This window comes from Pelodiscus sinensis, chromosome 1, assembly GCF_052426305.1.
Source record: "Pelodiscus sinensis isolate ZL-2025 chromosome 1, ASM5242630v1, whole genome shotgun sequence".
NCBI lineage: Eukaryota > Metazoa > Chordata > Testudines > Trionychidae > Pelodiscus > Pelodiscus sinensis.
Window position 1 is genome coordinate 192,243,586 of NC_143052.1, and position 288,358 is coordinate 192,531,943.

The following is a 288,358-nucleotide window of genomic DNA, read 5'->3' on the forward strand; positions in this document are numbered from 1 at the left end:
AAAAAAGCAGAGAAAGGTTCACAGATTTCCTCAATCTCCTGTGAGCAATGCATCAGCTTGGTGCCACAAGCAGTTGGCATTTTTGGGAGAATGCCATCACTTTTCTCTCCTCCTGATCAAGAAGGAGCCAAGCTCAAGGAATCTGGCAGAGTGAAGCCCAGTGAGTATGCAGGATTATATTTTGAATATTTACACCATCTGCAAGGGGAACATGTCTTTTGGCAACTGATGTGACCTGATTTTATTTTGGAAGATTTTTGTTTCAAATTCACCCTGTGTTAGTGTGAAAAGAGAGTATAAAATATACAAAGGCTCATTGAAAGTTTAAGTTTTGTTTCTTTCTCTCCATTTAAAAGTTTCCACAATTTAAGCCCGGTTATAAGAGAGAGTTTTAGCACTACATGAATTGAGAAAGGAATGTTCAGCACTCTCTCAAAAAGGAATGAGTGTCCTTTTGTCTGCATGCAGAGTATACAAAGGATTTAAGGTCTGAGGCTAAGATGATGTGGAAGATCCAAACTGGAATATGCCTGACACAGAAAAGGAATTTACAGGTTGCTGAGGAAGCTCGCCTAAGTTGGTAATTGGAACCAGATGTGCTGTGGGCAGAAATGGTATTTAGGAATCATCCACCGAATGTATTGGCCATTCACTCCTTACTTTCTGGCCACACTCTTTACACCAGTATCAGATGAGAGAGAGAGAAAGATGTCACTATCTCTAGAGTTAAATGATCTTCCTACAGCCAGTTCAACTGGCTTTACAAGCGAGAATCCCCTGTCCTGTACACCCCAGGATCTTATTTTTAATTGCTCAATGGTGCAACCTCGATTGGCCACAGGTTCTAACATGTGTGAGAGACTCCATCTTCATCCAAGCAACCTCTGCAAGGATCAGAATGGAGGCATTTGACCAGCAGCTCCTGTTGCAGAGGAAAGCAGAAAAGAGACATATTCTAGAGCTCTGTGGGTAGCATTGTGTTCACACCTTAACCCCTTCCACATGATTTCTTTAAATACAGGTTTCTGTTTTATTTGGCATTCTAAAATGCTTAATTAAAAGATGGTTCAATAATAAACATGCCTTTTTTAGTGAAGTGTGCACAGTGTAATATTAGACATTCGTAGAAATGAGTTTCCACATAAAAGCAAACTAGTATTCTTATATTCAAAACATAGGTGTGCCTGACTTCTAAAGTAATGACTAACCTTTTCCAGTAGCATAGTTTTTCTAACATTTTAGTTGGTTTTTATTTTCTTAAGAACTATAGGTTATGAGTGGATATTTTCCAGGTTACTACTATTATGACTGATAACACGGTTGTTTTCAATCTGAGTAATGCTTCAAGTCTTAAATGTAATCCTACATTTACAGACTATTGCCAAGATACCAGAACATGGAGGTCTGGCAGCTACGTTCTTGTGGCCTGCAAGGGTGAACAAAGTGAGAAATGGCTGTACAAAATATTTACAATATAATATGAAATCATACTCATTCTAACTAAATGGTGGTGATGAAAAGCAAAGAAGGGAACATCCTTTTAAGTCTTAATTGTATGTATTCTTCACAATAAGCATTGCCTGCTGTACAGAGCCATTCATAAATGACAAGACAAGGTCCTCGGTATTAAAAACATAGTCATTATATATAAGATGAGGATCTGGGCTTCCCATTATACAGTATGGAAATACTCTGAATATAGAATACAAGGAAAACATTCTGCCCAGTGTAAACACCAAAGATGGATTGTAACGAGAAACTGAGAAGCTATCATTCGCTCAGTTTTAAAGTGAGGAATAATGGAAGTTCTTCATTCTTCATTTTATTTACTAATAATGATACAGTATGTGTTAATAGCAAGAGTGTATGACAGTTCAACAAACTCTAGTATAATAGTAAGACGTGGGCTGGAATTTGTTATACGATGCTGAAAAGGAATTTCTGGATCACAGTCTTCCCCCAGCTCTAGACCTCATTTTCATGGTTGGCCACAAAGCCATCAAAAATATTGGCACAGTTGGCAATCTCTGCTCAAGAGAAGTTCAGGGCAGGAACAGCAGGGGTACTGTAGAGCAGAATTCAGGTGTACTAACAGAACTGTATGGATTTGTCCTTCATTTACATGACTTAAAATTCACAAATCAAAATAATATTTGAAAAGGAAATGTTTACAAATATTTAAACCATTTTGGAAGAAGGTCTAATAGGCATCTTGGTCACTAGAAATGCAAATACAGACCACAGTGTAAATCTGAATTGCCATGCTAGGCCAAGCTTATTTTATTACATACATTCTGCATTCTAAGTACTAATAAGTTCATAATGTAAACATTAAGCATACAGAGTTAAAATTCAAGGCCACAATATTTTTGATTGTCCCTTTTTTGTGTCTTTGGTTGGCCGAGATCAACTCGTAGTGTATAAATGCATAAGTTATATAATTATTATATAAAAAGGAAAAATAACATTGACTTGTATACTTCATTCTGACAAACGCACAGCGTTCGCGACTCAAAAAAGAAAAACTGGCGCCTGCCTAACAAAAATACTTATATGATATCTGATTTTGGCAGTCGGGGTTGTCTCTTACTTTAAACCAGAAGAAAACAAACTCCCTTAATAATGATGAGGTCCTAAAAGTTACTTTTAAATATTAGACAATTCCAGTTTTACCTTTTTTAAAGAGATGTATATTCTGATTTCTGAATTCTACTGCTTTTCCCTTTCTCCACTTAAAAACAATCAAAGCTAGTCCTTCTATAATACTGGGAATGGTATAATACTGATCAAAATATTTCTCAAGTCCAAACAAGTAATTTTTTATAGTCCCAACACTACCAAATTTTCAGTCTCTTCGGTATCTCCTCTTAAAGAAGTTTCTTTTCTCTCATTCTCATCTTTGCCCTCCTCTTCCTCCTTTCTACTTCCTGTATCAGATGTACGCCCTTGATCTACAATCATACTCTTGCCCTTCAGCACATTCTCAATTCCAATGTTTGGCTCAGAGTTCCTATAACACTGTCAAGGAATCTTAAAGCTTGGGTTATCTTCACAGTTTGAAATAGCTGATACCTTTCCAATGAATGGAATGCATTCTGAGTTTAACCAAAACCAATGCTGTTATATTCCAAATCAGCTTCCACACTCAATCAGTCTTTCTTGATATGTTTCCATTTTTTTAAATATAGGTGGAGGGGTTGCTTTGGTTGTTTTGTTGGTTTTTTGTTGGTTTTCATGAATTCGTATACTGTATGTTAGGTCACTATAGAATTATCCTTATATTGCTGTAGTATAGTCCCAGTTTGCATTAGCAAGATATCAAATTTTACACAGAAGCTTATCATCTTTTTAAGACCACTTTCTTTTGTAGGTTGTCCTTTTCATTTCATGCTTTACCTACAACAGTTTTTTTGTTGTTTGGTCCACAGATCCGATGCCCATATACATTACATTTTAGCATCTTTATACTTCTTGAATACTTTCCCTACGACAAGAAGTCTTTTTTTGACATTTTTTCCTCAGTCAAACTTTTTCATGTCTCCTTAGGCATTTTTAATTCATGTTTCCCAAAGTAGTTCATCATAATTAATTGGGTATTGTATTCCATGGTGAAGCGTCTCTTATTTGTTTCCTTCTTAGTAGTAGGTGCCAAGGTGAGAAGGCATATGGGTGGCTGGAAGCCTAGTATTAGGGTAGATACCTCCAGTTGGTGAATTCCAGTATGTAGTAGGAGCAGCAAAAAAGCTGGAGGAGGTTACAGGTAAAGCAGGAGGATGGGCAGCTACAAAGTTCATCTTCTGAGGGTGTGCATGGTAGGGGCTCATGTAGGGTAGGTCTGTTGGATATTTATACATGGAAGACTCTGGAGGATGAGGCTGAAGGGCCTGAGCAATTCCATGGAAGTCAAATTTGTAGGCATAACGCTTACCATGGACTTTAGTCATAATATTTTTGTCATAGTAGTAACGGAGTGCACGACTGAGTTTGTCATAGTTCATGTTGGGTTTGCTTTTCCTTTCTCCCCAGCGCCGGGCTACTTCATCAGGGTCAGTCATCTTGAACTCGCCATTGGTGCCCTCCCAGGTGATGCAATTAGAATTGGAGCTATCAGACAGGAGCTCCAGCAAAAACTGCCACAGTTGTATCTGTCCACTCCCTACGGGCGGGGGAAAAAAAAGAGTTAAGAACCAGTGACTAATAACATCAACACTTCCTGACTTTCACATATGAAATCCAAGTGCATTTTCACTGCAGACCCTAATTAGGAAATGTTGCAACCTCTGCTCCTTTCTTTCAATCTAACTACTGTCTCTATCAAAAAAAGATCTGCGTATCAGAGGTTATAATTTAAAGTATTGTTTTCTGTATTTTGACAGGCACAATGCCATTATGTGCATATTTAATAATTACCTCATGTCATTTACTTGGAAAACTGATAGTGAAATAATACAACATAGATATAGCAAAACTAATCTCTAAAGTTCAGGTCAAACAGCTTTAACTTGCTTTCGTGTTCCCACAATAATATTTTGCAACTAAATTTTCTCCACCATGGAATAAACCTATGCAAAATGGAGAAGTTTAGAGAAAGCTAGATCTTCCATGCCATTTCAACCATTTCCAATATTTAGGGAAATGTAGAACAAAAACTCATTGGATTGCTCTTATAGTGCATCTGATTGCATTGCACAGCATTTGAGAAAACAATGAAAAGATCTTTAAACTGAGTTCTTGTAAATGTTCTCTGTCAAACAGGAATGAAAACAATGGGAAAAGTTATGATTCCAAACACTTTTATTCCTCCCTTCTCTGGAAATTCAATCTGAGAAAGAAAGAATTTGTGCTGTTGACAACTTTGCAATATGGCTTTACACAACAACATCATAAAAATACAATATGAACATTTTAAATGGCTGACAATATATTAGATGGGTCCTGCCACTGAGATTCATGTAAAAAAAGTAGTATTTTATGACAAGGCAGAGCTGATACTCCATAACAGTTGCCAAGCTCTGTATATCGCAGTTGCAATGTCAGCAGAATTTGCCAAACAGATTTTCTGTGCTAACTTCTAAGTACAGTATATCTCTGTCAAAAAATAAGTTTTTTTTAAAGTGGATATGTGAGTCTAATAAATTACCATTTCTTTAGAAAGTTTATAAGAGCAGACTATCATATTAACCTAAAGTCACATCTGAAGTACATTAACAATTTATGCTTCAGAGCAACTAAAACTTTTATTCCTTTAAACGATATGTATGCAAACTGTTCTTAATGAATTTCTTCTGTTCCATTAACATGATTAAACAAACAAACAAACAAACAAAAGAATCCCTGGTATGAGCAAAGCATGCACTTTTAATACATGAAATATAACCAGACGATTAGTATTTGAAAATCAATAAACAGTCAAGGACTGGACAAAACACAAATTTCTGAATTAACAATCCAGCATATGTTTCAATATAAACACTTGCCTTCCAAATGTAATATATAGTCATATGAAAATAAATGGTTCTTGTCAATTTCCTTTTAATGAGAGTAATTCCACCATTTCATATATACACAGAACTTGTTAAAGTGCAGAAATAATAGTTTATAGAAATTCCATACTTGTGTCTCTCCCTAAATGTTAACATGTATCTCTATCCAGGGCATATCATATTAGCTCTTTTCACAGTGCCATAGGCACAAGGCTAGCAAAAAGCCAGTTGATACCATGTGTACAATGCTGGGATTTGCAAAAGAGTTAATGAAGCTGCATGCCCAACTTCCAATGAATTTAATGGGATTTGGACACCTAATTCCTTTAGTTCTCTTGGAATCCAACAATCTTTATCTTAAAAATACTTTATTTAATGTAACTATAACTTTATTTAATGTAACTATATCATAAAGCTAATACAAGGGAAAAAGACAATTTAGTGTTGAAACACTCCTAACTTAAACAGGTCATGACAATATCAGACAAAGAGCCATCATGATTCATTCAGTCATTGTTGCAGAAAGAAATATGACTAAGAATAGGAAAAGGGGGCAGAGAAAAAGAGCATTCTACCCATTGACCGCTATCGAAGGGGTAACAGTACTTGGTATATGCATTGTCAGTCTATTGGACCAAATTCTGATCTCAGATATATTGTTATAAAACGAGACTCACTATAATGGAGTCAGACTAACAATTAAATTAGTCTGGTCCACAGAATAGTATAGCAAGAAGATCCCTTACCTTCTTCTCTCTCTCCCCCACCTTTAATACTATAGGTCATAGTTCAGATTGTGTTCAATAAGATATTCTGACATGGAATCTGTATTTAGACAAAATCTTCTGATTTTCTTGAAACTATAGCCTGCCTTTTTCAAGTGGGAGAAAGGCTTTGAAACTTCTCATCCACTTGTATCTTTCCTATGGGGATTCTGCTTTCCCATTTGCTCCTATTTATTTCTTGTCAATTAATAAAGTTATTTGTTTAAAGTCTTCTGACTTTGTCTAGTCTATTACATGGCGTCATTTCTGAAAATAAATAAAATCTCTGTCAAAAACAGATGCTCACTTTAGTGATTTCACTAGTGACTCAGTGATATGAACCACTCAAACCCAATATTTTCATAGCTGGAGGATATCCTGGGTCTAATCCTTAGGATCATAAACTGGATGTCAGGTTTCATGAGCCAAGGCTCTGGCTCCATGTCTAGTCTGGAATACATGAATGAAATGAACTTGCACTATTTAATATTTTCAATAGCATTTTTAATGAAGTATATTTGTATTAATGAAAACCATAGTTTGACTATATGGACAGGACTTAGGTCACTGGAGAAATCTGCCACATTACACACTGGCCACCTAGTCACTATTCTCTCTTCCTTTCTGATCTAATAATGGAACTAATCTTGCTTGACTTGTTCCCTTTGGATGAAATTCAGCCTTGTGCAAAGGGCCACTGCAAGTCCAAAGCACTGTTTAAATCCCACCTGAAAGACCTCAAGATAAGGTTAAAGTACTCTCTATGCCTTGTATTGATCCTCTTTGAAATCAGTGAGACAAATCATATGATTACCCATCATGCAATCCACTAGGCGCCATCTGTGTCCATTGATTAATTCCTATTGATTTCAGTGGGAGCTGGGAATGCTCACTACTTTGCTAAACCTTGCCTTCACTCTCTAATAAGTGACAGATATAAATTTGAAAAGTGACAGATATAAATTTGAAATTTGAAGAAAAATCATCCCTTGGGCAGCAAAACTCCTTCTCACCTGGATTTGCAAGACGGCTGCTGGTAGGTCCAAGAATCTGATAGGGATCTACACAAATATGGACAAATGAAACACATTAAACTGTTGTAGTTACCAAACATCATTTTTGAAATTCAGGTGTTATTACAACAGAGGCAAGTAACCATACTTCAGAGACTTGTTAATGACTTGCAATATTTTGATGACTTGTAAACAAATTTCATGTGACCACAGGAAATTTGGCCACTCCCTTGATAAGTGGACACCTGGCTAACTAAAATCAGGCTGGACCACAGACTTTGCCGGACCAGAGTGCCAGATTAGAGAGGCTCAATATGCACTGACTCAGAATTTCTGATGTACTTTCTCATTCAAGGGACAATCTAAAATAATACTATGGACAGCCATAAAAACCCTTCCATCTTTCACAATTACTTGAACATATTCTGATAAAATGAATACACTCTCCTGGTGACTACCCAACAGAATGGAAATGCTTTCAGCTTTCAGCGCTCTATATCAGGAGTCCAGGATTTCAAACGCCAATAGAACTGTGTGAGGAATTCTAGTTTTAGCTATCTTTCTCCTATATACTGAAATGTTCACTTCTGTACATTTTTCTGAGATTAGAACTCCAACTAGCCATTATGAATAGAATTCATTGAAATCCTTGGATTCCACATTTTTGTACTGAACCTGGTTTGCTTAATAGCTCAATAAGCCCTTACAGGGCACACAACCCTGGTAAGAATTACTAAAAGCAAGTCAGGATGAGCTGAGACAGCCTATTAGCAACTTGGAGCTCTAGCACATCCAACTTCCCAGCAAATCGATCATTTATATTTTGGAATGTTTGATTTGTAGATCATGGGAGTTTCAGTGTTAATTACTTGTACACGCAAACACGAACACACAATTCAGCCATCATGCAGGATGTGATAGTGAGACCAGCCACTATGCAGGGTCTCTGCTAATTGTTTGAGTCTCCTCTTACAGTTGGCTATTTGGTGGCAGACTACGGCATATTTCAGATCATATTTAATATACTCCACTTAACCCATATCTAACTTAAATAAAGTTACACACACCTAACTGAGGTCGCTGGTCTTCTGTTTTGGGCACTGTTGAGGATGATGGTTGGGTAGCTGAAAATAGAAAAAGTGATATATTTATCTATTTTTTAGTTTGAAAATTAGTCACCAAAGCAATCTTACATTGGGGTGGGATTAAATCATCACTGGCATAAGTAAACAACTTACTGGACTTCAGCAGCTCAGCACTTTTAAGTCTTGGCTTGACAAAGTCCTGTCTGGGATGATTTTGTTGGGGTTGGTCCTGCTTTGGGCAGGGAGCTGGACTCGATGACCTCCCAAGGTTTCTGCCAACCTTAGGATTCTATGATTCTATGATTCATTGGCCATGTCAACAACAAAATTTGCCCTGATATGTTTAACTGAGCTGACCCGCTCAGGCTCAAAAAGAGCAGGTTTGGACTATACTGGAAAGCACAGTTGTTACTGATAATTACAAATTGCATAACATTCACACATATTTTGGACTTGTCTTTTAAGACAGCATCAACTGTGAGGAATTCTAAAGCAGAGTGTCTTCAGTTTAAGGCAAATTCTGTCACTATCATGCCTTGCCCAGCACTCCATATCTGTTGGCTCCTGTCAGAGGCACTGATACACAGCAAAAAAAGAAACTATGAATTTCTCCTAAATAACATATGTGCAAAGCAAGGCTGTGCCCACCAGTGTTGGCAACCTCTGCAGACCAGCACCTGTCCCCAGCAGAGTGGGGAGCAAGGGGGCTGCAGGGGAAGAAGCTGTCGGGGGAGGAGATTGCCAGCTCACCCAAATTGGATGCCATTTCCTGAAATGGCATCTAATTCGTCTGGATCAGGAGAATTGCCAATTGGCAACCTGGAGCAGTGCAGGGTGAGGCTCACCTGGACCTCAGGATCGCAGGGGGAGGTGCAGGCAGCACTGGGAGGCATGAATGTGGGCTGGAGGACACAGAAGGAGCAGAGGGAGGCCATGCTGCCAGCCAGAGAGAAGTGACACTTTGAAGGGGAAACCGTTGCCTCTCTCCAGCTACCAGCTGGGTAGCTGACCCCTGCTCCTCCTGAGTTCTCTGGTCCACCCTCATGCCACTCGCTGACTCCTGGGGAGCACGGGCTGGGCACAGAGCCCACATGGAGGATCCTGGGGTAGCTAGGGACCACCAGAGCTGGCACTGCCCATAGTTGCTTAGCACCTCATCCCTGGCATACACAGCTTTACTAGTGCTCTGTGCTGCTGTGTATGCTGTGTATGCCTAAGGACGGCCACTAATTTTTTGAAGTGAGCGTATGCTGTATAACTTGCCCAGAAGGGGTTCTACTCTTCCTTATATGTGACTAATCCATGCAGGGGAGAGGAAACTCTATGAGTTCTAATGATCTAGAGACAGCAGTTCCTTTGAATTCTTCCACTGGTGTGTGTGTTTGTGTGTGTTTGTGTGTGTGTGTGGGAGAGAGGGTGGGGGGGCAGGCAGGTTCCCACCCCTAGTAGAAAAAGCTAGTAGTTTAACCCCTTTTTCCTTGTGGATCTCATATCATCCACTGGTGAAAGGGGCTTGCACTGTGTTCAACTACAGGCTGGAATGGGGAGAATCCAGAAGAGCTCAGCCATGGTCTGCTCCCTAAAAAATTTTGATGCTAGAATCCCATATAATTTTCATGAAGGAGCTTTGCTGAAGTGGGAAGGAAAGAGGACCACACTAGAGGCAGCCCTCCCCATTTCTTGGGCATAAACTCTTCTCTGCATGCAATCATAGAAGAGAAAATGGGACCCAAGTCCTTAAAAAATGAACTTCAGAAGGAATCACTTTTAAAACATTTCAACAACTCAGAATAAATCTATTTTTCTGCAGTGCCTATAGTGTTTATAGTCTATATCTCTATTTGATGTATTGATAGAAGTAAGAGTTGTACATTGACCCAAATTCTTACTCTTTTTCATGAGCGAACAATGTCAAAAATAATCCTACTGCTTCCACATTTGAATGCCTAAGTTTAAAACACCCCAAAATGACCAGGTCTTTGGTACCCAAATACCAGCTCCAGATACCCAAAATAATATATTGAATACCCACATGCAAAATTATGAGCTATAACATAGGTGCTAGTTTGAATTCCTTTTCCAGAGGAGATACACCTGACATGAATTGGGTGGCATGCTAGAAAATAAGCAGGTGCTTTACCTTTTGATTGAGGAGCAGGGTGACTATGACTTGTCCAAGCTGACCTTCTGGCTTGCTCGTATGATAAATCTGTAGAGAAAAATCAATTGTCTCAAGTACGTATGGCATAAAGGGTGACAGGTTCTTAATGGCTAAATCATTGGACATGGGAAGGTTACTGACATAAGAAGGATCTCCATTGCTAAGCCCGTCTTAACCATCTCTCACCCTGAGAGCAGCACCACAGCCTAATGACCTGCTTCTTTCTTTGCTCCCCTGCAGTCTACTCAATACACCACTGCAGAAAAATCTTGGCCCTCTGCCACTGCTGTAGCCACGTCTCTTCTCTGGCTTCATGTCTCCTTCCACTTCACATTCAAACTTATGCCCTCACCTACAAAGGTCTCTGCTCTTCCCTTTAGCGCCCTCCTCTCGCACACTTACACTGGGAAAGTGACTGAGTGGGAACGCTGACAGTAGCTCACTCTAGCGTCTAGCTGACTGGAGTGGGTTCAAGGTTCCATGGAGGTTGGAGGCAGGAAGTAAGTGTTAGTTGCTTGGGTGAGAACTTCCATCCCTGAGCCTCAGATGAAAGTCTCTTCTGCCGATCATTTTTGTAACAAAATGAACTTTGGTCTTTTTTACTGCCTTGTTAGTCTGCTGTTGTCATTTCTCGAGATGAATCCAGGCTCTGTGGCTGCTGTGTGTAATTTAGAAGGACTAAGAGCTGAATATCCAATGGCAATATTAGTGGGAACAGTATTGCATTGTTTTTTGTTATGACAAGGTGTCGTGCTATAAGGTGGGTGCATAACTGTCTGGATAACCATTCTCAGAGAGTTATTATTAACAGTTCACAGTCATGCTGGAAGGGCATAACAAGTGGAGTTCCGCAAGGGTCTGTTTTGGGACCAGTTCTGTGCAATATCTTCATCATAGATGATGGCATAGAGAGTACGATTATTAAGTTTGCTGATGATACCAAGCTGGCAGGGGTTGCAATTGCTTTGTAGAATAGGGTCATAATTCAAAATGATCTGGACAAACTAGAGAAATGGTCTGAGGTAAATAGGATGAAGTTTAATAAGGACAAATGCAAAGTACTACACTTAGGAAGGAACAATCAGTTTCACACATACAGAATGGGAAGTGACTGTCTAGGAAGGAGTACGGCAGAAATGGATCTATGGGTCATAGTGGAACACAAGCTAAATATGAGTCAACAGTGTGAGGCTGTTGCAAAAAAAGCAAACATGATTCCGGGGTCCATTAACAGGAATGTTGTGAGCAAGACACCAGGAGTCATTTTTCCGCTATACTCTGCACTGAGTAGGCCTCAATTGGAGTATTATATCCAGTTCTGGGCACCACATTGCAAGAAAGATGAGGAGAAATTGGAGAAGGTCCAGAAAAGAGCAACAAAAATGATTAAAGGTCTAGAAAACATGAGCTATGAGGGAAGACTGAAAGAACTGGGCTTGTTTAGTTTAGAAAAGAGAAGTCTGGGGGGAGGCATGATAACAATTTTCAAGAATCTAAAAGGGTATATTTACATTACCATCCTAGTTTGCACTAGGGTGGTTAATGTAGTCATACGGAGTTGCAAATGAAGCCCGGGATTTGAATTTCCCGGGCTTCATTTGCATGATCCCGCCGGCGCCATTTTTAAATGCCGGCTAGTTCGGACTGCGTGCCACGCGGCTACACGCGGCACGAACTAGCTAGTTCGGATTAGGCTTCCTAATCCGAACTAGCTGTACGCCTCGTGGAACGTGGAACGAGGTGTACAGCTAGTTCAGATTAGGAAGCCTAGTCCGAACTAGCTAGTTCGTGCCGCGTGTAGCCGCGCGGCACGCAGTCCGAACTAGCCAGCATTTAAAAATGGTGCCGGTGGGATCATGCAAATGAAGCCCGGGAAATTCAAATCCCGGGCTTCGATTGCAACTCCGTATGACTACATTAACCACCCTAGTGTAAATTAGGGTGGCTAGTGTAGACATACCCAAAGAGTGTTACAAGGAGAAGGAAGAAAAATTTTTCTCCTTGGCCTCTAATGATAGGACAAGTAGTAATGGGCTTCAATTGAAGCAAGGGAAGTTTAGGTTAGACATTAGGAAAAACTTCCTGTCAGGGTGATTAAACACGGGAATAAATTGCCTAGGGAGGTTGTGGAATCTCCATCACTGGAGATATTTCAGAGCAGGTTGGATAGACATCTATCAGGGATGATCTAGATGGTGCTTGGTCCTGCCATGAGGGCAGGGGACCGGACTTGTGATCTCTCGAGGTTCCTTCCAGTTCGAGTGTTCTATGATTCTCTGATGTTCCACTACGTAACTACCAAGACTTCTGATAAACTTCATTTATTTAATGCTATATCATTTTTAAATAAAGAAATTGATTATTCTTATTATTCAAAGAGAATTTGGAAGCATTTGTTTTGTACCTGAAGCAGTGACTAATTCAGATATCCTGTGAATTCAATAGGGCTGTGGTAAATATACTGTACCTCTGCTATACCTGCATCTCTGCCCTGTCTCCTAGTTTTGTGTGTCCTTTGCTCTGTTAACTGTGCTGCCTTCATTTGCCTTTTGTTCCCACACCTATGGCTCCTTTTTTTATTCTTATGCTTGGCATGGACCTTTCTCCTCATTTGTACCTATTAATCTCACTCTCCTTTTCCAGAATAATTTACAAAACTCATCCCTTTTTGGATCACAGTGAGCTGCTGGCTTATACGTGAGCATTCCCCCCTGTCATTCTGATAAAAAACAACTTCAAATGTAAAAACATGGGAATGGCCATACTGGAACAGACCAAAGGTCCATTTAGCCCAGAGGAAATGAACAGAACAGGTAATTTTCCAGTTGTTCATTCCCAGTTTCTGGCAAACAGAGGCTAAGGACACCATCCCTGTCTATCCTAGCTAATAGCCTTTGATGGACCTATCCTCCATAAATTTATCTAGTTCTTTTTTTAACCCCGTTATAGTCTTGGTCTTCACAACATCTTCTGGCAAAAAGGCCTACAGGTTCCCTGTGTGTTGTGTGAATAAATAGTTCCTTTTATTTGTTTTAAACCTGCTGCCCATCAATTTCATTTGGTGACCTCTAGTTTTTGTGTTATGAGAAGTAAATAGCGCTTTCTTTAGACCAGTCATAATTGTATAGATCTAAGCCACATTCCGCCTTAGTCATCTCTTTTCCAAGCTGCAAAGTTTCAGTCTTATTAATCTCTTCTCATACAGAAGTTGTTCCATGCCCCTAATCATTTTATTGTCCTTTTCTGAACCTTTTCCAATTCCAATATATCTTTTTTTTTGACGTGGGGTGACCACATCTTCAGACAGTGTTCAAGAGGTGGGAGTACCAAGGATTTTATAGAGATAATACAATATTTTCTGTCCTGTCATTTCTTTCTTTCTTATTGATTCTCAACATATTGTTCATTTTTTGACTGACACTGCACATTGAGTGGATGTTTTTAGGGAACTATCCACAATGACTTGAATATCTCTCTCTTGAGTAGTAACAATTGATTTAGACCCCATCATTTTATATGTACAGTTGGGATCATGTTTTCTAATGTGCATTACTTTGCATTTATCAACATTAAATTTCATCTGCCGTTTTGTTGTCGAGTCACCCAATTTTGAGAAATTATAGTTTTGAGTTTTGTAGCTCTTTGCAGTCCGCCTTGGACTTAATTATGTTGGGTAGTTTTTGCACATTTTGCAACCTCACTGTTTATCCTTTTTCCCCCTTTTATGAGTATGTTGAATAGGACTGGTCCCAGAATAGACTCCTGGGAGACACCACTAGTTACCTCTTTCCATTCTGAAAAATGACTATTCGTGCCTACTTTTCTTTCCTATCTTTTAACCAGTTACTAATCCAAGAGGCTCTTCCCATTTATCCCATAGCAGGTTACTTTGCTTAAGAGCCTTTGGTGAGGGGCCTTGTCAGAAGCTTTCTGGAAATCTATGTATGCTATATCCTGGTGCCAAATCAGTGCTGTATTAAGGTAGGCATATAGCTTCCTTTTAATGGATGGTAGAGCCTTAATAGTGTCTTACCTTTCTTTTAGAAAGGTTGTTTCACCATCTTTAAACAATAAGTGAGGGTAGGGAGTCATGAACCAGTTCAGGAGGTAGTCTGAGTGTCGCTTTTGTATATCTGCCTATTTTCAGATAATACTGGAGAAAGAATGGAATGGAAACAAAGTGTAATGTGTAATTCACAACTAAATTGCCTTTAATTTATTTAGTCTGTTTGGCTTCAGTGTATAACTGGCACTGCCATCACTGTGGTCTGATGGAATCTTACACTCTCAAAACTTTGATTTTGCTGAGATGCACACTTTTTGTTCTGTATTACATTTTAAGTAACCATTCCTTTTAATCCCTGACTTTTCTAATTTTCTACCACATTTTTCTCTCATGGAAACACGGTGAATTGGAGAAAATAGTGCGAACTGTGTAGGTATTTACATCACTGCATACAGTACGGCATATAGCATATGTGAGTAACTGTATACAATACTATTATAATTATTTGTTACAGTATGGTCGCACCCAGAAGCCCCAATCAAGCTGGGATCCAGTTATGCTCAGTGCTGTTAATGTTAAAGCACATAGTTAGAGACAGTCTTCTCCCTGGAGAACTTAGCATCCAAAAGGAAAATGAAGACATACAAAGGGTCAAATTGAGTGCTATGTCCAACTTCTATTGCAAACATGGCAGAAAGGGAGATGGGCTGTCAAGGAGCTGATCCTGATTTTCTGCCCAGCTCTGGATGCAGATTAGAACAGCTTGATGGAGTCTAGAACAGACTGTGGATGGCTCTAAATAAGTGCGAGGTGGATATGGTCCACAATGGATCATAAGCCAACTGGGGCCTGTCAGAGTGCAATCTATTTCATTCACTCCCCTTTGCAAGCTGCTTCTCGCCCTATGGTACCTCTTTCCTTCACCTCCAGGCCTTGTGCACCATGAACATAGTGGGAGGTGAACAAATTGGCTGTGCTGAACCCGCTGAGAACCCTTCCTTGGTGGTGGTTTTCCCAGCTAGGGGTTTGTGACCTGGGTGTGCAACACCTTGAGCAGAACTAAGAATCTAGCCCAAAGGGTGGGAGAGCAAAGGGGGAAAAGAGTGATGTCAAGGACACATGTTGGTGGTTCCCATTTTTCCTACCCCCTACCCACAAAGAAGGATTGGGAAAAGCAACAAAAATGTGATACTAATGGGATTTGTACCTGTCACTGGGCTGTTTGCATTCCACCCTCCTACTCCCCCATCCCCACTCTTTGCTTGCTTCTGGGGGGTGGTGTTTGCGGGGCCTCAGATTGTAAATTCTTGTGAATTTGTATATTAAGGGTAGTTACATGCAACTTGTGCATATGCAGCCCAGTGCTAGTAACAGTTTCAATTTTAAAATACCACATACCTGAAATTCATTAAGTATAAATTTAGTACTGTGAGAAAACCCTTGAGTCAAGAGGCAAACACATCCTTGTACAGTTGTGTGACTACGCCCTCTTTAAAAGGAAAGAAGCAATTCTCAGCCCTGCTTGAAATAGCATCAACTGGAAGACTTCATTCTTAGTTCAGGATCTAGGAATTTATCTGGACAATGATTTATATTTTGTTAAACATATTGCTATCATAGATAAGCAGGTCTGTTTTTACTCATGATGAGAAATTGGTACAATATGTCCTTATCTAGACCAGATCTTGTAACTCATTTTCATTTGATCAGACAGTTAGATAATCCCCTATTAGTTTTTCCTGAGCTACTAGAGTATATCACATTTAACGTGCAAAAGATTCTTTTTATTTTCAGGATTGCTGAAGAAATATGACTTTGGCATTCATATTGTTTCAGAAGCTCATTCACTTCCTAGTCTCCATTATAGACATTTAATAATGGTAGCTGCTTAATTTTGATTCACTATCTGGAATTGTATCCCAATGTTTAGCAGATTCACTCTCTGGAATTTCTCTTTGGCATCAACCTTGCCTCTTTTTCCTTTTATTTGTAGTCAGTGACTGCCCCAAAGACAATCATATCTACTCCTGTTGTTAGCAAAAGGGATTTAGTTATGGAATAGTGCCTCAGTAAAAGTTAGGCTGTGTGCATTCTAGTTGAGATTTGGACCTTGTCTGAAAAAGAGAGTTATCAAAAATGTTCTGCTGAAACCATTTTTTCAGCCGAAAATGCAATTTCTGAAATATCAAATTTTTCTGTTGGAAATTTCTTTTTTACTTATTTGTTTTCTGTGGGAAAATCACAATTAAATCTTGCATTTCAGGTCAGCTGGACTCAAACTGAAATATTTTGGTTGGTTGAACTGACCCAACACATTTCATTTTGAATCAGCTCAACATAGTGGTGGCTTCTCCCTTTGGTGTTGCATGGTGCTGCATAGCCTCGCGAGAGCTGGCAATCTCTCTTCTGGGCTAGGCTCCCTTGCTAGACCACATCTCCCATGGAGCAATATGGCTTCCCTCTTCTGACCAACCTTTGCGCTGAATCGTGGGGATGCATATAAATTGCATACTGTAGAACTCTCACACCTGTGTTGTTTTAGGGATCATATTAATGTTTTTGATCATGTTTTAAATATACTATTATCAAAATTGTTGATTCGTGGAATAAACAACAAATAATTAACAAAATATAGATAGAAAGGAAACATATATAAGAAGTTATTTTCATTTTAGGTAAGGAAATTATATTTGATTTTTCTACATTTAGAAAAGACATCAATGAACCATCCAGAGGCATTTGCACTAAGGAGAGGTACATAGAATTGCCATGCTGGCAAAACCCTGTGTTCCATCTAGTCTGCTATCCTATTTCCAACTACTCAGAAGAAGATTGAAGACATCACACAGTAGACAGATGTGAGCTAATCTTCCTCCCAAGATAGTCTTCTTCTACCCATATTAATTAAAGATTTGGTGAGAACTCTGAAGCATCAGGTCTTCTTCAGATACATTTTTATCTTGGTTATTACTACTCTAACTGAATGTTCCTGTTATCCATATAAATGTCCTATCTCTTTTTTGAATCTCAGTAATCTCTGTGTTTCAACAACAGCCTATGGCAATGATGTCCACAGTCTAATTATGTGTTGTCGCAAAAAGTTATTTCTTTTTATCAGTTTTGAATTTGCTTCCTCTCAATTTCATTGAATGTCCTCTCAGTCTTGTATCAAGATGCACAGAAAGTAGATGCTCCCATCTTTCCAAAACCACTCATTATTTTGTAAGAATTTTATCATGTACCTCTTATTGACACCTCCTATCAAAAGTAAAAAATCCCTGACTCACCAATTGCTCACCATAGCAGAGTTTTCCCAAGGCTTTAACCATTCTCATCACTTGTCTCTCTGTCCTCTAATTCAGCAAATATAACTCTGCAGATGGGGTGACCAGTACTGAACACAACATTCCAAATGAGGCTACGCTGTTGATTTATATAGTGGATGGCACAATAATTTTTCCCGTATCATTCTTCAGCCTGTTCCTTATGCAGCTTAACAGTTTGTTAGTATTTTGACAGCAGCTGTACACAGAACAGAGGTCTCCATTGAACAGCCGATAGTGATGCCCAGGTCCTTTTTCCTGAATTAATGAGTTCAATTTAGGTACAGGAATACCGGTACTTCAAATTTTCCTTCCAATGGGCATTGCATTGCATTGATCAGCCTTCATTTTCACCAGCAATTGTATTGCCCATAGCTTGGTTAATTCCAACTGAAGTTCCTCACAGTTCTCTTTGGATTTAACTGATCTAAGTACATGTGTGCCATTTGCAATTTTGCTTCCTCACTTTTGTCACAGATTTTGTCACTGTCCTTTTCCAGATCATTAAATATCAGTCATCCTAACTGGACTTTTGAACACCTATTATTAGTCTCTTCCCATGATGAAAGCTGATCATGTGTTCCTATTTTTAGTATTCTGTCTTAGGCAGTTTTTGATCCAGGATAATATTTTGCCATTCATCTCACTGCAGCTCAGTTTCTTTAGTAACTTTTTTGAGGGGCTTTGTGAAAGGATTTTAAAAGACTAAATAATGTCAACTGGTTCTTCTTTAACTAATACTTTATTGTAATATTTAAGGAAATCTAATAGAACAGTGAGGCATGATTTTCCTGGCAGAAACGCTGTAGGCTATACCTTATTATATTATGGACTTCTAAAGTTTTTTATTATTCAATTTTAATTATCATTTCAACCAGTTCAAGATTTAGCAGTGATTAATTACCTGAGTTATTAGCTAGGATCATTTAAAAATATGAATACGCCATTTGCTAAACTGCAATCCTCTGGCATACTAGCTGTTTCAATCAGAGACTGTGTATCTTTACTAGCAGCTCAGTCACTTCAATTTTAAGTCCCTTCAGTGCTCCTGGATATATACACCACCTGGACCTAGTGACTTGTTGCTTTTTAACCACTTTCTTCTGTTGCCTCAATACTTCTTCTTTATTATTAGCAAAGCAGAGATCCAAACTAGGTATCTTCCCAACATCCTCAGAGGTGAAGAATAATGCCAAGTAACGCTATAGCTTCTCAGCAATGTTCTTTTCTTCCTTCATTGTTCTCTTTACCCCAGTGATCCAGCAGATCCACATATTCTGTTATAGACTTCTGATTTCTGATATGAAGACTCTCTTGCTGTTCATTTTTATGCTTTTCTGTTGCTGTATTAAGTTACTTTGTTTAAAAAATAAACAAGAAGCAAAAAATAATAATGCAAATATCACTCTCTTATATAGCACTTAGACCAACAGATCTCAAGACTCTTTACAAAGGAGGTCAGTATCTTATCCTCATTTTACAGATGGGAAAACCAAAGCACCATGAGGTGAAGTGACTTGCTAAAATCATTCTGCAAGCCAGTGGAAAGTGCTGGGAATAGAACCTTTGCTTCCAGGGTCCCAGCATTCTACTCTAGCCACTAGCCACATTTCCTCAAAAACAGAAGCTTCTGAAAAATGGACTCTTTAAGCTGCTCTTCCCTTCCACCTCATCCCATGCAGTAGAGATGGATGTTACTAAGCATGTTTATACTGTATTATTTTAGATAGAGACACCTGAAGTAGAAAGAGAGGGGACAGTGAGCAAAATCACATAACAAAAATCATCATTCATACCTGGCCTGGTTGTAATTCTTTGTGTCGCTTCTGGATAAACTGAAGTGTTTGGGAAAATAAAAGCTGCACCTCCTGCAGTAAAAAGTGGAGAAAAAACTCATAAGAACTGCTTTTCTCACAGTTAGTTCTACCACTGGTAACTATATCTCAGCCTGTGATAATGTATTAGAATGAAGCATTTGAATACATTTTTTGTCACTCAGGAGTGAGGTTTAAAGGCCTGATTCTAGTTTCTTTTACATCAGTGTAAATTCATTCAAATTACTAGAGACATCCCACCATTAACCAAGGTAAGTAAGAAGAGAATTTAAGTCCATACTTTTTACAATTTAGAAAATCAGGCCCAAAATGTCAGCATGTTTCATATATGTTGTGAAATTCAATTTATTTTGCCTAATCTTTGTTTAGTGTGTACATCACCCTAACCTATGAATATTTTCAGCAGACAATCTAGGACCTGATTCAAAGCCATGGCAGTCAGTAGAAGTCTTTTCATTTACTTCCACAGACTTTGGATCTGGCTCCCAGAGAATCAATTCTTGCTGTACATTGTAAAAATAACCCATCTGATGCAGAAAACAATGTCTGATTATTTCAGGAATTTAAATAGCTCTAACCATGTTAATAGATTTATAGTTATCCTGGTTGGAAATCTGAAAGGGGATTATGTGCCCTACTGCTATTGACTTTTAAAAGAAGTTGAACACCAATCCCCTTAACCTCCTCTGAAGTTCCCAAGACAGATTTTTATACAAACAGAACCAAACCAAGCAAATATTTTTTCTTACACACTGTAGGATATTGCTGACATAAATGCCATCCATATAGCTGCAATGTATCAATAATCCCAGTGAAGTAAATGCAGGTTAATTTTTTGGGAGGTAGATACATTAAAACATCTCAACATCATTACAATTACATAAAAAGGTAACAGGGACTCACTGAGAAACTATTGAGTAACTGTGCAGGGAATTTCATTGCTAAATTAGGATTGTGATTGTGAGAGATGGAAAAGACCCTCAAGTCCATCTACTTTTAAAATGGAATTTAAGGACTGTTCTAAAGTCCATGGGAGCAAAAGAAGAGGCTTCCACTGACTTGAATAGACTGGTTCAATCTTAGCAGCCCTAGATATAGGATATACTGGATATCAAACATTTGAGTTTAGCAAAAGCATGTGATCTTTGAGTAATTATGCTGTAATTTTTCAGGGAAACAGTGCTAATTATTACAGCAAAAGAGAAAATGTGTAGAGTATTTCACATTATTTTTTATATTAGCTTTTCCATTTCTTAAATAGTTGTTATTTCTGGTCACTGTAGGTAACTAATACCCTCAGGCATGATAACGTGATATTTAAAACTTTTTTATTTAATAAAATATATAGCATTTTATGTCACCCTCTGTTACAAAACTGTGAGAACAAAACTTCCACTGAAGTTTTCCATAAATATTTGGAGTGAAAACTTGTAATATCACAGAATTTTGTGGAAGAAATCAATTTCTATGGAGTGTTTTATATTTATCTCCAATTTGTCCAGGGTGGCTCATGGAATGGTGAGCAGTAATAACTATTTTTAAAAAATCTCAAATTCAGACCAAACTTTTCTGAAACTTGGGGAGAAGATCCATTTTGTAGACAATGTATGTCATGGAAGGGTATGTGCGTATCTATGAAACACTGCACAGAGAGAAGAATCAAAACTTAGTTGGACTTCAGCACAGAACAGTCCATAAAATATATTCTCTCCCACCATCCTCATACACACTTTAAAAAGGCCCAAGTATAGTAGTAGTAGGGGATAATGGACTAGCATGGTAAAAAGGGATTTTTTGCCTTAAAGAAATTCCATACATCTTTTACATTCTGTAAGGTTATAAATTTAGCAGGTTTAATTTTATTGCTGGTACAGTCTAAATTGAAAAAAAAAAACCTCTGGAAATACTCCATCAGGAAAATAGTCAGTACTGTCTTTTATAATTGGGGAAAAGTAAAATCCCTGTTTATCCAGTTTTTTGTGTGTGATAAAATAGTATTTAAATATGTGATACAGTATACTGCATGGGTCCATGTTGCAGTATACTCAATGGGAGAAATTAACCAGACTTTGGCACCAAAGCTGCAAACTGATCTGTACAGGTGGATTTCTGAGCCAGTCCAGTGCTCCATTAACATGTGTGAGGCTCCATGCAGGCAAAAGGATCCACCTGTGTGGCTTTGATAAGATTAGATCAGAATCTTAGAGATTAAGTGTAGTTTGTTGCATGTGGATGGAACCTTGCACCTGCACAGGAATAAGAGTTTGCACACAGGGATCCAATTGCAAAATCTGGTACCAAACGATCTCACTTCTGTTCAGTGTGCACATGGAAAACTCATGTCACTGCTAAGCCTTACACAAATATCAGGGGAGAATACACCATCTCCCTGCTGATTTACCATTTCCATTTTTTAGCATGCAACTCAAACAGGAATCCTGTGCTTTTAAAAGATGACCTATAGGAATGGGAGCGATGCCAGCATTACCTGTGTTTCTAGCATGCATTAACCGTGGAGAGTTTTGTAAGGCCTTATCAACATCATCTGAAGTCAAATGTGGAAGAGGAGCTACAAAACAAAACAAAAAGCAACACCAAAATGAAAAAAAAATGAGAATTATCTTCTAAAAACATTTTCCCCCGATAGGATTGTTTTAAAGCAAGTCAAGTAACAATCAGTTTAGTTCTGCTGTTTGTGGGGGAGGTGTGTATGTTAAAGTTTAAACTAGGATATTCATTGAAATAATATCATTAATACATAATATTTCAGTCTGAGTGTATGTGTGTGTGTGTGTGTGTATAGAAAAGACTGCACCACACTGGTGTTGCAAATTTGGTTTTTTTAAAACCACATTTGATCATTTTAATGTCTTAAATTATACAAATTATGTGAGGACTACATCCTTCAAATCATTAATTCACTATTCCCTTCTTCCCCCTTTAGAAAGTTAGCCATCAGCCACAAATCCTTTGGTTTGAGATTTAGAAGATTCTTTTCTCTTCTGCATGAATGTACATAACTCCTATTAATTCCAGTGAGAGCTACATGCACATATGCAGAGTAGAACAGATCATATATATTCAAAGAATCATGCCTGGAATTTTCTTTATAAATCAATGTTTTTACTTTCATTTAGGGTTCTCATAGCTAAAATGGAAAGAAGAATATGTGACCAGAAAAAACATCATCACAACAAGTCCCTTTAATTTTCTTCCTACAGTATTATGGATGAATGAACTGGGTTTCAAATTAATTTTTTGCCCATTAGGAGATATTCCTAAAATAATTTCTTAAAGTAGTCACAATAAACCTGATCTAAACCCACTGTAGTCAATGGGAGTCTTTCTATCAACATGAATAAGCTTTGGATAGGCTCTAATAATATTCTTGGAAGCTGTAACATTCGAAGTTGGGAGATTTGAAATCCCAAAATGAAAAGACACTACAACTGGAAATGCTGTTGACAGATTTATTCTAACCATCATAACGAAGGAAAATAGTCTTACTCTCTCTGAGGTAGTGTAGGTGTGAGAGGAGGATATCTGCATTATAGCTTGGGGTGAGCCTCTGGAAGTCATCTTTGGTCATTTTACATAGTTCTTTCCCATCAATATTCTGGAACAACAAGATGTCAACATCTGGAAGACCATATTCCTTCACGGCCCATTCCAACCACTGACGTACATGGTCGGTGCTCCATAATGTAGGATCTGAATGGTTTCACAAAGCATAAAATTAGCCATTTTTAATACTGGAACTAGTACTAAATTATCAAAGTAAATTATTGTCACACTGGATGATGTTAATCCAAGATACAGTAACTTAAGTGTAGTTATACAAAAATGAATTTGTCCCATTTTAGGGGAGAAGACAACCTGAGAAAAAATTGCTGTACAAATTATGGAGGTGAGCTAGGACTTCTGGTTATTACTTTAACATATTCGTTTCACTGTTAATTTATCCTCCCACAGATTTCATCCCCAGCTATTATGTCTCATCATTATTTTACACTACTGTTCACACAGGAGTATGAAGCCCTGGCCATGTGCAGAATCCTACTGGGTGGAGGTGTTTGCATTCACAGCACTTGCTGCAGGACAGAAGCCAGTCATGGATCATTTTCAAAGTTTTCTGGTGAAATTCATACTCTTTATGTAGGCAAAATGCTCAGTGAAGTAAAGAGCATTTGGAAAGACTGAGTATGGACTTCAGTAAGGCCTGAGTGGGGCCTGTTATTTAGTAAATTAGCATAAATTCAGTTAGCAGTCTTCATTTTCTCTCTCTCTATATATAAAAAATTTTTCCTGTGGGATGACAGAGTGACATCAGCACATCACTCTGCATCCCACAGCCCCTCCTCAGCTATCTGGCATCCTACTCCCCTCCCTGGTGCTCTGGGGGTTGGTGCGGGAGCTGCACCGACTGCTTGGTGCTCGCAGGAGTGGGGGGATGGGAGCCACGCAGCTCCCTCCCTGCCCGATGTTCCAGGAGGGGGCCAGAACTGCACAGCTTCCTCCCTCCCTGATGCTGGGGGGGCAGAGTAGTGTGGCCCACTCCCTCCTCCCTCCCTAGTGCTTGGGAATCAAGTGTCCCATGGACTTCTCCTTCCCCAGTGCTCTGGGGGTAGAGGTATGAAGCTGCGCAGCCTTCCCCTTCCTGTTTCCCCCATACTTGGAGGGGGGGGGGTGAGAGACCCGCAGCCTCCCCCCTCCCCAGTGCTCTGGGGAAGCAGGAAGGGAGTTGGCAAACATAGCGAGCGGGGGCACAGCCCCCTAGTCTAATCTTAAAAATACAAAGTGAAGAGGAGAAGAAAACATGCATTCACTGGTTGCTTAATTCTTACTTGAATGATCTAGAGCACTGAACTCTTTGCCAAAATGTCTCAATTTTCAGCATTTATAAGCTATGGTGACAGGCAGGATAAGAGCACTCCTGAACTCATCAGATTTTTGCATGGCAAAGTTCTGAGTAATGTCTTCCCAAATATTTTCATTGCGTTGAGACTGTATTTGAATGTACCCATTGCCAGCGGTGAAGCACAGTGATTGTTCCCTAAGCTTTGTTTGAAAAAAAAAGCCAACTTTGGTCAACAATGGAAGAAACAAAGCTTAATGCTCTTGCTATCATGTCAGCTGAACAGGATTTACTCTGAGGATTCAAAACTGAATTTGTATCACGTAAAGATTGCAAGATGCCTGTTTAAACACACAGCATTTCACATTTGACTCTTAAAGTTTTATATTTTTATGTTTACCCAGGCAGTATGTGACCTGTTCATTATTTTCAATTTTCCTTTCATGCGTAGTTAGTAATATTTATGTCTTGTTGATCGCTCACACTTTTGTTTTCATTAATACAAGATGCACGAAAAGGGGACTTCCAAAAAGCATTAGCTCTGAACTTTCAATCTCATTAATCTGTGTCTGTCCTAGAATGTTGTGATGTACTGTTGTATGCTGCTAAACAGATCCTGCCCTGCTCTAGTTTGTATTAATTAGATCAGATGCTGACAAAAATTGCTACAGGGAAAAATGAACTGGTCCAGAACTTTGCCCATTCCTATCCCCACTTTTTTTTTTTAAAGAGTTGAGCAAAATTTGTGAACAAACATTTTTTTTCCTAAAACTGCATATCCATGTTGAACAAAACATTTTTCAATTTGTGTTGAACTCAACAAATCATTTCAGCTAGAAAAAAATACTCAACAAATAAAATTAGAAAAGTTAATATATTGAAATACTTTGATTTTTTGATTCGAGAAACTTTTCATTTTGAATATGTCTTCAATCAGAGCTAAATAATTCTAAAAAGTATAAAATATCAAGATTGGAAACAAGACCCGCTGCTGTAGGATGAACAAAATATTTAGCATGAACCAGAATTAAATTTTTTAATTTTTTGGAGTTCCCTAAAATTTTCTATAACTTTTGATTTGAGTTGACACGAAACTATTTTTCCTCAAATAATTCAGTTCATCCATGGAAATCAGTTATTCACACAGTTCTAATCCCTAACTCTACTATCACCTTTTCCTCTGATTTCCCTCTTTCCACTCCCATCCCACAGAGTCATAGGATCTGAACCCTTGACCTCTCTCCTCATTATTTATTTGTATAATAATAGTGCCTATAGGCTTCAACCAATTTCAGGCCCCATCAAGCCATGCACTCTATGCAAAAACAGTAAGAGACAGCTCCTGCTTTGAAGAGCTTATATTTTAAACAGACAAAAGATCATAGAAGATAAAACATCATTCTCAAAGATCAGGAACTGAAAAGAAAAAGATTATGTGACTTGGCCAAGGTCATACAGGGATCCCATGACAGAGCTGGAAATTGAACTTTGCGCTTCAGTTTGTTTGTGTAACGCGTGCCTCGATCACAAAAACACCCTTCCTCCCTTTATCAGTTTTAACCTATTCAGCTTTCCAAAGCCATTCAGAAAGGTCTATGATGCTCATCAAAATTTTTCAGACTATTTGAAGCTGCTCACTTCAACACCCACACATCCTGGGCTTCTCACTTAGTTTGTTACATTCATTTTAACCCTTTGAGGGTCTGAGCCCTTAGCTCTCTGGATCTTTTGAGCACACCAGAGACAGAATTACCAGATTAGTGGGAAGTATGAGGCAGGCCCCAGCCTAGAGGAGGGGTGGGCAATAATTTTCACAGGGGGGACACTTAATGAATTTTGGTATGTGGTCATAGGCCAGCTCCACCCCCAGAAGGGACGTGACCTGGAGCAGAAGGGGCGGGGCTGGAGACTAGCCTCCATCCAGAGTTGCTTGGTGGCAGAAGGTTTTGAATTAATAACACAGCAGGTGGTTCGCAGCTCCTGGCCTTGTTGCTATTGCATTGCCTGGCAGCTGCCAAGAGTTACTGTGGCTATTTAAAGGGCTCACGGCTCTGCCCCCTGCTTGAATAGTATTACAGCCGGCAGCCATGAGCCATTTAAATAGGATCTTGCTGCCTATGCCATCACCAGAAAATCTGGCGGCACGGGCAGCAGAATATAAATAGAAAGCAGCTAGATGCAGTCTGCAGGACAGATCAAAGTGTTAGGTGGGACAGATCCGGCCCCCAGGCCACATCTTGCCCGGCATGGATAGTAGTCTGAGGGACCTGGATGATCTTCATAGACGGGGGTCTGATGGAGGAAAGGATGTGTGGTGTGGGGAACTAGAAATAAAGTTCATTATCAGAGGATCTGTGTTTGCCCAGTCCTCAGAGGGACAACACAAGCAGTTCATCAGTTAAATTCAGTTTAAATTGAAGTGAACAGCCAAATACTTGCAGATTCACCAACCATTTCTTATTCTTAGTGATGAATCTGATATGAGTTCTGAACTCTGTCATTAGCTTCACTGCAAGTTAAAAATCCCATGTTCTGATTTCTCTAAGGCGCTTTGCCACATCATCGTTTACACTGCACTTTTGGAAGAGAAGTGAATGTCTGACAGATGAGCCTCACCCCCAAGAATTTTTGTATAGTTTATAAAATAACTGATTGTAACTATGATCATCTTAATCCCTAACTCACGGTTAGAGTCTTCTCAAAACATACCTGAAGGGAAATGCTAAAAGGAAAGACCTCTTTATCACTTTTACAAGCCCATGGGAATTAAAAGGTCAGGAAAATCAGGAGCTATCATTGAAAGGAGTGTTCATTTCGCAAAGTTACATATGAAAGCTATCATGTTCAGTGCTGCCTGTTTCCAATTTTGCAAAAGGGTTTTATCACTAAATGAATCTCTTTGCTGCAGTTCAGAAAAAACATATTGTGCAATGTGTGTGTGTGTGTGTGTGTATGTATGTATGTTGCTTGACAAATAACTGATGTAATTACAGCTTGCAAAATTAGCCACAGTTAGTGCTCTTGCAGTCTTAGCAACTGAATAACTGTAAAAACATTATGCAATGTAGTATCAGCAGGAATATTTCATACAAGGTGATTTATGCAGATCAAGAACTAATAGCAAATTATACTTTTCTACCTACATCATGTAGATGTCCTGTGCATATATTTATATTGTAACATGATTGTTGTTTTGAGTTTGGGTGTATGCATGCTGATCGTTTTGCAATTTGAAGCTTATTCCCGTCACCTGAGGTATGCAAAGAAGACAGATCTTGAAATAGTGAATGCCTTATTGTATAATTACCTTCTGAATTCCATAATAAAGGTTGCTATCAGCCTTGCCATTGTCTTACAGGGAGTTGTCAGATTGTTTATTAAAATGTATTACACTGCTCAAACACAGAGAAATGATTTAAACAATAGGCTTATCCTGCATTGCTTATTCCACAACTGGGCCAATTTTCATTATGCTTAGGCCCAGACTATATCTGTCACTTGATGGGGTGAAATTGTGCAAGGAACATTTCCTCCTCTCGTGTGTTCTTCACAAAAGCCAGTGGCAGTTGTAGCCTCTATAGCTGAGGGGAGAGCGAAGGGCTAGGGAAAGCCAGGGAGGAGACATCTGAAACCTCCGTAATGTGAGCAGCATAGGCTGATGAGGTGGCTTTATTTTTCTATTTCTCAATTCATTCTTCATAACAATTCTGGGAGTTCATATTCTTTTTTCCTAATCTTTCTTATCAAACTGTCTTTGACATGCGACATAGCTAACTTAATTTAAAAACAGGTAATCTTTTGATCTGATTAGATTAACAGATTTCCTAGTAATATCAGTTACAGATTTTGCTACTTTAAAAGGGGAGAGAAGTTGCTTTTAAAGTTTCTAACCTGCTGGAACAATCACTCTTCGTTCATTGGTTGTCATGTTCGGTGGTACAACATGTTTCTCTTCCATATAGTTTCCATAGTTCATGCCGACATTATCTGAGCCACTGACCAGCTTCCCTCCTTTAGCCACGCTGCAGTCATCAGGGGAATTTCTAGAAAAACAATCAGAATTTGCCTACATTATTATACCAACGTCACTAATCTTTTCATTAGTATTCAAATTGTATATGAGACAGGGAGACTCTACTTTAAGGGCTGACCAGTCATCTGGGAAACTTGGCAGCTAGTGCAAAAAGTCTCTGCTTCTGGTCCCTTAACTGATTTTGTTCTGAAAATATGATGGATTTAAATGGAAATACACCAGTTTACACCCGCTAAGGATCTGGCCCTATATTTGTGAAAATACAATAAATTAATTACTGGCCAGAGTAAGAGGAAGGGCTAGAGGATTTAGACTTGATTGTCACAGATAGCGACCCTGCTTCTGACTCTCTAAATAAGGGATATGAGAAACATGGCAAAGCACACAGAAACATCTGAAGCCAAAGTTGCTACTTAGCATTGGAGAACTTTCTAACTCCATTGCTGCCATTGTTTTACTAGGTACGTGCTCAGTTCCATTAGATGCATATCATGTAGTGCAGTGCAGACACTTCTAAGTATGCCCATATAAAAGAGGCTTTTGCCAAAGCCATGATTCAAAATACCACATGCATGACTGGGAAAGACTTTCAGCTCCCGCCTAACACAGACTCCATGGTACTGTAGCTAAGCACTGGACATCTGCAGAGGATCTGCAACCAGACACCTTTTTACTCTTGGCTTTGCTTTCTGAATAGAGCCTTTAGAGTTTAATGTTCCATAGGGGGTTCCCTAATGGCCTTTTAATGGCATCACAATTTTCTTCCTGCCAGACACAGGCATATTTGACCCTTAATTTAATGTCTTCAATGTGTTTCATCATATAGACAAATACTGCTTCAAAAAATCAAAAGAAAGAACACAACCACAGGATAATATCTTCAAATGTGAAGAGGTTGTTTTTTAAAAAATTATACAGTACTAATATCGTAATCATTCATTTAATTCTGCTGTTGCAATAATGCAGCTGTACTGTGGATATGCGTAATAGGCAGCAGGTCACATTGATGAAAGAGGCAGCCTGTCTACACTCTTAAAAGATTTTCTTTTTCTGGACATTGTAACACCATAAATTGCAGTTGTACCTAAATCGTGGCTCCTCCCAAACCCTATCAGTTTTACACACCACAGAATCTGCAGTGTCTTCCATGTATTAAATCATGAAGGTCTATTTCAAGGCAGGGAAAAGTGGCCCTGTGATGTGGTCCAGGTGTTTTAGCATAGTCCCTTTAATCTGCCCAAGAACACTGTGTGACCTGCCCAATTCAGATTATTTATACTCCTGGTAAGGCAATGCATGTAGGTGTCAACGCAGATGGCCACATGTGACCAGATTATGCATGCTTTCACACTTATACTTGCACTTGGATGGGGACAAAAGGGGGGAAATGACCCAAACATTGGCCCAGAATCCATACAAGAGGAAGAGGTAGAAGGGATAGCTCCTTAGAGTGTACATCTATCTTGTCAGCTAAGGGTTCATTTTAAAAATTCTGATATTTCTGCTGTTCAAATATCAATTAATAGCTAATAAAAGTGCAGCTATGACCCCCCCAAATTCAGCAAATTACTTAAGTGCATGCCTAACTTTTAGTGCAGGGGTTCTCAAACTGTGGGTCATGACCCCTCAGTGGTCACAAGGGTGATTATATTGAGATCAGGCGCTGTCAGTTCTGTGGGGCTGAGAGCCCAGAGCCCCCATCTCATTTTTAATGTAGAAGTGGGGTCACACTCAGAGGTTTGCTATGTGAAAGGGGTCACTAGTACAAAAAGTTTGAGAACTGCTGCACTTGTAAGGAGTCCCATTGAAGGCAATGTTAGGCATTTGCTTAAATTTCTTGCTCAAATGGGGCCAATATCACCAAATTGTTTCAGAGTGTGCATGTCTATATATATCAGATGTCAACTCCACATCCTGGCCTCAGGTTGGATGATGGTGGATTTTATCTCCACCCACATTGAGATACAATATTCAGGTATTTTTTAGAGTGAATTTTTCCCCAGTGCATGCCTCTAAATATAAACTGAATTAACTACTACAGCCTGTTAAACCTTATTTCTACCACACAGAAGCAAATAGACCAAAAAATTTCCATATTTACATATTGTGAGTAAGTTCCTGAGAAAATCTCTTTGTGGCTGAAATATTTGGGGTTTTCTGTTTACCTTTAACAAAGGAAGATGTCACCTGTGTATGAATGAAGTTGCATACTTAACTCCTTTTATAGTTAGAGACACAAGCCAAATTCTGCCTTCAGTCATATTGGTACAAATCTATTGAAGCCAATGGCATTAAATGGATGTTAGTGAGGGCAGCTTGGCCTGTTCATTGATTTTTTTGTATGTTGAGATTATTTTAAATAGTTTTGTGAAACAGACTACTAGCCACATCCTATGGTCTAATTTACAAAGTTACTTAATTTTCTTTTTCTATAAAAAGAACTTGGAATGAAAGGGATTTAAATGGATTGATGTAAGTACAAAATATATCAGGTTTAGCCTGCGCCATATCCACTGGCAGTCATGCATTAAAAACTATTGTAAACGCTAAACAACAAATTATGTGAAAGATCCAGTAGTAGGAAAAAGCTTTTGGCAGACTGACAGGACTGCTAAGGTTGTTCTCTGATCTGATTATAAACAGCAGGGGGAGAAAAATGATCACAACTTAAGTTAGCATATTTCATTAAAATCCAGATGGTCAAGAGTTTGGTGCCTTTCTCTTTAGGATAAATGACGAAGCCCTCATTCAGAAAAGCATTTAAGCCCATGCTTAACTTTCAGCAAGTGCCAACGTCCTTAAAGTTAAGTGTATGCATAACTGCTTTCTTAAAGTGGGACTAATTCAGCAAATGTAAGTGACTTTCATAATATGAAGAGTAAAACTGAAAACATAAGCAGCCACCAGAAAAAGATATTTTTAGTATACAAAACAACAAGAAAGGGATTGTCTTTAAAAGGTTTTTTAGGACATTTTGTGAGTCTGCTTTATTTCTGAATCATCAGGGGACTGAGGGCAGTAAAAAAGTTGACTTCGGAAAGTTGTGCCCAAGTACAAAGGGTGCAGCTTTGCAGTGATTCATTCTGAACTGCAAGCTTGACCTGAAACCCGAGATGTTTTTCTTCACAGCTGCATGTTATTTTTACCCTTAGTAAATATACTTTGTTACACCTGGAATTTACAAAAGCCTTAAACAAGCTACAATACTTACTAACCAAGACCAATTTAGCAGCACTCTTACTGTTTTCTCAGATACTGAACCAATTCAATTCTAAGTGCTGCTAAACATTTGTTGAGCAAAATATTTCTCCATCAGCTTTTGGAACCAGGAATCGTCCCTTTATTTGGGAAGAAATTATTTGAAAATGATTTGATTAGAGACCATTCCTGCTCTCATTGAAGCCATTCATAGATTCTGATGGGAGCAGAACTAAGTTAATAAATAAATATATGAAATACAATTTTATAGTTTAGTATTGAGGGAAATATTTACTGTGACATAAAATACCTACATTGTGTGCAAATGCAAGAGATGACAAATGAAAGATAATGTACATCATTTTGATTATAAATCTATCTCTTTTTGTAACATTCTTATCTTTCATTTCCCAGAGAGAAACAATAAAACCAACTGTGTTATTGAAATACCTATCTAGTGTTTCATTTAGTGAATTTAACAACAGCTTAGGTTATTCTTTCCCACAGCTATTTGCATGGGAAGGGGGTCTCATGAGAGTAGAACTCCTAGAATCTCCTTGCAGAGATTCCCCTGAAAACATCCTATGGTTCTGGGAATCAGCATGAGTTTCTCTCCCCTGCTTGCTATGGTTCCATCCCAATATTTACAGATTCCCAGGCTGCATTACGCACTCTCTCCTCCTACCTCACTTGTTCCCCTCCAAAACCAGGCCCACCCATTTCTTGCTGCTGGCTCACACCATCCACACTCCCTCTTTATGCACCTCAGAGGCTTCTATAGGCCTTCTTTTCCACAGAAGGCAGGGGCCCACCATGCAAAGAAGCATCCCTCAGAAAGGCAGAGCCAATAAACATTAATTATATTTGATCAAAATTATAATATCTGGAGATCAAACTAATTTTGTTGCAAGCTATCTTTATTCCTCTCTCTCTGCACAAACTTTTCCAGCAAAAACATTTTCTTTGAAAAATGGCCTTTTTATCACTGTTGACTTTTTTGGCTCTTTTCAAAATTTTCACTACATTTTTAATCAATATTTTCCATTGCAACAGTTACATAAACTATACAGCCAGCTATGTGCCTAAATCACAAACACATGCATCACTGTGGAAACAGTCCACGTCAGCTGTGAATTTCTTAGCAGATGAATATATGAAAAAGACTACTGGGCACCAACACTGGTTGGGACACAAGGAGCAATTAGGGAACCAAAGCCATTCCCAAACTGCCAAAAACTTGCACAAAGGGTGGAGAAACAGCTAGAAACTTTACAGATCCTAGAGGCTTTGTTGACAAGAACTGATATTCCTTTGCATGTGAACTGAGCCTTTAATCATGATACCAGAAGATCAATCTAGTTGACAGAGTTCAGAGATGCTTTCTATGTTCTTCCCCATATCAGGCATAACTGAAGTTATAGCTAATTGGTGTTATACGTGCGCAAGTAGGCAGATAATGTTGTTCTCATTCAATTCTTACTCAAGCACATTCCCATTGACATTTTCAGGGTATGTAGTTGCAATTGGCCCATTGAGAGACCATGTCCCTGTTTTTGCATAGCCTCTTTCTTACAAAAGCATCACAACAGTCTTTACACACGATTACAATATAACACAGACATGAAAACACCAAAACCTGAATGTAGGTTATAATATTTCCTATTAGCCATGCTGTACTGATCCTGTTTCCATTCAGATTGATGAGGCTTAAGCCATTGAATGTAATGTGAAAAGGTTTGTGCCTTGTATAAAAAATACTTACAAATATTTTTTTCCTCCATACCTTGCTAAACTATTTCTCAAGATGTATCCTTCATGGTAGATTCATATACCCAAGGAAAAGAATATCATAAGAAAACTCATCTGTTTTACCATTAGCTTAATATTATTTCTCTAAGGATGTATCTAGGCTGCACTGTTATTTCGAGATAACTACCATTATTTCAAAATAACAATTTGAGCATCTACACAGCCATTCCATTATTCCAAACTAATTTCAAAATAACAGACAGGTTATTTCAAAATCTGTAAACCTCATTCTATGAGGAATAATGCCTATTTCAAAATAGCCCCTCACCATGGCCATTCTAAGTTATTCCTCCCCAGTGCTTCCTGAGGCTCTAAATCAAAATAGCCCCAGACACATGTACATTAGGGAAGCCTGCCTCGGACTAATTTTGAGGCTTCCCTGCAGTGTAGATGCTCTACTTCGGAATAAAGTATTTCAGAATAACTATTGTGGAATAGCTTGTTTAGAAATAAGCGTGCAGTGTAGACATACCCTAAGACAACAACTTAAGATTGTCTGTGCATGCTCTATGGGCAATTCCTTTTGGAGGTGAACATTTCAGACAACTGTGCTTGTTTTTTGCTAACCAGGATAAGCCTTCTCATTTTTGAAGGGTATCTCAAATGAGACCATGGAACCCATGATGTTGTTACAACTGTGTCTTGAATCAAAACCTTCTGTTATTTCAGATAGCAAAAGGATAAAGAAAACCCAATACACCAACACATATAACCTCACTGGTATTCTGCAGGCAAAACAAAAGATGCTCATTTACCAGGACATATATATAGCAGCCATACATTTTCAATCAAACAATAGCTTTTTGCTAATTGAAACAATCCCCCCTTCCCCACCCCTGCTTTTTTCTGGCTATCTCAAAATCCACAGATGCTTCGAGCCCTAAGGCCATCACAGCAAATTAAGGCAGTCAGCATCTAGCTCACTAGAGGCCAGGCAAGCTATAAATATTACCAGGCCAGCCCTGCTCTTTGTGTTCACAGTGCAGGGAAACAGCTGGTTTAAGTTTGACTGCACGTTGTCATTTCTCCATTAGTGCAAACACTTCAATATTTCTTATGTGTGAGGTTGGAGTGAAGAAAGGGAAAGGAGAGGGGGGCACTAACAGCCAAAGCTAAGAAATGATGTTCTGTATATACATAATTTACAATTAGATTACTGCCAGGGAGAAGTCTGATACAGAGTTAGGCAAGCCAAAGCCACAAATAACTTCCCAGTTGGCCTATACCTTTCAGGACCTATTTTCTCTTGTTTTTCTTTTATTATTTTTATAGAAACTCTATTATAATGGTAATGGATTACATTTCTCAAATTGTATTTCATTTCAAGAGCGTACAAGCCTGTTGTGTTTGTGGTTTCATAAAATACCAGTGTGTTGGAAGTCGGGGCCCTTCCCAAACCACATATGCCTTCTTTTATAGGCAGGAATCATACAGAAAGTTAGCAAAGTACAGAATGCCATGCATACACAGAAATGACATTTTGTATAAAAACCAGAATCCACAGTGTGTGGTGATTTTAGTGATTACCATGTTTGTGCTGTGAAATTGATGTTCACAAACATATTACGTTAAGAAAGATTAACCCATTTTTTAAATTAATAATCTTAAATTGTAAATTGATTTAACTTCAAAAGTTATGGGCTTAATACAGAAATTGGTTTTATGGCTCATTACAACAATGTGTAATACTACCTTAACACTACCTTAATACACTATACTATCTATCACCCATCGTAGACGATAAGTCCTTTCTGCATACCCCAAATTACCCCACACATTTCAAGTGAATGCCTCCTGCATGCATTCCTCCTTCTACTTAACAATCTTGATCAACTTGTATTTAGCTCAGTAACTCTACTTTCCTTCTCCTCACCTGTAGAAGAGCTTTATGTACCTTGAAAGCTCGTAACTCCCATCTACAGAAATTTGTCCAATAAAAGTTACTACCTCACCTACTCTGTTTGTCTCACACCTTGGGACCAACATGGCTATAACAGCACTGCAAACATAACATTCTTTCTTTTGCCTTTAATGTGCATATTAGTTCTTAGTTATAATCTTAGAATTAATATAGTTCTTATTAAACACAGCAAATACTATTGATATGTTACAGACTAAACTGTAAGGCTATGTCAAAAAATCCTCAAAAAATGAGGTTTACAGGATCTGTCTAAAAAGAGTTTATTGTCGTCAGATCTGCGTCTAGACTGCCACTTTTTGTTAACAAAACTCCATGTAGAAAAAAAGTGGCGGCCATGTTTATGCTAATGAAGCACAGGATATTTAAATCCTGGCTTCATTAGCAATTTCGATGTGCTTCATTTGCATCCCTTTGTCAACAGTGGGATGCAGTCTAGACACACACTAAATGTTCAACAATGCACTGTACTGGTATGAGCCAGCAGAATTTTACACACTTCAATTTCCTACAGTTCCCTATCGGCAAAACGTCCCCTGTGCTGAGGGTTACTACAAGGCCTACACATCACTTAAGATTTCAAAATAGGGCGTAGTGAGATTTAAATGCTGCATAGGCCTTGTGTTGCACCTCTGCCTAAGGTTCATATCACCTCATAGGAATGACGATGAAGGGTTTTGCAGAATTTCACTTCAAAATTTAAGAAGATTAAGATTAAAATCATATATCTAAACAAAATCTCTGTCTAAATTTTCAAAAGTGAAAAACACAGTCATATTTAGCTACTTTTCTACATTTTTATGATTTCAGTCACAGTTTTCATTCTGAGACACATTTGTTTCAGTTTAAAGTAAACCAGCCTATTTAATTGGAGAATCAAGTGATTTCTTCAGTGTTAGCACCTGCCAGACAAGAACCACATCAACCCTGCTAAGATGACAATGTGGTGAGATAATTAGCTTCTGAGTTACATCAACCAGACAAAACCACACCAAAAACCCTACTCTAAATATGAGCTGGATAGACCATTTTTCCCTCCCTCATTGACAGTAGTGTTTGTGCCAAAAACACAGCCAAATCAAAAACAATGTTAAACTGGGGCTTTTCAGAGCAATTAACTTCTTCATCAAACAGACAAACATAAAGCTCAGTGAGCAGAAGACACGAAAGTTTCAGTTTTCTCTGTCTGGCCCACAGCCATGGACACTAACTACTCAGTCAGTAGGAATAAAGGTAACTGTCTGAGTAGGGATATCCAAGACCAAATTCCTTTCCCAGGATTACAGCTGCTTTATGGAGTCTACTCAAATAAATAATATTAGATAAGTCATCCCATTAGATAATTCTCAGTTTTGTTGTGAAATGAAATAGGAGCTGATCTGCCTGTTGAAGTCTGTGGAAAAATTGCCATTGATTTCAGTGGGCTTTGGATAGGGTTCATAGTTTAGTCTGAGCCAAAGTTTTAACCAGAATACTAATGCTGAGTGCCAGCGATAAACTACCAAATGATGGAAAGGATGGCGTCAAACACCAGCTGAGTGACTGTATTTCAGTTATGGGAAAAAACATACCACTGAAAAATGAACAGTATTAAAATTATTTCTGCCAGGTGGATTTTTTGTGTTAATTTTCAGATGGATAAAAGGATCTAAATTTTATCCCAATTATTCTCTTTCTGTCCTTTTTGTATGTAAAGTATCAATCAAATAGCTATTATTTAGAAGATCTTAACACAAGGATGATAAGAATGTGAGACAAAATACTGGGGACTCTTGATTCAGAGAAGTCTTCCATTGTACACTATATATTCAGACTTGCCTAGGTCTTTAGGCAAGTATATTTATGTAAAGATTCCCAAATGAGCCAACCAAAAAGAAGCATGGCATTTTCAGCTTCAAGAGTTTTTTTAAGCAACTCTAGAGCACAATTGGTGAAATCTAAAAAACAGTACCTCGCAAATGATATAAAGCTTAATGACAAATAATTATTTTTGACATTTATTTAAAGCAACTAAATCAGCAAAGTTAACTCTGGAAAACTTCCATTGTAATTTCACTATAGCTAATATTCATAATGTATTTTATGATATTGTTACATTTCTACTGGGTGGAATTCATCCCAGCTCTAAGAAGACCCTATATGCAACCTAGGCCCCATTTCAAAATGGCTATTTTATCAGGTGATTTAAATCCCATATGTACAACTATTAAGTGGCCACTGGAAAAAAATGGGATTTAAGTGGCAAAAAGACCATGTATACAGAGCCATCAACCTGTGTAGTCATTTGAATCACAGTAAATTTCATCCTGTATATGTAATGTGGCCTGCATACATTAGTTTTTATGGAAATCTGCATATGTAATGTTATTATGCATAATTACAATAGATAATAACTAATAAATAATAATTAACACTATAACAAATGTGATCTCCTGATTTATCCAGTGGCACTCTATTAAAATACTAAATCATTTGTAATAGATGATGTGAATAAAATGCTATTTCACAGTACTGTTATTCTGGAAAATTCAGGGAAAAGGATTGACTGTATAATGGCATCACAGGTACTATTTTATTGGTATCACTGCAAGAAATGTAGTGGCTGTATTGACATAATAGACTCAAAGGAACTCTGAATTTGATACAGTTTATTATTATATAAACTGTAGGTGCAGCAATATTAATGTAAATGACAGCTTTAATTCCAAATTTCCTTTCTTAACTCAGCCTTTAAGGCTACATTTTTCTAGTACATTTTTTCTTCTTGTGTCCTGGGATTTAGTCTTACAAATACCTTTATTGTGAAAGGGAACTGCATATCTATTTCCATGTGCAACATACTGACAATAGCTCCTTAATGTTACTCTAATGTAGTTTCTTTGGAATTTAACAATAATAGTTTTGAAAGCCAGAAGTTTTCAATATACAGTAATCCACAAGTGCTCTTATAACAGAGCATTTTGTATTGAGGTTTAATGCAGTGTAAGTACTATAAAGTCACTGAACCATTATCAGGGAAAGAGGAAGTAAAGTGGAATATATTTATTTTTAGAGAGTGTCTGTACACTCTTAAATTTTAGATCCTCAACCAAACTACAGATTATATGGTCAGGAAGCAGTATAATGCCATAAGAAGGAACTTTTCAATGACTGCCCTGCAATATACAGAAAAATATGCAACTAATCACACTGCTAGAGCTCCACTGTAGCATCTTGCACTCTTGCATGTTCCACCTCTCGGCTACGTCTAGACTGACATGATTTTCTGCAAATGCTATTAACAGAAAAGTTTTTCCGTTAAAAGCATTTGCGGAAAAGAGTGTCTAGATCAGCACAGACGCTTTTGTGCAAAAGCACTTTTTGCGGAAAAGCGTCCGTGCCAATCTAGACGCAGTTTTGCACAAGAAAGCCCCGATCGCCATTTTTGCGATTGGGGCTTTTTTGCGCAAAACAATACCGCGTTGTCTACACTGGCCGTCTTGCGCAAAAGCATTTGCACAAGAGGGCTTTTGCCCGAATTGGAGCAGCATAGTATTTCCGCAAGAACACTGACAATCTTACATGAGATCATCAGTGTTCTTGCGGAAACTCAAGCGGCCACTGTAGACAGCTGGCAACTTTTTCCGCAAAAGCAGCAGCGGAAAAATTTGCCAGTCTAGACGCAGCCCTCATGTTATACATTTAGGGTGCATCTACACAGCAGGGCTTATCTTGAAATAAGCTATGCAAATTGAGCTATGTCAATCGTGTAGCTTATTTCAAAATTAGGAACATTTACACAGCACTTATTTGGAAATAGAGCACTCTTCCTCTGACTTCCCTTACTCCTTGTACAATGAGGGTTTCAGTAGTCGGAGTAAGAAGTCCTCCTGCTTGATGGTATTTCAACATTATTTTGAAATAACTGCCTGCTGTGTAGATGCGGACTAAGTTATTTCAAAATAATGTTACTATGGAGATGTACCCTTAGGGTATGTCTACACTACCCCCCTAGTTCGAACTAGGGGGGTAATGTAGTCATTCGGAGTTGCAAATGAAGCCTGGGATTTGAATTTCCCGGGCTTCATTTGCATGATGCCGGCTGGCGCCATTTTTAAATGCCGGCTAGTTCGGACCCCGGGCCGCGCGGCTACACGTGGCACAGACTAGCTTGTTCAGATTAGGCTTCCTATTCCATGTTCCATGAGGCGTACAGCTAGTTCGGAATAGGAAGCCTAATCCAAACTAGCTAGTCCGTGCCGCGTGTAGCCGCACGGCACGGGGTCCGAACTAGCCGGTATTTAAAAATGGCGCCGGCCGGCATCATGCAAATGAAGCCCAGGAAATTCAAATCCCGGGCTTCATTTGCAACTCCGAATGACTACATTACCCCCCTAGTTCGAACTAGGGGGGTAGTGTAGACATACCCTCAGAGATATAATAATCAGAGGATATTCTGAAGATCCTAGAGGAACCATTAAGAAACATAATTTATAAATAAATAAGCACTGCATTGTATATATATACTGCATATATATACTGCAGCCCATTTACACTGAGTGAAGAAGAGGCCTCAAAGTGGGTGTAACTGTAACGAAAGTGGTGTAAAAAACTTTAGTGTAAATGAAAAACAGGAGCATACATGCCATCTACTATGTGCATTTTGTTTTTGAATGTATTTGGATTACTTTTAAGAACTGGATAATTAAAATAAGGAAACTTAATCTCTGGGGTGCAAATCAATGCAGAGAGAAAAGAGATCTGTAAAAGATTAAGTCCTGGTCTACATTACAGATTTATGTCAATATAACTACATTGCTCAGTGGTATGGCATATCCACACCTGTGAGTGAAATGTTTGCTACTGACAGCAAGGCTTCTCCAGTGACATAACTACCACCTCTCGAGTAGGTAGGGTCTTTGCTAAGCACAGCTACTCTCATGAAGTGCTGTAAGTGCAGACAAGCCCTTACGGCATGAAAAGGTGTATTAGGTTGTAAAGCAGATTTCCAGTCAGTATAGTGCAGCTCAGTTTCAGGCAGTACTACTACTTAACTAAACATGAGTCAAATTACAGATGGGCTGTTAGGAAAGCTGTGGAACACTGGGCCCAAACGTATGGATCAGTAGCAAGTAGCAGGGGCCCAGGTACACATGAGTATGTAGCACATAATTTCCACATTTGCTAGAGACCACAAACATATACTCACCACACATGGCCACTGTATTCCTTTCAAGCTGCTGTAACCTGCCTATCTTTCTAGGGCAGGGGTGGGCAAATATCAGCCCATGGGCTAAATCTGGTCTGCCAGGCTACCGCTGTATTTACCTGCGCCTCCGCAGGTACAGGCAATTGCAGGTCCTGCTAGCTGTGGATTGCCGTGCCCAGCCAATGGGAGCTGTGGGAAATGGTGTCCCAGCTCCCATTGGCTGGAAACAGTGATCTGCGGCCAACAGGTGCTGCGATCACTGGTACCCGCGGAGGCGCAAGTAAATATAGTGGCTGCAGCCTGTCAGAGGCTAACCTTGGCAAATCACCATTGTTTTATTGCTCGCCCCGAAATTCTGCATTCATGACCAGGCGCCTACCTCAGTGAGACAGGCATTCTTTTGTGATGTAATGACTGTTGGCAGTCCTCAGGCTTTATCAGGTTTGCCACATTGGATCAGGATTCGATGGTGTGAGCTGCTTTAGAAATGCATAACAAAAACATGCAACTGCTCTTACAATGTAAGTAAAGGGGACCTAGTTTTCAGAAGTGCTGTTTTCTACCTTATCTTTTAAAGACTCCCTTTTGCAGTTATGCAGTGATGTGACAAAGCATGTAGCTGGTTTTCTCTTGCACTTGGCCTTGTTGGAGTCTAACTGTTATAACTTTTGGGGACATTTACTCCATGGCATGGAACCAAAGGAAACATGTGTCCCTTTTGAAAATTCTGATTTTTCCTATAATAAGAAATTCTAAATACAGTGGAGCCTCATATTACAACTTAGCTTGAGCTGCATTTTTCAGTCATTTTAAAAAACTGCTTCAAATTCAAGGTTTTTAAAAACCTATAATGTAGTAGAGTATAAAAATACCCTATTATAGTATATTCATTACTGCAGAAGAGTTAAGTACAGATCTGTTTTTGCATGTATGTGTTAGGCACAATAAAATAATAGCTTTCCCTATAAAAAGTTTGTAATGTTAATTACCTTAGTACATTTATAAAGAAGTGTGTTAAGTACACAGCTGCATATACATAAATCATGGTGTTCTTGTGTTAATCTATTTTTTCAACAAATCCTCTTAGCTCAGAAATTGTAGAGAACAGGTAGTTAACAGATGGCTCCCAAGTCAAATCTGAATAGCCAGATGCTTTTGCACGGATCCTGAAATTTTCTTATTTACTTAATATTATCATTTTTGTTCTTATTATATGACTGTTTACTCTGGAGTCTGGACCTTGACTATATCTTGACCAAGAAATTTGGACTTGGACAAAAATATTTGACAACTCCCCCTGTGAAGATTTATAAATTCTCCTGGCTGTCTGCAGTAAGTGCATTACCATTCGTCAGTTCTGTTTTGCTCTGTTAATGTGGTGTGTTGATGAGTACAAAGTTAATAAGGTCAACCTTACTTCAAACACAGAGTCTCCACTTATTATTTTACATTCAGTGTATTAACAGTTTTGTTCCTTCTACTTAAGGAACCAGAATTGGCTGTGGTAGCCATTTTAGAAGATCAGCGTTTTTTGTCACATGTTTTTTTTAAACTGTAAGAGTGACTTGCATTATCCTCTAAGACAATATGACCTGAATAAAGTTCTGTGTGCCAGGTCACAATGGTAATCACTTGGTATCGTCCATTGTTTTATTAGGTGATTCTGTCAAGATAAAAAATACTGGGGTTCAAACTTTGCTCGCTCTGCAGTTAGTTTGCACCACACTGCCAGAACACATCAGCTCTGTGAGCATTACTCTAATGTAGGGTGGTCCTCCAGCAGTGCAGAGCTCAAATAATGGTTCATAACACCACTTCCTCAGCCTGTGGCCAGCAAAGGGGGTGGGATGGGGAAAATGTGAGCGGTTAGAAGCTCTGGTGACTCCTGGGTGGCATAATACCCCCTCTTGTGGCAATTGATAACCAGAATGATTTCAAGCAGCTGGATGATCAGTCTAAATTACACCATAGGAACAGCTCAGTTCACATCTGGTTCAGTATCACAGTGTGGAAAGATGGCTGTAAGCCACATTTGGCACCCCTTTCTGAACCACATGTGCATATTTTCATTGTACCCAGGGATTTGTCCTCATACATTTAAACAGAATCTATATTATTTATTATTATTAATAATGATGTCTCCAAGCTATAATAGTCAAACTCATTTGGATTTTGAGCATCCCAAAATCTGTGGGAATTTTAATGTGGAATTTTGATTTGTGCCATCATAGAAATGGGACCAACTACAAAATTCAGATGGACTCACATTATCCAGATTCCTTCTAAATGTATATTTGAAGCTAAGATTTTCCATCCCTAGTTATTAACAATATCACAAATAACTACAACACATCTAAATAATCAGTAATGCTATTTGTTTACTCTTGAATATTTCACTGAGCTGAGCCAGATATAACCACCAATTCTTACACAGAATCTACTAACATGAAGAATGGGGAGTATTTAAATGTAATATTTGGGGGAGGGAAACATTGCTTTTTTAATTGATAAAAACATTTACATTCTTATCTATAAATAAACCTTTTCAATACATAAAACTAGAAATCTGTCTTTGACTGATCTTACAAGATTACATAACTTATATATAACCACTGTATAACTTATATGTCAGTGAACTGTTATTTCTGTGTCACAATTTTTTGAGAATTTGGTGGAAATTCAAATTTGATCTCAGCAGAATTTTCTCTCCAGTTTTGAAAATATATTGTATTACTTTGTCAATGTGAGACACAATTTACTGTACAGAATTACTCTCTGAGAATCCAGAACTGCTGGACTGCTTTATCATACCTATGGTACTGATGTTTTGCAGTGTAGCAAATATAAACAGATCCACAACATGCGTGTCCTTTTGGTGGGGCGGAGTTCCATGTAGATGTTTTGTTTTTCATGTTACATTTTGGTTTTTGTTTTGAATGATTTGAGTCTAGGAGACCAGATTAATGTGTCAATAAATGCAGGCTCTTTTTTACAAGGTAATGGGAATTTGTACCCGCTATTTATACACAGCTAGCAATCATGCATAAAAATGGAAACTATTGCTAGAGTGAGGCACTTTAAACATGAGACCTCAGGTCACTCCTGTGAAGTTTTATGAAAATGGGAATAAAGATCCACAGCTCACTCTGTTTGTCATTATAAGGGCTTGCTTCTTACATTATCCTATTACTGTACATTACATTTTTGACAGAGGGAGCAGCTGAAACACCTAGCTATGAGTTATTACCATTTTCTCATCAAAAAGATCAGGTCAAGATCACAAAACCAAGAAAACTCTTCCAGGTCCCTTTTTGGCCCAATGCAATCTTTTAAAAATAACACTAAGGGCATGTCTACACTAGCACTATGTTCAAAATAATGAGGCAAGCGTCTGCACTATCAACCCTGTTATTTCAAAATAATGGGCTTGTTATTTCAAAGTAATAACTCCTGTTTGTGAAGAGGAATACGTTTATTTTGAAACAGTTATTTTGGGAGTTACTATTTCAAAATAATTTATTTTGAAATAACCTGGTAGTGTAGACATAGCCAAAGACGTCTTTAGCTTATCTGATTAAAATAGGATACTACGTGTAGTAATTTTAGCGCAAAAATATACTGAATAAATCATTTATCAATACAACTGGACATAATTACTGGAAATAATTAACCTTTTTTCAAATGTGGCTGCTAAAATAGTCTTTCAAAGTCCAATCAGCTAATCGTAGCCTTTAATTGAACTACAGTGGCTTTAATTGGATGAGGATAACAACAGGTGGCTTTTGGGTGAGACACGTACTCCTTTTTTAAAATTCACAAACTTTTTGCACAGAAGTGGCTTTGTAAATGAAATCCTTTCTCCCAAAATCCCCTGATGAAAAATTATGTGAAACACCCAGGCAAAACACTGTTCAGTTTAGTGAAGCTCTATTTATCAGACTGTAAAAGTTCTTGAAGGTGTATTCTCCCACTAAATCTGCGTTAGTTTCTAAAAAACAATTAGAAAATATATTGTATCAGATAGGTTTGCTACATCTGCTATCCCAACCCTATGAATAAAACCCAAGTCTGAATAAACAACAGCAAAAACTACACAAGCCTCAAATTGCTGTGATGTCTTTTACCCTAAAACCTATTTTGACATGGACTGATATTCCCACAGTATATTGGTAAGCACAGGAACCCAGGTACTACAGCGGTAAGGACCATACAGGTTCCTTTCTTTGATAGAAACAGATAGCGGTAAAGCATTATTACTAGTCATTTTAAACTCTGGCCTCGTTACCTTGACCCATTAATCTGATTTGGGTTACATTCCATCTTGATGGTGACTCTGGCTGGTGGTTGTGATAACCAGTCTTGCTGGGGGACACGTGGACTCATCTTTGATGTCTGTCCATATTCACTGGAAGAGGAGGCCGTCATTTCTGTCTTTGCAAGGTGTGGGGTTCCGTAGGCACACTCAAACAAGGACTGGTCTTCGCTGACTACTGATAATGCTTCCTGAAAAGCAAAGAGGAGAAATCCACATAAGACTCTGAGAAAAATCATATAGATAGTATAAAATCCCTTACGGCAGGCTTATTAGAATTAATCTGTGTTACAGTAGCACCTGTAGGCCAAGGCCCTATTGTGCTTAGCACTATACAAGCCTATTACAAGACTGTGCCTGCCCAGAGAACTTACCTGTTAGATGTTTCCTATCAGGCACTAAAATGCACTCTGTCCCAGCTTTATTAACAGTTCAGAAAAAATGACCAAAAGCTAAGGACTAGAACACTGCAGGAATAACAGTGACCTTTCACTTCTAAGGCTTGAATGTAGAGGCCAAATTCTCAGCTGGTGTAAGCTGACATACCCTACATTAACTTCAGCAATTTTACACTAAATTATGACCTGGTCCTTGCAACTTCCTCTCTAGAATCCAAGTGTCTTCATATCCTGCAATTCTCAAATACACTGAATGGACTGGATGGCTTAGAGCAATCTTTTTGATTCTGGGGACCAGTAAACCCATTCACAAGCTTTTGGAGGACCGGGAACATTTATTTGCATATTTGCATATTCATTAAGCAAATGATGAATATGCAAATAAATCGTGTCACTGGCCCTACCTGTTCAGTGGGTTGTTCTGCCCTCCATCCTGGCCCCAATCCCGGCCACTTTATTGGATGGCGCCGGCACCGGCTCCCCTGGCTGCGTCCAGCGCCGGGCATTCTGCGTCGGTGTGCACAGTGCCCGGCCTTCTCCCTGGGTCCAAGCACCCGCTAGATCTAGCTCCACCACCCAGGAGCATGCCCAGCAGAGACGCTGCAGTGGCGGGCTCTCTCCCAAGAGGGCCATGCTTCCACTCTCAGCAGTGCAGAGTGCTGCTACCATGTCACACAAATTAATAGGATTGTGCACGATAATTTTTCTAAGGACCGGTACTGGGCCGCGGACCACACTTTGGGAGACGCTGGCTTAGGGGATGTGCACTAGAATACCAAGCCTTTATCTGTCCAATAGATCATTAAACCACCTCTGCATTTTCCCAGAGTAAATGATCGCAAGTCATTACTACCTGCGCTGTTTGGAGGTCTTTCTGAAATGAGTAAACCATCTCTACTGAGTTGCTATAATGAATTTTTGACACCAGAAAAGCTATCACCACAACTGGCAACTTTTTTGTAGAATGGAGTGGCCAAAGATTGGAGACGCTTGGAGAACATACTACATTTTTGCCCTCAAGGTGCTTTCCAGGTCAGGATTCAGGCATTCTCATAGGATGAATGTGGTAGGGTTGCATGCTCTGCCACTGTTTATGCTTTTCAGTGGAGATTTAGACAAGTTCAGTCTCCTGGGTTGTTTAACTAGCATCTTTAACCAACACTGAATTAACTGCACCTTTCACACATTTATTTTATTAAAAAAAAAGACATAAATAAAGACATTGGAGAAAAGAACAATGAGTACCATGCATTAACAACCCTTGCAAGATGAATACAGTTTGGTGCTGACATCTCGGGAGTTTCTTTTCCTTCCTATGTACAGAATTAGGGCCAATTTTGTTCCTAGATAACACAATGATGGGGAGAAGAGATATATCTGGCTCCCACCTCTCTTTCAGGGATCTTGCTCTTCCTATGAGCAGAAACAAAATGCATGCCAGCCTACCACTAATTTCTGGCTGCAGAATAGGTTCTAACCAGCTGGTGGGTTGGACACCACCACCCTTGAACCACAAACCATACCCCCTAATGGATGTGGCACGTTGACCAGCCCATTTGCCATTTCTCTCGGAACACTTCCTCAAACACTGTGTATAGATCCTTCTTTTCTGTATGTGTGGAAAGTCTCTTCCCACACTGTGGTGAAAGCATGGTTATTGCATCTTTATGGCCTGCAACATTCTGGGTGGAAGAGTTCAAAAGATTTGCCATTTTGATGGAAGCTGCAGTTCTAGTTAGTTGGAGACTGAACCCAAGAATGAAGCAGTGCTGAATGTAGTTTAGAAGCAAAGATTCTCTCTCTGACTGTGCCATTGCAGCTAATTCTGTTACTTTATTTCTTCTTGTCGGTATTATGAGCCAATTAACGTCACTGGAGCTCAGTTAGAAGCCAGAATTAGCAGCCACGATTTTGGGGGATATAACACCAACCTTGTGTACCAGTGTAGCCCAGGGCAGGTTTGAACCTTTAGTGTCAAATTCTGCTCTGGCTGATACAGAACAGAAGAGTACAGATACTGCCAAGTGGGCCCTTTGCCGCAGGGACCAACAATGGGCTAGGCCAGGATTCCAGGGAGATATCTAAGGTATCAAATGAAGGTGATTGCTTGGCTGACCCTTTGGACATTGTGCAACACACAACCCCAGCTGACAGCTGCACATGAACTACCCAGCTGGCAGGGACTAGATACACTGGCCAGCTGGGTGAGCTAGATGTGCTAGCCATGTTTGAGAGGAGGTGCTAAACCACAGACCACGCCCCCTTGAGGACACTATTAGCCCACCCTCTCTCTAACTGCTAAAATGACGACACACACTTAATGATGGGCCTGTCAGCAGAAGAGAATGAAATAAAAAATGGGAGAGATGACAGAGCTAAGTACCAAGGAGTATATTAGATACTTTATAGAGCAGTGGTTCCCAAACTTTTCAGCATCATGCCCCCCTTTTTGATTTTGGGAAAAAAGCTCACGCCCCCTTCCCCCCGCCCCCAGCAAAACTTGTTGAGCAAAAAAAAAAAAAAAAAGGAACTGAGTGGGGCAGCAAAATTTGATGGGGGGCTGGGTTGCCTCGTGCGCCCCCTGGAATTTCTTCACACTCCCTTGGGGGGCACTCCCCCCAGTTTTGGAACCCATGTTATAGAGTGTTATTACCATTATTTACATTGCAGTAGCCCATAAAAGTCACCACCAGGACCTGACTGTTATCTGACCCATTCCATAGTTACCACCCTAGTTCTCCCCAGCTTCCCACTCCCACAGCCAAATTTCCCACCCCACCGTAAACTGCTCACAGCTCAGAATTCCTGACATCAGCAGGGTCCTGGTGAGGCGTGAAGATGCCACACTAGATGATACTGGGAGGGGAAGGCGAGCTGCTGAGGTAATTTGTCCCTTATGTCCTGGCTCCCCAGATAGCATGCCCCAGTGCTGCAAGGAACTGCTGATCTTTCCATCTAGGAAGATATGGCTGCCTTCTTAAATAGCCATTTCTGCCCAGAAAATCTGTTGAGGGCTACAGCCTACATACTGTTCCTGGAGTGTGGATTACCTGCTGGGGCCTTCTGCCTTCAAAGCCTAACTCCACAGAGGCTGAGCCAGAGAGAGGGCTGGGGGGAAAGGGTCATGTTGTCCCTTAATGATGCTGATGATGCTGAATAAGTTACCAAATTAGCTAGGGATCCTTAATTCCAATTTTTTTATTTTCACATAACAAGCTTTAATGTAATAAAGTTACTTGGTGTGGGAGGATGGAGGGAGGGCAGGAGGAGAGATTTTGTTTTACAAAGTTCTGAGTGATTTTCCATGAAAATATATATACATACACCCCCATCTATGTACCCACAGCACAGAATGGACTGACATCTAGTGTCTGAAACTATTTTCTACCTGCTCCTTTCTCCTCTTCTCCGCTAAGGAGTAAGCCTAGGCACTAAATCAGAATAACACATTATGTAATGTTAACTTTGGCTATCCTGATTACCCTAAATATATATAAGCAAGTATGAATTGTACAAGAGAAAGCAGAAGCAAAATTGCAGATATGGCAAGCTACACTGTTGTTATATATCACTATATTCAAAAGTAGCATAAAAATGCCACTCGTTGATTTTATTTAATCTTCCACCCACAATTGAATCAAAAACATGATTTATTCGGCCTTAAAATAAAACCTGGCTCTCAAATAAATTAAGACAATTTTTGATTAACAATAAAAAACAAACTGAAATTTTAAAAGATGAGATTTACTAAATGGGTGTAGACTGGGATAAATAAGTTCGATGTAATGTCATCTTCTGAGACTGGCTGCTGGAGTACCTGATGTGGGTGTAGCATCAGAGTGAGCTCTCTATTACAACTATTCCATGTACTAGTTCCCTTGATATTTTCCTACTGAGCCCTGGAAAATGAAAAGAATGAGAAGAATGTAGGGACACTGGGTGAACAACATGTCCTAAAATAGACTCTCCTTACTTCCTCCATGACTAATCATCCTTCTCCAGCACGTCAGTGGGCCCCAATTTCAGATGAGGGGAATAGATTTCACCTTTGGAAACAGGCAATATGCTTAACTGCCATTCCACAGCTCCTCCTGTCTGTCAGGATTCAGGCAGTCATACTTTCTGCCATCTACTTCTTTTCAAACTACAGTGGCTGCAGTTGAAATGTCATGATGTGTCAACTGCTTCCACGCAATTATATCTGAGACTACCACAGCTTTTCCTTGTACTTTCAGTAGAAGATACCTGTGATACATATGTGGGCACTGTGTGGTGAGAATTGGCAAATACTGACTTTTTCATAGTTTTTGTTGTAAGCTTAAACTCTATGGTGGTTTGAGCAATGAATGGCCAAAGGCATTTCAACATTTAGGCCAATTCCCAGACACTGCAAAGACAGAGTAATATCTAACAATTTAAGGATGGATCATAGTAATAACAGAGATAGCCTCATATTAAAGACCAAAATTTGTACCATAGGAATATACAAAAATTATATATATGGAAACTGTAATCAAGAGACAATATGGTACTTGTCTCTTGATTACATACAATAATCTGATTCAATAAGCAATATGGAATATAACAATAGACAGTAAATATCTTTCAGCTCCTCCTCCTCCACTTCTGTCCATATTCTCTATCCTTGATTTTTCCCTATTAACTAAGACAGTGTAATCCAGAGTTTTCATGTTTTTCTGCCTCTTTAACAAGGTCTATACAGGTACGTCTACACAGCAGTGTTATTTCGGAATAACTGATGTTATTCCAAAATAACATAGTCCCGCATCTACACTACAAGCAGTTATTTCAACATAATGTCAAAATAATGTCAAGCTGGAGGACTTCTTACTCCAACTCCTGTAACCCTCATTGTACTAGGGGTAAGGGAAGTCAAAAGACGAGTGCTCTTCCTCACACTTCCTGCTGTGGAGACTGCGCCAAAAGCTGAAATAAGCTATTTTGACTTAAGCGACGCAATTGATGTAGCTGAAGTTGCGTAACTTATTTTGGCTTTGGCCCTGCTGTGTAGACTAGTCATTGAAAACATTATTTACTAATTTTGTTATCAATTGTCAAAGAAGGTATTATCAACTCTAAATAGTAATGAATAAAAAAAATGACTTTGATATTCCATATTTGGTAGACTCTGCAAGAAGGCTAGAAAAAAGGAATATTCTAACTGCACTTTCTAAAATTTAACGTATTCAATGTAGCATAGTTATGCCATTATTTCTAAATACAAATGTAAAGGTAAAAAAATTAAAAGCTTAAGTTTAAAAAATTATTAAAAAATAATGTGAAAATAACTCACTGCAGACAAGATTGTACATCTTTGCTTATATTAGTGAGCATTTACTCCCAGAAGTAGATAAGTAGGTTAGCTGTAAGTGTTCACCTAAGTGAATAACAGTTTCATGATCTAGCCTTATATATATTACTACTGAAAGGGCAGGACTAAACAGCTGGGCTAAAGCCAAAATAAGCTACGCAACTTCAGCTACATCAATTGCATAGCTTATTTTGGCTTTTGGCACTGTCTCCACAGCAGGGAGTCTGAGGAAAAGCACTCTTCCTCTGACTTCCCTAACTCCTTGTACAATGAGGGTTACAGGAGTCGGAGTAAGAAGTCTTCCAGCCTGACATTATTTCAACATTATATTGAAATAACTGCTTGTAGAGTAGACGCGGACTATGTTATTTTGGCATAATGTTAGTAATTCCGAAATAACACTGCTGTGTAGACATGCCCTAACTGAACAATAAAATGTCATCATGCATATGAATGTCAGTTATATTTCTATTATATGTCTTGGAGAGGTAGCCATGTTAGTCTGTAACTTTAAAAATGAGTTATCCCGTGGCACTTTAGATACTAAAATACTACAGGCAGTCCCTGTGTTACATGGATCCGACTTACATCGGATCCCTACTTACAAACGGGGTGAGGCAACCCCGCACTAGCTGCTTCCCCCCAGCAGATCAGGGAGACGCAAAACTAGTGCCCCTCCCCCCCAGCAGACCAGGGAGACGTGGAGCGGCTTTTCTCAGCAGACACCTCAGCTTGAGAATAAAGGACTGAGGGAAGTGAGGTGAGGGAGAATAAAACTGAGCTCTGGAGAAATGTTTGGCTAGAGTTTCCCCTACAATATGTACCAGTTCCGACTTACATACAAATTCAACTTAAGAACAAATCTACAGTCCCTATCTTGTACGTAACCCGGGGACTGCCTGTATCATGAGCTTGTATAGTATCATGAGCTTTCTGATGATTTGATCTTTAGTGCAGAAAAAAAGAGGGTCCCTCAGAATAATGAGAGGGAGAAAAAAAGATGGGTAATTTCATCTCTCTCTGCCTTCTTATTCTGAGGGTCCCCCTTTTTTTCTCCACTCAAGATCATCTAATTTGAATAAGTGAGCCGCAGAACTACTTGTTATTTCTATTATATGTTTTCATTACTCATTTTCATGATAATTTTTTCTCAAATAAATCAGTGATAAAATACATATTCATATATTTATTAAACAGACCCATTAATTCACTTCCTTTAAACTTGCCAAGTTTTATACCCTTATGGGAACAGATACAGTCACAGATTGATCATCTTCCTGGATTTCATGACACCTCAGAAGTTAAAGCTTTCAGTTCCAGTAACAAGTGATTACAAGTAGTTACATGACATAGCATGAAGAGACACACTACCATGGCAGACAGGAAAGATTATTCACATATGTGCATGAAATATAACGCTTTGATAAATTATGAAAAATAAAATTCATATTAGACAAATATTGTCTGTTTTGAACATACATTTCCAGGACAGTATCACCAGCGCAAAAGAAAGTAGATTTTTTTAGAGAGAGATTTTTGACTCCTTCTACTCCACAATACTTTATTTCTTGCTTCTCCCTAGGATTTTATATTCTAGAGATAAAAGTACTATCTTTTTGTATTTGTATTTGGGTTCAGTTTATATTTTGCTGGTAAGTGAAAAAGATAGAATAATAGACTGACACATAACTAGAACAATAAATACAATAAATCCTTAAAACAGGCATAAAACGAGGACAAAGGTGTCTGTTTAATTAAATGTATGATTATTTGCCATGAAATGAAGAAATACAGGAAACATGATGGAGGTACTCTTCATTATGAAGGATATATACAAACTGAGGAATTCCTTCTTTTAATCCATCCTCATCAATTGAGGACAAAGGGAAAATTGTTTTAAAATCCAGTAACATTTAAAATCAACTGAAGAATATATTTAGGCAGTGTAATCTACTAATGCAAGAGATTATTGAAAAATATAGTGAGCAGGGTGTTGGATGAGTTTGGATAATGTTACGGAATTATGGTATTATCTTTATATCAGGTACAGAACATAATCCTCTTTGTCTGACACTCATTTATGCAGTCTCCTCCCATCCCATCATATAGTAGACTGTTCAACATTCCAGTAACATACTAAGGGCCCAGTCCAATCCCTATTGAAGTCAGCAGTAGTTTTTCCATTCACTTTGATAGGAATTGGACCAAACACTAAGAAAAGAAATTCTTAATAGTTGGTTCACTCTTTCCTCCCATTCTTTCAAAATATGGCCATGATTTGTACACTGTTTATTACAGTCAGAACAGTTATCAGTCCTGGGGGAAGTCTGCAGTTGTTGCATTTAGAGCCATAGTAAAATTGCAGAATTCCCCCGGGACCAGATATCCTAGATTTTTTTTTTGGCTCCATTATCTACCTGAAATCTATAAGGAGATAACTTCTCATTCTCCTTATGCCTGAGGTGAAACATGCTAAATCTTTTGAACTTTTTCTTGCAACACAGACCTCCAGTGTGTACACACACACATACATGCACTCACAAATAAATAAATAAATAATGTTGCCTTTCCCTGTACTTTTTCTGTAACCTGGTTATAATTTCATAAGCTATCTCAGCAAAATATACGTGACGTGCGAAGTGCAACATTTTTTAGCCCCTTAAATAGAAGACGTATCATCACTATGAGTGCCTTTCCTCCGCATCTTACTTGAATCCATAATATTGCTTATTTATCTGGATATTCCAAGATGCATAATTTGTATTTCCCAGTATTGGAAGTCATGTTCTAGATACAGCCCATTTCCCTTGCTTATATAAATGCTAGAGTTGATTAAAAAAATTGGATTTCTGTTTTGCAAGACATTCTAACATAAAAAAATGTTTTTATTCTGAATTTGAACAAATAGTTGCATGGTTAAAATGTTTTATAAAATGGAAATTCTGAAAAAGCAACTGAAAAATCTAAATTTTTCATTCTAATAATGTCAAAATGTTTTATTTTGACAACGTCAAAGTATGTAAAATTAATATTTGAATATAATGTAAATTAGATATATTAAAATAAATAACATGTCATCTATCAAAACTACACATTTCGTCACTATCAAAGTGAAAAAGTTGAATTGGTTTGATATGATTTTCTTATTGAAAATGTCATCATTGACATAATCCTGAAAATCTTTTCAATTTTGACAAAACTTTCTGATGGAAAACTGTTCTGTCAAAATTTTCTGACCGGCTTTGCTAAATACTTCCTGTTATTCCATTCTTCACTGTACTGCTCTTCCTGATTATATTTTACAACATCTGAAGATTTGGACAAATGGTTCTGTAGCTCAATTTCTCAAGTACTAGTGAATATACTAAGTAGACTTTGTACCTGCACTTCACCTTATGAAACCCCATGTTTGTGTCTTCTATCCATTCCCCCATTCAACTGTCTATTTAGTAGAATTTATAGATGGCTTAGGTATAATGATGATAAACTATGTATATGAGTTCAAAAACATACAGATGCATGTGAAAAGTTATCATTGGGGCTACGACTACACTATGAGTTTTCTGGGCAAAAATATGCTAATGAGTGACTCATTTGCATGAGTCGTGATCTCATTCGCATATTTTCTGTGGATCTGTTTTTGCGCTAGGGGTTTTTGCGCAAAAACAAGCAGTGTGGATGTTTCCTTTTTGCGCAAAAACCTCTTTTTCTATAAGATCAGGATACCTCCTTTTTTGGGGCATAAGGATCTTGCAGAAAAAGGGGGTTTTGCACAAAAAGGAAACAGCCACACTGATTGTTTTTGTGCTAAAAACCCCTAAAAACAGATCAGCAAAAAATATGCAAATGAGATCATGACTCATGCAAATGAGTCCCTCATTAGCATATTTTTGGCCAGAAAACTCGTAGTGTAGTCGTAGCCTGGGTGTATGTGAAGAGTCAGTTCTGCTTCTAAATCTTTCCAAAAGAAGTTTCATGTTCAAGAGCCAGATAGCAATAAGAGATTTCTATCCAGTGACCCTCTATTTTCCCCAGGCTTAGCTGGCACTTGACAGTGAAAATGAAAACGTTTTCAAATGTTGAGGCAGATGCTCACCTCCTGTGAACTGATCATAAAAATGACCCAAATAAATATCAGCCCATGCTAGGATAGGAGCATACAATAAGACTAATATAACCATTTTAAGTGATTTTTAGCAAAGCTTTCAGAAATTCATTGCTCCAGCTTTATTGTGGTCTTTTACATACATTCTTCTTCTAAACGTTATTTCCATATCTTTAGGAAGCTGCTCTCTAGGTAGAAAAGCTTTATCTCCAGACAGGCTAAAGAATGTCTTTTCTACCTTGAAACAGATACGGGACAGTGGCCAAACTGACAATGAGAGCTCACAGAGCACTGGGTGATCTTTCAGGACGACAACTCCTAACTACTCAGGTTCAAAACATGCAACAGAAGGCTGGAAATAGAGCTCTGTATTGGATTATATACTGCTGTCCCATTACCTGCAATACCCATGCCCACTCACTACCACATTGTTTCTTGCACTTTTATCCTGCCAATACCTGCAAAAATAAAAAATTCTGAAAATCCCTCAAGGGAGACATATTTCCCTTATGCTGCTTTAAAACAACACAAAACCAAAAATAGTTATATTACCTCTAAATAGATAAAATAAATATTGCTTACACCACATAAAATACTTTATCTCCTGTCATGATATACATCAATTCTCTTTTCAACCCTCACTTACATTTATATATTAAATTCTTTATTTAAACAATTACATTTTTTAAATTCTATTTATGAGAAACTGAGGCAAGATTTAGTGTTTTCCTGCAAATTCCTAGAGTCTGCTTTTTGTCTGCACAATCCTACCCACAATGGAGTACATTTTACCTGCTCTCTCTACTATTTGAGCAGGTCTTATGGGACCCATGGGATCCCAGTGCCACTGCAGGATTCTATGACTCCTGAGGTTAAGCTGAAGGAGTTTCACCCAAATGTACAGCCTAATTTATAGCCAAATCTTTGAGCCTTGAATTCATTGCATCAGGCAATAGTAAGTGAAATGAAAGCGAAAGCTTGCTACAGCTTTTTGGGCCATATCATTCTTACAACTTTATTCTGACTATTCTCAAAAGAAGCATCATCAACAGATAGTGTCCTAAGCAATTAAGACAAGTGGGTACTTGGGACTCATTTGGCAGATCCCTCTAGCCAAAGACGCCAAGGAGAAGACTGCATTCTCCACCCCAGAGGGCCTGTTTCAATATACGGTCCTCCTGTTTGGCCTCCATGGGGCCCCAGCAAAGTTTCAGCACTTCATGGATAAGGTGCTGTGACCCCATGTTAAGTACGTGGCCACCTACCTCGATGACATAATCATCCATACCCTAGACTGGGAGACCCATCTCGAGAGGGTAGAGGCAGTTCTGGACACTTTTAGGTGAGCTGGCCTTACTGCGAACCTGGCCAAATGCACTGTGGGTTCACTGAAGCCAAGTACCTCGGGTACGTGGTGGGAAAAGAACTGGTGAAGCCACAATTAAACAAACTAGAGATAGTCCCGCCCCAAGCACAAGAAGCAAGTTTGAGAATTCTAGGGGTTGTGGGGTAGTACCAATGTTTCATCGCTCACTTTGCCACATGAGCCAAGCCCCCTAACAGACTTGGTAAAAGCTTGGCACTCCGACATAGTTAAATGGTCTAATGCATTGGAAAGGGTGTTCATGGACCTACGGACTGCCCTCTGCAGCAACCCTGTACTAATAACCCCAGATTTTACTCAGGAGTTCATCCTGCAAACTGACGCAACCAAGGTGGGGCTCGGGGCAGTCCTGTCCCAAATGGCAGGGGAAGAGGAACACCTTGTGTTATAGCTTAGCAGGAAGCTGCTTCCAAGGGAGCAGAAATATGCTGTGGTCAAGAGGGAGTGCCTGGCCATTATATGGGCTATGGAGGCACTGAGATACTACCCGCTTGGGTACCAATTTTTGTTCTGGTGATGGATCACGCCCCACTCCAATGGATGCAGCAGAACAGAGAAAAAAACAGCCGGGGAGCCAAATGCTTAATATGCCTCTAACCTTTCTAGTCCCAGGTACAACATATGGCATGCTTGTCACCCATGCACTACCTGACATCCCAAGTTGCCCAACCCCCTCGTGTTGAGTGGGCGAGAGGGGGAGGGCAGAATGTGTGGCAGACCAAAGGCAGTAGGCTGCAGGAGTTTAGTGGAGAGTAGGTATACTAGCAGTTGGGTGAGTGGGATCCTGCTCCCTGAATAGGCTGCCAGAGACTGCTGCTTATCAGTTAAGGCAAGTGGGCATCTGGGACTCATTAAGAGCCAACCTGCAGCAGCCCACTAATGGGACACCTGCTGCCAGTTAGGGTCTGCTGGTCCACTATAAAAGGCTTCTCCTCAAGTAAGGCAGGGAGAAGGAGAAGAGAAATGGACGGAGAGGAGGAAGTGCAGAGTGAAGACAAACTGCAGATTTCAAGCAGGACAGATTTTCTCCTAGGTGCCAGGGAGAAGGTACCGGGGAAGCGGTTGGGGAAATGTCCTAGGGAGTAGCTGCTACTCTATGGGGATAAGGGCAAAAGCCCCACTAGGGGAAACTACCTAGGGCCCCGGGCCGGAACTTGGCGTAAGTGGCAGGACCAGGTTCCCCACAACGTGGTGGGCTGCCACCAGAGAAAGAGGAATTTTTGGACCATGGAAGGGGTTTTTCTCTTCAAACTAGTGACTGGCCCATGATGAAAATGGCTCATTAAGTGGGGAACCCTCATCTCTGAGAGAAGCAAGAGGCAGTGGGAGGGTCACCGTGAGCATCTGAGACATACCAAAAATCCTCCAGGAATCACAGGACCCAAGGGTATGACTGGAGCTCCGCCACTATATATGGATATGTCTACACTACCCTCCTAGTTCGAACTAGGAGGGTAATGTAGACATACCGCACTTGCAAATGAAGCCCGGGATTTGAATTTCCCGGGCTTCATTTGCATAAGCAGGGAGCCGCCATTTTTAAAACCCCGCTGGTTCGAACCCCGTACAACGCGGCTACACGGGGCTCGAACTAGGTAGTTCGAACTAGGATTCCTATTCCGAACTACCGGTACACCTCGTGGAACCTAGTTCGAACTACCTAGTTCGAGCCCCGTGTAGCCGCGCTGCACGGGGTTCGAACCAGCGGAGTTTTAAAAATGGCGGCTCCCCGCTTATGCAAATGAAGCCCGGGAAATTCAAATCCCAGGCTTCATTTGCAAGTGCGGTATGCCTACATTACCCTCCTAGATCGAACTAGGTGGGTAGTGTAGACATACCCTATGATAGTCTATGAGGAATATGCTGGTAAATTTACAATTCAAAATGCAGCCACCTGCTCCAGGAGTTGCAACACACATCTGGAATATGTTTTACTGATACCTCGCTGAGACTTGATTCATTAGATCAGACTAAAATCCACAAATTATATTCACGAGAGTTTAGGAACAACAAAAAGACTAGGCAAGTACAAGAGATGTTGTCCTCATCTCCATTCATGAGAATCTTATTGCCAGTTCAGTTAATATCCTCCAACAATCTAAAAAGGTCACTTGAGAAGTCAGAGGTAAACCAAGTAAAGGCCTGGTCCTGCCACTTATCTGGTATCTTCACCTCTTGCTGGGAAAAATCAGATATTTTGAAAACAAGGGAGAGATACTGCTACAGTCCTACCTGTAAATAATAATAAATAATAATAATAACATCCTAAATCAAAACAAGTTTATGAAATGTAAGCCCATTTATCTAAGGGTATGTCTACACATCAAAGTTATTTCAAAATAACAGCTGTTATTTTAAAATAACTTTCCCAGCATCTACACAAGCCAACCGTTATTTTGAAATTAAATCAAAATAGTAGAGGGCTTATTTCAAAATTGGTAAACCTCATTCCATGAGGAATAACGCCAATTTTGAAATTGCTATTTTGAAATAAGTGCTGTGTAGACACTTATTTCAAAATAGCAGGCCTCCAGCCCTTCCCAGGGTGCCCTGGTGGCCACTCTGGCCTCAGCCAAGAACACTTCTCTCCCTCCTCTCTCCCAGGAGCCCTAAAAGGGGTAGTCTCTGGCCACAGTGCCTGTGCCAGCTCCAAGCCTGTCAGCCCAGGGCCAACAGTATCTGCCCCTCACCCAGTGGCCCCAAAACAGGAGCCAGCAAGCCAGCGGCAGCCAACCCTCCACCGCTCTCCAGGACCAGTCTGCCAGCTCCCAGGAGCCTGCCAGGGCCCGGAGAAGGCGGGCACCTTCCTGGTCCAGGGTAGAGATCATGGACCTTATTCAGGTTTGGGGGGATGCCCCCAATGTCCATGATCTCCGCACTAGATGGGGGAACACGGCTGTTTATGGCGGGATAGCTGCCAGCCTGGCCACCAAAGGCCACATGAAAACCCAGAAGCAGGTTCATATGAAAATTAAGTTGGTCCGGCAAGACCCCCAACTGTGAGCTTCTCCTCCCCCTTCTTCCCTTTGCTTCCCCCTTCCAGCTCTCTCCTCCCAGGTTTCCCCCTCCACTCTCCCACCCTTTCTCCTGCCTCCTTTCCCCAGTCTCACCAGAGTTCCATCCCCCCCCCCCCCAGTTTTGTTAAATAAAGAGAGTTTGTGTTCATGAAAATAGGTGTATTTTATTTTACATCAGGAAAGGTGGTTATGGAGGGGTAAGTGGAAGGACGTGAGGGAGGAATGAGGTACAAGCCCCTAGTGGGGCAGACCAGGGAGGCTCTTAGTGCTCCTCAGGGTGGAAGCTCTCCCGCAGGGTCCTGGATACTGACTGCCCGCCCGGTGGAGCTTCCAAATGGCAGCCTGCAGAAAGTGCAGCCAGGCTTGCAGCAACGTGTCCACGAGAAGCACCAGAGTGCCCAGCAGCAGCTCTGGCTCCATGTTGCAGAGTGCTGTGGTGTCCCGAGTGAGGGCAACCAGAGCATGCAGAGACAAAATGCTTTGCTGTTCCTCATCGAGGTAGGCAAGCAAGCAGGGAAACCTGAGAACTGGCTGTCCAGAGGGATTCCCTTTAAGCACAGACCTCAGATAGTCTCAGGCAGCAGCCACACAAAGTAACTCCTGACCTGATGCCCTGCCGGACCTTGTTCCAGCCAGCCTTAAATGTGATTCAGTGTCCACTCAGTGTGGACACGCAATTTTGAAATAGCTAAATGCTATTTCAAAATGCATTTTGTGTGTAGAGGTGTTATTTCAAAATATCTTATTTCAAAATAACTATTTCAAAATTAGATATTTTGAAATAACGCTGTAGTGTAGACTTACCCTTAGTGAAAAAATCCACATGTGGATGAGGTCTGATCCTTCAGCTCTTATTATTCAAGTAATTCTCTTTACTTTAGTGGAAATAAGTATGTGGATAAGGCCTGAAAGACTTAACCTAGAGGGTTTTATATTTAGTATTTTATTGAAAATACTGTTTTTCTAATCACTAGAAATGCACAAAATTTAAGTGTAAATTATTATAGAATGTCATGGCATAGAATATCATTTCCAGAACATCAGCAAGTCTTATATTTGCCAAAGATACTGCTACACATACTTCTGTCTTAATGATTTCTCTGTGAGATGATATTTATCGCATCAGGCATTAATCCACAGATCTCAACGTTCTTTACAATGGAAGACAAATATAATTTATATCCAGTTTACAGATGGGGAAACTAAGGTATAGTGACTTGACCAAGAATCTGGGACTGGATGGTAGGTCTTTCTGACTCCTAGTCCATCACCCTTTATAGGGCCAATTCTGCCTCCAGTGCACAGAGACAAAAATATAACATCCAAGAAGTCTGCAGACAAATAATTTCTATAGATCAGAAGGTCTACATGATTAGTTGACTTAAAGACCTCCCATTTCACAATACAGTGTTTTATAAACCACCTTAGAATAATTTTAAGTAACATACACATTTTTTAAAACTAAGGTCCCAAACAACCTAAAGAGATGCTAAGGGGAACAGAAAAACTAATGTCATGTGCCTCATACAACATAGGCATTGCCTCAAACACATTGTACAGCTTTCTTATGTTCTCATATAGAAGGGGTGGGCAATCATTTTTAAAAGGGGATCACTTCAGAAATTTCTGAAGTGGCCTCAGGCCACCCTAGGAGGAGCGGGGCCTCAGGCTGAAGGGGGTGGGCCAGGAGACTTCTTGTGCTCCCCCCCCCTCTCTGATTGGCCCGGGGTGGGAGAGCATAAGAAGTCTTCCTCCTCCCTCCCCAGACAGAAATGCCAGCTGTTTTAAAACATCTGGCGGTTCCCTCTAGGTACCTAGCAGGAGAAGACCTCCTGCACTCTCCCTGCCCCCAAGTCAATCAGGGCCTGGAGGAAGAGAGCATGCAAAGGGTATGTCTAGACTACAGAGTTTTGTCGACAAAGCTTCTGTCGACAAAGAGCGTCTAGACTACATCCAGGTCTGTCGACAAAGCAAGCCACTTTGTCGACATAACAGTGTGGACACAAAGGACAGTGTAGATGCAATAATGCCTTCTATCGACAGAACTTTGTCGACAAAAGGTGTTATTCCTCGTAGAATGAGGTTTACATACGTCGACAAAACTGCTGAGTTTTGTTGACGTTATGTCGACATAACTCAAAGGCAGTGTGGACGCAGGTATAGTTTTGTCGACAAAAGTCCACTTTTGTCAACAAAACCCTGTAGTCTAGACACACCCAAAGTCTCCTTGCCCCTGCAAGAGCATGCGGCAGCTAGAGAGACATGCCAGCTGTTTTAAAACAGATGGTGTGTCTCTCTAGCCCAGGGGTGAGCCAAGGGCACTCTGCAGGCCAGATCCAGCCTGCCATGCTGGTGGATCCAATCTGTGACCATCCTGCCACTTCCCCATCCCCATGCTAATCAGAGTCTGGGGGTGGAGGAGCACACAGCGGATAGACAGACACACAGTTGGTGTGTCTCTCTGTCTGCTGCATGCCCCTAGCAGAGCGGGGATTGGAAGCGCGAGACTTGGCATACTCCCGCCCCCAGGCTCTGATTGGCTTGGGACAGGAAGTACGCAAAGCTCCCCACTCACCCTGGCAAAGGCATGTGGCAGCTAGAGATAATTGTCTGCTGTTTTAAAATAGCTGGTATGTCTCTGTAGCTACTGTGTGCTCTTGCGGGCCGGATCCGGCCCGCGCAAGACCCTTTGTTCACCCTTGTATTATAAGATCAGAGATCAGGTTTGTTCAACCACAAAAATTAAAACCCAGTCCTGCAATTGGCTTGATATGGGTGGATACTTATGCACCTATAGAGACCAACTGCACTCTTAGCATGATTTCAACAGTGTACCCAAGGAAACAGGATTCTACTCACACAGAGCAAGTGGCAGAATTAGGGCACATTATGTTTCTAGCAGGGAGCTGACCTCAAAATTCACAAGATAGTGACAAAGAATCTGGGAAATAGGCAGCTCATGATAAAACAAGACATTCTTGCAACTGTGTGCAAGTGGGTCTAGTGCCTTTTTACACACAAACAGCAAAGTCCATTGGCCAGTCTTTAGTGGATGAGAAAGCTCTAACCTTCATGTATGAATTGGCCACTTTGCTATTCAAGCAAGTGGCACTCTGTGGCTTGTGATTGGCCCAAGGTGTATGGGCAAAAGTGTATGGCCTTGTGCACTGATGTCAATAAGCACAAACATGTTTCCTGTACAAAAGCAAATTGCTGAATACTGAGCTATTTTGGCCAAATATCAATGACATGACAATGACTAAGTATTCAGATATTGCACGCCTACCTAAATCTAATATATAAAGGAGAATGTTTGTATATTTGTGCTCTAGTAACTTGGGCACTATAAGCCCTACCACAACCAAATGTTGCATGGAATAACCTTTTCTCCAGGAGAAGGTTTTAAGGTACTTTTGAACCTGATCGGGCACAATCTCAACCTGTAAAAATAAAAAATAACCCACCGCGCTGTGCTGCAGGGGCAGCCCCGCCCACCCTAGGTCACATGCCCGCCGCCTGAGGCCCCAAAGTGCCATCCAGGACTCGCCCCACCCCCACACGCACAATGGCTCGGGAATCCGCTCTGCCCCCTGCGGCTACGGTTACCAGGTAGTCTAAAAAAACCCAAAAAATGGCCACACTTGATGGTGGGGGGGGGGAGAACCAGCCGGGAGGGGAGCAGGGCTGGCCAGGAGGATGCGGGGGGCCCGGGAAGCAGGGCTGGTCAGGGGTGGGGGGGGCAGCAGGGCTGGCCGGGGGAGATTGGGAGAAGGAGAACCGGCCAGCAGGAAGCAGGGCTGGTGGGGGCGGGGTGGGAAGGGGAAGCGAATCGGCTGGCAGGGAGCGGGACTGAGCAATACTGGGTAACTCCAGCTACTTATATGATATTTCAGGAATAAGAATTCAAAAGTAGAGAGTACACCAAAGAAATAAGGGACAGATTTCATCTTATTTCCCTGGATTATGATAATTAAAAAACTACTAAACAGAAACATTAAACATAAAGACCTCAGGTCCGAGACAGAAAAATTAGAGTGAGCTTTTCAAAGGCAAAATGAGAAGCAGTTGTGAGACTCCTATAACTTCCAATGCAAATCAGGCACCTAACAAGTTTCTGTGCCTTTGAAAATCTTTTCCTTAAGGAACAGACAGGCTAAAATCAATGTAGTTAGACTGGTGCAAATATGGAGTAACACAACGATCAGTCAGCCCAGAACATTTATCCCTAAACAATTAGGTCCAGACAAACTCTAGTGCCAAAAAGTACAACTGTATTCTTCAGTACTTTCATTGTATATGTAACATTAAAGAATATCTAGCTTTGAACATTTATTTCAGTACTTCCATGTTGTAAAGCACTGTAATGTTCATGTTGGGCTATTTCTTTTAAGTAATCTAAATGGACTCGTATTCCATTTCATTCTGATATTACTTTCAGCTATGAAAACCATCAAACTATTTTACCCTTCAGATTTGTTGATAAATTTTGGGATTCAAAAAAGACTAAAGAACTGAGAGTACTTGGATGAAAAACTTCTTTTAATCTGCAGGACCGGTGCCAGCACACTGACTCCTGTACTCTTCTAGGGTTGGACCTTATCAATCTGAAAGAGTAGCCAGCCTTCTCTTTGTTAGGAAGCATAAACATCTGTTTTTATCCCAGTCTTTCTTCAAGCAAAGATTCGTTTGACAAAATGGGTGGTAGGTTTGTAAAGTGGATCACAGCCCAAAAGGAAATGAGCTGAGGCTGCACGCCACACTTGCTAAGAACTTTCCTTGCTATTAGATCAAAATGATATTGTGAAATTTAGTCTCATGGCCAAAATAGCTGCACCACCCTATTCACAGACATTATTCTAGCCTTGCAGTCATATTCCTTTTGTGAGTCTATTCTGTATCGTCAGAACAATGCGTAGCCTCAGCTATCTAAACACCATTTATTGAAGAGTTGTTGTATTTTATCAAAAATCATCTCAATATGGAATCACAGTTTGTGTTTGAATGAAGTTCAAATCCTTGTACTTTTCGTTTTGCAATTTACCCAAGAAATCCCAAAACAAGATCCCAAAGAAGCTGATTAAGCGAGGAAGGGATCCAGAGACATGCTCAAAGTTATATAAGACTGCAAAAATTAATAACTCTTCTTCTTACCACTTAACTATAACCCAAGACCACTTATTATATTCACAATGGGTATGATCCACAAAGGGACTTTGGGCCTTCGTTGGTGCCTAACTTGTAGGAACAACACTGTGATCCACACAGCCTGAGATAGGTGTGTAGGGTCCCTGTACAGTGAATGGAGAAAGGTAGATGCCTTAGACCATGATTTGCAAAAGGCATCATGCTAGGTGGGGAGCTATCTAAGCTATCCAATGGTAGATGTGGATAAGAGGGGTATGAACTAAACCCTGCCCCTCTCTTAGAGATAGGCCTCTTAGTCTGGGCTTCTGAGAGGTGCCTACCTGTGTTTAGTGATCTACAAATGGAAACCAAATATGGGAAGTCAGGCAGCTTTTAGATTTTGTAGGAATGGGTTATATGCCTGCCTCATTCCACACAAAATGGTCAGAGGAGAGCAGGTGGTGGTGCCACCTTGTAACTTTTAGCCCAATAACTAGTTAAATATTTATTCAAAGTGAAACAGTTATTAGGCCAGAGAAAGAGAAAATGACTCTGTAGTCCAGTAGTCAGGGCACGCATCTGTGAGATGGGAGACCTGTGGGCCACTTCAACAGGAGAGGTGGAGAGAGCCCTACAACAGGCCAGCTCATAGCTCAGGGAGTAATGTGGGCACCTCCCTGTGGGGTCAGATATTTAATTTGACTTGATCTGGTAGGGGCCACTGAGCATGCCTACAGGGTGGGGGACCCTTAGGCGGCTGTCTATTTTCCCCAGTTCATGACCATTCTGGGACTTAGGTATGAGATAAGTGTCTGGACACCTAGAGAGCAAGAGAGCTGTGTGCTTGTCCAGGGACAGAAACACAGATGCCAAGGGACTTTTACCTTGCAATGTTAGGTGCCAGATGAATTTAGGCACCTAGAGGGTTGGTGAGATTTTTGATTTTTGTGGATTACAGTGGAGCTACAACTGGGACATAAGTACCATCCTAGACCAGCAATGTGGGAATCACACACAACCCCTGCAATGGGAGGTTTAGAAACAGCCCTGAAGCATTATTTAAATTAAAACCAGAACAGATTTTTAAAGTGTGCCCACTGTATAGGTGCAGTATCACTTTCTGTCCTGATAGTGTTTATGGTGTTTAACCTAGCATGCCTTCCTTCTATAGTTTGTAATCAATATCTTAATTTGTACTTAAGTACATATTAATTTGCCTTTTGGTCTGACCAAATTAATATCAAGTTCAATGCCACAACACTAAGGCCTGATTCAGCCAAGAACACAGTTAAGTCCCTATGGGACTTCAGCACATGCATCAAGTTAAGCAAATGCTTAAGAGTAGGGATAGATTTGTGTTTCTGTTTAACTTTAAGCTGTGCTTTGTTGAATCATGGATGCAGTTCAGTACATTTTTTTTTCCAATGTAGCCAGAGTACTATCCCAGGGCTATGTAAAGAATACAACTATGTCAGATCACATACAAACAAGGAGTTCTGGGGCACCTTAAAGAACAGATTTATTTGGGCATAAGCTTTTGTGGGTCAAAACCATTTTGTTAGTTACATAGATTGTGTCTGACAAAGTGGCTTTCACCCACAAAAGCTTGTGCCCAAATAAATCTGTTAAGTCTTTAAGGTGCCACAGGACTCTTTGTTGTTTTTACAGTTAGGCTACGTCTAGACTGGCCACAAATTCCGGAAAAGGGATGCAAATCAGGTAAGTCAGCATAGGGAAATCCGCGGGAGATTTAAATATCCCCCACGGTTTTAAATAAACATGTCCGCCGCTTTTTTTCCGGCTTGGGGAAAAGCCGGAAAAAAAGCATCTAGACTGGCGCGATCCTCCGGAATAAAGCCCTTTTCCGGAGGATCTCTTATTCCTACTTTCAAGTACTTTCAAGTAGGAATAAGAGATCCTCTGGAAAAGGGTTTAATCCGGAGGATCGCGCCAGTCTAGATGCTTTTTTTCCGGCTTTTCCCCAAGCCGGAAAAAAAGCGGTGGACATGTTTATTTAAATCCGCGGGGGATATTTAAATCCCCCGCGGATTTCCCTATGCTGACTTACCTGATTTGCATCCCTTTTCCAGAATTTGTGGCCAGTCTAGACGTAGCCTCACAGAATAATAGGGCTACCCCTCTGAGTGAGGTCACATATTACATACATGACTAATTGAAGAGATATGACTTGTAATATATTGCGGCATAAATGTGAAAGAAAGAAAATATATCGGTAGATAATCACTGCATCAAAAATGGATATGAATAAACCTTTGCAAGCTATGCATATTTATATCCATAGCAGATTTAGATAAGCATAGGTTTATTGAGCTTCTGATGCATGATATAGTCAGTTCAATTAGAACAACTGTCAACAAATCTGCTTCAGAATGTATTACCATTGCAACATCACTCACTTCTGTAGTTAACATAAAGGACCAGGTACTGCTTTAGACTGACATCAGTGATAGTTCAGTTGTGGATACATAGCCCAGAGTATTTAGATATTTATATTAGAGTACGAAACACTAACGGTGCTTCCCCCCGCTATAATTCAGAGCACAATAGAAATACAAGAAATGTAGTAAAACTAGGAGACTAATAATCATTTGCATGTGCAATGAAGCAGTATTCATGCAAAACTTAAAATACTTCCAAAGAAAAAACTCTGATTTGTTTCTTCCACTTGTTTTTATAAATGCCACAGAAAGTGTACTTATTGTATTCTATACATTAAAACATACATCTGGGAGGAATGCAATCAGTTGCTCTTTTATTGTTTCCCCAAACAAACCCATTTCCTACAAGCTGCTCCCATATCTTTTGTGCCATGTCCAACTTCCCAGAAAAACAGCAGGAAAACAAAGTGTGAACTCAAAACAACTCATTTCCACAGAACAATGCACTATACCGAGAAAAGAGGGAGAAAATAAAACCAAAACAAAGCAAAACAAAACAAAAAAACCTTGCTGTTTGGGTACTGCCAAGGACTTGAAGAAAAAAGGAAGGAGGAACTTTAAAATCACACAGAGGAAGAGTTGTGCAAGTGCAAATATGCAGTAAGCACATTGCCAACAATTTCAAAGGATTTTAGGTTTCAAAAACATCCAAAAGTTTAACTGACACCTTGGGTTTTAAGGTTCCAGGAACACCTAAATATGTCCAAAAACCAGAAACAATTGTTCCATTTTATACAATATACAAGTCATGATTTCAGTTGCTTCAGTAATGAGTGTGAAAGTTAATAATATATAAGTTACTGCAAAAGATACTCATCATTCTATAAGAAGAATAATGCAGAAAATATACTTGATTTAATTTATTTCTTGAATGAACTGTGTCATCATTGAAGTTGATGATACTCATTTACATTAGGAAAACCCCAGCATAGCTCCTACAGGTATTCTGCACATAGCACATGGATATACGTGAAATAAAAGCCAGTGACAAATGTCAGTGTTGTTTCTAACTCCTGTTTCCATATCTGGGTTGTCAAGGACATAAAAACAGAAAATAAGGAACAGAACTAAGGGACAAAGTATTTTAGGTGCCCTACCCAAAACAGTGTTGCAAGTCAGAAGACACCGTTTTTAGAACTCGGCAACTAGAGTCAGTGCTAGGCATAAGCAGACTAAGCAATTGCTTAGGGTCTCAAGCATCCAAGGGTGTCCCTTTTCTTGCTTTTTAGTATGTGTTGACGGACAAAACTACACAAAAGTATTCCTGCTTAGGAACACCAATGGGCTAGCACTGCCTTTGTTGGCAACTATAATACAATTTCTCCATTAATTAATTTTTACACTCTGAGAAATGACTTGAAATTGAGCACATTCTATTTTTTCAGCTAAAAATCCCACAGGAATATAGCATTAAATAAACCTCTAGGACAACCCAGTTCCTTTTTCTTTGCCCCTTTCTCCTTTGTGGAGTCCAGCCAGGGACCTAGACACACACAGCCCCTCCCCTTAAGAGCCCAGCTGCAGCCCTCCCTCAGCCAATACACCTGCACCCTTTTCCCCTCTTGAGCCCAGCCATGGATTCCCCCTAGCACAGATGGCTGCATTCCTTCCCCTCCCAGGGCCCACCCACAGCTCCCCCCCAACCCAGACACCTCCCCCTACCCTCTTCTGGGCAGTTGTCAGGAACTCTTTAGGTCCTTCCACTGTCTTCTATGAGCAAGCTGCACTCTGCTGGTCCATTGGCCCCTAGTGGCAGCCTGCAACACTACAGCCCATTTATGTGGAGGGAACGGAAATCCGGCACGCACAATGTTAATATCTGCAAAATCCTGCATTCTGCAGCGGCACAGAACTTCCCTCGGAGTAAAGACAGAGGCAATCAGATCTAATATTTCAATTAGAAAACTGATCACATGAATCATTTTGCATCCACACATAGAAAACTGCACTACTGACCAGGTACACTATAGACTTGTCACGTGCCTCTGAAGCAACAGGAAAGGTCACTACTGAAGGCAAGATGATAAACTTGGAGAGCAACTTGGTTTTCACTGGAATAAAGAATTTTCCCTAGTTACATGGTGCTGTGGTTCTTGCCTACTTACAAACATTTTGGCATTTGTGCTTTCCCTAACAAACTATTTTGCACATTTCATGTACCAAATACAAGGACAAAACTTAGATACACAAATACATACAGGCTGTGTCTAGACTGGCAAGTTTTTTCACAAAAGCAGCTGCTATTGCAGAAAAACTTGCTAGCTGTCTACACTGGCCGCTTGAATTTCCACAAGAACACTGACTTCCTACTGTCTGAAATCAGTGCTTCTTGCGGAAATACTATGCTGCTCCCGTTCAGGCAAAAGTCCCTTTTGTGCAAAGCTTTTGCACAAAAGGGCCAGTGTAGACAGCTCAGATTTGTTTTGTGCAAAAAAGCCCCGATTGTGAAAATGGCGATTGGGGCTTTTTTGCGTAAAAGCGCGTCTAGATTGGCATGGATGCTTTTCCGCAAAAAGTGCTTTTGTGGAAAAGCATCCGGGCCCATCTAGATGCTCTTTTCCGCAAATGCTTTTAACGGAAAACTTTTCCGTTAAAAGCATTTGCGGAAAATCATGCCAGTCTAGACATAGCCATACTGTAAAATTAATTATTTGAAAATCAATTCCTTATTTATGTGTTTGGAGTCTAGAGTTCAGGGTTTTGCATTTTGCCTGCTACAATTCAAGGCATCACCAACACCAAATGCACCAATTAGGTGTTAGTGACATCTAGTCCTCTGCTCTACTAGAAAACAAAACCTGTATATAGATAAACCTATTTTGATTTATAAGTTGAAAAATCTAGCTGCCTCTATTGCATCACTCAGACTATTAAATAAAATACAAAATGTTCCATGTTGCTGCCTAAATTAACTGCCATTCTCTGAATTAATCTGTAAACAAAAATATACAAAGGCTATCAGACAATTAATAAGTAGCAGGTTAATGAATTAAAATATTGAAAGATGTTTGGGGGTATTTGAGCTACTTTTCTTTTGGTGTTTCCATTGCTTGGTGTGTGTGTGTGTGCACTCTGTATCTATCTTAGCAAACAAGCTGCTCTAAAAAAAATATGTCATCTAGATCCTTACAATAGATCTAGGGTAAAGATAAGTAAATAATGTTAGTGTGTGTGTGTGTGTGTGTGTGTGTGTGTGTGTGTGTGTGTGTGTGTGTGTGTGTGTGTGTGTGTGTGTGTGTGTGTGTGTTGGAAATGGTGGAGAATGGCTAGTGATTGTATTAGATCGATATAATCCTGCAGAGGCAGATGTTAAGCTCAGAGAAGTTAAAGGAAGATGGAGATTACAGAGTCAGAGAACAGCTAAGGGAAGAAGTGAATTAGAGAGACTGTGAGTAATCTGGATGAGACAGGAGGCAGAAGTGGTGAAGTTAAGTCCTAGAACAGATCAGAGTGACCTGAGGACGGTCCAGAGGAAGTCTAGAAGAATAAAAAACCCCAACAGCAAACAGGATATTAGATCTTGAGAGTGAAGAAAGGAGATCAGAGAGAGTCAAGGTGACTTCTAAGCGGATTTTAGTTCATTGGAAATATCCAGAGCAAGCCAGGGAGAGGAAAAGGAAGTTACATGAGAGTCAATTGGTTAGTATTGCAAAAACTCAGCATGCAACAGAAAGCTTGTAAACCATAGCCGCCTTCTTCTGCTGCTCCCTAAAGTTTCTTGGTGAGGTATGTAAGTTCACAGGCTTCTGCATTAAAGTTCCCTTGGGCGCCAAAAAATAATGGAACTGGTATTTGTAGTGGTGTTTAATAATAGACTAAAATAGGCTTGATATGGCTTTAATTTCCTTACTGCAGCATTAGAGATGATAACACATGAGAAAAATACAAGCGGCTCACTGTTCCCAGTCAGTTGGGAACTGTGGGAATCAGGGTACAATCCAAGCAGATTGGAAAAGACCTTTGCACCATTATGGAGAGAGGATTAATGGGAACTGAAAAATTAAATATCAGTGACTTGAATATACTTTTATACATGGTATGACACTTAAAAAGGTATTTAACAATTACAAACACATATTCAAAAAGAAAGGATCTTTACCTGCCCAATCTCCTGCATACTTGCCAACTCTGCAGTTTCAGAATGTATAGCCAGAATGTATAGTATTGTCTCTCCTTCAATCCTAATCAAAATCAGGCCACTTATTAAGGTGCCTAAGTATGCTTTAAAAACCTATCTTCAAGCTCCCGTTTTTGAAAATATTGGCCAATGTTATTAAATACATCCTAGTAACCATGAATGCTCAGGCAAACAACTCCAATGCTGCAGTTACATAAGAACTTAAGAACATAAGAATGGCCACAGTGGGTCACACCAAAGGTCCATCTAGTTCAGTATTCTGTCTGCTGACAGTGGCCAATGCCAGATGCCCCAGAGGGAATGAACAGAACAGGGAATCTTCAAGTTATCCCTCTCCTGTCACTCATTCCTGGCCTCTGTCAGAGGCTAGGAACCCCATTCCTACCCATTCTGGCTCATAGCCATTAATGGACCCAACCTCGATGAATTTATCTAGTTCTTTCTTGAACCCTGTTAAACTCCTGGTCTTCAAAATCTCCTCTAGCAAGGAGTTCCACAGATTGACCATGCACTATGTGAAGAAAAATTTCCTTTTCTTTGTTTTAAATCTGCTACCTATTAATTTCATTTGGTGACCCCTAGTTTTTATGTTATGGGAACAAGTAAATCACTTTTCCTTATTCACTTTTTCCACACCGGTCATGATTTTAAAAACCTCTATCATATCCTCCCTTAGTCTCTTCTTTCCTAAACTGAAATCTCCCAGTCTTTTTAATCTCTCCTCATGAGACCCGTTCCAAACCCCTAATCATTTTTGTTGCCCTTCTCTGAACCTTTTCAAATGCTAATATATCTCTTTTGAGATGAGGTGATCACATCTGTACTCAGTTTTCAAGATGTGGGCATACCATGATTTTATGTAGAGGCAATAAGATATTCTCTGTCTTGTTCTCCATCCCTTTTTTAATGATTCCTAACATTCTGCTTGCTATTTTGACTGCTGCAGCACATTGAGCGGATGTTTTCAGAGAGCTCTCTCTTGAGTAGTTGTGGATATATTAGTTACCATCATATTGTATGTATAGTTGGGATTATTTTTCCAAAGTGCACTACTTTATATTTATCAATATTAAATTTCATTTGCCATTTGGTTCCCCAGTCACTGAGGATATGTCTACACTACAGCAATAATTCGAACTAGCTTAATTCGAATTAGTTAATTCGAAATAAGCTAATTCGAATTAGTGCATCTAGACCTACAAACTAATTCTAATTAGCGTTTTGCTAATTCGAACTAGCATGTCCACATTGAGTGGACCCCGAACCAAAGTTAAGGTTGGCCAGAACCAGTGCTGGCAGGGCATCAGGTTAGGACTTAGAGCGTGGAGCTGCTGCCTCAGGCTAGCTGAGGGCTGCGCTTAAAGGAACCTGATCACCATCTCAGACAGACAGTTCTCACAAGTTAGCTTGCTTGTCTAACTCGAAGAGGGACAGCAAAGCAGTCCTGTCTTGGAGTGCCCTGAGTGCCCGCACTCAGCACATCACAGCACTCGGCCATCAGCCCGGCTGCACTTCCCGCAGGCTGCCATCCGAGGAGGGTCAATCGGGGGGCTGTCAGGATACAGGAGGCCCTGCAGAAGAGCTTCCACCCCTAGGAGCCCGCAGAGCTACCCCAGCCCTCCCCATCGGGGCTCATGCCCCATTCCTCCCTCACCTCCTTCCACTTACCCCTCCCTAGCCCCCATTCCTGATGTAAAAAATAAAGGACACATATGTTCAAAAATAGAAACTCTCTTTATTTAACAAAACTGGGAGGGGGGGAATTAACTTCTGGGGAGACCGGGAAAAGGAGGTTGGAGAGGGGAAGAGAGAGGGTGGTAGACGGGAGAGGGAAACCTGGGAAGAGGGAGCTGGAAGGGGGAAGCCAGGGGAAGAAGGAGGAGAGGAAGTATAAAACTATGGTACGCCATATCTTCAGTACTGTGTACAGATCTGGTCTCCTCACCTCAAAAAAGATATTTTGGCCTTGGAAAGGGTTCAGAAAAGGGCAACTAAAATGATTAAGGGTTTGGAACAGGTCCCATATGAAGAGAGGCTAAAGAGACTGGGACTTTTCAGTTTAGAAAAGAGGAGACTGAGGGGGGATATAATAGAGGTATCTATAATCATGAGTGGTGTGGAGAGGGTGAATAAAGAAAAGTTCCTCATTAGTTCCCATAAAGAAGGACTAGAGGACACCAAATGAAATTAATGGGCAGCAGGTTCAAAACTAATACGCAAAAGTTCTTCTTCACACAGCACATAGTCAACCTGTGGAACTCCTTGCCACAGGAGGCTGTGAAGGGTAGAACTATAACAGAGTTTAAAGAGAAGTTAGATAAATTCATGGAGGTTGGGTCCATGGAGTGCTATTAGCCATGGGGTAGGAATGGTGTCCCTGGCCTCTGTTTGTGGAAGGCTGGAGATGGATGGCACGAGACAAATCGCTTGGTCATTGTCTTCGGTCCATCCCCTCTGGGGTACATGGTGTTGGCTGCTGTCGGCAGACAGGCTACTGGACTAGATGGGCCTTTGGTCTGACCCAGTATGGCCATTCTTATGTACTTATGTTCTAAGCTCAGGGTCGGGGGTCTCACTGGACCAACTTGATTTTCATGCAAACCTGCTCCTGGGTTCGCACGTGGCCTTTGGTGGCCAGGCTGGCAGCTATCCTGCTTTAAACGGCTGCTTTCCTGTGGCTAGTGCGGAGATTGTGGACGTTGGAGGCCTCCCCCCAAACCTCGATGAGGTCCACGATCTCCACACTAGACCAGGCGGATGCTCGCCTCTTGTGGCCCCGGGCAGACTCCTGGGAGCCGCCAGCCTGGTCCTGGGAAGAGGCGGAGGGCTGGGTGGCAGCGGGTGGCTGGCTCATGCTGTGCCAGGTGCAGGGTCTGCTGGCTGGGTGCTGGCAGGCTTGCAACTAGCACAAGCACTGTAGCCAGACTGTGCCCGTTTAGGGGCTCAGGGGCCGGGAGGGGGGCAGAAGAGTTTCCCTGGTTTGGCCCAGTGTGGCCACAAGGGCAACCTGGGAAGGGCTAGCCTCCAACTAGTTCGAATTAAGTGGCTACACAGCCCTTAATTTGAACTACTTAATTTGAACTAGGTGTTAGTCCTCGTAGAATGAGGTTTACCTAGTTCGAATTAAGCGCTCTGCTAGTTCGATTTAATTTCGAACTAGCGGTTTGTAGGTGTAGCCCCTATGAAAGTTAATTCGAACTAACGGCTGTTAGTTCAAATTAACTTTGTAGTGTATTCATACCCTTAGTTTGGTGAGATCTTTTTGAAGCTCTTCACAGTCTGCTTTGGTCTTAACTCTCTTTAGCAATTTAGTTTCATCTGCAGATTTTGCCATCTCACTGTTTACCCCTTTCTCTAGATCATTTATAAATAGATTGAATGACACCTAGTCAACCACACAGGATCACCTCTCCAGCCCTTTTTAAATATTGGTGTTACATTAGCTATCTTCCAGTCATTAGGTACAGAAGCTGATTTAAAGGATAGGTTAAATACCACAGTTAATAGTTCCGCAATTTCACATCTGAGTTCTTTCAGAACTCTTTGGTGAATGCCTTCTGGTCCCGGTGACTTGTTCCTGTTAAGTTTATCAATTTGTTCCAAAACCTCCTCTAACAACACCTCAATCTGGGACAATTGGTCCCAGCACAGACCCTTGGGGGACACCATTAGTTACCTCTCTCCATTGTGCAAACTTATTATTTATTCCTATCCTTTGTTTCCTGCCTTTTAACTAGTTATCAGTCCATGAGAGGATCTTCTCTCTTACCCCATGACAACTTACTTCACTAAAGAGCCTTTGGTGAGGGATCTTGTCAAAGGCTTTCTGGAAATCTAAGTACACTATATCTACGGGATCCCCCATTTCCACATGTTTGTTGACCCCCTCAAGAAATCTAGTAGATTAGTAAGGCACGATTTCCCTTTACAGAAACCATGATGACTTTTCCCCAATAAATTATGTTCATCTATGTGTTTGACTATTTTATTCTTTACTATAGTTTCAACCAATTTGCCCGGTACAGATGTTAGACTTACCGGTCAGTAATTGACAGGATCACCTCTCCAGTCCTTTTAAAATGTTGGCATCAAATTAGCTATCTTCCAGTCATTAGGTACAGACGCTGATTTAAAGGATAGGTTATAAACCACGGTTAATAGTTTTGCAATTTCACATCTGAGTTCTTTCAGAACTCTTTGGTGAATGCCTTCTGGTCCCGGTGACTTGTTACTGTTATGTTTATCAATTTGTTCCAAAACCTCCTCTGATGACACCTCAATCTGGGACAATTCCTCAGATTTTTTACCTAAAAATAATGGCTCAGGTTTGGGAGTCTCCCTAACATCCTCAGCTGTGAAGACTGAAGCAAAGAATTCATTTAGTTTCTCCACAATGACTTTATCATATTTGAGTGTTCCTTTGGCATCTTGATCATCCAGAGGCTCCACTGGATGTTTAGCAGACTTCCTGCTTCTGATGTACTTACAAATATTTTATTATTACTATTTCTATTGCTATTAGACATGGGGAGATTTATCAGTCACTTTTTCTTACCTTAAAAGAACCTGAGATGGCCACAACTTGTAAAATGTGGATCTGGATTTAAGCTTCTACATAGTTCACCTCCGGCCCATCTTTAATATCAGCTTTGGAGTTATAAAAATAAATTCATGGAAGTTTAGAGATTCTAAATTAAGGATAAATTTCTGAATGCAAAAAACAAATTTTTTGAAATTCTGGAAATACAGTGTTAAGATTCCACAAATAAACTTAACTTCATATGTGTACCAAAAACACCTAGTCAACCACACTTTGCACCCTTTTATCAATTTCTGTATGAGCTATGCTCCCACTTTTATAGCCCCTATATTACCTAATCATTGCAGCTGGCTAAAACCAACCATCAAACCTTCTTTGGATGTAAAATGGCTTTTCAGTCCCTTATTTCCACTCCAGTTGGAAGACACTATTTTCATATTTTCATGAAATCATGTCTTACTAATCTATTAGAGTTCTTGAAGGGGATAACAGACATACGGACAAGGGGGAACCAGTAGATATAATATACTTAGATTTTCAGAAAGCCTTTGACAAAGTCCCTCACCAAAGGCTCTTGTGTAAATTACATTGTCATGGGACAAGAGGGAAGGTCCTTTCATGGACTGAGAACTGGTTAAAAGACAGGAAATAAAGGGTAGGAATGAATGGTAAATTTTCAGAATGGAGAGGGGTAACTAGTGGTGTCCCCCAAGGGTCAGTCCTAGGACCAATCCTAATCAACTTATTCATAAATGATGTAGAGAAACGGGCAAGCAGTGAAGTAGTAAAGTTTGTGGATGATACTAAATTGTTCAAGATAGTCAAGACAGAAGCAGACTGTGAAGAACTTCAAAAAGATCTCACAAAACTAAGTGACTGGGCAATAAAATGGCAAATGAAGTTTAATGTAGATAAAGTAATGCATGTTGGAAAAAATAACCCCAACTATCCATACAGTGTGATGGGGGCTAATTTGGCTATGACAAATCAGGAAAGAGATCTTGGAGTTATCGTGGATAATTCTCTGGAAACGTCCACACAGTGTGCTGCAGCGGTCAAAAAGGCAAATAGAATGTTAGGAATTATTAAGAAAAGGATAGAAAATAAGTCACAGAATATCTTACTGCCCCTGTATAAAACTATGGTACTCCCACATCTTGAGTACTGTGTACAGATGTGGTCTCCTCACCTCAAAAATGATATTTTGGCCTTGGAAAGGGTTGAGAAAAGGGCACTTGGTGCTGGCCACTGTCGGCAGACAGGCTACTGGGCTAGATAGACCTTTGGTCTGGCCCAGTACAGCCATTCTTATGTTCTTTTATCTTGCCATGTACATACGATCTGCAACCACCTGTACTAGCTAACATTCTACTACTTTTTTCATACACATTATAGACACTATTGTATTTAAAAATGTATAAGAAGAGTTTTATTATTCAATGTTCAATAAACATATTTAGAGATCAAAATATCTTGTTTAAATTCCATAGGTTTTAATACAGCAAATCGTGTAAATAAGTGCTTAACTTTAGGTATCAAAAGGACTACTAACATGCTTTAAATTACGCATGTGCTTAAGTGTTCAGCTGGATCACAACTATAATGCTCATACATTCTCAAGTTTCCCTCATTAGACCTTCCTCAGAGCTCTTTTTAGAGTGACCCAGCACACTATTAGCCTGAGTCAAAGCCTTTTGTACTCAATGGAAAGACTCAACACCTTAAATGGACAGGGATTTTGCTGATCAGAAGCCAGGACAGGAAGCTCTGAGGAAAACATAAGAACTGCCCAGTTTGTTGGTTTGAATATTTGTTTTTTGTTTTGGAATTTACTGACTGCAGAGCTTCAAGGAAAAAACTTGGTAACTAGAGACTTTGCCAAGTTGTGTTATTTTGGTTATATCAGAACTCCTGAAATAAACCCAAACTCCAGAGAGTTCTGTGTTTAGATTTGTTCCTGCTGTGAGCAAATTCACTCTGTCTAGCTGCTTAAATCTTGTTGGGTTTCTCACACCTACAATTCTGTTTAAAATTGAGATGTTGTTACTTGTCCATGCCCACATTATGGGTCTGATTCTCTTCTCACACCCTTTTACACCACAGTAGCCCCTTTTACTTTAGTGAATTTAATTCTAATTTACACCAGCAGGATAAAGCAGAAAATCTGATTCAGTGAGTTTAGTTGGCAGAGTCAGAAATAGATTCCCAGAATTTCTGACTTTGAGTTACTCTCACCACCACACATATTGCCTCTTACTTAAACAAATATTGATTGAACCACTGAAGCTTCTCATTTTTTTTCTTAAAGAGAAGGGTCTGATTAAGCTCATTTTGAAGTAATTTTCATGGCGCACAGTAGCACAACACAGACAATATACATTTCAGAAATATCAAAATGTTTATTTGAAATGTCAACAAAAAGATACAGTTTGGAAACTTGAAAAAATCCTATATTGAGGAAAGGGCTGACATGCAAACGGGGCATTTAGATGAATCAGCTTTGCATTTGTGTTCATTAAGAACATCAGTTCAAATACTCCTGATTGTTTCAATTGTTTATGAATCTCGACCTTCGTAACAGCACTAAAATGTGCTGTCTCCTAAAGATGTTCCCTGCCGATATGACACACACTTTGTATTGTTTTGCTGCACACAAGCATTAATATCCCAGAGGTAATCCACCCTTCTTTTAACGGCTGATGACAGGTCCAATGGCTGAGCAAAAATCAGTTGAAGGAAAAGGAAGTCTTGTCGGAAATGAGATTAATCTTGTAACGAGTGTTCAGCCCTGATAACCCATCTGTGCAGAGAACTGCTTTAACTGGAGAGCAATTAACCTTCACCTGACAAGCTCTGTCCAACCGTTATAAACAGCATTAAAAGCACATGATCTTTCTTTCTTTCTTTCTTTCTTTCTTTCTTTCTTTCTTTCTTTCTTTCTTTCTTTCTTTCTTTCTTTCAAATAATCAGATTTTCATTCAATGAAAACTGTATGTGCAACAATTCATTGATGCCAAATCTCAGAAAAAATTATGAAATGGCAGTGAGCTTATGGATACTCTATAAACTGTATCTCTGAATTTTGCCTTAAGTGGCTGATCCAGTTAGAAACTAAATCATTCTGATGATTTCCCATAGCTTGTGTATCAAGGGAATATCCTACATAAATTACTAGCAACGTTTGTGTATGTCAAAGATTAACAACAACAACAATCTTTGCAAGTTGACAAGAGTTAGCTCAGTTTCTTATGTTAAATATCTGTTAGTTTAACATTTCTGGTAAAACGGACTGTGTTATTGTAACTTCTTTGTGCTGCTCGAGGCCCACATTTAGGAACAACTATAGTTTTCTGCCCTATAGACTGGCGGAGCATAGGCACACTCCAGGGGTTAGTAGGTTGGAGGTTAGTGTAACTGTGAAGACTGCTCAGTACATGGCTGTCGTCTTCTGCCAGATAATGCCAACAGACTGACTGGCGCACAGGTTATGTTTGAAAGCTCTAAGAGATGGAATTAAAATGCCATGGCTTTTAAAAACGTAACGTCAGTTTAAATAACTATCCTGAAAATGATATCCATCCTCATGGCAGCAGTTTAGGGGGAACAGAACTTGGGTGAATTTTACAAAGACAGGACTGCAATATATATGATATAGAGCAAGCTCAATGGCACAGCAGTGCTCAATCTTGTGGACAAAGGCTAAAATACTGATCTCAGTTATACTGGCAGTCAACTGGAATGATTCTTTGGAAACCAAGGAGCTGCTGGCTGAACAATCTGATGATCATCAGAGTGTGTTCCAAAGACCGGGAGCAGGTTCTAAACCTCAAGCCCTTGAATCACTGTCATTAAATCCTTGGCCTGTTGAAATCTGTGGCCAAATTCCCAATGACTTTAGTGTGTCTGGGATAGCTATTCAAATATCTGAAATTACCCTTGCCATTTGAGTTTTCATGACTTTGTCTCTTTCCTTTGGTTCATGTTTCTCTTTTCCATACCTAAAGTCCAGCCTTGCATAAAATTTCCATTTCTGTTAGTTCAACAGAATATACCTTTTATTGTATGTTACAAGTGCCATCCATGAGTCAGTAACATATCTGGAACATGCCCTAACCTACCTATTGGATATGCCTATGTTAGCTCTGCTTAGAGGTGTTAACTGGATTGCAGAAGCACATAAACAGGTAAGGTAGGAATTATCCCTTCCAAGTCTCCTCAGTCCCTCATTCAGTCTACCTAGCCTGCCACCAACCTATCTATCTCCATACAGAGATCCCCTGCTCTACACAGGACATTCCATGTGGTTGCTCCCCTTCACATTTCTGCACTGGCACAGAAGAGCCTTTGGTTAATACAGAACCATGAGAACAGATGTTTATGTCAGAAATGAGTACATAGAATCATGGACATCAAAAAAGGAAAAGTCTTCTAGTCCATCTTGTTTCTAATGAAAGATTGTTCCTTATAGTTTACAGAACCTTTCATAGCTTTGTCCCTATGTTTTTAAAGGTTCAAGATCTCTAACCTATAAATTTCTGAAACAGAACGAAACCCAATCTTGGTATTACTACTGTCACAGCACACAGGGGATTTCATAACTCAAAGAATCCCCAAATACTTTAGAAATATGGCATAACACACAGGGCCACCAATGTAAAAATGTGTAGCTGACTGCAGTAATGGCCGATCCTTGGTCTTTAGGTATGCCAATGTGGTGCACAGTGATTTAAGTTGGAAACGGTGATAGTGAGAGGATTCCCATTATATTGAACACTTGGTTGTTAGTTCCTTTTATGAATTAGATATTAGTAGATAGGAAGTTCCTATTGAAAGCATTTCCTGTATTGGTACTCCCTGATTTGGCGAGTTATCAGGGTAGGAAATTAACACAGGAAGTATCTGTCTACAGACCTTTTATCATCAAGGTAATTGCTGTGGCAGCATTTTAATGTTTATCAAGGTAATAAACATACAGTCTAAAAAAAGATGCTTTTCAGTTCTAAAGAACAAGGCTTTAAAAATCTTATGTGATATCACTGTATTTAATCATAAACTTCAAAATAGCACTTAAACGCCATCATCTGTTTCCTCTCACCAAAACTGCAAATGGTGATTAAAGTGAGAAATGTCTCTTTTCTCGTGGAAGTGTGGTTTCTAGTGGGAATGCATTAATCATTAGGGAAGAAGTCTGGAGTCAGGACTCTTGGGTTCTCTTCACAGCTCTGGACTGACTTTCTTATTCTCTCTCTGGTGGCTGTAAAGTCCTTTATGGCCACATTTTCAGGAGCTACATACTCTGATACCATTTTAAATAACCATCCTCCTTCCTTGGAATTTTTACACACACCAAATACTTGTAATTTGTTATCATATCTCTTTTAATGAAGCTATGTACATTTTGCTCTTAATAAACCAGGTTTTTAGATGACGGCAGAGTTCCATCAAATTGGCAGAGTTCCATCAAAACCAATGGAGCTACACTAATTTACACCGGACGAGGGTCACCCTTCCCATCAACGGAGTTATTCCCTGAATGAACTTGACCCATTATTCCACTGCTTTTTCTCCAGCTACTGATTTTCAAAATCTGTTTAAACCAGTTGAACTTATCTGGCACAATGCATTCTTTCCCCACTGCTTAGTGCCCAGAGTTCTTGTAATCTTTAGATGTTTTAATGATGTTGTTTTTATATTAATATCTGTTCCAGTATTTTATTAGTGGGAGAAGCAAGACTCGTAGGCTGATTATTTCCAGAATACAGTCTCTTTCATCTCTAGGTCACTAGTTCAAACTAAGCATAGGGGAGCAGATTGAAAATCATTCCCAATATCTAGATCATGATTTTAGTTCCTAATGGGGTTAGTATCCACATAATAAACACTATCAGCACTGTTCCCAAGGGCGCCATGTATGCTGGGGGAACAGAGAACCTGGAAAGCAGCATGAGGAGTCTGCCTCTTCAGACTGTCCCCTACTATGGATGTCCAAGACAAATCTATCAAACATCCCACAGCCCTTGTTTCTCCACACACGCTGATGGGTTTTACGATGGGACTGTACGACACCCTTAATTACTAAAAATAAATTGGGGGTGAGACATTTCTCTTGTCTGAAAATAGCTTAGTCACAATGCTGTAAACTAGATCCCGACCCCAGACACATCCCACACTTATAGGGTACGTCTACACTACAACGTTAATTCGAACTAACTTAGTTCGAATTAGTTAATTCGAACTAAGCTAATTCGAACTAACAGATCCAGACTAAAAAACTAGTTCGAATTAGCGTTTTGCTAATTCGAACTAGCATGTTCACATTAAGTGGACCCTGAACTGGGCTTAAGGATGGCCGGAAGCAGTGCCAGCAGGGCATCGGAGGACTTAGAGCGTGGAGATGCTGTCTCAGGCTAGCCGAGGGCTGTGCTTAAAGGGTCCCGACCCCCACCCCGGACAGACAGTTCTCAGGGGTGCCCCGCTTGCAAAGCAGTCCTGGCTTGGATTGCCCGGACTTCCCACACTGGGCACATCACAGCACTCGGCCATCAGCCCGGCTGCACTTGCCGCAGGCTGCCATCTGGGGAGAGGGGGCAATTGGGGGGCTGCAGGAGAGCTTCCACCCCCAGAAGCCCGCAGAGCCATCCCAGTCCTCCCCATCAGGGGCTCGTGCCCCATTCCTCCCTCACCTCCTTCCACTTACCCTTCCCTAGCCCCTCTTCTTGATGTACAAAATAAAGAAAATGTGTTTTCCAAAATGGAATCTGTCTTTATTGAACAAAACTGGGGGAGACTGGGAAAAGGAGGTGGGAGAGGGGAAGAAAGAGGCTGGGAGAGGGGAGGGCAACTAAAATGATCAGGGGTTGGGAACAGGTCCCATATGAAGAGAGGCTAAAGAGACTGGGACTTTTCAGCTTAGAAAAGAGGAGACGGAGGGGGGACAGGATAGAGGTCTCTAAAAGCAGGAGTTGGGTGAAGAGGGTGCATACAGAAAAGTTCTTCATTAGTTCCCATAAAGAAGGACTAGAGGACACCAAAGGAAAGGAATGGGTAGCAGGCTTCAAACTAGTAACAGAAAGTTGTTCTTCACAAAGCAAAGAGTCAACCTGTGGAACTCCTTGCTGCAGGAGGCTGTGAAGGCTAGAACTAGAACAGAGTTTAAAGGGAAGTGAGATCAAGTCATGGAGGCTGGGTCCATGGAGTGCTATTAGCCAGGGGGTAGGAGTGGTGTCCCTGCCCAAGGTTTGTGGAAGGCTGGAGAGGGATGGCACGAGACAAATGACTTGGTCACTGTCTTCGGTCCATCCCCTCCAGGGTTCCTAGGGTTGGCCGCTGTCGGCAGACAGGCTACTGGGCTAGATGGACCTTTGGTCTGACCCAGCACGGCCATTGTAAGCTCAGGGCTCAGGGTCGGGGGTCTCACTGGACCCCCTTGATTCTCTTGCACACCTGCTCCTGGGTGGCCAGGCTGGCAGCTCTCCTGCCCTAGACGGCCACTTTCCTGTGCCTAGTGCGGAGATCGTGGACGAGGTCCACGATGTCTGCACTAGCCCAGGCGGGTGCCCGCCTCTTGCGGTCCCGGGCAAGCTCCCGGGAGCCGCCAGCCTGGTCCCAGGAAGAGGGGGAGGGCTGGGGGGCATCGGGTGGGTGGCTCGATCCATGCCAGGTGCAGGGTCTGCTGGCTGGGTGCTGGCAGGCTTGCACCTGGCACGGGCACCGTAGCCAGCCCGTTCCCCTTTAAGGGGTCCGGGGCCGGGAGGGGGGCAGAAGAGTTCCCCTGGTGTTGGCCAGAGTGGCCACCAGGGAAAGCTGGGGAGGGCTAGCCTCCCACTAGTTCGAATTAAGGGGCTACACAGCCCTTAATTCGAACTAGCTAGTTTGAACTAGGCTTAATCCTCGTAAAATGAGGTTTTCCTAGTTTGAACTAAGCGCTCCGCTAGTTCGAATTAAATTCGAACTAGCGGAGCGCTAGTGTAGCGCCTAGGAAAGTTAGTTCGAACTAACGTCTGTTAGTTCGAAATAACTTTGTAGTGTAGACATACCCATATGTACATGTAAGCTCTTTGCGGCGGTGTGTGCCCACTTCTGAATTGTGTACGATAATGGACTGATTTAGAGATCAACAGATAATTCAGAAATAAATAACAATAGTAAGATAAGCAGCGTATATGTCAATCTGTTCAGTCCATTAACACACTCATTTTCATTATTGATAGAACAACTGCAGGCACGACTTCCCCCATTCTATTACTGTCCTAAAAGGAAGCAACATTTTAATTAGCTGATTATAGGGTCTGATCCAAAGCCTATTGTAGTCAATGGAAAAATCCCCACTCCTTTCAACAGGCTCCAGAGGAGACCCAGTATGCCCCACTATTTAATTTTACCTAGCTAAAAATGATACTATAAGTGACATAAACCAGATCTTTCCTTTCCTATCCATTTAACTGATTTTCTAAAGAATTCTTTTGTGTTGCTTTAGAAAGCTAAATGGTGTGGAGTAACCATTTTTAAATGAATGCATGATGTATTCTTATGAGACTGAGAATTGCCATTCTCAAAAAAATAAACATTTTTGTTTTGCCTTAACATTTTTAAACATGTCTCTGCATTTTCCAGCAACAGCATCCCTTTGTGTTCAGAATATTTAATTCTACTGACATTGCGGCTTCAAAAGCCTGATGAAGTCTCATGGAACTTTTTCAAAACCACACTGTTTAGAGATAACTTAGCTTCTGTTAAAACTGAACCAAACAAAAAATCCACTAAGTATTTTTCATCTCTTCTTCTTTCCTTGTAGAGTCATTTATACGGGAACTGAATCTTTGGATCAAAATCAGGCTTGGTATAGGCAGGCATATGTCAAGTATAGTTTCAACAGACTGAATTTGGTCTATTTTTTTGTTTATGATATTTAATCTGTTTCTACTTGTCTTATGACTTAATTGATGTTATAACTTTAGGTTTATGGCACTATAATTGTTGGTTCTGGAAATAATAATGGCCTGATTCCGCAGTCCTCATTTGAGCAAAATTCCAATTTAAACCAGTGAGAGTTTTGTTTTAATTACCGAGTGCAGGATCAGTCCAAAAAGCTTTAAGGCCCTGATTCAGGAAAGCATTTAGCTATGTGCTAAACTTTATGCAGATGAGTAGTCCAGTGGAAGTCAATGGGGCCAGTCACTTACTCAAGTGATTTGCTGGATTGAGGCCAAATGGGGATCAAGAAACAAGGACAGATGAATTTTTAATATTTTGCTTTCATGCAACTAACAGAAATATACAACAATGTACAAATTATGGCTGCTGTAATCACACCCATTTTTATGCAGAATCTTTCTCAAAGATTTCTACAAGATGTTAGCAGCATTTAAAACTACCTTCAGTTTTGCTTGGTTTCAAAAATATTTGAATAAGTATTTTGCCTTTCAAAGAGCGGGAGAAGGGTAGCAGTGATATATAAAGTAGATTACAGCCTAAGACTATGATCTTTGATGAAAGGTTCTTGTATTGAATAACATTGATTAATCAGTACACCAATGGTCCATGAAGACCTATAGAATTTGTAACACCAGCTATAGAAAACTCAAGCATTCCAAATTCCTTAATCATATATGTAGATTATCTCACAAACCATAGTTTACAAGTTAACCACACAAAGGAAATTAGTTATAAAAAGGAGACTTTCTATATATTTAGAGGAAATAAGGTTTAGAGAATTGTCTACATGTTTAATTGATGGTCCATTATAAAATGTAGATTATTAACTGCTCAATAGCTTTTTTCTTATTAAAATTAACTGTAATTGCACTGGCAGGCAAAGAAAACAAAATAACAGGGCTGCTGTAGAATGTGGAAGTAAAATTCCAGGTGAAAATAGGCATTTTTGCATTTTACATTCCTTCCATCACTTCAAGGTGTTAGAAAAAAAGTTCAAGATTAAGCATATTTAGATCATTATTTTAATGTAATTCTGAAAAGAAAAATAGATGCTTTTGGATTTTTTTAAGTTGATGAGAAGGCTATAATTAATGGTACTGTATTTATTTTCTGTACATAGTGTTCTGCATCCACTGCAGATACCTTCAGGTTGCAATTTGCACTAAAAGAAAACACTGCTTACTAGTACTTGATAACCCTGTTGTCAGGAGGCCTTCTTTGCCTGAAGGAGCATTTTATCCTTCAGATACCAAAAAAGATATAGCCTTTTACATGAATAATGTGAACATCTACAGCTAGATGGATAACATGAATAAATAAATTATAAATATAATCCTTCATGCTTTAGGGTTTAAATTAACTACTAAATTATGGGGTCTAGGAAGAAACTTCCTCTGAAGGCAGACTATTCTATACTTTGCCATTATTGGGTTTCCCACACTTTACTCGAAAACAGCTGATATTGACCAGTGTTTGGAGACACAAAACTGGACTCTATGGACCACTGGTTTGATACAGTATGGTTATGCCTAAAGTATAAATGTCACTAGGATAATTTATTCAAAAGTGCGGGGGAAAGGTTATGCAGCTTCATCGAACACTAGAAGAAGCCATTCATGAAAGATGCCTACCTACCATTGCTCAAGCCTTGCTAGCGAAAAGCTTATGACTCTACTGAGCTTTGCCAGTTAGTTTGACCGCTCATCTCAAGATGTTCTGGTTCCCATATTATGGAGGAAGAGTTATTATGATCTAGCAGAAAGTTAGAATTCATGAGTACAGACATTTATTAGTTATTTACTGGAGATACAACGTTCATCACATAGCCCCTGATCTTGAAAACACTCACATGGATAGTTACGTTTAAATATACCAGTAAGTACCAATAAAGTAGATTGGACTACTCCTGTACATACAGTTATGTGTGTTAAATGATTGCAGGATTGGGACCTTAGGCATTTTAAAGAACGGTGAAAGTCCATCTCTCTCTGTGTGTATAAATCTATAACAATTTCTATTCAATTATAAATGAAAACAAATATTCCCTGAAAAATTCTCACCTTTGATTAATGTGCAAGGTTCCCACAGAAATTACTAAAAGCCACGTGCAAAGATCCAATTTGGACTATTTAGAAGGCTTTCAATCTTTGGCTCAGATCCTTCACTGTGTTAATCAATGTAGCCCAGTACACTGATTTATACCACATGTGGAGCTGGTTTGTTATTTTGAAATGGCAAAAAAATGAAAAACTATACAGTTGCTTTTTACATGTTAAGCCTATAGAAAGAATTATTTATTTCTGCTCACTCCCTTTGTCAAATACTTACTCCATTTGCTCTATCTAGAACAAGAGTTGAACCTCTTGGGACCACAAAATGATCTTCATGTTAAATATGCTTCCTTAGTTTAGAGTCTAAAACTTTTATAATTTTCCCTAGTTAATTTACATTGTACATGTCATGGCCATGGCATCAAAACCAAGGCCTTTCCAGCGGACTGAGGCCAAAATCCTACAGATCTTAATCAGGCAAAATTCCACTGTAGGAATTTGCCCCAAAAGAGGTGACAAAATCACTTAGGCAAAATCTAATTATTTAACGTTGGAGACCTTTGCTATCTCTACTGAAGCTTGAATTTAAGGAACTGCCATGTAAAATTCAGCTAGTTGTTCATATCACAGTGCTGGAAGGGAGTAGTATAATAAAAATACAATATTGTTATAATAGTTATTAACCTTGCTGTAGCTATAAATAAACTAAATAACCCAAAAAACCAAAACCCAATAACCCTTATACTGCACGCAGGCATATTATGCCTTACATTTTTAAGCAGAATTTCTCACTCACATCAGGGAGACTGTTGTGCTTATAAATGTCAAATCACCACTACTAAATTAATACACAGCACTCTGTCTTAGCAGCAAACACACTGACTTTATGAACCTCAAAATTTTCATATAGAGTCTGATCCTGTAAAGTGCTGAATGCCTCCTGCCAGGTGCTGAGTGCCTGTAAACTGCCATTGTAATCAACAGGAGCCCAGCTGTTGAAGAGGTTACTCAGCATATGACATATGTTGGCCCACCATGCAAAGTAAATTCAGATTTGGTACTCTGTAGGTAGGCTCTTGAAAACATCCCTGATAACAAATGATAAAAACGAACTGGTTTATAAATATATACATACGTATACATACACACAATTCAAATTCAATTCAGATTTTTAACAAAAAGAGAATAAAACACCTAACGAATTCAAACAACAAAGCAAAAATTATTCAGGAATCAAACTTCATCTTCAATTAGTTAGTGGCCTAGCACTGCAGCTGTTCTATATCATTTACTATACATGCATCATAATTGGAAAAGTATAACAGTTCATAATACCTCAAAATGATTAAATATCTCGATCCTGTATCTGAAAAACCTCCAAAACTGTCACAGAGTCCTTATTGTATGTGTAGTTTTGCACTGGTTTCATTATCGCCAGGCATTCAGCTACAGTTAGCTTTCTTCTGCAATTAATCATAGCTATTGCTATATCTGTAACTGCTATCTATTGCAACATAATACAGCAAGAAATAGATCAATTTATTCAGCTATCTGAGCAAAGAAACCTGCAAAACTCAACAAAGCAATCTTTTAAACAGCTGATAAAATAAAGCTTACTCATAAAAGTTAGTTATGAACCAATGAGAGATTTTTATTGTCCAAAAAATAAAGACAAAAAGACACACCAAGAAGAATGCCACCACCATTGAAACAACATTTAAGAAAAATCCCGAATATCGGCATAGAGTTTCCACAAAAACAAATCTGTAACATCTGCATGACAAAAAAAACAAAAGCTGATGTCTCTTCATTTCCATTTTGCAAATGTTCGTGTCCCTGTCAATTCGGGAAGCATTTAAAAGTATCCAAAGGTTTAGCATTCTGAGGAACTCTTTTTTCTTTCTTTCAGTGAACAACCTATCCCCATGGCAATCCAAATACCCATCCAAGTTGTCAGAAATGATACCTAACAAGAAAATTTGAAGCTCTCATAAAAGAGCTTTGCATATGCAATCCACAGCACTGAACAGTGATTTTAAAAAACCCAATTTTTTTCTGAGTTTGAAGTTTTTAAGCCTTGCGGATGGTTGGAGTAGGAAAAAGGAAATTTACTAGGCAGTACAAAGGAAATCTTGTTGTCCTCTATTGTGGCAGTGGGGGTGTTGCCCAAGTCTAACTTATCTGTGTTGATAAAGGAAACCAAAGAATATATTATTGCAAAAAGATCCAATAAAAATGTACCCCTTCCTTACCTTAATAGTGCTTGCCATAATAGGATTAAGATTATTGATCGCTAATAATTGTTAATAATAATTATTGCTTCGCTCTGACCAGAAAGAAGTTTTGATGAGGTTGTTTAGAGCGGATGAGATTGTGCTAACTCTGGGAAATGAAGTCAGCCAATGGCAGGAAGAGGTTTCTATTGGTCCTGGCTACTGCAGCTCGAAGAAACAGGATATTTGGGAGCGAAGAGATAAGAGGTCCTAAAAACAATGTTGTTTTTCTTGATGATATGCGGCTACCAGATTTTTTTAACAAAAAAAAAAAAAAAAAAAAAAAAAAGGCCAATTGCCTATGACAGCTTAGGCAGGTGTGATCTGATGTGCAGTAAGTGTGACATGCCACTCTGAAGCAGGATGCAGATGTCAGAAGAAATGGGCCAAATTTGTCAGGGTTTCAGATAGGCTATCCCCTGGGGATTTACCAATTCAGGGTGAAAGTCAGACTCGGTGTAATCGGGTGCAACTCCACTGACATCAGGGAAGTTGAATCTATTTACATCATGTCTGAATATGTGCCTTGATCTCATGCCTAGCAACCTGAGGTACTGATAATTTATATTTTGTCTGGTCTACTGTGGTGAGGTTTTTTTTAGCTCCAAAGCAAATGAATGGGAGCCTATAATTTATTCCCTCCTCTGAACTGAGTGTGTGCATGATGCGGCTTTGTTATTAATTATAATTATTTTTATTACCATAGTGGTTAGGAATCCTTCGCATAGCCCAGAACCCCTTTGTGCTAGGTGCTGTACAAACACCTAGCAAAAGACAATCTCTGTCTCCAAAGGGTAGCTCATGAGTGCTGAACTGCTGGCAATATTATTTATTTTGTTATGAGTTGGGGGACGATGGAAAGGTTACACACTGTAGATTAAGTTAAGAAGCATGTACACAAACACTCACTGTTCCCAGCTCTTGTGTTTTTATTGTCTCACAATAGTTGATGTTTTTGTTAAAGCCCCACCTTGTGGAGGCAGGAGATGATGTGCAATTTGCAACTTTCATAAAACAACTCTCTTCCTTTCTTTCCCCCTCAAAATAATCCCAACAAAAATAAGCTTGCAGCCTTCAATGGTTTAGGAAACAAGCCTTAAAACTCCTAAAGGTTCAAAAAGAAAAATAATAAGCACCCAACTTTGATTATTTTTAAACTCAGGGGGTTTTAAGCCAATCTCATGGTGTTTGGGAGTCCTAACTCATGTTTTCTTGAATGCTTGCAATGACAATACTGAACTATGGGCATTTTTTGAAAGTAAAAGTGGAAATTGTTTCAGGGACTATCATTCTGTCAGTTTCCTCTCTGTTAATGACATGGTGGGGGGAGTGTAACTAGAAAACAGATTTTCCCTTTCACTTAACAGAAGATATGTTTGGCCCCAATACTGTGGGCATTATAGCAAAGGCATGGAAGCAGCAAAACTTTTGTGCAAGGAGGAATTGGATTCTCAGAGATAAGGTGGGAGTTTTTACCAGCTACATTCTATGGGACACAACTCTGTAGGCTTGACTGCATTTGTTACGGGAGCAGGCTGGTGGCTGTGTGACCTCACTAATCCACAGTCATTACCCACTTGTGGAAAGTGAGCAAAGAGGCCATGGGAGCCACTGCAGCCTCACAACCACTCTTTAAGCAGAAGACAGGATTCCTCCTCCCTACATACCTAACACCTCTCCACTGGAGAACCCGGTTACCAGGGCTGAGTGGTGCTGGGAGCAGGATTTAGTCCATAAGGCATATTTTAAAGGACTGCATAGATTTCCCAAATGGCCATTTTAAGTTTGAAACAAAAACTTTATGAAACAAGATATAAGGATGTTAGCGAAGAGTAGCCCCAGTCTTGCAATAGGTAATTGCATGGCCCCATGGGTCCCAGGGTCCCATGACATAAGAGGAACTGTACGTGGTCTTTTTTGCCACCTGAACACACAGTGCCTCACATAATGGGGCACAGAGCTGTTTTGGGGGGCTTTATTTGCAAGCAAAATTAAACATAAATAATAATAATAAAGTGTTTGCAGGAAAATAAGTTGGAGGCCTCTTAGTGGGTTCACACTTAAAAACCAAACTAGCTTGAGTCCTGCAAATCCGCGGCTGTCCACTTTATAGACGTGGGTATCTGCATCTGTAAATATGGATGTGATACGGCTGTGGATGCAGATGCAAATTTTTTATCTAGACCCCTGCAAATCTGTGGCTATAACTGCATCTGCAGATATCCACGGCTCATTTTTGAGGATATGGATGTGGCTGCGGATATAAATTGTGTATCCATGCAGGATTCTAGAAATAGCCAGTGCCTGCAAGCTCATCCTCCCTCACTGCCCCTCTACTCTATTATTTCTGAAGCAAAGGGAAAGCAAAGCTCCATTGTGCAATGGATAACATTTGTGTAGTACTCCCCCTTTTGTAATTAGTGTAAATTTTTCACAACACAGCACTTGGGAAGTAAAAAAAAATAGGGCACAATTCATGGTTCAGGATTTGTTCCAGGTCACACTGTGGGAAGATGGTATGTGTTCTGGTGAGTAGGAAGGAGTGTTTACAGGGTGGCCTTGTACCCTAACTAATCCCTGGCTCCCTGAAAAGCCTCAAGGCTGCCCTAACAAGGCTTAGAGGTTGACCAAACCTTCATTACCCTTCCTCCCTGATTTGGGCTTTGCACCAGCACAGGGACAAATTCTGCCCATAGATTTAGTTATGATTCTGTGTTTCACTCTAGGGGATTCATACCGAGCCCCATATTCCTTCCAGCATTTCCTACCTGCCTTTGATTATTCATTCACAGACTTCTCCTCTGCTAGACACTATGTTTTGCTTTAAAGAAAGCTACAAAAGAGCTCCTATTGTAGAAAGGTGAAGCCAACAAACAGGTAAATGGGACAAAGAATGAGGGGATGATTTAATGTTAGTACAGCATACCTACTCACAACTTTGGAATAGTTCAGCGTTAGCATTGCAATAAGATAATTTACTGTCTGCCTATGGTAATGTATATATAGTCCAATTGGAATTTATGGTATTTTTTTACAATTGGTATCAATTAAATTTCATTATTGTGCCAGTGCAAAGTCAGTAAATAGTGGTTACTTTCTCATTTGAAGTATGAACAGTAAGAAAAGAAAGCAGTTTACAGTAACTGTACTTCAGGGAGATGTTGGTTTCCTCCCTTTTCATCTCCAAACAATGAGCAAGACAGTCAAAAGATTAGACCTTTTTGTTGAAATTTTCAAAGCATTGTACAATGTTTATGCTGGGTGACTTCCACTCCATAACTTAAGTTTATATTTGTGCTCAAAATTATTATGCAGTTTGAAATATCAATTCCAGTTCACCAACATGCAAAAAGACTCCAGAAGTTCCTACACACCCATTTAAAAGCATGCATCAGTTATAATCCCTCTCCAGCCTACATTCACCAAACCTCCTGGTGACTTCAGTTGATGTCAGTGGACAACAGATAAGATCTTACCAAGTTCTACTATTATGTAACATTTCTTATAGAATCCATAGGATGTTAAATATTTTGCAGATTTAAACCTTCATAAATGAATTTCCAAGTTCATTAAGCACAGGCAGTACCTGAGCCTATGCATAGTCCTTGACATCATTAGTGCTCCTCAGGGGCACAGGGATTTGCTTACATGGATTTGATTGCAGGGTTGGGCATTGGTATTGTACAAATGGGAAAACACTGGCCCAACAAATCACAGCCATTACAAAAGAAAAACAATACAAATATTTTTTATTATTTTGTTTTTTCCTGAAATTGTTAAGATCAAATAGATAGAAAATAATTTGTTACATTACTTATTATTTTCAAGAATGGTTCAAAGATATTTTAAACGGCTACTTTTGTCAATAAATAAGATAAAAACACAAGAAAGTGCTAGACAGGAAAGACTGCTAGGACCAGCAAACAATCCCCATTATAACTTCGTATTTCTCTCTTAAGCTTATCTCCCTGTCTTGCCTTGGTGTTTTTCTGTTCAAGTTTTCATTCACTTTCAAAACTCCATCTATAAACCCCAGTGCAGAAAAGCACAAGTTTAACTTTAAGCCCGTGCTTAAGTCCCTTGACTTTCAATGCAGAGCCGCTGACAGGTGGGGCAAAGGGGGTAGCTGCCCCAGGACCTAACCATTTAAAAGGGCTTGGAGCTCCTACCTGCCACTAACTCAGCAGCAGCAGCCTCCAAGACCTTGGCCCTTTAAATTGCCCCCAGAGCTCCCAGCAGCTCACGCCCTGTGGCCCTGGTAGTATTGATGAGCTGGCTGGGGGAGGCTAGCCCCTACCCGGACCCTTCTGCCCAAGGCCCAGCCCCTTCTGGGGGGCTGGAGCCAACTCTCCCTGGAGCCCAGTAAAGTCTCTCATGAGCCCTGACTCAACGGATATGCTAAAAATTAAGGACGTACACAAGTGCTTTCCTGAATAGTGATAGACACGAGCATTTACATAGATTTTCAGCTGAGTCAGGATCTTAGCGAATGAGCAGTGCTGCTATCTTTTCTAAACTTAATCTTCTTGTTTATTAAGGGGACTCAGAAATCTGACTTGCAAAGACCTGACCTTGCAAGTTACTCCAGGCCTTGCAAGTTACTCCAGTTGGGTTTTACACAGGCTAGGGTTGCCACGTGTCCGGTTTTGTACCGGACAGTCCAGTATTTGAGCTTTGTGTTCAGGAAACAAACTGAGAAAATATAAACGAGAAAATACAAATGTCCAGTATTTTCTAAATAAGATGTAATGTAGATTGTGATGTAATGTCAAGTGTGTTCGGTATTTTTGTTAAAACCATCTGGCAACCCTAACACAGACCCAGAGATTTGATGATGCAAAGTTACTTGGAAGTCTGAGATTTAAAAAGGGAAACAAAATTTCCCAAAGAGAAAAATGTTTAATATTCTACATGTCCCATAACATGGACTGCATATATTTTTAAAAACACATCTAGGCAGCTGAATTAAGTGTACTGTTAAAACATTCCGAAGCTGACTGATTTTCATGCTATAGCTAGGATTTTTTTAGATTCTGTATTCTATAAATCATGAATATGAGAATGTTAGAATGTGGGAAATATATATTTTAACATGAAATGACACGTTTTAAGTAGATCCGCAATTTGTCTTGTTAAAGTTACTGTCACAACATTTAACATTTAACCAGTGTCTACGCAGCACTCTAAACTTGAAATAAGATACACAATTTGCGCAAATTGCATAGCTTATTTCAAGTATATTTTGTAATAGGCTATTTTGAAATATGGCGTTGTCTATGCAGCACCAAATTTTGAAATAATGTGCTATTTCGAACCATCCCTTAACCCTCGTGCAACGAGATTTACAGGGATAACGAAATAGTGTGTCCGTTATTTTGAAAAATATTTTGAAATAACCAGTGTGTTTCTAAGACACGGAGTAGCTATTTCGGGATACTTTGGTATCCCAAAATATCTCCACTGTGTAGACATACCCTTATAGACTATCTTGTTTCAGATCCTGCTAGGCCTGGCAGTGGCCCAGTGTTTTATGAAAGGTATTAGACTATAAATTCATGCAATTCCCTATTTCTTAACTATATGGATGAAGTGCTGCATACAGTTTTGAAGCGGAATTATACTATTTAGGGCCTGATATCAAGCTTTTAACACAGGCAAAATTTCTACTGAATTCCTATGTGTTTTGCCTATGCAAATAATACAGATCAGCTTCTTGAAAATTAGTACTAGATCTAGTTGGAAAAACTTCTGTGAAACTGTTTTCCATTACAAAATGCAATTATATTGAAATAGAAATGCTCATGAAATCACATCAATAGCACCATATTTTTATGAAGAAAAAAAGGAGGGAAGGAAATTCTATCAATGTCAAAACAGGAAGTTTTGACATTTTCAGAATGAAATTTTTCAAAAACAAGGAAACAAAAAACAATTTTTGCATAGATATTTTAAAAAAATATGAACTATGTATAAAAATCACACTTGAGATGATATATTTTGATTATTAATATTTAATTGATCCAACATTGATTGTTTTTAGAAATTTCTTTCATGAAAAAATTTGAAATGTTGGTTTTCATTCCAAATCATAACTAAAACAAAATTTTGAAATCTCAAAATTCTCCACAAAATGGAATTCCCATACTTGACTCAGTTCTAATTATTATCTGTTTTTAAAATAACAGGCATCTGCCCTGTAAATTATGCTTATCTAAGAATTTAGTCAGACAGCAGAGACATATTTCATCATAAAAATATAGACAGAGTCTATGTAATGATTCTGTAGTCTCGTGTATCAAAGGATTAGAATTTGCACAAGGTGATATATGATTTCCATGAATGCTGACTGGTGTCTGGTGGGGTTTAAGTGCTCACAAATCTCCGTACTAGAAACATATATCAGCACTCAGTTAAGAATCCTCTATCAGCTAATTTGAGAATTTCTTTATATATGCAAATCAATCTTGATATGGATAGTTTTGAAACATCAACAGTAGCAAAATCTTTTCTACCATCTATTGCACATGGGCATGATGCTAAGTAATTTATTGTTACCTTAAATTTTGGTTTAAATTCGTAATTAAATGAAAGGACATTCTGAATGAAGTTCAATTTCATCCAAAATTTAATTTTTGTAAAAACAAACTTTTATAAAATATAAGGCTAACAAAAATGATTCTACAATTTTAAAAAAATTAAATAGTTGTTTTAAATAATATAATAATTCCTGTGCACTATTTGAAATGAAGCCTATCACAAAGGGCCTGAAATGATACCACTTAAGTTAACAAGAATTTTTTCACTGACTTCAGTTGGCACTGGATAAGGATCCAAGAAATTAAGGCCCCAGTCATGCAGTTGGCTGAAGGCTGATTAATTATGCCTCGACAGAGCTTAGCATGATCATATAGAACGTATGAAAACAGGGGATGGGGAGTAGGGGCCTATATAAGAAAAGACTCAGAATATTGGGGTCTCTCCAATAAAATCAGGACATCTGGTCACTCTAGCAGAGCCTTGGAAATTTCAGTGAAGCTCTGTAAAGGCAAAAGAGTTCCTGCACTTGCTGTCAACTGTCTCGAAGTTAAATTCTATAACTCTATAGGTAAAAGTTACTTATCTCATCAGAGTTCATTGTCCAAACAGTCAGAAATACTAAAAGTAAAAAAAGTGAATAGCAGCAGGCAAAATCACATTCTTAAAATTCTTTCCTTTTCAATACTCTAAGGCATTGTTAGTATCATAAGTAAATTAATTTATTTGCTTGCAGCATATGTTTTCTGAAGTGGGCAGTATGCCTTTAAATATAAATATTTTCCAGTAATGCTCTCGCTAAACACTTATGAATGACTTGGCTCAGTCCAAAAAGAGGAATAATTCTACTTGTGAAGACTGCAATCTCTTGGAATATATCAAGCAAAATTATCTGGATGCAAAAAAGCATTCTTCCCACCAAAAATAACAGTTATCACGTGTAATAAATATATCTGAAGTAATACCAGACAGCATACAGAATAACTAGAAAAAATAAAAACAGTTTTTATTGTATTATTTTTAGATGTAGATTTTAATAAAAGGAAGGGGTGTTTTGGGGTTTTTTTTCTGATCCAATGAACAACACATCTGGTCATTCCATCATAGCTTCCTGCAGTAGTGCCACTTACTTAAATATTTTTTAGAGTTGTTATTTAAAGAAGCACAATATTCTGTTTAAATGTAGCATTGAGCTTTTTGTACAGTTTGGTCAAGCTAGCCCAATAGGGTGTGTGGGGGAAAACTGTATTCTGATCAAGTTTTCAAGAAACTCTCCACTTGGACTTCTTCTCTTTAACTCATTGTTTTCCTTGGATTCAGAAAAAAACAACAACAGTAAATCTGTGGACAGGAGATGAAATACATCCCCTCATACAAATAAAGCTCACACAAATGGTATATCTACACTGCAGAATATTTCTGGAAAAAACGCCATTTTTCTGGAAAAACTACACTTACGTTCACACTGCAATTGTGTTCTTTCGACAGAAAGTTGAAAGAACGCAGGGCTTTTTCCGACAGCAGTAAACCTCTTTCTATGAGGAAGAAGCCTTTTTCCGAAATAACTCTTTTAGAAAAAGGCATGTGTGGCTGGAGAAGAGGGGTTTTTTTCAAAAGAAGAGGCCTCCAGGAAAAAAGCACAGGTACCCTAGTGGCCACTCTGTCCATACTAATCACAACTTAAATGCGAGATAGCATCCACTCAATGTGGATGGTATCTTTCAAAAAAGCAGATTGCTTTTTCGATTAGTTTTTGCTGTGTAGATGCTCTCTTCCAAAAGAAGTCTGCAGTCTGGACATAGCCTGAGTGGGGGGTGCATGGGAAAATAATCCACCTTCCCAAACCAGGGCCAGAATTGTAAGGCTTCCATGCTTGCTTCTTCAATCTGGAGTTCAAAATGGAAATTGTCTCTCCATTACCCTGCTCATGTGTTTCCAGCTGCTGGATCCATGCAACTTCAGATACAATGTAGCTCTATGTCTACATTTTCCATAAAAACTTTCAATTTCTAATATACTGCGTCATCAGTGCGGGGGGGGGGGAGGGAGACTCATCAGTTTCTTTTTGACATTGTCTCCACAAATACAGAGATTTTTGTTTATAATACCAAATGACAGCCTTATTAAAAAGGAACATGCAGTACAGTATTGGGACGGCATTCAATCCAGGCACAATGTAGTCCATACTACTTGTTTGTGTCAATTAGATTACTCTGAGCTGAATGTGAGCTGGATGTGAGTTCTGGTTTGTATTTTTCTTTCTTATACTAATTGTCACTAGATGGTGCTCAGTGCCTCTCTAAAAGAAATGCTTTGGTTTGTTTCAGGCTACTTGCATTGTTTGCCACACAATTATAGGAAGTCTATCTAACATCAGTGATTGCACACAAAAATTGTTTTACTAGACGCACATTTCTTCTCATCATAGAATCATTTTCGAGCTTCTTGATTTTGCCTTCAATGCTAGTTACAACTTTCAGCTTTTCTGTCCTTACCCACTGTCATGCTCCCCTAAGTCCAGCTTGCTCAGTTGACTGCTTCACATCCTTCTCCTATGTTCGTCCATGTGCCTTTTTTCCTGCTAACCGCGTACAAGAAAATGCCATCCTCACCTTACCTGCCATACCTCTGCCCTCTCCTCCTTTGGATCCTTTCTTAAAATCCACTCTTTCAAGGAGACTTCTCAGTTATAGTTTCATACACAATTATATCTCCCTATCTCAAAGTAGTCTGGTGAGATTTACATAGTTAAATGCTTTTAGATCCTTGGTTGAAAGACAAATTAGAAGTGAAAGCAATTAGAATTATGTTAGATGTGAACTTTACACTGTTATGTGTAACAATCTTACCATAGATTTAAAAAAAACAAATTTTGTGCAAGAATTTAAAAATAAAAGAGAGTCAAAGGTAATGATTTGTGTCACTGTTTTCACAATTTTAAAAAAATAATTAGTTTGATTTTTTTTTCAATTCAAATATATACCCCACACAGTTTGAACATTTTAATATTCAGAACTGCCCTTGAAGCCTTTTCATCCTAGATAATAAGCCATTTCACACAGATAATATGCTGGGCATATTGGATTTCGATACCATATTAGTGAAGCTGTTTCAAGATTTTCATCAAGAATGGAACCCATTAAACTGTCTCACGTATTACTCTGGCTTTTATGGCACACTTCGTAGACTCTTTTTTTTCCTCCCCAATCAGGAAATCCCTAGAAAATGCTTTCAACTGTTTTAAATGACCTTTCACCTCTGGGCTTTTTCCTAATCTGTAAATTTGAATATGAGGTATGGCTATACTTTTTTTAGTAGCTAGCTCAGTTCCTTCAAGGATCAGACATGCATCTAAAATTGTGACTGTGTACATATTGTGCTTCTTTGTTAGTGACTGTGAACAAGAAACAGATGTGAAATATCTGTTTGGAACCTAATGACCCACAGAGACTGGGGCTAATCCAAATCATTCTTAATAACTCAAAACTGCCACCCTTTGACCACCTAGACACACACACACACTCACTCTCTCTCTCTCAAGGGCATTTACATCCATTGCTATTAACTTTGTACCCAAAGCTGGTCAGATTTAAACCAAAAGTGGGTGGATTATTCAGGGGGATGAAAACAATATTCCAACCTCTGATGAGTCTTTCAATTCACACAACTGTCTTCAAAGAGAAAAGCTTTTGAGTGGTAAGAAAGAGACACAGAAATAACAGAAGCCATAGGTACATGTAAACAATGTTGGCATGATTTTATGTCGTGTTATGTCATGTGACTATATCATATGCTAAGAAAAAATGTGTGTACTCTTTCCTCACAAAATACATCTGTGGTAGCCTTCAGTGGCTGTGTATGGGACTTACAGCTAAAAAAAAGGTGATGGGATGATGATACATTTACTCAACTCCCTTAAAAGTGCACGTTTTTCTGGTCAAAATCATAATGTACAAATTTTAGCTCCATGGGGAACCATTCACGTCCCTGTATTTCCAAACACTAAACACATGTCGCATACGGTAAAAGTAGAACCTCTTCACATATCTCATAACCGCAAAATGAGTGCATTCCAATTAGGAACATATTTACTTACTATCTAAACTACACTGATACAATTAACTGGATTTTTTTTAAACATGGAAACAGGAAGGCAGGATAGCCTTTGCACAATTTTACTATGGTAATGTGATAAAAAAAAAGTAAATTGAAACTCTGCATCCAGCCAATAAATGTGACAGTAGCTTAATTCTTCTAGGAAAGATGCCTCAGGCCAGATTTGTGTGGCCCACAAACAAAAAGATTCACAATTTCCTAAAATTCTCTAATACTGTTTCTCTGCTACTGTTGCCTAGCATATTGTGCTGTCCCTTCCATTGGGAGAGATTCAAAGCCCCCGTCCCACCATGTCACTTATGATCGACTAATCAATACTAATGATTGGCATCTCAAATTTTGAACATTAAGTATTGAACTAAACTATAACTATTCATGATTCATGAGCTATTCATACAGCATTGCAAAATACATTGGTTGAGTCACACACAAAAAGTTTGTGGAATTTGCAATTTGCTTATGGATACTTTAGGAGCAGGAATAAGTTATATGCTTCAAATTATTCACTAAGCTCTTTGGAAATGAAAGCACTGACTCCATTCTAAATAAACTCCCATATGTTGGAGCTTTATAATATATGTGTATGCGGGGGGGAGGGGGAGGAAGGCTGACAGCTTCCGTGGGCTCAGCCCTCAGAGCTGTCCCAGCTTCCTCAGGCCTCTTGGCTGCCCAGAGCACACTGTGCAAACTCCTGCAGCCATTTAAAGGGCTCTCAGCTCTCTCTCACCAATGCACCTTGGGGCCAGGTGAGAAGTGCCTCTCCATAGTTGCTGCAGCTGCAGTGCTCACCATGTGCAATGTTAATCATATGAATACAGCTTTGCATATTAATGAGGACTCAGTTGTTTAAAACAAGTTAGTGCCACATTTTCACCCAAACCGCATCTGATCCTCCATTCATGCAACTGCAATTTGGAGGAACAAATCATTGAAGACAATGGGTTTGCCCTCTCAACATAGGTTATCTAAGTCCTTTTTTTTCTTTTTTGCTTTATTTTGTTTTGTTGTTGTTATTGTTGTTTTTAGATTTCCAAGTGGTCAAAGCTAGTGCAAAGCTGGTAGCAAGCTTCTGAAAATCTGGACTTTCCTGGTGATTTGGAAAGCAGTGATATATTTTCCCAAAGTTAAAAAGAGAAAGACAACACAGAGGAGAAACTTTAATACAGTCTCCATATCATCTTTTTAAAAAATGGAATCAGGGTAGAAAAAGTTAATGTTTTGAAATTTGCTATACATTTCTCCACAATTAAGGCATAAAGTATTTGTATGTGACGTTACTGACCAGGTTTGCTGAAAAGCACACGAGCCCCCCTTCCAGTCCAGGCTTGTGTATATTTGGTAGTGATGCCTTTCTAACCTTAGCTGAGTTACTAGCAATAATCTCAGTACGTTACAAGATAATGACACAGAATATTCATCTTTGTCTTAGTACGGTAAAACTCCAATAGTCCGGCACCCAATGCACCGGCACTCCTGATGGTCCAGCACTATCAGGAACCCGGAAGTGCTGGGGCAGCCGGACAATTGGAGCTGCTCTGCGTCCGACTTTCCCAACTCAGCCGCTGCTGAAATTGACCAGAAGCTGAATCGCAGAATCCGGGGGCAGAGCAGCTAGGGTGCTGCCAGGTTGGTCCCGTAGCGCCGCCCCTCGGGGCTGCGGGACCAACCCGGCAGCACCCCAGCTGCTCTTGGGGACACCTGGGACAGCAGCGGCTGGATCGGAGACGCCTGGGGCAGAGCAGATGGGGTGCTGCCGGGTTGGTCCCACAGTGCCGAGGAGCGGAGCTACGAGACCAACGTGGCAGCACCCCAGCTGCTCTGCCCTGGGCTTCCTGGAATCAGCTGCTGGTCAGTTTCAGCAGCGGCTGAATAGGGGCGCCTAGGGCAGAGCAGCTGGGGTGCTGCCGGGTTGGTCCCGCAGTGCCAAGGAGCGGCGCTACGGGACCAACCCGGCAGCACCCCAGATACTCTCTCCCAGGCATCCCCAAGAGCATCTGAGGTGCTGCCGGGTTGGTCTCGCAGCGCGAGAGCGGCGCTACCGGACCAACCCAACAGCACCCCAGCTGCTCTGCCCCAGGCGTCCCCGATTCAGCTGCTGCTGAAACTGACCAGCAGCGGCTGAATCGGGGACGCCTGGGGCAGAGCCAGACTATCGGAAGGGGGGGGCTATGAGGGGGTCTGATGTGGCATCCCCCCACCTCACCCCAGACCCCTCATAGCCCCTCCTTCTGATAGTCCAGCATATTTGATAATCCAGCACCCCCTGGATCCTAAAGGTGCCGAATTATCGGAAGTTTACTGTAGTCACTGGAAATGTATTATGTCTTCATCCATAATATTCATCCCGCCAATTTCAAATGCTTGCTGCTTCAAAGAATTTAAATATCCCCCACGGGATTTGCATTTTCATGGCTGCCGCTTTTTTCCGGCTTGTAGATAAGCCGGAGAAAAGCGCGAGTCTGGACGCGATCCTCCAGAAAATAAGCTCTTTTCCGGAGGATCTCTTATTCCTACTTTCAAGCATCCAGACTGGCGCTTTTCTCTGGCTTATCCTGGAATGAGGAGTAACGGTAGTTCGAACTAGGAAGCCTAGTTCGAACTACCTAGTTCATGCCGCGTGTAGTCGCGCAGCACGGGGTTCGAACGAGCGGGGATTTAAAAATGGCGGCGCCCCGCTTATGCAAATGAAGCCCGGGAAATTCAAATCCCGGGCTTCATTTGCAATTGCGGTATGCCTACATTACCCCACTAGTTCGAACTAGCAGGGTAGTGTAGACATACCCAGAGAGATAGATAAATAGATAGATAGATAGATAGATAGAATTTAGCATCATGAACTTTTGTGGGCAAAATCCACTTCCTAAAGCCCCATAAACAACCAGTGGGGCTCGTGGATGATTGAGATGCTAACAGAGCAATCAAAGATGATAAAGTAATTGCAGCGAAACTATTTGCTTCAGTCTTCACGGCTGAGGATGTTGTGGAGATGCCAAACCTGAGCTATTATTTTTAGGTGACAAATCTGAGGAATTGTCCCAGATTGAGGTGTCATTAGAGGAAGTTTTGGAACAAATTGATAAACTTAACAGTAACAAGTCACCGGGACCAGATGGCATTCACCCAAGAGTTCTGAAAGAACTCAAATGTGAAATTGCGAAACTATTAACTGGTTTGAAATCTATCCTTTAAATCTGCTTCCGTACCTAATGACTGGAAGATAGCTAATTTGATGCCAATATTTAAAAAGAGCTCTAAAGGTGATTCTGGCAATTATAGACGGGTGAGTTTAACAGCAATACTGGGCAAATTAGTTGAAACTATAGTAAAGAATGAAATTGTCAAACACATAGATGAACATAATTTGTTGGGGGAAAGTTAACATGGTTTCTGTAAAGGGAAGTCATGCCTTACTAATCTCCTAGAGTTCTTTGAGGGAGTCATCAAACAATATCCAGTGGATATAGTATACTTCGATTTCCAGAAAGCCTTTGACAAGGTCCCTCACCAAAGGCTCTTAAGTAAAGTAAGTTGTCATGGGGTAAGAAGAAAGGTCCTCTCATGGATTGATAACTGGTTAAAAGGCAGGAAACAAAGGGTAGTGATAAATGATAAACTTTTCATAATGGAGAGAGGTAACTAGAGGTGTCCCCTAAGGGTCCGTACTGGGACCAATCCTATTCAATCTATTTATAGATGATCTGGAGAAAGGGGTAAACAGTGAGGTGGGAACATTTTCAGATGATACTAAACTCCTCAAGAGAGTCAAAACCAAAGTAGACTGTTAAGAGCTTTAAAAAGATCTCATAAAACAAAGTGATTGGGCAACAAAATGGCAAATTAAATTCAATGTTGGTAAATGTAAAGTAATGCACAGTGGAAAGAATAATCCTAACTGTAAATACAATATGATGGGGACTAATTTAGCTACAACTAAGAGAGAGATCTTGGAGTCATTGTGGATAGTTCTCTGAAAACATCCACTTAAAGTGCAGTGGCAGTCAAAAAAGCAAACAGAATGTTAGTAATCATTAAAAAGGGATAGAGAATAAGCAGAAAATAACTTATTGCTTCTATATAAAAACATTGTATACCCACATCTTGGATAGTGGTCCCTCATCTGAAAAAAGATATATTGGTCTTGGAAAAGGTTCAGAGAAGGGCAACAAAAATGACTAGGGTTTGGAACGGGTACCATATGAAGAGAGATTAAAAAGACGTGGACTTCTCATCTTAGAAAAGAGGAGATTAAGGTGGTCTATAAAATCATGACTGATGTGGAAAAAGTGAATAAGGAAAAGTTATTTACTTGTTCCCATAACATAAGAACTAGGGATCACCAAATGAAATTAATAGGTAGCAGGTTTAAAACAAACAAATGAAAGTTTTTCTTCACATAGCACACAGTCACCCTGTGGAACTCCTTCTCAGAGAATGTGGTGAAGGCTAGGACTTTAACAGGGTTCAAAAAAGAGTTAGATAAGTTAATGGAGGTTAGGTCCATTAATGGCTATTAGCCAGGATGGGCAGGAATGGGGTCCCTAGCCTCTGTTTGTCTGGATAACAGGAGAGGAATCACATGATGATTACCTGTTGTGTTCATTCCCCCTGGGGCATCTGGTATTGGCCACTGTCGGAAGACAGGATACTAGGCTGGATGGATTTTTGGTCTGACTTTGTGTGGCTGTTCTTATGTTATGTTCTCAGATGAGCAGAGTGAAGAGATAAGGTCTTTTTTGCCCTTTTCTCATCATACTGCTCATCTGAGGATGATGAAAGCTCATGATACCATATCCGTCTTTTACACATGCTGACCTGAAAGACCAATTATCTACATATATTCAGTATTCAAATAACATAAGTAATGTTCAAAAGCTTCAGAGGGGTAGCCGAGTTGGTCTGTAATCGGAAAAACTTAAAAAACAACAATTAGTCTAGTAGCACCTTAAAGACTAACAAAACATGTAGGTGGTAGCATGAGCTTTTGTGGGCACAACCGACTTCTTCAGCGGATTGTGCCCACAAAAGCTCATGATAAGTAATGTAACAACTGTAGGCAGCTAGGCAATGTCATGTCCCATAAGGGTACATAGTAATGGTTTGTCATTATTCTGTCTGTCCTTTGGATCTTCTAAAATTAAGATCAAAATCAGTGAGTCATTAAGAAGACAGCCTTCTGATTCAATATGCTAATATTCGAGCCCAGTGCTTTCTACATGGGCAAATCTATGGGCACAATCTTGCAAATTCTTTGCACATAGCCTGTCTACATAAGACCTTAGTTAGGTTGCATTCAGGAGCAGAGGCTTTTTTGTGAAAAGAATTTGCATGATCAAGCTGCATCTCTGTATAGGTTTTATTTTTGCAGCATTATCCCTTGTTCCCATAGCTTTCACCCTAACACAGCCAAAATGTGAGATGCAATGAGTAACAGAAGTCAAGGCACAACAGAGTTATTCTGGACGGGAAGTTTAAGTGTTGCAATGGTCCTTCCTTGAAATTTTCTGTATCCTCAGCTCCATCATCATCCTTTCTTTCTGAGATGAATAATTTTGCACACTAGAAGTGGAACATAAGGAAATTTAGGACTGAAATGAATGACATCTCTTGGAAAATATTTGAGTGGTATGTATACTTCCTTCCCTGTGTCCTTTCTATTGGTTTGTTACACTCACTAGGAACATTCTCCTGCTCCCATTCAAGTCAATAGCAAAACTCTTATTGATGCCAATGGAGTTAGATCAGACCCTTTTTTGTTCCTTGTTTCAAATCAGGCCCTGATTCAGGAAAATGCCACTGTTTAGGAAGGGCACTACGGCACATGCTTAAGTGCTTTTCTGGATCAAGGCCTTAGATTATAAACTCTTGCAAGGACCATATTGTCCTATAGCAGTACAGTGCATAGCACAATGGGGTGAAATTGTTTCTGGGGGCCTTTGGGTGTTATTGCAATATAAACAATAATAATAATAATAATAACAACAACAAAAATAATTGTATTTCTCTAGAAAGTACAGTTGCTCAAGTTTCATTCAAGTCAACCATTTGCAAATCACAGCTGTTTTTCTATCAATATCAAAAGCATAATCCATGCTAGGCAGTGCAGTTTGCCAATTCTTCCCAGCACAAAAGAATTTGGAATGTAGTATTTCACTTAGAACCACAGTGTCAAAAATCTTGCTAAATGGTTCTAATCAACTGCCAAGAAGTGAGGCTTTCCAGCTTGAACTATCAGAAAAATAAATAAAACGAGTAAAGTATATATGCAGTAGTATCTTTTAATCTGAAAACATCTGGGTACATTAGAAATAATTAGCAGGCCTATGAAAAAATCTAAAATAAAACTCCACTCCACTTAGCTCTCATTAATTAGAGATGCAAGTACTAAAGCATGACAGGCAGCTATCTTGTTTTGGGCAGCAATCTTGGTTAACTAGTCAAAACTAGTCAGTACGCGGATAGAAAATCTCCAAAGAAAATCTAGAATGCATCAGTAAAAACATTCAGTATGTGGCACAAATCCTTATGAATTAGATATACAATAGAACATTACAGTTACGAATGCCAGAGTTACAAACTGATCAGTCAATGACACATCTCATTTGGAATCGAATATATACAATCAGGCAGCAGCAGGAACCAAAGCAACGACAACAACAAACATATACAGTACAGTACCATGTTACATATAAAAATAAAGGGAAAGCCATATTCTTCTTCTGCATAGTAAGGTTTCAAAGCTGTATTAAGTCAATGTTTAGTTGTAAACTTTGAAAGAATAACCATAATGTTTTATTCAGAGTTACAAACCATCTCCATTCCTGAGGTGTCTGTAACACTGAGATTCTGCTGTGCTTGTTTGAGTTTATATGGTGCTAGCGAGCAGAGGTTTGCTGAAGTAGCTATCTTTCAAAAGTGATCAGCTTGGGTTATTCTTTGCTGCCTATGTAAATGTCTCTTTTGTTTCAACAACCTTCTCAGAGGTTTCAGTTTTCATCTGCCAACTTTCACATTCTGGAAAATGAACAAGCTTCTAAAGAAACATCTAATCTGTGTTCATGATTTTTCGTACAGCATTAGAAAATGAATAACTCCCGTGTTTCTAAGCTAAAAACTGCTGGAATGATACACTTGAGCATAGGCAGAAGCAGATCAAGGAGACTAAATTTAAGGAAAAGTGGTGGTTAGTTTATAAACTTGAGTAGTGCGCTTTCAGCAGACTAACATCTCTGAACAGAGACTCCAGAGGACAAACTATATCATATATGCAAAAGACAAGACAATTTCCAAGACAATGCATTCTGGCCCTGTTTCAGGAAAGCATTGTTATTTAGGAAATAAATGTGTTTAAATTAGGGATGTAATAGTCGATTAACCAATTAACTGATAAGCAAAAGTTTAGAGGTTAATGCTATAGACTACACACATTTCCCCCAACTCCGGTAATAATTTTTTTTAGCAGACTGGCCAGCAACATGGTTCAGTCCTGGCTTGCGCCAGGTCTGGGACCTAATCCCACTGCAGCTCTGCATTTAAAGTGTATTAGGAGCCAGGTGGGCAGGCAGCCCAGCTCAGTTCCAGCTCGTGCCAGGTCTGGGAGCTCAGACCCCAGCTCTGGACAGGGGCTGCTGCAGTGCAGGGAGGCAGGCAGCCAGTCCATGAGGGGAGCTGGTTTTTAAACTGGCTCCCCTCGTGGACCCGCTCCCACCTACCACCCTGCGCTGCTGCCTCTGGTAGAGAGGCAGCAGTGTGGGGTGGCAAGGGAGTCCCCAGGAGTGGGGCTGGAGCACACTGGCAGCCGTCCCCGTCCCTGGGGACCATAGAAGAGTCGACTAATCAATAAGAATTCATGAGGTTAATCAACTATTCAGTTAGCCAATATTTAACATCCCTAGCTTAAATTTAATCACATGTTTAAGTCTCACTGAGGCTTAAAATTAAGCATGTGCTTAAACTATTTTCTGAACTCAGGCTTCAGAAACTACAAATGAAAGCTGGGAAGTAAACTGACAATGATACTTAGAAACAAGTGAAAAAATTCAAATTAGGATAAATGGAGGACGATAAATGATATAAGGAGAGTTCCTAGAAAATCCTTTGAAAAGCCTTTATTGCAGGAAGAGGAAGTAGAAATGGAAGAAGTCCCTGACAAAAACCTGGGAGAATGACATTAGAGGGAAAAACTTAAAAAATAAAAACTGGTCTGGTAGCACTTTATAGACTAACAAAACATGTAGATGGTATCATGAGCTTTGATTTGGTCTCCTAGAGAAGAGCATAAACGAATTAAAAGGAAGAAACAGAGAGCAACAAAGCAGGACAGAATTACATAGTGCTGCCCCAAAATGATTCTCAGGAGAAATTAGTACAAACTCTAAGAATCTGCTTTATTTAATGTTGTGAAGTGAGCTGGCAAAAATCCTGGTAAGTCACTTAAAGTGGCGAAGAACCATTATGTAGGGAAAGGTGCATTCAAGTTTGGGGGCCATATCCCAAGATGCACTGGAGGATATGCAGTGTCCAGCAATTCCACTCAACTCAGTGGGCATTGCAATTCTTCAGCATCTCTCAGGATCCGTCTCACTAAGAGTTACAAGTGTATGCCTCAATAAACCAAACCAAAAAAGTGTTGCAGTTTCATAAAAGCAAGGCAATCCTTATAAACAAGAACATTTTGTTGGAAAATACCCAGATCCAACACAAACTTGGACATCCTCCAACAATGCTTAGAACAGTGAACCAGTCATTTGAAGGCACATAACACAGAGAAAAAACAACTCTGACATGTCCAATCTTTAACATAGCCAGTGACCAATGGTGCAAATTTTACTAGCCTGGATGCCAATGAATTGTTATAAGAAGAAATTTAGAAATCGGGCTCATGCAAAAACGTTGTGTGGGTACAAATCAATCTTTTGATCTATAACATCTTGAATAAATATGGTTTCCTTTAATAAAATGGCTTTATAGTTGCTGGTGCTACTGGAAGGATGAATATCTAGTTAAAGACTAATACTACCTCTTTAAAAAACTACTGAGTACTGAAGATATCAAAGGGAATGTATCCAATCCAACAGTTTCCTGTTCATCACTGGCAGCCATGTGTGAGTACTGATGATAGAAATGGGCCAGAGGAATATAATTCAGCTCTGGATTCAGATTTTTAATTTCATAAAGTGTATTATATTTAGAATTGGGAAGGGACTGGTTTTGCCCATGATCCAGATAAGAGCTGGCCACGATTCTGTACTCAACCCCACTCCCTACAAATTTCAGTTGTGTCTGAAGGATTCAGGGTTTTAGTGCATGCCCATCTCTCTCACAGATGTGAAAGGAAATGTTTCACCAAACACAAATACAACCACAAGAAGAAACATAAACCAAAAATACTGCGTAAAACAGTCTTAGATTTATTAACAATGGTTGGAGAATGGGTGAGGGATGCTATTTAGAGTGCCCAACCCTAGACAACTTGCTTTTGCCTGGCAATAACCAGCTTAATTTTCAGAGAATGATTGCATAATATTTTCACAGAAGACCTTCCATGGGATAGAGTCTAGTACTCTGTGTCTCTATAGTGCCTACCACAATATAAACTTATTCTTGGTTGGCCACTAGGTATCACTTTAATAAACACGATGATGATTATTACTAATAAGTTCATGCCATTGTAGTGGGTTCTCCATTAGTGGGTTTCATTTTCTTTATGCCTGAAAGGAGATGCTATAAGATTCAGCTCAAACTTCTGACATGGGTTAAACACTAAAAAATCATTATAGTGTTCTTGTGATTTGCTTGGGACTGAGAAGACTTTAATTCAGTTTCAATGCAACACAGTTCAACATGTACTCCAACAGATGTGTTTGAGTATTTACATATTTACATCAAAACCATACTGAGAAAAGTAAGTGGTGATGTGGATATTATACATTTAGATTGAATTTTAATAATAGTCTCCTTTCTAAAATTAGTTCTGGAGCCTTGATAAGAACATAAAATCAGATCATTGCCCCCTTGATCAGCTGAGTCACGTTCCATCAGCAGCACAAAGCAGCCTAAAAGCTGTTGTAAAGGGGTAACTGAGGATTCCCTTTGATGTAACCTTCAGGTAGTGTAGAACCAGCATGTGTCGGTCTGCAACAAGCTCAGTGGTTTTTATGGGATCACTGCAGCTGCTGCAAGTTATAGAATTCCATAGGCCAGGGTAGGCAATAAAATAGTGGTGTTTTGCCAGGGTTAGCCCCTGGCAGGTGGCCGCCATCGAATTTACCTGCGCCTCCACAGGCATGGGTGATCGCAGCACCTGTTGCTGTGGATCACCATTCCTGGCCAATGGGAGCTGTGGGAAGTGGCGTGGACCAGCCCGTGCTGAGAGGAGCTGAGCATCTTGATTCTCACTAACATGGAGATGTGTTGAGGGTGCTCAGCATAGTGAGAATTCTGGAGCTTATCATGTCCCTGAGCTATGCTGCCATGGGATGACACAGTTGTGCAAAGAGATACGGAGCCATTGATAGAAAACTGACATGGGTGTTAGGGATGTAAGTGAGTAGTCAACTGACCGATAAGCCTAGGCTTATCGATTAATCTAGTCAACTACTCACATTTCTCCCCCTTGCTACCTCTGTATCAGCAAGGTGGGGGAAGTAGGAGCTGGTGCTGGGGGAGCCATCTTAAAAGCTGGTTCCTCCCAACACCGGCTCCGTGATGCTACCTGCTCTCTGTCCCCATGCTGCGGCCTCTAGCAGAGGCCACAGTGCCGGCGGGGAGAAGGGGGGTCAGGGAAGGCTGCCATAAAGCAGCCCCTGTTTGTGGCAGCCCGGGCTGGCCGCAGACAGAGATTGCTCCAGCAGCAGCCCCTATCTGCGGGTGGTCCCAGTGAACAGGGGCTACTGCCGGAGTAGCCTCTGTCCTCAGCCAGCCTGGGCCACTGCAGACAAAGGCTGATTCACAGCAGCCTCCCCAGCTCCCTCCCACCCCCTCACCTCCAGCAGCCTCTGCCCACGGTGTGTTTAGACCCCCCCCCCACAGACAGGGGCTGCTGCCACCCTGCACTGCTGCCTCTGTATCAGAGGCAGCAACATGGGGTGGCAGGAAGCAGGTCTTCACAGGGAGCTGGTTTTTAAACTGACTCCTCTCACAGACTGGCTCCCACCTGGCACCCTGTGCTGCTGGCCCCACCCCCGGGGACTACAAAATAGCTCACTAACCACTAAGAATTCATGGGGTTAGTAGACTATTCTGTTACTCAATAGCTAACATCCCTAATGGGTGTTAAGCAACAACAAAAAAAAAGAGACTGTGTTCTCTTTGCTTACACATATGGAAGAGAATGTCCCAGATTTGTCAACTGAAAAAGGGTAACTGCTTGAGGGCAAAAAAGCATTTTTGAGTGGCTAAAACTATGACAGGAATTGACACAATACAGGGCAATTTTTTAAAAAGTGCTCAATATCCACCACTAGAACCAGATTTTAAATTATCTCAGCCTGCATTTCGGCACCTAAATCTAGTGTCCAGATGTTTGAGCATTCCGGATGTTAAAATATGTTTATTTTTGTAAACGCGTATCCACTGAAATTTTCAGCAGTTACAAGTTTACATGCAGGGGGGCAGGCAGGAGCCAGTGCTCAAAGGGACCCAGCTTTTAAGCTGGCTCCCCACAAGCACTGGCTCCCATCTCCCCTACCTCCTCCATGCTGCTGCCTCGGATACAGCTTCCCGCGTGTATTGGCTCCCTCATCCCCCTCCTCCAACACTGCTGCCTCTGCAAGAAGCAGCGGGAGGGGGGGACAGGTGGTTCGGCAGGGGCTGGCACAAGTAGGCTGACTTGAAAGCTGGCTCCCCACATGTACCAGCTCCCGCCTCCTCTCCCCTGCTGCCTCTGATACAGAGGCGGCGGGCACGAGGATGCATGTAACCATGCAGGTTACCAATGAGCCCAGGCTTATCAGTTAACAGTGTACATAAGTACACATTGACTTTGTTCTGTTTTGTTTTGTTAAGCTATGGGAACTTCTGGATGATGAGCTCTTTGGAAACCAAAAAAGCTATATAAAATAATACTGATCTGTGTTAAAGGCATTTCATTAAGCAAAAGGTGTATTCTTGAGTGGGCTCTTGTCAGTTTTTTTTATTTATTTTAAAGTGCTGCTGTATAGACAGTTTATCTTAGGATGCTTCTTGGAGAAAACAGACAGTTAGATTTTCAATATTTTACCAGGAGATACACCGTTTAAAAATGTATCCCTTTGTATTACAATCTCCTTTTAGGTTAAATCCTTAAAAGAGGTCACCAGAATGATCAAAGGTACTTTTTTGTAGGACTCCCAAATGTACATACCATCAAAATCTGGTGCACAGAAATAATTTGAATCTTCTAAAAAAGGTTTTGAAGATGTTTGCCAGTAAAACATTGTGCCTCACAGCTATAATATCAGAAAAAAGCCATTCAAGTTAAATTAATATATTTGGCCAGACAGCTATATTAAAATTCTTGTTTTTTCTGCAGTAATGGTAACCTGTGGCATGACTAGCCCTCTTCAAAAATCTGTATCGTTATTGCCTTTCTCTTGCCTAGGGTGCATCATATGGTTTTGATTTAAATGAACTGCATTGGGCTACCTCATTAAAACAAACACTTATGCAAAACAAAAGGCTGTGTATCATGCTACAGTGTGTGTAAGCCAGCTTTGGAGACTGCAGTGTTTCAAAGTGTGTTTCAAAAGGTGAACATCCATCCACCTGGCTCCACTTGTACATAATATTTGTGGTGATGTCAGAAATATTCAGAGGTTCCTTAGAGCCTACAGCATGGACTAGTGTTCAAAGTAATACCAATCACAAATGAGCAAGAATGCTAGTTGAGGGGAGCAGGAAAGTGATAGGACCGAACATTTCTCTCACCCACACATGCATACCCACATCCTTTGTAACAGGCTGCCTTGTTTCTGAATCTCCAAGACAATTCAAGTATCTTATATCTGCACTGCTGGACAGCTCCACTTTTTCTCCATTTAACATAACACAAGGAAACCCCTTCCCCACACATATTGTAGGAGGTCACCATGCATCCCTACTCCTCCAAACTGAACGCTTTTGGAGTAGTTCCCGCTGCACTCTCATCCCAAACAGCACTGTTGTCTGCATGCATGTATAGAGCAGTGGTTTTCAAATTACAGGTCATGACCCAGTACTGGGCTATGGAATGTCAGGCACTGTGTCTCCCCTGCAGGGTGATCAGGTGACCAGTGGGGGTGCTAAGGCAGGTACGTGCCTGTCCTGGCACTGCAGACTGTGCCGCACCCCGGAAGCGTCTGACAACAGGTCCAGTTCCTAGTGAGAAGAGAAGAGCACACAGGGCTCTATGCAGTAGCTGCACACTCTCATTGGCTGGAAACCTGATGCTGGTTACTTCTGGGGTGCAGTATGGTCGATGGTGCCAGGTGAGGCAGGAAACCTGCCTTAGCATACGTGCTGCACTGCTGCCTGGGAGCTGCTCAAGGTAAGCCCTGCCTGCCCCAGCCCTATCACCCCCAAACATGGAACCCCTATTATGCCCCAACGCTCTCATCCTCAGCCCCATCCTGTAGCCCACACTCTAGTCAACTTATGTTGGCTTGTGGGCATTAATTTTCTTCAACTGGATCATGAGAAAAAAAAGTTTGAAAACCACTGCCATATAGGCCCTCTTTTTTATAAACACTGCCCATACAGCAGGTTAAAAACACTGCCCACAGAGCCCATGAAAGTTCTGCTCCACGTGAATTGTAATCAATGCAATGGTGTAGTAAATGAAGCATATATTAAGAGCTGTAATTTTTTACTTAGAGATGGTTTAGGATAGCTCTCCCTATAGAGTGTGAGATGAGGCAATACAACATTTTAAAGGCTGTTTACAATGCAGTGTCTACAGCTATGCCAACACTGGCTTTGACTCTATCAGATCTCATAAGTCAAGCAGGGTGTGGCTTGGTAAATGCTTTACTGGGAATTTTAAAATGAATACACAGAATCTATATGAGATTCACACTTTTTAATTTGAGTCAATTTGAACCAATGTGCCACCAAGGTATTAAAATAAATTTTGCGGACTAAGATCCTGAAAGATGCTTGTGGGATTTGGATGCCCGGACTCCATGAAATGTTAATGTGAACTGGGCATCCTAATCTCTTTGGGCCAGAATAAGATGCCTTTATATTTATTGTTATTTGTCTTGGGATAGCATCGAGAAGCCCTACCGAGAGGCCACTGTGGCAGGCACAAAGCAAAAAGATAGCCCCCTACCTCAAAGAGCTCTGATTAATACCTTGTAAGTACAGACTGTTGATATGTGTTATTTTTCTGTGTGTACATTTTTGTGGCTTGTTTATAAACTGTAGTGCTAAAGATTGATATTTTTCATCCAAAAGCTCCATGTTATTTAGAAGGCAAATTACATCATTGCTACTATGGGCTTAAGTGTTTACATCAGCTGGATTCTGGAAGGTCATCAAGATGTAATAGAATCTCAGTGGTTATCACAGTTGTTTAATGTGTTCCTGATGTTAATGCAATTTCATCATGTGTCAAAATACTTGGATTTACACAGGCATTGATACAAATATTTGCATATTTTAAAGAATGCTAATTGTGTATTTCTAGCACATAGATTTTTTGATCACTTTGAAATGAATTTCACAACTGCAAGCAAATTAAGGAGGTTCTACTGGACACAACTCAGTAGGGACTTTTGTCAGTTCCTTCAAAATATACTGCTGTTACAAACACCAATGGTAAATCCCCTTGGGGCATGCAGGTATCCTCCAGACATCAGCTTGCCTAGATTAGTATTTTTCAACATGGGTATTGTGACCCCTCAGGAGGTCATGGGACAGATTTAGGAGGATTGCAAGAACAGGGCTAGCATTAGGGGGTGGAAAGCAGAGCAATTGCTGAGGGCCTCACACCATAGGGGGCCCCAGGAAGCTAAATTAGATGCAAGAGGTGCTCATGCTTGAGCCCCAGACAATGGGGCTCAGGCTTCAGAGCCCTGAAAGGGGTACAATGATCTGAAAAGGCTGAGAACCACTGGCTTAATTCACTTACAAGTTGGGGATGCAAAAAAGGAGTGTTTAACAGTATGTCTTCCCACTCTCACAGATGTCCTCGTTCTTGGAACTTCTGTCCCACGTTTAATTCAGAAAAATGACAGGAAATTGATCAATGCTACAGTTGTTTCTGGATGAAGTGGTTTATAGAATTTCGATCACCTCTTCAAGAAACCAAAACAATACATTGAGATTATGGGGACCAGTTATATAGCTTGAATGCGGAACTGTAAATTATTATAATGAATATCTTATGAGCAATCCATAGACATAAATTAGCTCACACAAAAATTTGAACAATTTCTGAGAGCAAGCAAATACATGGAAAATTTCTGCATGTTTGTGGACAATTCACAAACAGGGAAAAAGAATACATTTACTGATTAAACTGTTTATCAAGAGTGTTTGCCCAGAAGCTGACCTAAGACCTCTCACGCCTGTTTTGCTTGTTATCATCCTCTGGTTTAGTCATGTCTTAATTTTAATTTAACAATCCTTAATAAGGCAGATTTTCATGAGCATGCTTAGTCTCTCTATTCAAATTCAGCAATTTGAATGCACCAAAAACAAACTATATTTTTAAAACAAGTAAACATTTTTAATGATATGCTTTGTTAAAACAAAATGAAAGGAATGTAAGTAATGAAATTCACTATCTATAAAACTATGATCATTTAGAGTGAAATCCTGGCTCCAATGAAACCACTAGCAAAAATCTATTGACTTCAATGGGTCCAGGATTTCATCCTAGCTATTCAGACAGATGTGCTAGTCCTTAACTAATAAAGAAAAGTTTTCAATTTTTCAGAAGTGCCTAAAAGAGTTAGGACCGCAAGCCCCTGGTATTTGACTCCCTTTGGGAGTACTGAAAATCCCACTCTTCAAGACTAATTTAGGCTCCTAATCCTAACATTGGCGCTTAAATACAGGTGGCCTGGCTTGATTTTCAAAGAATACCCAAATATTCCAGTGAAGTCAGTAGGTGTTTTGAAAATCAAAATACTTGTATTTAGGGGTTTACATATGAATGAGGAGCCAAATGTATCCATAACATTTTGGCCATAAACTACAGTACATTGTGGGAAGAGAAAAATGCCTTATCTTTTACCACAGAAAATGAGCACAGTCCTCTCTTTTCTCTTTCTCAGTTAACACAAGCAAAAACTAATGTAAAGCCTTGATCCTCCAATTAGATTCTCACAGGCTCAGGGATACAGCTCAATCTTTAGAGCTCAGTGCTGCAAAAGGCTGGTTTTGTTGTTGAGGACCATTCCATCCTTAGGTGCTTTGAAGATGACTGCTTTACTCAATGGCTTTGTCTACACTAAAACTTTAAACTGAAAGCATAGCTGTGGCACAAGTGCTGGAAAAGAGTCACCTGGGAAGTGGCTGCTGCCTGGCTCAGGTACTCTACAGCACTGTAAATTGCTGTGCTCAGGGGGCGGGGGGATTCTGGTTTTATTTTTGTTTTTTCCACCTCTTAGCCAGAAAGTGACTCATCTGTAAAGTGCCAGTAAATGCCAGCGAAGACTTAGCAATGTTTTGGTTCTAACCAGCTGGGCCTAACAACAAGACCTTCAAGGCAGGGGTTCCCAAACTTTTTGACATGGAGACCAGTAAATCCATTCATGAACTTTTGGAGGACCGGTAACATTCATTTGCATATTTGCATATTCATTAATAAAATGATGAATATTCAAATACATTGTTTCTGGTCCTCCCAAAGCCCCCAGTGCCAGCTTTAGCAAAGCTTTTGATATGGTCACCCACAATATTCTTGCCAGCAAGTTAAGGAATATGGATTGGATAAATGGGCTGTAAGACAGACAGAAAGCTGGTTAGACCAGGGTTTCCCAAATTTTTTACTTTAGTTGGAACCCTTTTTTTACAGTACTGTTTTTTGCAGCCCAAAAATATAAACACATAAAAAACAAACTGAGAAAATTCCAGACATATAACATGTCTGGTATTTTCTCATTAGGTAAGTTGTATTATTACTAGATGTATAAGTTTGTAGTTTCGGACTGCCTGGCTGGTAAATGTGCTCAGGCTGCATGAGTGTGTCTACCTGCCAGCCAGTTCGCAACTACTCGAGGAAGTGTAAGGGGGCGGGGGGCACAATAGAATCCCCGGGCCGGACTCACTCGTGCTTTGCGGGGGAGGGGGGAGAGGGGACAGCGCCCCGAGATCCGCATATGGCCATGTCAGTCCTGCTCCCCGCTGGCCGATTCGCTCCCCCCGCTGCGCCTCCGGCCAGCCCCACTTCCCCTGCCGGACAGCCAGTTCTCTCCCACGTCTCCTCCCAATCTCCCTTGGCCAGCCCCGCTGCCCACGTCCAGCCCTGCTTCCGGCAGCTGCTTCTCCTCCCCCCCGCATCTTCCCCGGCCAGCTCCCTACCCCTGACCTCGCGCCCCACGGCAGCCCTGCTTCCACCAGCCCCCCAATCTCTCCCGGACAGTCCCGATGCCCCAGGCAAGCCCTGCTTCCAGCAGCCGCTTCTCCTCTACTCCTCCTCCCAATCTCCCCCGGCCAGCCCCCTGCTCAGCTCTGCTTTCGCCGGCTGCCCCTTCCCCAATCTCCCTGGCCCGCCCCGATTCCCCCATCCAGTGCTGCTTCTGATGGCCAGCTCTCCCCTCCTCCTCCTTCGCCCCCCGACATCTCCCCCGACCTCCCCTAGCTACGCATCTGCTGGGAGCTGGAAGATCCAGCTACAGACTCCGCCCAGGCCAGCCAAAGGCTTGGGGGACCCGGCGGCACACAGGCACTCCGGGAGCCTGGAACACCCTGGCAACCACACTGAGGCCCGGTACTTTTTTCCTGCAGCCCGGTACCGGGCCGCGGCCCATAGTTTGGGAAACGCTGCCTTCAAGGTATTCTACCCACTCTTCTCTTGGAATGCTAAGCGCTTAAAGGCACAGACATTCCAATAGCACATTGGTTGCTTCTGCTAGATGCTTGGTGCCAGGAACTCCCATAGCAATCAGTGACCATGGAGGACATGCAACAATGTATAGGAATGCTCTGCGCTTTGCAGGATTGATCTCTTAATTACTTGGACCTTAATCCTGCAATGTACTCCATGCTACATACATACCAAGCCCCACTGAAGTCAGTGGGGCTCTGTGTAAGCATAGAGCTTTGTTTGTGCTGAGCCCATTGCAAGATCAGGGTCTTAGGCCTTGTCTATACTTCCATGTTTTGTTGACAAAACTAATGTTGACGCCCAAAATTCGTCAAAATAAAAATTGCCAGAGGATGTTCACACTTGCTCCCTCTGACAACTGATCATGTCCACACTGGGGGCACCATCATTGAAAGTATGAGCCAGGCATTGTGGATATGTATCCCACAGTGCAGTATTGTGGGGAGGCGGAGGGTGGAAGATTTTTGTAGCCAAAAGGACCAACAAACAGCATTTACATTGCCTGACTTTTAGTGATATGACTGTGTCACAAAACAGAATTCTACAGGAATTCTGTGGTTTTTGCAGGAAGTCCCCACCATTCTGGGGGCATTGTAGTCCTGGTGGAGCTTCCTCATCTCCATTCGGCATGAGGAAAAACTGTAGAGAACAGCTGAACAGAAACTGGTAGGACACGAAGTAGCCTAAGACAGGACTCTGGAATGGTGGACATTCCAGTCAGGTAAAAGAAAGTTCCATTTGTAGAAAGTTCTTTGACTTTTTCTGCCCTGTGCTAATTGTCTGTTTGCACCAATCCTTCTTTCCGGGTCCTCTTTCTAGTTAGCCAATTTCTTCTAAAGTCAATCCACTAACAAACAAACAAACAAATGCAACTAAACGTGATGCTTGCCACCATCACAATGTTTACTCTGCTTATATGTTCTACCTCTTACCTCCCGTCCTCCCCATGATTGTCTTATCTACTAAGACAACACTTTCTATATTGTTTCCTTGAATTCCCCTATTCATCTCTTGTCTTTTGCTTGTAAGCTCTTTGGGGGGCATTTGCTCTGTATTTGTACAGCGCCTAACACAAAGGGGTTCTGGCCTATATCAAGGACTCCTAGCTGCTACAGTACAAATACTAAATTATAAAAGTGTGTATATTATACAACACTAACCACAGATCTTAAAAGTACATATATATAAAATAATCCTAGGGTCAATAGCTTCTAAAATTCATCATCTATTACCTTCTTTAAATACCAAGCTAATCAGTCCCCACATTTCTAGAAATATTTTTTTAACTGTTGTTTTGTTGGTAAATGTAACTATATAGGAATATGAGTTCCACCTTTAAAAACTTCCATGCTGATACAACCTAAAACAAATGAAACCAACAGAATACTTCAAAACTCAATCTTTGGTCACCACCTGAAGATGAAGATGTTTATTGTTGGCCTCTTGTATGAAACTGACATGTAATTACTGACTCTTGTCACTCTGCAGTTTCTACACATACTAAACAGAGAGTTTTCTGTGTTCATTTCAGTTAAATATTTCAAAAAATAATCCTATGAGAACTTTGCTTGTGGACAGAGTTCTCTATAGCAGCCTGAGGGAACATCTACATAGCAGTGCTATTGAAGAATAACTGACGTTATTCTGAAATAACATAGTCCATGTCTACACAGCAAGCCATTATTTTGACATAATGTCAAAATAATGGCAAGGTGGAGGACTTCTTACTTCAACTCGTGTAACCCTCATTGTATGAGGAGTAAAGGAAGTCAGAGGACGAGTGCTTTTTCTTGGACTTCCTGCTGTGCAGACAGCGCCAAAAGCTGAAATAAGCTATTTCGACTTAAGCTATGCAATTGACACAGCTCAAGTTGCATAGCTTATTTCGGCTTTAACACTGCTGTGTAGACATGCTCTGGGAGTGTAATGGCTTTACTCCTACATGTGTGACACAGATCTTTATCATGAATGTTCAAGTAGATTTTTTTTCTTTCTTGCAAGCTATTTTCCTGTCATAAATGAAATAATGATCTTAAGTTCTACCACATGCAGAGTGAGATAGATAAGGGAAAGTCTGTCCCCAGCCAAGCAAGTCACACTTTTGGCTCTAAAACAATTTTCTTCTGTGATGCCAAAAACCCAAATGCAAACAGTCTTACTGCTATAGCCAGGAATTCCAACACTGAATTCTTATTAAAATAAAGTCATTCTAGCTCACTCAAAACACACACACACACAGAGTGTAGATTGTAAAGCTTACACTAACTTAACTGTAAAGCATGAAATACTGAGCATACATACTGTATGTATATGAGTGAGAAGAAGAACAAAGATTCATTCATCAAGATCACAAGCAATATACAACAAAGTTTCTGAAACCATGAATTTACTCTCCAATTTTGGAGGAGGGAGAGGGGAAATCTTAAATACACCCGTCCTATTCTACACAACGTCACTCATTTTGATGTGCAGATCCTCACTGTTTAAGTATCTCTCAATAAAAGCCTTTAAAAGAAGACAACCAGATCCAGTGGAAAGTTCCTGGATTATAGGAACCCAGGGGTTCACATATTAAAAAGAGTTCCTTGAGGTAGCATATATTTACTAGATCATACCAATTCACATACTTTTTTACAATAAAACATTCTTTGCTAAAAGGGAATTATTGATTCATTTCCTCAGAAAACAAATTTCCTTATCACAGATCACAAACTCTGCAATATCTATGCAGATGAGACCAAAACTTTAAGTCCTTATTCAGGCAAATCTCCCATTTATTCAACGGGAGTTTTGATGAAGTGAGAAATGAATTAGACCTACAGGTTGAACCTCCAGTAGGACCATGGATGTTCCAAGACCAGAGAGTCCTGGTGGAAGGCTAGCAGCTGGTAGCCCCATGGGCTGGCAAGGGAGTGGGCTGCTGGCAGCTAGCTTTAGAGGCCTGCCTGGTGGGCCAGGAGCATAGTGCACCCCAGTGGGGCCAGCTAGCATCCAGGCCAGATCGGGAACTGTGGGAACGGTGGCAGGGGAGCCAGAAATGTCTTCCCCTGGTCTGGCAAAATCCCTCATCCAGGACCAGTCAGATCCCAAGCGTACCAGACCACAGAGGTCCGACCTGTACTGAATTGACCCAGTATTTGCAGATATTTGAATGGATCATAAATAAAAACAAAATAATCCTCTGGCAAACCAACAATCCAGCACTAGCTAGGATGCCTAAAACAAGACATCACAAATTTATTTCATATCTTAAAACAGAGACAACACCAAAGACTATCAAAGTGACTATTATGGGAGTTTTGAAATCTATCCATAGAACTCATACAACCTTTAATGCATTTTTCCTAACAACACCAAGGCAAATTAGGAGCACTGATACCCTAAATGTGGGTATCTCTACACTAGCCCCCTAGTTTGAACTAGGGAGGCTAATGTAGGCATTTGAAGTTGCAAATGAAGCCCAGGATTTAAATATCCCGAGCTTTATTTGCATCTTCCCATCCGGGCGCCATTTTTAAAAAACCCTAGTCCGAACTAACTGCCCTGGGCTACAAGTGGCAGTCAAACGTTAACTCGAACTAAGTCCTTAGTTTGAGTTAACTGTTACACCTCATTCCACGAGATGTAACAGTTAACTCGAATTAAGGACTTAGTTCGAGTTAATGTTTGACTGCCGCGTGTAGCTGCGAGCAGTTAGTTCGGACTAGGGGTTTTTTTAAATGGCGCCAGGACGGGAAGATGCAAATAAAGCCCGGGATATTTAAATCCTGGGCTTCATTTGCAACTTCGAATGCCTACATTAGCCTCCCTAGTTCAAACTAGGGGGCTAGTGTAGATATACCCTTACAGATGGGACTGAGGCATAGAGAAACTAAGTGACTTGCTTAAGCCAGTGACAGAGCAGCTAACTGAATCCATGTCTTTCAACACCCACGCTAGTGCCCTAGGCACTAGGCCATCCATCCACTCTTCTCATTATCCAACATCTTACTTAAAGTCAACATAATGAGGTCACCCTAGTTATATCCCCTATCTAGCCTCTCCTTTCTGGACTGGGCTGCCTCTGCATGAGTTCACCGGGTGAAAGTATGGACATGTCTGCTTTGTTTTCTATCATCCTAAAATGAGCCAATGGGTCTCTGAATGGCAAGTGGTATAAAAGAGTAAAGCACTTAAGGTCGTACAGTGGCAAAGTGAGTCTAGGAGTCAAAATGTCCTGAGCTGTGTGCTCATTTCTATACATTGCAGCCCTCTTCTGGCAACTACTGCATAATTCACAAGTGGAAATTTGAATGGAAGTGGCATTTGAAGTTCTTGCAAGCCTCCATAGAGTGAAAAAAAATATTTAGGGACACATTGTCAGTTAGTGTACATCAGTATAACACCAATACCAGTTCATATCAGTTGAGGACCTGGCCCTTAACAGAAAACATCATAAAAATGTTGGAATTTTGTATAATTTTTCCAATTTGGCAGAAGTTTTATAGCTTATAACATTGTTGAAATCTTGCCTTGCTAGACCCCAGAAGTGGCTCCATTTCAGTAATACCTATAAAATGTCTATAAATCAATGTGAGATTCCTTAAAGTCTACACTATACATGTCAGTTATTCACCATATATTGCAAATACCCAAATATGCTTTGCCTCTTTGTCAGCAAAAGTTTCAAACCTGCTGGAGGCACATGAATGCTAGTTAGCAATGATACCATCAGTGTAAATAATGAGGTTGAGAATTTGAAGCCCCCTTTGAAAGAAACTTGGGGTTTGTTTTGGGGAGGTTTTTTTGGTTTTGGTTTTGGTTTTTTGGAAGCACTGATTCATTTGTATTTACTTTATACAGGCTCAGCCAAGTGCTCACATGGCACTAAAACAGACTATTCTAGACTCTTAACACTACATAATCGATTAAATATGCTTTCTAAATTACTTGTAAAGCGATAAGTACTAGTGAAAGAAAAATTACTATACAAAATAGAATTCTGTAACTTTAAAAAGTATCATGTCCTATGAGACCAAATTTTTCACATTCCCCAGGAATCATGAAAACACAAATGCCATCTTGAATTTTGTAAAGCTAAAGTGCTAATTTCTGTGGATTTGAAAGCATCACTGTGTATTAGAACCACAGATTTTGTTGTTCAAAGATTCTTTCAGAAAAGCCTCTTTCAAAAGAGGCTTGTAGTCTAGAGGTAGTCTTAGAGGGATGGTGAAATTGAGTGGGCAAAACTTTAAAAAAAAAAAAGTCTTATAGCACCTTAGGGTGTGTCTAGACTACATGACTCCGTCGACAGAGCCATGTAGATTAGGCAGGATGACAAAGGGAAATTAAGCGGCAATTTAAATAATCGCCGCTTCATTTAAATAAAAATGGCCGCCACGCTGTACCGATCAGCTGATTATTGGCACAGTGCGGCAGTCTAGACGGGATCTGCTGACCTCAGAACCCTTCATCAGCAGATCCTTTATGCCTCATGAAACGAGGCATACAGGATCTGCTGATGAAGGGTCCTGGGGTCGGCAGATCCCCGTCTAGACTGCCGCACTGTGCTGACAATCAGCTGATCAGCACAGCGTGGTGGCGATTTTTATTTAAATGAAGCGGCGATTATTTAAATCGCCGCCTCATTTCCCTTTTTCACTTAAACTAATATATATGGCTCCGTCGATGGAGCCATGTAGTTCAGACGTACCCTTAGAGACTAACAAAAAATTTAGACGGGTATCAGTTATAGCGGAGAGTAAGAGCGTTAAGGTATTTGAGCACTCAGGCCTCTGAGAAAGGTGACCAGTTTCACCAGGCAGAAGATGAAATTGACAAGAACCTTCCAGGCAATGAGCCTGGGAGCCATCACTTCAATTCTCCAAAAGGAAAAACAATTCTTTTCTGAAAAAATTAAATTTTACAAAATAAAAGTTTCAGTTTTACAAAAAGGGCATTTTTGTTAGCAATCTGTTCGGCTGAAAAAATTCTGACCTGCTTCAACAGCAATTTTAGGAAGCTTGCGCTGCCACTGCCTGTTCAGCATTTGTTCTGAGGATAAATAAGGAACTTTAGCATCCAAAACTGTCAGTGCTATGTTTTTCCTGAGCACTGAACTCACACACAAATAAAGACATGCTATCCAAGTTTTTACTTCATACTGAAATAAAACATCCTGTGGGAGCCACAAGTAAACCACAAAACTCATATTTAAAGACATTCTATAAAATCATATGAGAACCTGGCCAAATAGGTTACAATTAAAAAAAAAAAAACCTTTGACAAACTGAGGTTACATGTTAGGTTTATTATGGGTGCAATTTAGACTTGCTTTACTAATATGTCATTGAACAACAACCATTCAATACTTCTGTTTTATAACCCACTTCTCTATTCCTGAAACCATGAAAACTTTTCACTTCTCTTAATACAAGAGAAGTAAAATAGGTCATTTTTATAGGCTTAAGAGACAGCAAATGCAATCAGCTGAGATCTGTAAAAATATCTCAAACGATTAACTGATCATCAGAATTCTTCTCTGCATCAAATATAGTCCAGGGTACCTTCATATTTAAAAAACAACACAATACAAGTATGATTCTCTGCAGCAGTAGCTAGTTAGCTAATTCAATACCCAAATATCCATTAAAAACAAGATAAACATAGGACAATGACTGTGGCATCAACAGTAGGTATGGCAGTATTTTTACTATCAGCTGCAACTGCAGTGTGTGGGTCAGTGACAGAGTTCATTGGTCCAGGCTTATCTACAGGGAACTCCACTAGTTTGCTTCCCTGGGCTTCCGGTAAGAAATGTAGCATAGTATATAGTACATTTTGCAGCTTCCCTTTTCTGCCACATAAATACACCACAGCTGAACTCTCTATTTGAGTGATAGCATGGTTCCACTGAAGCCCTTTCGAAAGTTTCCTGCAAGGGATTGCTGAAAAGACTATCAACTCATGGGGTTATGTTTAAGTTCTGTCATGAATTAAAACTTGGGTTAACAAAGAGTAGGAGGCTAACACTGAATATGGAAGGATGTTAACAGTGTTGTGCCCAAAGATCTGTACCAGAATCCATATTCAATATATTTCTTGAAATACCAATAATATGTATGTATGGCTCAAATTGTTTGTCCAATATGGGTTACTTTGCACTTAACTACCTTCAGTTTAATCTCTCCTCTTGTTGCCCTATTACGTGGCTTTTTGTAGATTTGGAATTTTCCTTCCAGTTCAGTTAATTTCGACTAACCTGAATAACTGTGCATCATCTGCATATTTTTGCTACCTCGCTGCTTTTGCAGGCCATTAGCAAATAGATTAAACAATACCAATCTTAGTATGGAACCTGCAGCACTCTGTTTACTCATATTTGGTGCCATGCTGAAAATGGAATGTTTATCACTTACAGGCAGTCCCCGGGTTACATGGATCCGACTTACATCGGATCCCTACTTACAAACGGGGTGAGGCAACCCTGCACTAGCTGCTTCCCCCCAGCAGACCAGGGAGACGCGAAGCTAGCGCCCCCCCACCAGCAGACCAGGGAGACGCGGAGCGGCTTTTCTCAGCAGACACCTCAGCTTGAGAATAAAGGACTGAGGGAAGTGAGGTGTGGGAGAATAAAACTGAGCTCTGGAGAAATGTTTGGCTAGAGTTTCCCCTACAATATGTACCAGTTCCGACTTACATACAAATTCAACTTAAGAACAAACCTACAGTCCCTATCTTGTACGTAACCCGGGGACTGCCTGTACTTGGCTTTCTCTTTTAGCTAATTACTAATAAGTAACTAGAGATAGGTGAACATTTTGGTCAAATAGTTTATTTACTAAAATGCACTTTCTGTAAATATTTTTAAATTTGGATTGAATTTGGAACATTTTTTAGGCTAATTTTTTTTTTACCTTTTAATATCTTTAAACAAAGATAAATTTCTAAATTCAAAGCATTTCATTTTGAAAATATCAAAATTAACCATTTCAACTTTTTCAGAATCCCCCTAGTATTTCAAAAAAATTGAAATACTAGGGGGATTCTGAAAAAGTTGAAATGGTTAATTTTGATATTTTCAAAATGAAATGCTTTGAATTTAGAAATTTATCTTTGTTTAAAGATATTAAAAGGTAAAAAAAAATCCACAAATCCAATAGAATGCAATACCAAACGGAAAAAAAGTTGTTTTGAGTTAAACAAAATGTTTTATTGAATCTAAAACACATTTTAGAGTTGGGGGTTAGTTTCATTATCAAACATCAATTATTCACTTATCCCTGTTACCTCAGTGGCTACTGACACTCCATACGCTTTTTGAAAGTCTAACAAGTCTCCCTCCTTTTTCTACTATTTTGTTAGCTCAACAAATTTTAGTAAATTAGAGAGTCACAATATTGTTTTAGAGAAGCTACCCTAGTTTGTTCCTTTCATCATCTAGGTGCAATCATAGATTTGTCGTTACTTATTGTTTCAAATAAGTTTTTTTGTTCTGCAGTATGGCTTTCTGGTCTGTAACTCTGAGGACCAACCCATGTGCTCTTTCTAACACATTGCTGTTCTCTAGTCCTCTGGATGAGTGACAGTCTACTGAGTAATTGCTCTGTGTGTGTGTTTGTGAGCGTGAGAGAGAGAGAGAAAGAGAGAGAGAGAGAGAGCACAGCTCAACCACTTCATTCTTAAGCTCTTTCACAACTCTTGGATGACTACCAGGAACTGGTGACTTATTGCTATTTAATTTATCAATTTGTTCCAGAGTCTCCTCTGTTGATGGTGGCAACTTAAGCAAAACAGTGTAAAGGGAGAATCTAGACTACATACCTAAAGCCAACTACATTAATTCATTTTACCTCTAAAACACACTCATGTGCACGCACGCACACACAGAGCCATTCCAACAGCCCAAACTGCAATTTACTATATGATTTACAGAGATCTGCCACATGAAACCAAAAAGGGAATTCAGATGACTCAGATCCATTGTATTTCCCTTATTCAACATACTGTACCATGTCAAAAGATCACAATTTATTTATTTTTTTCAGATGGGGAAGGCCATAGGTTTACTTAATTCAATGGCCTGGAGTCTACGGTTCGTATGTCTAATTTCAGTTGTCAGTAGTGGGAGCAATATGCTTTAGAAGACAGCAGAATCTGGTCCAGTGCAAATAAACATTTGATTACATGAGTATTACAGCTAACTGGGTAGTAACACCTGGAGTGATCTTTCAACTATTATGTATGCTGTATTTCAACCACACATTTATTGGGCCAGATGCAGGGATAAAGTGGATCAAATTATATGACCGTGCTATACAGAAGATCAGGACTAGATGAACACTAGGACTACAGATCTGTGATGGCACTTCTTTTATAAAAAAAATCACAGAGCAGTACTGGTAAGTTTAGTAAAAGTCCAGGGTTTTGTGATTTTTTTATTTAAAAATGCTGAGACAAATGAAATTCAACTGTATCTTGTTAGGAGCATAACCCAGTATCATTCTCTTCCTCAAATGCAGCAGCATCCTCTGCTTCCGCACTGCAGACCTAATCCCAGCACAGCCAGGAGGGGAAGTCAGGTGGTGGGGGAGCCTGGCCAGCAGGAGATGTCCCAGTCAGGGAGAAGCCCAACCTGCACTCAAATTGCAGCAGCAGCTCCAATGACTCCTGTTCTATAGGACTGGACCCAGCTTTCTGCTCTAGGCATGGTGACCTGATGCACAAGGTTGCAACACTACTCAGGTTTGGCCTGGCTGTTCGTGGCTGGGTCAGACTAGAGCAGTATCTAGGCCCTTTGCAGCAGGAGCAGGGAGTCAGGCCAAGCCCTGTAGAATGGAAGCTACAGAAACTACACTGCCTGGTGATTACTTAAAAATCATGGACACAAAAGACAAGTCACAGACAAACAAGAAAATCACAGTATCTCTGGCATTTTTCCCACTGTGACAAACCTGCAGCCTGAATGATCACAAATGGTTCCTTTAGCCATAAAATCTATGAAACAATTGTGAAGACTTCTGGAATTAATCTGCACTTTGTATCTCTTGCTTTAACTAAAGGTAACAGCAGGCACTATACAACCAAAGTTTCAAGTCCAAATACATGTGTGGCTAGCTTCCTTAAAACACTTCTCCCCCCTCCGTGCACTCCATTTTATTAGCACTCTCAATGGAATCCATGTGGAAAAAGCAGTGCAGGATGGACAATTCATATGCATGCCATGCTTTGTACATTCTCTAAACTTGCTGCTGCTGGAATTTTTAAAGGAATGAAGTATTATAGTTATATATCTTGTGTCAGAGGCCTGCAAAATTTTCACTAATTCTAGACACCTGCAAAATTTGTAAAATGGTAGGGAGTGGAGCTGGCAGTGATTGTTTTTGAAGGAAGCTAGTATTTATATACAAACAGGAAGACAGCCTATTCAACATAACTCAAACTAAAGAAGTATTCAAATAAGGCATTACAAGGGCATCAACAGACAGATGGGGGCAGAAGCAATAGGCACAGGAGAGTACATTGTTCAGAATAAATAATGTGAAATTTTGAACAAGACCCCAAATACACATGAAATTTGGGATTAATTACAAACCCAAACCTTGAATTACTAGTGGCTATGCAAATAGGTTCCCCTTATCAATGAAAAGGGGTCAGATTTTAGGTATTGGGAAGGGTAATTATGGTTTGACATAGAATCTAAGCAAAATTCAGTGACCTAAGCTGTGAACCTGGCAAAACAGTGCATTTGGCTGAGTAGCTTTGTGAATGGTATTGATAAGCACTAGTGTGGTATGAATGTAACATCAGATAATCACTTGAGGATCTCCCTGAGAATCCAAGAGCCTCAGACAGGACTCTTGAAAAGATGTGCTACTTTATTTGGAAAGTAGGTGGGTAATTAGATTCTGTTAGCAAGTTTGACAGTATCATAGGAGTTCTCCAAAATTAGAGAGACCTTTCATATACTTCTCAACTCGGTTTTCCAAGTGATGGAGTAGAATTAGCATTTGGATGAAAAGCAGCTGCTGAAAGCAAATCCAGGTCTGATAGCTGTGATACTGGTGGGCAGAGGAAAATATGGGAATATAAGAATCGGTCAGACCATACAGGGTCTAACCAATTGTCCATCTAGCCCGGTATCCTGTTTGAGACTGATGCTCTCTAAGACTATGTCTAGACTGCTGAGAAAAGTCGGAAAAAGATATGCAAATTGCGAACTGCAATTTGTGTATTTTTTTCCGCTTTTTTTCCCCCAAAAGAGGCTTTTCTGAAATTTAGCCTGTGTACACAGGGCCAAATTTCAGGAAAAAACTCCTCTTTTGGAATACCCCTTATTCCTCTCACCGAGAATCCGTTCTGAAAAAAGCGGACGTGTTCCTTGGACATGGCAGAGCTTTTCCAGGATCCCAGAGGTATCCCAGAAAAGCTCTGCAGTATAAACATAACCTAACTTTGGGGATGAGCTACAAGGTTTGAGGCCCAAGAAAAAAAGAAATGTCCACCAAAAGTAGGAAATGGACTGGGTAGACCAGTCAGACTCTATACTTGTACACAAGCCATGATGGCAAAAGATGTTGTCTTTGAGCAGGCAGGCTGTTTTCTGGGTGGCAGAAGGCTGGTATTAAATGTGCCAACTTCATCAAGTGATCGACTTCATAGTTCCATGAAGAGGGGCATTAACATGATGGCCCAAGACCAATGTGGAGTGGACAAGGGCTGAAGAAGGTTTCACACAGGCTGGTTCAGTCTGACTGCAGAGCTCACAGGACCAGACATAGGTTGCTCTTAATGTACAGAAGGTCAGACACCAGAAACTCAATGCCACCAGAACTTGGGTGTCAAATTGATCAATGTGACCTTGCCAGAGGAGAACTATAGTAGATTTGAAAGGACTTGCAGTCTGGGGCAGCCATTGGATGTGGAGATGTGCCTCCTTTGATGTAGGATTTCATCACAAAGGGTGAAAGTTGAGGCTGTCTTGGCATTAGCATTGTCTAGGGCTTTGCAGATCTGAACTGCCAAAGGATCACGGGGCAGCAGTAAATGTACAGCACCTTCTAGGAGATGCCACCATTCCTCAAAGGCTGCTTTGATGACCAATGCCTTTTTATCAAGAACATCATAGTTTTGCTCCACTGGCATAAGTTTGCATAATTAAAAAGCACCAGGGTGAAGCTGACCATTGAAGAGGTCTGCTCCCACTGCAAAGTCAGGGGCATCCTCTTCTAACTTAAATGGCCTACCTGGGTCAGGACAAATGATGAATTTCTGCTTTAGAAGCTAAAAAGTCAGATCATCCTTTATATCATTGTTTAGCTCAATCTGAAACTGATGATGCTGCATGGCCTCATTCCACTTGGTGACTCTGGGGAGGCAATGGAATTCAGCAGTGTATCAGGTAGCTGTCTGACACTCTAGTTGTGGAGTTCGCAACAAAGCTTCAGGGGTTTGGGTGTGGTGGGGCCACTGAAGATAACTGACAAGGCCTGAATGAACTGTTCCAACTGGCCCAGTAGGAAGGAACTAGAGTGTTCCAAGAGTTTGGAGGCCCGAGCCAAGGCCTTCCCAGTAAGCAGACTAATGATGAGCCCTACTTGGGCCTAGTTTGTGTGGAACATTGGGGGCATAGCAAGAAGAGAGGCCTACATTGGTTTAAAAAGTCTTGGAACTGGCCAGGATGTCCTTGAAGTTTGTCTAGAAATGGGACCTTCAGTTCTTGTGGTGGTAGGAGAGGTGAAGGGTCAAGGTTGCTGGTGAAGCTGTCTGGGCTTATGGGCGGGGTAAACACCTGTGCCTGCAACTTCTGTATAGCCTACCATCTATACCAAGGAAACACTGGTGTGAGTACTGCCCATGCCAGTGAGGTGGAATCAAAACCTTTGTACTGGGCTGCTCAAAATGTTGCTGACCAGTTCCTGGGTGCTCATGCCCAGTGGTAAAAGCAAGAGTTCACTTAGAATTAGAACTGGATTTAGGGTGGGCAGACTGCAGCAAATGAGCGAAGGCTCAGTATCAAAGACACAGAAGCCAAATTCCAGAGGGTAAACTGGAGTCATAAGCCAGAAGCAGATCAGTACCAGAGATGCAGAAGCTGAATACCAGTCATAAGCCAAAGCACAGATGGGGATGAAGCCAAAAGTCTGAAGCCAGAGGGTAGCAAGGGCTAGACTGGGGACGGGAACAAGGGCTGGAAAAAAGCAGAAGCAAGGAATGGAAGCTGGCTGAACCAGACTAGAACAAAGGTAAGCACAGCTGTGAGCATGCAATGCATTGAGCAACCACTGGTCATGGCTATTCTATCAGTTCCAAAGCAGGGCAGCTGGGATCATTGGTTGCCTAGCAGCACAGCCAGTGAGGGAGCAAGTCAGCAGATGGGCCTAGCTGGTCTGGTCCCTGACAGCATCCTAGTTACCTCCATATACCATATGTTTCTAGGAAAAAACTCACAATGTTCAGAATAGCAACATCTGGAGTTTTGAGTCTCATTGAAATCACAACAGTTCTTACAACTCCTGTTTAAAAGACAATCTATTAGAAAAAGAACACATGGACAATCTTTATCATTTTTGTTTGCTTATTGCAGCCAAAGTTCTTTTTGTGTATTTGCAAATTGCTTTTCCACAGTAAACTGTAACCAATTTTGATATAAATTAGCTCTGGTTCCAGGGCTGGCCTGACCATGAGGCGAACTGAGGCAGCTGCCTCAGGTGCCAGACTGTGGTGGGGCGCCACTAGGACCCAGAGAATTGAGACCTTTGGGTATTTCTACACTACAATGTTAACTCGAACTAACTTAGTTTGAATTAGTTAATTCGAACTAAGCTAATTCGAACTAACGGATCCAGACTAAAAAACTAGTTCGAATTAGCGTTTTGCTAATTCGAACTAGCATGTCCACATTAAGTGGACCCTGAACCGGGCTTAAGGATGGCCAGAAGCAGTGCCGGCAGGGCATCAGAGGAGGACTTAGAGCGCGGAGATGCTGTCTCAGGCTAGCCGAGGGCTGTGCTTAAAGGGTCCCAACCCCCACCCCGGACAGACAGTTCTTAGGGGTGCCCCGCTTGCAAACCAGTCCTGGCTTGGAGTGCCCGGAGTACCCACACTGGGCACATCACACCACTTGGCCATCAGCCCAGCTGCACTTGCAGCAGGCTGCCATCTGGGGAGAGGGGGCAATTGGGGGGCTGCAGGAGAGCTTCCACCCCCAGAAGGCCGCAGAGCCAGCCCAGCCCTCTTTTCAGCTTAGAAAAGAGGAGACGGAGGGGGGACAGGATAGAGGTCTCTAAAAGCATGAGTGGGGTGGAGAGGGTGCATACAGAAAAGTTCTTCATTAGTTCCCATAAAGAAGGACTAGAGGACACCAAAGGAAAGGAATGGGTAGCAGGCTTCAAACTAGTAACAGAAAGTTGTTCTTCACAAAGCAAAGAGTCAACCTGTGGAACTCCTTGCTGCAGGAGGCTGTGAAGGCTAGAACTAGAACAGAGTTTAAAGGGAAGTGAGATCAAGTCATGGAGGCTGGGTCCATGGAGTGCTATTAGCCAGAGGGTAGGAGTGGTGTCCCTGCCCAAGGTTTGTGAAAGGCTGGAGAGGGATGGCATGAGACAAATGGCTTTGTCACTGTCTTCGGTCCATCCCCTCCAGGGTCTCTAGGGTTGGCCGCTGTCGGCAGACAGGCTACTGGGCTAGATGGACCTTTGGTCTGACCCAGGGGGGCCATTGTAAGCTCAGGGCTCAGGGTCAGAGGTCTCAGTGGACCACCTTGATTCTCTTGCACACCTGCTCCTGGGTGCCAGGCTGGCAGCTCTCCTGCCCTAGACGGCCACTTTCCTATGCCTAGTGCGGAGATCGTGGACAAGGGCCACGATGTCTGCACTAGCCCAGGCGGGTGCCAGCCTCTTGGGCAGCGGGCAAGCTCCCGGGAGCCGCCAGCCTGGTCCCGGGAAGAGGGGGAGGGCTGAGGGGCATCGGGTGGGTGGCTCGATCCGTGCCAGGTGCAGGGTCTGCTGGCTGGGTGCTGGCAGGCTTGCACCTGGCACGGGCACCGTAGCCAGCCCGTGCCCCTTTAAAGGGTCCGGGGCAGGGAGGGGGGCATAGAGTTTCCCTGGTGTTGGCCAGAGTGGCCACCAGGGAAACCTGGGGAGGGCTAGCCTCCCACTAGTTCGAATTAAGGGGCTACACACCCCTTAATTTGAACTAGCTAGTTCGAACTAGGCTTAATCCTCGTAAAATGAGGTTTTCCTAGTTCGAACTAAGCACTCCATTAGTTCGAATTAAATTCGAACTAACGGAGCGCTAGTGTAGCGCCTATGAAAGTTAGTTCGAACTAACGTCCGTTAGTTCGAACTAACTTTGTAGTGTAGACATACCCTTTCTAAGTTTTGGCCCAAGCAAGGAGGCATGGGGGTGTCATTTGAGCGCCTCACCTCAGGTGCCAAAATGTTGTGGGCCGGCCCTGTCTGGTTCCATCGATCTGAAATGAAACCAAAATATGCTCTATGCAAGTTTTCCTGTACCCGGGTCTTTCACTTTCTCTGAAAAGAGGAGGCTGCTGTACTTCCAGTTACTAAAGACTGATGACTGTGAGCATAACAACATTTGGATGTCAGAATCAATTTATGTAAATATTACATTCCTGAGGCCTCATAAAAGATTTACAGTCAAGAGGAGCAACCACACTGTTTAACTCATTAAAGTAATGTTGATTCACAGATGTTCTCCCTTTCTTTGGTGATTACTATTTCAAGCCAATAGTGCATGACTTTTGCTGTTACTGAAGCTTCTGAAGTCAGGATCCTATAATGAGCTGTGTGCAGGTGGGCTTCACCCCTCACCATCTGAGCCCCACCGAAATCAGTGAGGCTCTGCACCCCAGTGCTCAGGTGGACCTCACTATGGGAACAGAGCCACAGAGACCCAGCATAACAGAGAGTCAGCCAGGACTCATCTTCTATCATTATTCTTTGTGCACATGCAACACATAACGTACTTAGTAGTGCAAAGTCCTTGCTTTCAAATTACAAATATATTATAAATGCACAAGTAATTTGGTTTTCCATCTAATGGGGGTTACATTTATTTATTTATTTATTTAAGCTTAAATTATGTTGATTTATTTTGATTGTCACTTCAAATATATTTCTGCATTAATAACTGACATGCCTGAGTGAAAACAGAAGTTGTGTTGGGTTAGGAATTGGTGGAGGGAGAGCAGAGGAAATCCCAACAGGTTTTGAACATGTGCTTTGTCAACTCTGGACCCAACTGGCAAAATACCACACATTATTCTTCAGTTTGTCAGAGCTGATGTGACACATTTTAATAAAAGTGCATGGCATTGTTTATCCTGAGGCATACTAGTGGTAAAGCTGATAGGTGAGTCTAAATTAAGCTTAAGGACAACACATTTCAACTTGGATGATGCACAGAAAGCTACACAAATAATAATAATGAGCACTGTTGTCTAGAATTAGTAATAAAACTTTAAAACCCAGAGTATTCTTAAAAATACACTATTGTATTTTTAAAAATCTGGTAACCTTAATTTCAACATTGGAATTTGATTTCTTTTAAAAGATTTTTCCCCTCACAGTCCTTGCCATAGGATTCATCCCAACATCTGGATAACAGAATGCACACTGACAGACTAATGCACATGTGGAAGAGTGTGCTTGCTACTTTGCTGCTCCTCAGAACAGACATACTGTCTCTGTCTCCATCTCTGACTGTCTGTCCCCTCTTTATTAAAAAAAAAAAAAAAAAAAAAAGGCTGCACATGTCTCTGGTGTGAATGTGCCCAGCCTGCAATATTGCATTCTCTCTATACAATGTCTGGTTGTCTGGCTTAGGTGATACCAAGTGATCCCTACCCTTACTTTGGATGTTTGCTGGATTATTAACTGGCACATCTGGCTCTCTCCTTAGGAGGGTGAGTTCCACATAGCCCCAGGAATTTCTTTCATACACCATTTTTATTAGCTTTTCAAAAGAATAGGGATTACCACTGGAAAGGAAGACATCAAGGGCATTTGCTGGGATATAGGTCTCCTACCTGTTTACTAGGTTTTTAAGTTTAAAAAGAACTCTGTCTTTGTTTCTTAATAATTAATATTTTTCACTTTTTATACCAGCCCTTATTGTTTCCTCAGATTTGACAGGTCTATTTAATTGGGAAATGGCTCATGATTTGTGATCCTATGAGAGCTGTAAGTAAAATGTGTTTTCAAAAAACTCTGAAGACAAATGAATCTATAAGTTGTGAAATATCTTAAAATACTAATCTTGGATACTGTTCTTCATCGTTACATCTGCAGGCTTCACAAGGGAAAAATTAGGTAGATTCAGTGGAAAGAGAGGAATGAATTAGTAGCTCAAGGAAGCACATTTGTTTACATAGGCTAGTCTGCACAGGAAAGTTACTCTGGTATAAGATAAAGTTAAAGCACTATAGTTAATATTGATGTAACTCGCTATATGGATGCTCTTATTCAGGTACAAGATGAACTTTCTCCATCTTATTTTATATAATTTTGGAAGTGATGTAAAATAAGCTGAAAATAGCTACTCATACTGGAATAAAAGTATACACACAGTCAACATAACTATAGCGCTTTAACTATACCTGTATAATTATACTAGAATAACTGGAAACTTCTGCTGATCCAGTGGTTTTCAACCTGTGGTTCATGGAACCTTAGGAGTCTGCAGGGTCATACCCCAATTGGAAAATTGTTAGGGGTCCACAAATGAACAAGGATTAAAAACACGTCTCTAAGTCTACACTTGCCAGTTTTAGCACAAAAAGGCAAATTTTTGTACAAAAGCCACTCTAGCATCTTCACTGGAAATCCATAGTTTCAGCGCAAAAATATAACCACCACAATGAGAGTCTTTTTACTTTTTGCATTGATGCGTTTGCGCTGATATGCTAGTGAAGACTTTTTGTTTTTACCAGTCTAATTGCTCTTTGGAACTGTCCTACAATACACAGCAGGAATGTCTGCTCTTTGAAACTCAGCAGTCCAGTCTGCAGGTATGTGCCCCTCCCTTTTAGCTCTATGCTGACAGCCAGTGCTGCCGCTGCTCCTGGACACAAAACAAATCACTAATATGGAATGCTCCTGCTGCCTCCCACAATGCGAGCAGACACCTACAGACAGAATGCGCTGTGCAAAATCAGGGAGGGAGGCAACGGCTGAGATTGGGATCTCCTCTTTCCCCCGCCTCAGGAGTGGTTGTGTCCGACAGCTGTAACACATACATATGCACACACATATCCCCTGCCACACTACTGATTTGCTTTGTGTCTTGGAGTGGTGCACAGTGGGATAATGACCACGGTGCTCTCTTCTCATCAGTGATGCGAGTGCTGCATATGTGAATGCACTCTGATGCCTGTGGAAGACAATGTGAGCACAAACCAATGCTTTTCTATCACCACTCAAACTGTCAGTGAAAAAACTTTGCAAGTGTACAGTTATCTTGTTCCATTGTTTTCCAGTTCTCCACAGTAATCTGTCTCCATCTGTTGTCTCTTTTCTCATACGTAGACGATATACTCCTTGGGGCAGTAAGAGCCTTTTTTTCTGTTCTGCTTTTGTAAAGCACCTAACACGGTTGGGTCCTAGTCCATGTCTGTGGTCCCTATATGCTTCAGCTATAGAAATAAAATAATGGTCTACTATAAATTTGAGAGAGTTTGTTTGAGCAAGTCTGGCCTTCCGTCTGTTTGTCCAAGAACTCCTCCTAAATGGTAAGAATTAGGATCATCAAATTTGGCAAACAGCTTTCTCTTATTCTAACTTAGAGGTAAGGGTTTGGTTGTGCCTAGGCAAAGGGATGTGCCTGGAATGTGATTGTTTTCCATAACATGGAAAGGGAGGGGGCTGCTAGCAGAGATGGTTATACTGTGTGTAATGACCACAGGGGAGAAGCAAGGAGCCAGATATGGGGACTGGGGCATCTACAAACCTATTGAAGCAGCAGGGTCAGAGGTGGAGGTAAGCTTCCTGCCTATCACCCAGATTGATGGGCCCTGCTCCAGCTAGCCCTTGGATGCTGCCACCTGGCCTGCACAGACTTCCGCAGCCAGCTCTGGAGAGCCACTGACTATACAGTGTGGCCCCTGCAAAGCACAACCCCCACTGCGACCAGCCATGAAAAGTCACCACCTGGCCAATGTGGCCCCTGCCAGCTCCTGCACTCCCCACAGCCCCAGCCCCCTCCCTTAAACCCCTCCTCAATTCCCAACCCTGACTCCTGCACCACACAGACACCTCAGCCCCTTTCCCTGAGCTGTTCCTCACCTCCTAATCCTGACTCCAGCATCCTCCCCCACCACAAACCCTTGCCCTAAGCCCTTCCTCATGCCCAAATTCTGACTCCTGCACCCCCACTCACACTTTCAGCCCCCTGCCCTGAGCTCCCAACACCATCCAACACCTGACTCTCATATCCTCACATACCCCTACGCTGAACCTCCCATATCTCCAAACCCCTTCCCCAATTCCTGCAATCCCCACACAACCCCAGGCCCCATTATTTACCACTTTGCATTTTCACCTGCAAACTTTATCTTTGATGATTATTTTCTTCCATAAAATCATGGAATTACAAAATCATATACATTATACATTATATATGTTCCTAAGATCCATGTATAAAATGCAAAGTCCATTGACAGAAATCAGTTTTGAAATTTGCACACACGAAGATTTCATGCTCATCCAGCTAAGGGAAAGAAATACACTATGGCTGTGTCTACACTGGCATGAATTTCCGGAACTGCTTAAAACGGAATACTATTCCGTTTGCAGTTTTTCCGGAAAAAGAGCGTCTACATTGGCAGGCTGCTTTTCCGGAAAAGCCCTTTTTCCGGAAAAGCGTCTGTGGCCAATGTAGACACGCTTTTCCGGAAAAGAGCCCCGATCGCCATTTTCGCGATCGGGGCTTTTTTCCGGAAAAGACTACTGGGCTGTCTACACTGGCCCTTTTCCGGAACAGTGTTCCGGAATAAGGACTTATGCCCGAGCAGGAGCAGAATAGTTTTTCCGGAATAGCGGCTGATTTTGTACAGTAGAGCGTCATTGCTTTTCCGGAAATTCAAGGGCCAGTGTAGACAGCTCACAGCTTATTCCGGAAAAGCGGCTGATTTTCCGGAATAAGTGGCCCAGTGTAGACACAGCCCATGTGATTTATCTAACCAGGGACAAACTACACAACTGGAGCTAAGCAAATACTTTCTTTATTTTGAAATGTTTATGTTTTTTCCTCAATGAAACAAAGATACAAATAGAAATAAAAAGAATAAAACATTTCCAGTGTTTGACATTTTTAAACAAATCATTTCAATGTTTCTGACATGTTTATATTCAGTGTGTTTAGGTGTTTTTTAACTTGGAACTATTAGTTGAATTTGACCCAACTCTATGAAAGTTTCTGTGCCCTGAGATAATGCATTATTTTTAGCAAATTTCACTAAAAAAAATAATCACCTCACACTAAACACAACACAAATTTCAAATACTAAACATTATATACTTGGAATGAACTGTTCACAGTTAAGAAAGAAATTCAAGAATGCTATTCTCAGCTCACAAATATTGTACAAACAGAAAAAGAAGCTAAATTCACCAGATGTTATAATTTCTTTAGATTTATACAAAAGAATTATTTGTAAAGCTCTAGGTGCCCCATCATACATTGCCAGCAAAACACAAAACTCCACTTGCCCCCACAAGTGTGATACCCCTAAAAAGCCATCTCATCAGCAATCCACTCTGCATTATTCTGTCAGCTCTAGTCTTTATAGAACATGATTCATTTATTCCATGCCTACTAATGGGATTCCATATAGTTTTGTTGCATGACTGTTAACTTGTATTATAACCTTCTTAACGTCACTAGTTCTTCAAACAGATATACCTATTGAAGTGGATTTTTTCCCTTCTGCTTTTATTTTAAAAGAAGACATGGTGGAAGGTTTTTTAAAACGTTTATAGGGGGTAGCTGCTGGCAACTTAATAGGAGGGCTTATTTCTGTATCAATTGGCAATAGCACCATTATATAATTCATGTTAAAGCATGAGGCAGGACAACCAGTCTAATAGATGAATATGAATCCAGTCAAATGGATAAATATTACTGTGTATCAATTTTAGTTCTTAAAGATTTTTATACAAAGTAAAATGGGGCACCATTGCCATAAGTTACAAAGACAAACTCAATCATACTGTCAAAATAACACAAAACTCCCTATCTCCTGCAGAGCTAACCCTCATCAAAGCCCAACCTTCAAAACAGCCCATGTAATAGATGTTCCTTGCAGTGTGCCTTGAAGGCCATCAGACAAGGGTGATTTCAGATCAGGGCAATTTTGTATCAGGAGGAAGACTGTAGCAGAGCTGAAAGCCCCTCAGAAACAATGATCCCCCATGGGACCCCCACTCTATTTTGAATTAATGGGGACTCATCTCTTCTGATTGTAACTAGGTGAGACGGTGGGTGGTCTCTCAAAAATAAAGGTTTCAAATCATCACGAGGTACAACATCAGATTTCTGCCTCAGTTCAGGACTTGCACTTATTTTGAAAGGTTGTTTATAAATGCTTCCTTCTCAGAGAGGAATCTAGAGATAACTATGTACTTCCAAGTTCTCCTACTACACATATTTAAGTTCTTCCCAATTAGAAGACTCCGGTCAAGTGAGGAATGCTTATTCATTTTAGTTCCACTTCTGTACTTGCCTGAAATCTTACACATTTTGGCATCTATTTTTTACTCCATATTTAAAATTAAGGCACTTATTCGATGCTATTGGTAAAATTACTCCCATTTTCATTTTAAGTAATTAGCAAGTTAAAAATCAGTCTTGGGGTTAAACATTTAATTATATAATTGCTTCTATTGTCAGCACTTATTTTGTGTATAATAATTATGTAATCAATTAAAGTATATTTTCCTCAGAGTTAATGATGTCTGCAGAGAAGCATCATATTCTGCTATTTGATTGGCTAGAAGGTTGTAAGACAGTTAAGGGAGAGAATTTTAAAAGTGTAACTAGTGTTCTGATGCTGTAAATGCAAATTAAGCTGTTTACTGACAAAAGTTCACTTCTCTGTTTAGTTTCTCCAATTAAATTTAATTGCTCTGCACTTGAAGCCTGATCTTATTTTTCCCTTGACCTTGATTGATTTTGGATCAGCCCCTTACAGCATGTTGGCACAGAAACAGGGAGGTGCATAGATGCTAGATTTGCTGGGGCTTGAGTGCTAACAAAAAGTAATGTGGGTGCACTCCATTGCATGGCAGCTGCTCAAGTATGTACCCAGGGAGTTGGGTGGGATTGCTGTTGGGAGACTAGCCCAAGCTACTGCAAGTGTTGCTGCAGCCACAGCTATTTTTTAGTGTAATAGCCAGAGCACAGTTAGTGCATGTATCTACCCATGCTGGAAGTTACATCTCTCAGCTGCTATTGTAGATATAGCCTTAGTGCATTCCCTTCTAATCAGGTCTCTGTTTAGATCCCATTTTTCTTCCATTGTGCGCATGATGTCAGTGCTTTGTGCTTTTGAGAGTAAAGACTTTTACACTTTGTAATGATAGACGAGCTCCTGAACAACGACCGCTGACTTGAGCAATTTTATTGATTTCAAAACAGCCATGAGCCTGAGTAAAGTCTATTCATGTGAGCATAGGTTTAGAGGACCAGGTCCCTAATGTGAATTAAGAGAATGGCTATCTTCAGGGACCAATAGTATCTCCTGTATCTAAATGTTCCCTGTTGGAGAGTTGTAAGATACCTATGCATGCAGATCTGTTTATTAGCTCTTGATTAAAACAAATATACTACATCATAGTCTTTATAAGTAAGATCCCTAGTATTAAGGGTTTTAAACTGAGCACTGAATTCAGAAGTTATGTTAAATTTTTAGAGGGCATTATTCGCATCTATTTCCTTTATCAGAATACTGATTCCTGATAGAAAATTTATACCCAAGATAAGGGTATGGTGAAACAAAAATTCTGTTAGTTCATCATGCAATAATCTTAACATGTATTTCATTGAGCAACAACATCTCACTTAAAATAATATTTTTACTGAATTTGAAATAGCAGATTTCAATCTCTCACAAAACCTTACTGTTATGAGGGCAGGTGCTAATGACTACTATTAAATCTGTCTATAATCCAAAGACAATAACACACCTTGTTAAAGTCAATAGGAAAAATAATTGAGCCTCCTTTATGTAGTAAAGATAACTGGAAACAACAGAGGGACTGCCCAAGGCAAATGACAGCACAGAACTAAACTAAGGGGTTTGTGAAGTTGCAAATGAAGGGGTAAGACTTAGATTCACCTTAAGTACCCACATCTAATGCTTAGGTGCCAAACACATTCTCAAAAACACTGCTAAGCTTCTGTTAATCCTGTAGATGCCTGAGTTTCTGCCAGTAGCCATGTGCAAAGCTGCCTAAATCCTGAAGCCAGCCCACATCTATAAAGCTGCTTGGAGCCCTAATGCAGTGGCATTTCAGACTAGACATTCCACTGCCTAGGTTGCCCACAGGGCCCCACCCAGCCTTAATTATGGCATTTGCAAACTTTTGATTGCTTGACTTTGTAACCATAATATTTTTTAACTTATGTGTGTGTGATTTCTTACATTTGTAGAGAAGCAAACTTAAAAAAACAACAACAGAATTTCTGTCATGTGGATCCATACTGATATCCACATGGGTCATCAGCAGGGTTGAACCTTAGATTGAAAGCAAATCCCTTGTCATGTGAGCTAATGCTGTTACTGAAAACTGTAGCCGGTTGTCATCCTCTGTGTGGCTATGCATTAGAAGAGGATGAGACACACAGTTTGTCTGGAATGGTATATTGACAGGTTAGTTACATGTAAATAACTAACATGTAAGATACCTCCTTCTGAGGTACAGTAGAGGGATAATGTTCCAGACTTTACCATCACCAGACTAGGAGTCACATGAATGAACCAAATTATGAACCACTGTCAATATTGTACTTCACCCACATTCACTATTAAACATGGCAATATCTCTTCCTTTTATGAGCACTCCGAATAAACCATCAATATCATTCAAACATTTGAAGAAAAAAATCAGTTTATGAACAATAAAGGCACAACAACTGTGATCTGGTTAGCAGCATTAGAAAGAGAGTTAGAAGATTTAAAACTGACTCATTATACCACTAGTAAAAATAGCACAAAAAATAGAAACATTGTTTCCAAGATAAACATTAATGTTTGCATAAAAGGCTAACTGTAAGCTCTCACACAAGACTTTTCCATGTGTGATGCCCATTAACTTATCATTAGTCCCTACATTCAGGAATAATGTATTAATAATTGGCAGGAGCAATTATTTTATATTATATTGAGCTGAAGGTAGCAAATTATTGCCTGTGATAACTGTACACTACATCTCACTAAAATCCTTCATGGAACTCCTATTCAACTTAGGTTAAGTCTTCCTACCAGGTTTCAAAGTTTGGATTAATTTTCAAAATGTTCTGATTTCTTCTGAAAAATTCTCTTTGCTTTCATTGTAATAGTAGAGCACGGCTTTCAAAGGTATAACTCCAATGCCATGGATACAGTGTGCCAAAGTTTCTTCCCAGTTACACCTATAAAACCAGTGTGGTTGCACAAATGTATGCCTGCAGAATGTGGCTCATGATATAGAATGTTTCTTCACAAGTCTCCAAAAAAAGCGACACCATTGACCTACAAGATGAAGCATTACATTTCTCTTCAGCTTCTGAAATGTAAAAACACAGAGTAAAATCAACATGTCTCTACTACTCTGTAACTTTTCAGATATCAGGTGTAGGATTCACTGACAATGACGACTCTGCACATCACAGCTCAAAAGTCCCCAGAACAAAACATCAAAAATAAACGTCTCCCCAAAGAGATTTATCCCTCTATTCTTGTTTTGTCATCCACCAAAAAATATATATATATTTTTTGAACCACATAGACATACATGGGCCAAACCTTCAGCTGATGTAAGTCAACCTTGCTCTGACTTCAGTGGCTCTGAACCCATTTACATCATATGGGATCTATCTCAATAAATTGAGTAACTCCATTATTACATATCTGTAACTTCTGTCCTCAGAAAATCAAGGAAGGGATCCAAATTAGAGGATACTGCAGGAAAGAGAGAACTTAACTATCTTTCTTGAAATATGACTCCAAAAATTCTTCCACAACATTTAAACATGTTGAATGGATCATATCCAGGCAAACAGAAAAACACCAGACATTTACAGGCCAAGTTTCTGAAAACAGAATTTGGCTTTTAAAAATATAACTTTTAATTATTGGTGTTTTATAAGTATGTTCCTTTAAAAATACACCATGTTCATCTGAAGTAGCATTTGAATGATGTGTAGCTATGATTACTGTTACAAGTATTTGTTTTTAATGAATAGTAGAGCAAAATAGTCAAGTAAAAACCTATTTAAATGGCAATTAAACTTGCCCTTGCAAAGAAGTAAGTTGAGCTCTGACCTTTCTGAAAACATTCATAACCTCTCTTTTGGATATGAATAGATATACTGTTAAGTTAAAAATCTTGTTAAAAAAAAACCTTACTTGGCTCCTTGTTTAGCTTCTCCGCCCTTAAGTGCTAAACTGTGTGCTATCCACTTATCCTGAAGGAAAAACAAGCACACCAAAAGCAAAGACTCTGCTTCCTAGGGGGAAAAAAAGGAATTCCATGTTTTCATTGATCACCCTCCATATACAGCAAATACTAATAGTGTCTTTTCTGGATTTGACCCTTAACACATATGGCACAAAGGAACTTTTGGTTGAGTGTGAACCCTTCTGTGTCAGGCTTGAGCATTGGCACTCCAGCTCCATAATTAGAAACAGGCCAAGGGAGCTGGAAACCAGAGCCAACAGTCAGAACCACCATCAGGAATGAGAGCCAAAGATCAGAGCTAGACTCAGGATCAGGATAGGAGCAACGGCTGGTGAAGGACCAGAGCAAGACAAGAGGTAATGCAGGACAAGAACAAACACAATCACAGATGTCAAACAAACCATTAAGCAGTCATCAATTGCTGAGCTTAAAAGCAGGCCTGCTGGTTCCCTTCAACTAATGAGAGGAGGGCTGGACAATCAGACTATCCTACCCACCCAGCTAAAATCATTAAACTGCCTGAAGGCTGCACTGCTAGTCTTCAGACTCAGCTGAAGATGCTCAATCCTAATATTCTGCTAATCCCAAAGCACATCTTTATTATGTGGCACCAGGGACAAAATCATTTTTATATCATATTTTGGATCTAATTCTTTACAGACCCAGCTTAAAACAGTACTCCTCTGCCAGGAATAAAACATAAAGGAAATCTGTGATATTTCCAACCATATTGGATGTCATCATCTTTTTAGCACACAATCCTCCTACAGTAAAACTATTTTGGAAGAGTCAGAGCATTCAAACTTTGTCATAAACACTTGAACATGGTACCTCAAGACATTGGGCAAATCAAAAACTCTACAAATAACTGTCCAACATGAATGTCTTTGTATTAATTGAAGCTTTTTGAATCATAAAAATTGTTATATCTCATTTTAAATCAAATACACATCTGTACTGTTTATTGCTCGTGTGACTAGTTTAAGCACTACTTATTTGCTAGTAACAACACTGTCTAAATGACAAACTAAGGACCCAGTTATGTTAGGAACGTGATTCATTTTACACATATGAGTTTTGTCCCATTGACTGTAATGGGACTGTTTACATGCACAGAGCTTAAGCACAGGTATAATTGTTTGCAGGATCAGGGCCAAACATTTCAAGTCATTCATCCTCTCTGTGTGCTCTAAGATAGAACTGAATATTTTCATAGTACATGGTCCACATAAATTATTCTTCTCTTTTCCTTCCTGACAAATGATTTTGAATGAAAACACAAAATTGCGATTTAGGGGCAACTGCACTTTGAAAATGAACAGGAAAATAATGAAAAATGAAAATTATAAATGCTTCAGTCAGGCTGTATAATTTTAAATCTTAACATTCATAAGAAGTGGGTATAAAATGCACAATCTGGATCCAGACTAAGATTCAGATTTAAAACACTCCCAAAGTTTGATGGTATTTGGGTTTTGGGGCCAGGCACTCCTCAGTTCTCTTTGTAAAGCACAATAATCATGGAAGCATAGAATTTCAATACTGGAAAGGACCTCAACACATCATCTAATCCAGTCCCCTCCACTCATAGCATGACTAAGTATTATCTAGACCATTTCTGATAAGTGTTTGTCTAACTGCTCTTAAAAAAATCTCTAATGATGGGGATTCCACAATCTTCCTAGGCAATTTATTCCAGGGGTTAACCACCCTGACAAGAAGTTTATGCTAATGTCAAATCTAAACCTCCCATGTTGCAATTTAAACCCATCACTTCTTGTCCTGTCCTCCAAGATTAAGAAGAACAGATTTTTTCCCCTTCTCCTTGTATCAACCTTTTAAGTACTTGAAAGCTGTTGTCATGTCCCCCTTGTCTTTTCCAGACTACACAAACCCAGTTTTTTTCAAATTTTCCCTCATGGGTTGTTTTTTAAACCTTCAGTCACTTCTTTTGTTCTTTGCACGTTCTCCAATTTCTGCATATTTTTCCTAAAATGTGGGAGCTCAGAACCAGACAGAAAGCTACAACTGAGGCTGTATCAGCACTGAGTAGAGTGGAAGAATACTACTCATGTCTTGATTATAAGTATCTTGCTAATACATCCTAGAATGATGTTTGCTTTTCTTGGAACACTGCTGCAAGTTTGACTCATATTTAGCTTATGATCCATTATGACCTCCACATCCCTTTCTGCAGTACTCCTTCCTAGGCAGACATTTCCCATTTTGTATATGTTCAATTGATTGTTCTTTCCTAGATGGAGTATTTCGCATTTGTCCTTACCAAATTTCATCCTATTTACTTCAAACTATTTCTCCATTTCATCCAGATTATTTTGAATTTTAATCCTATCCTCCAAAACACTTGCAACTATGGATGTGAAATCCCATTTAATTGGTTAACCGGTTAAATTTTGCGTTTTATCAGTTAACCAATAAAAGGGGATGAGTGGGAATGCTACTGTGGCTGGGCTGGAGCATCCCCACACACACATACACAAGCAGTGGCTGTTCCAATCTGGCCAGAGTAGTACCTCTGCCTGTGGTGTACCAGGGCCTGTCACAGGCTGGGGCTGCTGTGGCTGGACTGAAGCAACTCTGTCCGTGGTGGGCCCTGCGGGGCTAGAGCAGTCCTCTGCCCATAGCAGATAGAGAGCTGCTCCAGCCCCACATCCCTGCTCGCACCCTCTCCCAGCTTGGTATCATCCACAAACTTTATAACTCTCTATGGCATTATCTAAATCATTGATAAAGATATTAAAAAGAATCAGGATCAATCCCTTGAGAACCCCACTTGATATGACCTTCCAGCTTCATTGTGAACCACTGATAATGACTCTCTGGGAACAGTTTTCCAACCAGTTATTCACCCACCTTGTAGTAGTGATGGGGGACTTCAACTATCCAGACATATGTTGGGAAACTAACACAGCGGGGCAAGGCTATCCAATAAGTTTCTGGACTGCATTGGAGACAACTTTCTGTTTCAGAAGGTTGAAAAAGCTACCAGAGGAGAAGCTGTTCTGGATTTGATTTTAACAAATAGGGAGGAACTAGTTGAGTACTTGAAAGTGGAAGACAGTATGAGGGACAGTGATCATGAAATAATAGAGTTCATGATCTTAAGGAAAGGTAGAAGGGAGACCAGCACAATTGAGGTAATGGATTTCAGGAAGGCAGATTTTGATAAGCTCAGAGAACTTGTAGGTAAGGTCCCATGGGAAGCAAGACTGAAGGGAAAAACAACTGAGGAGAGTTGGAAGTATTTCAAAGGGACGTTGTTAAGGGCCCAAAAGCAAACAATTCCGCTGTGTAGGAAAGATAGAAAATATGACAAAAGACCAGCTTGGCTTAACAAGGAGATCTTGCATGATCTCAAAATAAAAAAGGAGTCCTATAAAAAATGGAAACTAGGACAAATAACAAAGGATGAATCTAGGCAAGCAACACGGGAATGCAGGGGCAAGATTAGAAAGGCAAAGGCACAAAATGAGATCAAACTAGGTACAGGCATAAAGGGAAAAAAGAAGACCTTTTATAAATACATTAGAAGCAAGAGGAAGACCAAGGACAGGGTAGGCCCACTGCTCAGTGAGGAGGGAGAAGCAGTAACAGGAAACTTGGAAATGGCGGAGATGCTCAATGACTTCTTTGTTTCGGTCTTCACCGAGAAGTCTGGAGGTGTGCCTAACGTAGTGAATACAAGCAGAGAGAGGGTAAGTTTAGAAGATAGGATACACAAAGAACAAGTTAAAAATCACTTAGGAAAGTTAGATGTCAGCAAGTCACCAGGTCCTGATGAAATGCATCCCAGGATACTCAAGGAGCTGATAGAGGAGGTATCTGAGCCTTTTGCTATGATCTTTGAAAAATCATGGAAGACAGGGGAGATTCCAGAAGACTGGAAAAGGGCAAATATTGTGCCCATCTATAAAAAGGGGAATAAGAACAACCCAGGAAACTACAGACCGGTCAGTTTAACGTCTGTCCCAGGGAAGATAATGGAGCAGGTAATTAAGGAAATCATATGCAAACACTTGGAAGGTAATAAAGTGATAGGGAATAGCCAGCATGGGTTTGTGAAGAACAAGTCATGCCAAACTAATCTGATAGCTTTCTTTGATAGGATAACGAGTCTTGTGGATAAGGGAGAAGCGGTGGATGTCATATACCTAGACTTTAGTAAGGCATTTGATACGGTCTCGCATGATATTCTTATTGATAAACTAGGCAAATATAACTTAGATAGGGCCACGATAAGGTTGGTGCATAATTGGCTGGATAACCGTAGTCAGAGAGTTGTTGTTAACGGTGCTAAATCCTGCTGGATAACAAGTGGAGTTCCGCAAGGGTCTGTTTTGGGACCCGTACTGTTCAATATCTTCATCAATGATGTAGATATTGGGGTAGAGAGTACGCTTATTAAGTTTGCAGATGATACCAAACTGGGTGGGGTTGCAACTTCTTTGGAGGATAGGGACATAATTCAAAATGACCTTAGCAAGTTAGAGAAATGGTCAGAGGTAAACAGGATGAAGTTTAATAAAGAGAAATGCAAAGTGCTCCACTTAGGAAGGAACAATCAGTTCCATACATACAAGATGGGAAGCGACTATCTAGGAAGGAGCATGGCGGAAAGGGATATAGGGGTCATAGTGGACCACAAGTTGAATATGAGTCAACAGTGTGATGCTGTTGCAAAAAAAGCAAATATGATTCTAGGTTGTATCAACAGGTGTGTTGTAAGCAAAACTCGTGAAGTCATTCTGCCGCTCTACTCTGCACTAGTTAGGCCTCAGCTGGAGTACTGTGTCCAGTTCTGGGCGCCACATTTCAAGAAAGATGTGGAGAAATTGGAAAGGGTACAGAGAAGAGCGACAAGAATGATTAAAGGTCTAGAGAACATGACCTATGAAGCCAGGCTTCATGAACTGGGCTTGTTTAGTTTGGAAAAAAGAAGATTAAGGGGGGACATGATAGCAGTTTTCAAATATCTAAAAGGGTGTCACAAAGAGGAAGGAGAAAATTTGTTCCTCTTGGTTTCTGAGGACAGGACAAGGAGTAATGGGCTTAAAGCGCAGCAAGGGAGGTTTAGATTGGACATTAGGAAAAAATTCCTAACTGTCAGGGTGGTCAAATATTGGAATAAATTGCCAAGGGAGGTGGTGGAATCTCCCTCTCTGGAGATATTTAAGAACAGGTTAGATAGACATCTGTCAGGGATGGTGTAGACGGAGCTTGGTCCTGCCTTGAGGGCGGGGGGCTGGACTCGATGACCTCTCGAGGTCCCTTCCTGTCCTATGATTCTATGATTCTATGATCTACAAATATTCAAAAAGGTCAAACATATTCACATTTAGTAAGGTAAAGTAATAGTTACAACTAAACAATGTCATATGAATTACTAAACTGATACCAAATTACTGTAGTGTCCTGAAAAAAAAAAGAGCTATAAAGAAATATTAGTCCAATTATTTCATTTTCCTGGCAACACATAATTGTTCTCGGTGACATATTTTAGGTAATTCATCTAGTTCACTGCTAAAGTCTTAATCAATGGATCATCCCCTAATTCTTTTTGGCGAATATGTTTATACAAAAGTAATTTACAATATTAATGTGCTGGATCTGAAGTTTATTTGTCTAGTACTGATTTCATTCACATGATAAGCACATGAATTGGCTAAAACACTTGCCCAAATTTTAATATATAACCAATTTCTGCATATTTTGCTGCTACAAACAGACTCTACTTCTTATTCTTATAAGTAAACAGTTTGCTTGCTCAGCAGTACTATGTTGACAGAATAACTCATAAGTCTTCTGTGTCTGTAGTAAGTGTTTTTTGGAACACAGTTGGATATGGACATATCTCAGGCCTGGTTCAAATTTAGTTTATAAAAAGCCTAGTAACTACTGCTGGAAGATGCAGGACCTATCCTTGTGTTTTTATACACTTAGGAAAAATGGTTGATTGCTATTGCCAGCCTGTCAGAAGCATTCATTATTAGACTTGCCACAAAAGTCACACACAAATATTACCCCACCGCACCTCCCACCTTTTTGAAATTCAATTCCCACTGTGAAAAAAACTGCTTCTCATGCCATTTTTGGCAAAATATGTGAAAGTCAGTTCTTTTTGGTGTTATCTTTGGCTCTAAAAATACCAACACTCTGCAAAAATATGTTTGGTGCCTTAAAACATTTGAATTGTTACTATTTTCATATCAGCATATTATGCACATTAATATTTTATGGCTCATATTCCTTAAAAACATCTCAACGTAAGAAAACCATGAAAAGTTCCTTTTCCCATAGCCCGTTTGTCATTCTTGTCTTTCTTATAGGAAAAATTAGCAATTTCTATTGATATTAGTTATACGTTTTTGTTTCAACTTACAATTCAATAAAAATGTATTTCAGAAGTGTAGCTCTTCTATATTGTGGCTGCTGACTAGGATTTTTCAATTGATTGAATAGGAACGACACAAAAGATAAAAACAACTAACAGAACTATAGGAATATGACTAAGCAATAGGAGAAATTGAATCAAATACTGCAAAACCCAATGCTAAGATACAAATTAAAACCCAGATAATTTTAATACTCAAAACTAGAGCTCAACAGAAACATTTGATTTCATTTAAAATATGCTCAGCACCAAATTACATAATCAACCTATTTCTCTTACTGCAGAGATTTTATTTATCAAGTGATATCTTTAAACAGCTGGAGCAATGCTAACCTAAACCACAGAGTCCTGAAGTACTGGTTTTAAATAAATATCAGTAGGCTTTTGACTCTGGTGCAGATTCATTTCTTTAGTAGACAATGACAGTTCCAGCAGTGTTCTTTAGGAGGCAAATCTGTCATTTCTTCAACAGTTATAAAACTCTTCCCAAACAAGGCCTTTAAAATATTATAATATGCAGAAATACAGTATTCTCAAAATCAATGCTACCTTGTTGGGTTCAAGTAATGAAGTACTTCATATGTTCTATTTCCAGAACTGTAGTGTTCTTAATAATACAGCAGTTGGCTACATTTGTAAATCTACTTATATAAATATTATCTGTTCTGTGACAGAAAGGTAAGAAAATGCTTCAGGTTATAATATGATGCACACAGTAGAGCTCAAAAAATACTACCATTTTCAAGATGTAGAAAAGCAATGTTGCAGTGTAGGCTACCTCCTACTCCCACTGAAGTGAGTGGCCAAACTCCCTTTGATTTATATACAACTAAGAACCAACTCGGTTTTATGTGTTTTGGTTTGCTTTGTTTTCTACATTATGTGCAGTTTCCTGCTGCCATAAAGTCAATGGTAGTGTTACCATTTACTTCAACGGAACAGTGTGAGCTGTGAGAGCTTTGTATTTTCCAGGTGGTTCCAGTTATTGAACATCATGAATTTTAAGCCAAAAAAGCATAGTTCTATAATCCACAGAGACTTATCTCCTTATCCTCAAAATTCTGTGTGATAGGACCAACTGAAGTCTATTTCAGTCTCTGGAACACATACCAAAAAAAAAAGTTAATATTGTGAATGATTTGACAACACGCAAATATAAAAGAATGAAAAAGCCAATACAGTAAACAGATAGAATTTAGAGTCACATAGAAGGTGTGTAATATGAACCTACACTTCTTAACATTTTTTTGAACATTTAAAGACTTACAGTCAACAGAAAACGTACCTTGATATGAGCTGCTGGATCTGGGACAGTCTGAATCATGTCCTTTAACAGGCCAATGTGTTTACCAGAAGTTCAAACCCCAAGGCAGCTGCACAACCAACAAAACAAAATCACATAAGTGCCTGTATGCTTATATTTATTTTCAGTAAGACTCCATTTTCTTTTCTAAAGAAGTAACATTTTCCCTATAGCAAATACAGCTGATGCTGTAAGTCATTGCTTTTTTTTTTCTATAGCCACCACTAAGGTTAATCTCTTAAAAGAGAAAGCAATATCAGAGCTTGAACCCATGTTTCTTACTTAGGAAAATTCTCTCTTGAACTTAATGAATAAGAACTGCAGGACTGGGCTCTAACTGTAAAGAGACTGGTACTTTTAATATGAGGCAGAATTGCTCGAGAAATTTATTTTTCCCCTGTTAGATGCAATAGAATTCGGGCAGGTCTTCAGCTGATGTAAATAAGCATCGCTTCAGTAGAGCTAAGCCCATCTACAAAAGCTGAGGCTCTGGCTCATAATGTAGTTCCATTGCATTTTAAAACACAGAACTTTTAAAATTCCTAATAGATGATTGATTAGCATTAATGAGATAATGCTTTTAAGTAATGTTGCATCTAAAATAACATATTGATCAACAAGAATATTAGTTATGTGTTAAGAGTCATGGTTTGTAGTCAGAAAACTAGAAAATAAAAGGCAAAAATGTAGTTTTAAGTTTAATTTAAAGCAAAAGGTACCTAATTTTTCCCTATTTTCCCTTTAAAAACTGGAAAATCTGCCATTTCTTATTTAGCTCCAGGTGAGCCACCACTGCTCTATTTACCTGCACCTTGGCAGGTACTGGTGCTTGCAGCTCCCACGGGCATAGATCACCACTCCCAGTCAACGAGAGCTGAAGGAAGCAGCGCAGACCGGGACACCACTTTTCAGAGATCCCATTGGCTAGTAATGGCAATCCTCAACCAACAGGAGCTGCAAGTGCCTGTACCTGCAGAGGCACATGTAAATACAGCAGTCGCCACCCACCAGGAGAATTAACCCTGGTGAATCAAATCTGGCCTGCAAGCCAGTATTTACTCTCTACTGCTTTAGATTCTTGAACTTTTTTTTTGTCTTTTAAAGTGACAAGATGATATTATTGTTGCTAATACTGTTCTTACAATTGTGATAATTTGGACCCTGAGTTTCTATTTACTTGTAATGGCCAAAGGCTGATACCTTGACTCATAGTGCCACGCTCCAATGGGACCACTTGTGGAATAAGATATTATTCATTATGGTTAAAAGTATCAAACTTTGGCCCTTAATGAATTTTCTCTGTACTGGCCCAAAGCAGTCAACCTTACTTCCATTTAAATCAGTGGGAATTAGGTTAGTAAACTTTAAGACCTAATTCAAAAATCCTGATACAAGCAAAATTCCCAGGTAGGTGAACCATTGGTGCAATTTCCCCAGCTAGCTATAAAAGATCATATGCGTTGTTACAGTGATTTGAAGTGTTGGTACAAATAATGCAAAATGATGTTCAATTTAAAAAAATAAAGTTAATTATTGAAAAAATGAACCTAAATCCTTTTTCAGCAGCAAAACCCTTTTCAAATATCAGCAACATTATCCAATGTGTTTTACAGAATGAAAATTATGAGATCTCAAAATGTCATATATTAAATACTAGCATTGTATAAACTGGAAAATACTACATTAAAAGTAAGATCCCAGAAAACTGCATTGAGTGGTGCTTGCTGCATTCTGTGAGATTTTCTTTCAGTTCTTCTGTCATTGTGTTCATCATTTTGCATCAGTTGGGAAAATGTGAAAAATTATCAAAAAAATTCAGAGTTTTGCTGTGTCAGTGAATATTTTTGTAAGCCAAAAACAATGAAGGTTGTCAGACATACAAATATATATTATTCCCCCACCCTATTTTTGGCATGTTTCATTTGGGTTTTAGGAAGCTAGCTAGTTTTAATCAAGTACTGTGAATTGCTAACAAAGATAAGACCAGAAAACATCTGTAGTCCTCTTCCTGCAAGGAACTTTGCTCTTGGGAGGTGCAATTCCTAGTTAAGTCAATTGGATATTTGGGTGTTCTGCACCTTGCAGAACTAGAATAATAGTGAATGAAGCTAATGGGAGATATAGAGCAGCATAGACAGGGAGTATACATGATAAATAGCTGAACAACTTATTAGGCTGTAAACTTGCCTATTCAGGTACCCAGTTAGAATACCGTGTCATGGATCTGACCAGAGAGGATATGTGTTAATTTTGCAGGTTTTACTGGAGAGAGCCTGTTTAAAAGTTTTGCCCAGCTTGCCCACCTCCTTTACTATCTATGCAGAAAATGCTGCCCAAATTTAGTTCATAAAATAAGATCTGGGGCCAATTTTTCAGAGGTATTTAGGTGCCTAAATATGCAGATGGTTGCTTCATGAGTTTTTAAAAAGTTAAACCTAACTTTGAATTAAATAGGAATTAATCACTTAGGCCCCTTGTAAATCCCACTTTTATGCACCTATTTGCATCTTTAGACTCCTAAATATTTATAAAAATTTGGCTGCTTGAAAAGAATTTAAATTTCTCAGTTCACTAATTTACCTGTTATTAATATACGAGGGCTTCATACTACATAGGAAAACAGGCATCAATTTAGTACAGGTTGAACTTCTCAAGTTCAGCACCCTCGGAACCTGACTGGTGCCAAACTAGAGAATTTGCCAGACCCCAGGTGTCAATACTGTCTAGCAGCATTACCAATACTTCCACCTCTTACTGAGGTCTTAGAAGACATTTAGAGGTAAATTAGAGCTAAATAACAGCACAGAACACTGAGAGCCATGACAGGTGGCTGCAAACAAACTCTATGGGACCATTGGAACCTTGGCAACACCTATGATAAGTGGACATCCTGCTATCTAAAATCATGCAAGACCATGGATGGTATGGGACCAGAGTGCCAGACTAGAGAAGTTCAACCTAGACTTTTAGAACAAGATCACCAGACTTCTTGGACTATCTCTACACTAAAAACCCGCAGCTAGCCTTTGTCAGCTGACTCCAGCTCACAGTTACATTTTTAACCACATTTTTGCATTTCTAATCTATATTACAGATCTTACAGTGGCACAGCTGTACCACTGCAGCTGTGATGCTGTAAAGGTTCCTAGAGTGCCACTCTATGCCAGCGAGAGAGAGCTCTCCCACCAGCAAAATTAAGTCATGCCTATAAGTGGCCATAACTATGTTGGTGGGAGAGACTCCTGTTGACATAGCACTGTCCACACTGGCATTTTTGTCAGTGAAACTTCTTCCAGCTGCAAGCAAGGCATTCATTTTCACACCCCTGACCAACAAAAAAAAATTCACTGACAAAAATGCAGATGTAGACACCGCCTCTGTTGGCCAGAGACACCTGTCCCTCGCCTTCTTTCTAGGCTGCACATTTCCCAGTCTGCACTGTGATAATCCCAGACAGACAGACTGCCTAAAAGGCCAGCATCTGCACTTTGCTTTCTCTCCAGTCGCTATGCCAAGCATATTGCCTGATTAATCCTAAAGGAGTTAAGGTAACCAGATGGGTCAATTAACTTATTAGGCTGTAAACTGGGGGCTATTTAGATAAATAGGAGAGCCCTAAGTAAGGGAAGGTCACTTGTGCAGGAACAGTAGGGGTTTCTATAAAAACAGGAAGCTGGTAGCAGAAAAGAGACTTCAGTCACACTGCCTGGGACAAGGAAGAGAAAGGGATTTGTACTCAAGAGGAAGCATTTGTCAGACCTAGGGAAATAGCGGTTTGGCTGAAAAGGGAAGAGAGTAGAAGTCTGGAACAGACAAGGTATGAAGGAGTCCAGACGAGTGACAGGGAGGTTTGTGCTCATATAGACCCTGGGTACTAGATATAGGATTTTGGGGCTGGAAACCAGAATAGAGGGGCTGGGTTCCCCTAACAGCCACTGAACGAGAGGCACAATCTGGGCAGTGAACTTGTGTGCTATATGTGTCCATTTCTTCTGGCAATAGAGGGTATGTCTACATTGCATTCCTCCTTCGAGAGAGTAATGCAAATGCAGACAAATGAAATAGCAAATGAAGCAAAATGAAATTTGCATAATCGCGGCTGGCCGCTTTTCCAGAATAGTGTATTTCGAGAAAAAAGCGGGGTTATTTTGAAAAGAAACCCTTCTTTCAAAATAACCCTTAAGCCTCATTTTTTAAACCCCGTTTTTTTCTCAAAATACGCTATTTTGGAAAAACGGCCAGCTGCGATTATGCAAATTTCATTTTGCTTCATTTGCAATTTCATTTGTATGCATTTGCTTTCCTCTCTCAAAGGAGGAATGCAATGTAGACATACCCTATGGGAGTTGCTCAGCCAGGACACTTAAGGAACCTGGGGTGGTGTGGAACACCTTGAGATTCGGGACTTGGCTAGAGAGCTTAGCCATCAAGATAAGTTGTGGCAGCTCCTGAGGACCAAGAAAGGCACCACAGAGTGAAACATCATGCTGAGGAATTGCAAGAAAAGGGTGTTAGGCTGTCCAAGCTAATCTCCAAACACGGCTAGCAGGAGATGTTCTGACAGTGATTAGAAGCTCTCATGACACCCTTAGTTATTTTATCACATAGCACTGAGCAAGCGTTATCACATTAAGAATAAAGGTATTACCAAGAAAACATGTTAAAAACAAAAAACTACATGCTTGCTAAAAAGCTTGCCATCTCAACTTCATGCTGGGCTTGGTATAGATCAGTCCTTGAAAAGCCACCAGTGCACCCAAAAGATGTTTAAATTTAATTCAATAAAGTTCTCCCCAGGACATGGCAGGAAATTACCATATCTGTCACAATACAGTCTTAATTCTAACATAGATAACCATCGACAGCTTCATCAAGCCAGTAATGGTGCCCTTTCGATCCCATGCTACGGAAAACACAACTTAATATTTCTGTCTAAGTAAATCATTGCCTAAAAACCCTTCATTATATTTTGTTTGGCTCCCAAACAAAACCCTTATTTAAATCAGGTCATGCCCACCTTTATTGGTTGAATACTGTATAGACGTTTCAGTACTAACTTACTGAAGCAGAGGGTATTTGTTGTCAGAATTCCCTCCATCCCCGAGTTTTATGCACATCATGTTTGTACATCCCAATCTGCCAAAGGGCCTGGCTTAATCCATATATTTTGCACTGCAGCCTTTGCTAAGCAAGTCTTTAGTTTAAAGGCCTGCTGATCCCAAATGATGCTGAACACACCCAGATGTTGCTTAGTATCTTGCAGTGTTAAACTTCAAAGGCTGAATTCAGGAAAGTACAGGCAGTCCCCGAGTTACGCGGATACGACTTACGTCGGATCCGCAGTTATGAACAGGGCCCTCTCCCTTGTCTCCAGCAGACCAGGGAGAGGAAGCAAAGTGGCAGAGCACGCGGGCAGCGGACAGCCCAGACGAGTCTGGGCTGTCCGCTGCCCGCGTGTTCCGCCGCTTTGCTCTGCTTTGCTCCCCGTCCCCCTGGTCTGCAGACCAGAAGGACGGGGAGCAAAGCTGCAAAACACGCGGGCAGCAGACAGCCCAGACGCACGTCTGGGCTGTCTGCTGCCCGCGTGTTCCGCCGCTTTGCTCCCCGTCCTTCTGGTCTGCACACCAGGGGGACGGGGAGCAAAGCAGAGCAAAGCCGCGGAGTCTGAGGGCAGCAGGACAGCCACGGCGCGTCTGGGCTGTCCCGCTGCCCCCGTGCTCCGCGGCTTTGCTCCAGACGCCTGTGGTACAGCAGCTGGGGCGCTGCTGGTTGGTCCTGTAGCGCCGCTCTGGGCGCTACTGGACCAACCCGGTAGCACCCCAGCTGCTCTGCCCCAGGTGTCCTGATTCAGCCACTGCTGGTCAGTTTCAGCAGCGGCTGAATCAGGACGCCTGGGGCAGAGCAGCTTGGGTGCTGCTGGGTTGGTCCAGTAGCACCGAGGAGCGGCAGCGCTACTGGACCCACCCAGCAGCACCCCAGCTGCTCTGCCCCAGGCATCCCCAAGTCAGCCGCTGCTGAAACTGACCAGTGGCTGACTACAGGAAGCCTCTGCCCCAGGCTTCCTGGAATCAGCTGCTGATCAGTTTCAGCAGCAGCTGACTTGAGGATGCCTGGGGTTCTTAAGTTAAATCTGTATGTAAGTCAGAACTGGCATCCAGATTCAGCCTCTGTTGAAACTGATCAGTTTCAGCAGCGGCTGAATCTGGACGCCAGTTCCGACTTACATACAGATTCAACTTAAGAACAAACCTACAGTCCCTATCTTGTACGTAACCCGGGGACTGCCTGTATCTCTGTTGAGAAAACACATAAACATGTGCCTAACTTTCAGCATGTATTTAAATCCCAAGTTAATGTGACTTAAGGACATACTTTAAAATAAATATATGATTATGTGTTTTCCTGAATCAGGGCCTCAGTGTTAAGTAGTAGCATATTTTAGTTCTTTACATTAACTTTACTTCTGCAAAATTCTTATAGTTCTCAGGTGTCCTTAGTTTATACAATTTCATTCACTTTGCTTTACAAGCATATGCAGAACATAACAAAGGAGCATTTGCTCATTAGATACTAATGAAGGGGGACTAATTTCACACTGAATTTCATTTGAACCCCAATGAGAAAATAAAAATAAAAATATGATACAGGATGCAACCAACCAAAGCTGGATAACCAAAGCTGGATATACATTTTTATAGTCATGTTCCCTACCAATAGAATGTAAATTGCTTATTTGAAGACAGATATAAACAACAGAGTCTACTGCCCTTTGCATTCATATTTGCAAATCCAACTGGAATACCTTAAAGTTATACACATACATCAAAGAGCACTGGAAATATGAACAGATGTGATTCAATTGTTTTTTTCCCCTTTTTATAGTAATAGCAAAAGAATCAGACTATTTAATGTACACAATGATAGACTCTTAAGCCTGCTCTATACTAGACCAGGAAGGTTGGCTTAAAGTACGCAACTTTAGCTATGCAAATGTGTAGCTGGGATCGGCTTACCTTAAACCAAGCCTTGACAGTGTGCACACAGTGGGAGGCTGACAGGGGCAAATGTTCCCTCACAAAAGGAGGAGTACCAGATGCCAGCGAGGGCTGCCCCTAGCATTTGATTTACGAGTCTGCTAAACCAAATGCTAAAAGATAGAACTCTGGAGTGTCGACCTTGCACTAAGTATAGACATGCCTTCAGTTATTTGGCCAAGTCTCCCCACTACTCTAGAGGGTCTACTGACCTACTTTTACATTAGTAGATGTTTCTCCTATGTGGTCTTTCCCTTCATGGTGACAGCATGAATTATTTTTTCATAATCTGGCACTTTATGCTTACCTAGATACTAAAACACAGTAAGACAGGGTGTCCTGACATCCAGTTTAACTGATGAACCCACATTTAGATCCAAATTCCACTCTGAACAACATCTACTGAAACTCAAAGCAGACTTTGTCCCTTAGCATAATTCAGAATTAGAGCTTGTCAGGGTATGTTGTTGTCAATGCAAAGCATACAGTTATACCAGGGGTGAATTTGGCCCAAAATATCTTATCTGAAAAATGTATAAAATACAGTTTCTAGCTTATTGCAGCTGTATTCTTAATTAACCATAAGGGAATCCTCTGTGTATGAAAAATGACCTATTAAATTCCATGGGCAGATTCTCAGCTGATATAAATTGATATAGCTCCATTGACAGCAATGATCACATTAAAGCAACACCCCAAAAAGCCATTATAGAGAGATGGTGGGATTTTAGTCAAATGCCCCCTCCTCATTGATAATTACATTCTGGTAATGGTAACAGCCTCTACAAAAGGGCATAGTCAAACAGCAGTACAAATTTACACTTTATAAATATGTAAGTACGAGATAGTATAAAAGCTATGAATGGTAGACAGCCATGAAAATTTTACTTAAACACATAGATGTATGTAATGTGTTGAATAATATGATGTGGTATTGTACAAAGGTTTTATTAGCATTAGGGTTTGGGATAATTACTATTATTCACAAAGGTGAATCTAGGAGTGAGTTATACAAATCATCCCAAATGAGTGCCAGTAAAGCTTTTAAACCCTACAACGTCATCAGATAGCCTACACATGCCATATATTTTACAGGAATCTATTTTATCATGGGCACAACCCATTTCTTCAGATTCATGGTGCAAGGGGTCCAGAGGAAGAAGTGGGTGTCCACAAAAGCTCATGAAACTATCTACATTTTTTGTTAGTCTCTAAGGGTACGTCTAAACTACATGGCTCCGTCGACGGAGCCATGTAGATTTGTTGTTTTGGCAAAGGTAAATGAAGCCGCGATTTAAATGATCGCGGCTTCATTTACATTTACATGGCTGCCGCGCTGAGCCGACAAACAGCTGATCAGCTGTTTGTCCACTCAGCGCGCTAGTCTGGACGCTCCCCTGCCGACATCAAAGCCCTTTGTTGGCAGCCCTGTTATTCCTCGTGGGATGAGATTTACCGGGGCTGCCGACAAAGGGCTTTGATGTCGGCAGGGGAGCGTCCAGACTAGCGCACTGAGCGGACAAACAGCTGATCAGCTGTTTGTCGGCTCAGCGCGGCAGCCATGTAAATGTAAATGAAGCCGCGATCATTTAAATCGCGGCTTCATTTACCTTTGCCTATATGTCTAATCTACATGCCTCTGACGGCAGAGGCATGTAGTCTAGACACAGCCTAGAGGTATGTCTACACTTGCACCCTACTTCAAACTAGGGATGCAAATGTAGGCATTCAAAATAGTCAATGAAACAGGGATTTAAATATCCTGCGCTTCATTAGCATGATCTTGCCGGTGTGTTGCTCCGATCAACAGCTGTTTCGAAAGTGAAAGTGCGCATCGGGACGTGTTAGTTCGAACCAAACCCCATGGTTCGAACTAACATTACTCCTCAAAAAATGACTATTTCGAATGCCTACATTTGCATTCCTAGTTCAAAGTAGGGTGCAAGTGTAGATATACCCTACGGTGCAACAGGACCATTAGTTGTTTTTTAAGTTTTGTCAGTTAGGGTATGTCTACACTACCCCCCTAGTTCGAACTAGGGGGGGTAATGTAGTCATACGGAGTTGCAAATGAAGCCCAGGATTTGAATTTCCCGGGCTTCATTTGCATAAAGCCGGCCGGCGCCATTTTTAAATGCCGGCTAGGTCGGACCCCGTGCCACGCGGTTACACGTGGCACGGACTAGCTAGTTCGGATTAGGCTTCAAATCCCGGGCTTCATTTGCAACTCCGTATGACTACATTACCCCCCCTCGTTCGAACTAGGGGGGTAGTGTAGACATACCCTTACAGACTAACATGGCTATCCCTCTGAGATGAACAAAATGATATAATACATTTTTGGAATCAAAGAAAGAAAGAAAGAAAGAAAGAAAGAAAGAAAGAAAGAAAGAAAGAAAGAAAGAAAGAAAGAAAGAAAGAAAGAAAGAAAGAAAGAAAGAAAGAAAGAAAGAAAGAAAGAAAGAAAGAAAGAAAGAAAATATCTGTTCTATACAGACTAATGTTCCAGAGAAAGAAACAATTGTTGTGGATGCCAGTGAGCGAATGAGAATGTGCTTTTTCCATGTAGGCTTGTGAGATACTGCTCCAGAATTGAAAAGTAACTACTCTGTACCTCGGAAGAATATTTTGCAAAAAGAAAAATCCTCACATGACACAATTTGTGACAGTTTATAGTACAGGGGTGGACAATAATTTTTGATGGGGGGCTACTCCAAGAATTTAGAAAGTGGTGGAGGGCCGCACTTTTCCATGATATTAATGGAGTAAGTGTGGGGTCTGGGATGGAGAATGGATGCAGAAGGGAGCTTGGGATAAGGGATCGGGGTGCGGGAGGGAGTGTGGGGTCTGGGAGGGAGTTTGGATGAAGGAGGCGGTTGTGACCTGGGGCACTGGACTGGGGTGCAGGAGTTTGGGTTGTGGCCTAGGACAGGAAGGGCTGTGACCTGTGGTGCAGGGTTTGGGTTGTGACCTAAAGATGAGGACTGGGGTGCAGAGGTTTGGAATGTGACCTAGGGCAGGGGATTGGGGTACAGAAGAGGTTGCAGAGGTTTGGGTTGTCACCTATGGCACGGGATCAGGGTGCAGGGTGCAGGAATGTGGGTTGTGACATAGGACATGAGGGGATTGTGATCTGGGGCAGGGTATTGGGATGCCAGATCTGGGAGGGGATTATGGGTGCAGGAAGCAGGCAGAGGGTTTGGGTACATGGAGTAGGGGGGCAGAGGGCTGGGGAAGGGAGAGGCTGAGGTGCCAAAGGCAGGCTCTGGGCAGGAGATTTACCTGGATGACTCCCAGCCAGCAGCCTAGCACATTTCTCAGCCTGCCTGCCTCACCCCTGCACAGGCTGCAGGGCTATGTCCATGTGTGAATAACTATGGGCCAGAGTGCAGGGGGCATGGTGCTTCACGTGCTGCCTGTTTGAATAACAGGCAGCTCCCTTTGTGATTATGCTGGGGGCAGGGTTAGTGCCTGAAGCCGTCCCCTTCCCCTCCGGGCTCACAGTTTTAAAAGAGAAAGAAGTCCAGCAGCTGCTTTTCTGAGCAGTATGCAGGTGGGGTGAGGCAAGCAGGGAGCCTGCTTAGGACTCCTCATTATGTCTACGGGCCGGATCCAGTGGCTTGATGGGGCTGCATGTGGCCCACGGGCTGTATGTTGACCCAGGCCTGTTACAGTATCTACTTGAGCCTGTTACAGTATCTACTTGAGAAAATCCCAGAACCGAAATCGTAGGGGTATTAATAAATCGGAATTCATAAGTCAGGAATAGTTCGGGCAGACTCAGCCAATGCACCGCCTACAAATATCCCTGCTCTACTAGTCCACTGGGCTTTCTTGAATAGTAGAGGCAGAGCTCCACACTGAGTTATATAACATTGGCAAGGATTTTCTGTTTACTTTGTGGTTGAAATTTTTGTTTCTTATGTTGCAATCCCTGCCCTCTAGAAACCTCAGGAATAAAGCCATGCAGAGGAAATATGCTGGATGAAATATTTTAATTGCACAGGCAGCTGCTTCATTCACACCAGTGGTTTTCGACCTGTGGCCCATGGACCTCTAGGGTTACATTGACTGTATCTAAGATTTCTAAGGGATCTGCACCTCCATTTGAAATATTTTAGGAGTCTGCAAATGAAAAACTGATACATACCATCAATTCACACTATTCAAGTGGAATTCAACTCTGTAAATGAAGGGTATGAGTGAAACAACAAAAACAGAACCAGAGGGCCAAATTCAGAAGTGATTTATAAATCCGATCACCTTACAATCTCCCACAGTCAGATAGATAACCTTACATCCACTCAACTACCCTGTGAGGAAATACAAATTGATTTAATTTAACCTTCCCTCAGTTCCTCAGAATGTAAGTTACAACAATATATACTGATTTTCATAGCAGTAATTGAGGAAGTAGAACAGGAATGGGAAGGCGTGTCTAATACAACCTAATGAAACACCTGAGGATTTTGTCCAGAAATTTTACTAAATTCCATTTTTGAAAATATATTAAACTAGCCAATTAGCCCGTCATAAGACGGATTTTCAGGTCTCTCCTCCACGTCAGTCTTCTCTCCTGAGCCTCCGGTCTCTCACTCCATCTCTCTCTCTCTCCTCCTCCTACTGCTTCCCTCCCTCTCTCTCTCTCTCTCTCAGCTCTCCTCTGCCTCCTGCCTCTCTCTCTGTCTCTCTCTTTCTCTTCTCCTCCACCTCCTGCCTCTCACTCGGGGGACTGCAGACCCCAAATGGCCATTTGGGCTCCACACTCCCCGTGCTGCATGGGGAGCGTGGAGCCCAAACGGTTGCTTGCCCCACTTGCTCCCACACAGTGGCCTGGCTGAGCAGTGCAGAAGTCAGCCGAGCACCACAGCAGGAGGCGAAGGGGGGCGGGGCAGTGATGTTTACAGCCAGGGGTCCCCAGAGGGAACAGCCAGCATTTCAGGCAACAGCACCCCCCAGAGGGAACAGCCAGCATTTCGGTGTTACAGACTCAGAGACACTGGGCTACTATATATATGACTAGCAGATTGACTCAACATTGCTTGGGTCTATAATTCAAATGATTTTTTAAAACTAAAGGAAAAATACACATGCTTTATATAAATGATTGCATTTTTCAAAAATATAGTGTTATTTTTATAAAGTTAATTTTTCTGTTGGATTTCTTTTAAAAGAGTTTGTTAAAATTTGTCCATTTATTTTCTAATACATTTTAAAATTGTAATTCCATCAAGTATATTTTTTCTTCATCCCTATAAACTCTTCTCTTTTAAATGGTTTAAGAAAAAAAGGGCTATAGTCAATTTGGTTTCCAATAACATTGTCTTCTGGTTTTCAAATTGTAAGCATTGATTTAGCAGTGCCAAAACAGAGCACTGCTGCAAATTTCTCCATTTTATCTGTTTTTGGTAAGGTTTATTGAGAAGCCATCTTATTCCAGGTTCATACTATTTTTTTGACTCATCTTGGTTCAGTCTTTTTCAACATTCACTCAGTTAGGGTACGTCTGCACTTGCTCCCTAGTTCAAGCTAGGGATGCAGATGTAGGCGACCGAAATTGCTAATGAAGCGGGGATTTAAATATCCCACGCTTCATTAGCATGATCTCGCCATCGCGTTACTCCGCTCAACAGCTGAATCGAACCAGCAAGTGTGCGAACCAGCAAACTCCTCATTTTTTGAAGAGTAACATTAGTTCGAACCCAGGTGTTTGGTTCGAACTAACGTGTTCCGGCGTGCACTTGCTAGTTCGAATCAGCTGTTGAGCGGAGTAATGCACTGGCGAGATCATGCTAATGAAGCGTGGGATATTTCATTAGCAATTTCGGTCGCCTACATTTGCATCCCTAGCTTGAACTAGGGAGCAAGTGTAGACATACCCTTACAGGGCATCCCCACTATAAATAGTCCCGGTAAACATCCGTTCCTCACTAAAGTCGTTGATGCTTGTAGGAACTGATGTGTTATAAGTCCTCCTATTCCCTGCTCTTAAGTCGTGTGAAATATACTCCAATTTTTTTCAAAAAATTTCCTGCTTTAAGTTGTTTTGCTATAAGTCCGAGGTTTTTGGAATGTATCTTGGATAGCCTTTATGTCAATTTTGAGGGATATACTTGATTTGGCGATTCTGTCTCTTTTCTGTTTGGTTGTATGAGAAGCAACCCCATTCCAGGCACATCCCATTTTCCTGGCACAACTAAACCATTAGGTTACTTTAAGTTATGATAAGAGGAAAATGTATACCAAATTTGGTGGTCCGAGCTCTTACTGTGTAGGAGGAATTCTTGATCAAACAGACAAACTCTCTAAAATATATAATAGATTGTTATTATTTTTGTTCGTAGTTAGAGCTCCTAGGAAAATTTTCATCAAAATAGTTTTCTGCCAAAAAATGCTACTTTGATTAAACTGATTTCTTTGTGAAATCAGACTGGCTTTTGAACATATTTTTCCTGGGAAAGGTATTCAATGTTTTAAAATGTCATTTCAAAACAAAAATTTGTTTGAAATGTGTGTTATTTCACTTATGCTATATTCCCATTATTGCTAATGTGTCATGAATTATTTGTATAAATACGATTATGATATAATATTTTTACTGTTTTATTTTTAAAATAATTAAGGGCAGCTGCTGTTTAGTACAGATTGAAACATCTTGTATTATTTTATTATTCAAAGTGTCTCCTATTTGTGTTCTGATGACACTATGAACAAGAAACTATAATTACTCAGATTACTAATTAGAGGAGTAACTATTTTCAATATTCTTGCATTAGCCTGCAATCATTTTATAGAATAACTAGCAGACTTGCCCGCTGTTCTTTGGGTCCTTCAGGGCAGGAAACTGGCAGTATGTCGGGTGCAGAAGTCAGGGCAGGTGCTTGGGGATGCAGGAATCAGGGTTGGGAGTTGAAAAAGGGCTCAGAGCAGGGGGCTGAGGATGTGGAGGTGCTAGGAGTCAGGGTTTGGGGGTGGGGAGGCTCAGGGCAGGAGCTGGAATGCACAAGTCAGAGCAGAGAGTAAGGAGGGACTCAGGGCAAGGGATGGGGTAGAGAAGTCAGGGCTGGGAGCTGGGAGGAGGGAGAGTTCAGGGGAGGGAAAGAGGGGCTCAAGGTATCCACCAGATTCTCCCTGGGGCGGCCTGGGACAGGGGGAAGCCATGCACCTCACCTTCTGGCTTCTCCCTGGGGCCACCAGCACTCCCCAGGCCTGGCCCAAGGCGGCAGTGATGAGCAGCAGCTGGCAACTGCTCCCTGGGGCAGGCTTCGATGGCAGATGCTACCAACCAGCAGCTGCTCACTGGGGCTCTTGCTGCCCACCTGTGGTTATTCTTCACTTAACTATTCCTCCTACCAGATCCCTCCCTTTTCATTTTATGAGAAACAATCAAATTCCAGGCACATCCTATTGTCCTGGCACAACCAAACCATGCCCAAATTTGGTGGTCTTAGCTCTTACAAAAATCTGAAAAGATTCAAAAAGAAAAATTGTCAGCAAAAAAAAAATACTGTATTTTTGTGGGGGAAGGGATGTAGCATACCAGAGTGCTGGCATGAAAAAGGTGATAACTGAGATTGGAGACATATGTAATCCTTCTTCCGAAACCTTTCACAAACTAATGACCTGATTATGTAGGCTCTTGGATGACCGTAACCACAGCGAACTCAATATTATCAACGAAAGATTTATGCCCTTAACATCTGTATGTGTGAAGAAATACTACCACCCTTGTATGTCTACCTCTGCAGCAGTCCTTGAGCATTAGTTAATTCATCTGGGAGATGGTGCATCCTTTCTATAAGATACAAAGCTAAGCTGCACACATTTTGAAGAAGTAAAATCACGGTTGTTGGTAAGTAACAGACCTCCCTTTTTGACCCAACAGTGTCCCTTGCTTGGAGATTCGCAGGGACCAATAGAGTAGTGAGACAGAAACAGTGGAAAACCCTCCTTAGAACATGGAATTGTGTTAAGAAGTCACATTTCCACAATGCAACACAGATAAGTCAGTTTAGCAGCTGCTTATTTTAAGTTCTAACCACAGATCTCATGGGAGGATATAGCCCTAAGTTAGCTATTCCACAGTAGGACCTGCCAAAAATGTTTTTTCATTATTATTAGCTCCCAACATAATATGCCTCTGACCAATAACATTTTTTTATTTTTTGGAGAAATACCATGTCTTTATCAAAGCTATAGCTTGGATTATGTATCAATGTGGAATGCATTGCAACTATTCCTGAACCTTCTAACTATGTATAAAAGAGTTTGGAATTCCCCAAACAGTGTCTCTTCACTCCAGGCAATTTACAAATGTGGTCAAAATGAATGAAGTAATATCTTCAGAAAGGAAGGAGACTTTTGAGTCATGTCTGACACATTTAACTACGATGACTGCTTTCCATAGTTCAAGGTTTTGACTGTCTATTTCAATACAGCATAGAAGTGTTTGATAATGATTAGTCCCTGAAGCTTATCCTGTTACAGGATACTTATACACATGCATGAGATACCTTAGGGAGAGTAAAGAATGTATCCACAACCTCGTGGATTCCAAGAGGAAAACCACAGAATTCACCAAAAAAGCTGCTGGATCGAATCAAACTCTTGCTTGATTTGTTTTGTTGCCATTCTGTTTCAGTCCAGATCAGTTCTGTCATATTTCTATATCTACATTTTCAGGCTATCCGCTACCCTGAAGGTGCAGAGCAATAAACGCTACAAAAACAAAACACACCACACTGGAGTGACCACCATGTAATTTCTGTCTGAAGGTTACAATTATGCACACAAGCACTCTACAGAAATACAACTTTCCAAAGAAAAACAGGGCCTCGCCTGAAAGTAAGGTGACGTCAGGATAGGAATATATCTACAAAACGTGGTTTTCTCCAATTTATGCTTAGCTCACTGTTAAAGAAAGACAAAGCCCTTTTCAAAAGCTTTAACCCATGCAATACTTAATCTCTGCTGAAACAACATTCATACATTTAATACAAGGCAAAGAAATATTGAGAGATTATTCCAAGACTGGTCACAAAATAAGAAAATGGAATATCTTTTGTTGAAAGGCAAAGTCAAATAATATTTTTGAAACCATAATTATTAAAGGGTGTTAACCAAGTAGATACTCTCTAGGTGCATATCATGTACCTATTTCCTGCAAGCCTTCCATGAGCGAACTCCTGTTAAGTTTTTAAAAGTTCTACACATAGAGGGCCTGCATAATCAGTCTCAGACCTGGTGTTTGAAGCCAAAGGGGTACATCTACACTGTGTGGCTATTTCGGGATACCAGAGGTACCCCACATCTTAACAAGCCAACTGTTATTTCAAAATATTTTTTCGAAATAACAGGCACGCTATTTCAGCATCCCTGTAACCTTTGTTCCATAAGGATTAAGGGATGTCTCAAAATAGAGCGTTTGAAATTTGGTGCTGTGTGAAATAGAATTGAAATAAGAGATGCAATTTGCACTATGCTGTGTAGACGCACCCAAAAAGTCTATGACGTCAGGCTGATCTGTGCCACCTAGGAATGTAAAGGAAAATTATTATTTCTCAGCCTTCTATTTTTAAGCAAACCTTTAGTACTTTTAATTCCAAAGACAACCATGAAATATGTATTCAGATCACTGGTTGGTATGGATTTTTTTCTGAAGATCACACATATTCACCAGGGCTGAGTTAGGGTCATGGTGAGACTACTTTTTGCAAGAAATCAGAATCAGTTTCCAGTGGTGGGAGAACTTTCATACAGCATGATTCTATCAGATACCTATATCACTGCTTTCCATTCACTTAAGAGAGAACATATTTATGTGAAATATAAATACACAGTGAAAGTGCTGGATAAAAATCAGACTGGCTTTGTTTTACACAACATTTAACAACTTTGCACTACTGTGGCCTTTGCCCTCACAGGAATTCTACCAATGGTGTCCTGGGCCTGAGGTTGCAACTGCAGAAATACTAGGCTTGCCATGACATGACATGTTTTCCTCAAACAGTTAACTCACAAGGATAATGTAAAAGTTATTAAATGGCCACTGATGGAAGCATAGTTTCCATATACTACAGAATCCATGGCAGATACTCCATGTGGACACAAATAATCTTTTTTATATGGATCTAAAGTCCTTCAGGAAATGTGGGACAAATCTAAATGATGGCACTGCATGGAGAATTTTCATATCTTGTTGAAAGATCTATTTAACGTCTGTCTGTGAGTCCATTTGTTCAAGCACTCGTCCTAAACAGTAATAGCTAAGACAACCAAATTTAGTATGCAGCTTCCTCTTATCATAACTTACAGCTGGGTCAGGATTTAGTTATGCTAAGAGACTGGGATGTGCCTGGAATTCTATTGTTTCTCATAAAATAGAAAGGGAAGGATCTGGCAGGAGAGACCATTATACTGCAGAATGACCACTGGGGGGAAGCAAGGGGCCAGACATGGGGCCCAGGACAGCAACAACCCCATTGGGCCAGAAGAGGGCAGAGGTGGTGAAGGGAACAGCTATCTATTACATATTTCAGAGAGTTTGTCTGTTTGTGTGTCTGTCCCCCAGCTGGGTGATATGTATCCCTCCCTCGACTGTGCCCACTGGAGCTGCAATGTCCATAGACAGGTGCTTCTCACATAGCCCCAAGCTGCTGTGTGGAGAGAGGGCTGGGACTGTCCTCTCGCCCCAGAGCAGCCTCCATTTTGAACCCCTTATTCCCAACCCTACCCCAGAACAATGATTTAAATGAAGAAAAACAAAATTTATTTGAGTTAAGGACCCGAGCAATGCTGGGTAAATCTTCTGGTAAATTCATATGTTATCAAAACACTCCATACTGAATGTGCACTGAGAAGGCACATGTACATTTTTCCAACATGGGTTTGCATTAAGTTACACTCATAGGTCCTGATAATTCCTGTCCTAGAGCCCTTTATGAAGGGCCCCACTCCACATATTAAAGGGTACTGAGCTGATCTTGCATCACCATCCCCTACTGGGCATACACCACAGGACTGGCATGCACAGCAAGGGAGTGGATAACAAATTGGCAGGCTGGGGAGGGATGTAAATTACTCCATCTGGCAATGTGGAGATTCCCTGGAAGAAATAAGACAGCTTGATGCTGTATTAATTTTTGCTTATAATCCCATTTTGGGGATCCTCAAGGTATCTGACCCCAGGAGTTTGCTAAGGGGACAGAGTAGCCGCAGATACACAGTGGCCTCCATGCAAATGTCTCTGGTTCCCTAAAGTCCGGGGGCCAGAATACAGAAAAAGCACCACTGCTAATTTTAGTGAATCATTTCCTGCTTTGTTGTATTTCAGATATTGATATGAATTCTTCAGTGTTTGGAGTCATGCTGTCACCAATATCAGCCTGTCTGCAGCGAGTGGCTATGTTTACTTTTATTTCAAATTTATTAATACAAAAATGTAAATACATATATAGTGATGTCTCTCTCAAACATTTATCAAATAAAAATGACATTTTTGATTGCTGTGTTTATGCAGAACAAACTTATGACATAAAACTTAGTCCATTAGAAGGTATGAAATTCTTCTGATTCACTTTCTTTTATATTCCTTTTCGCTTTTCATCCTTGTTATTTGTCTTTGGCATAAACCCGTTATTTCTATTGGTTTAATTTCTGTTTTTAACTTTTGGCACTTCCATTTCAAATGTATGAACTTAAAAAAATACCACAGCTGTACAAACATCAGACATTTAGAGAGGAAAGTGACTTTCAATAAGTGTTGACTTTTACTGCATAAATCTCTGGAAAAGAATGTATCAGAAAGACTGGCATTTGCATTGCAATCTAAATCCAGTTTATTAATAAAAATCTGAATACATTATAAAATAGAAATATGGTATACCTTTAGCTAAACCAAGTATGTTGGAAGGATATAAGTCGTCTTTAATAATACTTTGATTTTTGGCCTTCAGAGTTTGTTTTCATTTTATTTCAAGTGCATTTGAAGAACGTCTATAAATAGCTACCACTGACTGAATATATAATTTTAGACTTTTTTTTCAACATCTGGATTCTACAGAAGTTAGTGGATGACACATAGATATTTCACGTATGAAGCTTTAAAGTCTAAGCAAATCCTTAGAATAATGATTTTTGTGTGTGTAAATATACTTCCTAGCTGTGAACAGAAAGTCACATCATAAAATTTACAACACATTATTTCACATCTACCCAGAAAAGGTGAAAGGCTGCATAAAAAAGGTACAGGAATTAATTTCAAGTTAGTATGAACTATCTAATACTAGATACAGTAAAACCTGTGTTATCCAGCACGCTTGGGGATTAGTGCATTCTGGTTATCAAAAAATTCCGGTTATTTTAGGCTCCCCATCAACCTAGGAAAAACCAATGGACAATAATACTAAAACTCAAGTTTTTAATATTGGTAGTTTTGTAGTGTGAGGCAGTTGGTCTCACATTTCTATTTTGAGTTAAAGATGATTAGTACTTCTTAAATAAAAAATGGTTAAGCCAATCATGATAAACCAAGCCAGGCCTGTGCGCCTGAAGATGTGACAGTATTGTGGCTGGGGGCAATGCCGGTTAACAAAGTTTTCTGGTTAACAGAGTGCTGGATAAAAATGGTTTCTTTATTCCTCAAAAGTAGTGTGAATGATTCATGTAATCTGCTATTTAGCAGCAAAATACAAGAATAATGTACTCAGTCTGCTCACCCATCAGGAGAAAAGCAAAGAAAAACAACAGCAGAGTTTCTGTAGGTTTTGCATTTAGATTACACAAAGGCTACGTCTACATTGGCAAAATCTTGCCACCTGTCTACACTGGCCACGAGTACTTGCGCAAGAACACTGATGTTCTAATGTATAAAATCAGTGCTTCTTGCGCAAATACTCTGATGCTCCCGCTCAGGGATAAGCCCTCTTGCGCAACTGTTCTTGCGCAAGAGGCCAGTGTAGACAGGCAACATCAATTTCTTGTGCAAGAAAGCCCGATGTTTAAAATGGCCACCGGCGCTTTCTTGCGCAAGAGACCGTCTACACTAGCACGGATGCTCTTGCGCAAAAGCACATCTTTTGCACAAAGGCACATGCCAGTGTAGATGATCTTACTCAAATACTCTAATGCAAAAACTCTTGCGTTAAAGAGTATTTGCGCAAAATCTTGCCAATATAGATGTAGCCAGAGTTATTAAAAAGAAGTCCTAAAACAAAAATTGTAAGGGTTATTATTTAAACTAAGATGAGAAAGGAATTCAGAGGAAAAGCATTTTAACTCACCCTGGGGTACATAGGTGAGGAAATTTACATATGCCCTGAACCATTCAAGGACTTACACACATGCCTAAGTTTCCCCATTGAGAGAAGTTTCATAAAAGTAAATGGGTCCTCTTAGAATGAGGAAAGCATGTGCGTACACCTTTGCAAAACTAGGGCTGTAGCTGTCTCACAGAAACTCAGAGGTTGGGTGGTTTTCAATCACAGTCAGGATACAATGAGATACATTAAGTCTATTTGTTCAGGGTTTCAGCTGATCTTTCTAATAATAAGAATTTTGTAGAGAACTTGTTAGGAATTTTCCAACTGAAGTGTTTTTCATCAGAAAATATTAATTCACCAGAGCCTGAAGTATTCAGAGAAAGGGATGAATTTCAACAAATCTTCCAATTTACAAAAAAAAAAAGGTTTTTTAAGTTTCAAAATTATCCAAAGATCCCATTTCAACATTTTTGAAATACTAGCTTTTCTCCAGTTCAAAACAACTATTTATTTTTAAAAATAGTTAATTTTAACAGACTAAAATAATAAAAGGTCAGCATTGAAATGCACATTTCAAAATTACTGAAACAAAATGTTTCAAGTGACTCAACATGAAAATATTTCTGATTATTTGAGAAAAAATCAAATATTTTGACTTTTCAAATTATGTTGAGATGGGGAAAAATTTGAAATCTCCAAAACTTTTAGAAGATGGAAAACCTGTTTTCCACCCAGTTCTATAAGGTTGGAAGAGAAAGTTGGAGGAGAGGAAATTTTGTTAACAAGCAAGGTGTCCTTTTGTAGTAAGTTGATTTATAATTGGTTGCTTTTATTGACCTCAGGCACACAGGCAAGTATCAACATAGTTTTCTAAAACAAATAAGACAATTTTATGGTCACTACTGCTAGATTCATCCTGCTGGATTTCCAAAAGCACTTGATCAAGAGGACTCAATTGTGTTCACATTAAAGTTCATGGCAAACCGTTCTTTGACTTCAACAGTGCAGCACTGGAACCTAACTTCCAGTACAGAAATCACTTCACCCTCTTCCGAATACAGTCATCTCTGGAGATAAACTACAGCTGTTTAACAGGTTGAATTAATCCTAGAAAGCAACTTAGGCTAGGAAGTGAAGAAGATAGCTGCAGCGGCACAGGAGCCAAGCAAACAGAGCTGTAAACAGGGGAATTTGAGTGGGAGTTCTGTTGTAGGGGCAGTGTGCTGGGAGAGAAGCTGAGCCCTGATTAGGGGGCGGGGCTTCACTGATTAGGTGTCCTATAAAGGTTGCCTTCTAGTCAGGCAGCGGCACAGATAGCTGCAGCGGCACAGATAGCTGCAGCGGCACAGGAGCCAAGCAAATAGAGCTGTAAACAGGGGAGTTTGAGGGGGAGTTTGTAAGGGGAGTTTGGATATTGGAACTTGTTTGGAGTTTGTTTTTGCTGTGCAGAGGGTGTTCTGGTTTGTTTTTGTGTTCACCGGACTAATAGGATTTTGGTGAGAAAGTAGATAAAACACTTAGGCATTAGTGGCCATGGCCCAAGTAGTAGAGAACACAAGGAGGATGATTGGATGTGGTAGCTGCGGTATGTACATGATTCTGGAGGGGGTACCTGAAAGGAGTTTTGTTTGCATGAAGTGCCACCTGATAGAGCTGATGGAAGAAAAGATCCGAGGACTGGAGATGCAGGTGGAAACTCTGGTCGAGTTTAGAAGGGGGTTTGAGCAGATGATGGGGCAAAGGCATGACGTGGCTGAAGGGGAAAGCTTAGATATGCAGATGGAAGCAGGATCAAGGGCCTCAGAGGGGGGGACTGCTGGGCGAAGAAAATGGACAGTGGAAGCATGTGACTCAGAGGACCAGGCAGAGAAAAAGATGGGTCAGTAAAGAAAAAATAGAGCTCAAGAACAGGTATATGGAGCTGGAAAATGTAGAAGGGGTACAGCAGGTAGATAATGAAGATGGAAGGGTAAGGAAGAAGAGAAGAGTGGCTAGTCCCATAGATAAAGGGGAAGACTTAATGGAGACAACACCAATAATGAGCATTAGGATTACAAGGGAAAATAGGAATGGCAAGGACTTGCAGCCAGAGGAAGCTAGAGATAGACCAGAGAATTTCACTGTCACTAGGAAAAGGCAGGTCTATGTGATTGGGGACTCCTTATTGAGAAGAATAGATAGGCCTGTAACCAGAGCTTATCCAGAGAATAGAAGAGTGTGCTGTCTGCCAGGTGCTAAGATAAGAGATGTGGAACTGAGGTTGAAGAGAATTATTAAGGGAGCTGGAAGGAATCCATTGATCATCCTTCATGTAGGAACAAATGATACGGCTAGATTCTCGCTGGAACGAATTAAGGGAGACTATGCTAGGCTGGGGAGGATGCTCAAGGAAATTAAGGCTCAGGTGATCTTTAGTGGGATTCTGCCTGTTCCTAGAGAAGGGCAACTAAGATGTGACAGGATTATGATGATCAATAGATGGCTTAGGCAGTGGTGCTATAAGGAGGGCTTTGGGATGTATGGTCACTGGGAGGCATTTATGGACAGAGGACTGTTCTCTAGAGATGGACTTCACCTAAGTAGGGAGGGAAATAGACTTTTAGGATGGAGGCTGGCTCAACTTATTAAGAGAGCTTTAAACTAGGAATTTGGGGGAGACGATTGGGAGATGCCCAGGTAATCTCTACGACAGATTTTAACACTGAGAGGGAGGAAAATGAAGTAAGAAAGGATATAGCTGGGGGTAGGAGAATGAACATGAGGAAGGGTGGGGTGGATACTAGTCTAACAGGTCATATTGGAGGTATAACGTCCGTGCCAAATTGGGTAAAGAATGCGAATGAGGCCAAACAGCAAAAATTAAGATGTTTGTACACCAATGCGAGGAGCCTAGGTAACAAAAAGGAGGACCTAGAGTTATTGGTCCAGGAAGTGAAACCAGATATTATAGGAATAACAGAAACATGGTGGAATACTAGGCATGACTGGAGTACAGGTATTGAAGGGTATGTGCTGTTTAGCAAAGACAGAAATAAGGGTAAAGGTGGTGGAGTCGCATTGTATATCAAAGATGAGGTAGATTGTAAAGAAATAAAAAGTGATGGAATGGAGAAGACAGAGTCCGTTTGGGCAAAAATCACATTGGGGAAGAAAACTATCAGATCCTCCCCTGGGATAGTGCTTGGGGTGTGTTACAGACCACCAGGATCCAATTTGGACATGGATAGAGACCTCTTTAATGTTTTTAATGAAGTAAATACTCATGGAAACTGCGTAATCATGGGAGATTTCAACTTTCCAGATATAGACTGGAGAACAAATGCTAGTAATAATAATAGGGCTCAGATTTTCCTAGATATGATAGCTGATGAATTCCTTCATCAAGTAGTTGCTGAACCAACAAGGGGGGATGCTATTTTAGATTTGGTTTTGGTGAGTAGCGAGGACCTCATAGATGAAATGGTTGTAGGAGACAACCTTGGCTCGAGTGATCATGAGCTAATTCAGTTTAAATTAAATGGAAGGATAAACAAAAATTTCAAAAGAGCTAACTTTAGTAAATTAAGGAAATTAGTTAGGGAAGTTGATTGGACTAAAGAAATTATGGATCTTAAAGTGGAGGAGGCCTGGAATTATTTTAAGTTAAAGTTGCAGAAGCTGTCAGAAGCCTGTATCCCTAGAAAAGGGAAAAAAATTATAGGCAGGTGTGTTGGACCAAGCTGGATGAGCAAGCATCTCAGAGAGGTGATTAAGAAAAAGCAGAAAGCATATAAGGAGTGGAAAATGGGAGGGATTAGGAAAGAAAGCTACCTTATTGAGGTTAGAGCATGTAGGGATAAAGTGAGAGAGGCTAAAAGTCAGGTAGAGTTGGACCTTGCAAAGGGAATTAAAACCAATAGTAAAAGGTTTTATAGCCATATAAATAGGAAAAAAAACAAAAAAAGAAGAAATAGGACCACTAATTACTAAGGATGGAGTGGAGGTTAAGGATAATCTAGGAATGGCCCAATATTTGAACAAATACTTTGCTTCAGTCTTTAATGAGGCTAATGAAGAGCTTAGGGATAATGGTAAGTTAACAAATGGGACTAAAGATAAGGAGGTAGATATTACCATATCCGAGGTAAAAGCCAAACTTGAACAGCTTAATGGGAGTAAATCGGGGGGCCCAGATAATCTTCATCCAAGAATATTAAAGGAACTGGCACATGAACTTGCAAGTCCATTAGCAAAATTTTTTAATAAATCTCTAAACTCAGGGGTTGTACCATTTGACTGGAGAATTGCTAATATAGTTCTGATTTTTAAGAAAGGGAAAAAAAGCGACCTGGGTAACTATAGGCCTGTTAGTTTGACATCTGTAGTATGTAAGATCCTGGAAAAGATTTTGAAGGAGAAAGTAGTTAGAGACATTGAGGCTAATGGCAATTGGGACAAATTACAACATGGTTTTACAAAAGGTAGATCATGCCAAACCAACCTGATCTCCTCTTATGAGAAAGTAACAGATTTTTTAGGTAAAGGAAATGCAGTGGATCTAATCTACCTCAACTTTAGTAAGGCATTTGATACAGTACCACATGGGGAATTATTGATTAAATTGGAAAAGATAGGGATTAATATGAAAGTTGAGAGGTGAATAAGCAACTGGTTAAAGGGGAGACTACAGCGGGTCATATTGAAAGGTGAACTGTCAGGTTGGAGGAAGGTTACTAGCGGAGTTCCTCAGGGATCAGTTTTGGGGCCAATTTTACATAATCTTTTTATTGCTGATCTTGGCACCAAAAGTGGAAGTGTTCTAATAAAATTTGTGGATGACACAAAGTTGGGAGCTATTGCCAATTCAGAAAAGGATCGGGATATCATACAGGAAGATCTGGATGATCTTGTAAATTGGAGTGATAGCAATAGGATGAAATTTAATAGTGAGAAGTGTAAGGTTATGTATTTAGGGATTAATAATAAGAATTTTAGTTATAAGCTGGGGACACATCAGTTGGAAGTAACGGAGGAGGAGAAGGACCTCGGAGTCCTGGTTGATTATAGAATGACTATGAGCCGCCACTGTGACATGGCCGTGAAAAAGGCTAATACGATCTTGGGATGTATTAGGCGAGGTATTTCCAGTAGGGATAAGGAGGTGTTAGTGCCATTATACAAGGCATTGGTGAGACCCCATTTGGAATACTGTGTGCAGTTCTGATCTCCCATGTATAAGAAGGATGAATTCAAACTGGAACAGGTACAAAGAAGGGCCACTAGGATGATCCGAGGAATGGAAAACCTGTCTTATGAAAGGAGACTCAAGGAGCATGGCTTGTTTACTTTAACCAAAAGAAGGCTGAGGGGGGACATGATTGCACTTTTTAAATATATTAGAGGGATAAATACCAGGGAGGGAGAGAAATTATTGAAGTTTAATACCAATGTGGACACAAGAACAAATGGATATAAGCTGGCTAGCAGGAAGTTTAGACTTGAGATTAGACGAAGGTTTCTAACCATTAGAGGAGTGAGGTTCTGGAACGGCCTTCCAAGGGAAGTAGTGGGGGCAAAAAATCTATCTGGTTTCAAGATTAAACTAGATGGGCTTATGAAGGGGATGGTTTGATTAAAAAACATGATCTTGGTAGCTAATTGACCATTCATTATCAATGGGAAATAGGTCAATGGAGGGATGATAGGAGTTACTATAGAGAACTTTCTGGGTGTCTGGCTGATGAGTCTTGCCCACATGCTCAGGGTTTAGCTGCTCGCCATATTTGGGGTCGGGAAGGAATTTTCCTCTAGGTTAGATTGGCAGAGGCCCTGGAGGTTTTTCGCCTTCCCCTGTAGCATGGGGCACAGATCACAGCTGGAGGATTCTCTGCATCTTGGGGTCTTCAAAGTATTTGAAGGCTTCAATATCTGAGATATAGGTGAGAGGATTATTCTAGGAGGGGTGGGTGAGATTTTGTGGCATGCACTGTGCAGGGGGTCAGACTAGATGATCATAATGGTCCCTTCTGACCTTAAAGTCTATGAGATAGCTAAGTGAAATTGCAGTGGCAATATTAGAGCCAGGAATGATCCAAAATGTAATTTTAGCTAGGATATCAAGATTAATGCCCCTATCACTTGTGAAAATGATATGGAATCTTTAATGATCACAAGAGTGCAAGATCTCTGAAATTTGGCCCCTCAACCACTGGACACTGTACCCATACAAACACCAAAGAAAAAGAGAAAACTCCTATTTTAGGCACTTATATGATAGCTCCCCACAGTACCAGCTCCCCCTCCCCCCTCTTGTTGCTGCCTCTGCTACTAAGACAGCAAGAGGGGGAGTGCATGTAGTTTATAAGTAGCCTAGGCTTATTGGTTAGTCTTACACTCAACTACATGTTGACATCCCTACCATATAAGTGCCTAAAATAGGAGTTTTTGTTCTTTCCTTGGTGTTTGATAGAGAGGCAGCAGCATGAGGGGTGGGGGAGCAGGCGGGAACAAGTACACATGGGAAGCTGGCTTTTAAGCCAGCTCACCACACATATCGGCTCTCACAAGCTGCTTGCCTCACCGTCCCCGACCCCCGCACTGCTGCCTCTCTATCAGAGAGTGGTTGGGGGGGGGAAGGGGCAGAGAAATCTGCCACAGAGCAGCCTCTGTCCACAGCGGGCGCAGGCTTTTCGCGGATAGAAGCTGCTCCGTGGGATGCCAGCACAGTCTCTGTCCGCAGAGAGCTTGGGCCTCCCACAGACACAGGCTACTGCCACCCCGCACTGCTGCCTCTGATACAGGGACAGCAGAACGGGGTTACAGGGAGCTCCCTAGGAGAGGGACCGGGAGCACTCTGGCAGCCGCTATCTAACATGCCTATTATATAGCAAAAGGTTTGAGGTACATAAATACATTAAGGATTATGAGGCACTCAAATATCAAGCTATTTAAGTAATTCCTAATCTTTAATGTATTTATTTTGTAAAAAGCCCTGGCAAGCAGGGAACTGAGACACAGAGAGACTAAGTGGTTGGACCAAGGTCACACAAGAAGTCTGTGACTGAGCAAGGAATATAATGTAAGTCTCCTTAATCTGTGGCTAGCAGGTTATCTTTCTTCTATAGATCATCACTTCCTGCAGCACTCTTGTTCTGTCCTGAATGATCAAAGTATACCAAAGTACTAGCATGACTTGACTTTGTCTAGCTTTTAATGTGATTCATCTAATATTTCTCCATATTCCTTCTCCATCCCCTACCCTCACCAGGGGCCCTACACACTTTTCCCAAATTGCAGAATCACATCTTTGATCTTCAATCCCCACAAAAACATGTCAAATAAATAAACCTTTTTCACGGACAAGTCATTCTTAGGTGTACTTGCCTTCCCAGTATCTTGATTTGAACAATTGCTATGTTAATGCTTACATAATAAATGTTTCTCTTTGTTATGTTCCTCCAAGATATTGATCCCACATTTATTCTCCTGATAATAAATCCATTTGCATCTGTTTGCATGCATACGCAACCACACTTAAGTTGCGGCACTTGGCATTTACTGTGAGTATCATCATGGATCCCGGGGCTTCCAAAGTTGAGTAGCCCTGCCTTAAAACTATGTAGCACCCAAGGATTCACACACAAACTTTTTCAATCCTTACCAATGGGATGTCTATGCAGACAACAACAATTCCCTCTCCAATCCACATTGCATGAAGCTGCAACAACTTCCACGCAAATTTACGCTAGGAAATCTACCAGTTTTCTAGGAGGACTTACTGCATGGGATGACTGCTCCTAATTTTACCCTCCACCACTCTCAACCTTGCCATACTTCAGTGATACAGTCTTCACATGGAAAAGCATCTATGTGCTCAGGAAAAAAAGAATTACAGAAACACAGAACTGGGAAGAAGGTCTTCTAGTCAACAGGCAGCTCCAAATATTTGACAAGAATTTGTCTAACCTTTTTTTTAAAAACCTTTATTTAAAAAAACCTTTCAAGACGGGGATTCCACAGCCTTCCTTGATAGAATCTTCCAGGGCTTAACTTCATTGCAGTTAGAAACCCTTTCCTAGTATCTAACCTAAATCTCCATTTCAGAAGTTTAATTGCTTCTTGTCCTATCTCAGTGAACACATTTAGAGACTTATCAAATTGCCCCCCAGTCTGCTTTTCTCAAGACTAAACATACTTAGTTTTTTAAAGTTTTTCCATAGGTCAAGTTTTCTAAACCTTTTATCACTGATGTTGCTTTCCTTATTAGACTCATAGATGAATAGATTCTAAGGCAATAAGAGACCATTATGATCATCTAGTCTGACCTGCTGTACAACACAAGCCATAACATTTCTCTCAAAATAATTCCTAGAGCATATCTTTTCAAAAAATATTGACTCTTGACTGAAAAATTGTCAGTGATGGAGAATCCACTACTAATGGTTAATTACTCTCACCATTAAAATGTACATCTTGTTTACAGTCTTAATTTGTCTAGCTTTAACATCCCACACTTGGATTGTATTAGACATTTCTCTGATGATTTAAAGAACAAATTATTAAATATTTACTCCTCATGTAGGAACTGGTAGACTAAACCATTTCCAATTTTCCAACATCTTTTATGAATGGTGGACCCCAGAACTGGGCATAGTATTGAGCAGTAGCAGCACCAGTGCCATACACAGAGGTAAAATAACTCCTCTACTCCAATTCAAGATTCCTCTCTTTATGCATGCGAGAATCACTTCAACTCTTTTGGCCACCACATCACACTGGGGGCTCATGCTCATCCAATTACCCTCCACAAATCCCACAATCTTTTTCAGAATCACTGCTTCCCAGGTTAGAACCCCTCATTTTACATATATGGACTATGTTATTTGTTCCTGGATATATATACATGCAATTAGCTATATTAAAATGCATATTGGCTGCTTTCACTCAGCTTACCAAGCAATCCAGATGGCTCTGAATCAAAAAACTTGTTCTAATTATTTACCACTCTCACGATTTTAGTTTCATTTGCAAAATTTATTCGTGATAATTTTATGTTTGTTTCTTGGTCATTTATAAAAATGTTAAATAACACAGAGCTAAGAAACAATCCCTGTGGGACTCCTCTGGAAACAGACCTGTTTTGTGATGATTCTCCATTTGCAGTTACATTTTGAGACCTATTGGTTAGCCAGTTTTAAACCATTTAATGTGTGCCATGTTCATTTGGTATCATTCTAATTTTTTAATTAAAATGTTGTGTGGTGCCAAGACAAATGCCTTACAGAAGACTAAATACATTCAATCAATCTTCTTATGAATATCGACCACATTTGTAATCTCATCATAAAAATATCAATTTAGTTTGAAAGTATCTATTTTCTACAAATCCACGTAGATTTTCATTGATTATTTAACCCTCCTTTAATTTTTTATTAACTTTCAAGTAGGAATAAAAGATCCTCCGGAAAAGGCTTTATTTTCCGGAGAATCACGTCTAGACTGGCGCTTTTCTCCAGCTTATCTCCAAGCCGGAAAAAAGCGGCAGCCATGTTAATGCAAATGCCGGGGGGGATATTTAAATCCCCCGCGGATTTGCCTATTCCAAAGTGCTACATTAGCATCCCTTTTCCGGAAGGGGTGCCAATGTAGACACAGCCTATTGTTGTTAATATGGATTGTGTTAATTATCTGGTCACAACTAACATTTTTAGTGAAGGCTGAAACAAAATAGGCATTAAATCCTCAGCCTTTTTTGGTGTTTCCCATCATTAGTTCTCCTTCCTCTCTAAGTTCTGGGCCTATATTTTTCTTTCATCTTTTTCTTGCTCCTAATATACTTATAGAATCTCCTATTGCTTTTTATGTCACTTGCTATGTGTAATTCATTTTGTGCCTTAGTCTTTTTAATTTTTTTCCTACACACTTGTGCAACCCCACAAAGTCTTCTGCACCCATCCTATCCATATTTCTACTTTTTGTAAGATCTATTTTTGATTTTCAGGTCATTAATCATGACACAAAATTTCCACTCCTTCCCTTTCTCCAAGTTTGGTCCCCTTTTCATTTTCCTGCACCTCTGTTCATACTTCTTGCACTGACCTGACATCAACATTATCCACTACAGCTAAAGGCACAAATATTAAGTGTGTGTGTGTGTGTGTGTGTGTGTGTGTGTGTGTGTGTGCGCGCGTGCGAGCGCGTATGAGGGTGAGAGGATACATCCAGACTACAGACTTTTTCCAGGATATCAGAGGTATCCCAGAAAAACTGTGCTTCGTCAAAGGAACACATATGCTCTTCCGACTTTTTTTTTTCAGAAGAGCAGACCCATTTTTTTGGCATCTCTGTAAACCTCATTTCATGAGGAAGAAGGGATGTTCCGAAAAAGGGTTTTTTCCAACATTTGGCCCAGTGTAGATGGGCCAAGTGTCAGAAAAGCCTCTTCTGAAAAAAAAAAGCAGAAAAAGATACGCAAATTGTGAAACGTATCTTTTTCCGGAAGAACTGTGTAGTCTAGACACAGCCAGGGAGAAAGAGAGAGAGAATATTAATCTTTAATGGAATAATATCGATTTAAAATGTAGACAAGGGCAAAGCCTGGATTAATGGTAGTTTCAGGCACAGCACTTGGTACTGTCAAGCCCTGATAGTTTTGATGCTTTTATAATCACATTTTCCTATATTTAAAATGGTTTTGTTATTGTGTGAAATACCCACAAATACAACAGGATAAACTCAGAGATTATATAGTAGTAACAATAAAAGGGATTGCCCACAATAAACAAACTGGAAACATATGTTTCCTCTAATCTTTGCCAGTTATAATCATCATATGTTACTTGTAATCATAGCAAGTGGTTTTAAAAATCATATAGAAGTTCAACTTTAAGTTGATATATCCTGTTAAAAAAGATACTTCTAACTTCAACATGTAAATTGATAGTACTCCTTTAGGTATTTCTAAGTTATAATCCTATACCAAAGAAAAAATTACTTTTTTTCATTCAATATACTGTTACAACATGACTCTAAGGCCACATCTAGATTGCAAAATGGATAATTAAATAAATTAGCCCCACCAAACTAGATTCTCAGCTTAGACTCAGACTGGAGAACTGCAGAAATAGGGCCACATGTATGGCTTTACTGCAGTAAGATATGCACGGCTTGTCCATATCTATTGACTCAGGCAGTAGGAAATACTTCCTTTAATCTTTTCCATCCATATCCAGACATTTTTCATCCGTGTGCAAAATAATATTTTACATGCAACACCACCACCAGAAGAAACAAAAACCTAGCTGTGGGCATTTAAATGTCTCCTGAGTGGCTGCACAAATACCCGGCTTACAGGGAACACTGACTGTTGGCTATAAAATTATGGGGTAGACATGGCCACGAACAGGGGCAGAGGAGAGGGGGCAGTTGACCCAGGGCCTGGAAATTTAAAAGGGCCCAGGACTCTGAGCCACCACTGTAGCTACTGCAGCAGCAGCAATGACCAAAGTCCCAGGCCCTTTAAATCACTGCCGGAGACCCTAGTCCTTTCTGGGGGGTCCAGAGACAAGACCCCTCCCACCCAAGACCCCCATACACACATACAGAAATTACTCAGGATGTAGACATTTGGGGCTGGACTGGAGCCAGACTCTCAAACCCTCTCCCTGCCATAGAGAATCATGAGGGTCAAACATGAATGGGTAGTGGGGCAGCCAGTACTGTTCCTCCTCACTACTTATGCACCGAGTATATACAACTGTGGGCACCACAGGACAGTTTGTAAGGACAAAGATATTTCCAGTGTTTCTTTTTGACCAGTTCAGACATTGCAAGGAAATCTCTTGAGAAGCTAAATGGCTCAACCACAAATGTAGACTGTAAGGATGGGCTAATGGTCAATGGGAAGACTCCAACTGCTTTCAATGGGCTTCGGACATGCTCTTACCTAACAAGAAAAGATGCACGTGCACAGAAGGACACTTGAGAAATGGACTGACCATACATCAAAATGCCAAAAAATTAAGCAGAAAGAATCAAAATACCACAGGTTTAAAAGTGTGCATTTGAGGGAATATTTAACAAAGACTGAATTAATACTATTCAGATATATTTACTTTGTAGTATGTAGAAGTAATATATGTTTCTTAAGGATTAACTGGGCATAAAACCTAATGAACACACTGTGATAAGAATTTGTTCTGAGAATGCCAAGTAATCTCATAATGATTTAGGGTTTCCACTAGACCAAGCCACAAGGCCACTGTCCGTATAAAATTAAAATCTGTCCAAATTAAAATCACCAATCACTGCAATTTCTCTTCTCTTTGTTGCACAAGAGCAAGGGTAGGAGAGTGCTCTGGGTTTTCAGAAGAGTCCAGAGAGCTGTTTTTAAAACTTCATCCCACCCCACAAATGCACATATCAACACACAGATGCTGATGACTTCATGACAAGAAAAAAGTTTTCGTTCTCTTTTATGGTAAACATGAACCATTTTGTCAGAATACTGTCCCTCTCACGCCTAGTACATTCCGTAAAGCTGATAAAATGTGAGAACGAGAAAGAACCCCCTAAATACTATTCTGAGAATAAATAGGACAAAGGAGCTGTCAATGATTAAGGGACAATTAGTCCCATTAGGTCTATTCTATGGATGTAAAAAAGGGAACATTTTTAATCTGAATGGGATGATGTTCCCAAAACTTTCATGTGAACCCCAATGAAACGATGCAAACAATGAAGTGTACCAGGATTTTACTGTATTTAATAGTTTAAAGGGTAAATTATGAGTGCACAATTGTTACAGTATGTACTGTGTCCATCTATACAAAATCCCTAATGGCTTCATTAGGACCTGTTTAGTTAAATGGAAGGGGAGTACCTGGAATTTAAAACCACAATGGGTCAGATCTCTGGTTAGTGTAAATCAGCATACTTCTAGCATCTGGCCCATTAAATCCAAAGATTTTCACTCTTTGCTCTCATTGAGAATTTTTGTCACACAACATTAAATGAAATGCCATTTAAGGAAAAGTTTTCAATTAGCAATAACTATGCCTCGGTTAAACCTTACAGGCTACAGCAGGGGTTCTCAAACTAGTGATACCGCGACCCCCCTCTCAGTTGCTCATGACCCCCCTCTCCACTGCTGCAACCAGCCTCTCAGTTGCTCGCAACCCACCTCTAAGTTGTTTGCGATTCCCCTCTATGTTGCTCACGACTCCCCAGGGGGTCAGGACCCACAGTTTGAGAAACGCTAGGCTACAGTATTGCCACTGCCCACAGAAAATGTTAAATGCCTAACTACAAACTCTACTTTTTCCACCAGTGATGCCAGTTCAGCCAGTAACTTGAGGACTGGGCTACACACAAAGTTGCGCCAAAATCATGAAATCCATTTTAATTCACGTCTTTTGATATTTCAGTGCAAAGCTGTATGAGGACATTCTCATTTCAGAATAAAGGTGTCCGACGTCAATTTAACTTCCATTTGGTTTACACAGGGGTAAACATCAGAAGCTGAAGATGGATGACAGGCGGTGAATCACTTGATAATTGCCCTGTTCTGTACATTCCCTCTGAAGCATCTCTGATTGGCTTTGTGGGCAGACAGGATAATAGGCTAGGTGGACCATAGGTCTGACCTAGTACGGCCATTTTTATGTTCTTAGAACAAAAGCTTTCAATCAATCTGAGTCTTTCTATTGAGTTCAATGAGAGTTGGCATAGAGCCAAAGTAACCCCCTTAAGGAAACTCACCAAAGTACAAACATAGTCCCAACCTCTGGAATCAAAACCAAACAGAAGTAGAATCATAAATATAGCACTTTACATCTAGAGCAAGTCACGTGGGCTATTGAAGAAAGTTGTTTAAGAAAAGAATAGAAAACATTCATAGTGCTGTAGAAAGCACTCACATTTATTGAAATGATTTTACAAAATAAGACTTTCTTGCATTTAAGGATGGAAAATATACATTCTAGTAAAAGATGAAATGACCTAAATTGTCACACACAAAAAAAATCAAACTGCACCCAAACATTTAGTGAGGTTAGGAAAAGTTCAGTATTGTTTATTTAAATGTACATGCTTCTCTTCCTTTCCAGATTTTGAAATCAGGCTTGTTGAAAACTTCATGGAGAAACTCATCTTGGGGCATTTCTGGCCTTCATTTTCTCAATTGAAAAATGTTCAGACATATACTGGATGAGCATGCTTATCTTAAATGAACCTCTGAATATTTTGAGATTTGAGCAGCATCACTAAGGGTGTGTCTAGACTACATGCCTCCTTCGACGGAGGCATGTAGATTAGCCAGATCGGAAGAGGGAAATGAAGCCGCGATTAAAATAATCGCGGCTTCATTTAAATTTAAATGGCTGCCCCGATCTGCCGATCAGCTGTTTGTCGGCAGATCGGGGCAGTCTGGACGCGATGCGCCGACAAAGAAGCCTTTCTTCATCGGCACAGGTAAGCCTCGTGAAACCAGGTTTACCTGTGCCGATGAAGAAAGGCTTCTTTGTCGGCGCATCGCGTCCAGACTGCCCCGATCTGCCGACAAACAGCTGATCGGCAGATCGGGGCAGCCATTTAAATTTAAATGAAGCCGCGATTATTTTAATCGCGGCTTCATTTCCCTCTTCCGATCTGGCTAATCTACATGCCTCCATCGAAGGAGGCATGTAGTCTAGACACACCCTAACAGACTACAAATATGTGTCATATTTCCTCAGGGAAGTAGAGATGTTCAGATCTACTGGACCTGATTCTCTATTACCTTTCACTTCATATACTCATGTTTCTGCAAAGTTGGTGTAAAATCCTACCATTCTTATCTGGCAGTGCCTTATACCTATTTTGAACTGGCTGACTACATGAGATGAAAGGCAAAAGAGAATCAGGCCCATGGTTTTCAAGTGTCCAACATGAAGTCTCAGTTTTGATTTTAGAATCTCTCATTTCATAACCATGCAAACACTCTGATCAGTTATTTGCTATAATTATTAACTCAATATATCTTGCCTGGTAGATACACTCCTGAATTCAGAAGGTCACAACTCAGAACTCTTTCCAAGTAAGTGCTATACACAAATAGAAAGTGGCACTAGGATCCTGGGGGAATTCATCCTCAAGTGGAGTCCAGCATTCCACAGTTACAGTCCTACCTTCTTTCTATGCCACTCCACAACACAAGTAAGAAAAGATCTGGCAAGCTCTGGGTGTCCAAAGGGCCATGAAAAAATGTATTTCTGTAGTACACAGCAGTTCAGAAAATCTAATTCCCAATTTGTGCCGCTATTGTGAAATAACTACTCCCCAGAGTCATTCATACTAATGACTCCACAGGGCTTCCTGGGGCTCTAAGTCAAAGTAGCGTGTCCACATTAACAGAGCCTGCCTCAGACTAATTTCAAGCCTTCTTGTAGTATGGACACACTATTTCGATTCTGTAAAATTGGGAGTTATTAAATTGAATTTAGTTATTTTGAAATAGTTTCCTAGTATATATATGGTTTAGGACAAGAAAAGGAATTGCTAGTAAAGGAACAAACTTACTCTTTAGAGAAAATGCTAATTTTCTTAGGGACTCAGAAAGTGACCAGGATAAAAGAGGAGCAGGTGAAACATTCATGTATGTTTCTATTACCCTTACCCATTAGACATAGATCTTTATCAAGCATTCTTAAAACTTAAATATCCACCTGGGGAAGCAAGGAAACACACTGACAGATCCAAATGAGTACCCAGAAGTCACCCACTTCAAGACAAGCTCAACAAGGTAAATATACACCCCAGATTCTGTAACTTCCACTCCAACTCATCTTATAAAGTGGGTTTTACCCACGAAAGCTCATGACCTCATAAATCTCTTAGGGTACATCTACAGAGCAACATTATTTCGAAATAACTAGTATTATTTTGAAATAACTTTGTCCGCATCTACACAACAGGCAATTATTTTGAAATAATGTCGAAACACTGTCAAGCTGGAGGACTTCTTACTCTAACTCCTGTAACCCTCATTATACAAGGAGTACGGGAAGTTGGAGGAAGAGTGCTCTATTTCCAAATAAGTGATGTGTAGACGCTCCCAATTTTGAAATAAACTATTTTGAAATAAGATATGCAATTGACATACCTCAAAATAACTTATTTTGAAATAATAACTCCCAAAATAACTATTTTGAAATTGCATGTCCACACTAAAGGGAAGCCTCAAAATTAGTCTGAGGCAGGTTCCCTTAGTATGGACATGCTACCTCGACTTAGAGCCCCAGGAAGTTCTGGGGAGTAATTACTTTGAATGACTCTGGTGAATAATTATTTCAAAACAGCAGCAGTGGAACATCCAAACTATCACTATTTTGAAATTACTATTTCAAAATAAGCGTTATTCCTCATAGAAAGTGGGAGTTATTATTTCAAAATAACCAGCCCCTTATTTTGAAATAATGGGCTTGGTAGTGTGGACTCTAAGCTTGTGATTTCAAAATAAGAGGAGTTCTTTCAAAATAACTGGGGTCATAGCAAGCTAGCTAATGTAGAGCAGAATTAAGGCTGTTTTAAACTATGCTAAAAATGGAATCGTGGAGAACTGACTCCAAGTTCAGAGAGTTACAAATAGCTCTTTCTTTACACCCCTCAGCTGCTCCCAGAACTTACTGGGCACAGGTGAGCATGGAATGCATTTATTTGTCCCTTATGGGGCTGATCCTGCAAGGAATACACACTCCTTTCAAGCTGCTAATGTACCACACTCCCATTATCTTCAGTGAGCGAATATAGTACTTAGCATCTAATTGGACTGGAGGCACATAGTTTCATCCCCCACAGCTCTTACAGTATCTGTGCCAATTAAATCAATAGGAGTTTTGTCAGTGACTTTGCTGGCGGTAGGATTGGGCCCTAAAGCAGAAAAAAATGAATGTATAAAACTCATACAACTTTGCAGCTCATAAAGTAAAGCAGCCTTGATGGTGCCAGCTAATTCTAACTACTCTCTGCCAAGGTTCACTCTAGTAATGAATACACAGTTTATCCTAGAGAGCAGTATATACCCCGTCTTGGGTGATTTTGTGATTCCTCTTTAGAGTCACGAGACTCAGAATAAATCAGATCCTAAAGAAGATATTTGTGATCTCTAAAAATCAATCAAAATAATTGCATTTCCAGTATCTTGGCTCCTTTTAGGCTGAAAAGACCGCAAGACCCAACATGCAGTTACATCAATAAATGTGAGATTTACTAATGTAAGCTCTTATGGCTCACTGAAGTCTTTGCAAAAATCCCCACTAGTCTATTAATAATAAAGCATCAGTAATACTCAAAATAATAAACTCCTATACCTCCTATCTTTTTAAGGTACCAAGTGACATTTTTGCTTGTTACAATAGCATAATTAGGACCTAACAGCTCTACAGCAAGCTTAGCTTGAATTCTGCAATAGGGCAGCTGGATTTTCTCACACTCCCAATGCAGGAGACTACATCTTCTAAGGCAGCTTTAATTTACATTTCAAAAGTGAGATATTTATTGAGGTAAATATAAAAGTACCCATAGTCAGTACAGAATTCCTTATTTTCTTAAATTTAATATTGAAATTAAATTAATTTTTTGTGTCTCCTATGTTTTAAATTTTCTGAGTGCTCTTCATTTTGTACTGAAAATGCATCACTTCATTGAAGAAATTGTCAAGGGGAAATAGGAGCTTTGGCACACAGGAAGCTGTTGCTAACAACTTGGTATGTAAAATTAGGGCCCCACCAAATTCATGCTCCATTTTGGTCAATTACACATTCATAAGATTTTTAAAATAGTAAATTTCATTATTTCGGCTATTTAAATCTGAAATGTCATGGTCTTGTAACTGTAATGGCTCCTGACCCAAAAAGGAGTTGGAGGCAGAGGGGTTGCAAAGTTATTGGAGGAGGGGTTGCAGTACTGATACCCTTACTACTGTGCGGCTGCTGCTAGCTGCAGCGCTGCCTTCAGATATGGGCAGCTGGAGTGTGCAGGCTGCTGGACATGGCCCAGCTTTGAAGACAGAGCCACCACTAGCAGCAGCACAGAAGTAAAGGATATTGACATGCTTACTTCTGCACTTCTGTTGTTGGAGTGCCCTCTTCAGAGCTGGATGCCCAGCCAACAGTCATCACTCTCTAGCTGCCAAGCTCTAAGGCAATGCAGAAGTGAGGGTGGCAATACTGCAGCCCCCCCTGCAACTCCCTTTTGGGTTAGGAGAACCTAATTTGAGAAATGCTGGTTTCCCTTGTGAAATCTGGATCATATAGGGTAAAAGCACACAAAAGACCAGATTTCCAAGGGGAAAGAACAGATTTCACAGTCCATGACACATTTTACATGGCCGTGAATTTGGTAGGGCCATAGTAATGGTCAGCTGAGAAATAGTTAACCATGTTGACATTCACATTGTCAGCATTAGGCTTCAGACTTAAGTCCCCTAGATGGATGGGGCACTCCATGGGGCACTCTTGTTTCATTCTCTTTCCAGACTTGAGCAGACACTTGCATTGGTGTACATGCCAGTATTTTCGGGGGGGGGGGGGATTTACTGGACAGAAGACATAATTACCAGACTGTCCAGGTAAAAACCAGACACCTGGCAACCCTGGATGAGTATGCTAATCACCCGACTACAGAGTCAGTCTCATGAGTGTGTTTGCTCTCGGTCTCTGTCACTGTCTCACACACACACAAACAGGTTCATCAGAAAAGATTGAGGGAGACACACATCAGAATTCTCCACAGTGCAATAAATAGGCTGCTTACCTCAGACTCTACAGAATCCTCAGAGGGGTAGCCAAGTTAGTCTGTAACTGGACAAACTTAGGAAGCAACGAATGGCCTTTCATCAGCACCTTAGAGACTAACAAAACATGTAGATGGTTTCATGAGCTTTTGTGGACACAAACGTGATGAAAAAGTGGGCTGTGCCCAGGAAAACTGATACCATCTACATGTTCTGTTAGTGTCTAAGGTGCTGCAAGGTCATAAGTTGTTTTTTAAGTTTGTTCGATAAAACCATGCTTAACTTCTCCCTTTTCATTATGAGGGGGAAACTTAAAGTGAGTGTCTCCCACACCCTAGATTAGTACCTGCCCAATGAGCTAGAAGTTCTGAGGGAGGTTGTTCTCCCACTCACATTTCATATGGAAGTAGGTATGCTCTGAGCATGCCTACTGGATCAATGCCACATGGGTGAGGAGCACTACCTTTCCTCTTAAAGTGATGCAGTAAGGGTGTGTCTAGACTACAGGGTTTTTTCCAAAAAAGTGGCTTTTTTTCTAAAAAACTTCCCCTGAATCTAGACTGCTGCTGCATTCTTTCTAAAGTAAATTGAAAGAACGCGGCACTTTTTTCAACAGCAGAAAACCTCATTTTACAAGGAATAACATCTTTTTTTGAAAGTGCTCTTTCGAAAAAAGGTGCTACGTAATGCAAACTGTGCTTTTTCAAAAGAGAGCATCCAGACTGCCTCGGAGCTCTCTTTCGAAAAAGCAGCTTGCTTTTTCGAAAGTACTGGTTGTAGTCTAGATGCTCTTTTTTGAAAGAGGCTTGCAGTCTAGACGTAGCCTTAGTGCTTATGTCCAAACAAAATACAGGACTATGTAGCACTTTAAAGACTAACAAGATGGTTTATTAGATGATGAGCTTTCGTGGGCCAGACAGACACAGAAACACAGATGGCTAGGGAACTTGTGCTGAGGCAATACATAGTTTGGCAGCAGTTGAGCAGGGGTTCCGTGAGTACCAGTGGCACCTAAATGTTGGTATTTAGGTGCTTAAAGTGGCAGTTATACGATTACGTCCCTTTGTAAACCTAACCCTTTAAGCTTAAAGTTTGGAACATATATTACAATTTTATGGCAAGGACTAGAGCAAATTAGATGGCCAAGAAATTGCAGAGTACACAGGGCTCTGAACATACACAAATGTTAGTACTTACTTCCATATACTGTGCACAGTTTTAGGTATACAGATAATTTCAATATAGAAAAATCATCTGTTGTTCCCCATTTCCCTTTTTCTTTGTCTACAAACCTGTGTCTGTCTTCAGATTTAGAGAAGAGGCTTTTCCTTTCTGTCTGACTGGAAAACCTCTATTACATTGTGGATCCTACAACACCTAAATAATATTACAGGGAGATTTCACGTAACATTTTCTTTATTTTTATAGAGACACTATCAGGGCTGATAGGCCCTAATTTTGACCTTTCTTTTTTCTTTGAATTATTAGCACAGTCCATTTTATTCATTATGTGTTTTCCTTTTAAAAAAACACTTCACTGATCATTCAATAAGTGATAATATTCCCATCGTATAAGCCTTATGATAATGTGTGTTCATGTGCATGCAATGGAGATAATTTTAACAATGAAACATATTTCAATTTCTATTTGATTGTTGGTGCTCTTTATACAATTCCATAAAACTTTGCACTTGGGAGAATATTGCACATAAAATACCTACAGTCCATCATAGCAAGCCTTTTCTTTTCTACAATACAAGAACTTTTGTGTAATCATACAATAGCTGCAAAGGAGTGGTTTTCACACAGTTCTACATAAAATGTTTTAAAGTAATGCAGCCTACAGGTTAAAAAGGCAGTGATCATGAAAGGTTGGGTGAGACAGTCTGATGCTGCATGCGCATAACCTGAATCACAGTACAGGCAGTCCCCGAGTTATGCGGATCCGACTTATGTCGGATCCGCAGTTACGAACGGGGATTTCTCGCCCCGGAGGACTGGAGCGGCGGGACGCCTGGTCCCACCGCCCGCCTCCTCCGGGGCAAGAAAAGCTGCTCCCCGTCTCCCTGGTCTGCTGGAGGAGCCAGCAGACCAGGGAGACGGGGAGCAAAGCGGCGGAGGACCCGGGGCCGGACCCACGGCCGCTTCCAGATCAGCTGGAAGCGGCCGCGGGTCCGGCCGGGTCCTCAGCGGCTTTGCTCAGCGTCTCCCTGGTCTGAGGACCCGTGCCGGACCCGCGGTGCTTTGCTCAGCGTCTCCCTGGTCTGCAGACCAGGGAGACGCTGAGCAAAGCGGCGGAGGATCCGTGCCGGACCCGCGGTGCTTCCAGCTGATCTGGAAGCACCGCGGGTCCGGCCCGGGTCCTCCGTGGCTTTGCTCAGCGTCTCCCTGGTCTGTAGACCAGGGAGACGCTGAGCAAAGCCGCGGAGGACCCGGGCCGGACCGCGGCGCTGATCTGGAAGCGCCACGGTCCGGCCCGGGTCCTCCGCCACTTTGCTCCGCGTCTCCCTGGTCTGCTGGGGGGAGACGCAGCTAGTACCCCCCCCAACAGGCCAGGGAGACGTGGAGCAAAGCCGGGGGCCTGTGGTAGAGCAGGTGGGGCGCTGCCGGTCGGTCCCGCAGCACCACTCCTTGGCGCTACTGGACCAACCCAGCAGCACCCCAGCTGCTCTGCCCCAGGCGTCCTGATTCAGCCGCTGCTGATCAGTTTCAGCAGTGGCTGAATCAGGACGCCTGGGGCAGAGCAGCTGGGGTGCTGCTGGGTTGGTCCAGTAGCGCCGAGGAGCGGCCGCGCTACTGGACCAACCCAGCAGCCCCCGAGCTGCTCTGCCCCAGGCGTCCCCAAGTCAGCTGCTGCTGAAACTGACCAGCGGCTGACTACAGGAAGCCTGAGGCAGAGTTGCTCTGCCCTGGGCTTCCTGGAATCAGCTGCTGATCAGTTTCAGCAGCAGCTGACTTGGGGATGCCTGGGGTTCTTAAGTTGAATCTGTATGTAAGTGGAACTGGTGTCCAGATTCAGCCGCTGTTGAAACTGATCAGTTTCAGCAGCGGCTGAATCTGGATGCCAGTTCCGACTTACATACATATTCAACTTAAGAACAAACCTACAGTCCCTATCTTGTACGTAACCCGGGGACTGCCTGTAGTCCTTTTGCTTTCAATTCGATTACATGAGCAGAGATACACAAATGTACAAGTATTAATAAGACTGGCCCCTTATCTTGTAATAAGCATTACAACAACTTCCTTATTGTTCTGTTCTGGAGATTTAAACAAAAAAAGTTACTCCTGACAGACCACTAACCCAGCCACTTTTGACTAAGAAAGCTCCTGCTAGTTTTCAAGTGAGGTGTCCTCAAGCTTTCTCAAGCACTTTAGAACTTGGATGAACCAGTTCTAGTCAAAATACCAGAGAAATATTTACATGGGGGGGAGGTCAATTTTTTTTAGTCTTTGGACTCCAATTTTTTCCTGAGCTCCACGCAGGCAGAACCTTTGCATTCAAAAGGAATCCCAGTGAAAGAATTGCTCTACTTGTGGATTCATGTAAGGTCTACTTGTCCAGAAGTCAGTAGGAGTTCACAGCCTGGAACCAAAGAGACTAGATTCTGACCCCCTTACTCACATTACATAGCATCTTACTTGACAAATGAGATTACTGTATATTATTTATTTGTATTACTGCTATAGTCATGGAACAGGGTCCCAACTTGCTAGAAGCTATACAAACAAAAATAAAAAAGGCAGTTTCTTCCCTAAAGAAATCAACTGGACCATTGTTGAGTAAAGTGCTGTTCACCATAAGAAAAGTTAGCAGACTCTGCCACTAAAAAACAAACATTATTTGGGGAGAGCTAATCAATTTGGGGAAACAGGGAAAGAACTAGTTAATTTTCAGATAGCCTAAAATGTTTTCATCTTACATTTTAGGAATGGTGTAAATGTGTTTGCCATATCTGGACAGTCTTTCACAAAAGCTATCTAAGAGCTAATTCTCCAATATTATTTTAACTGTAGCAAACTACATTATTGTTTCTCTGAATCTAAATTTCAATAACTTTTTCTCCCACAGAAAATGTCTGCAGAAAAATAAATTACAGATGTCTAAGTTGCAGCCTTACAAATAGTTTTAGCAATTAAAAGGTAAAAGATAGCCAGAGAGAATTATAACCAAATTCCACATATTAAAAAGGTCTCCACATGTGGCCTAGAAAAAAACACCAATTCACTACAATTGTCTGCTTAACAGGTTGAGCCTCTATCCAACTGGTAGCAATCAGGCAAGACACTGGAGAGGGCAGGAAATCTAAAATTAGGTTTTACTACCTATAATGGAGGATTTATGGGATAATTTAATTGGCAGTCTAGGGACTGAAACCCAAGGTGGGGGAACAAAAACATCTTTCTGGACACACTCTATGAACTTTCCTGTGGTGGGTTGAAAAATGTAGGCACCGGGGACTTAGTTTAAAGATGCAATATCCCCTTTCTAATGCTTAGTATGAAGGGAGGGAGGGAAGCAAAGCATTGATATACACTGATTTTCTTTTTTTAGGAAAAACATTATATTAATTGTTTCTTGCAGTGAAACACATATTCAGCTTCACACAGGATAATAAATGGTCCCAGAGTTAACAGAAGGCTGTAATTCACTCCAATGCACTTTTGACATCATAAACCACAAGAGCACTACACTAACAGTTTATGTACTAAAGCAGATTGAACTCAGCCTTGTGTTCATTCACTCTGAGACAGCTATTGTTATTTATAACATCTGCTGGGCCATTTTTAATTTTTCCAGTGATATTTACATATCTTTTCAAACTAACATAATGCAACAATACTAAACTGTTGTTGTTTTTTCCTGTGACATCATCGAAAGAGTTAATATTCTGTTCTGTATTGAATGAACGGGTGTTGTGAACCTCTGGTAATAGAACCCCTTTTCTCAGTCATCGCAAGTGTTCCACTTATGTCCAGGCACAATACTGATTTATTGTTCATGGCATTTTATATTTAATAGATGTAAATACTGAGTTGGAAGATTCCATGAGAGGGAGTATGGGCACCAATCAGTGCATCTTTTGCTGAAGACTCCTGGAGGACAGGGATTTGCTGGTGGCAGGACAGGAATATATATTCTTCTTAGGGTGTGTCTACACAGCAAAATTATTTCAGAATAATGGCTATTATTCCGAAATAACTGTGCAAGCATTAATTTGAAAAATAACGGATAATTATTCCAACTTCTATAAACCTCATTCTCAAAGAATAATACCTATTTTGAAATAAGGCGTGTGTAGACGCTCCACTTCTGCTATTTCGAAATAACCCCTCACTGGAGCGATTCTAAGTTATTCCTCCTAGGGCACTAAATCTAAATAGTACATGTACATTATGGAAGCCTGCCTCGGACTAATTTTGTGGCTTCTGTGAAGTGTAGAAGTGCTATTTTGAAATAAGCTATTTTGGAATAACTATTCCGGAATAGCTTATTCCAAAATAACTGTGCAGTGTGGACATAGCCATAGTGTCCTTATGTGATGCCAGCTGTTATTCTGTTTACTTCATCATGGCATAATTCTACAAGGTGATGAGCATTCCTAGGAGATGCTGAGCACCTGCAAGTCCCACTGAGTTTATCGAGAGTATGCTCAGCTCCTCAGGGGACTGACCCCTAAATACATTAACTGCAGAGTCGGCCCAAGCTACGGGCTGACCGGGCTACCTTCCGGGGCACTCTATTGTAGGGGGCACCATGCAGGGCTGCCAGGCCGGGCAGGGGCAGCACCACGCATGCTCCACGTGCCCAGGGCGGCGCTACGCATGCACCGGGTGCCCGGGGGCGGGGCCACACATGCGTCGCACTCACAGGGGCGGCATCGCACTTCCGGGACCCGGGGCACGTGAATGGCTCGGGCCAGCCCTGATTAACTGGGATGGTGAGTGAGAGAAAAAAACAACATGTCAAGATGCTAGTCACAAAATGAAATCCACTACAGGAAAGGCCTCAGATACCACACTGATAAGTACAGTATAAGAACCTATACAGAATATAGTAGAAGGGAGAGTAAACAAATCAACATGGGGAAGCCAGACAGGGACTAATTCATTATCTGGACATGACTTCTATTCATTTGAATGCCCTAGAGGAAGGAAAAGATTCCTATACCCAATTTGCTCTTTGCCTATTTGTACCGACACAGCAGAAGTCATGATTTAATTCTTAGTATTAAAACTCAAAGGCTCGGAAGTACATTCTCAGCTGCATGAATTGCCACAGCTCCTCAATGCATGTGAGTCAAATACCTGAGTATAATTATTTTGCTAAAGTTGCTTTCAGAGGAGTGTTAATATATACACATTTACATTTTACCTATCCTTAACTAGAATCTTTTAAAAAGTATACTGAATATATTCATATGAATTCTTTCCCAAACCATTAGTAGCATACTACTTCTAATTTTAAAGTTATGCTATAACAAAACCTCAAAGTGAAGAGGGGTTTGTATGCCTTTAGGAAGAGACTAGAGTACTTGATAAGTGCCATTGTACAAAGAAACTAAACCATACATTTCTCTGCCATACTCAAATGCTGTTCCTAGACTGTTTTATGGTGACAAATTCCAAGAGAATGGTAGAGCAATGTGCTTAGCATGTTTACCTCTAATTTATCACTTGAAGCTCAAAAGCAAATGCAGAAAGTCAAGTCAATTTCCACAACTCTACTGATGTTGGTAGACGAAGAGATAATGACATCTTTTAAGTTCTGTACACTGGTGACTCGTGGATGCGAAAATGTATTCTAATTTCTTCTACAAAAAGGTTTGTTTTGTCCCAAAAAAATCTCAGCAAATTTCAGATTTTAATTGGATGAAATGAAAACTCTGAGAAATTAGGACATTAAATGTGAGAATGAGAAAAAAAGGAGTATTTATTGAGAATTATACATTTCAGGAGAGCCTGGAGAAACTGCATTAGGGCCATTTAAATAATGGGAGAAGCCCTTAGCACCTGAACACAAAAACTACTTGATAATTTTCTTTCTTCTATCTCTCAAAACTTGAGCATACTTCAGAAAAGAACAGTAAATTATTCGAGATTCTTATAGGAAGAATAAAAAAACTGCTGTTGGTCACAAAATAAACAGTAGCATTGACAAGTCTCAGATATACCTATATAGATATTGTCATACAAAAACTTCATTAGACTTCAGTTACATTTGCTAATAGTTTACCTAAACATAAACCTGTATCACATCATCCATTGGGGGTAAGACTGTGGAGCAGATCACAGTCAGGGTATGTCTACACTACCCCGCTAGTTCGAACTAGCGGGGTAATGTAGGCATACCGCAATTGCAAATGAAGCCCGGGATTTGAATTTCCCGGGCTTCATTTGCATAAGCGGGGCGCCGCCATTTTTAAATCCCCGCTCGTTCGAACCCCGTGCCGTGCGGCTACACGCGGCACGAACTAGGTAGTTCGAACTAGGCTTCCTAGTTCAAACTACCGTTACTCCTCATGGGGAAGCCTAGTTCGAACTACCTAGTTCATGCCGCGTGTAGCCGCGCGGCACGGGGTTCGAACGAGCGGGGATTTAAAAATGGCGGCACCCCGCTTATGCAAATGAAGCCCGGGAAATTCAAATCCCGGGCTTCATTTGCAATTGCGGGATGCCTACATTACCCCGCTAGTTCGAACTAGCGGGGTAGTGTAGACATACCCTCAGACAGCTCTTACAGGATCTAGGTACTTTTTATGTCCTAGACCTTGTCACTCTGGATATAAATCTGGCTTTGGCACAGAGACTGCAGTGGTTGTGATGGTTGATAATCTACACATGAAGGTCAGATGTCCATGCTGGTGTTATTAGTTTTATCAATAGCTTTTTATATTCTTGACCACAAAGTTGTTGTTGACTCAGGAATGGAGATTGACTTTGTTCTTTTTTTCTCAGAATGATTTCCATGGGGAGTTATAGGCAACTGTTTCTCTTTACAAAGCTTTCTTAAATGTGAGATGTCACAGAGTACCAGTCTTTTGCCTCCATTTGTCTATGAGTCCAGGAGGAGTATCTCTAAGGAAGCATGGGGTGCCGTGTTTTCTGCATGCTGATGACACGCAACTATATGGCTCTCCCTCATCTAATTCAGATGATGCAGTTCAGTACCTCAGTCACTGCCTCACTAAAATTATGGAATGGGTGAGAGTGAACCAGCTAAAGCTCAGTCCCGACAAAACTGAAGTGATGATGGTCGGTGAGGGGGAAAGAGCCTGAGGAGATACTGGAGGTAATATAGTCCCTTTGATGGATGAAATATGTCTGATGTCCATTACCAATAAGGTAACCATCTTTGAGGTGAGCTTTAAGCACACATAGCCCTACATACAGCTGCTGTTAGATGGTCACATAACAGCAGTAATCCAGTGAGCCTTCTATCATTTGCCTCTGGACAGAAGGTTACAGCTTTTCCGTTCAGCTGCAGACTTTACTACCGGTATCGATGGCTGTGTTACCTCATAATGAACATACCATATTTCATGTTACATGGCCTGTATCATGAAACCATTCAGAGACTGAAGCCTGTACAGAATGCAACAGTTCTCTTGCAGTGTGGAACATCTTCCTTTGATCATACCAGTTCTCCGAGAGCTGCACTGACCCTCAACTGATGCCAGAGGTGAAACCCAGTTTCATCGAGGGTCAGTGGCAAAACTGCCATTGATTTCAATGGGTCAGCATTTCATCCCAGGTGGAGTTCAAGATGTTGGTTATGTCCTATACAACCCTACATAACATGATGACTTCATTATTTGAGAGGCCATGCCTCACACAATGCCATTATGCCACAGCTGTGATCAGTGGATGCAAATAAACTTGATCCTCCCCTTCGTTGTACAAGAGATGGTAAGTATTCACAGAATTTGCACGTACACACTTGATCCAAAATAGCCCAGATTTGGTGACCCTCTATGAGTGGTGCAGAGAACATCTGTTTGATAGGGTTTTTAAAGGGAGTGGAGAATATGCTCCCAGAACAATGAAAGGATAAAAAGCAGCTATCTTAATGATTGTTTCTAATTACAGCTGGTGAGAAAAATTGCAACAAAACTGGTTGAAGTCTAAGTGTTTCATTGGAATTCCTGATTTTGATAAAAGTTTCTTCTAATTGGAATAAAACCAAATTGTGTTATATCAAAATCTGTTATGAAACGGATTTACCTTTCTTTGCACGATTCTAGTTTTAATGCTACTGAGGTTCTGTTATTATTGTGATTAAGAGACAGAATGCCTAGAGCCTTTGTGGGGCCATCTCTTTAAATTATTCAAACCAAAGTAAATTAAATATCTTTAATACAAATCTAGGAAATTACTAGTTAACATTATCATCCCAAATGACTTAGCATCACATCTACACATAATACAGGCAGTTCCCGGGTTACGTACAAAATAGGGACTGTAGGTTTGTTCTTAAGTTGAATCTGTATGTAAGTCGGAACTGGCATCCAGATTCAGCCGCTGCTGAAACTGATCAGTTTCAACAGAGGCTGAATCTGGACACCAGTTCCGACTTACATACAGATTCAACTTAAGAACCCCAGGCGTCCCCAAGTCAGCTGCTGCTGAAACTGATCAGCAGCTGATTCCAGGAAGTCCGGGGCAGAGCAACTCTGCCTCGGGCTTCCTGTAGTCAGCCGCTGGTCAGTTTCAGCAGCGGCTGACTTGGGGACGCCTGGGGCAGAGCAGCTCGGGGGCTGCTGGGTTGGTCCAGTAGCACGGCCGCTCCTCGGCGCTACTGGACCAACCCAGCAGCACCCCAGCTGTTCTGTTCTGCCCCAGGTGTCCTGATTCAGCCACTGCTGAAACTGATCAGCAGTGGCTGAATCAGGACGCCTGGGGCAGAGCAGCTGGGGTGCTGCCGGGTTGGTCCAGTAGCGCCAAGGAGCGGTGCTGCGGGACCAACCGGCAGTGCCCCACCTGCTCTACCACAGGCCCCGGGCTTTGCTCCACATCTCCCTGGTCTGCTGGGGGGGGCACTAGCTGCGTTCTCCCCTCCCCCCCCCAGCAGACCAGGGAGACGCGGAGCAAAGCGGCGGAGGACCCGGGCTGGACCGCGGCGCTTCCAGATCAGCGCCGCGGTCCGGCCCGGGTCCTCCGCGGCTTTGCTCAGCGTCTCCCTGGTCTGCAGATCAGGGAGACGCTGAGCAAAGCCACAGAGGACCCGGGCCGGACCCGCGGCGCTTCCAGATCAGCTGGAAGCGCCGCGGGTCCGGCCCGGGTCCTCCGCCGCTTTGTTCAGCGTCTCCCTGGTCTGCTGGCTCCCCCAGCAGACCAGGGAGACGGGGAGCAGCTTTTCTCACCCCGGAGGAGGCGGGCAGCGGGACCTGGTGTCCTCCAGTCCTCCGGGGCGAGAAAATCCCCGTTCGTAACTGCAGATCCGACATAAGTCGGATCCGCGTAACTCGGGGACTGCCTGTACACTACCACAGTGACAACTTACACATCTCAACTTATTCCCTTCTAATACAAACACAGTATTAGACACACAAAGTCAAATGCACATCAGTAGCTTATATTGGAAATTTAGTCTAAAGCTGCATGAATCTAAACTTTGAACTGTCATAACCCAGCTATTTGTTAGCTAGAGAGAGCCAAATAAATGTCAGACTCAAACAGTAAGTTTTGAAAAGGGGTTATTTTCAACTGCTAATTCCTAAACTACAGAACAGATTTAGGCCCAAATCATGCAGACTCTTGCATACGCGTGTCTAATAGTTTGCAGGAAGAGGGTCTCACTTATGAGTTTCCTGAAAATTCAGTCTTTATGTGAGAGGAAATGTTATATACATTTGGTGCTGATACATTTTTTTATGTATTAAACTAAGGGATTTACACCCAACACTGGTCGCAATCCTGGTTGTGATGAACTCCAAACTGCAAGGAGTGCAAAACTTATTGTAGGTTCTAGGCACAGACCTGCAAACCTCAAAGCAACCTCAATTATGGAACTACCAGGGGTACTCCAACTCTGCTCTGCAGCCCTGCCCCCATTCTGTCTCTTCCTCTGAGGTCCTGACCTCACTCTGGTTTTAACAGTTTTACTTTTTCTTATTTTTGAGATCTAATCCTACTCCTGTTGAAGTGAATGACAAAAGGCCCCTTGACTTCAATGGAAACATAATTAGGCTTTTTTTAGGCTGCTCCTGAAATCTGTCTCTGTATGAAATTTCCACTGAATTAAACAGAAACTCAGTGCACGGAGAGCTTATGAGACTTAAATGTTATATAATTATAACATTATTTAAGTGATGTTGGGCTTTTTATGAAATTGTAATTTTCCATTTCAATAGCCTATTCATTGGTGCAGTTTTATATCATAATTTTTTTTCCATAAAATCCATTTTTCCTGGTTTACTTTTTCCTCTTACAGGATAACTTGATTATATCACAGTAAAGAAGAAGAGCTTTATGTCTTAAACATGGCCTCTTTATTGACTAATTTTAAAATATGTAAAAAGTTTATACACCATGTTCAGCATCAGGGTGTGGTACATTATCCTCAGCCTTATGAAAAACCAGCCTCCATCTGTGAGTGAATAAGTTGCCTTTTCATGGAAATACTTCAGAGAGCATTTCCATAAAAATCTGCCCTGGCATGGTTCTGTTTCTCTTGCCTTTTAACCAAATGTGTTTCTTCTTTGATTTTTGTTTTGAATAAGTCACAATTGCCATTTGGGGGAGGGGGGAAAGGATCCAAAAAACTTTCCATTTTTGAATAAGAGAAAACATTGTAGTCAATGTAATGCAGCTGCATGGAACCATCCATAATAGCTACTGTATGTGTATTTAGAATCAAGGCTAGTCTGAGAAAACATTCCCACTAACATCTGCCTTTATTAAAAACAATCATTGCCCCAAATACTGCAGTAGCAAACTACTATAAGCTGGAGTGGTTTCGACCACTTCTACACAATCCTGTTTTTATAACAAATTATTATTACTAGCATTACCCATCCCGTTGTGATGTTAGATGTATACGCGGTGTCCTCCCTCCCCACTGCTCCCTGGGGCAGGGAGGCTCGGGCCGTGCAGCTTCTTCCCTTCCCGCTGCATCAGGAATGCAAAGGTGCGCGTATTCATCCCTTCCCCCTGGGGGAAGTGGGCACACGCACATGGCCTCCTCCCTCCCAGCTGCTCCCAGGACTGGGAAGACTTAGGCCAGCGCAGGCTGTAGGGCCTCCTCCTTCCCCACTGCTCCTGGGGGAAGAAGGGTTAGGGCGTGTGTCCTCTTCCCTCCCCGTTGCTCCAGGGATACTGGGTCACATGCACTCTTACCTTCCTCATGGTGGGGCAGGGGTGAGCAATTATTACACCTGTATGGCTGTAGTGTCTTTCCTTAGGAATCGGTATGTAATGTTTCTGAGCCCTTGCAGTAATTTGCATCCCTTTACTACAATGCCCTGAAAAAGGCCAATTTTAATAATTTACACAAAAATTGTTTCACTCCAAGTCTAGTTTAAAATAACTGATCGAGTAAAGATGTGCTCAAGTAGCCTAAGCTCAGGATGCACAACTATGAATTCCTGAATTCTAATTCCACCTCCATTACTGCACTTTCCTCTATGCAATATGAAAATTACTTAACTCGTTCTTTGTCTCAGTTTATGTTTTAAAAGTACTGTACTTTGGAGATATTTGCCCTGATCCTCAGCTTTGACTCTAGAGCAGCATTGCAGCAGCAGAGAAGTACAAACCTGTCATACTGCAAGAATAGGACTGGACTGTTAGGGCACATCTACACAGCAGGGATAAAGCTGAAATAAGCTGTGCAACTTGAGCTGTGTCAGTTGTGTAGCTTAAGTCAAAATACCTTAAGTCGGCTTTAGGTACTGTCTATGCAGCAGGAAGTCAAAGGAAGAACACTCTTCCTCTGACTTCCCTTACTCCTCATGCAATGAGGGTTTCAGGAGTTGGAGTAAGAAGTCCTCCAGCTCAACATTATTTCGATATTATGTCGAATTAACTGCTTGTAGCGTAGATGCGGACTTTGTTATTAGGGAATAATGTTAGTTATTCTGAAATAACGCTGCTGTGAAGACATAGCCTCAAGGACCATTATTACTACTATTTATAAATATGGCTAGTCACTGCATTAAAAGAATACACACAGCTTACGTGCTCAATGGGAGTGTGCAAATCCAACAACGGTGATATATTTTAAGGGGTAGGATGGAGAGAGATTCTTGACCACTCACACCAAATGTTTCCCCCTTCATAACAGGCTTGAATGTTTTCCTATTATATCCATTTTTTTAACAATCTAGCATGTGGCTTGTATAACTTACTTTATTTTTATCTGAGCTCTTCTTTCAAGATAGTCAAGATATTCTTTCACAATAATGGGGTCATAACAGGATCGTAATTTAAACAGAAGGCATTTTTGTAGGGGCTTGGTAAAGCAATGCCTAATGATTTTCTGCACTACCAGTTTCCCCATAATTGTGAAGGAAATAGGTTTGCCTTTGTCTATTTCCCTAAAGAAGTCATTATTGCCAGCAGCACAGGTAATAGGACAGCATCCTCTAGACCATCATATGCCTCAAAAGCACCAACATGAAAAAACTGTGCTGAGCTAATGCCTAAGCCACCTCTGTGAGCCAACGTGGATTTACATGAGCACCACACAGTGATACACTAACTTTTGCTTCCTGAATAATATATGGAGTAGGAACACTTCAATTAAACAGCAAGGACAGGTGATTCTTTAAGGTAATAAAGTGTTTAGAAACTATATGGCTGTGTCTAGACTGGCAAGTTTTTCCGCAAAATCATCTGCTTTTGCGGAAAAACTTGCCAGCTGTCTACACTGGCCGCTTGAATTTCCGCAAAAGCACTGACGATCTCATGTAAGATTGTCAGTGCTTTTGCGGAAATACTATGCTGCTCCTGTTCAGGCAAAAGTCTTTTTCCGAAAAACTTTTGCACAAAAGGGCCAGTGTAGACAGCAGAGATTTGTTTTCCGCAGAAAAGCCCCGATCGCGAAAATGGCGATCGGGGCTTTTGCGGAAAAGCGCATCTAGATTGGCCACGGACGCTTTTCCGCAAAAAGTGCTTTTGCGGAAAAGCGTCCTGCCAATCTAGATGTGCTTTTCTGAAAATGCTTTTAACGGAAAACTTTTCCGTTAACAGCATTTCCGGAAAATCATGCCAGTGTAGACGTAGCCTATGAGTCTCATTTCAGGCTGTGCGAGGAACTCATTAACTGATTGATCTTGGGCTAGTGAAAGCCTAGTGTAACCCTCTTGTAGAATGCCTTTAACAAGAACTGTAGTTGGAACTTTTGTTCCGGATACATGATTTTTATTCCTTTTCTTCTTCCCTTTGAAAATTACTCATCCTACTTCAAAGGTGAAAGGAAGCTGGTGTGTTAAGAACAATACAAACCTATATGCTTTCTGTTAATTTTGTTGTATCTTAAATGCTTTCATATTTTAAAGTGGCAAAACTCACCAGAAGTCTTACTGGGCCCCATGGCAGAAAGCTAAGGAAAAAGATGTTAGAAGTCCCTGAATCTTTGGGAAAAGAGGTTGGAAAGTGACAGGGACAGTAGGAGGCATAAAGTCTATATGCATACAGTCTTGTACTTCTAGCTACAGTCAGGCCCGGCCTTTGGGCAAGGAGAGAGAGGTGGTTGCCTTAGGCCCCCCGTATTCAGGACCCTGTGCTGCCCAGCTCCTGGCCCTGCCCACCCGGCCGAGAGATGCACGGCCGTGCAGCTTAGTGTGCTGCTTTGGGCCCCGCACACTCTTTGGCTGGGCCTGGCTACAGGGAAAGAACCTATGCAGAGCCTGGAAACTCAGCAAGTCTATGCTAGGGAAATTTCTTCTAATTCTTCTGTTGAAAAGGCAGGATTTGCTTCAGGTGTGAAGATAACTATGGAGGTACATTCCTTTCCCCTACTCCCCCCCCCCCCCCGAAAAAACTGCAGATATTGCAGGATCTGAAGGATTTCAGGGCTGAACCCTCGGCCATTTCCAATGGAAGAATTAGGATGAAACCCTGACCCCTAGAGTTAATGGCAAAAAAATTCCATGAGAACAGGATTACCTCCACAAAGAACATATGCCATTTCCAAAACCCTGCATCATGGGTTATTTCAATGGGACCTCTGGGTATATTTTTTATTGAAAACCAACTGAACATTTTTAATGTGGACAGAATCTGTAACAGGGCGGTTTACCTCTGAGCTGGGGAGCCTATGTCTAAGCCTTGATTACAGGATGAGCCAAACCTGGGTTGAGCAGGTGCTCCCCCATATAAAAGAAGCAGGCAGTTAGAGCAAAGGGGGTTAGGGAGAGTAGAAGAAGATTTCAGGAAGCAAGAAGGCCCCCGAGAGACAAGGAAAGAGCTGGAGTGAGTGGGAGAAAATGCTATGGGCAGAGAGGCTTGAGAGAAACTGTAAAGGCCAGCTGGGCTGAAAACTGTGAATTTCTGCTTTCTTATTTTGGGTTACTCCAAAGAGAAGCACTGAACTGGACTTAAGACTGAGAAACCCAGACTGAACCAAAGGCCTTAACAAAGTGGGCCAAGAGCGGATTAGTTGGAATGATGTGTGGACAGTGAGGGTGCGTAACACTGCACTTTTATTCCGGAATAACTGCTGTTGTTCCGGAAAAACAGTACTAGCATCCACACAGCAATTGCTTTATTTTGAAAGAAAATCAAAATAATGGAATAATGCCTCTTCCAAAAAAGCTCTTTCGGAAGAGGGCATGTGGGGACACTCCACTGTGTCGAAATAGCTCCTCACCAGGACCATTCTAAGTTATTCCTCCCCAGTGCCTCTTGGGGCTCTAAATCGAGATAGCATGTCCACATTAGGGGAACCTGCCTCAGACTAATTTGGAGGCTTCCCTGTAGTGTGGACACCCTATTTCTAAATAAGCTTGCAGTGTAGACATACCCTGAGTTGTTAAAGGGCTTCGAGGAGGGAGGAAAACAGAAAGAGGATGACATTGAACAGGGCTGTGCAAAATACAGCCCGTGGGCTGGATCCTGCCCACCAAGCCACCAGATCTGGCCCACGCACACAGCGGGGAGCCCCAGGTAGGCTCCCTGCTTGCCTTGCTCCACCCACATGCCGCTCGGAAAAGCAGCTGTTGGGCCATTTTTCTCTCACAACTATGAGCCTGAAGGGAAGGAGGAGGACTTCACGAGCCGCCCCCACTGCCAGCATAATCCATTGGCTGGTTTCTGGCCAATGGGAGCTGCCTCTTTGAGTAACAGGCAGCACACTAAACACTACATCGTCCTCCCCTCTGGCTTGTAGTTATTCACACATGCCCATGGTCCCTGCAGCATGTGCAGAGGCAGGGTGGGGCAGGCAGAGAGGCTGCCTCAGAAACGTACTGGGCTGCTGGATGGGAGTAACCCACATAAGTCTCCTGGCCAGAGTCTGTCTCTGGCACTCCAGCCCCTCCCTATGCCAACCCTCTGCCCCCACTTCTGTCCCCCTACCCCACATAACCCAAACCCTCTGCCTTCCTCCTGCACCCATATTCTCTCCCAGACCCTGTACCCTAATCCCTTGCCCAAGGTCCCAACCTCCTCCTGCCCTAGATCACATCCCAAACCTCTGCACCCCAGTCCCCTGCCCTATGTCAAAACCCAAACCCCTGTACCACAGGTCACCATTCCTTCCTGTTCCAGGTCACAACCCAAACCCCTGCACTCCAGTCCAGTGCCTCAGGTCACAACTGCCTCCTTCAAACTCCCTCCCAAACCCCACACTTCCTCCTGCACCCAAATCCCCTACCCCAAGCTCCCTTCTGCACCCAACCTCCATCCCAGACCCTGCACCTCCTCCATTAATATCATGGAAGAGTGTGGCCCCTGATCACTTTCCAAAATCATGGAGTGACCTCCCCATCAAAAATTATTGCCCAACCCCGCTGTAGAATGACATCAAGCTCTAACAGGAAGTGGGGAGTGGCCAACCATATTACAGCACATCTATAATTTCTGTGTTTTGATAGGATTACTGTTCTGAGAGATGATACCTTATGTGACAATTCCACATTTGTGGTTGCAGTGAAATGTATGAATGGGTTTGAATCCTCAACAGACTAGAGCTCAGAAATTCACTACCACATATTTAGGAGTGAGTGGCATCTTGTGATCCACTTCCCTCTTTAACCCCATTGCTGATTCCATGGCAAATTATGAAATAGGGGCCAAATATAAGTTCCACTGAAATCAATTGGAAAGTCTCATTTGGGGCAGATCCTCAGTTGGCTCCCTTGACTTCAGTGGGACTGGCTGAGGCCCTAAATGCACAGAAGCAGTGAACATTTTAATCTGACTTGAATACCAGCATTACCACTTTAGGTGTTTTGGTTGCCAGTGATTACTTCATTTTCTCAAAGACCATAAACATAGATGACTTACGTTGGTTCCAGACTCATTTTTAGCACAGACCACTCACTTTGCACATTCTAAGTGTAAACTGCACTGAATGATTACAATAATCTTAATACACATCTAATTTAGGGTTTGCAATTAAATTTGTACTCTTACTAAGATATCTAGGATGGCTAAGACTTACTGAGAATTATGATTCATTGTACCATTAACGTGCAGTTTTAAGGGAAATGGGAATCACGCTTTTCCCCCTCCAAATGCTGAAATGTTCCAAACAGAAATCTTCTTCCCAAGGAGTTCAAATAGCTTCTTTCAATGTGTCTTTTAAGTGCAGTATGATCTTATGCCACAGATTCATTACAAATATCGCACACAGTTTGTTGAGTCCTGAAGTGGATGCTGAAATACAGCAAAGCAACCCTCTCTCGCTCAGATTTCAGTTTTCCAAGGGCAGTGCCAGAGCATGTTATTTTAGTAAGAGTTTAAAGGGCACTTATGGGCAGAAAACTGACTGTGTAAAAAAATGGCACCTTTTTATTCAACAGATCTGTCCCCTGTGTGTTTTCTGAGTCATGTCTGCTTACTTCAGTGACTAAAATAGATTTTTTACTATTTTTCAGTTCTCTTTAGTCCTGCAGAACCACCACAGCAACGAGAAACTTAGAGTGATTCTAATCTGGCTAAAACCTCCATCCAGAAATGTGTTCGCTAAACTCTAGTTGCAGATTCTTTACTACTGGTATTGTTCCACAAGCCAGAAGCAACAATGCTCAGAATCCAAGTTAAGTTTGCAAAGCTCGTTTTTTGTTTTTGTTTTTTCTTTTCCCCAGTTGCTATAGTCTGGAACTTACTGAAAGCCTACAAAGCATGGAACATCCCTACTCCCTACTATGCTGACTCTTAAAGAGTTACTTTTCAAAATATAACTACTATTTCAGAGGTAAGCTGCACCTACTTGTTCAGCACACCACTTTGAGAAGTCACACGACAAGATACCACTCACTGAGTAAAAACAACTCTCTGCAGAGGGTCAACACAAGCTTATGCTACTTACACCCTGCTTTGAGAGTGTATGTGGGGTTTGAAAGATTTAAGTGATGTAGGGTATGTCTACATCACAACACTTTTTCAAAATAACTTGCACCAGCGCTTCCCAAACTGTGGTCCATGGCCCAGTACCAGTCCTTAGGAAAAAAATACCGGGCCTCAGAAAATTTTTTGCAAGAGCCCGCTTTGCTGCCTGCAACCCCCAATATGAACGCCGTGCTGAACTCCCAGTGTCAATGGAGGTAACGCGGGCTTCCTGCGGGGTTGGGGGGGCAGTTCTGTAGCTGCGTGCTAGGTCCCGGAAGTGCGTGGGCTGCTCTCCCCCCTGCTCCAACAGCTGGCACAGTATCTAAAATGGCGGTCCATCGCGGGCTGGGGACTTTGTTCCCCTGCTGCCTTCTTGTGTGTGGGGGAGGGAGTGGGAATTCGGGACTACACCAGCTCCAACTGCTCGGGCAGCGCGTGCTGCCATGGGGAGTGGAGGAGCAAGGCACACGCTGCCCGAGCAGTTGGGGCTGGCGCGGTCCAGGACTCCTCCTCCCCCTGTGCAGGAAGGTATCTGGCATGCAACGGACCAACGTGTCAGGTACCGCGCCACTGTTTGGGGGACGGGGGAGCAGCCCCGCACACTTCCTGGGCCTTGGCAGCTACAGGATCCCCAGGTATCGGTCCCTGTCCCCTCCCCCCCAGACCTCCATAAGTACCCTGCCCCAGCACCCACAAACACCCTGTCCCTTGCCCCAGCACCTGCAAGGACTCTGTCTCCTGCCCCAGCACTCATTGGCACCCTTCCCCAGAATTCTGTCCCAGCACCCACAAGCACTGTTGGGTTCACATTAGTGAGGTTTCAGAGATTTGGAGGGGTTGTGGTTTTGTATCTCACTTGTGTGGCCCTGACTGACTTTTCTGTGGGCTAAAGTTGGCACTGGAGGCTTTGGGAGGACCAGAAATAATTTATTTGCATAGTCATCATTTGCTTAATGAATACACAAATATGCAAATAAATGTTACCGGTCCTCCAAAAGCTCGTGAATGGATTTACTGGCCCCCAGTATCAAAAAGTTTGGAAATCCCTGACTTGTGCTAATTTGAAATAACTTAGTCTGTGTCTACACAGCAGGAGTTATTTCGAAATAATGTCGAAACACTGTCAAGCTGGAAGACTTCTTACTCCAACTCCTGTAACCCTCATTGTACGAGGAATAAGGGAAGTCAGAGGAAGAGTGCTCTATTTCGAAATAAGTACTGTGTAGACGCTTCCTATTTTTAAATAAGCTATTTCAAAATAAGATACGCAATTGACACAGCTCAATTCGCGTAGCTTATTTCGAGTTAAGCCCTTCAACGTGACACCCTCCCCTCCCCAGAGGCCTTCTGCCGGGCCTCTTCACCACAGAGCGGGTGAAATTCACTCAATGTTTAAAAAAATGTCAAACATACTTGAACACATCTTTAAAAAAACAAATTGACATTTCTAAGATATCTTGGTTCTGTCATCAGCAGAATGGAATCTCAGTAAGAGTACAGTATATGTCTATCTTGTTTCAATACTGACTTAACACTGAAACTTTTTATGGTTAAAATAGTCACTTTTTTGAATAAATTTAAAATACACATCACACCAGAAAGCATGAAATAGCTTTTCTTCCTTTTCTGGAGAAAGTACTATACTGTAAGGGTAGACTTAGCATCTGTTTGACTGACAAACGTTTTTGCTCTTTTGGTAGTGTATATTCATTTTTAAGCTGAGCCACACTGTTTTGTGTATATATAGAAACAATATAATTACATGCTGTTAAATAACATAATGTGCTAATGCTAAATCTGTTTTATTGTTCATTTAAAATTTTTGTATCATTCTGTTGATGTCTTTGCAGTCAGATGCTTTTTGTTCAGTCTCTCTGAAATCAGCTGCTAGTATGCTAGGACCTGATTTAAAACCTATTTAAGACAATTGAAGTCTTTCCTTGACGTCAGTAGGTTTGGAATCACTCTCTAAGGGTATGTCTAAACAGCAGGGCTAAAGTCGAATTAAGCTACACAACTTCAGCTATGTCTACTGCATAGTTTAAGACAAAATAGCGTAACGCTGCTTTAGGCGCTGTCTACACAGCAGGAAGTCGAAGGAAGAACACCCTTCAACTTCCTTTACTCCTCATAAAATAAGGGCTACAGGCATCAGAGTAAAAAGTCCCCCAGCTTGACATTATTTCGAAATAAAGGCTTGTCATGTACACATGCTCTTTGTTATTTTGGAATAATGTCAGTTATTCTGAAATAATACTGCTGTGTAGACATGCCCTAAGGGTGCAATTCTAATTTCAGTAAAACTTCTGTTCAGTCAGTAGGGGTTTGCCTGAATAAAGGACAACAGAATCAAAATCTTAGCAAATCATTTCTGCCTGTACTTAAATTTAAGTAAATGCCCAAGTGCTGTGCTGAATTGGGGCCTTAGTGATAGCTACCTAGGGCTACCTGAAACTCAAAATAAGATATGCAATTTGCACTATGCAAATTGCGTAGATTATTTCAAGTCTATTTCGAAATTGGCTATGTCGAAATTTGGTGCAGTCTACACAGCACCAAATTTTGAAATAAAATGCTATTCAAGCCATCCCTTACTCCTCATAAAATGAAGTTTACAGGGATGACAAAATAGCACGCCCGCTATATTTTGAAGTAGCGGATACGTTCAAAAGATGTGGGGTAACTATTTCGGGATACCACTAGTATCCCGAAATAGCACTGCAGTATAGACATAACCTTAGATCTGTTTCTTATAGCTTCAGGATGCTGACATACATATTGGTGGCAGATGATTTGGCTTGTCTCATATGCAGGAGATGCAGAATATTGTGCAGACTGTTGTCTGTTAAAAAAAACACCTAGATAACTTTTTTTCCATTTACAAGTTATTTAGTCATATTCTCTGAGTTTTACCTTAGGCAACTCTAATGAAATCAGTATGTGCATGGGGTGTAAATGAGGGCAAAATTGGGTCCTTACATTTTTTACATTGTTTCTGTTAAAATTTACTTTTGATGCCACTGGAATAACTGTATTTTAAGAAAACCTATAAACTTTTGAACACTCGACTACATTCAGAGTAGCAATTGTGACAATAAAAGTTTCTTTTGAAAACTCAAGGTTTAATTTTATCATACCTATTTTACATGGGGTTTTTCAAAAAAAAAGAGAAAGATTCTTTCTAAAGCAGACTTTGAAGTTCAGTCCCACTATATGTTGTAATGAAATATATCACATTACTTTTGAAGTAATGCCATAAATCCTCAAGAGCTAATTTCTTCATTTGATAGAGAATAGTCCATTTCATAAACTGATTTTTAAATCAAAGTTTAAATCTATTAGGGACTTTATCCAGAATTGACAAAGCTTCCTTAGAAAACCGAAATTAGCTTAGAAGCCTTTGCTTCTGCATATCCAGTCATTTCTTTCCTTATACAGACCATTTTAATTTTCTAAATAATACTGGAAAGTATAAAACTGTGATGTAGAGCTTAACTTTTATAAGTCATTCATTGTACAGTTCAACACACTTGTGTGACTTGCATTAATACATTTATTTCTGTTGAGGATAATTTGACTAAATACACAGAAACTGTTGAATAAAAAAATAGTTTTAAAAAAACAGTATGAGTAAAACATATCCCATATGCTAAATATATCTACTTTTAATCAACAAAAACAAATTAGCCAACACACAGCACTATAGTGAATGGTAACACTTTCTTACCTTTGCTAAAGTTTGTAATCTGCGTGATTCATAATTTAAAAGATATGAATGTATATAGTAAGTAGTGCAACAGGGCCTTCATCCTCAAACAAGACTGTCAGCACTACCACAATAATTTAAACATGAAATAAATAATTCCATCTGGTAATTGTCACAGAACTAAATGATACAGACCAACAGATTGGACATAGCTGATGTAGAAAAGAAGGCAAGCAAGATCATATTAACTGACATTGCCATGGGAGCAGACAGAAACATGAAAGAGAAGATAGCAAAGTATGAAGAACTCTGCCACAAAGGGGAATGTTTATGGAAAACTAGAACAAATGATTAGTGGAGCACCCTAATGATTACTGGGGCACTTGAGGTGATCTCCAGGGGGCAGTTCAAGAATACATTAGGGGTGTGTCTATACAGCAGGGCTTATGTCAATTACGTAGCTTATTTCAAAATACACAGCACTTATTTCAAAATAGAGCACTCTTCCTCCAACTTCACTTACTCCTCGTGCAATGAGGGTTACAGGAGTCGGAGTAAGAAGTCCTCCAGCTTGACAGTATTTCAACATTATTTCAAAATAACTAGCATTATTTCAAAATAATGTTGCTGTGTAGACGTACCAGGAGTGCAAGACATCATGATCAGTGGTTTCCAGAAGACAGAAGCCCTCTTAAGCAATGTGAAAATGTAAAGGGAATTCAAAGGAGATTGAGTGCATTTGAGCACCTAAAACGCTGGGTTTCCGTGGAGAGTTCAATAAAACTACAGAGAGTTTGTGATCAGCATTGACTCATGGTCATAGCTTTCCTCCTTTTATGCTTAAAGGTCTTGTATGTTCTGAAGATTTGTTTGTATGTTTGTGGGTTTTTAACAAACAATGTAATACTGAGGGATAACAATAACAATAATATTTTTAAGCTTCAGATGGGTAGCCGAGTTAGTCTGGAGCTGGAAAAACTTAAAAAACAACAAATAGTCTTGCAGCACCTTAAAGACTAACAAAACATGTAGATGTATGAGCTTACATGGGTATAACCCACTTCTTCAGATGAATTACTTGCTTGCAGTAAAAAAACGTGTGTGGAAGGGATCTATGCTAGGGCATGGGCAAGGAATGGAATCTTACTCTTCACCAACCTGCTCAGTACTGCTATTACCTGCATGGTAAAAGGATCCCAGAGTTCAGCCTTTAGCCTGAGCCCAGAAGTCTACGCAGCAATGAAACAGCCCCACAGCCTGAGCCAGCTGGCAAGGCCAGATGCGGATTTTTCTTTGTTATGTAGGCATATCCAGTTGCTGCTGCTATTACAACCCAGTCCATGACCTGCTGTGTCCCTTTTCTGTAAATGAATGTGATCTGGTGAAAACTTATTATTGTATGTCCCATTGGCCATGTTTTGCTTAACTCTGCTATCCAACTACCCACAAACGCTGGCCCCCTGCTCTCAAGAAGAGGTCATCTATTAAGCCATTGCAAAGTTCTCTGAACAGACTTTCCAACTCCTGGTTCCTTGTGAAATGATATCACATACGCACTCATTTTTAGACTTTCTGCAGAATCTGCTTTTTACTCCAACATTTTTTGAATTGGACCCCTAAAAATTAGTATGTTTATTCCATATTTAGCATATCTGGAAACCATGTCCCTTATCTGACAGCCTAAACATGAATTTAGCTCCCTAAGTTTAGGCACCGGTGGTTGAACATTCTGAGTTAAATATCAGATCCCCAAGGAACTCAACAAAATACGGTGAAAATCAATAAAAATGATCATTTTTAGGCCCAGCCAGTTTTAAAAGGTAACAACTTTAACTATTTTAACAATACTATACAATATCAAAACCCGTGAGTAATCTACTGATTGCTATAATAAAGGCACAATACAAGCATGTCACCAGTTGATGGAGAGTTAAGAAACTGGAAGTCATGATTTTGGAAGAATACTTTCACAGGTACCCAAATGTCATGATGGTGGGCTCCTGATAGATTAGATCCTTTATTTTGAAACATCGTTAACTCAAAATAATCACATACACACAAGTGACCTCATACATGAAGTTCAATGAGGATACTCCTGTGTGTAGTATGTAGTTGCAAGTTTGTGGCGTTAGTTTAAAACTACTCTCCATCAAGGCATACTAAGGACCTTTTGTGTATTGTACTTCAAGATAAAATGAAAACATATGGTTATTGTCTTCTGTTTGATAATGCGTCATATAAATATTAATTTTGTTATATAACAAAAATAACCAGTGATTTTTGTTCTTTTAGTCTTAGAGTAAGTTTTTATTGGAATGAAGTTGTGCCAAGAAGGGATTTCATCTGATGCAAGCAGCAGGCAAGAACAATCTATTTCTCCTAACAAATTTCTAAATTATAAAGCATTGACTTTGAGCGTGGTTGCAATGTAACTGAAAAAAAAATCTTTAGAGCACAATCTGCTACTCTATGCAGGCAAAATGTTGAAATTAGTGGAAGTTTTACCTGTATTGGATGTATGGAAATCAGACTTTTAGTGAATCCATTCATGTTTACTCTAGATCCAATATCACTTTAGTTCTTCAGACAATATAAAAAAGTCTAACTCAGATATTTTATTTTTCATACCACATCTATGTTAATCAATAGTATGCATGCATGTTCTCTATCTAAAGAAGTGTATACACTTTAGTTTTCATTATTAAGTTACTATTTTCTATATTCAATCAAATCCAACAGATTGTATTACAAACACCACTATCTATAAATAGAAGAAGTTAAATTCAGGTTAAATGTAACAGATATGTCCACAGCTCCATATTTAGACATACCCTTTAATTTTTTTTCTATTGCCTATTTTTACTTACTTTTAAATTTAGCAAAGTAATTTTAGACTGCCAGCATTCTACCTACACCAAACTTACTATGCTACCAAGTAAGCATATTAAATGTTTCCCTCTTAATTCCTCATCTTGAAGAATACTAAATTAAATGTGAATTCATAGAGCTCAAATCTGAATTCTATAATCAGGAAAAATTTCAGGGATGTTTAACATCAGTGGGAGCTTTGCCTGAATAAGACATGCAGGACCAAGACCATGTTAGGAAAAATATTCTATTGGTTGTGAAAGTGACTAGTTGTGGACAATAATGAAAACCAGAGTTAGGTATTATTGCTTGAAAGGTATTTTTTTTAAAAAACCCAGGGATGAACATTATGCTGAAAGTGTCTGGTTAAAATATATTTTATGAAGAAAATCTCTTTAAACTAACAGATGGGAAAGTTGCACATATAAAATACAGACTAAAAGAGCAACCGCGTGTTAGAAAAATGCAGCCTGGATCAGGCTCACAGGACTCTTTCTTGCACACACTTCATGTAAGCAACTTCTGCCTGGTGTAGGTCCCATTGACTTCCACATAACTAGTTGCATGATGAAAGGAAATAAGGCATAACCTTAATTTGTCCATTTGCCTTTAACAGAAAAATGTATTTACTGTGAAAATAACCAATTCCACAGTAATTAAAACATTTCTAAGTGTTGTTTTCAATTAAAGAGTCCTTTTTGGTCTCACTGCTTTAAAAGGCTCTGCTAACCCATTCTGTTAAGTACTTGACTATTACAGAATGGTACCCACAAGTAAAAGGAGGGGAAAGAAATATAACATTTCGGTATGCCCAGATGCCATCATTACTGCAAAAGATCTTGAAGTTCTTTAGACCTCACTGAGGGTGAATAAGTAGGAAAAAGAACGGGTGCTCTGCTGAGTATGTGCACAGTGCATCATTAATGAACTACTCAGGTGAGAGAGAACCAACCAAATTAGCCTTACATCTAGATAGTGGCGAGTTGGCATTTTGTGAGAGTGGAATACAAAGGGATTTGCCTCATCGGTGGTTATTTTGCTCTTGCTATATTGCTGGACCACAAGTAGTTATCCAAGGATTTTATATTTTATTTACAAATGTATCTAATACATACACAAAATAAGCTTTTCATATAACAGCAGATAAAGTCACATGAGTGCCTCATAATACCAAAATGACAAAAGAATATTTTCAAAGCAACCATGATTTTAGCTATTGAAATTAGAGTGGAATTTCAGATTGAAAAAGTTTAACCTGACTATATACATGAAGCTTTTTTGCAATCTGCATTTTGCTCTCATTGCATATTTCACTTAAATCCCTCATTGGAATTCAAGTCTTGTGTTGTTTGAGAGTGTGACAAAGAATTCACAGAAACTTCATTAAAAGTATTTCAAAGAAATAAAAGGGGTGTAGAGACAATGCTACTAAATATAAGGTGAAAGATGTGTCTAATATATAAAAGATGTGTCTAATATATAAAACATTTGGGGACTACTACTTGTGTAAAGACTACACAACATATAATCAAAACTGAGTAACATTTTAGCAGCACTAAAATCCTATGGTAAAAACACACTAATCACATCTAGAACTTACACTGACAGATCATTTATAAAATTCTTGTACCATGTAACTCTATCCAGTACTATATGATTTGTTTAACCTTTGGGAATAAATTGGGGAAAGGTGGGGGTAGATGCTATTCAAAACTCTAAACCCTGAAATGCTTTTTGAGCTGAGGATTTTTTTTTCCTGCAAAGGTTTACACAGATTTGAAGCAAGTTAGCTAGTGTTTGCATACGTTTGTATGAAACAATAATATTAGGCCTGAAAAATAACTTAGCTTACAATCTCTCTATATTTTTAAAAAGCCTTCCTTTAAATAATGCGTAAGATATTCTGTACCAAAATATTCTTATCACATCATGTTGGTGTATTGGTTTGATATACCTTTTCTTATTTATTTTTAATTAAGAAGCTGTCAAACACTCAATTTAAAGCCTCTTCTCTCTCCAATTAATCAGAATGTATTAATCAGACATGGGCTTAACAATCCCTACATTCATATAATTAAAGTTTTGATTTCTTGTCTGAGCCACAAACATTCTGCTCAGTCTGAGCCTTTTGCTTAAATGAAACCATAGAAGTGGATAAGGGGTTAAAACAAAGGAATGTGACAGTTCTCCATGTGCAGTCCATAGCCCTAAGTATCCCACTTTCCCTAGTGAACTCAAAATTGCATGACAAAATGTAAACTACAGACTACTGAAGCATTCATTTTTGTTAATATACAGTAGGATTCGAATTTTGACTAAAAAATAAAAGTTGACTTGCTGTTCTGTAGACTGGCAATAAATAAAGTCATGAATATGCCAGTTTTAACTTGCAGCTTTAGTTTTTGTAACTATGATTATTTACACTCAAAGTTCAGCTAGAAAAGTCAGCTGATCACTAACTATATATTAGTATACTTATTCTGAATCTCAGTAGATAATCTCAGTTTAACTAAATCATTAGGAAAACAGATCTAAAACACCATTTAACTTTTGCAGGAGCAATACAACTGAAAAGGTACCATTGGTACCAGTTAATTTTGAATCATGGATTTATATGAGGACGGGAAAATATTGGTGCTGCTATTACCAAAAGGAACAAAATATGGAAAAACCATAGGGAAATAGCCACAAAGTCAGCAGCCAGGAAGAAAAAAACTGTATGAAGGCATTACAAGTAAAGTTTCAAAGGATAGATGAGGGGAGAGCGGACATAAAACTATATTTCTGCTACTATTCAGTAGATCTAATGATGAAAACTAAAAATAATAAGGGCTTAGAAGTTGATATGCTCAACGCATACAAGTACTTGAGCAGATAAACTGTGAAAAGAGTGGGATCACCCTCAGTAATAACAAGCAACTCCAAAGACAAGACTTGGCTTGCAGCTATTCCACCTATAGCTTCGCAAGGTGCTGAGGGCGCCTATTTCACAGCTATCTGCTATGAGATCTACATCAGCTGTATAAAAACTCCTTCCAGAGGATGTCTTACAGCCATTCACCCAAAACCAAGGCAGCACCTTAATTCAAGCCTTCTGGCTTGTGCAAAAAAACACCGAGCGCACGCATCATTTTTCGGCTGCCCCACGGAAAGCTCCACTTATTTTACCAATAAGCAGGGCATCTATCACCCTGCCGGTGGGAGCACGTTTCCAGTGCATCCCTAACCTCACCGGAATATCTCCCCCCAGCACACACACACACGCAGAGTTGGGGAAGTAACGTTACCCACCCATAGACACACACCCCATGCCAGGGACAGGAAACTTTCCCGCGGAGCCTGTCACCCTGCTCCCAAGCAGCCCCCGCCAGTGCCCGCAGCTCTCCCTCGCGCCCCCCGCGCACCCCCGGGCGGCTCCTGCGCGGGGCGAGCAGCAGCTCGGGGCCGGGCTGTCACAGCGCAAGGGCGGCCAGGCTGAGCCCAGCCGGCGGGAGCAGCCGCTAGTCCCAGCGGAAGTGCAAGCAGCTCCTGCGCCTCACGGCCCCGCTGTGCAGCCCCGGCCGGCCGGCATCTCCCAGCCCCTCCGGCGCCCGCCAGGCGCGCCCCGGCCGGCAGGGGAAGTGCGCCCGGCTCCCTGTCAAACTTCCCCCAGCCCCCGCTGCTGCCGCCGCGCCCCCGGCCCAGCAGCCCGAGCGGGGACGGGGAAGGGACTCACCGGGGCGCGTCCGGGGCTGCGGGGAGAGGCCAGCGGCCGCCAGCGTGCGAGGGAGCGAGTGGCCGGGGGGAGCCGCAGGCTGCACTGACTCACTGCGCCTGGAATGGGCTCGGCCCAGAGCGCGGGCCCCGGGCTCCGCTCTCCTGCTCCAATCATGGAGCAGGGCCACTGCCCAGGCTCGCCCCAGCTCCCGGAGTGCGGGGGGACCGGCCCCGCCGCCGCCGCCGCCGCCTGCCCCGGGCGCTCCGAGCCCCGGGCGCGCGCGGGTGAGCATGGCCCCAGCGCATGGGACGGGGGAGGGGGTGAAGAGACCGGATGGGCTAGAGAGCGGGCTCGGGGGGTCCCCTCCAGCCGGGGAGCCCGGTGCTCAGAAGGGCGGGGGGGGAAGGGAGGGGGGGACGAGACCTGAAAACTGCCTCGCCTGGGCTGGCGGAGAGAACCCAGGCAGGCGCCCGGGGTCTCGCTCCCGGCCAGCCCAGCGAAGTGTACAGGGAAGGGGTGTGTGCAAAGGCTGCCGTGACAGACAAGCCGGAGCCCGGAGCCGAGGGGACGCAGCCGTGAAAGTGCAAAACAGCTACCTCGCTTCAAGGCAAGACAAGCGCGGGGTGCAGTGCTGGGCAACTATTGCAGCCGGTCGCACTGTGGTCCCGCTTCTGCCGAGACAGGAGGGTAGACGTAAAGGCTCGGCGAGGCGGCGGGATGGTCAAGGTGAGGAAGTGGAGGGAAGGAAGCCCTGATAAGGACAGTCCACTGATTTTTAGAAACCAAGCATGACGCATCAGCGATGGAAAGGATGCATAAAACAGGACAAAAAGACAAGGAATGGAAGGAAATCCATCAAACCACGTGAGGGTCTCCTCAGTGTCATGTAGACTGTGTAACCTGCCCCTCCACCCTGCACCTCCCCGTTCCCCCCCAAAAACACAACAAAATCATTTTAAAATTAAAAGGGTTCTTACCGAGGTGTCTTCTCTCCCTTATCTTCGGGCTGAAACTGCATTTTCCTTACTTTATCCTTCGCAATGTTCCTTCCGTTCATTTCATGGTGCTCTCACTCATGCTCTGAAAGCCACCTCTCCTGCACTTTCCCAGCTAGTAACTCCAGCTACCAGTGGGAATAGAGAGCAAAGTATGCAAAGAAGAAAATCGAGTACTCCTTTAATGATCATAACAATAATCATAATTAAAAGTGTCTCGGTTTTTAAAGCAGGGCTACATAATGTATTAATTGCTTACTATTAACGGGCAGTTTTATTGAGCATAGCACACAGAAGTCTGATTGTGAGTGAGGAGTGTTTTCAATGAAAGTGGAGTTATTTTAGCTGCAGACATGTTTACATTTCTGTGGTTTAGTCTATAACTTTCTCTTTTTCTTGCTTCAGAATTCTGCTCTATGAAGCAAAGCCCTTAGCTCCCAGACATTCCAAAAAGTCTGCCAAAATAATGGGGGGGAACCCACACAGAGAGACCCCCAAGTCTGGGTCAGGCTCAGGGCTGGATATGGGTAGAGCCAGTGTGCCCCCTCCCCACTCTCTCTCCAGTTAAAAAGCCTTCAGGGCTCCATTTCCTGTTTTTAAGGAAAAAATAAAGTGGGTCTAGTACTGATTTTAGATACTGCCTAGACCAGGTCTTATAGGTTCCAAGGACCTTTAACTCTGTAGATGCCAAATGGTACTTGGCAATGCATGCATCCAGACGTCTCACAAATGTCGTTCCCCACCAAGACTAATCATGTGAGGGGAAATTGGTTTTAGCAAACCACAGATTTTTGAATTACTGACAGAACAGTAAGCTTAGACTATTTAAGTCTCAAAGGACAGTTCTCAGTGTGTCCACATCACATTAATAGAAAGTAAAAAATATAAGTAAAAGTTAAACAAAAAGTGAAATAGGACAGGACACATCTATCCCACCCCTGTTCCACTGCAATCAATTCATGGAGATCAGATAATGCATCTTTGTGGGTAGCTTGAATGCAAAATAAAGTATTAGACTAGACCTATCTGTCAGTTATTTAATTGTCCCTTTCTTTCTATTGAACACTTATTAGTGTTACAGACAGGTAAGTGTCCATTGAATGGCTTTAATGACTTGTAACAAGAACATGTGGGGCTTTGAGGCATTATATTCACCTCTTTCAAGAAAACCAAAAAGTAGTGATTACAATTTAGGACCCCAAACAGGTGAATAAAGGAATAAATTAAGGTACATCTCCCCATAAAGCCACCAAGTCCAGTTTTCTACATCAGATGATTGAAAATATTATTTAGCTAGAAACATGCCAATCAGAATGCACTCTGTAATGAAAGGTTGCCTCTCAGGGGATCCAGAAAACAGAAGGAAGAAAGGAAGAAAGAAAGAAGATGCTTCCACATGATCATAGAGGAGTAGGCAAACACAAACCTGGTTTGGCGGCTGTCAATAATCTGGTTCTTTTAAGTCTGCCACTCTCACTTCCCTTGGAACTAAGAATAATCTGATTCCAAAGTTCCATTCAGAAGGCTATGCCATATCTTGTGTTAGATGCTTAGTTTGTGGTCCATTTTTTCTGGCTTTGGGTAGTGCTGATGTAAGTCTCTGAATGAGACAGGAAAAGAAAATGCAGAGCTATCCTGCTTGCTGTAAGGCAAATAGTTACACCCACTGTTCCTTTCCCCAGTTCTACCAAAGTCTTTTTGTTTTAAACTCACCCCTCTTTTATTGCTTTTTTACATACCATGGACTCATGTATATTTGGACCTTTCAGGTTTGAAGGAACCACAAAGTGTTATAATTTCTTAATACTCCAAAAAAGAAAAGAAAGCCCTCTTCCTCAAAGATGTTTTATATTAAGTATTTGTTACTGGATAATGTCAGGCTCTTTCTCAATGAAATGTCCTGCGTGGGCTGTCACACCTGCTAAATATAATCCTCTCTTTCTTTTGATATTCTGTAAAGGGCCTTTAAAGGATCACATCTTCCAATCTGGAGATTTAATTGCTTCATCTAGGTTTTTTAAAAGCCTTGTAAATTTCTGAATTTGGTCTCTTTCAAAGCTGAAAGGGAGGCTGGATGAGGGTGACAGGGTTGCAATTCAAAACAATAGACAATGTTCAGTGTTTAATATAACATCAACACTGTTATTCGTAATAAAAGCTCCTTTTTATCATATTGTATGTTCAGTTCTTTGGGCAGACACTCCTTGCGCTGATTTTATGACTTACCAGTGAGTTAAATATGAAAATAGTAGCCCATTTCGATATGGTAAATGTACACCAGGGAGGAAGTCACAGATCCTGTTTTATAGAAGGTAATGGAGTGAGATTACCCACACTAATATACTTAAATCTTCAGAGAACATAAATCTAGCATGAAGAGGGTCCAAAAAAATCTTTCTTAAACACAGAAAATTGCACAATATATTTGGGTAGTTATAGATTTTATAGTTACTTTGTATAGGTCGCTACTGAATACTAATATTTAGTCATAAGACTGACAAATGAAGAAATAAATATTTGCTTTTATGGTTCATAACAGACTAATTAATCCAATATTTGGTGCTCTTTATTCCCAAAGAATGGTGGCAAAGCCATAATACATTTTCATGCAAACTGGTACTCTGTCTAGAACTTTTGCAGCATGTCAGATATAGTTTTTCTGTACACACAGACGTTCTCAATAACAGATGGTGACCACAAACTGCTTCATAAAATTGCATAATGCATAATTCCTAACAACTTGCATAACACACAGAATAAGATGATATTGAGCATACTCTACATCTGTCACTGTGCTCTACTGACAAAGTTTTCTACAAAAATGGATCAAGCTATATATGTACCTCTATCAGAATTATTAAAATATTTTCAGTTTTAACTTAGAGAGTCATTAGGACAATTACACTTGAGTAATTTGTTGTGATCTGCAAATATGTCTGAATTTTTCTTAAATGGAAATGTCCAGCAGTGTAATGGCTACTCTAATGTGAAGATTGATCAGTATGAAAAAAGATTATGGAGGTTTCCGTTTACATTTGCAAACTGGTTTTCATTGTCATTCCACATTGTAGGCAGATGTATTAGCTGAAGTTTCAAAAAACAGACAACTGAAATATTTTGTTTGTCTAGTAAAAATCTTATTTGCACAGCTTACAGACTTTAGCTCAACCGCAATAGAACACGCTTCCATCCATAGACTACCTTAACAGAATTAACCACACATACTTCTTCAATGGGAGTTTAGGGCGTAAATGAAAATAGAGGTGGGCCCTGCTAAGTTAAAGAATACTGGCACCTCCATCATTGTTCCAATTTCCATTTTCTTTAATCTGGTGGGAGATAGTCCTACTGTTCATTGGATCAGAGTTCACATTTCCAAACACTGGTTTAGAGCCATTTAGAAGGGACCATCATGATCAACTCTGACCTCCTGTACACTGCAGGACACAGAATCTCACCCACCTCCTCCTCTAATAAGACACCTAACCTCTGCCTGAGTTACTGAAGCCCTCAAGTCATGGTTTAAATACTTCAGGTTATAAAGAGTCTAGTGTTTATAGTAGTTTAAACCTGCAAGACACCCATGTCCCATTCTGCAAAGAAAAGCAAACAAGATCCCAGAGCATCTGCCAATCTGACCTAGGGGAATTTCCTTCCTCACCCCAAATATGTTGAGCAATTGGACCCTGAGTATGTGGCAAGACTCACTAGCCAGACACCTGGGAAAGAATTCTCTGTAGTAACTCAGAGGCCTCCCCATTTCATCACTGGTCATTGGGGACATATGCTACTAGCAGTAACAGCTCAGCTGCTTGCATAGGCCAAAGAACATCACCTAATAATTTCAGAATCAAGTCCGAAACTGCTGCTTTAATTGTACGTCGATAGTTTCAAATGTTGTAAAATTGACAAGTATTTAAGAACTAGCAACATGGGATTAAATGGGGATGTCAAGGCTCCAAGACTACTTCCAATTATGTGACCACCTTATTATATGGATTTGGGAAAATCACTTAACCGCTCTGTGCAGTTCACCATGCTGTAAAATCTGTATATTTACAGACTTTAAATAGATGATCTATCTCATGTACTACAATACATTAGATAGATCATTAGATGAAAAGGAGATCTATACAACTTAAAAGCTATTTATGAGGATGATGTGTATATTACAAATAAAATATGCATTAGACACTTTCCATCAGCATTCATCTATACACGAAACTCAAACTTTCATGAGAAAAATCACGTTTTCCACTATATACAGGACAAACAACTTCAGTGGTTACATTCCACATTCAAATCCAAAGGGTTAACATTTTCCCCATAAAACCTAACATCTAACATCAAGCAATTTTGTGATAAAAAGGTGACACATCTATCAATATCACCTCTCATAGGTATGGATGGCATTCATTAGAAAAGGTTTCCTTGTGTAAAAATGACATTTAAAGCAAGACAGAGTATTTTCCTATATCCTTCTCTCTACATACAGCCAGATAACTATTTTAAATGTATTCAAAAAGATGACTATTGGAATGTTCATACATTCCCATAAGTCACAATTTGGACATTTTGACAATCTCTCTGATTCTCTTTGACAGAACCCTAAGAACACTGGGATTATGTTTTACAGAAGGACAACTTTTAATGGCAAGAGATGGATTCTTTGTGTGTTAAGAGTACTAATGACTACTAAAGAAAAGAAAAATAAACCTCATCTGGTTAACTTTGTAATAGACAACACTAATGTCAACCTGATAGGCAACCCTCATGTCCCATTAAAAAAACCCAATTTTCATGTAATTTTCCCCCTTGTTCAAGCTGCTAGCTATGTTTAACTAATAGGAAATACTTTGTAAAGGCCTGATTCAATGTTCATTGAACCCACTAAAAAGACTCTGCTGTTCATCTTGGCCTCTAAGGATAGAACAGGAAGCAATGGGCTTAAACTGCAGCAAGGGAGGTTTAGGTTGGACATTAGGAAAAAGTTCCTAACTGTCAGGGTGGTCAAACACTGGAATAAATTGCCCAGGGAGGTTGTGGAATCCCCATCTGTGGAGATATTTAAGAGTAGGTTAGATAAATGTCTATCAGGGATGGTCTAGACAGTATTTGGTCCTGCCTTGAGGGCAGGGGACTGGACTCGATGACCTTTCGAGGTCCCTTCCAGTCCTAGTATTCTATAATTCTATGATTCAAGAGGCTTTGGATTAGGCCCCAGACTAGTGATGGAATAACCTCAGAAGATTCAGAAGTTTAGTTTGGAAAATAATCTGGAAGTTGGGATGCTTCCATGAACATTTTCTAAGTGATCTAAATCTCCTGAATCAGAAATCTGAGTTACAACTGTCAAGTAAATCTGTGTCTCTTAACCCTTCCAGCCTACTGTATCTCTTTCAGGAGTCTGATTTGTCTTGCATTCCCCATGGTTCACCTTACTTATAAATTACTTGCTTACAAAAATCAGTCATAAAAATACAAAAGTGTGACATCACAGTTACTGAAAAATTGCTTACTTTCTCATTGCTACCATATACTTATAAAATAAATCACGACCCTCCAAGTGAAAAACACTGATATAGTAAAATAGAGCAGTATTAACAAGTCATTGTCTGCATGAACTTTTAGTTTGTATTTCCTTTGCTAGTGCTTGTTATATAGCCTGTTGTAAAATGAGGCAAGTTTCTAGATGATTTGACGTAGTCCCTGAAAGACGTCTGCATATGCTCCAGGGGTATGTGTACCACTGGTTGAGAACCATTGATGTAAACAACTCTTCTACGTCTAAACTGGCAGCTTCTTGCGCAAGAACTCTTTTGCGGAAGAGTTCTTGTGCAAAAACTCTTCCACAAGCGAGCGTCTACACTGGCATGTGCTTTTGCTCAAGAGCATCCAGGGCAGTGTAGACACTCTCTTCCGCAAGAAAGCTCTGATGGCCATTTTAATCACAGGAGCTTCTTGCATAAGAAATTCATGTTGACTGTCTACACTCCCCTCTTCTGAAAGAGCTCTTGCGCAAGAAGGCTTATTCCTGGTGGGGAGAGGAATAACTTTTCCGGAAGAAGTCCTGTTTTACAATGCTATACTGTAAATTTACTTCTGGAAGAATGCTCATGCAGTGTAGACAGCCAGCAAGTTTTTGCAGAAGAAAGGCTGTTCTTTGGCAAGAAGCTGCCGGTGTAGACATAGCCCGCTTGTGATATTTTGGCACTTCCAACCTAGCTAGAACTAAGAAGAGCAGATTCATGAAAACAAGAATAATGAATAAAACAAGCTCAGCAACCTTTTGGGGGGAAAATTGAGTTGTTTTTCACTTTGACTCTGAGGGTAACTGCTTGTGCAATTCCTTACTTTATACAAACCATTTCCTTCGTCCCCAGTTTCAAACCAGCATTTTACATGCATCATTCCCTGGATTGAAGAAATAATTGTCTGTAGTCCAATGAATCATTGAAGAAACACTGATCACTGGTTGCATCTTTTTAAGATGTATTAATTTTGTTAACCACAAAGTAAAAGTTAAAAAGGAGACAAAAGATGAATACACTTCCAGAAACATTTGAAGATTCAGCCCATAAAGACTCAAATCACAAGTTTTAAAGTGTGAGTTTATTTAATAACACAGAATTTGAACTTGTATTTATATATAAACGGTCTTAACTTGCCCTTATCTGAGACTACGTCTAGATTGCAGGCTTCTTTCATAAGAAGCCTTTCGGGGAGAGATCTTCCGAAAAAACTTATTTCGAAAGAAAGCGTCCACACTGCACAAGCACATTGAAAAAGCTATGTGCTTTTTTGAAAGATAATGTCCATTCAGTGTGGACACTATCTCGCATTTCAACTGTGATTGCTATGGATGGAGTGGCCACCAGGCCACCTGTGCTTTTTCCTCTTTTCTCTTCTTTCAAAAGAATTCCCTCTTCCCCGTCCACACACGCTTTAGGATGAGGATTACCAATGTTGGAAAAACCCCTCTGTTCTTTTGATTTTCTTTTGAAAGAATGTGTTTGTAGTGTGGCTGTAACTGAAGTTTTTTCAGAAAAACAGACGTTTTTCCGAAGAAAAAAAACCTCTGTAGTGTAGACATACCCTGAGTAAAGCAAGGGAAATTCTGACTTCTTAAAAATTTCTGTTTCTAAAGTGTTTGATAAAGAACAACTAATAATCTTAGGTACAGTAAGGTTACTTGCTGACTTTTTGCACATATACTTTATTCTTTTTCCATTGCCTTTGATTCTATTATGACCTTTGAAAAGACCATGGTTTAATAAAAGCTAAACTGAACAAAGATTCAATATGCACATACATATAATTTTTCTAAAATTTAAATAAATGTACTACCAGGATCTTTTCTCTTCCTTAAATTAATCTGCTCCTCTATTTACTATAATCCCTATGTTCTCCCACTATTAACTACATTATGCCTTCAAGTCTATGGTCTTTATTCCAATAAGGACATAAAAGTGATGATGCAATTCTAGACAGTGCTCTGTCTGGCAGATCTGCCACTCTGCTCATCTGAGGAAGTGGGTTGTACCCACAAAAGCTCATGATACTATATTTATTTGTTAGGCTCCACGGTGCTACAGGACCACTCATTTTTTGAAGTTACAGACTAACATGGCTGCTTCTCTGAGACTGTGAATAACTTCTCAGAGAGTAGTTATTAACAATTCACAATCCTGCTGGAAGGGCATAACAAGTGGGGTTCCATAGGGGTCTGTTTTGAGACTGGTTCTGTTCAGTATCCACCAACGATTTAGATATTGCCAGAGAGAATACGCTCATTTAGTTTTCAGATGATAGGAAGCTAGGAGAGGTTGCAACTGCTTTGGAGGATAGGGTCATAATTCAAAATGATCTGGACAAACTAGAGAAATGGCCTGAGGTCAATAGGATGAAGTTTAATAAGGACAAATGCAAAGTACTCCACTTGGGAAGGAACAATCAGTTTCACACATACAGAATGGGAAGCGCCTGTCTAGGAATGAGTACTGCAGAAAGGGATCTAGGGGTCATAGGGGAACACAAGCTAAATATGAGCCAACAGTGTGACCCTGTTGCCAAAAAAGCAAACACGATTCTGGGATGCATTAACAGGAGTGTTGTGAGCAAGACACGAGAAGTCATTCTTCTGCTCTACTCTGCACTGATTAGGCCTCAGTTGGAGTATTGTGTCCAGTTCTAGGCACCACATTTCAGGAAAGATGTGGAGAAATTGGAGAAGGTCCAGAGAAGAGCAACAAGAACACTTAAAGGTCTTGAGAACATGACCTATGAAGGAACACTGAAAGAACTGGCCTTGTGTAGTTTGGAAAAGAGAAGACATGAGAGGGTCATGATAGTGGTTTTCAGATATCTAAAAGAGTGTCACAAGGAGGAGGGAGAAAAAAAATTCTCCTTGGCCTCTGAGGACAGGATAAGAAGCAATGGGCTTAAACTGCAGAAAGGGAGGTTTAGGTTGGACATTAGGAAAAACTTTTTAGCTGTCAGGGTGGTTAAACACTGGAATAAGTTGCCTAGGAAGGTTGTAGAATCTCCATCTCTGGAGATATTTAGATAGATGTCTATCAGGGATGGTCTAGATGGTACTGGGTCTCAAGATTCTTTCCAGTTCTAGTGTTCTGTGATTCTGATTCTATGAATTTTCAGGAAATGGGGTTTCAGTAGCCAGGTTTCTAGCATATATGATCAGCGTTTTACTTATTTTTATGTCTGTGTACAGATCTGTATTTACATAGCTTTGTTCTGTCTTGTGCTACATCTGTCTTGTTAATCCAGTACAGACTTCCAAGTCATTTATTGACTGACTTTATTGTAAAGCAGAATAATAACTGAGATTATTATTGGAGGAATCAACAATCTTTGCCCAAAACTTCAGGCTACATAGAGCTTAGCCAAGATATACAATGTATGAACTGGGGGAGGTGGGGGGAAAGTATGATATATATATATATAGCCAGACATACTTTTCATATCAAATTTGTGACTATAGTGGTCATTAGTTACATATTTCCTGAATTATATTATATATGTGTAATATACATATTTCACAAAGTTACATGCTAACTTTTTGATGCTTTGATAGCAGCATTTGGAGACATGTCATAGAGCTCAGTGAAGTAAGACCACGAAGGAGGTTTTTTTCAAGAACATTCTACCTATGCATACCTCACTATTCAACCTGTGTCACATTCCCTTCATTTTACTGAGTCATGCCACAATAAATTGCAGTTTTCTTTAGTATAAGTAATGTGTGTTCTAATGAAATTCTTTCATGCATGATTTTCTGAACTAATGAACATAAAGAATGTATTTAATTTGTAACATTATTTTGTACTGGTTTATGATTAGATTAGCTATTAAATGAAGACTCTTCTGTCACTGGTGAAAAAATTATATGTTGCAGCAGCATAAGTCACTTGTTGGCTTATAGTCTCAAAGTATCACAAATCTATGTGATGTCCTTAAGCACGGGTTTGTGTTTGGATCTCTGAATTAGCTGGAGAATGTTTAAAGTCACTTGTATGCAGACAGCTCCTCACTGATTCTGAATGTGAGCATTGTTTATTCAAAAAGTACATTTAATATTACACTCAGGAAATATGCTCCCTATACTCTGTTTTCAGATAGATATACAAGAACAGGTACTTCAGACCAAAATCACCCTCACTTTGTTTAAGCACGCAGATAGCTGTGTTAAACATAATAACCTGTCAAAATATGACCCGCGGAGGATGACAAGATCTCAGGGCAACTGCAATTTTGCATGCAGGTGGATGAGAAATTCTCATATTTGTACAGTCTTTTTGTGGGGGGGGGGGGGGGGGGAGGCTCTGCATGTGTGGGATGCAGATCAGAATCAGGCCCTTAATGATGTATCTATATTACAAAGAGTGCAATAGCAATGAACAATATTACAAGATAAAAGCCAGAATGTAAGTGTTAGCTGGTGAGCTACTATGGTCTGTGTTATGCAGGTCAGACGATAGAATAGTTATCAGAATTGGCTTTAGGCCTCAAAATCTGTGATATCTGTACAGAGTGGGGTAGACACTGTATAAAACACAAAGTTTGCCTAGATGCGTCAGTCCAAATTCTGCAATGACTTGTGCAATCACCATTGTAGTCAGTTGGGCTGCATGAGTTGTAACAGTGCAGAATACTGTAAGGTCCTTAATTCAACAACTGTGATGGCCCTTGTATATCTATGTCTAGTTATGCTGCTATGGCTATTGACATTCAAATGGAAAATTGAATGGCAATTGGTAATGTTCAGCAATAAATTCAACGTGTTTTAAATTCAGCAACACAATGTAGTTAAGAGGGCACAAAACTTAAGAGTCAGGAGATACTAGGTCTAGTCCCCTTGACTCACTGTGTAGCTGCTTTGGGCCAGGCCCTTTTTTCTGTACTTCAGTTTCCCCATCTGTTCAAATAAACATAATATTACTTATTCACCTTTGAAAAGCACATTGAACTCAGTGGATGAAAAGCCCTAAATATGATAACTTTAGGATGAAATTTGAGGATTTTTAACAAATCTTGATTTTACTGTAAAATTTGATTTAAAATACATTAATCATGATAGAATTTCTGTGAATATCTGGTTCACTTTTGTCCACTGTTTCAAGTTGCACAGAATTCTTCATTTAGGAATCAATTTTTTTAGTTAAGAATATTTTCTCAAACCTATAAGGAAGTTAAGAGTATGAACAATGATTCAAAATTAGAGTTTTCTATTAATAAAAAAACCTATATTTTTAAAGTTTGCTATAGTATGGATTTTTAATTAAAAATTGGCCACTTTTCCAGCAAGCATGGGCATCTGAGACAACACAATACACTTCCATTTAGAAATTGAGTGAAAATAGGCCAATTTTGCAAGCTAGAGTGCCAGTCACCTACAAAATATTCAAAAATATCCATGTTTTCACTGTGGAAACAGTCATTAAGATCTCAAATAAAAGCACTGAAAAATTGCAAAAAAGGAGCATATGAACATTTTCCCCAAAGAAATCCCATGAAACAAAAAGATTGAATATTTTAGACTAAAAGACAAAGCAACTGTAGTTTGAGGAGCTTTTGGAAGGTATAGTTATTCCAGTATACATTATCTGCAATAAATTTGCAGAACAAATGGACAGAAATGTAGTTCGAAGAAATTCAACCTAGTTTATTGCCTATGTTACACAAATACATCTTTCTGTAGAACTGAATCATTTCTTTGGACCTTTTTATCAATATTGACACAGTTGAAATAAAACAAACTGTCATCTGATAAAAAGCTGATAACAGAAGATGCAGTTTACAACTATATTACAACCATATACAGTTCTTTGAAATTATCAGTGAAATCATTTTAACTTTATTTTCTTTTGGGTAAAGAACTTTTAATGGAAGATATTGTACAATTTCTCAGGATTAAGACAATGCACTTAAGACGCAAGGTTCTCTTACATAGTTTGTTTTAGTATAAATCTGCTATCCTTTAACTCTGATTATAAACACTCTCCTCAGGATATGCACCTGGTTTTGGCTTGGGATATATTGTTTCACTCCCAAAAAAAAGCTTTATAAAGAGAATACACCACATTTCAACAGCAATATAAATAATGTTGCAGTTTGGGATCTCTTACGCTGCTTTAATTTTTTTTCTTTCTTTTTCATCTGAACTGAACCACACCTCTCTAAAAATACTCATTTTGTTAATGGAAACCATATTTTTAAGCATTTTTGTGTGCGCATGACCTGCTGACATGCCTGCACAATCTTTAATGTCAGTTTCAGACGACACGTGTCTTATGAAAGTCTGGGCCCAGCTCTCGTCTGGGCCTGAGAGCTGTCCCACATCTTTATGAGAAAGAGGGACAAAAACTTCTGGTTTTGGCATTTTATATTGGAGTCTGTTTTAAGCTAGGAGAAAAAAAATAGCAACGTAGAGTCTAGACAGAAAAGATTGGGTTGAAATCTGGAAGCTATTCAGTGAGGCTACAGCACATGGCAGCTTGACTGCAGCAAGGGATCGCATTACACTGCCTAATTACACATGAAAAATGTACACATCACTTTTCTTAAATGCTTGGAAAAATAGATGTTCAGATGGCAATTGTGAACTGCAGTAACTGAGCCAGTTGTACATAGTTGGAACATTTTACAAATGGTATTTCAAAAGCCTGCATGCCTTTTTACAATGTGATTTTTTTTTTAATGTTCATAAAATAAATTCTAAAAAAGGTAGTCTAAATTTAGCAGATGGTTTCATTGTAAAGGAAATATTTAGGGGTAAAAAAATGCAACCTGTAAGATGGAAGAGCCTGATTCCTTTTAACTCAATAGCAAACTTAAATAGATATCCACAGGAGAAGGATTGAATCCTAGGCCTCCAATCCAGCACATATTTATTCATGTTCTGAACTGTACTTACATAGCTCCCAAAACACTTCCTCACTCAGTGTTAGCATTTTAGATCTTTAGTGGGACTACGCATGTGAATAAAGATAACCACGTGTCTAAATATTTGTAGAATCATGTCCTGAGATTGTACATACTTGTATATGAAATGTTCAGAATATAGGGTTGCCAGATGGTTGAAACAAATATACTGCACAAACCCCACCCACAAAAAAACCCACTGGGAACAAATTCTGTTGAAGGGGGGAAAAAACGGGGGGGAGGGGACGACCAAAGTTGTTGAACAAAAAAAAAGGACTCCAAGGACTTAAGCCAAAAGATTTTTTTTTTTTTCAAATAAAACAGCATGTCCCCTTTAAGTGCAGGGATAGGAACGGGGGAGAGGTTGAGCACTAAGACCGAGGGGAAAGCATTGCTTCCCCTAGGTCTTTTGGCTGGCAGCCATTTTGTGCCGGCAGCCTTGGGGAACCAGGTAAGCCTGGGGATGTTGGGGGGGGGGGGAGGCTGGGCACTGAGTGTTTGTAGGGTTGCCAGGTGCCTGGCATTTTTGCCTCCTGGCCAGGGAAAAATTCAGAAAATACCGGACATTTTAGGTGTCCGGTGTTCTCTGAATTTTTTTTACCGGACAGAAGCTGAAAATACAGGACGGTCTGAGTGAATACCGGACACCTGGCAACCCTAGCAGAATAGGAGAATCAGAGAAGCATGAAACACACACAGCCACCCACCCGGTGACTTTAATCAATCAGATTTTTTTTCTTAGGCATTTGTCTATTATGAACTCAGTTTCAGTAACACACCAAAATAATGTAGAAATGTTATCATAATATAATGCATCATTTCATTCATTCCGAATGGTTCCTAGTCTCCTCTAGTATAAATAACAAACATGTAAGAAGACTACTTTCAGGGGGGGGGAAAAGGCCATTTTTCAAGATATTTTCACAGATTAACTATTTATAGTCTTCATTAAATAGCAAGACATAAAACACTAGTTTTGCAGGAGAAAATGTTTGAGGTTATATCTTCTTGTTCATACTTCAGTCTTTTCTAGAAGAATCCACTGCAACAGAAAATGAAGATAAAGATCCATTAGGGCCCATTTCTGCAACTTTACAAAAGTAAATCATTTAGTGCAAATTAAGTTCTTGAACAACATGACTTAGGGTTCTGCATAGATTTTGGTTGATACCCATTTTGGGAGAATGGCTTCCTTAATGATGTCTATACAGTATCCTTTTTTCTAAAAACTAGTCTTATTTAAAATGCTTCAGTGAATCTACTATTTAAAAGTAAGAAAAGCAGGCTGGCAAGGAAATACTCAGCCAACAGATTCTTCAGGCACAAAGGTAGGATTCTTTCCCTTTAAGCTGTGCAAGGAACCCCCATTTAAACTGTTACTCTGAATAAGCACTAAGGAGAAAATAGACCCCTGAAATTACTACAGTAACAATACTCCCAGTTTGACTTTGCTATCTGCGTATCTACCAGTGCTTCATTTCTGGTGCCAATGGATCGTCAGACCTTAGAGTAACTACTGATCCCTGATACACCAAGATGAAAGATGGGGACCCATTTTGACAATTCAGGAAGACTTGGTGACCCAAGGCAATTCAAAAACAGGGGGAGGAAAGGGGCAGAGCCACCTGGGGAGACACTTGGTGACCCTTTTGAAATGTAATGGCGACCCATATTTGGGTCCCGACCCATAGGTCGGGAAACCCTGCCTTAGAGTTTCATTCCTGTTGTTACTGGAAATGGAATCAGAATGAAATAACGATCCAATCCATCCAGCAGAAAAGTCCTTTTGAAAGGAACATGACCGTTTATGGAATCAGAGGAGGAGATTTTCTACCTTATTTGGACAAACCTTGGCAATTCTGATTACATTTATTGAAGCTGTTTTGTCACTCTGGGGATACTACCATAATACCCTGTGGTGCCTTGTTAATCCTTCTCCTTTTATGGCACTGCTGAGGAAAAGGTGCAAAGCCATATAAATAGATCACTTTTGTTGGAATCCTGAACACTAATAAAATTCCAGGAGTGGACATATCTGTTAACTGTAGTTAAGACAATGCCTACCATTGATCTATAACTAATGTTTAAGTACATATATGAGGCCAAAACTATTATAGACATCACAGGGACAACCTTAATACCTGCTCTGATGTGTATCATACCGGATTTGCTGGGAGGTCATAAGTGTGGGAAGGCAGAGTAACATTCCAGGATGGAGTCTCTCGATGTCACACAGTAGTGAGAGTTAGGTGATAGGCTTTTAGAGGAAACAAGAAATTAGGTCCTTAACTCTACTGTTACATTAAATCACAAACCATTTCCCTCTCATGGAACAGATGAGCACGAGTCTGGGGACTAGTGCTTCCTTGAATTGATAGCCTCCGCACAATTCTCCAGTAAAAGGGATGCATACTGAGCTAAGAATTTGGCCCGATATCAACATTAGAAGGACACTTGTCCTGTACACCATTGTGTCACTGATCTATGAGAGCACTCACTGGTCTGACAACCTCTCACTGCTTACACTCCCAGTCCTCCAAAGACTGAAACTCATAATTGATGAGATTGATAATAGATTACATAATTAATTAGCTATTAAGGATGAATTTTAAATCAGGCTAATAAAACATTTCCTCTTCTGCTCATATTCTTAAATGGGCTAGTGGTAGAGAAGGAGGAATGATCACAGGAAACAAATCACTTCATGTAGTCAATTCTCTGACCACAGTTCTGCTATTTTAACAAATCTTATTAAAATTACAATCCTGTCTTTTATGAAATCTGTTTTACTAAACAAGAACAAAATAAGTTGAGGCAGGAAAAAATGCACTATTTGGAGCAGATCTTTATTGCAACTGATTTAGCAAAACAAGCCACATGGGAATGAAATGGCTTTCTGGAACATTTCTTGTGGTCATTTCTCTCTCCATGTGGAAGAGAAGAGTATTTTAAGTAAGACAGCTGCATTACTTCCTACAATAGTAACTTATACTAAGTAAATTATTTTTACTCAATAGAAAATACAACTACTCTGATGTTACTCTTATTTGTGAATTTCTGGCTCAATATCCAGCTTTTAACATGCTCATTTCAAAATGTGTTCATGCATACAAGTTATATAGTTAGCACAGAAGGGGTAGAGCAAAAATTCAGATCTGAATTTCAGTTTTGATCATTCCACCATTTGAAGTCATTTGCTTCACTGGTTTTGCTTTAGCCTATTACAGAACTAGATGCCAGATGTGCAGTTTCAACAGGGTTCCAGGCTCAGTTTTGACCCCTCCTGAAATACTGGCTGGTTGGATTTTAACTGAAGAGTGAGAGTTCTATGCAAGAACATAGCACAACAAGAGCTACAAGTGTAAAAGCATAGGAGGAACAGATGGTTTTAAGGACTGATAAATGGATATGAAGACGTTTTCCTCTAGATCTCAGTATAAAGTTGATCCAGGCCAATAGTGGGCTATTTTTTTCTGTAGCCTATCCAGGAACAGTAGGCAATAGCATTTCAGTTTCTAGAGGGTAGTATCCTTATTACTAAAACAATTGCTATAATTAACTCCTGGGTATGTCTACACAGCACACTTATTTCAAAATAAGCTATTTCAGAATTTTCTGAAAATAGCATATTTTGAAATAGCACATGTACACAACAGGGAAGCCTCAAAACTAGTTCAAGGCAGGTTTCCCTAATGTGGGCATACTACCTTGAATTAGAGCCCCTATCTCATAGAACTGAAAGGGACCTTGAGGTTATTGAGTTCAGTCCCCCTACCCTCTCAGAAAAAGCAGGTACTATCCCTGATGGATTTGCCCCAAATGGCCCCCTCAAGGATTGAGCTCACAACCCTGGGGTTAAGCAAGCCAATGCACAAACCACTGAGCTATCCTTCCCCTGCAAGGCACTGGAGAGTAATTATTCTGAATGGGCCTGGGAAGGAGCCACTTCACTATAATGGCAGTGGCACATCCACACCGATGTTATTCTGAAATAGCTATTTCAGAAAAAGTGCTATTCCTCATGGAGTGAGATTTACAGTTTTCAGAATAAGCCATCCACTATTTCGAAATTATCTCAAAATATGGAATTGCTGTGTAGACGCTCACATTGTTATTTCAAACTAACTGTGCTATGTAGATGCACCCTTACTGGCTTCCTTATAACTGGTCCCAAGATCTGATTAAATAAGTGTAAATGACTGAACTTCCTCAAGTTCTTACATGATACCTCCAAGTTGAACCAGTGTGAGGAAGATTTTCCTACTGTTTGCTGCCCATGCTGCTCCTCTTTGGGTTGGTAATGTGGCAATAGATTCAATAAAAGAATCTATAACAAAATAAAAATATCATTTATGGATGAGAGTTTATAAAGTGTATTAATAGTGCAATTATAGTAAAAGGCATCTTGGTGAAGGAAGAGAAAATGATAGCTTCTTATAACCATTAATTCCACTTGGAGCAGAAATGTCCCTATGCAGGAATAACTGTGTATATGTAGGGAGATTTTCAACCGTAATGATAAAATACTTTAATGCAGGGGTTCCCAAACTTTGATACTGGTGACCAGTAAATCCATTCATGAGCTTTTGGAGGACCAGTAACATTTATTTGCATATTCTTTAAGCAAATGAATATGCAAATATTCTGGTCTTCCCAAAACCCCCAGTGCCAACTTTAGCCCACAGCAAAGTCAGTCAGGGCCACACAAGTGAGATACAAAACCACAACACCTCCAAACCCCTCAAACCTCACTAATGTGGCCCCAACTGTGCTTGTGGGTGCTGGGACAGAGTTCTGTGGAAGAGTGCTTGCAGATGCTGGGGCAAGGGACAGGGTGTTTGTGGGTGCTGGGACTGGGTACTTGTGCAAGTCTTGGGGGGGGAGGGGACAGGGACCGATACCTGGGGATCCTGTAGCTGCCAAGGCCCAGGAAGTGTGCAGGCTGCTCCCCCGTCCCCCAAACAGCCGCGCGGTACCTGACACGCTGGTCCATTGCACACCTGATGCCTTCCTGCGCTGGGGGGAGGGAGAGTCCCAGACCGTGCCAGCCCCAACCACTCGGGCAGTGCTTGCCTTGCTCCTCCGTTCCCCACGGCCGCACGCGCCGCCTGAGCAGCTGAAGCCGGCGCAGTCCCGGATCCCCACCCCTCCCCCATGTGCAGGAAGGCAGCAGGGGAACAGAGTCCCCAGCGCGTGATGGACCAGCATTTTATGTACCACGCCGACTGTTGGGGCAGAGGGGAGAGCAGCCCGCACACTTCCGGGACCTGGCACACAGCTGCAGACCTGCCCCCCAACCCCGCAGGAAGCCTGCACTGCCTCCGTTGACACTGGGAGTTCAGCGCAGTGTTTATCTTAGGGGTTGCTGGCAGCGAGGCGGGCTCTCGCAAAAATTTTTCTGAGGCCTGGTATTTTTTTTCCTAAGGACCGGTATTGGGCTGCAGACCGCAGTCTGGGAAATGCTGCTTTAATGTATTAATTACTTTCCCCATTGTGAATTACAACATAAATCAGACACTAGTTATTTATTAATTATTTGACAATCTGAAAAATATTTTTACAAGGTCTCTTTCTCTCTCTCTCTCTCTCCCCCCTTTTCTTCCAGGTTCTTATACCTCACTCAGCATTTCAGAGGGGCCCAGAGCTCCCTGCCCCATGGCCACAGTAGCAGCAGTGGTGTCTGGGAGCTCTGGGCCTCTTTGAAATGCTGCAGGAGTGCCGCTCCTTCACTCCATGCAGTTCTGATGGCTGAAGGGAGGGCTAAGGATTGACTGCCCTTGGCCTTGCTCCTTCCAGCCAAGCCGCTGCCTGACACATTGTCCCTGAGCCCTTGGTGGCTGCTTTTCATCTATAAAGTGAGGTGATTAACAACTGTCAAGTAAAATTACTTCTTCATTCTTTTCCCCGAGGGAAATCTGTACAGGGTGTTTTTTATTTGTTAGCATTTATTGTTTTAGAGTGAAATACTCCCTGCTTGTGTTAAGTGAAAGTGAGACTGAAGACTTGCATGTTCCATTTGGACAAGAAGTTAGCCACCTTTATGTTATGAAGGACCTAAGGGACAGCTATACTATGATAGGCCCATGACATGTCTGTAGCTGGCCTGGGACAGCTGATTTAGGCTCATGGGACTCAGGCTGTGAAGCTATAAAAGTGTGGGATAGATGTTCAGATTGGAGTCAGGCTCTGAGGTCCGTCCCCCCCCGTGAGTGTGGAGGTTCTCGGAGTATGACCCCTGAAAGACCCAGTTTCTGAGACTCGGTGCTATGCAATTTTTTAAAATCAAAGTGTAGACAACAGAGTTCTACACTCTGGGGTTGGCTGCCAAGAACATCCTGTCCCATACATACCCTTACAGTGAGCAATTCCTTTATACCAATGAGCAGAACTGTTAAGAGTAGTCACATTGCCAGTGCTTTGTATGATCTTTCAGTCAACGTGAGCCTAGATAGCTTAGTACTTTCAAGACAAGGACTGAGATCTTGACCATGATGGAATGTTCTATAATGAGCCAGTGCCTTTTCAGATTCTAATACTGGCTTGTGAGCTATTAATTCACAAGGGTTGGCAACTCTTGTGATTTTATTGAAAAGCATATGATATTCGGCAGGGTTATTTTAAGTTTCTCATGGGCTTATAATTACTGGCACCAAACACATTTACACGCATTCAAAGTTGTAAATCATTTCCCATTATTTTCAATGGGACTGAAGCCACGGACTTCCCTCAATCAAAATGGCTATTATTTCCCTGTAGCTAGCTTTTAAAATACTGCGTCCCCTTGCAAAGACATCTGTTATCTACTATCATTTCCAGTGGCATTGAAGCCAGGCTGTCCTCAGATGTCTGCTCCTGATGTCCCTTGACTAGGAATGGACAAGAAATTGTCAAGAGAAAGTTATGGAACAGGATAGAACCTAGGTGTGGGGCTATGACAGGGAAATCTTGGGGTCAGGAGGAGGCTGATGTGGGTGGTGTAAGCTGGCTGCCTTAGTCCAGGACCCCTGACCTGTGCTCATGCCTGTAAGTAAAGGTCCAGCAGCTCCTTTCAAGCCACAGGGCCTGAGGGCAGGGCTGGCAGCAATGCAAATGCAGTCCTCCAGTCAATAAGGCCCGAGACCCTGGTGCAGGGCAGAGCAGCAAAGCAAACCCAGTCCTACAGCTAGTAAGGCCCAGGACAGCCAAACAAACACAGTTCTCCAGGCACAAGCAGGGAGGGGGAGACTACAACCCAGTATATGTGGTAGCAAGGGGGACATGGGCTCCAGCCCAGGGCCCTAGCAGTGGCAACCCTGGCTGCCACCAGGGTCAGCAGAGATCCAGCCCACAACACACCAACACACTCTAAAATGTTATGTGATCAACCTGACAGTCATCAGTTTCCCCTGAGCTACTGCCTAACTCCCCCTCTGCACCTACCTGGCTCCACGCCAGCTGCTGATTCTTGGGGTCATGGTAGTCTGAACCCATGGGCAGAGTGTAGAAGGTCTCCTCTTCAGAGCAGGGGCCCAGTGATCCAGATCAGCCCTCAGCCTCTGCAAGGCCCTCCTGGCTTGGGAGCTCTGTGCAGGATTCTACTTCCTCCAGCAGCTGAGGCCTTACTGGACTGGGCTTTTATACCACTCACCCTACCCCTTGACCTCTGTGGAGTTAAAGGGGCAGAACCCAGTTCGGCCCACCTGTGCTCAGAGAGGGGTTCTTCTGCCTCGTGATCAGTGAGCAGCCACCTCTGCTCACTACAGTGGAGAAAAATGGGCGTGACAGAAAATGAGTGAGAGAGAGAATAATTTAAGGGGAAAACAGGGGCAGGGGAGCAGGGAACTAGTGGTGTGCTTACAAGTTATCAGCCAACTGTTTGAGATGCTGCAGTGAGATGCCACTTACAGCAGATTGTGAAAATATTCCAAATACCGATTGTGCATGCCCTGCTGGATTCCTCAAGCTTGGCTCCACTACTGTGCAGCTCAGCTACAACAGACTTCAATATTTGTGGTGGGGAAGTAGAAATATTCCTAGACCTCATGGGACAATATAACCCAAGTGTAACCAGTGCAGTGATGCATGCCTGAGTCTGCAAACCACCTCCAGCAGGGGGAACAGCAGCAGCCACTACAGCCACAAGGGGTCCTGCAGTCTTGTCACCCATTACCAGATCTGACTAAGTCCACTAGAATAAACCTCGTCCCCACTATTTTGGGGTTAAGAAGCTTCCCCCTTAACAGGGCTGTGATGCCTTCAGACTCTGTTTTTTCCTTCTGACCGTTAACCACGTGGGTCAGATTGAGAAAACAAGAAACGCTCTCCCAACCACAAAACCACTCTATATGTTGTAGAGATTCTCATAATAGGATTGCCCCTCACCTTTCTGGTGGGCTTTGTAAAGTTGCTAACAATGCTGTCATTTAAATCATCATTAAGCGGCTACGTTGACATCTTACTGAGTTGAACAAGAGAAAGCACACCTTTCAGAGCTGTTGTTTAAGTTCCCCACTACTCGAGCATATATCACAGCATTGCTCATCTGCGAGTCACTTTTCAAAGCTTCTCTTTGCATATATAAGAGAGATTTTAAAAACATACAAATGATAAACAGAGAATCTGGAAAATCAGTTGTCAGGTTTTTTTTAAAAAGGGCAGTCTGGTAGTTTGCTGACCCAGCCCAATTCAAGTCAGGGTGAGGCCAGGAGGGAAAATCCAGGGGCAACTGAATACAGGTGGAATGAAGCAGAAGATATATAGAGGGAAGATATGTGATATATGGAGACAGAATACTGATAAGGCAGGGGAATGGATAGAGATAAAATGGCAGCAGCCCTACAAAAACTGATAGGAGCAGGTAAGTAGAATCTAACTGTGAGCAGCCAACAGAGGGGCTCAAGTCTTTGCATGTATGTTTTAAGAGTATGTTTTGAGCTCTAGAGTGATTGCACGTGAAGAAGAACTGGGCAGCATTTCCCTAAAAATTCCAGGAGGCAGCATTTCCCTAAAAAAATTCACTGGTTAGTAGTCTTTTAAAGATCTCATGATTCTCAAACCAATCTCGTGATTTCTGGAATTCTGACTCATCTTTGAATGATTTTGGAAATATTGTCTTCCAAAGTCTTTTAGGACCATTGGTGCTGGCAAAACTCCATTTGTAGACAAGTGGAGTTAAATGCCTGAGCTAGGATTGCAACAGGGAGGCACTCATAAATTACAAAGGAATCAAACTTCACTACTGAAAAGCAGCCCCCTGTGAAATGAGATGCAGCAACTATTTAAGGGCAGAACCCCGTTTGGTTCTGAATGCCTCCCCCCTCCCTCCCAGCTGCTACTGAAGTTAATGAGAGACGAGAACATTCAGCATTTCACAGGAGCTGCTCAGTACCTCACAGATGGAGTTGTAATAGCACACAGCAATGAGAAACAGACAAAGGGAGGCATATCTTATTTAGCTGAAACTGAAGTGAGTTTGTATGTCCATAAAAAGAGGGTGATACAAATTGATATTTAGCTTGGACTCCAAAGCTAAGCCCCTGAAATGTGAAAAAGAATGCCATGGGAGCTTCACTGAACACAATCAATCAGGCCCTCTATTCTCCATCTCATCCATATGATGGCAACTTCTCCAGCAACACAATGTCCCCTATCACAATAGTCAGGTATGATAAGAACAAGATAGTCCATCTACCCCAGTATCCTGTCCTCTGACAGTGTTGAGTGTCAGATGGTTCAGAGAGAATGAACAGAGGACCATTATTGAGAGATCCTGTTGTTCAATCCTAGGTACTGACTGAAAAGAGAGAGTTCAGTCAACTGAAATGCCAAAAATAATTTTCTACAGTATCTAGATGTTGCTAGGATTCCCACTTAGTCTGGACCTTTGTTTAATTTGTGAGTTCTGACCAAACGGCAGTACAAGTTGACATGGCTGCTGAGGTGAACAGTGTCTTTTCCTGTCACCTTTTGCAGCAGTCCAAAGTGAACTAAAATGAATGTCCCCAGAAGAAATATGCAATTTCCCTCCTTCAAGAGCATATAAGAACATAAGAACGGCCGTACTGGGTCAGACCAAAGGTACATTTAGCCCAGTAGCCTGTCTGCCGACAATGGCCAGCACCAGGTGCCCCAGAGAGGGTGGACCGAAGACAATGATCAAGCGATTTGTCTCCTGCTATCCTTCTCCAGCCTCTGACAAACAGAGGCCAGAGACACCATTTCTATCCCCTGGCTAATAGCCTTTTATGGACCTAACCTCCATGAAATTATCTAGCTTCTCTTTCAATTCTGTTATAGTCCTAGCCTTCACAGCCTCCTCTGGCAAGGAGTTCCACAGGTTGACTACACGCTGTGTGAAGAAGAACTTTCTTTTATTAGTTTTAAACCTGCTACCCATTAACTTCATTTAGTGTCCTCTAGTTCTTCTATTATGGGAACTAATAAATAACTTTTCTTTATTCGCCCTCTCCACACCACTCATGATTTTATATACCTCTATCATATCCCCCATCAGTCTCCTCTTTCCTAAACTGAGAAGTCCCAGTTGTTTTAACCTCTCTTCATATGGGACCCGTTCCAAACCCCTAATCATTTTAGTTGCCCTTTTCTGAACCCTTTCCAAGGCCAAAATATCTTTTTTGAGGTGAGGAGCATATCATACTTTGTTCTTGTATTTGTCCCTTTTTGGAAACAGATGCTCTTTGCTTTAAGGAAAAAGAACACATTAGCATCATGTGAAAGCATGAAGAAAACATGACATTCATATTAAAGATGTATACATTCAGTTTCTTTCTAATAACTTTGCTCCTTTTTCCTTCTCAAAATTGTCATGATTCAGAAAAAGGGAAAGGAGCTTCTCAGATTTATTCAGGTTTTTAAGGATTCCAACTACTTGGAGTTTTTAAAAAGCACAGTTTTAAATTACTGTTTTTCCAAAATATTGCATAAAGGAACCATTATGACTGTTCAAATAGTCCTTTTGACAGCAGGCAATCTGTTTTAAAGCCTCACACAGCATTTCTTCAAACAAATCCTCGTATGAAAATGAAACACCCTTGGGGCATGATGAAACACCAGTTAGCACCTTTATAAAATCTACTTCTGAGATTAACTACACTACAACGCTGGTAGATCAGAGCGTTACAAGTCTTGTATAAGTAGGAGGCAGATTTGTGTTAATTCGTCTCAGAGAATATAATTGCAATGTTCCTCTCATCCTGAAAGACATCCAACCCTAAGCATGTTAGTGATATACCCCTTCACAACATTTTTATGGCAAAATTCTGTTGCATATGGCTGCACTGATTTACACTGTTCTGCCCTTCCTATGTACTTAGAATTCCAACTTTATATATGTAAGAAGAGTAAAATATTAACCTTGAAATCCTCTGTATGGATGTGAATTAAAATACTGCTCTAATTTTGCATTGTCCTTTTGGCTTTCAAATTGTCATTGCATGTTTGGAAAGAGACACAGGTATGTAAAACAGATTGAAATCAAGGACATGCATGTTCTTCCTCTTGTCTGTGACCATTTTCCACATACAAGAATCAGTAAGCCATACAGTGCAACACTGTAAAGGTCAAGTTTTAGCACTTAACACTCAACAAGAGCCCACTGTTCAAATTAGAACATTACCCATTACTTATGTCACCCCTATTACCATAGTATCTGAGCAATTCAAAATCTAACATTTTCCCTCACAACACATCTGTGAGGGAGGGAAGTATGATTAGCCCCATTTCACAGATGGGAAATCAAGGCACAGAGATACTAAGGTTACATCTACATTTGAGCTGGGAGGTCTGATCCCACTCCACATAGACATACCCACACTAGCTGCTGCAGACACACTACAGGCAGTCCCCGACTTACGCGGATCCGACTTACGTCGGATCTGCACTTACGAAAGGGGCTTGCTCACAGGCAGTGGTCAGCCACCTTGACCTCCGGGGCGAGAAAAGCTGCTCCCGGTGCCCCTGGTCTGCTGGGGACCGTCTCCAGCAGACCAGGGGCATTGGGAGCAAAGCAGCAGCCCCAGCGGGTTTGCTCGCGGTGCCCCTGGTCTGCTGGAGACGGTCCCCAGCAGACCAGGGACACCGCGAGCAAACCCGCAGCCGTGGCGGGGTCCCGCGCTTCTGAGGCTTTGCTCTGGCCAGCAGACCAGGGGCACCGCGAGCAAAGCGGTCCCGCGCCAGAGCAAAGCCTCAGAGGCGAGGCACCCCGCCGCTGCGGCTTTCCTCCCCGTGTCCCTGGTCTGCTGGGGGGGGGGGGCGCAGCTAGTGTGCCCCCCCCAGCAGACCAGGCTTTTGTTGTGGACCCTGGGGCAGAGCAGCTGGGGTGCTGCTGGTTGGTCCCGCAGCCAGCACCGCTCTGGGCACTACTGGACCAACCCGGCAGCACCCCAGCCTTCTGCCCCAGGCGTCCTGATTCAGCCGCTGCTGGTCAGTTTCAGCAGCGGCTGAATCAGGATGCCTGGGGCAGAGCAGCTGGGATGCTGCTGGGTTGGTCCAGTAGCGCCAAGGAGCCGCGCTACTGGAGCAACCCAGCAGCACCCCAGCTGCTCTGCCCCAGGCGAACCCAAGTCAGCCGTTGCTGAAACTGACCAGCGCTGACTACAGGAAGCCCGAGGCACAGTTGCTCTGCCTCAGGCTTCCTGGAATCAGCGGCTGATCAGTTTCAGCAGCAGCTGACTTGGGGTTCTTAAGTTGAATCTGTATGTAAGTCAGAACTGGCGGTCAATTTCAGCAGCGGCTGAATCTGGACGCCAGTTCCGACTTACATACAGATTCAACTTAAGAACAAACCTACAGTCCCTATCTTGTACGTAACCCGGGGACTGCCTGTACTATTTTTAAGCACTAGAAGTTCAAACAAAACTGGCATACTTACCGTTACAAAAGCTGGGAATCAGACCTCTCAGCTGTATCCTAAGTGACATACCTAATATCATACAGGAAGCCTGGGGTAACAGAGCTAATATCCTAACTACTAGACTCTCCTTCCCATCAAGGAGCAAATTGCTCTCCTCACTTGTCCCACATTTTTACCCCCTAAAGACTTTGATCCTCTTCTTGAATTCTGAGCTCAAACAATGTAGTCCTTCTCAGTAGTAAATAAAACAATAACAAAAAAACAATGTCTCAGCTAAGCCTTCCATTCTTCCTGTGGTAAGATTTATGTTTTTTTCATAGTGGAGAAAAATGTTATTCTATTTTTGGAGAGGTGGACACCATCCATAGAGTACAGACACACATGCACCCACCCACACATGCATACTTAATCATGCCTAGAAAGATTTACTGTAGGATATATTTTTAGGCAGTTTTTCAAATGGCAAATTTCCACCAGGGTATGGCACTTGCCATGTCATCATTAACTACACAGAAAATATTAGTTTAGCAGTGGCCCACCCAATCACAAAGGGAAAGCGTTCCACCCAAGATCTAGAGGGAATCAGGGTCTCTCACTGTGTGGGCCAGTGGAGACGAAGCACATTACATACATACTTGGCCATCATCACCCAAAAAAGCCAAAGGCTTCTCCTGCAGTGTGCATCTTGCAGGATTGATTCCGGAGCGGAATAGTTTTCAGTTGCACAGGATGCCGTTTGGCTGCAATGAAAGATGAAAAAAAGATGTAGGAGTCAATCACTGGAAAAGAGAGGCTGGATTTAAAGAGGATTAATATGACAGCCAAGGATATGAAGGGTAGTGGAAAACCCAGGAGGCCCCACTGCTCCCGTCTAGTACAGGCCTGCCAAGTTATACAGATTTGCAGCGTGACACATGTCTTCCATTTTGTATCATATGGCCACACAAATAACTCATTTGTTCACATGGCTTTCTGCAAGCTGCTTCTCCCTTCTCTGTAAAGGGCCAGCACCACATGCTGTGTTTTACTGCATGGCCTCTTTCTTCTCTTTTTGCTCAAAGTGTTTATTGATTTTAAGAATAAAAACAACATACAGAACTTACAGAGGCTACTGAGGTAATTCCTCAAGCACATGACCCTTCTCTTTTTAACCATTCTCTCCCCTACTGGTTCAATATTTATGTGTCTATTCTCAAATGAAAGTGGTGCAGGAGAGGTAGACAGAGTGGGTCTATAGCTCTGATTCAGGACAGCCCATAAGCACATGCTTAATGATAAGAATGTGCGTAAGTTAGTACGGATGAGCTAAAGCGTGTGCATGCTCTCCTGAATCAGAGCCTTAAAGAACTGAATGACAAATCACTTATGCAGAAGTACCACTTACATTTTTTTTAAAAATTAGGGGAATGGTGCAGTGGAGAGTGAGGGGAATATAGAAATTGAGGATATAAACATATCTTTTAAGATAGAAAATAGTTGGAATAGATGAGAGTTGTCTGTAATAGTAAACAAAGTGGAATCCATTTACAAAAATCTTCCCCTCTAGCCCCAGTAACTCTGTGAAGAATCTGTCCTCTGCATCCCTGAAGGTGTTCTTCAGATAACACCTCAAATCTAGCTGACTCAGTTTAAACAAGAGTGTTTATAGGTCAGGAGAGGGGGGAATATTTATGTTTCCCCCTGTGGCAGACATGTTTGTTTCTTTCAGCCATTGCTATCAGTTTACATAGGTTTATACTGGTTTATGTTTTCAAGATTATCTTTCCAATGCTCTTATGGACTAGAAACTTACTATTAAAATGAAAACTGAGATTCTCCTCTATTTTTCACAGACCTCCCAGGTCCAGGAGGCCCACAGCTTCAGATTTGTCAAAGCTTGCAGGCCAGCCCCGCCAATGGACCAAACCGCACAAAGATTTAAACAAAGAAACCCACTAATGTATCAATGTTACTATTTAACATTTGTCACAATTATTTCCCAGTCCTGAGCAAAAACTCGGACACTTTGTTCTAATCTGTCTAAAGAGTAAAAGGCACCGTAAGTGGTGGCAGCAGAGTCCAGAAGACACTGGGAGAAGCAGGACATCATCCCTAGATTGTAGCAAAGACTATAATGCTGGCTAGCCCAGCAAAGCCCCAAACTTTTGTCTTTAGACTTACATCATAACATTGTGCTCATTAAAACAATAGGAATTGGTACAACAATATAAAATGTCAAATACTTTGTACAGGTAACAATCATTCTGACATTTCCTGACTTCTCAGGGCTTGACTTTGACACCTTCATAATGTTCTTCTGTGGTAGAGTGTGTGTGTGCATGTGTGTGCTTGCTTGTGCATGCATGCAGGCACATGCGAGTAAAGAAGTAAAAATAATATTATACATTACACACACACACAACACTAACGTGTGGTATGCTATCCCACTAATGTAAAACATTGACCTCTCATCCTTGGCAATTACTTTAAAGGAAAAAAAAATGTAAGCAACTTTGCCCCTGATGTGTTTTTGGTAAGATATATTCAGGTCAGCAGACTTGAATTAAATTATTCAGCCTTCTCTCAAACCTCAGGCTAGAATGGATACATTTCAAGGAATGCTTAAGTAACATTTTCTTAAAAAGGAATTAGTCCTGCTTTAGTGTACTTGAAAATGTACACATCCTTTTTGGAAACTGCAAACATATATGGTATTTAGCAGTTCACATAAATGGCTTTATCAGATATAATTGTTTCCATCTTTGCTGTCAGTTATGCCAAAAGACAGACACTGTTTGCTGCCTTTTTATATTACTCTCCCATCCCCACCTTCTAAAATTTAGGGATTTTGCCATAGTTTGGGAGGGAAACAGACATCTTACAGTTACTTCTATCCCATTTAGTTATCTCTTGATTTTATGTATGTGTGTATGTGTTAATACTAATTGACATTCCAATAAAATTTTACAAAGGTGTCATGAATTACCAAACAATAGTTTCATTTCTTCTCCCATGGGTGGGTTTCATTATATGCTGAACACGTTTATCAGATCTCCAATTCCTCAAGCCCTGTCTACCTGCCAAAACACTTTCCATTTTCAATTTTTATTTGTTACTGTTAAATGTCTGCTACTCTAGGATATTTTAAAAGCAGTATATTAAAGGTAAGCACTGTAGTATGGGTGGACTATCAAGAGCCATATAAATAGCAGCTATGTTATAAAGTCCTTTTAAAAGTATAGTGCTGCCACCATAGTCACTTAAATTCATGGGGCCAGATTCAGACCAATTATTTAAATGTCTCCATGAGGGAAAATTAATGCTACAGAAACAGGCTGAAGGCCCCAATCCAGCTTTCACTAAAGCCAATGGAATGATTGCCATTGGCAGGAATGAGAGATAAACTGGACCCCTATTGTAATAATATATGTTGACTGGCAACACACCCACCCTTATGAAGATTATTCCTGATAATAACAGGAAATAATATGGTAGAGCAAGGTGTAGAGTTCTCATTGCTAAATCACAGGGCATATGTAGATACATGTTTGTCCAGGCTCTGGAATCATCATAAAGGGCCCAAAGAAAAGCCTTTCCAGGGATGTACAAGACTCCCCATCGTGACTGCCCCTTGTGGCATAAACTGGCACTGCAGTCTCTCCACCTCACACTTTTCCTCAGGGTGCTCATGATCTGGGGTGGTTACTTGACTCTCCAGGTGGGCCACATTGATGCTGTGACCCATTCAAGGATAATAAAGTCCCCTAGTTCAAGTCCAAAAACAGCATCAAAGTAAAATAATCTTCAGCCTCCTTTCCTTGCTACATAACTGCCAGCTTCTGGGTGCCAATCACCCCACTGCTCTCAGCCAACTCTACTCTCCCATCAAGGGCCTTCACATAGGAACAGCCTGTCTACTCTCCTCCCAAGCCAGCCCCAATTGCTGGGCCTTCTTCCTTTTAGGTCCAGCATACACATGTAGGTGTAGCAGGGCTAACTGAACAGGGTTAGCTGGTCCCAGGCCACCTGACCCTCAAAAGGAACCATAACTCAAGGTATCAACATTGATTCTGCCTTTCCTCTTCCAACTGCCTTTCCTCTTTCTCGATAAGCACTCATGCAAACACAAACACCGAGGTGATCCCAAAACAGAATAGTGTTATCATTTCTGTACACTTTTGGCTAGTCCTTTCCACCTTTTCTTTTATCCCATTTTAGGGAACATCATTAATTACTGGTTTAGTGGGAAGGATGTTTTGTTTTCTCGCCACCCTCTGAGGTTTGTTGAATTAAAATAAATCAATATGTAACAAAACAACAAAGAGAAACAAATACAGTAAGTATTTTTTTTCTTAAAAACTTGACCACTTTGGATCCAATCCAAAAATATCTGTAATCCTCCACGCTGCAGAAGCTGCCTCTCCTCTGTAGCTGGTCTAAAAGAAAATTCAGCTCACCGTCCACAGCTAAGGAGATAGACTCTGCAGATCTACCAGTTATGTGGTAGAGAGGGAGGGAACGGCTGCTAGAGTAACTTGTATTAATTACTCTCCATCTCCCATGCGCCTCTGCACCACAATTCTAAACTATCCCAGATCCCTTCGCTGGGGCTGTTGAAGACAGTGAAGCAGAACAACCCGTCCTGCATTTTAGGTGGAAGAGACATGTTCTGATCCTGTCCTGTGACCTGTGCATAACAAAAACCTTAGTGCTGAAGTCTGACTCCACCTATCAGAAGAAATTGGTCAGAGAAATCCATCGACTTCTCAATCAGCTGGCACAAAAGAGGAATTACCTTTGTGACTTGGTGGAAGCTAACACCAGAATTGTGTGACATCCCTTATCTTTTTTGCTACTTTATATTTTTATTATTTTATGCCACGTATCATTTTAATGTGCACTTAATCTTAAAAAATTAGTTCATCTGGAAACTCTGAAGGACTTCTGCCACTTCCAAGGTTAAACATTCGAAACATGTTTTTTTCTCCACCAGGTTCAGAGAAATGGTCATACGTTTTTCTTTTTTTCCTCTTCCATTATCAATAAGAAACTCCTTGCCAGTCATCTTTTTTCATCTTCCTTCACTACAATATACGTTCTATTTTCATGGTATAAATTATTGTGATGTCACCACTGAAAACAAATTATATGCAGGAGGGACTGTAGGACCTAAAACTATGTGCTTCTACTGCTGAGATGAATAAAATTAAGTCCATGGGCCAGAGCCAGCCTGCCAAGCATTTTGATCCAGCCTGACCAGCTGATTAGCAGCAGTGCATAGGTTGAGCCAGTAGCATGTGTTCAGCTGCCCCTCCCTTGCTCCATCCTGCAGCTGAGCTGCTCCCAGGATTCTGCTGCTAGCTGTGCAGCGAGGGGAAGAGAAAGGAGAGTGCTGCCCCTGTACCCCATCTCTGCAGAGCAGGGCTTTTAGAGAGGGATATACACAGTGGAGCTGCTCCAGTCTGAAACATGGATGGTAACTGACTCAGAGGAGTGCCTGTCTTAAGAGGCAGTGCAGTGTTTCTAAGATTTCAGTTCTCTTTCTGGGTATGTCTACACTACCCTCCTAATTCGAACTAGGAGGGTAATGTAGGCATACCGCACTTGCAAATGAAGCCCGGGATTTGAATTTTCCGGGCTTCATTTGCATAAAGCCGGCCGGCGCCATTTTTAAATGCCGGCAGTTCAAACCCCGTGCCGCGCGGCTACACGCGGCACGGAGTAGCTAGTTCGGATTAGTCTTCCTAATCCGAACTAGCTGTACTCCTCGTGGAATGAGGAGTACAGCTAGTTCGGATTAGGAAGCCTAATCCGAACTAGCTACTCCGTGCCGCGTGTAGCCGCGCGGCACGGGGTTCGAACTGCCGGCATTTAAAAATGGCACCGGCCGGCTTTATGCAAATGAAGCCCGGGAAATTCAAATCCCGGGCTTCATTTGCAAGTGCGGTATGCCTACATTACCCTCCTAGTTCGAATTAGGAGGGTAGTGTAGACATACCCTCTCTCTCCCTCCCTTCCCCTCTCTCCTTCTCCCTCTTCCTTTCTGTCTCCTCCCCCTCTCTTTTCCTCCTCCCTCCCCTCTCCTTCCTCCTTTCCCTTTCTTCCTCTCTCTGCCCCCCCCCCCCATACTCCTTCTCTGCAGAGCAGAGGAGGAGGCAGATAGCACAGGACAGCTTTCCCTCTCTTAAAAAGACTGTGGCTTTTCTCAGAAACCTACCCAGCAGCAGCCAGCAAACACACACTGTCATTCTGTCACTGACACACACACTGCCGCATACACTCTCCCATCTCTGCTACACACACTCAATCTGTGTCACAAGGTCTGTCTCACACACAGTGTCTTTTTCACATTCACACACTCTCTTTCTCTCTCTCTCTGTAGCCCTCATCCCCAACCCCTTTCACCCACGGTCCCACACCTTCCAGGAGGCCTGGTGCCAGCCTGTGGTCATGTATCAAAATTCATGAAGTTGTCCCCCTGTGAAAATTATTGCCCATCCCTGCTCTACCACGTGAGCTAAAAGCCAATTTCCTCTCAGCTATGGAGCAGACTTCCCTCTTCCTTTCTCGGTGCCTCTGGATTACATAAGTCCCTCAACTGAGGAAGTGCATCCCAAGCTTCAGAGACCTCCCAGAAGTTGATTCTGGACTTGTAAAGCTGATGGACTCTGGTAATTTGCAAATAGGACTGAACCTGGGACCTTAGGGAGCATGAGCTAAAATCCAGCTAGCTCTCTGCCACGGCTGTAGAACAGACTTCACTCTCTCTCTCACTGGCTTCAATGCCTCTGGGTTACACATTTGTAAAAAACTTTGTTACATTAAAATTCTGATTTTTGTACTTAAAATTTCTCTTTTTGATTTATGCCTGGGGAGGGGGGGGGGAAGATCCCCTTTCTTCAAAACTACTACTGCAGTGTGATAGCCTTTATACGGGGTCTGATACAATTCCCACACATTAGGTTGGGATCTTAGGCCATGCTCCTGCATTCAATAGCACATGGGTGGGGTGCTATGCCTGCATGGTGCTGAACTAAGGGGCTCATCATGGGTACAGCTCTGAGCCCACATGGTATCAACTTTAAGTTTGAAGCTTAAGTTTATCAATTTTTCAAAGCAGGGATAGGGCCATTTTATTTTGTCATGGATATCTACAGGGTCTTTGAAGTAGCAATTACAAGTCCTGCTACACACAGAACTGCAACTAGCAAGACGGTACTTGAAGGCTAACAATGCACAGTTGTCCAGATTTCTTAAGTACTTGGTCTACGCTCTCCTGATCAGGGAATTTGCATTCACACTATGGGGGTCACAGCCAACCCCCTTGTCTATATCACTAAGTGGGAAGGAAATTGTTCAGGGTCCCAAAACTTTTTGATTGTAAGAAGGGGACATGGTGTGGGCAAGGTCAGAATCACTAACTCAGAGCAGTGTCATTGCTCTAAATTATCCATGGAGAATTTCATTATAAAAGTTCTTCCAATAACTTCTTTTGTGGTTTTGTTAAACTGTCGAGACCATACAATCTGGTCATTGCCAATGGGAATTAAGGGTGCTCAGCACATCACAGGAGCAGACTTTCAGGGTGCTGAGATCTAGCTGAGAAGAAATTAGGGTACGTCTCCTTTTGGAGCTGGCAGTGTGATCCCTAGCTCATGCAGACATACTCTCACTAACTGTCATTTAGCTAGCATGCTAAAAATAACCACCCCACGTACAAGCCCAGCTGCACCTATGGGTACATACTGTACTTGGGGTGGCTAGCCCATGCCACCACTCACCTCAGCTACACTATTTTTAGTACACACGCTCAATACGAGTTAGTGGGACTATATTTACATGAGCTGAGAATCACACCACTAGCTCCAAGTATACACGTAGCCTCGGAGAGCAGAGTTGCAAACAGAAAGGTAGTTTGAACAATCAGTGTATGGAAATAAGAATAAGACACTGAGAACTAAGACATGGCCCTTTGCATACTCCCCAAGCATATTGGGGCTATAACTGGCCCAAGGTCTGGACAAGTGGAGTAGGGAGAGAGGAGTCTGTTGTCTGCAGTGAAATGAGTTTGTCTCTCCACCAAGTAGCTGGGAATGGGGGCAGGATAAATGAGCAAAACAGATTAGAACATGGGAACCTTCCAGATTCTACCTGAATAACAAAGAAGTCTAAGTATTCCTCCAGTGGGCAGTAAGATTTCTGCAGCAAATATGAAGAATGTTTAAACAAACAGCCTCTTATTTTCTGTATGTTTTTCTCTGCTCCTACCTTTAAATAAATACATCGGGGTGGGAGGGAATCTAATCTGGATTGGCTGGGAATGTCGCAGTAGGGACAGTCCATTCTTGAAGAGTGCAATATTATTAACAGAAGGAGGTAATCAGGAAAAAATGGAACTGGCTGCATGGTAGCTGGCGAGAGAGGAAACAGTTTACCAATCACACACGCATTGTCCTGGCAGACCCCAGGAGCAGGCAGGGCTCTAGTGGGAGCAAGAATCAGAATGTGGGGCAAGATCAGTGAATTCTTTGCACTGATCTTGGACTGTGGTATCTCAAAGAAACAAGTCCTAGGAGAAAGTTGATTAGAAAAGAGAAAGCTTTTGTGCATACTTACAAACACTGTGATACCCCTCCCCGCATCAGCCATGTAGAAAAAGAGCAACAAAAAATACTTTGACCGTGAATTTGGGGTTATTTTATTGATGAATATTTCTCTGAGTTCGGATAATAGTGTATGAGCTCTAGCTCTTGCCCACATGACCAGCCAGGCTGCCTACTAGGGAATTCCTTGTAGTGAAGGAATGGAAAAGGCAGGAGTTAAAGAAGTAAAACTTTCCATTGTCTGCTAAGAGCGGAGGGCAAGCTCTCTCTTTGTCCTCATGAAGCCACAGGGTATGTCGGCATTTGATATAGAAGGTGTGATTCCTAGCTTGTGAAAACATACTTGTGCTCTCTTTGCTCAATATAGCATTTAAAAATAGCAGTGTGTCCATGGTGGCACAGCTAGTCACTTGAGCTAGTTACCCCAAATACAATCCCACCCCACCAGCTGGCTATGGAGTTGGGCTCTGAGCCCAAACTGCCACTTGCACCACTGTGAACACATGGCTTTTTTTAGGCACATAGCTCAAGCAGAGCTAGCATGAATACATCTATGCATGCTGGGAGTCACATCTCACAGTTCAAACGTAGCCGTTCTTTCAGACAGGGGAATCTGAAGCAGGAGAGGGAGCAGCTGGTGGCTGGCTGAGGGGGTTCTGGGCCTTCAAATCATTGCTAACAATGAGCAAAGCAGTAGAAATGGAGGAAGAAAGCTTGCAACAGCCAGAAGTTTCCTCTGTGGAGCCTCAATCTCCCTCTTGACATGAGGGAAGAGAACGGCCTACCTCACCGCAGCAAGGAAGAAGCTCCAAGGCTATGTCTAGACTGCAAGCCTCTTTCGAAAGAGGCTTTTTCGAAAGATACTTTTGAAAAAGCCTCTTTCAAAAAAGAGCATCTAGACTGCAAGCGGAACTTTCGAAAAAGCAAGCCGCTTTTTCGAAAGGCAGTCTGGATGCTCTCTTTTGAAAAACCCGTTTGCATTCAAGAACGCCTTTTTTCGAAAGAGCACTTTCGAAAAAAGGCGTTCTTCCTCGTAAAATGAGGTTTACCACCGTCAAAAGAAAAGCTGCGTTCTTTCGATTTAATTTCGAAAGAATGCGGCTGCAGTCTAGACACAGGTGAAGTTTTTTCGGAAAAAGGCTACTTTTTCGGAAAAAAAACCCTGAGTCTGGACACAGCCCAGGAGAGTGGAATACAGGAGTTACTGGGTTGACTCTTGGTTATATTCTGCACACACAAAGCAGACCAAACCAACTGCGCTGCACAGGGTGCCCTCCATGCCCACAGATAGGGTTAGAATATTTTCTTACTCTGGCATTCCTTTGAAACTAACCTGTGCCTGCCTGGGTCAGCATGGCTTTGTGTTAGAAACATGAAACTGCATCATTCCTCCCCTTCTTGCAGCAGAGGGGTAATAGAACTGCTTGGGAGAGCGGTAAAAGACAGGCTATCAATATCCCTACCCTACTGAACTACTTTTCCATCTAAATATAATAGCTTTTAGTGGCAATAATCCCTTTTTTGTATTTTGAGAGACATGGCACAAATTTACAATTCAGTATTCAATAAGTACTGACTTGTCAGTGTATGAAACCTGTTAATGGACATTAAACATTCAAATATAACAAACAGGATTACTTTTTGTTCAAACCATGAACAATAAGTCATTGCAAGAAAAATTAGGCAGATTCATCAACAGAAAAGGGCCTGTGATCTGAAGGGCCCATCCTGTCATCTTAACAGGCTCACAATGGCTAAGGATCACAAATAAACTGCTGATACCTGTAACCTAAGAAGAAATATTGTTTTCATTCCTCCACAGCACCTGAGCAGAGCTAAGAGCAGAAGGGAAGAGCTAAGAGCAGAAGTATACTCACTCTGTTTGGAGAGGATTGTCGCTGTGTCATACTCCTGCAGGAAAGCGTATGCCCACTTTTTGCCATCTGTGGAGATGAAATAAAAAGTGATATAGATTGTATCCTTTGTGTGTTCTGTGCAGTTCACCATAGCCATCAGAAAGTTAGTACAGCACAAAGCACAACATTTTCAAGAGAGAATTTGGCTCCCAGATAGGCACCTAAATAAAGTGGCCATATTGTCAAAAGTGCTCAGCACCCAGAAGCTGCCACTGAGAAGCTGCGGGACACCAGACATTTCTGAAAGCCTAGCCACTTCAATTAAGCCTTGTTTAGACTAAGAAAAAAATCATGCAGACATTGAACTACTTCAGCTCAGGGAGTATGCAGTTCTAGGGCACAGTACCCAGGAAATTGATCCCCAAAAGGAATAAAAACCCCAAATAAATTCATCTTTTTCTTTTCAAAAGTTTTACATAAGGAAACTTATGAGGATGTTAGCCCTCTTCATCAATGAAAGAAAGATATACATGCTGGACATTCCCCCCAAGTAACAATGATTTACACTGGGCCTGATACTAAACAAAAGTGTATTTATTAAGTACAACCAATAGAATTTAAGTGGATGCAAGTGAAAACAGACAGATCAAAGTAAGTTACTAAATTAAAATGAAAAGAAAATGCAGAGCTAGTGCTAATTCACTAAAAAACAAGCAGATTCTTACCTTAATGAGCTGTTCTTGCTCTAGGCATAATCTTCAAGTCAGAGACTCTTTTACTCTGACCTGAGTCCCCAGCCCTCTTTCCGGTGTGTCAGGCCTACCAAAGACAAAGAGCTGATAGCCTCTCATTGCTCAATCTTTCCTGCAGGGTGGGAATCTTTCATTCTACATCAGCCCTTCCATGGAAAATTACTAGGGTCAAAATGGAATCCAAATACCAAGTTGTATGATCACATGTCTTCTTAGGACCAACCGCTGCTTAGACTTACAGGACAAACAAGGCTATTTACAAGTAAAAAACAACAAATCGTCTGGTAGCACTTTATAGACTAACAAAACATGTAGATGGTATCATGAGCTTTCGTGGGCACAGCCCATTTCTTCAGCTGACCGGAGTTTTGAGTCTGCACATCCTAAACTCAAAACTCTGGTCATCTGAAGAAATGGGCTGCACCCACGAAAGCTCATGATACCATCAACTTGTTTTGTTAGTCTATAAAGTGTTACCAGATCATTTGTTGTTTTTTTCTGTACAGACTAACGTGGCTACCCCTGAAACTATTTTCAGGTTGTTGAATTGATCACCAAGTCATTCAGGCTTCCAGGAGGGGAGCACCAGTAGTGGCTCTCATTAGCACATTTAAAACTATAAACAATCTCATACTTCATATTTCTAACTGTACATACATAAATTACATGCACCAAAATAGGATACACAGATCCAGTAGACTGTAACATTAAAATTGATAGTTTACATGAGGTATCTTGTCCAAAGTATCTCTGAATTATGCCTACCTAAATTCCTAAGCCAATTTTCATGTGGGCTGTGTCTACATTGGCACCCCTTTCCGGAAAAGGGATGCTAATGTAGCACGTTGGAATAGGCAAATCCGCGGGGGATTTCAAGTAGGAATAAGAGATCCTCCGGAAAAGGCTTTATTTTCCGGAGAATCACGTCTAGACTGGCGCTTTTCTCCGGCTTTTCCCCAAGCCGGAAAAAAGCGGCAGCCATGTTAATGCAAATGCCGCGGGGGATATTTAAATCCCCCGCGGATTTGCCTATTCCAACGTGCTACAGTAGCATCCCTTTTCCGGAAGGGATGCCAGTGTAGACACAGCCTATAGTGTGGGGGAAGTAGGGGAAGGGGACATCACAACTATATCTCAGGGCTTGTTTATACAGAAAGCTAGCAATGGCAAGTTAAACAGTGTTAATTGATAGCATGCTGGTCTATGCTGTGCATTAATAGGCCATGTGGACTCTGCCGCTATGCACTAAAATTTTTAGTGTTCTGTAGAAAGGTCCACACAGTGGCTTAGGGTACGTCTAGACTACATGCCTCTGTTGCCAGAGGCATGTAGATTAGGCTACCAGACATAGTAAAATGAAGCGGCGATTTAAATAATCGCCGCTTCATTTAAATTTACATGGCTGCCGCGCTGAGCCGACAAACAGCTGATCAGCTATTTGTCGGCTCAGCGCGATAGTCTGGACGCGCGGGTGTCGACATCAAAGGTATTTGTCAACCACCCAGGTAAACCTCATCCCAGGAGGGATGTTTGTCGGCTCAGCTGTTTGTCGGCTCAGCACGGCAGCCATGTAAATTTAAATGAAGCGGCGATTATTTAAATTGCCGCTTCATTTTATTATGTCTGGTAGCCTAATCTACATGCCTCTGGCGACAGAAGCATGTAGTCTAGACGTACCCTTAGTGAGCTGTAGATTTACATCCTGGCTTGCCACACACTAATTCTCCATGTAGACAAGCCCTTCATTAGTCTCATTTGAAACTCCATTTAGGGCCTAATGTCAATGTAGTTTAATGCCCAAGCTAGCTAGTTGAGGGTCAGTCTTATTGGGGAAGTCTACATAAGAGCAGAGATCATTTAAAAATCTGACCAACAGTGTTTCTCCAGAACCACTTACCCTCAAGAGTGGATCAGCATTGCTAATCTCAAGTGTTCAAATGTCACAGGTAAGGCCTCAAAAATCATGAGATTGGCTTAAAAGTCATGAGTTGGTTTTTTTTTTTAAATGCTCACCTTGCTAACCAGGGTGTGTCTTTGACAGAGCTAGGCACATGGCAGAGACCCGCTTGGGTGGGGGGGGGGGAGATCTCAACCAGGAGCAGCTAAGGCAGTGCTCCAGGTGCTCTCTCTGCTTCCCCCTCCCCTTTGCTTTCAGCATGTGTGTTTGTGTAGGAAGGGTGGGATGCTGTTTCTTTCTTTCCTCCCTCCCTTATACTGTGGAGGAGAGTCACATGCTGCATTCAGACTGGGACTCTGCAGCCTGTCCCACCAACTGATGCTACCATGGAGCAGGGGCATGGTGCTGAGGAGGAGAGTCTGGTTCCAGTCTGGAAGCTCTGAAGGGGGGACAGGATGCTGAAACTGTTTGTGGCTATGTGATATAGCCATTGCGCGCGTTCTCTGTCCCACCCTTTCCTCCCTTAATCCAGTTGTATTGTGGTCCCAAAAAATTGCACTATACTATGTCATGTATACAGTATGCTCATTTCCAAAGCACTCTGCATACATAAGCCACATCCATAAGAACACAAGAAAGGCCATACTGTGTGAAATGCCAACAGTATATCTAGCCCAGTATCCTGTCTACTGACAGTGGCCAATCCCAACAAGCAATCAAGTTCCTCCTTTATTGATAAAGATTTCCAAGGGGAGCAGAAGTGGTTTTGTTCAAACCAATGCTATGAGCTAAGGGAAAATAATTAGAAAATGTGAGAGCTCCCTGATTAGTCCAAGGAAGTACCCAAATATGCAAATAGCTATTTAGGCAAGCTCTGAGAACTCTGCCTTGTGCTCAGAGACACTCTTTGAAGTCTCTTCAGAACACTGGGGTATAGCGACAGAAAGGGAAAACACTGAAAACAAAATACATGCCAGCACAAAGCAACTGGTAAACAAGGCAAACCTAATTTTTTTTTCTTAAGGATGCTGCCTTCACTTTATGGCTCTGAAAAGGATATGACTGGTAAGGCCACTAGGTTGTGTGTTTTTTTCAGAGTAGAAAAACATCATAGTATGAAATTTAACTAATCATTTAGCTGACATTGCTATTAATCCCTGAAATCAGGAAGCTTAGTCATATTCCTCTGAAGTCTGCCAGAAACCTTTGCCTTCTGGACAAATGAAGTTCTTGGTTTGTCTACCCAATACATGCCCGCCCGTATCCCTGTACCTCACCATTTTTGGTCCAAACCACATCTAGGGGCAAGAGGGTAATTCTCTTTCCATGAAAAGTCAGTATAGCATTCTCTACTAAATCTATCATGCTGTATTCATTCCAATTAATGCCAAATAAAGTTTATGTGATGTGGATATGCGTCCAGTGGGAGCCACATTGAGACTGGCAGCACATCATGGTCCAGCAGACAGAGCATTAGATTGATCGAAGAGGCCTGAATCCTTTTCACGTTTGCCATTTCGTTTATGTCTTTATCTGCAAGTCACTGATTCACTACACCTCTCTGAGCCTCAGCTTTCCAAATTGTAAACTGAGAATAATGCATTGTAAAGGGCTCTGCAAATCTTGGATAGCTATAAATGAACAGCGCTACATAAGTGTCAAGTATTATTATTTCACAATGGTCACTAAACTGTTATCAAATGGTAAACACTACACTCTTACATAAAACATAGTTGGTTAAACAAACACAAAGAGTAACTATTGATGTTGGATTGGAGGGAGGTCTTAAGTAGGGTTCAACAAAGATCTATTCTAGGTCTGGTGTTCAACACCTTTATTAATGACTGATTATCCGTTCATAACTGAAGTTTAATGGACTGTACCAATTTGTTGCATTTTCACTACAATCGTCATCTTTGGAGACCTGGAGTAAAAATATTTAATGCCATATCATTACTGGTGTGGATGGCAGATCTGAATTTTACCAAACTGAATATTTAAGAGTGACCAACTTTAATGGATTAGCTTCACTGTACAGTTTTACCCCTTTCATACCTGCTTAATAAAATCAGAGAAATGTAAAGATAGACAGCACCTTGAGAGGTCATCTGAGACAAGACCAGTTATACATAGCCAATCCCTGACCGTCTTTTCTCTGATTTTTTCTTTAAAATACACAAAGACAGATTTCACAACCTCCATTGGAAGCCTGTTACAGAACTTAACTAACCTTATAGTTGGAAAGTTTTTCCTGGTATCTAACCTACATCTACCTTGCAGAAGATTAAGACCCATTCCTTATACTGTCCTCAGTGGTCATGGAGGACAACTGATCACTATCCTTTTTATAATAGACCTCCACATATCTGTTTTCTTTTCTCAGGACTAAACATACCCAAATGTCTGTTTTTTAAACCCTTGACCTATGAGAAAAGGCTACTTTATTTATATATTTTTGCTCTCTCAAGTTTATCCACATCTTTCTTATTTGTTCTCGAAATAACCACATCTACACAGCGTTTTTTATTTCCAAATGGGGTATTTCGAAAGAGCGGCCGGATGCGATTATGCAAATGAAGTGTGGGAAATTCAAATCCGCGCTTCATTTGCAATTTTGCTTGGCTGCATTTGCATTCCTCTCTCGAAAGAGGAATGCAGTATAGACATACCCAAGTAGAGCAGGACAAATATCTTTTATGTCTTACATATGATACTCCCATTAATACAGCTCAAAATATTAGCGTTGTTCACAGATCCATCATATCATTGGCCCATATTCAGTTTGTGATCTACTATAACCCCTAGATTCTTCTCAGCAGTAGGAATTGCTTAGCCAGTTTTCCACCATTTTGTAGCAGACTTCACTGACTTCAGACCAGTTCTCCAATTTGTCAAGATCATTTTGAATTTTAGTTCTATCCTCTAAGTATTTGCAACCTCTCCCAGTTTGGTGTCATTCCCCAATTTTGTAAGTACACTTTCGGCTCCATTAATGAAAACAGTGACTATCCCCAGATCCTATACAACCCCCTGCAAAATCCCACTAGATCTGTCCTCCCAGTGTGACAGTGAATCTTTGATAATTACTCTTTGAGTAGGGTCTTTCAACCAGTTATGAACCCACTTGAAAGTAATTTCATCTAGACCACATTTCCCTAGTTTGCCTAGAAGGAACTCCTTTTCTGGATATATAAGAAAAAATTGGGCATTCATCCAGGTGTTGGTCTGTTACATGATCAATTTAAAAAGGAAGCTCATAAAACCCTTAACTTCCAGCCTCTCTCATCCTTTTAATTGTCTTTCCAGTGGTCTTTTGTGGGTAACAAAAGAGAGCAAATATTTTGTAGAGAATAATTGTAGTATGTACTAACTCAATATCTACGAGTGAATCATTTTCTTGCATTTATTTTTAAATTTTAATTCTGTGCATTGATCATGGAGTGTTATCAAAGAATATTCGATATTTGTTACTCAAACAATGTCTTGGTTTAATTGGTAAATCACATGAGGTCGTTGCTTTTCCCCAATTATAGCTGTAATTCTGGCATGAATTTGTGCATGCAAAATTCAGTTTCCACAAAAGATATACATTCTTTGGGGGCAGAAACAGCACTTTTCATTATGTCAGTTCAGCAGCTAACACATTGTGGGCACTATTAGAAACACTAATATTAATGCTCATGCATGCAACTTTGCAAGTAACTTTCCATGGATTTGTGCCAGTGAAACTCAATCATTCAACATGTTCAAAGGAAGTGTACATGGAAAAGGGCACAAATATAGCCAAAACAAAATCATTTAAGAACCTCAAATATCTTAGGACAATGTGTGCAATATTCATCAAGCCCAAATGATAAAGAGCCAAGAAAAAAAATCACAAAGTATCAATATTTTGCAGCTGATTGATTCATCTTAACATGAAAGTGGTTCATACGATCATGGCACAGGATTTGCTTGGGAGCAGGAACAAAATTCTCCTCTAAAACTAATGTAAGAATATATCACAATACTAAAAAGCTACCTAGAAATGCAAGTCTAAAAGTTATCTCGCTGCAATACTTTGAGACTGTTTTGCAGGGCTTAACAGCCATCAGTTATTGGCAATTTACAGATTCATGTTAGCTAGGCAGAAGCCATTTATGGACCAGATTTTGATAGTTTTACGTGCACTGAATAGTACTTTACATCATGTGAATTCCCATTAAGGTCAATAGGACTAGTTTATTGATTAGACCTCCCTGGTCCACCACCTTGGGGATCTAACAGAGAGAGTTTGTTGAACCAGCAGAGGTCAGTTCCAGTCCCTCTGCTGCCAGCCTTTGGGCTCTCACAAGGGGCCACCAGTTTCTGGCCGGGCTCCCCTCTTGGCCACCAGGCTCTGCTGTCAGCCTGGGCTATGCTGGCAGCCAGGTTACCTGCCTCTGGGTCTCCCACCTGGCTCTGCTGCCAAGCCTGGCCTTGGCTCTACTCCTGGCCCCTGCTGCCAGGGCTCCGTGCCAGACCAGAGAGTCCATGACCAGAGAGGTTCCGCCTGTACTTAATGTAAGAGTGCTACTGTCTGGTACTATGGTCTCATTCAGATAATTTAGGAAACTAGAGCATAGTTTTGCAACAAAGATGGGCAAAATTTTAGAGAATTGTCTTGGGGAAAAGGAACAATATGCACCTCCAATTCTTTGATAGCCTTGTGGGTTCTACTCTGCATAGGATTTCCTTCCAAAGCAACCCTATACTTTAGTTTCAAAACAGGAAATCAAATGTATTATTAAATTATTCTTAAGAATAATTTTTCCACCTGATAAAGAATTATATTATCGCCTTATAAGACTGATACATACAAATATTGTCTTCAGTTTACAAAACTTTGTAGAGGGATACAATATGTCAAAGCACTTTTTGGGCTATAAAGGGATCTCTAAATTTCTTTTGAAAATGGTTGACTGAAAGTGACACTGAGTAATGAATTGCATCACTCCCCCTTGTTCTCCCTTTTTTCTTCCTCCACTCTACCTCTTTGATGATAGTTATACTTTTTACTACTTTTATTTTCTACATTGCATTAAGTACCAACTGTGCTTCAGAGTAACTGGATCAGCTTCCTTTTTATGAAGTAGGAGGACTTGATCACAACTATAAATTTCTTTGTAACATTATGATTTATGTCTCTGTTTTTTAAGCAATAAGCTTTTTATTTTTAATTACCCAGTAGAAGCATTATAGTCAAAATTCTGTCTCATCCTCTCTTCATCTTTATGCACTTCCTTTAAACCAGTTCCAGATGGCACAACCATGGATGAAAGTTTTATAACTAAGTGGAGCTACCTTCCCTAGGATATCTGGTTTGAATTTCTCTGTGCTGAACAGGTTCCTTATTTGCACCTCCCACGCATTGACCACCTGATAAAATTGCTGTCTTATGCATGTTCCAATTCTGATGAGTTACTTTTATTCCTTAGTCCCATAATGGTTCTTCCTCACATGCTGTGCTGTGTTCAGGGGCAGCCTGTCCATATAGGCGAACTAGGCAGTCACCTAGGGCACCAAGTTAAATGGGGCACCAAGTGGTGGCGCAATATCATTGAGGGGTTTGGAGGTGGGGGCGCCGATTGCATGGTTCACCTAGGGTGCCAGTTGCTAGCAGCTAGTCTAGGGCCGCCTCTGGCTGTGTTTCTCTTTTCCAAATTTGGCTTCAGCTCCTTCACTCCTATTGCTCTCCCCAAACCTGTATGGTATCTGTACCTCAAGTCTTGATCTCTAGGTCTCTCTCATCCTCTCCCATTTTGTGTGCCTTTCACCAGCTGACTCCTCCATCTTCCCATTCTGTTACCCAGACTTTCAGTCCTTCCCCTTATTTAGCGTTCTCTCCTGATTCTTTTCTGTTCTATGATGTCTTATCTAACGTATGCCTTTAAAGTCACAGAAACTTGTCATGCATCATGAGAAACAAACACAACCATGAATTTGTCATGTGATCACATGACAAATTCATGGTTGTGTTTGGTTGTCCTCTGCTAGCACCCATCACAGATTTTTCCTAACATTCTTTGTTCTGTTTCTTTAAGAGCTACACACTTCTCCACCCACTACCAATGTCTGATATTTATCTTGTCTTTTTTCATAGAGAACATTTGAATAGAATTAATTGTTAAGTAATTAACACATCTTTATATAATTAGAAATGTTGATTTTGGATTATGGGTGTAGCGTTTTCACAACAGGGCATTTTCACAACTATGAATGATCTACCCTACAGATTGATTATATGACAAGAGATTAAATAATACCTGTTACTTTGCTCATGGGATTCTGATTCTGCTGATTAAATTCTTTAAAATTAAACATTGATATTTCTCTGAAAAAGTTAAGATTAAGCAAAATTTGACTAGTTTAAGTACTATTTTCAGGTAAACTTTTAAATTCATTTTATGGACGACACAAGTTTGTTAGGAAATTCAAGCATTTAAGTGTTTTCATTGTGTCCAGCTGTTCTTATTTCTAAATATTTTAATATGTTTAAAGGGCTACATTAATGTCTGTCATAATGCCATCACAGTCAATGATGTTGCTGTGGCCTAAACCAAAAGTCATTTCCCATGTGGTAAACACAACTGACCACAGACAGAAAGCTAAGAATACTACCAAATGGAAAAAAGCAAGTCAAAATCCAAAAGTGGAAGCTTTCAATCTTACTCTTCAAACCGTGGCTCCAAAAACTTCTACACTTCTGGGGACTTAGGGACCAAATCTGAAGCTGAATCCAAATTTGAGGTCCATAATGAACTGGATATAGATACAGGTGTCTCCTACCCCACCTAGATTTTGAAATCTAGATAAAAGTTTTATGATTCAAGCCCATCACGATACAAGGAGAATTTGAAATCCGTTCCACAAGAGCCTCAGCCAACTCCCTGCCTGCCCCGCCCCTGCTAGACACTCAGGAAAGCCGGCTGCTGCAGGGCCATGTGCTTCTGTGAATGCTGAGAGCCCAGTGGAGGGGGCAGAGGCTTCTTACACTGCCCTAGCCCCCACTAGCTCCTGCATGTTTGCAGGACAGGCAGCATGTGAAGTGCCTCTCCCCTCTCAGGCTCACAGTGTTCACAGCAGCAAACAAGGCCCCTGTAGCTGCTATGAGCAATGCAGGGGCATGGAAGGCAGGGACCTTGGTTAAGGAACCGGCTAGGCTGCTGGCTGGGAGCCACTCAGGTAAGGTCTCTCAGCCAGAGCTTGCCTCTGGCACTCCAGCCCCTCCCTCCCCCAATCTCTGACCCCCTTCTACCCTCCTTCCCCATGTAACCCAGACCTTCTGCACCCCTGCTCCAGCCCCTATACATCTTCCCAGACACTGCATCCCCTCCTCAGGTCACAAACCCCTCCCAGACCTTGTACCCCAATCTGCTATTCCTGGTCACAGCCCAATTCCCTGCACCCCCTCTCCCCCCTGCACTCCTGCCCCAGGTTACAACCTTCTCCCAGACCCTGCACACCCTCCTTCTACACCCCTCCCCCAATCCAGAATCCTCCCCTGCACCCATATCCCTCCCAGACACTGCACCCCAATTCCTTGTCCCAGGTCACACTCCCCTCTCAGATCATACACCCCCTCCTGTACCCCAGTTTGCTGCTCTAATGATACAGTCTCCTCCTTCACCCAAACTGCCTCCCAGATCCCACACCCCAGTCCCTTACCCCAAGCTCCCTTCTGCACCCAACCTCTTTCCCAGATCCCTGTACCTCATTCATTAATATAATGGAAAAGTACAGCCCTCGACCACTTACAAATTCTTGGAACGGTCCCTCCTCCCATCAAAAATTATTGCCAACTCCTGGGATAGTGGCAGACTTAATGCCAGCCCAGTGATATTAACTAACAGATTTTCTGTGTGGTTGGAGCATCATGTGTATTTCCTCTGTAGCCCTGACCCTCAACCCCACAAATGAATTTCTGTGAAATCTGGACTTGGGGGCTCAGGCAGCATTAGGGCAGTAGCCAAGTTTTCTCCCATATTTTTCTGTCTGGACTCAGTCAGGCCCTGGGAAAGTATTAATGTTATGAATAACTGAGTGACATTTAGCAACATAAAGCCTTTTGAAAAACTTGCAAAAGGTCACTGTTAATTTTCTTCTCAAGAAAACCATGTGGGCCATGTTTATACTAATTAATGTTTGCACAGAAGAGGGAAATGCTGGAGCAGGGATCTTCACTGCCCTTGCAGCAAAATGGAGCAACACACTTTCTCTTACACAAAGGCAAATATGTCGAACTTCTCACATCAGAAGGGAGATTCCCTCCCTAAAGCTGCTACTTCTCCTCCCCTGTGTTACTTGAAGGGAGACAAAGCTTGCTAAAATAATAACAAATTAAAAACAAAATTGCCAGTACCTCTGACAGTTGGATTGGAGGTTTAGACCATTCTTTGTCACTTTCATGTGCTGTCTTGAAATCTGAGTGCAAGCGGAGGCCAGCGATGTTGAATCTTCTATCATGAGGTAATTCACCCAGCAGTTCTGATCATGTGCTTTCTGTTTCCATAGGATGTGAAATATCACAGGCCCACAGACACTTTAAAATGAAATGCTTGGCACCAGAGGGTCGTATACTAAAATCTCCATTTCTGAAAAGATCCAGGTGTCCTTTAGGACAGTTAATTATCCATGACATCTGCAAAACATAGTTGCTGAAAGGAAATACATGAGTTTATTCACGCTACATGTTCACCACCATGGTCTTCAGTGGATGTCATACCTGTGCCATCATACAGAGAAAAAGCAGAAGATTTAAGCAGCAGCAAGTGGAATATAATAGTTTTTCTAAACTTTAGGGGAAATAGTACCAGGTGCCCAACCTTTAAATAAACAAGGATGCTGATTCCCTACTGTGATTTGCCCCCACGTCACTGGAGCAATGTGTAGAAAGAAGAAGGTTGGCTGAGATGGATTGCAGGGAACATATTGGACTAGCCAGAGTATAGTTATTGCAGCAATTCCAAACTGATCTCTTTGTCAGGTCCCAGAAGTGCTGGAAAATGCGTATGAGACAGTGGTAGGAGACAGCACAGATGGCTTAAAATCACCATTGCATCTCCAGGAACCTGGATGGGATAAAAAACTGGTGCAGCTCGTAGTTCAGGGCTGAATGAAATAGGGCCCATGGACACAGTAGAGAGCATCAGGATCTTTGCCTGACCAGTCCCCACATGCCACTCAGAAAAGTGGCTGCTGGGTGCTGTTGGTCTTTGAATAGCTATGAAACCAGGGGGAAGGAGAGAAGCTTTGTGCGCTGACCCACCCCCAGCACAATCCCATTGGCTGTTTGAAGAACTGGCAGTGTGCAAAGCACCCCTCTTACCTCTCCTCAGACTCATAGTTATTCACAGACCCACATGGCCCCTGCAGCTTGTGCAGGAGTGGGGCAGGCAGGGAGGCTGCCTGAGAAACCTGCTAGGCTGCTGGCTAGGAGTCACCCAGATAAATCTCCTGGCCAGAGCCTGTCTCTGGTACCTCAGCCCCTTCCTCCCCACAACTGACTGCCTCCTCCTGCAACCCTACCCCACATAACCCAAACTTTCTACCCCCCTCCTGCATCCAGACTCTGCACTCCAATCCCCTGCCCTGGGTCACAACCCTCTCCTGCTCTAGATTACAGCCCAAACCCCTGTATTTCCTCCCAGTTCCTGCATCCCAGTTCCCTGCCCCAAGTCACAGCCCCTCCTTGATCCAAACTCCCTCCTAGACCCTACTCTCCCTCCTGCATCCCGGTCCCTTACCCCAAGCTCCCTTCTGCAGCCAACCTGCATCATAGATCCCGCATCTCCTCCATTAATATCATGAAAGAGTGAGGCTCTTGACCACTTACCAAATTCGTGAAATGCCCCCCATCAAAATTATTGCTCATCCTTGCCCTAGTTCATACAGCAACCACCACCCTCCAGCCGTCAATGAGATAGTTTGCCTGGTGAAAACAAGTTATTAGGAAGCAGTTAATGGAGAATCACTGGGCTGCCACACAGAGCATGAATCTTCGAATCCATCACTTAGGAAAAGAGAAAGTGGCTTTGGAAAAACCAGCCAAGTGCCAGCGACAAAAGATCTAAGTACCAGCACTGCTACAGACACCGGTTGTTTTATACACCACGTGCACAAAGTAGTAATACAAAAAACTAGACAGGGTAGCAAATAGAAAGGCATGAAAAAAGTTTAAGTGAATTAACAACATGCTAATACATACAGCATACATACAGCATGTTTCTTAGAATATGTATACTCAAATGGGCCTTTTCAGATGATAGTTTAAGAGGTCTTTTGGTACAATAGGTATTCCTGTTGCAGACTTGGTCCTGTGGTCTTTGCTCACTCAAATATCCAAGAAGATTCAAAAAGTTCTCTGTAATATTTACAGCCATAGTATGACAGAATTGTGCTTAAGAATAAAAATCAGAAAGTGAAATTGATTATAAACATAATTGAGTCATCTGTTTCCATTTTCCATGGTGACTGAAGCATGAACATTTGGCACACAACACAGTGAAAACTAAATTTGAATTTGAATTTTTTTTATTTTAAAGTCTATAACGTTATTAGTCATGCATGCAGACAAGTTTACTGTCTATAAACACAGATACCCCCTCAAAAATTATTGTAACAACTCAGCATTTTTCCTAGAAAAATATTTACACCAATTTATCGTCATCATTTTGAAAAATGATAAATTATTCTTCGAGTGCCATTTCAGAATTGCAAATTACACTACTATGCCAGCATTAGCAATTTTAACTGTTGCCTTGGAACTGTTTCTCCTAACAACTAAAAACAAAAGGGAGAGAAGGTGGCAACCTCTCACATGCCAGCTTGCAGTTTCCTTTTATTAGTGCTCAATGCAGAAATGCATAAAGCAATTCCTGTCTCAATCAGACGGTGGCACTATAAGCACTTAGTATAGTAAGGACACAAATGAAAAGTGAGTGTATCCATTGCAATATAATTTTACAACATTTAATCTTTTATCTTTATTTATGAGCCCCTCATAAATGATTTAGTATGCATGAATTGACTATAGTGAGCTCAAACTGTTAGGCTAAGGAATATCCTGTTAAAAAGAAGTAGGCTAAGACTGTCTCTCAAGGGTTTTAAAAATGTATTCAGCTAAAAAAAAATCATTTGTAAACCCTTCTCTACCAAAAAAAAACAAAACAAAAAAACCCCATAAATCCTGGTGTGCTGTCAGAAGATCTTTCTTATCATGACACTAAGACAAAGGACTTTTATACAAAAATAAATCAGAGACAAAAATCACAGAATTGTGCTGCTTGAGCAGATAAAGCAGTAGGATAGACAGGTTAGCAATTTGTTACATTATATAACACCATCAGTTTAAGAAATATATGCTGTCTTCTATGGTAAGGTACTGAAAGGTGCACACTACTCAGGAAAGTAGATACAATACTAAACAGTCTGTGCCTAAAGATGGAGGGCGAAATCCTGGTTCCATTGACTTCAGAACTCCAACTGACTTCTGTGGAGCCAGGATTTCACCCACAGAGTATGCAGCAAAATATAAGGGCTTAAATCTCCTCTCACAGTAGCATATCTCAATTGGCATCATCTGAATTATTTCTGATTTAGAGCAGAATGACAGCAGAATCAAGAATACAATACAGCTGGGAATAAACTGGATGTTTAGCATACAGGAGGAAGGGAAATTAAACAGGCAACAGATTGGACATAATGATTAACACACTGCTGTTGCTAAAAACAAATTCAACAACATTTTCCCTCTTTTTTTAATTGTATTTAATACATTTCTCCTGAGACTAATTTTCTTTTATTATGTTTGCAGTGGTAATCCTTTTCAAGAGATATGTATTCCTCTGTCATGTTAACTATACTTACTTTTTATTTAAGATTATACTTCTTGAGAGGGAAAAGGTTTTCTTTCAGGTTGATTTGTGTTCCTCCTTCTTCTATTATTAATATTAAATGCTACCTATTATATAGTGCTTTTTCATCAGAGGATCTCAATATACTCTAAAAATGAGGAAATACCATTACCTGCATTTTACAGAAAGGAAGATAATGGCAAAAAGATATAATGATTTTGACATTCACCCTTCACACATGTGTGCATATGAATAACTTTTGATATGACCTTACTGAATTTAATGGGACTGATTCAGTACATTCAGTAATTCACATGCATAATTGTTTGCTGATTAGGACCCAATGCACATGGGCTTTGTCTACACTGCAGGGTTTTCGCACAAGGAGCTTTTCATGGAAGAGATCTTCCGCAAAAACTTTTTGCGCAAAAGCACGTCCACAACTCAAAAGCACATTGCAAAAGCAACGTGCTTTTGCGCAAGAGAGCATCTACACTTCATGGACACTCTTACGCAAGAAAGTTCTCATTGCCATTCACAGAATGGCCATCAGAGCACCTGTGCTTTTTGTGATAGGCTCTTTTTGCACAAAAAACCCCTATTTCCCATCCACACACACCTTTTTGTGCAAGAATTCCTGCGCAAAAAGGAGTTATTCCTCGTGGGGAGAGGAATAACTCTACCGGCAAAAGCCCTCTGTCCTGTCGATTTACTGTATTTTTTTTTGCACAAAAATGCACTTGAGGTGTGGACGTTCGGCGAGTTTTTGCGCAAAAATGGCTGGTTTTGCATAAAAACCCTGTAGCGTAGACATTGCCATGTAGTATAAGTACAATTGCTTCCTTTCTCATTGCTCAAATATTCTAGAAAAAAATCTGGATTGAAGACAAAAATATTTCTTTCAATGGGATTCCTTCAGAGGAAAAAATAAATCAAATGAAAGCATGAGCTGGAAAAATCATTTGTTTCTTATTTGTAAAACACTGGATAAAAATTAAACTCTTTTTTAAATTTTATGAAAAAAATTACAGGCAAATTTCACTGACATCTTTCAGCAGTAAATTTGAAAAATTAATCAATAAAGTTACCACAGGCTGGTAAAATGGACAGTTATCAATTTTTAGTTGCAGAGGAGGGGTGTATGTGTTTGGGGATTGGGTTGATTATAAAGGATTTTACATATCATGAGGCTCTCATTGCTGACTGATATAGCTGAAATCTGCTCTGTGCTTTGAAAGTGTAAAGGTAGTAGAATCACAGAGAATCCATTATTGTTCACTGTGGTGCAATAAGGAAGACAACTTAAATGAGATGCAGAAAACAAACAGCTATCCACCCGAAGCACAATGATATTTTATGACACTGACTCATAATATGCAGGAAAATAAATTGACTTTTGTTCTTACTCTTCTTAATTACTTTTTTAAATCCACAGTAAGAAATATGAAATTAAAGTGATGTGTAGGAGACAAGAGAGCACCAGCTCCCAATTTAAATTGAGAAGAGTTCTTCTCCTCCCTCCATTCAGACCTGCAAATGCAATTCTAGTAAGAGATCCATCCACTATACGTGTAATGGAAAATAACACTTCCCTACTCTTACAAGCAATCACTTCCACCTCAGAGGAGATATTACCTAACAATGGTAGAAATCCTGATCATAAAACTTGGGTCTAGTCATGTTTGTATGAGAGTTTTGCCCTTGATTTTGTTGGGGCCAAGATCAGGTACCATGTTTTCCACATTTCTCCACAGTAGGTAATTCACAGAACAGGTGCAGACAGATGAAATAGAGCTCAAAAGCTGACCTGCCTGCACCAAGATGAAGAGTCTATTCCTTTTAGAGTAAAGATATTTTTAAGAGGTTGTACCCTTTTTCCCTGGGAAAGCACAGAAAGCCAGACATTTGCTTTACTAGAGTGAATATTCAGGGTGACAAACAATTTGCTTGTGGGGGCAAGAAAATCCAGTCGTATCCTCTTGATTTGCTTCTTGGAATGCTAAGAAAAAAATTACTTCTGGTTTTGCACTAAAAAGAAGGAGAAGTTCTGAAATATCACCGGAAAGCTATATTTGTAAGAATATCAGCTACGTTTTGCAGACATCAACAATTTAGATAATTCAAATATGTTTCAGTTGCCCAATTCTTGTATCTTGCTCCTGGGGTAGTTATGTATATCTGTGCACAACAGGTTCATGCTACCAGGTCAAAATAATAACATTTTATACCCACAAATTTCATACAGCTCTATGAGTCTGACCCAATGAAGTCAGTGGAAAAATGACTTTTGGCCTTCAGTGGACTTTGGATCAGGATCTAAAAAATTACATTTGCTGCAAGCAGTAGATAATTAGGGAATATGTATACATCTGCACTCCATCTTCTGAAACCTACTTACTATTAGCCCAACATTTGTTAAGAGCCCCATGTAGCTGATAGCTACTCTGCAAAAATTTATCATGAAAGGATTGTAATCCAACAAGACATAGTTCCTTTTAATTTTGAGCAGGCGACTTCATTTACAGTATTTATTTCTCCACATCATTTCTTGCCAGACCTTGCCTCAGCTCTGCATTTCTCCCTTCCTTCCCCAGTTATTCAGACAGAGAAGTCTGTAAAGAAGGAGCACACATAGCCCTTGGGCCCATTCTCGAATAGTGTGCTTAGGATTACTCCCTACCAAAATTAAAGCATGCTTTTCCTTAGCCATCTGCTCCCCAGAGGCATCCTCATGCTCCCACTGAAGTCAACAGCAAAACTCTAATTGATTTTAGCAGGACCAGGTCTGGGCCCCAAGTTAGGTGTGCTTTTCATCCCATGAGCATGATTCAGAGATTCATAAAGCAGCGCTTCCAGGAATAGCACCAAAGCTCCACCCTGGGGTTTGTAGATCCTGTTGGACTCATTTCCCCCTTCTAATCTCTTCTCTTTTTTAATAAGCCCAGATCATTTCTTTTACTTGCTTTAATCATTTGTCTTCCTCTTGTCTATACTCTTAATGCAGCATTAGTGATACATGCTGGAATAATAGATCCAGCAGAATTCAGATTTTAAATGTTTTAAAGCTGTTTCTCTCATTTGCAGCTTTTAACCAGGCAGACTGAGCTCCCTTCTCACCCATTATCCTTTACCCCAAGGAGTGGGGAACCTTTTTTGGGTCAGGTGCCACTGACCCACAGAAACATTACTTGGGGGCCACACACAAGAAAAAAGAAACAAAAACAAAAACAAGCAAACAAACCCAAATCTTCACTGACATGGCCCCGGACTGAGAAGGAGAAAGACACAACCCACATTCCCCTGGTTTACTAGCCTAGTGGGGCCATGCCTAGCAGGGGGGAGCTGAAAAGCCAGCCCTGAGCCTTTGTAGGAGGCCGGATCCAGTCAAGCTTGGGTCTGCATCTGACCTTTGGGTCTTAGGTTCCCCACCCCTGCTTTACACAGACTCCCAATTAGGAAAGGCTGAAGAAAGTAATCTCTTTAGGCACCAACCTTCGATCCTATTTTGGAGGATGGAGGGTGGGTGACCTATATAAAGGATCTCCACTTCTTCACACAAACCACAGGGACAGAAAATAGAGCTCTCCATGCTAAGAATTTTATAGAGACAGGCCTATAGCACTAAGCATGTCTACAGATTAACTCTGCCTGGGCTTGAAGGCAAGCACATATCTATCTCCAAAAGACCATCGACCGCTTTGAATTTATACATCACATGGGGCCCACAAGTCAACCTGCAAAAACAGGCTGAACTTTCAGAAAGACCCTCTCCCCCAAGATAACCAGTAAATTGTAAAATTTTATTAAAGCAGCACAGCAATTGAGTATGTCCTACATTGTATATAACACAAGTCTTGTAATAAAGGGGCCAGTGAGTTTCAAATGATAAAAGAAAAGCTACAAGAATCACCCACTCCATAAAAAAGTCACTAAGTATGCTTTATTGGCAAATTGCAGGTTTCCCCAAGAGTCTAATTCCACAAATTCAGGAGGAGTGGGTCTCAGTTTTAGTAATCAGCTATATAACCAAATGAGGCAAAACTTTACACCTACCTTTCATCTGAACACAGAAACTCCACAATGACGGAAAAGCAGATCTATGCTAATTCCTACAACGGCAAGCAAAGGGTAGCTATTAATGGAATGATGTCAGATTGGAGAGAGGTTTCAAGTGGGATCTGTTCTAGGTCCAGTGTTAGGGTATGTCTACACTACCCCGCTAGTTTGAACTAGCGGGGTAATGTATGCATACCGAACTTGCTAATGAAGCCCGGGATTTGAATTTCCCGGGCTTCATTAGCATAAAGATAGCATAAAGATAGTTCGAACTACGTAGCCATTCCACGAGGAGTACAGATAGTTCGGAATGGCTACGTAGTTCGAACTATCTAGCCCGTGCCGCGTGTAGCCGCGCGGCACGGGGTTCGCACTAGCCGGCTTTTAAAAATGGCGGCGCCGGCTTTATGCTAATGAAGCCCGGGAAATTCAAATCCCGGGCTTCATTAGCAAGTTCGGTATGCATACATTACCCCGCTAGTTCGAACTAGCGGGATAGTGTAGACATACCCTTATTTAATACCTTTATTAATTACCTGGATGCAGGATTACTGAGCATGCTAAGTACAAGCCAATCACCAAAGGGGGGGAAGCAACCCCATCTGCCCTCCCCTCCTCTTCCCATCATCTCTATCGAGGGGCTACTAAGGCACTGGAACACCATACTTTTTTGGTAGACAATTTAGCAATTAGCTGATAGGAGCACTGTATCTAATTCCAATATAAAATAAATAAAAATAAATAAATATTAGACCCACTCATCTCTAACACTAGCATGTTCTGACATTTTGTGTCAAGGCCCATAAGGGACACTGGTTAGCCTTACATTTGTATTATATATTCTTACTTTGTTACTAATTCTGTGGCGAGAGAGAAACCCTGTCAGGATTCCCGGGCTCTATCTCAGCTCTGGAAGAGGAGTGGGAGTTAATAGGTTACAGCAGGGGGCAGATACATTTCAGCTTTATATCAGAACATCAAAACGTATTGGGTCAGACCAATGGCCCTGTATCCTGTCTTCCAACAGTGGCCAATGCCGGGTGCTTCGGAAGGAATAAACAGAAGAGGCAATTATCATGATCCATCCCCTGTTACCTATTTTGTTTTAAATCTACTGTCTATAAATTTAATTGTATCCGCTTCTTGTGTTATGCAAGTGAAGGAATAAATAACATTTCCTTATTCTATTTTTCCACACCATTCATGATTTTCTAGACCTCTAGCATATACACTCATCCTTTAGTTATTTCTTTTCCAAGCTGAAAAGTCCCATTCTCGTTAGTCTCTCCTCTTATGGAAGGTGTTTCTTGCCCCCTAATAATTTTGGTGCCCTTTCTGTACCTTTTCCAAATACAATATACCTTCTTTTTAGATGGGGTGACTAGATCTGCATACAGTATTCAAGATGTGGACATACAATTACTTTATATAGAGGCAATATGGTATTGTGTCTTATTATCTATTCCTTTCTAATGATTCCCAATATTCAGCTTTTTAGTTTTTAGGCTGCCACTGCACATTGAGCAGATGTTTTCAGGGAACTATCCACAAGGATTCCAAGATCTCTTTCTTGAGTGGTAACAGCTATCTTAGACCCCATCATTTGTGCATCCAGGGTTAGGATTGTATTTTCTCATGTGCATTACTTTGTATTCAACACTGAATTCCATCTGCCCTAGTGTTGTCCCAGTCAACAGTTTTGTGAGATTCCTTTGTAACTCTTTGCAGTCCGTTTTGGATTAGTCACTGTTCAGTCCTTTTTCAATAATATTTATGAGAATTTGGATAGCAGTAGTCCAAAGGCAGATAGATCCCTGCAGCACAACACTCATTCCTACTATTCCACCTCCTATCTTTTAAGTGGAATACCTGGCAATATTTTCTTGATGATCTAATGATCCTTCAATTGCTGGAATGTCCAGTCTTGTGTTATTCTTAATCACTCCCTGCCCCAAAGGAAAAGCTGAGAGCAGCTCAAACTGTTGCATATAAAAACTGCCTCTGGAGTCAGGACATGGGCTTTAAGCAGACCTCAAGTATGAAATTCCTGGGTTCAAACTCGGGAAGGGTCTACTGGCCCCCTAGCTCCTCCCAAATAATGTTCTTGCCTGGATGTAGAAATAGAGAGCACACTAATTACATTTGCAGATGATACATAGCTGGGATGGGGGAACGGCCAGTACTTTGACGGGTTAGAGCTAAAATTCAGAGGGATCTTGATAAATTGGAGAACTATGCTGTAGACAAAATGAAATTCAGCAGAGACGCTTTGGGAAGAAAAATGAAATGTACAAATATAGAATGGAGAAAAACTGACTTGGCAGCAGTGTTCCCTCTAAACCCTGTAGCTTCACAGGTGATTAATCAGCCCCACCCAGACAGCTCCCTGCAGGGAGCCCTGAACCTTTGACTGGGCAAGGCTGATTGATCACCTGTGAAGCTGTGCTGCAGCGCATCTTAGAGGGAATACTGCTTGGCAGCAGCACTGCTGAGAAAGATCTGGGAGTTGTGGTGGATCAGAACCTTAATTGTGAGTCAGCAATGTGATCTGTTGCAAAAAAAAAAGCAAATGCAGTTTTCAGTTGCATTAGCAGAGTTAAAGCATGCAAGTCATGGGATGTTAGGGTAGTACTCTGCTTAGTGCTGTTTGGGCCTTGGCTGGAACATTGTGCCCAATTTTGATCACCACTGTATAGAATGGATGTGGAAAACTGGAGAGGATCTAAAGACGGGTCATAATGAGATGAAATGGAAGCCAGAGGAGCAAGGGATGAAGGAATTAGGTATGTTTAATTTGGAAAATAGGAAATTAAGGGGGATATGATAGCAATCTTCAAATACTGGAAAGGTTGCCATTAAAAAGATGGTGAAAACTGGTGCTCTCTTTCCACAGCTAGGAGGACAAGAGTCAATGGGTTCAAACTTCAACAGGGCAGATTGAGACTATATCTCGGGGGGGGGGGGGGGAATCTCTACCATAAGAACAGTAGGAGAATGGAACAGACTGCCTTGGGAGACTGGGGAAACTCCTTCACTGAAGGTTTCCAAAAGGGGACTGGATAGCCAACTGTCTTGGATGGTTTAGACCAGTGGTCTCCAACGTTGCGTGGCTGCCGGGCGCCCGGGGGTAGAGCCACTCACGTGCCGGGCACACGGGGGCTGGGCCACGCATGCACCGCGCACCCGGGGGCGGGGCCACCCACGAGCCATGCGCCCGGGATCGGCACTGCGCATGTGCCGTGCGCACCGCGGTGGGCACCACTGGTTTAGACACAACAAATCCTGCATCCTGGCAGGGGTTAGATTAGCTAACCCTTGTGGTCCCTTCTATCCCTGATTCTATGAATTCCCCATTATTATCAACATACACAAAAGACCACTCAGCTTCTAGTATCACCTCAAAACACAGCAGTATACATCCCCTACACCACAGAGGATAAAAACTATATAAAATCACTGTATATAATATATATCCCATGCATCTTAAATGACAAAACTAAATCCAAATGAAAATATAATCCATGTTTGTGTAATATTACCTCCAGATTTCAACAGAACTAAATCATTGCTATATCAATGGCAAGAACAACTCCAGACAAAACCTAAGAATTCTCAAAACAGTAGGCTAAAACCTACAGCCACAGTATGGGAATCACTGAGAAATAAAGATAAAAAAATATTACCAACCATCTAGATTGTACGAGAGTGTCACTCAGAACTAGCACGCTAACAGATTGCTTCATTACGGTGAAATTTACAAAGCCACAGTAGGCTCTTACCAAATACCAAGTCACTGTGCCCATAAATTAAGACAGAAACGAGACAAAGCACAGTATGACCCCAAAAAGAAACAACTCATGAGAGAAGAGACTGGAATAAAGAGATGCTTTCTATTTCAATGCTGAAAATAAGGAGTGAAAAAAATATTTTCCCCACATTACAAAGAATAAGAGATTTTCCCTTAAAAGGAGAAGAGGAAATCTCTCAAAGAAAAGACAACAGATAGTGTAGTGCTATAGCTATCAATATCATTCCAGATTAGGAATGGACAATGACAAATGGACCAGGATAAAAGTTACAAATACTCTGAGAAGATTCTTGATGTACCAATCCAGTTTTGATCACAGTGTCGTTGCAGCTGTGTTAGTCCCAGGATATTAGAGGAACAAGATGGGTGAGGTAATATCTTTACTGGACTAATTTTAGTTAGTGCATGAAACTAGCTTTCAAGCTACACAGAGCTCAGATCTGAAGGAGACCTCTGTGTAGCACAAAGGCTTGCCTCTTGCCAACAGAAGTAAAAGTGCCTCACTCATTTTGTGCAGCTTCTGAGAGTTACCAAGGTGTTGGCCCTTTCACACTTTGGCAACACGAGTATAAGTTGTCACGTCAATGAAGTACTATTGAACCGAATGCTCCAAAGTGCTGATAGGGGTGGAGGTGAGGGTAGTGGAAGACGCGAGTACTACAAACTAGTACTACACTGGAATTTCAAAGGCCAGAATGCTCTTTGATCTTCCTAGAGGATTCCTACTTTATTCAAGATATAGGCCATTGATCGCGGAGTAGTGCTGATAAGCAAGAATAGCCTTTTTATTAGATTCTCTCTCTCTCTCTCTCTCTCTTTCACTCGCTCACTTTTCTGCTTCCAATGAGGGCTCAAGTAGGAGACTTCTAAAGTGCTGGGCTGCTTATCATAGAATCATAGAACACTAAAACTGGAAGGGACCTCAAGAGGTCATCGAGTCCAGGCCCCTGCCCACATGGCAGGACTAAGCACCATCTAGATCTGTGGAGTCCAACACTTAAGCCACTTGCCACATGTGGCTATTTGGCCAGTTGAGTGTGGCTATAATAATATTGCTTGAGGTGTCAATCAACCTTTGAAAATTGGAGAAAATACTACATGACTTCACCTTTCTATATTTAAAATACAGGGGCCCAGCCACTTTGTCAGCTGGGCATGTAAAACTCCTCTTCAGGGAAAGCCTGGAAAAAAAGGACTTATTGCGAAATAGTGATGACCCAGCAAAAGGTGGGCAGATAGTAACAAAGGCATTTTTTATGGCAAAACTAATACATTTATGACATTTTGGTGATATTCTGAAGAAACCTAGATCTGGGGATGAAAGTCTGAGGGATTAAAAATAATGAGAGTCAGTTATGGAGAACTATTGAATAAGAAATATATTCAGCATTTTTTATTCTGTAGCTCTCTGCCTAATTTACATAAAGTATCATTACCCTATGAAAAATATACCATCTTCATTGATAAGTTCTTCAGGAGATAAATTGCACCTTCCATAAGAAATAGTTTCTTCATTTAGACTTGCCAGATCCAAGCTGCCTCATTCATTATGCATAGGCAGCTGCAGCGAGAAAGAATGGATCCCACTCTTCTCTCACATAGTGAGGTTGTAAGGACACTGCACATGGCAGTGGAGATCATCTTTAAGTTACTGACAGAGGAAGAAGACTGGGCAGAGACTGACATTGTGTGTGATCTGGACAGCAGCAGCTTGTCATTGCATTTTGCAGTCACAGAGCAGCTGTGCAGAGTTTTTGGACTAAGGAAACCAACGCTGATTGGTGGGATCGCATCATCATGCAAGTTTGGGATGAAGACCAGTGGCTGCAGAACTTTAGGGTGCATAAAGCAACCTTCCAGGATTTGAGTGCTAAACTGGCCTCTGTCCCATGGCTCAAGGACACCAAAATGAGAGCTGTACTCTCAGTGGAGAAGCATGTGGCAGTTGCTGTGTGGAAGATGACGACTCCTGATTGCTACCGGTCTGTTGCAAATCAGTTTGGAGAGGGAAAGACTACCACTGGTGTGGTGTGTCGCTGCACATGTGATCCTCGGAGACCCAGCTTGCACCTTGCAACCCTAGCTCATGAAAGCATATTTGGAGCACCGGGACAGCAGTAAGGAGTGTTTTAACAACAGGTTGAGCAGGTGTTGCATGGTGGTTGAATGTGTCTTTGGGAGATTGAAGGCGAGCTGGAGGTGTCTCTATGGCAGGCTAGACCTCACTCCATACAATGGTCACATTACAGCTTGTTGGACTTTGAATAAGTTGTATGAAAGTAAGGGGGGTTGTTTGTCCAGAGGTGCAGCGTTTTTTTTGCAAAGTTAGAGCAGCCAGACACTATAGCTGTCAGAGGAGCTCCAAGGTCACTGCTAACATCAGGGAGGCTCTGAAGGGCACTGAAATGAACCTCTGTTACAGTTGCTTCCAGGATCCCCTCCCCCTCCAATGCAACACCTAGCCAGCCAGGAACATGCCTTCAAACCCATGTCAGAGCCTTATTGTGGAGTGAAAAGACTGCTCCTTCCCTCCAGAGAGTGATTTTCAATGATGGTTATGTTTAAGAGTAGAGCGCCTCTCTTTTTTTGGAGCTTAACAGAATAGGACAATGTAAGTACAAAACTTCTGTACTTTTGTAACCTACACAACAGAACATCGTGTTCAGATTTACTGAGAAATATTCTCACTCGATGTTACTCAGTGGCTAATCACAATCACTCATAGTTACCAGTTATGGCTTTGTGCGTGTAAGCCCCTTTGTTTCAAGGTAACTCATAATTTTCTACTATGATGAACACTGAGGATATCATCACTAGTATTTATGGTAGTATTCCAAATCTTATTTTTCCTTTTTTTAAAAGTAGCATTCTGCTTTGCCAAAGATTCCCTCCGGTCTAACTAAAGATCTAAACCCAGAGTTTGGCGATGCATCATAGCTGCATTTACAGTATTAATCATGACTGTACTTGTCCATTACATTTGTAAGGTTTTTTTTAAATGTATGTGAGTAAGGGTTTTTCAATTCTGTCCTTTCTGAAAGAGGAAGGGGATACAGTTAACCAATAAAAAACTCTAGGACATTATAGTTGCTAATGTAGTTAGGTGATAAGAAATAGCAGAGCAGAGAAAAAGCACATATTTCAACAAGCTGTAAGACAGATGACAGATGGTCCTGGACATCATTTAGAGGACCTGTTGGGACTTCATGCCTATCTCATCCTAATGGGACAAAATACTAGCCATGCCATTTTGAGTAGGACAAGTAAGCAATAAACAGCCCATGGGCCAGCCACAGTTTGCCAGGGTTAGCCCCCACACGCTTTGTTTACCTGAGCATCCACAGGCATAGCCTCTTACAGCTCCCAGTAGCCACAGTTCGTGGCCCAGCCCTGCTTTAGGGCAATGTCTGTGTGGCACTGTATGGATGCAGTATCTCCCTTGCCACTGGGAGGGGGGGGCTGTGTTCTTCAGTTCTCAAAGAGTCACACCCCTTAACACAGTGTTTCTCAACCAGTGGTACTAGTACCCTTAGGGGAACTCAACAGAGGTCTGGGGGGTACATCAACACAACTGAAATTTGGAGAAAACTGAATTTTTGCTTTAAGTTTTACTTTATTATTTTTGTACTTTTTATACCCCAAAATTTCATCACCCGCCCAGCTACAATTAAGCTGTTTAAACAAATGTGTAACAATGGTAGAAAGAAATTTTGTGTGTCTGAAAACTGTAAATACTGGAGGTACTTATCATTTTTTTAAAGGGGTACTTTATAAAAAAAAGATTGAGAAACTCCTTGCCAGAGGAGGCTGTGAAGGCTGGAACTATAACAGAGTTTAAAGAGAAGCTAGATAAATTCATGCACGTTAGGTCCATAAAAGGTTATTAGCCAGGGGGTAGGAATGGTGTCCCTGGCCTCTGTTTGTCAGAGACTGGAGATGGATGGCAGGAGACAAATCGCTTGATCATTGTCTTCGGTTCACCCCCTCCGGGGCACCTGGTGCTGGCCACTGTTGGCAGACAGGCTACTGGGCTAGATGGACCTTTGGTCTGACCCAGTACGGCCGTTCTTATGTAAACACTGCCTTAACACATGTTTGACAGCCTCCCCCACTTCCTCCATCACTAGTGTCCCAAAAAAGTACTAAGAGTATCGTGGAGTGACCGTTTTAGGACCTAATCTCTCTCCACAGGGAGAGAAAGAGATGCAGGATGCACAGAGGATTATCCAAAAGATTGGGAGGGAAAGGACAACAAACTCATTTGTATGTGCTGCCCGCTCCCCTCAGCTCCATCCCACCCCACCAGGAATGGCTGGGGAACACTCCACCTGCCTGCCACACCAGCTCCTATGGAGACAATGTAAACACAGCATTCATTCTACATTACCACAGGCCAGCATTGGGCTCATTGTGCATAAGAGGTCTCCATCCACACTTATTTTAAAATGTATCTGGCCATCCTTTAGTTCTTAGATTATTTTTCCAATGGAATACATAATGGCTGCGTCTAGACTGGCAAGTTTTTGCGGAAAAACTTGCCAGCTGTCTAGACTGGCCGCTTGAATTTGTGCAAGAACACTGACGATCTCATGTAAGATTGTCAGTGTTCTTGCAGAAATACTGTGCTGCTCCCATTCGGGCAAAAGCCCTCTTGCGCAAATGCTTTTGCGCAAGAGGGCCAGTGTAGACAATGCGGTATTGTTTTGCGCCAAAAAGCCCCGATCGTGAAAATGGCAATCGGGGCTTTCTTGCGCAAAACCGTGTCTAGATTGGCACAGACGCTTTTCTGCAAAAAGTGCTTTTGCGCAAAAGCGTCCGTGCCAATCTAGACGCTCTTTTCCGCAAATGCTTTTAACGGAAAAACTTTTCTGTTAAAAGCATTTGCAGAAAATCATGCCAGTCTAGACGTAGTCAATGAGTCCCTTTCTTCTCGTCACACTGCATTCCCCATTTGTATGTTTGCCATCAATTGGCCTTGACAGTGTCTCAATAACATTGTTAACACGAGCAATCTTCTAGTCTCAGTTTTGTCTGTGTAAGGAGAAGAAGCATTGTCCCTTAGTTGGTACCAATGGCATAGCTCCATTTACCATGCACTTTCAAAAATTGCCTCTAATTACCATGTATCAGAGGTTACAAACAGCTAACAAAATCTGTTTGCAACCAAAAATGTTTTCATACTCCAAAGCCAACATGGATATAGATGTTTCACTTCTATAGCTGAATTAAACCAATTATTTCCAAATTATTATATAGTGTATATTGGTCAAGGTATAGTAGCAACATTCTTGCTACAATAACTAAAATTTTGAACATACCTAATGTTAATTTCAAAGGAAGACATAAGAGGGTGGTGAAGTGTTTCAGCTGTTAGAGCTGAAGGTATAAATCAAATCCTCAAGAATGGAATCTCAACCTTTCTATAATCTTAAAACCATGGAAGGGCAAAATTGTTTTACAGGTTTTCAGTGGAAATGCTTCCACTGGATTCCACTGTATCAATCCCTAAAGGTAATCATTCCTCATAGAGAAAATTGTAATATAAAGCATTAGAAGTCAAATATGGCTTCTGCATAGTTACTTTAATATATCCATTATGAAAGCAGGGGACAAATGTTTAAAAATGGCCTCTGAAAATTGTATTTTTTGTATTGCATGTGGAACTGACTATGCAAGCTGTAGAGTCATATAAAAATTGCAAAATTAATATGAGCATATGCATTAGCGTCAACATACCCAAGTTGCTCATCTAATTGATTTATCAAAGGCAAGTGTGCACAAGTTTATGCTCATGTTTTCTATATGATCATATCCCAGGCTTTTGAAAGTCTGGCCCTAAGCTTCATTGTTTGGAAGAGCTCCTGGTAAATTCTCAGAATTGCAAGAAAGTTACTACTGTATTAAGAAATTTGAGCTGGGGAGGAGGAGGAGAAGGGACATATGCAGAAGCTTCTGATGCAACAAAATATACCCAAGCATATAAATTCACTTCTTCCCTGGGGTGCAAATAGCAGTTTGACTCTTTCTGGGGGCTTAGGCATGCCTGATGGCCCTGACCTTGCAACCTGATCCAAGCAGGTGCACACACTTGCATCCAGGCAGACTCCCACTGAAGTCAGTGGGGGTCTGCATGGATAGAGGGACTGTCCGGAGCAGGCTGCAGGATTAGGGCTTCTATGAATAGAAATAGTCAAACAAAATGAATGAAACATGGCATGTCAAATAGAGGCTAAAAAATTCACACAGTCAATAAACAGTTCTTCAATTTGTTAAAGGCTTGGGATAATTCAAACAACAAAGGCCCTGACTTAACCAAGCTTGTAAGCACATTCTTAAGTGCTTTATTAAATGGAGAAGGATTTAAGCTGTACTTAGGGCCAGATTTTTAAAGATATTTAGGTGCCCATCTCCCACTTACTTCAGTGACACCAGGATTTCGCCCCAGACATCTATTTGGTTTTGTGCACAGCCAACATGTGTCTATTAAGTTTGAAGTCAGAGCATTTATTATCCCATAAACCACGTGTGTTGATAAGCTATCCTTTGCCCTTCCCTGTTCTTAGCTGAAAGACTAACTTTCTTTTTACTACACAGTAAAAACAAACCTACCATATCAGGTTCATTTTCTTTCATATGGTGCCATCAGAGTGTTTGTTCTTCTTTATCACTGGGATCAATATTTATCCATGTGGGTGGAAACTGTTCTCTCTGTGCACCAAGCTGTTATTGTGTTAAACTTTAACGTCACCATCAGGGTAGTAAATAGTAGCTAAGCCATGCATCATCAGTAATGTTTTGTTTAATTAAATAATGTACCGCGTTAGACACAACTCTCATTTTTTTTCAAAGGGATCCCCAGGACAATCAGTTTTAGTAGTGGTGAAAGTCACACTTGTAACTATTTTAATAATATTAGATTGCTCCTGGCTGATTCACATCCTATTCTTTCTGTAACCCAGCATCCTGTACCCCCCTGTTTCTTTCATCCACATCTTATGTACTGTCATATAGACATTGATCTTGTTGGGTCAGAGACTGACATTTTCTATATGTTTATACTGTGCTCAGAACAAAAAAAGATGACAACCTTGTTGAGGCTCAACCACAATATAAAATGTTAAAATAACGATGAACCTGCTACTTGCTTCTCCAGGGGTCTGTGCCCCTACCTACTGATATGTTGCCACTCTTGCTCCAGCGCCAGCATATCTCCAATGGTTCTTTCCACATCCTGAAATTCTCTCAGCACTGATGGCCAAGCCAGGTCTGTAGAACACCCTTTGCCATCAATCTGCACTGGTTTCCTGGGCCCAGAGATGGCCCTGCACATGGTGAAGCTACTCCTAGAATTGGGGCTCTATTATCAGTCACTCAGCATGTTTCTGACCCTCTCCAGGGTCCACTGCTGCTGCAGACCCTCCTGCTGCTGGAGAAACTGCTCCCTTGGTGCAGCAGGCGAAGTCCCGAGCAGAATTATTTCCATTTGGAATGCTGACACACAGCCCAAGCTGCCTCTGCATATTTGAGGTTCCCTGCATAATGGCACAGAGCATGGTTGGGTCCACAGCAGAGGTGAAACTGGGCCGGCACAGACCAATACAGCACACCGGCAAGATGTGGGCTGCTGGGAGCAGCGAGTACCCAGCTGAGACTAAAGCGCTGCCATGGCAGTGCTTTAACATTGCTGCGCCTTTTGCTCCCCTCTCCTGGTGTCCCAAAGAGCAGCGCCACAGATAGGCAGCACAAAAGAGGCAGCTGCCCCAGGGCCCAGTGATTTCAAAGGGCCCAGGGCTCCCAGCTGCTGCTACCACCATCCTTGCATCAGAAACAGTGGCCAGGAGCTGCAGGCCCTTCAGATGGTCACTGGAGCCCCAGGGCTTCTGGCTGCCACTACTGCAGTCATGAAAGGCTGACTAGGAGAGTCTAGTTAGCCCCATCCCTTCTGCTCAAATCCCCTCCCATTCCAGAGGCCCAGCCCCCACCACCTCCATGTTGCCCATGAGCAGGCATACCAGTAAATCGTGGCACTATCTGTGGCTCCTCACAGCTTCTCCTTAGTCAGCTATGATGATGTTTTCCGGAAGAGCAATGCTAGCCCCTCTCTGCAGCAGCTGGACGTTGTTGCAAATATTCCCTCTGCCTGTCTCCTTTAGAACAACCCTCCAGCAAGGTATTGTACTCAGCCCCTCTCTCTGGAACTGGAGTTAGTCTTCCAATGCTGGAGGGCTCAGCTGACCAACATTCTCCTGTCAGTGTCTGCACTTGCTACGAGGAAGGAGGCAACATTTATTGCTGGTTATTTTCTCCCTGTTCATCCCCTGATCAGCTGGGGAAGAGAGGATCCTTTCCCTGCCCTCTCTGCCAGCTCCTGGTCCCAGTCTTTAAAAAAAGCAGTGCCTAGCTTTCTCCCAACTGCTACTTAATCCTGGAACCACTTCATCTCTATCCCAAACTCTGCTTAGGTCCTTTATTGGGCCTTTCAAAATCCTTAAAGGGCCATGCCAGGTGACAGAATGGCCTGAACACTAGGCTCTACTGCCCTGAAGGGTATCCCACCCCATCACTTAAGCCTTCATTATTTTCTTCCACTATTTTCTTTCACTATTTGATTTGAGGAAGTGGGTCTGGCCCATGAAAGCTCATCGCCTAATAAACCATCTTGTTAGTCTTTAAAGTGCTACATAGTCCTGTTTTTTGTTTCAGCAAGACCAGACTAACACGGCTACATTTCTATCAGTAGCCTTCATTATTACTTTGCCTTCTCAAGCTTCTCTTTGTGAGTGCATCCTACGGGCTCAAAAGCTGAATTAAAAAACAAAACAAAAGGCACTCACTTTTTCACACACACACACACCCCAAACTCATGATTTAAATTAATCTCATGTTTTTTGAGGCCTGACTTGTAATTTTTGAATGTTTAAATTTGGCAATACTTATTAATCTTGTTGCTTTCTTTAGCGGTCTAACCACCCATTATAATGGTGAATTGATTTGTTTTCCTCTTTTCCAGATCACATAGCTATTTTTGTTCACAGGAATTATCACAGCACTTCAAAGGGTTTTGAGATCCTGCAATGAAGAATCTGAGTACAGAGTATTATTTTGTGGCCAGACTGTGCCTCATTTTTAAAACAGAATTCCCCCACTAAAATCAAAGAGTTTTCACGACTATGGTTGGTTTGATATGACCCTTTTATTACTTTTACAATATTGAGTGAAAATTCTTACAGATGCCTGTGCATTTTTTATAAAGAAGAAAAAACACCAAAGCAGCCCACCGTGGTAGCATTTAATTTCAGAAATGGGAACTATACAAAAATGAGTAAGTTAGTTAAACACAAATTAAATGATACAGTACCAAGAGTGAAATCCCTATAAGCTGCATAGAAATTTTTTAAAGATACCATAATGGAGGCTCAATTTAAATGTAAAAAACACTTAAAACCAGAGCCATTCTTTTTAGGTGACAAATCGGAGGAATTGTCCCAGATTGAGGTGTCATTAGAGGAGGTTTCGGAACAAATTGATAAATTTAACAGTAACAACTCACCGGGACCAGATAGCATTCACCCAAGAGTTCTGAAAGAACTCAGATGTGAAATTGTGGAACTATTAACCATGATTTGTAACCTATCCTTTAAATCGGCTTCTGTACCTAATGACTAGAAGGTAGCTAATGTGATGCCAATATTTAAAAAGGGGTTTAGAGGTGATCCTGGCAACTACAGACCAGTGAATATAATGTCAGTGCCAGGCAAATTAGTTGAAACTATGGTAAACAATAAAATTGTCAGATGCATAGATAAACATAATTTGTTGGGGAAAAGTTAACATGGTTTCTGTAATCTAATAGAGATCTTTGAGGGGGTAAACAAACATGTGAACAAGGGGGATCCAGTGGATATAGTGTACTTAGATTTCCAGAAAGCTTTTGACAAAGTCCCTCACCAAAGGCTCTTAAGTAAAGTAAGTTGTCGTGTAATGAGAGGAAAGGTCCTCTCTTGGAGATGACTAGGATTGATATGATAGAGGTCTATAAAATCATGACCAGCATGGAGAAAATAAATCAGGAAGTGTTATTTACTGTCTTTCATAGCACAAGAACTAGGCAGTCACCAAATTAAGTTAATAAGCAACAGGTTTCAAACAAAGGGGAGTATTTCTTCATACAATCCACAGTTAACCTGTGAAACTCTTTGCCAGAAGATATTGTAAAGGTCAAGACTATAACAAGATTCAAAAAGGAAATATATAAGTTCATGGGGGGGCATGTCCATCAATGTCACGATGAAAACACATGTACTGATATGTCCCTAGCCTCTGTTTGCTAGAATCTGGTAATGGGCACAGGGGATGCATCACTTGATGATTACCTGTTATGTTCATCCCCTCTGAAATATCTGGTCTTACCACTGTTGGAAGACAGTATACAGGACTAGAGAGACCTTTGGCCTGATACAGTAAGGCCATTCTTATGTTCTTATGTTAAATTACCACAGGACAGATCACAGTATGTTTTCAGATTTGCACATACAACTCGCATTGAACTTTAGCTTGACATGGATTCCAGAGCACTGTGGTTTTACTCAGAGGCTTTGTCTTCACTGCCAATTCTTCTGGCAGAAAATATGCTAATGAGAGACTCATTAGCATAAGTCATGATC

General features: G+C 41.0%; 1 protein-coding gene, 1 long non-coding RNA gene and 1 other non-coding gene across 8 annotated transcripts; all 3 read right to left on the reverse strand.

Moving 5' to 3' along the window:
• Positions 1-2,246: 2,246 nt before the first annotated feature.
• ERG (ETS transcription factor ERG) lies at positions 2,247-220,075 on the reverse strand. 5 transcript variants are annotated; one of them, XM_014575421.4, is made up of 11 exons: positions 219,559-220,073; positions 150,754-150,841; positions 44,957-45,174; positions 28,417-28,568; positions 23,178-23,381; positions 22,159-22,239; positions 19,632-19,703; positions 10,486-10,554; positions 8,328-8,384; positions 7,261-7,308; positions 2,247-4,156 (listed from the first exon to the last, which is right to left on the reverse strand). In XM_014575421.4, the coding sequence occupies exons 2-11, from the start codon at positions 150,790-150,792 to the stop codon at positions 3,636-3,638; spliced, it is 1,461 nt and encodes a 486-aa protein (XP_014430907.1). In that variant the 5' UTR covers positions 150,793-150,841; positions 219,559-220,073; the 3' UTR covers positions 2,247-3,635. The 5 variants fall into 5 exon arrangements, with proteins under 5 accessions (XP_014430907.1, XP_014430910.1, XP_075768078.1 ...); XM_014575424.4 differs by lacking the exon at positions 219,559-220,073 and adding an exon at positions 219,178-219,198; XM_075911963.2 differs by lacking the exon at positions 219,559-220,073 and adding an exon at positions 218,600-218,842.
• Positions 183,994-184,141, reverse strand: LOC142826623 (U4 spliceosomal RNA). The gene has a single exon (XR_012900855.1). It is a non-coding gene; the product is annotated as a U4 spliceosomal RNA (small nuclear RNA).
• Positions 220,076-230,638: 10,563 nt separating the features above from the next.
• LOC112546396 (uncharacterized) lies at positions 230,639-239,589 on the reverse strand. 2 transcript variants are annotated; one of them, XR_012901265.2, is made up of 3 exons: positions 239,437-239,589; positions 234,180-234,274; positions 230,639-233,059 (listed from the first exon to the last, which is right to left on the reverse strand). It is a non-coding gene; the product is annotated as an uncharacterized LOC112546396 (long non-coding RNA). The 2 variants fall into 2 exon arrangements; XR_012901263.2 differs by having other exon boundaries at positions 234,159-234,274.
• Positions 239,590-288,358: the final 48,769 nt, after the last annotated feature.

Bases quoted from the DNA above. Each gene is read 5' to 3' on its own strand.
- ERG (XM_014575421.4), bottom strand. From the start codon at position 150,792: ATGATTCAGACTGTCCCAGATCCAGCAGCTCATATCAAG. The intron at 22,240-23,177 runs GTAAGACTATTT...TTTGTTTTGTAG, and splicing joins CCTACACTACCTCAGAGAGA to CTCCTCTTCCACATTTGACT. The intron at 7,309-8,327 runs GTGTGTGTAACT...ATATTTGTGTAG, and splicing joins AGACCAGCGACCTCAGTTAG to ATCCCTATCAGATTCTTGGA.